Here is a 288,358-nt window from a genome sequence, read left to right on the forward strand (position 1 = left end):
AACATAAAAAAAGCAGCATATTTCAGCTTAAATCTCTTTCTGCCAGTAACTAAGCCTTAGTAAAAGCATTTCAATTATTTATAATGGAGGGGGGAGGGGAAGGAAACTGCACAAAAGCTGGGAAAACACCAAATAATTGGTGTTTGAGGAAAGTGGGTGGAGTCAGAGGAAGAGCAACCCCTGAGGGTGGGATTTGGCCTCTGGGTCTTTCTCCCCTATTTTATACCATATGTAACTTGCTTGAGTCCATGTTAATTATTAATCATTCTCTAATTAAGATAGGGTTAGATTTTATTGAATATATCAAACCTAATTGGATATTAAAATGATTTCTCCATATTTAATATGCATCACAGGTATCACCAGTGCTACAAACCTTTGGATTTCATTTTTAAATGGGATGTAGCTTTGGATTGGGTATCAAGCAAGCTTTTTATTACACCCATATTACACTCTCACCTCTCTCTTGCTCTGTCAAGTTTGAATACTCCCTGCCTTCTTCTATAACTTCTGATATCAGATCCAGGCTCGTTTGTGTGCATGTGTGTCTGGGATGGAAGGACAAGCATATAAGGTTTGGTTGGGTTCAGCTCCCCTCATCCATTCACTGCTTGTAGTTATAAAAATTAAACCTATGCCAAATAGGATAATTCATGTAAATAACAAATATGGCTGCCTCCACCATGTTTAGTATGTTTCTGATAAGGCAGGTTACTACCTGAAGTGGAGAATGGGGGGAATCTCCTAAACAAACAAACAATATAATAGCATTGGGATGAGTTACATTGGTTTAATCAGAAGACGAGCTGACCTTTTGATGCTTAATATTACCAAATCATAGTGGAAAGTGATTACAGACAACCAACTGAGGGAAATAAAGATTCCGCCCTTCTGTTCTGCTATTATTTGAAACACTTGTTTATTAGCAGTCACATTTATTTTAGCTCATGCCAGAATGCCAGATTCAGAATCAAAGGTAAAGCTTATGTTACCCAAGGTGAGAAAAACGTCACCTGAACAACATGGAAAGATCAGGCATTCGTGCTATTCAGGGTTACGAAGAAAGTCTGTGGCAGTCCAAGGGATTAAAAATAACTGTGTTGATTGATTTCTCACTTTGCAAAGGCATTTTATTATTGCTAAAAACACTGCATTATGTATCATAGTCACAGTGGAGGTTGACCTATATCAAATGGATTGTTTCAATTATCTGCACTTCAGGATAATTAAGAATCACAAGAAGTCCAAAGTGATCTATGGGGGAGGCTGGTAGTGCACTTGACAACATTACTAGAAGAGATATGGCTGACCTTCCTTGACCTCCAGTTTGATCCATGTAGCTAACAATAAGCAGAAGTGCAGAAAATGGCTGGAGTCTTGCTCCATGCAGCTGTCACAGTCTTTTTAAGTGTCCATTTTCAGCTGATGCTAATGCTGGCACTAACTTCCAGACATATTCACAAGGCAGAAAAATGAGGTATCATGACTGAGATATATTATCCTGTCTTACTTTGTTCAGAAAACACAATAAAGTGTTTCTATTCGATCAAATAACAAGATTGTCATCAGTTAGCTGCAGTGAATGCATTCATGCTGCAACACAATATAGTGGACAGAATGTGAATTAGTAAAAAATCAAGGATAAAATAAACTGAGGCTGAGGAAGATACTGTGTGGACCATTATCAATCCATACATTACTAGTTATTTTATTGGTGTTTTGTTGTTGTTGTTGTTATCAGTCATTCCGAAGACAGGGGTAGGGGGGAACATACACGGTAAGGAAGAGACTTATAGGCCCTGTTCAGACAACACGCTAAACCATGCTGCTTGCTAGGGTGACCATATGACCGGATTTGCCCGGATTTGTCCGGGTTTTGGTGGCAAATCCGGGAGGGGGAATTAACAAAAATGCTTATAACTCCGTCATTTTTTAAGATAAAGACATGAAATTTGGCACAATGGTAGCTCTTAGGAAGGGCTTTAGTCATACCAAATTTGAAACTGATCCGTTCATCCATTGATTTTTTAGGATTTTTTTTTAAAAATTGAGGTTGTAAAATTATTATTTTTCAAATCATCATTTTTAAAGATAAAGAGATGAAACTTTGCACCATGAAAGGATTTAGGTAGAGCTTTAGCCACATCAAATTTGAAACAGATCCGTTCATCCATTGATTTTTTAGGAATTTTTTTAAAAATTGAGGTTTTAAAATTATTATTTTTTAAATTGTCATTTTTAAAGTTAAAGAGATGAAACTTTGTACTTTGATAGGATTTAGGTAGAGCTTTAGCCACACCAAATTTGAAACAGATCCGTTCATCCATTGATTTTTTAGGATTTTTTTTTTAAAAATGAGGTTTTAAAATTATTATTTTTAAAACTGTTGTTTTTAAAGATAAAGAGCTGAAAGTTGGCACCATGATAGCTTTTAGGTAGAGCTTTAGCCATACCAAATTTGAAACAGATCTGGGGCCAGTAGCAAACCCTGTTAACAACAACAGCAGCTTGCAATGAGTGAAGATACAGTCAGAAAAGATATATGAGGGAAGGGGAGAATGTAACACACAGAGTATAGCAAAAGCTTCAAAGCACAGCAAAACCTACAAAAGTAGGAGTGAGTGAAGTTAATTTCAGATACATTGAATCTCTCACTTGTTCTTTATTTCAGTGATTTTAACATTAAGATGTTATGTAGAACAGATTTGTCTTAAATGTGTGCTGTAAAATCAGACATGTGACCATGGCTATGTTTGGGTGGGCATGTCCCCTTGGTGCTGGACATGCCCCCTTGGGGGCGACCATGTTGTCCTCCTTTTTGGTTTCCAAAATATGGTCACCCTAGCTTAACCACAAAATGGTTAATGGAATGCATTAACCTTAATGCATCCTATTAACCATTTTGTGGTTAAGCAGCATGGTTTAGTGTGTCATCTGAACCAGGCCATGGTGTGTTTGTGTGTGTGTATTTTTGTTAATGAAAGCTGTTTGGTTTAAATATTTTTCATTAGTATGCATTTATTATATACTAGCTGTACCCTGCCACGCGTTGCTGTGGCTCAGTCTGGTTAAATTGAAAAGAAAGAAAAGACAAAGCGGATGTTTCTAATATGTTTAATTTCACAATGCTTGTGGATATACAATATTTTTAGTTGTTCCATTGTCTGTGTAGATATAGAGATTGTCTGGTTTGCCGACTCTAGAACACGCAACATATAATTGTCCATGTGAGAAGCAATCTGTGTCTAGATCTAAACCGCACAATTCTAAAGATTGGCCCTGAGCTTTGTTGATGGTGATTGCAAACGCCAATCGAATTGGAAATTGCAATCTCTTAAATTGAAATGGTATATCTGTTAGAATCATAGGAATGCGAGGAATGAGGACATCTTCACCTTTGAAAGGTCCTGTCAAGATTGTTCCTTCTATGACGTTGCTCAGTAATTTTTTTACTGCAAGCCACGTGCCATTGCAAAGTTTTGTGAGAGAACATGCAAATAGGAGAGGAGGCAGAGGCAGTGGATTGGCCTGCTGTTTGGTTTTTAAAAAGGATGTTTTTATGGTGAGGAGGTTAGTGGAAACTCCTGGCAGTTACCTTTCTTCAGAACGTGTAACTGTCACAGGTGTGACATCTATATTCACTCAGCCAATTGTGAGAGAACATGCAAATAGGAGAGGAGGCAGAGGCAGTGGATTGGCCTACTGGTTGGCGATGTCACAATGACCTATAAGAGCAAATAGGAGAGAACATGCAAATAGGAGAGAAGGCAGAGGCAGTGGATTGGCCTACTGGTTGGCGATGTCACAATGACCTATAAGAGCAAATAGGAGAGAACATGTAAATAGGAGAGGAGGCAGAGGCAGTGGATTGGCCTACTGGTTGGCGATGTCACAATGATCAGCAGGACTGGTTTTTAGGAGGCCTATTTCTTCGATTTTAAGACAAACTTTTGAGCCCATATAGAACATAGTTACATAACAACGCTCGTGTATTCGAATGCAACGTTGTGTCAAAATTTCAAAGCAATCGGTGAAGAACTTTCAGAGATATAACGTCTGTTTCGACGCGTTGCTGTGGCTCAGTCTGGTTAAATTGAAAAGAAAGAAAAGACAAAGCGGATGTTTCTAATATGTTTAATTTCACAATGCTTGTGGATATACAATATTTTTAGTTGTTCCATTGTCTGTGTGGATATAGAGATTGTCTGGTTTGCCGACTCTAGAACACACAACATATAATTGTCCATGTGAGAAGCAATCTGTGTCTAAATCTAAACTGCACAATTCTAAAGATTGGCCCTGAGCTTTGTTGATGGTGATTGCAAACGCCAATCGAATTGGGAATTGCAATCTCTTAAATTGAAATGGCATATCTGTTGGAATCATAGGAATGCGAGGAATGAGGACATCTTCACCTTTGAAAGGTCCTGTCAAGATTGATCTCCGACTATAACAATTGCCACTTCGTCTATAGTTGGAGCATTGAATCTTCGCACATGTTCTCCAGTAGGCGTTTTGTCAGCATGAATAACAATCTTGTGTGTATCAGATGGTATCATGTCAATTGCTGTTTTGAACAAATGTACTAAATTGTTTTTTTCGTGAAGTAGCTGTTGCAGTTTTGAAACGATGGACCTTTTTATGCCAGTATAAATTCCGCAGCGTGCATTCAATTCATCATTGCCATCACCAATGAAATACATTTGTAGGAATTTATGTTGACTATCTTGAAACGGAAGGAAGGAGCCGGCTTTATGATAAATTTGTCCTTTGACTTTGAAAGTTGGCATAAATGGAGCTGTGATGATTTCTGCGCCGAACGACGTCATTTGGAAGCATGAGTTGTATTTCCTGATGTTAGATAGGAAATGCTTTGATTCTGCGGTATATCCGGCAAGCAAAGTTTGTAATGGCTCTGGTGGTTCTCCAACTTGAGGCAGTTTAATTTTTCCAGCAGCGCAACACATTCCTTTTGTTTCTCCATTAAATTTAAGAGCCTTGCGATAAGGACACACTTCAGTCATAGTGCCGATGAGAACATGCCGCCTCAAATTATAATCATCAGCTGGGTTGTACCGGAATGCAAGGCGATTGTAATCGTGTGATTGTTTACCACGAAGTCGTGTTTGACGCTGATGTGCTGTTTCTCGTTGACGTCTTTCAGCCACTCTCAGCCTGTCACGTTCATTCTATTGAGAACAAAGCAGATCTGAAGCTGTAGAACACGATTGCCGTGCTCACAACCGTGCATCCTCAAGTCTGGCTGAACATTGCTTGCCTGGTTCCTTGGCACGTATTTGAGGCATTCTTTTTCTTTTTTTCTCGTTTGCTGATGTCCGTTCTTCCTCAGTCTGATTTGCAATTTCTCATCGCAGTGCTTCCACTCTGCGAGTACGATGACCTAAGTGTGATCTTCTGCGAGGCATTATTTGGATGAAGTAAAGCAGATTGTTTGGTTTTTTAAAAAGGATGTTTTTACGGTGAGGAGGTTAGTGGAAACTCCTGGCAGTTACCTTTCTTCAGAACGTGTAACTGTCACAGGTGTGACATCTATATTCACTCAGCCAATTGTGAGAGAACATGCAAATAAGAGAGGAGGCAGAGGCAGCGGATTGGCCTACTGGTTGGCGATGTCACAATGATCAGCAGGACTGGTTTTGAGGAGGCCTATTTCTTCGATTTTAAGACAAACCTTTGACCCCATATAGAACATAGTTACATAACAACGCTCGCGTATTCAAATGCAACGTTGTGTCAAAATTTCAAAGCAATCGGTGAAGAACTTTCGGAGATATAACGTCTGTTTCGAATGGACATTTACATTTTTATTTATATAGATTTATCTCATCCTTCCCACAAGGACCTCAAGTCAGTGTGTGTGTGTGTGTGTGTGTACATGTTCTGTGAGATAGATTGGGCTGAGTTGAACATTCTAACCACTATACGAAAATGGCTCACAAGCATATCAGGAATCACAAATGTGACTGGTACTTTGGGTCTTGAACTAGTTACCTTACCTTTTTTAAACCCCCCCCCCTTTTATTGTGAATATCAACAAAACAGAACAGAAAATACATTGCAAAAATGAAAAGAGGGACGAAACACACACAATACATATATAGCAATATCGTCATTTTTCCATTGTATGTACCGTTCATTAAAAAAAGAAAAGAAAAAGGGAGAGAGTTATACATAGGAAACCAGAATACAGAGTTATTCAAGAAAAGCAGACCAAATATCCAGGTATTTATCCACTCGCAAGTTGCGCCTATATAACACCCGTTCAAAACTTGATAAGTGTTATTAGGTCCTCAGTTCATTGCATTATGGGAAGTGAGCATTTGTCCTTCCAACAGGATAATATAAGTCTTTTGGCTGTCATGAGGGCTCTGAAGATCCATTTCTGCTGACCATGTGTTAACTTCCAAGAAGCCGGTAGGTAATTTAGGAGGATATGCACATTGTTCTTCACCTTTAACAGACTGATGCATATTTCACAGTTCAACTCTTGCTGCAGGTTTGAAATAGTGGAGGATGGAGGCCTTAGCTGACCTACCTTTTAGCTCGCAACAGAGGAGGGAAGATCCCGCGATGTGTTTATCATGAGATCCCTCTTCTGTCTACACGTGATACATGGCATCCTCAGAAGGAGAGGTGTCGTGTCCATTTCTTTTATTTTTTAAAGAAGAAGGAGCGCACAAACACTCGTGCGCTAAAGGTAAGTTGTTGTTTTTAAAAATAATTTAAATTCCTGCTCCCCCCACCCTACCCCCGATGGGCGCAGCAGCTCTGTGCGACGAATCGCGTGGAACTGGGTCAAACCGCGGCAATGGGCTACACATTCCGCGGTCTCGGGCTCAGCCTGAGGAAAAACTGGGGCCAAGGTGGAGGGCAAGATCCCGGGGCAAGGGAGGGATGATCCCTCCCTGATCCCAGGATCCCCTGTGCATCATGAGGATGCTCAGGGATGATCCTGGGGTTTGCCCCAGGATAAAGCCCCATCTAGCTAAGGCCAGAGTGTGCAGTGGAGGCTGGTGGCTCCAGTTTTGGAGAGGCGGAGATTCCATTCTGAGTTGTACTCTCAAGCTGAAGCCACCAGCCTCCACTGCATAATGGTTCCCATGAAGCAGGTGATTGGGCACTACAGGCCCTGCTGCCTATATATACTTCTGAGTCAGCTGGTTTTCATGCCCTATGGGCCTTAGGTCCGCACCTGATTCAAAGTGCTGGTATTAATATTCAAAGCCCTAAACTGCTTGGGTATCTGAAGGAACACTTCCTTCCCTATGTACCTGCCCGGATCCAAAGGTCATCCTCAGGTGAGCCCCTACCAAAGGAAGTGAGGCAGGTGGCTACCAGGAGGAGGGCCTTCTCTACTGTGGTACCTCGACTGTGGAATGAGCTCCCTAAAGTAGTTCGCCTGGCACCTACACTATACTCTTTTAGACGCCAGGTGAAGACCTTTTTATTTTCTCAGAATTTTAACAGTTAAGCAATTTAATTTTAAGTTTGCTGTTTTAAATTTGTATTTTAAATCTGTATTAATTTCTTTATCTAATTCCTGTAATTCAGTCCAGCTTTCTTCTGTGATAACATCCTGTTAATTATTTTTCCCCTTCCATGTGATTGATTCTTTGGCTGCAGACCTTGGATTGCTCCTTCCTATTTTAGGCCTGTTCAGATGACACTTCAGGCTCTGTGGTTAGCAAAACTGTGGTTCTCTGGGGTTAGCACTAACCACAAGCCGTGGTGTCGCACACAACACTTTAAGCCATGGTTAGAGTCTCTAACCCTGCTGCAGACGGTCCGACTGTGCTTAGTGCATGAACAGGGTTTAGCAAAACACATCACACAAGACACCTTAAACCCTGCTGCTTAACCAAAAGCCTTAACCAGTAGGGTTTAAGGTGTCTCTGAATAGGCCTATTCCCACTCTTGTGATCAGAAAGGATTCCACAATTTCTGGCACTGGATCATCCTTGAATTTGGCTTTGCTAGTTCCCTCTATACAGACAAAACAGACATTACTTTAAATCTGTAGCTACTAGCAGCTACATTAGGGTGACCATATGAAAAGTAGGACAGGGCTCCTGTATCTTTAACAGTTGCATAGAAAAGGGAATTTCAGCAGGTGTCATTTGTATATGTGGAGAACCTGGTGAAACTCCCTCTTCATCACCACAGTTAAAGGTGCAGGAGCTATACTAGAGTGACCAAATTTTAAAGAGGGCAGGACACCTGCAGCTTTAACTGGTGTGATGAAGAGGAAATTTCACTAGGTTCTCCATATATACAAATGACACCTGCTGAAATTCCCTTTTCAATACAACTGTTAAAGATACAGGAGCCCTGTCCTCTTTTTCATATGGTCACCCTAAGCTACATTGTTTCTTCATTTCTACTCTAGAGTAAGTGCAGGGCTTCTGATCCAGATTGGGACCATATAATGGGCTTTTAAGTTCCATCAGTCCCCCTGTGCCTACTCTAGAGTAAAAATGGGGAGGGAGAAACCTCTGTTAAATACAGATGTAAAGGCCTGTTTTGGCCCAGAGCTGGGTCTTGGACTACACCACAGTTCTGCCCTCAAATATTGGGCTTGATTTTGCAACTTCAAATAATTGTTAAGTAACAAAAACTGCCAATAAATTGGTCGCATTACTCATAACAAAATATAATTTATGAAGATGTTTTTTGAATAAATGGAATGAGCATAATTTAAAATAACCCTTTATTCTTTGTACATACCATTCAGCTATATGTGGAGGCTCTTTCTATAGGGCAATAGGTCCCCTCTCTTTTTTGATGGGGCATCTTTCTTGATTAGGGGTTGGCCTCTCGCTAAACAATGCAAACCTGAAAGTTGGAAGATTCTAGATGAGCTTTAGAGTTGGAAGTAAGAATAAGTGCATGTGCTCATTGAGCTTTTCTACACAAGAAGTTTATTGTGTGCTCCTGATTCCTTACTCACAGTTGTTTATGGGTTCTTTAGACAGGACCCTGTCTCCACAGAGGCTAAATGAGGAGTTGAAATTCTTACCACTCCTGTAAGTGTCAAGTAGGGTGTTCTTTTTAACACTCCCTGGTGACTGTAGCTCAGTCTAGATATGAAAAGACCTTGAATGAATTGCCCTGGCATGGCAACACCTGTAAGAAACTCTAAGGGGGAAAAAGTCTATTACTATCAAGAACACAGCCTTCAGCTGTCTCCAGTGTTTACAGGACAAGGCAATCTGTTTTAAAAATCTCTGCAGACGTCATTACAAGAATGATTTATTTTAACTGTTTTACAATATTTAAATGTATGCATGGGCCTTGCTTGCGATGTGCCCTATTGTGTAATTTAAAAAGTTGTATGTGACATAATGAAATTGGTTTGTATTGTTTAAATGGATGGGCAGGCCTTGCTTTGCACTCTGCTCTTCTAACTGTTACAAAATATTTTATTTATGTGTCGTCTCATTCATGTTCCATATATGTATTATTATTATTATTATTATTATTATTATTATTATTATTATTACCCATTGAAGAAGGCCTAACAATAAAGAAAGAGGCCGAAATGTGTTGGGCTTGTCAGCAGGAAAACTGTTTTCTGTATCCTGAGACAATTCTCTCCCTTTGTGCCCATCTTAGAAGCACACCTGGCTTGTACCAACTTACAGGTTTTTTAGACAACGACATGATCTTCCAGTTCATTTCTGTTTTTAGGGGCACTTTCCCGGATATTTTTTTAGAGCTAGCAAAATGGGTATTGTTTTTGAAAGTGACAGAAAATGTGTTTTTCGACTTGTGTATCTGTGATATTGAGCTATAGCACAGCGCCACCTAGAGATTATGTAGTGGGAAAGCTCTTTGCGTGGAGCTCAGATCTCAATTCTGCAACGAAACCAAAAGTACTTACAAAGGATTAACAGCCTTATGTTAATTATGTTAAAGTCTGTTAATTTCTGAATCCAACAATTGCAAATCTGCTTGTTATGAACTGATAATAAACTAGAACTTCTGGGTTGGGCAAAAGATAGAATATATTAATAGGTGGACTGATTCCAAAAAGTCTGTAAAACACAGGAATAAGGAGAAAGAGGATTTTTTTTATCCTTCATTATAAACAAAATATGAAGTGCATATTAGAAGTGCAGAGAAGATACTAATAGAGCACTGGGGTGGTTGAAGATGTGAAGGGAAAAAATCAGTGTGTGTGCGTGTGTGCGTGCGCGCGCGTGCGCTTACTGCTCTGGAACCTGTATAGATGTGGAGCAGAATATAAATGTTGTATACAAAGAAGCACAAATTAAGAGCTTAACAAGGAAAACAGTAAAAGCAACAAAGACTTGTGGCACCTTAAGACTTAACAATTTATTATGGGGTAAGATTTCATGTCCTGTCCACTTCATATGGTGCATTTGCTGCTGCTGTTGTTGTTGCAACAGATCTCTAAGGAAGAGAGTGTGTAACATGAAGTTGCTAAAAGTTAAGTGGAAATAATTTTTTCTGGGACATTGTGAGTCATACTCAAGCGCCCATTCAAGGGCCCACAATTGAGTTCTGGCTCAATTTAAAACAAATGTTTCACCTCCATCCTAAATACTTTCACAACAACTTGTTTGGCTCCTCAAATTAACAGCTCCACTGTGCAGAGTAACTATGGTTCTGGCAATGTTGCAATAGCATAGCTGTTGCTTTGGGATGCCACATTCTAAGCATTTATTACCCTGTACAGCAAATCTTAGATAAGGCTATTGGTTTTTATTTCCTTTCTTAGAAAAATATGTGGGCGTTTTCCAACAGATATTGATAGGTGGTTTTTTTGTTTATTTTTTTTAGTAAGTATCAGTATGAGAAGAGCATTTTAAACATTTCTCTCCCTGTGATTGACTGGTGTGGCCAGCTTTGACACTACCAATTCCCTGTTAGACCAGGTAAACACCTGATTTTCTGACCACGAAAACATGAGCAGTGGAGAAATGTGATCAAAACTGAAAACACCAAACAGTTCAGGAGATACATAAATGGCTTTATTCCAGCATGGATCACCATGTGTGTATCCCTGGCTGCTGGGTATAAGGTTTTATGTGTATCGCTTACATCACCTTTTTGCGCACATTTGCACATAATGCTAACCCATGGTTTATTTTCTCGTTCCATGATTTGTTGCTTCCCTCCTCCTTCTCTCCTCTCACTCTTTTCACCACCTGCCTTTGCAGCAGTGCAGTGCAACCTGATTTTTTACCACTCTTGCCGTGGCCTCTGCAGCCTAACAAAACCCAGTTTGGGGCTCATGCTATGGGCTGTTCAAAGAACCCATAGTTTAAACAATCCACATTTAACAACCCAACAACAAACCATGGGTTCTCTTCATGGTTAACAACCCATAATCAATCCATAGTTTTGTATTTGTACATAATGACAATCCATAATATAACAAACCATGCTTAATTAAACCATGGTTTATTGTTATATGCAAACCAGGTCCATGTGTGGAGTCCTACAAGGATTTCCTTTGTTGAATCAAGGACATACACACTTTGATGAAAGCCTTTATGAAGAAAGCCTTTACTTTAATTTTTTTTTGAAATGCTGATTTATAGTGGCTTTTACATGCCACTATACTTTTTACTTTTACATGCAGATATCAATTTTTGTGTTTGAGGCTGCATGTGAGTCCTGTCAGAGTTAGTGAGGTGTGATAGAGCATGTTTCTGTTTGGAAATGTAAAAGCTACTAACATCTGCAATGCACTGCTGAATACGATGTGGCATAACCTTTAAATAAAAAAACTAGATCTCACATCTAAACAGACAATTAGCAGCCAGACAACTAGCAGTTACCAATTGTTGTGGTAGCTCTGGAATTACTGGATTTCTCACCAACAAAATAAGAAGAAATTTCATTGTGGCGTCAGTCACGTTCATGGTGTTTTCATCTCTCTGTCTAGAAGTCTCATGGGGACAACTATCCCCAAGTTTCACAGTCTGCATTCTGGACACACACCAATGTGTGTGAGATTCCATTTTCATTGTCACTTCCACACCAAAGCATTGGTGAGGGAGAGAGTTTCCAATACAGGTATAATGCTGGCTACATTAATAGCTTTTAATTGACCTTGTAATAAAAGCCAAATTCGTTCCCATAATAGGTAGAGTTACAGTAACTATTTTGGCATGATTTAAAGCTACAGCTGTAATACATTGTAATCTAAAACTATTGGCCATCATATTATAAATAAGCTATCACTTATAAAATAAAGAGGAGGTTTTAACAGGCATAATATGATGTACACCTAGGTGACAACTACGATCCTCAGACGAGGTCATGCTGGCCATTCTGAGATGAACGGAATGCTGCCATGAAGAACCTCAGTGGTGGGCCTTCTCTGAGGTGGCACCCACCCTCTGGAGGACCCTCCCTTGTGCGGTTCGGAAGGTGGAAAATGTACTATCTTTTAAACACCTCCTGAAGACATAGCTTTTTACACAGGCTTTCGCTGGTCTTTAACGTAGCTGGTTTTATATCGCCTTTTAAACTTTTTAATGTTTTAAATTTATACTTGTATTTTATGGTTTTTAATTGTGCACTGCCCAGAGAGCTTCGGCTGATGGGCAGTATAAAAATGTAATAAATTAAAAAATTAAAAAATGGATGTACATGTCCAAAAAATTAGCCAACTGATTAAAGTGGTTTGTTTTAGTTAAACATCTACCTTCTAGATGAGTGATTAATCAGTTATATTTAAATATTTGCATATTACCAAAGGCTGAATAGCCAAAATTCAAAGAGCTATATTAGACATGCATACCCAATGGCTTGACTATGTCCAGTAGGATTTAATTGCAGACCCTGCTGTTGTATAGACTCCACAGTTCCAAAAATGATTTGTCATGCAGCATTGGGGCTGCTATTGGGAGGCCTAAGCACTTTTGCAGGCATAAAAAGAATTGTGTAATTCTTTGGATTCTGGATAACATCACTTACTATATCTTTTTGAGTCATTGAAGTAAGTGTACAATAACTTACTATTTCATAAACAAAATGCTTATGCTAGAATGCCTTGTTAGAAGGAGAGGGCATCTTTAATATTTCTCTCTCTCTTTCATTTGCTATTATAGTAGCATACCAGAATCAAAGTAGCTATAAAGTAGTTTTGAAAAGGGTTCCCTTAACTCAAAACTCTACTGATGGAAGTCTGCCTTTTCCAATTAATACAGGAATTAACTAACCAATGGGCAGAGTAATCCTACGGTCATCCCAGGAGCTGTAAAATGGTGAGGATCTCCCCTCATCCAAGGCTGTGGGACATAGCTATGTCATCGTCCCCTCCTAGCTGCCATGGAAAGTTCCATACCCAAAGTCAACACTCCAAAACTGGGAAGGCAGAAATGGGATGGATAGGGGTATGCCAGTGGGGAGGGCCCATGGATCAGCTGGATCCTGGCAGGCTCCATCCCCATCCCCAGTCATGGGACACAGCTAGATGGGCTCAGAGGCCTGTCTGGCAGAAAAGGGCATTTTGGAGGGCAGAGATGCGAAACTTATTTAGTATTGCCCTCTTATTTGGTTGAACTGTGGATTAAAGTAGTTCAAAGAGTTGTGTGGGAAAGGCTTTTGTGTGGTAGTTCTTATACAGGAGCCATAACATTTGCATGACTTACTCAAGGCATCACTTCATCTGGATGAATCCCATAAAGAGCTTTCATGCCAGTTTTAATTATTATTATTATTATTATTATTATTATTATTATTATTTATTTATTTATTTATATAGCACCATCAATGTACATGGTGCTGTACAGAGTAAAAAAGTAAATAGCAAGACTCTGCCGCATAGGCTTACAATCTAATAAAATCATAGTAAAACAATAAGGAGGGGAAGAGAATGCAAACAGGCACAGGGTAGGGTAAGCAGGCACAGGGTAGGGTAAAACTAACAGTATAAAGTCTGCACAACATCAAGTTTTAAAAGCTTTAGGAAAAAGAAAAGTTTTTAGTTGAGCTTTAAAAGCTGCGATTGAACTTGTAGTTCTCAAATGTTCTGGAAGAGCGTTCCAGGCGTAAGGGGCAGCAGAAGAAAATGGACGGAGCCGAGCAAGGGAAGTAGAGGCCCTTGGGCAGGCGAGAAACATGGCATCAGAGGAGCGAAGAGCACGAGCGGGGCAATAGTGTGAGATGAGAGAGGAGAGATAGGAAGGAGCTAGACCGTGAAAAGCTTTGAAGGTTAACAGGAGAAGTTTATATTGGATTCTGAAGTGAATTGGAAGCCAATGAAGAGATTTCAGAAGCGGAGTAACATGGTCAGAGCGGCGAGCCAAGAAGATGATCTTTGCGGCAGAGTGGTGAACAGAAACCAACGGACTGATGTGAGAAGAAGGAAGGCCAGAGAGAAGAAGGTTGCAGTAGTCCAACCGTAAAATAACCAGTGCATGAACAAGCGTCTTGGCGGAAGAGACAGACAAAAATGATCGAATCCTGGCAATATTATACAGGAAAAATCAACAAGATTTAGCTACTGCCTCAATATTGCCTTACTTTTGCCACACCTGTGAAGATTCTCCTTGCAATGGGCTGAATCCATGTTGTAAGCAGCTTGCAAACATTGTGATTTCAGCATGGTGTGCCTGTGGCTCTAAGAAAATTCTGAAGGTGTTCCAAAGCATTTTTCCTAATGAACCAAATTAACTATTGGCAGTGTAATGAAAGAGTAAGCAAATGTGGCAGCCAGCCTGCTCTGAACAACATCTCACATACAAAAGGCTCTGGGCACTGAAATCTGTTTGACACAGAAAGGGAGCATTAGCCAGAAAATGGCTGGGATTTTCTCTGACTCTGTTCATTTTATTTGAGCATACTACAGGATGCTGGCCAAAGAAAGGCCACAAGAAAATATGATTTGGACATTATGAACCAAAACCTAAGCTGATACTTCAAACAATGGAGCCCTCCAAGTGCACTAAATTACAGTGTTGTCACTGAATACTAATTCATCTTCTGCTGTGGATTTTGAACAGTTGACTCAGAGGTCCAGAGCCTAAAAATCCTCAAGAGAGCCATACTGATCAGAACAGATGGTTTTTTAAAAAAGCAAATGTGCAAATATTTCTTATCTTTTTTGAACACAGTGCCAGCATCAACGGTGGGCATGTTTGGGCCCCTGCCAAAGGTCCGTATCCCAGCATAGGACCACTAGAGTTGCTCCTCTTCTTCACCATCGTAACCTGTGCCAAGCCCCCCCACCCCACCCCACCATGCCTTGGGGATCATGATCTCTGTGCCTGTGATGTTTTCCAAAGCTGGCTGAATGCAATATCACTTAACATGCAAGTTGAGAGTAGTGTTTTCCTGCCCCTCGTCCACATAATTAGCTGCATTGGGGGCAGAGAGACTCTGTAACAGCCTTCCCCAAAATGGTGCCATTCAGATTTTGGGACTACATCTCCCATCAGCCCCAACCAGCATGGCAACTGGTCAGGGATTATAGGAATTGTACTCCAAAATATCAGGAGGGCACTGTGATGAGGTGTTTCACTGCTATATTGCTATTCTTGCTATGGGTAGCAGTGGCACTGTGTCCTAGATTGTTCTGGGTAATAAAGCTCTTCTTCTGTTAGGCCTACAGGGCTGGTGACAGACTATTTTGCACCCTAGGCAAGGTGAGCTACTTTCACACACACCCACACACACACACCCACACCCAAAAATGCCAACTTTGATTTTTAAGAACATATGTTTCCTGGAAAAAATAAGAAGCATAAAACTTGAAACTGCTAAATTTATTTTAAAGTGCAAGAAATACGTCATGCCAATTATAGCAAACAAATTGGAAAGGAATGTCAATGGGTCTAAAATGCATTATTTAATAGGAATATCACCTCCAAATCATCCCCAACTCACACACGCGCACACACACATACTCAGCATCACTCACTCCAAACAAACACACGCATGAACTCAAAGACCTCATGCACCCCATTCACCCATACATTCTCTCTCTCTCTCTCTCTCTCTCTTCTGGGCGCGTTCCAGAAGTCCGAACGTGGAGCCGCCCCACCCCCACCCAAGTGCCCCTGGCTTCGCTTCAGCTGGGCGGGCGCAGGGCACCATCTCGCCTGCCCAGGCCCAGCTGAATCATCGGGCTGGGCCGGCTCACAGCCAATGCGTGTGAGTGCTGCGCTGTGCCTGGCGCCCCTCTTAGCTTGGCGCTCTAGTGGCCTCTATGGTAGCACCGGCCCTGTAGGCATCCATTTTGGCCTGGCTTCTTCCCTGAAATAATCTCCCATGTACTAGGTTGGGAAAGGCTGTTCTACAATAATATGATATATATGTTGATGGCTGTTTATGTAGTGAGTTGTTCCAAAAATAAGTGGAGATGGTGGTTGGGGGCTTAGCACAAGGAAGCCTATCTCCATGGTGAATGCAATACACAGCCCTCAGTTAGAATTCACTATTGCTGAAATGCCAGTATTATTATACCTGCTCAGCAAAACATGACCTAGCAAATGTTTTGGTAGTCTGCATGCTTAGTTCTGAAGAATAGCATAAGTTGTGGACAAGATCAGATTGGCACTAGCAGCAACAAAATGACGATGACGATGACGATGCAATAATAATAAGTTTGTCTGGCATTTAGTTCCATTTAGTCCCATTAAAATCAATGCAACTTTCTCCATTTAACAAATTAACTGGAGAAACTAAATGTACAATGGTGACTGCTTGTCACTATTTTTTAAATGGCATTTAAGGTTGTCTCAGCTCTTTTGAAGGTTTGGAATTGCTAAGGAACTTCAGTATCACTGAAACCAACTGCTGAGATATTTTATTATATTCAGTGGTATATAAGTGTCACAAATACAAAAATAAAATAGACATTAGATAATGGCCAGGCTACCAAGGAATGATGCAACAACATTGTTGAAGCTAAAGGATCTGGATCTGGGCAGTGCCTGGAAAGAGACCACTAGGAACAGCATGTGTGACACTTTAACATCCATGATGGAAGAAAGACAGGTAGAGTGGCCACTTGTGAATCACAAAAATGGAGGACATGCATCACCAAAAAAGAGGATATAAAAGGACACCAATTTGCATATGCTAATTGATATGTGTCAATGCAAATTTAGAAGCCTTTGGTCAGGTGACCTGTGTGCCAGTTGCTGTCCAGGTGCTATTGATAGGCAACTTTAAGGAAGAAGACTCCTTAACTTTTGAGAGAAATGAGCAGCTCTGCTAGACTTCAATAAACATAGAACGAAGTCAATATTACAATAAAATAACAAGTGTAAATCAAAATCAAAATTAGCCGACCAAAACAAACAGATAATCCACACTAGTAATACTGTGCTTGTTGTGCTACAAGTGGACACAGCAGCCTTGCTTAAAAACAGTTCAGAGGGGATGGGGGTGGGGGTGGTCCAGAGTTCTCAGTAGGCCAGGTGTTTCACAGCTGGCTCCCCATCTCTCCTCCAGAGGAGACTGGCAGCAATAAAAAGGAACAGCTGGTGAGTTGCAGTGATGGCAAGTCCTCTTCCTCCACCTCCCAAGTGTTCTGACTGCTAGTGCTGGACTGGCTGGATTCCCTCAATCGTATTCCTTCTCCCTATATCAGCTTGTGCCTCTTCCATCAGGAACATATTCTGGGATCTCTAAATGAGCGATTTATAGTATGCTCACGACTGACCACTCCCAGAAGTTTCCGGGTCGATTTCATGACGTTGTAACAAACAAGACATTTCCTGCCCTTTCCCCCTGCAATCCTGTGTCTACATGCTCGTCTACATGGGTGCTTTGTCCCTGGATTGCTTTGGACTGGTGGCAGGTGATCTACAAGATGCAGCCGCCAGTCCAAAGCAATTCAGGGGCAAAGCCCCTGAAGCTCAGCACTAAAAAAGTCGGGCACTTACCCCGACTTTTTTAGATTGGAGCAAGGCTCCGCGCCTCTGCAGAGCCTTGTTATGAAAAAAAAATTAAAGGAAGGGGGGTTAGAAATCCCGCCAGGGAGGTAGCACCCCATTCCCCCCCCCGGTAGCTGTTTACAGCTAAACAAACAAGCAAGCAAAACACACACATCAGTCCCCTTTTTTCCTTAAAACCCTCACTAACCATAGAAGAGGGGGCACAGATGCTCCCAGGCGCCCCCAGACTGGCCGCGTGAGTGCTCAGATGTGCGGTGCAGTGGCACCAGCAATGCCGGTGCCTGGAAAGCCCTCAACTGTGCTCCTTCCAATGTAGATGGTTGGAAGGATCGGCAATGTGCCGATCCGCCAAGCACAGCATTATCCTCGTTGGTCAAGATGAGGGCAGAGATAATATCTATTTATGATGGATTTTCATTCTGACACTAGGTGGCACTGTTTTGTAGAAGCATACACTAGTAGAGTTGGAAGGGGCTTATAAGGCCATTGAATCCAACCCCCTGCTCAATGCAGGAATCCACCTTAACGCATCCCTGACATTAGGTGCCCCACTAATGACGTATTGCCACACTTTGAGAAATTCTCTTTCCCAACCTAGAACTGATTGCCCCGACCCCCCAGAACAACTGTCTGGACACATCTTTTTTGCTGGCTCTGGTACAGCACTTAAGCATTCTTATCTGAAAGCATATGATTAACTGCAACTAATTTCAGCATGAAGGGAGAAACTACTTAAAATTAAGCAAGACTTATCATGCTTAAAGTTAATATTGGTGATTTAAAAACAACAGCAACAACACCTTCATAGAATCTTTTCTTGGCAGACCTAACATAGAAATTCAGTTTAAACTCCAATAGAAGCTTTTCTTTTGTAGCATTGGAATATTGCTAGTGTTTGCTTTTGAAAATTTATCATATGTGTATTCAGTAGCTTGTACTCAATAATAAATTTCCTGTGTTTTGTTATACTCATTCATTTGGGTTTTGTGATACTCTTTCATTTGCTTCCCGTGTGCAGGCATTTACAGGATTTTTTAGGAGTGAAATAAGTTACTAGTAAAGCCAATGCATTTTCCATTTCAACTTTGTAATTTTCTGCTTGAGAAACATTGCCTTATGTCAATGAAGTGGATGGTATGGTGGCTGACTTTTAAACTGATACTTGTCCGTGCATCCCCATTATGAATCAAGTCAGGAGAGCAGTAGAAATAAAAATTGTTAATCATCATTCAGTCATATTTTGTCACAGGAGAATACAAGATCCTGGTGACCCCATAGAAGCACGACTTGCTTTGATTTGTAATTTCATGGAATTCACAGGTAAATTTCTTGTAAAATGCTTGTAAATTATGTTCTAAATGATACACTGCAGGGAACTGATATTGTCAGGCCACTACTCCCTAGGGCAGGGGTGCCCAACATTTTTGTCCCTGAAGTGGTTTCTGGGGTATGCTCAGGCCTGGGGGGGAACATACAAGTGTTTGCCCATGAACACATAATTTTTATCCATTGGGTCATTTCCCAAAATTGGCACATCTCAATTCTATCCTTTCCTACTCAGAAAGTAAGCCTGAGTGCAACTAGGGCTTTAGCCTTGGGTCATGATTTGGGTCCCAATCTTCACTAGAATATAATGGTACCTATTTGTGACTTTGGCCCATTCACATAAGAACATAAGAAGAGCCAGAGTGGAACAGATTAAAGGCCTATATAGTCCAGCACTCTTGTTCACATAGTGGCCAACCAGATACCCATGGGAATCCCACAAGCAGGACGTGAGTGCAACAGCATCCTCCCACCCACGTTCCCCAGCAACTGGTGTATATATAGGCATATTGCTCCGATAGTGGAAGTAGCATGTAGCCATTAAGACTAGTAGCCACTGAGAGCCTTCTCCTCCAGGAATTTGTCGAACCCCCTTTAAAAACCATCCAAATTGCTGGCCATCACTACATCTTGTGGAAGTGAATTCCAGCGTTTAACTATGTGCTGTGAAGAAGTACTTCTTCCTATCTGTCAGCTTCATGGGATGAGCCCAGGTTTTAGTATTAAGAGGGAGAAAAATGTCTCCCTATCCACACCATGCATAATTTTGTACACCTCTATCATGTCTTCCTTTACCTGACTTTTTTCTAAGCCAAACCATCCCAGATGTTGTAACCTTCCTACATAGGGGAGTTTCTCCAGCCCCTTGATTATTTTAGTTGACCTTGTCTGTACTTTTTCCAGCTCTACAATAACCATTTTTCGTTGCAGTGACCAGAACTCAGTATTTTAAGTGTGTTCCTACCATAGATTTGTAAAATGGCAGTTTGATAATGACAGTTTTATTTTCAACGCCTTTTCTAATTATGCTTAACATAGAGTTTGCTCTCTTCACAGTAGCCTTCTTCACACTGCCTTGACATTTTCATTGATCTCTCCACCACAACCCCAAGATGTCAGTCACTGCCAGCTCAGATCCCTTCTGCTTTACTTAAAGTTGTTGTTTTTTTGCCCCAACTTGCATCACTTTACACTTACTTACATTGAACCGTATCTGCCATTTGGATGCACATTCTCCCAGTTTGGAAAGATTCTTATTGTTTTAATCCCTAAATAATCTAGTCTCGCAGCAAATTTGGCCACCTCACTGCTCACTCCTAATTCCAAAACATTTATAAATAAATTGAAAAGCAGTGGTCCCAATACAGATCCCTGTGGGAACCTTTTATTGGGAGAATTTACCATTTATTCCTACTCTTTGCTTTCTGTTCTTAACCAGTTACACAGATGTCTAGGGGGCTGTCTCTATGTCTTCTTTGCCCTGTGGTAGCTGCGTGGTGGCGCTGTGTCAGTTATATGATGCAGCCACTGACTCACAGCCACTGTGCAGCTTTTCCCCAAAGCTGTGCATTAAAAAGTCAGGGACTTGTGCCAACGTTTTCCTTCAAAGCAAAATCACCTTCTGCTCCGTGATCTCACTCTAGCGTTGAGCCAGGGGTGTTCCAGGGCAGGTGATGGTGGCTGATTGGTTGCTAGAAGCCAGGCAGAGGGCAGGGGTCAGCCCGATGAGCCCGATGGCCACCAGAAAGCCTGCACTGCTTCTGCAATGGAGATTACCTGCCACCACCCTGCGAAACCGCAGGGTTCAGCGACAAAGAGGCAGCAAAGCGGTGCCGCAATGGCAAGCTCTAGGAGGAAAAGGGGGAAAGGGGGCATGAACCTGGCCCTACTAAACAAACAACCCCCAACTTACTACTATCCCCATGAGCCATAATGAGTCCACATACTTTAGCCTCAGCTGCCAGTGCTAGTCAGAGGATCAGCTGAGGAAGGAAACGTTGACATTTGAAGTACAGGCCCTCCCACCCGCCCCATTTAATTGCCTTTACTCACATGGCCTCCTTCTCCTCGGAGAAGGAATGCACAGGAACCTGCTGCCAACCCTCCGCCAGCCTGAGCCACACAGAGCAGTTATGGGGCTTGGGACAGGCATGATGTTCAGGGCCCTGCTGCTGCTGCTGCTGCTGCTGCTCTCCATGTGGGTGTGGGACTCTGGTGAGCCATGAGACAGGGCTGGGGTTAGGGGGTGCACGTGCAGGAGCTGAGGCTTTGTGTGGGCCTGAGGGCAAAGTTGCCCCATGCCTCCCACCCACCCAGCAGCCCTGGCTCAAGCTGGGACAGCCACGACTACATGAGGGCTGCTTTGGTAGTCTGCTCCATGGAGCCCTCTCTTGTTAGGGAACCACTGCACACCGTCCCTCCGCAGGGGCCGGTTTGATAGAAGCTGGAAACCAGTGCACTGCAGAAGGGCGCTTGTGGAGCCAGGGTGGCGCCACTGATGGGGGGTGAAAAGGGAGTTGCACTGACACTCACAAGCAGAAGCCCTACTTTGGCTTGTCAGTGCCAAACATGCCAAATGGCCCAACAGTCATGTCCCATGTGTCTGGATGATGCCAATCTGCTTCCGTGTGGTGGCGGAGTGCGGAGAGATGGCTGGTTGCTGTATTCAGGTTCTGCACATGCTGTTGTGCTGCTTCCTCCTGAGATTGCAACCTGACCGAGGGCTAGAAGGAGATGAGCTTGCTTGGAAGTCAGGGTTACTTGGGAAAGGCACTCGGCACATGCTCAGGGGTTTCACTGCTTCTCTCTTTTTGACTCGTAATGTCCCCAAACCAAGGAGGGACCCCAGCTCACACAATAAGTCTCAGAATCCGTCCAGATCTTGTGCCTGAACTGCAGAAGGCCTGCCGATCAAGGAAAGGGGGAGGGGAGAGCGATGTAAACGGGTCCAGGGTGGTGGGGAGGAGAGGGGAAGGGAGGGGTAGGGGAGGAGAAGCCCAGACCCAGAGAGCCCGGCTGACGTCACCCAAGGATTTTCGCTCACTTTTGTCCAATGGAGCAGCTTCGAGTCCGACAGTGTCCCTTGACTGGTTCCCCGAGAGCAGCGCCAGCTCTGGCCAATGCAGAGATGAGCCTGGCTGGTGTCGTCGGGAGGCGAGCGAAGGCTCCATCCGTTCCGGAGCGAAGAGGCTGAAAGTAGTGGACTTGGGGGCGTGCGCGCGGGTGTGTGCGGCGGAGGGAGGCGCGCAAAGAGAGGAGGGAGCGGCGGCGGCGGCGGCGGCGGCGGCTCCGTCCCAGATCATCTGCCCCCGGATCAGATACTGCAAGAGCTTCCCCCCACCTCCCCCCTGCCTGCCTTTGCTTCTCCACTTTTGCACTTGGCGGCAGGTCGGCAGAGGGAAACCCCACCGGCCATTTCCAGCGGCGCAGCGCCTCCCCCGCCCCGTGAATCGCTTCCTTCAGCTCGACGACGACGACGACGACGAGGCGATCCCGTCCCTACCACTCGCCAGCCCTCGGATGCAGCGGGGAGGGATGATGGGCTAAAGAGAGCGAGCGAGAGCCAAAGAAACCCGCAGATCCAAGTGGATTTCCCGGAGGAGCAGGCTCAGCAGCGGCTCTTGCTCATGGTGTGAAGCACGTCGGCCAGCCCGCGGCCAGCCCCCTCCGTCCGACCACCCCTCTCTTCGCTTTACCATGAGCAGGAAACCCAAGAAAGAATGAGGGGCAGAGCGCCGGCCCAGGTCGGAGCAGACGGCGCCTGAGTGCCAGGAAGCAGGCGCGCGTGGCCGAGGGGCTGGAGCATGAATCCCGGGCAGGAGTGAAGGCGATGGGGAGACCCCTTTGCTGCGAGCCCAGGGACTCTGCCATGGAGGCCGGCAGGGGACTCTTATTCCTCCTCCTCTACCTGGGTCTGGGCATCCCTCAGACTTCCCAGCAAGTGCTCAGGATCGGTGAGTGCCGGGCAAAGCGGGCTTGGGGAGGTGTGTGTGTGTGTGTGTGTGTGTGTGTGTGTGTGTGTGTGTGTGTGTGTGTGTGTGTGTGTGTGTGTGTGTGTGTGTGTGTGTGTGTGTGTGTGTTGCTTCGGCATCTTCCCCGCTATTCTGACTGGTCTTCCAGCGGAGGCTGGTGGCTCCGATTTCGGTGGGGCTGTGAATCCACTCCGGGTTTCAGTCAGAATCAGCCAGAACTCTAACGGAGCTATCCGAGGTGCTGAAACCTAGCCCCACAATAGGTTTGGCACCTTACATAGAGTTCTGGCTGGTTCTGACTGGAACCCGGAGTTGGATTGACAGCTCCACGGAAAACGGAGTCACCAGCCTCCACCTCCCTGCCAAACACACACACACACACCCAACAACCTGTAATCGGTTGTGTAATCTGGCTGCCGGTGAAAAGGGGGAAAGCCCACCCCCTCTTCCCGGGAATAATCACTCCGATCAGAAAAAGAAGATATGCGAAAATCGGTCCGAAAATATCGGCGTGTGCCTGTGTGTACACGCCTCCTCCTCCTCTCCCACACGTTGCTTGGACGGCTTACTCGTTGCCTCCTGCGTCGCTTATTACAGGTCCGCAGTGTGAAGTGACTCCTCCTAGCCCTGGGCTGGCTGTAGCCACTGCACAGCTGACCTCGGTCTCGCTCCTGGGCTGGCAGTGGAAGGACCCTATTCCCCGGGAGGGGTTCGCTTTGCGATTCTCCTCTCCCTTTCTCCTGTGTCTTGGACCAGTAATGCATATACAGCCCGCCGCCAATTGCTATTACTCAGAAGCTCTCTCTGAGAAATAGTTGGCAGGCAGAATGAGCAAAGGAAGTTTGATTGTGTGTTGTGTGTGTATGGGGTTTTTTAAGGTGAGTTGCACTTGTCACTCCATCCAGAAAAAGTGTAAGTTTTGCCTGGCTTGCTTTTGAAATGCTCATCCCTCTTTGGGATATCTTAGGTTTGGAGATCACTCGGTGGCGATTTCTTATCCCCCTTGTTTGTAATTGTCACTCTGTGACAATTACACTCTTACAAATGGAGCAATAAAAAGGGTTCCCCCCACCTTCTTATTTTAAAGTGGATGTGTGTGGGCGGGTGGGCAGCATTTGATGATGTAGCAAATCTCTTGGTTGTGGATTCTGCCCTGCATTTATGGTGCTAACAATTGAAGTGTTTGTGTGTGTGTGTGCGTGTCAGAGGGAGTTGATGTTAGTTATTCAACATTAGTTTAGAGTAAATAAATGTGTGACTACCATCTGCTTCACTGTGTACTGACGATTTCTCAGTCAAATGCTATAGAACAAACTAAAAGTTCAAACACAAATGTCTATTTGTTTTTAACTGACCGTGATGATATTCTTATCCATTGCTTTGAGATGTCAGAATAAGGAAACAGTCCAGAAATCACAATCTTGACTAAAATACATGTTATTTAAAATATTAAGATACTTGCTGATCAAGGATTCCGTGTTCACATGGTTATTCTTTGCAAAAAGGATGGCACTGAGGAAACAGATGATTCCACCATCTAAAAAGAGCAAGCCAGAGAGTAGTTATATTTCTTCATTTAGCTGGAGTGGAAACACACAGATTGTAAATTGTATGACACCATTGTTATTACATTGGCTGGCGATGATGGTGTGTCACAATTCCTTACCTTGCGCTGATCCTGGTATAAACCTCACTTGGCAGAAATGTGCCACAAACACTGCACATGTGTGCAGGCTCTGAGGAAGAGAATTAAAGGGAAAACTTACTCCATGGAAACCAGGCAAAGTTCACAGGAAGTGCTGATTCCCACAGTGGGTTTCTTGTGTCAGTCAAGTGAGACGGTGAATACCAAGTATCAAAAGATTTAGAGAAAACCTAAAGCAGACACTGGGAAAATAAAATAAAATGAGAAGCAGAATGTTCTACCATGTTTCTTTGTGTTACTTGAACTTTAAAGAAAAATGGAGTAAGTCTGCCGAAGCATGTAACTTTGCTCTTTACATCTCTAGTGGAGATGTAGTCATTTGTAATTGTGAAGATAGGCCTATTAAAGGGAAAGGAATTCAGTTACATCCATCCACATATGATTATATCATCTGAATATAAGTCAAGCTCTAAAAAAAAAAAGTTTGTGTGGTGATAGAACGTTGACTTACAAAGTGGCAAGGAATTCCTTGAAAATTAAGAGGAACCCAAAGATGCTGAATATTAGTTATCTCTCTTTTGTGAGAAGTTATTTGTTTTACAGGCCATAAAAACAAATACATATTCCACCTTCTAACAAATGTTTTATAATACGGGGTTGTAGTAACTGATATATGGAAGAAACAGATGTGGCAGATATATATGCGTTAAAAATGAAAAGCTGCTATCTTCATACACCAATATTTCTGAAATCAATCATGGAAAACTGTCCACAATGAATAGCATTGCATGTACATGTAAACTCATGTTATGGAAATAGCATATAAGATACTAACAGGAAAGTTATCTAGGGGCTTCCTCCTGAGAAGCCTTCACTTGTATCATATCTAATCTTGATCTTGAGAACACAAGTGCTTACCTACATGAATAGTCCCTATAAAGCCAATGAGCTCCCCTTTGTGATTAAGCTAAAGCTGGATGCGTAATAGTAATATATTCAATGGTGTGTAAGCTGCTTTGGGACGCACATCAAGAAGAGCTTAGGATGCAATCCCTGAACTAGTTACACTTAATTATTGCATTGGAACTGTAGTGGAGACTATTTCAGATTATGTGAAATGAAAATGGTATATCAGCAGCCCAGGCTATCTAGCTCAGCTTAATTTGCAGTGCTGCAGGTCAAGCCTAACTTCATTCCTGAGGAGCAGTGGGCTCAGACTTGCTATCTTGGAAATCTCTGTCCTTTATCTTGTGACGCATTAGCACTGAACTCTGTGGTTTCTACTGGGCTAGACAGTCTATCCAGGATGTTGTACAAGGGGGCTGAAAAAGAGTCTGCTGTGCTGTGCAGGGTTTGTGGGAATAGTTCTGGTACAAGAATGCCTATGGCAGCTTAGGTTAGGCCACCAGAGTTGCACTAACTCTTGTGATGCAGCACTTAGAGTTGGGGCTACTAGGTTAGTTGCTTGATCCTAGCATTCCAAGAATGAGGCATCTTATGAAATAAGAAATGAGGAACCTTTGACATGGGCTGTGAGCAACAGAAAGACCTGGTTTGGACCTAATGCTAAACCATCATTATGTGCACAAGGCCTGTTCCTAACAGGGATGCATGAGCCTGTTCTGCCCTGCCTTCTCTCCCTCCAGTATAGCCGTGAGTAGGAGATTCGAAGCATCTGCTTCCATTTTCAGCCAACCAGTTAGCTGCTTTGTCCAAAGCAGAACAAACTGTGGTTATTTTAAATGATGGTTTCTCCAAATAAGGCAAGATCAAACTGTGGTTTCCAATTTTAGCTTGTTTTGTTAAACAATAGTTAAAACTAACCACAGTTCTTGGTTTGGATGAAATGACAAACTACTGAAAATGGAAGCAGGTGCTTCTGATCTCCTCCCTGTGTTCATGTTGCATGATGAGAAGGGAGGGAGGAGCAGACTTGGTTCTTTGCGTCCTCACAAGTGGGTATAAATGTAATAATAAATAAATAATAATTTAAAAACCTATGGTTTAGCATTGTCTCAGTATCCTCTCACAAAGGCATATTGTGCTGAATTTCCTAACACCATACACCACAGTTTCACATTAAGTTAGTAACATAGCAGGGCATTGGTATAGGAGTATTAAGCCTGGGCAAGTATGACCTTAACTGACTCCATTGATAGATGGGGACAGATGTAGCTTCCCAATTTCTCCTAATTATGACCTTGTCAGTCAGTCTTAAAGTATTTCCTTCCTGTTGGGACAAGTCTGGGCAGGCTTTTCTCTGTGTTCCATATGAGGTTGGGAAGATACCATCCATTGGTTACCCTCACATGATGGAGGGTGATATAAGGCTTCTTGGGAAGGGATATTACTTCCTGCTCTTTGATGTGTTAAATTACAGTGGCAGTCTCCAATGGAGAAATGGTCGATATTTTCTCATATTGTTCCATTTATCTGTGTCATTTTGAACTAAAATGGTTATTCCCAGTTAAGTGCAAAAAATAATGGAATGGTTCACAATGAAAATGAACATTTGTTGCATAAAGACTTGCTGAGACTTCTCACTCCTGCGTGTTTAGAAGTCACTGGAAAATGGGAGATAGACTGTCTGAAACAGGATGGCTGGTAAGAATGTGATCAATTGCACTCTCTAAGAACTTAACACATAACACTAGAGTCCTAAAAGGGATAGAAACACACAATGTTTTCACAGCTACTTGGTTTCCCTTTGTCAGATAAATCAATGACAGCAGGAGAGCGGGTGGACCTCTATTTGTTCAACTCAAATTCTGGTGTTCTGAACCTGAATAGTTCAAATATGTGAAGAAAAGGAGTGCTCCAGCCCCATCCCTCTCATGCACATTTGTTGCCCTCAACTTGTGGAGAGGGACTGTCTGAAGAGGAGAGCCTCCTCTATCCATGAAGTCTCACCACATGAGACAAAATGCTGGAAAATTGCAACAAAGGAGAGGGGTGTGGCTGGAGCCCTCCTTCTCCTCATGTGTTTGCCCTACTCCAGTTCAGAATCCCCAAATAGGGCTAGTTTCTAAACACTTAGCAAGTATAATGTGTTCTCAACTATTCCCTTTGTTCTTTTGCATACACAATTGTACTGTGATTCCTCATGTTCTATGTATTTTTGTGTACTACTAATACTAATGATATGGTTGCCACAGGTGGTTTTTAGTTGATAGATGCTATGTTGAATGAATTTCCAAGTGTTGTCATTTGGTCCATACTGATGTCTTCATCTCTGATATGTGTGTATGTGTGTGAGAGAGAGCGTGTGTGTCAGGGACTGGTTTTGATTTCTAACCTCAGTTGCTGGTTATCAGTCATTAGCATCCATGCAAGCTATAACCTCCTGCTTTAATTCTATTCTAGCTAGCAACCTAAAGGAATTGCCTTTATTCACCTTTAATTTTATTCTAGCTAGAAACTCAAAAGAATTATCTTTAGGTTAATATAGGGTTCAAGCAAACGTACACAGCTGTCATAGTTGGGCACACTCTGCCTGCCATTCCTGAGTGAAGGCCTGCCTGCTGGCAACCCTAGGCATGGCCCTTGCCATGTTTCACCCTTGTAGTCCCCTGAGGGAGGGGTCTGTTCTCGCCGTCCCCCTTAGATAGAGCTCCCCCACAGCAGAGGGGAGGGGACAGGCCTATAACTCACCTACTAATCTTCCCTGGCTTCAAACTGTACTTGTTCTTTTTTCATACTTTAACATGTTTTTTCTTCAATATTTGGGGCTTTTTCTTAAAAAAAGAAATGTCCAAAAAGCATGAAAAACATGAATGTGGTATTTTTAAAATCTCCTCACTGCATTGCGGTGGTTGAAATCAATGAAATGGTATTGAAGCAGTATATTTTTTATAATTTTGAATTGCCGTGTTTTTGGTTCAACATGGTGGTTGATATTTTCACTATGTCTAAAACTATGCCAGATAGAGGTAGAACAATTCCTAAAATGTTTATAACAATTGGCTGTATGGTTTTTGAGTCGGTTTGGAAGCTGCAGCTCGTGCAAAATGCAGCGGCCAGATTGATTTCGGGAACCAGAAGGTTTGACCATATAACACCTGCTCTGGTCCGCTTGCACTGGCTGCCTGTATGTTTCCAAGCCCAATTCAAGGTGCTGGTTTTGACTTATAAAGCCTTACACGGCTTGGGACCACAATACCTGACGGAACGCCTCTCCTGACGTGAATATACCCGGTCACTACGTTCAACATCTAAGGTCCTCCTCTCGGTGCCTACTCCAAGAGAGGCTCGGAGTGTGGCAACGAGGGATAGGGCCTTTTCAGTGGTGGCCCCCAGACTATGGAATGATCTCCCTGACGTGGCTTGCCTGGCACAAACGCTGCTATCTTTCTGGCGCCAGGTTAAGACTTTCCTCTTTGCCCAGGCATATGGCGGCACATCTTAATCACCCACATGTTTAGCTTTTTAATGGTCTTTAATGCTTTATGTGTGTATGTTCTGTGTTTTAGAATTTTAAATTTTGTATACTTGTTTTTATCTCAATTTTAGAATTTCTGTAAATCGCCCAGAGAGCCCTGGCTATGGGAGCGGTATATAAATGCAATAAATAAATAAATAAATACAAACAAACAAACAAACACTTCCTTTCATTTATGTAGAAGAAGACAATTACAAAGAAAAATATGTTCTCTTGTCTATACTGACTAGCAAATCTCTTTTTATTTAAGCGAGTCTGAGTTCTGCCAGAATCCACTTAGCAGGATTCACTGAACATTGCAGTGACGCCTACTGCTCAGTTAAGCTACTGCAGAAATGGTGTTTATTCATTTGGAAGTAGTGTGAATTGAAATTGAAAGGCATGAAGCACAATCTTGTGCATGTTTACTCAGAAGTAAGTCCTATGTTTTCAATGAGGATTACTCTCAGGTAACGATTACAGCATGATAGGTTTAACCCACAACAATAAAGACACAAATCAGTAATGTGAATTAATTTCTCCCAAATGGTAATATCTGGATCCTGTTGGTCTGAGGTAAACAACCTATGTGGTGATAACAGTAATTCATAGTGTCTTTTATGATGAGATTAGTATCACCTGTGAAACTGGGATAGCTAACTGTTCTGCCCATGTTACTGGTAACACCTAGGTGTGCAAGGCTAAAGTGGTTCCACATCACCTACATTAGTAGAATGTCCACATGTCTTACTGTCACACATTACGACAATGAGCTCCATCACACTAGCAATTTATCGCACACTCGCCATGCCTGGTATGTGGTTTTGCAGCCCACATGACATCATCCCTGTCCTGCACTCATTTCGCCTCTTCCCCTCCATGTTTCATTTCATTTTAGAGCAGGGAAAGTCTGATTTTTCCCCTCCATGTAAAATAAATGCACTCCTCCCTCCCATGTATTGCTGTCCTTGCATTCTATCAGACCATCCTGTTCTTTGTTGGGTGGGTGTGTCTAAGGGTGGTGTTGCTGACAAAAGAGGAGGCTGGGCGGTTCTCCACTCAACTGCTCAACTGTGAAGGGGGAGGGAGAGAGATCCCATGACCAGGCGTACATTTTTACCTTAAAAGAAATGTGGACGTGGTGGTGGTGGTTCACCCTCGCTGCTCCCTAGAACTGTGAAGCTCTGCAGTTAAAGACTTGTTTTGTTTATAAATGGAGTGAGGCACTGACGCACCTGAGCTGCAGTGCATGTTCACTCCTCCTTCCCTGTAAACCTTTCCCAAGCCAGGCGGCAGCAACAGTCTCGGCCCATGCGCTCCCTCCTGCTTCCTACGAACGGCCTCCCTTCCTTCTCTCCCTGCATTTTGTTTAAAATGATCTTAAGAGAAAGTATAGTGTGTTGTTTTATTGTAATTGTGCAGTTTCAGGCTCCCATACTATTGTTTTTGCACATAAATATATATTTTTTAAAAAATTAAAAATTAACTGCAGGGGAAAGGAGAATGTAGTGGGTAGGGTGGGAGATTTTGCTGGCATAGTACCACTCCAGGTGAAAAGTCACATGAGCTGAAAGAGTGCAACAATGCACAAACGTGAAAGTGCCCAGCGCTTGACTCGCTAAGGAAATGGAGGGAGAAACCGTGAATGAAAACCGGATAAAAAAAGTAGGTGTGATGGAGCTCAATGAGTGTTCTGAGAACTTGCCATTGAACAAGTGTCACAGACCCCTATTAACCATTGCTTCTGACATCATGGAAAATGCTTGTGACATATCTTCTCCTTTCTTCATCCCTTTTATTCATATGTAGACTGTGAGGGGAGAACTCCATCCTCAATGCATGTACATCCTTTGCATGCCTGTAAATGGTCCCACACATATGAATGCACACGTGCAGGGCTCTTTACATGTGACCAGGAACCCTGCAAAGGCCACTATTACTTCTGTCTCACTGGGGAGCCTGTGGGATGGTGACCTGTCAAGACTCATAAGAGGTATGCGTGATTTGAGTCGATTCTCTTAGCACACTCTTACTCAAGAAGACTGGTTCCATCAGTGGGAAAACTGCTATTGACTGCAATGGAACTCAGATTGTAGGCATACCGATATCTAAAACAAACTAATGGAAGTTTAATTAATTAAAAAATTAGTGCATTGCTTAGCTGCAGTCTCCCCAAGTCTCCTGCACTGTCCTACAATTAAATGTTATTATAAGAAGTTCATAAAATCATAAATCAAATTTAAATCAAATTTAAGATTGAACCAGTTAAAAATCAAAATCCAAAACCTGAACAACAAAAGCAGCATATATAATAAAAAATGGCATATATAATTTTTAAAAATCAGTTAAATACCAAAGAAAACAAAATACATTAAAAAAACTCTAATTGTTAATTATTTAATGCATTATTATAGTTGATTAATTTGAGAAAGAGGTTGATGTAAGTATGAACACAATCACAGAAGGTGGTGACATCCTGTGCAGTTCTTGTAGTCTAATGATGATTGTTAGTTCTTGTCCTCTGTTTAAATTGGAGTTTTTTGGAAATGCATTGCCAGGTTCTCCAAGTCAGGGCAATGTGCATTGAAATGAATGAAAATTTCATGGGGAATGAAAAGTTCAATAGTGCAACACAGTCTGAAAACACTATAGGCACAATTTACTGAGAAGTTGCCCTGTATGAGACCCATTGAAATATATTTGTGTAACCCCCATTCATTTCAAAGGGGGCTTATGCAGGAGAATTTCCCTATGGACTGTGCTCTATATTTCTGAAAACGTTACTGAAAGGACAGCAATCTGGACTAGAATAGAGGATCAGAGACTTCTTTTCCCTATACACACACAATAAATTGGCTTTTCGACTATATAACATTTTGATTTCAGCAGGTTACTGACTTTATTATTTCCAAGTACATTTCACGAAACCTTTTTCTTTGATGTATGAGCTTACAATGCACTTGCCAGCAATATAGAAATGTTATCTATATATGCACACACACACACTCAAGTATAATACCCCCCAAAGATTCAAAGTTCATGAACCCAATACAGTTGATTTAATATCAAAGAATTTTCATTTCTGTACATAGCAACAACTTGTCTGCTATGATACTCCAATGAGATTAATTAGGAGTCCATCCAGTGCACCCCCTGAATGCTGAGCCCTTGACCTATCTGCACAGGTCTACATGTGGAGGATGGAGGCCAGGAAGAGGAAAGAGAAGGAAATTTCTGGCAGGGATCTAGATAAAACAGAACATACTTTAAAGACCTAGGCAGCTGCAAGATATCTTTCAATGTTTACACTAGAGTAGGCACAGGGAGCCCAATCCAGATCAGGACCCTGCCAATGGGAAGCCTTACCTACTGTGGGTCCATCTGGATTGGGGCCCCACACCTGCCATTTCTATTGAAAAATAGTGTTCCATTTTCTTTATAGACTGCTATTTTGCAATAAAATTTGCCACATGGCCCCAACAATCTGGATCAGTCCCCTAGTGGGTGGGGTGGCATGGGTAGGATGAAAGAGTTAAAGCCTACCATAGAATACACCTACTACAGAGTAAAAATGGGGGGGGGGGATGCCGCTGTTAACTATGTCTTTAAAATAATGTCTGGTTTGGCCCTCAGAGCAGTTAAAAACTGAAGACCAGTGCCAGCTCCAAGTTTTGGGAAGGCCCTGGGTAAGGAGCCATCTGCAGAGCTCCTTCCCTGCATGGTCCCACCTCTTCCTTGCTGCTATTGTTGCCACCCTTTTGCTTACCCACTCCCTTTGAGCCCAATCTTCATAGCTACCCTGGTGGAAAGGACAAAGTAATGGTGCCACCTGCTTCTTTTCCTTGTTCCTGTCACTGCTCACTTAAGATCATAAGAACATGAGAAGAGCTGTGCTGGATTGGATCAAGGGTCCATCTGCTCCAGCACTCTGTTTACACAGTGACCAACAAGCAGTCAACTATGGACCCACAAGCAGGACATGGATGCAACAGCACCCCTCCACCCATGTTCCCCAGGAACTGGCATATATAGGCATACTGCCTCAGATATTGGAGGTAGCACATGGCCATTAGGACTAGCAGCCATTGAGAGACTTCTTCTCCAGGAACGTGCTTCGAAGGGATAGATGAATTGGCACTGACAGCAAAGAAGAGGGAAAGCAGGGCTGGGGGATTCCAGGGTTTGGCAGTGGGCCCCCTTCAGTGGTGTGGGCCTCAGCAAGTGCCCAACAATGCTGACTCCTGATACCAAGCTTGCTGAAAACCAGCCCATTTCCACTCACATATCAGAAGATGCAAACTTAGCAAAGCATCCTGTGAATAGTACACCCAGGTTAAAGCGTTTCGAGTTGAATGTGCTTCCATGTAGTGGTTGCTTGTTTTGGTCATGTGATGCAATATTTCAGGGAATTTCTATGCTTTAAAAGCACACACACGTTAGCCTGAAAAATTAGTGAATTTTAAAAGATGAGTGTCAGTCCACCAAATGTGATGTATGCTTGGAAGCAGAGTTGATGTTAGGATATCTTTGTGGGATCATAAATAGCACACTCAAATAGGTCCTATGCATATTGGTTTAGTTGCTGGATTGGGAAGGTGTGCATTGCACTAGCAACTTTAACAGTCCTGCCAGCTTATTTGGAAGCAGGTGCAAGGAATGAATCCAAATCTCTCCCCCCCCCCTTGCTGACAGGTGCTTAGTGCTGGCAAAAGGTCTCTACTATTTGATCAACTAAGAAGATCTTGTGGATACATCATATAATAGTGCCCACAGCACTCCACTGTTCTTCACTGGGGCTATTCGAAATTTAATGCAGGCACTCTTAGCTGATGGACATGTTTAGCCTGGAGAAGAGAAGATTGAGGGGAGACATGATAGCACTCTTCAAATACTCAAAAGGTTGTCACACAGAGGAGGGCCAGCATCTCTTCTCGATCATCCCAGATTGCAGGATACGGAATAACGGGCTGAAGTTACAGGAAGTCAGATTCCGGCTGGACACCAGGAAAAACTTCCTGACTGTTAGAGCAGTATGACAATGGAACCAGTTACCTAGGGAGGTTGTGGGCTCTCCCACACTAGAGGCATTCAAGAGGCAGCTGGACAACCATCTGTCAGGGATGCTTTAGGGTGGATTCCTGCATTGAGCAGGGGGTTTGACTTGATGGCCTTATAGGCCCCTTCCAACTCTACTATTCTATGATTCTATGACACAATGTAGGAATTTCCCTTTATAGTTCCTATTTACTCTTATGCCAAAGTAAATATTTTCAACAATTTAATGCTTTGTTTTGTAATTTTTTCTGAGGTTCTTCTCTACCTCGAATATCTCTGAAATGGATGCAGCTTCCAATTAAAGAAGGTGGGTTTGGTTTTCCAGACCTAGCTTTGTACCATCGGGCTTACTTATTGGCTTGTACTAAGTTCTGGTCATCTTCTGCTCTCTCAGAAATGCCACCATGGTCAGTTCTGGAAGCCTTAGGGTTAGAACCTCTTCCCAAATGGACAGCACCTGGTTCTCGTTATATCAGAATAAGTAACCCACCCCACCCCCCACAATTCTGGCTGCTAGAGAGACATGGCGTATAATATCACATCAATTACAGTTTGATCCATTCTTTCATGCTAAATTGACTACGTGGGGAAACACAGATTTAAACATTGGAAAGAAAACATTTCTGCGGAGGACATGGACAGAGAACATGATTTTTACTTTGGATCAATTAATAGGCCCAGATGATGAGTTTTTGTCCTTTTCAGACTTGTGTGTTAAATATAATTTACCTGCTACACAGCTTAATGGCAATACTTGCAATTGCAACACTTGCTGGAATCTAGGTTTGGCCCAGCTGCTTTCATAGTTTCAGAGCCTCCAGCATTGTTAGAAACACATTCAACATCTGAATTGACACATAGATCCACTATCTATCTATCTAATCTCAGCAACTAAATAGTTTAAGACTAGATTGGAATAGAGAATTGGAGTGCCTAACCAATGGACGCTTGCTCTAGCATCTGTATCTGAAACTTCTATGGATTTTAAAATGTTATGTGTATGAGAGACAATCAGTATCCTTTATAATTATAGTCTTAAAACATATGGTTACAATAATATATTTGCACCAATTGGATGAAAGACAATTCCCTCCTGAAAATATAGCCATCAAAGATATTTATCAGTTCTATGAATCACTGCTGATTGATAGTTTTTCTAATAGCATTCTACAAACATCAGTTTATCCAATGAGATATGGTAATGTAGTGACTTTTGCTATGTTTAGAAAATGCCTGCATCATATCTGATTATTCTGAATATATTCTTTAGAATGGATAATAATAATAATAATAATAATAATAATAATAATAATAATAATAATACATGCAGCTGTTCTCACATATACCATACTTCTCACATAATTTACACTTAGGGTGAGTTCACACATTACTTAGTATATACAAGTAATTCCAGGTTTCTTCAGAAATCTGTTCCTATAGAAAAACATATAATATAATGCAAGGCGGTCATATATGTAGGTTTGCACCAGTTCATGGGAACATGGCAGTAGTTCCCAACCAGCACATTAAGGGCTGGTCCAACTGAACAAGCACTCCAAATGCTTCCATGTGTTGGCATATTTTAATGGTTGGAACTCACCCATCAGTATAAGACTAGGGATTGCAAAGGCAAGATGTCATCACCCCCAGAGTCCCCAGCTTTGATCACACATTTGGACAAACAAAATGTCTTGAGTTGACTCCATAGGTAATCTAAGGAATATACCTGCAAGCAATTGTTCATAATTATTTTTGGCCATATTGAAGGTGTACCCTGGTTCTTGAATATATATTTCAATATATATTGGGTGAGAAATCAGGATTTGGCTTTTCCCTCTGTTTTGCAGCAGCATGTCACAGTTTCAGAAATTTCTGACTATCTCCCATACATACCTGGTTATACTCTGCTTTGCTATTGTTTCATGGTAGTTGTTAAGAAATCAGCAAACTCAGTGCTTGTGGAATTTTCTTTCTTCAGGTAATTGGTCTTTTGTGTTAAAGTATGTTTGAGCTTGTAATTTTATTTCAGAGTAGAAAAATGAATCAAACAAGCAGTAGGATGTAATCCCTTGGAGGTCTATGCTTTCCTCTGCTGTGACATTCAAACATGGGTGAATTCCACAGATTTGTGCAAAAGGCAACCAGTTTATAATCCAATTAAAACCAAAATAACCAATAATTAGTTTTTATTTTTAACCCTCTCAAACATCTTAAAAGAAACAATCAGCAAAAAGTTGTTGCAATTAGAAAATTATGCTAGTTGTGGTAAATACATTTCTCTATATAGTATTAAAACTTGAATCCTTTCATAAATATAGAAACCATTTTTAAAAATGTAAAAGTTAAGTACAGAGTCCACACCATTTTCATTGCACATTCAAATATATAAGTTGCAACAGGTGTCTCTGGGTTGTCTGTGCAGCCTCTGTTGTCTCTCTCACTCTAAGTCAATGCAGCCAAACCAAAGCCAGCAGCCTCAAACAATCTCCCTCCCTCTCTTTCTGCCAAAGTCTCCTTACGGTCCAGCCAGCTTGTGCACTTGTGGCTGAGGGTATTGCTTATTGCAGCTTATTGCTTGGTCATGTCTAGTGACTTACTTTAAAAACCTCTGCCGCCAGTCGCCTCTACCTCCTCTTTTCCCACATGACTGTTCAACTCTGATGCACTCTTAAAACACTCTGGGTGACAAGCCAACCTCTCAGTGCCAAGCTACAGGTACATCTGGGTTGCCTTCAGCCTCTCTCTGCCTCATGCCAGTCAGCCAATGTCTCCAGCCTCAAATAATCCCCCCTCTCTCCAAAAGTCCCCCAATGGTCCAGCCAGGCTGTGTACTGACCTCTCCTTTCTCACATTTTGATCTGTGGACACCTCACCTCTGCTGAGCTCCAGGTGCCCGACTGCCCACTAAATCTGCAACAGGAAAGTTGCCCTGCTTGCCCAGCACATTTTAGCTAAAAACTGGAGATCCCCTTGATGCCAAGGGCTGAAACTGCTCAAGGTGCAAGACCCTAAAGAGAAGGTTTGGCAATCTGAGTTTGAAAGATACGGCACCAGCAGTTTTTAAAAATAATAATTTTAAAACCTCAAACTTTTTTTAAAAATCCTAAAAATCAATGGACAAACAGATCTGATTCAATCTTGACATGGCTGAAGACCTCCTTAAGAGCTATTATGATGCCAACTTTCATTTTTTTTAAAAAAAAATGACGGAGCTGTAAGCATTTTCTAAAATTCCCATTAAAGTAGAGCTGCCCTTTGGGTGGAAGGGATGGAATTTTTTTTTTCAAATTTCATAATCCCCCCTTCCTGGATTTGTTACTAAAACTCCTAACAAATCCAGATTTTTCCTGTCATGGTCACCCTAGAACCACTAAACATTTGTATTGTAAATATGCCCTATAAGGAAAGTGGATTTGCTCTGTCTCTTTTCCATGCTCCCTAACTTTTCCAAGCTGCTGCTACTGCACAGTATGCAAGCACTTATTTTCTCCCTTCCCCCAATGAAGGCACTAGTTAATCCAGCAAGCAGCTCTTCACAATTCTGGCTGACTCATAAGCCTAGTGGTGATCCCATGTACCCTTTGGCAAACACATGGGACACAACCAATGTCTGAACTGGCCCTTTGGTTCTGTATAACGATTGGATTCTTTCTTTCTTTTTCTTTCTTTCTTTCTTTCTTTCATCTATCCTCCAAAGAGCACAAAGCAGCATACATGATCTTCATCTCCATTTTATCCTCACAACAACCCTGTCAGGAAGGCTAGGCTGAGAGTCAGTGACAGGCCTAAAGTTATCCAGTGAACATCATCATCCATCACTTTTTATATCTTGCTTTTTTCGTCTTGCAAGGAACCCACATGGTCCTGCTACTTTCAGTTTTATTGTCGGAACAACACTTGAGGTAGGTTATACTGAGAATCCTGACTGGCCCAAAGTCATGCAGTGTAGTTCATTGCTGAGTGAGGATTAGAATCTAAGTTTCCCAAATCCAAGGCCGTTTCTACACCTGCCATTTCCCCCAGGATCCATTTTCCTGGGTTAATCCTTAGGTGGAGAAAGGGCCCCAGCCCAATGCTCTATTCACTATGTATTGGCTCTCAGTTCTGGCATGTTCTTAATATACATCTTAGGTCAATTTATTAATTATTCTGCTGGCTGAGGGATGAATTAAGAACATAAGAAGAATTTGTCTAACCCCTCGTTTTAAAGGCATCCAAATTGGTGTCCATCACTACATCTTTTGGTAACGAATTCCATCATTTAACTGTGTGTGAAGAAATCCTTCCTTTTATCTATCCTGAATCTCCTACCAATCAGCTTCATGGGATGACCCTGGGTTCTAATATTATGAGAGTACTATCCATTTTCTCCACCCCGGGAATAATTTTGTACACCTCTATCATGTGTCCCTGTACTCATCTTTTTTCTAAGCTGGAGAATCCCAGATGTTGTAAACTTTCCTCAGTGGGAGTTGCTCCAGCCCCTGGATCATTTTAGTTGACCTTTTCTACACTTTTCCCAGCTCTACAATATATATTTTTAGGTGCAGTGACCAGAACTATACACATTGCATATAGCATAATGTAATTCTGCACATGATATTTCTGATCTACAGTTAGTTACACATAAATCAAAGGACTGCATTTTTTAAAATAAGAAGCTTATTAAAGCTTAGATAAGTTAGTATGTTACTTTGTATCTGTGGGTGTAAATTTTGAAAAGATTCTTGCAGCTCAAAGAAGAGCTGCAAAACCAGGATATCTTGCCAAGATGATTATCACTCATCTTTAGTCATAAGTATATGCATGTTGAATGTAGGTCTTCCATATTATGCTTAGTAGCCTGCTACCTTCTTTATAATGCAACTAGCTTCACGACTTTTCCCCATACTGAAAGTACATCTCCTACTTCCCCATCCTGTTGTAAACTCTTAAATCCATCCATATGGCCCATCTTTAGCTAGTAGGTTCTGTTTACTCTGGTGGAAGAGGGCAGTTTAAATGCTTCCCCCGCCCTTTTCATTATGGACTATTTTGTACATACTGTTCAGTAATAAAGCTTAAATCTTTCCTCCCCCTCCAAGTATTTTAAGCAACCATCTTTAATCTTCTTTTTGTGGAAAGACAGCTTGATTTGACTGACTGGTCCAGAGATTGTTCAGCAGTTTAAAAAAAATAATTTAAAAAATCCTGTCCGCAGAACTGATTAGTTTTACTGCCCAGCTTTGGATCTGTGTGACCTCGAAACCCAGTTTGTCCTAGTTTATGGTGAGTTGATGATTATGGGAAAGGTTTAAAGAGGGGATGTGGCTATTATCTTGCTTTTTCATTTCTCTACTGATGCTAATAAAAACTTTACCAGCCAAGTTGTTATTTAAAATATTTTTAAAAACAAAAACAGACAGACAAACACATAATGATGCTTGAGGCTAATCTAAAGAATTTCAAACTGTCCCCACAGTCCATAAGGGATTTTACCAATTCCCATTGAAAGGAATGGGGATTGTGCAAAAGTACTCTAGATTTGAATCAGGACTGTGGCACTCTGGGTGAGATGGATTAAGTTTCCCCCCACTCATTTTGGTCCTGAAATTTCACCCTGTCCATGGGGGTGAGATTAAAAAAAAGAAAAAATTTGGGACAAAAATGTGGGGAAACTTACACCCTCCTCTTCCAAAGTGCCATGGTCCTGATCCAAATGGTGCTGTGTGCTCTTGCAGGAGAGTAAATAAAAGTAGCATATATAGCTAGGGATATCAGAGAAATTCACAATGATAGCGTGACCATATAGAAAGGAGGACAGGGTTCCTGTATCTTTAACAGTTGTATAGAAAAGGGAATTTCAGCAGGTGTCATTTGTATGCATGCAGCACCTGATGAAATCCCCTCTTCATCACAACATTAAATCTGCAGGAGCCCTGCCCTCTTGAGTGACCAGATACAAAAGAGGGCAGGGCTCCTGCAGCTTGAACTGTTGTGATGAAGTGGGAATTTCACCAGGTGCTGCATGCATACAAATGACCCTGCTGAAATTCCCTTTTAAATACAACTGTTAAAGATACAGGAGACCTGTCCTCCTTTTAATATGGTCACCCTAATTATAATAATGTTTTGATTCTACTATCGTAACAACTTGCACTGGTTGTCCAATGGGATATTGATCTGAAGAATACAATATGCCATCAGTTGGATGGAGGTAAGGTTTCTGTAGAAACAGCATCATGTAGATATACTTTTGCATGTGTTAATTTATATATACACAGGCTTTTCCAGGTTGAGTGTTTTGTTCCAGTACCTACAGTAGCCTTCAAAGAGATATTTAGTGATAATTTGGTTTTTCAAGAAAAATCTGGGCCCTGAGTCAAATTTCATTAAAATCGATAAGATGGGAGCTTCCTAATTCTAAATGGAGCTGAACAGGGCCTATAATAAATGCTTTAGCACACTTTCATGCACAACAAGCTAGATGTCTTTTATAAACAGATATTCCTCCCAATATTGCAAGAACACAAACAAACAAGGAAAATGAGAGGGAAAATAATAATAAAAAAGAGAAAATGGACAAAGCATGAGCAAGAGATTGCTTATGATATGTTAAATTTAAAGCAAAACACATTTATTACAGGTACAAGTTATATCATGGCGTGGGACAAAGTGGATTCCCCCCTTTTTCATAATACTAGATCTTGGAGTCATCTAAGGAAGCTGCCGCTTTTAATCAGGACAGATAAAAAATAGTGCTTCTTCACACAGCTCATAGTTAAACTATGGCATTTGCTACCACAGGATGTAGTGATGAACACCAGCTTGGGCAGCTTTATAAGGGGATTAGACAAATTCTTGGGGGATAAGGCTATGAATAGCTACTCATCATGATGGCTATATATTTCTTTAGTATCAGAGTCAATATACCTCTGTATACTTGTGCATTCTTGGGTTCCCATGGGATTTGGGCTGGCAAACACCTGAACAGAATGCTAGGAAATAGGCCTTTAGTCTGTTTATGTTCTTAATTATCTTAATTGGTAAGATTAATCAATTCAAGTTTTAATTGATTAATTAGTGGGGACTAGTTTTAATCAATAAAGGAAATATTTAATTAGTGGGGCTGAGTTGTGGACACGCTTTATTTTTTGAAGTTATTTGGTTTTGGTATGTTACTGGAATAGTAACATACAAGAAAAGATTAATACTAAATGGTCTTTCCTTCTAACAAAGACTGGCAGCTTTTGTTTGTTAAATTGTACTTTGCATGTCCTTCAGTATCATTATTGTGAAAAAGCTTTCCCCCACACTGCGTTTGAAAACAAGATGAATTCCTTTATGAATGATACTGTGGGCATTATTTTTTACTGACAGATTAAAATTTGATAGGGCCATAGGTGTATTTTGCTTCTTTTAACTGAGTAGTATGAAAACCTCAGTAGGGATATAATGAGGTTTGATAATGCTCAGTTAAAAGAAATATGATTAATACAGGAACATTGATTTAATTAAACATATTTTGTTTAGCACAATTACAAAAATAAATGACTTGACATTCCAAATTGGCCACTAATTATTACAAACATTAGTATTTTTTCTTAGCATCACACCAAACTTGCATTGTTGATGAACACATACATTTATGGATATTTATCCTATTCTACAATAATCTCTTACTCGGTCATTTTTAAAAATGATTAAGTTTTCTCACTTCACGTGGTCACACCAGCAAAGCATATCCTGTTATTACAGAACATCCCTCAAGACAAAAGAAAAATCTGAACTACGCTGTTCAAAGATAATCCTGATGCCACATTCCATTTTGTGCAGAACATTTTCATATTTCTAGGTCAACACTTGATTATAGAGAATCTGCTCTGTAGTTGCATGATTCCCGTTTCCACACACATGCCACACCAGCTTGAAGTATAACTAAGATTTTAATTAATTCCTATAGTGGGGTAGTGCTGCTGAGCTTGCAAAGCACTGGGTATAAGTTAAAACTGATTAGGGCAGAATTGTCGTAGTTGAATCTACATTAGTGGAATCCTGCCTTAATATCTGCCTAAGGGATGAGAGAAGCTGTACAGGTGTGGCCATAGCTACAACAGTTGTGATGAAGAGGGAATTCCACCAGATGTCATTTGTATGCATGTTGCACCTGGTGAATTCCCTGTTCATCACAACCGTTCAAGCTGCAGGAGCCCTGCCCTCTTTTGTATCTGGTCACTCTAGCTATACTCCTGCAGCTTGAACTGTTGTGATGAACAGGGGATTTCACCAGGTGCTGCATGCATACAAATGACACTGGCTGAAATTCTCTTTAGAATACAACTGTTAAAGATACAAGAGCCCTGTCCTCCTTTTCATATGGTTACCCTACCATAGCTCAGTGATAGAGCACATGTTGAAGTTCAATCCATGGCATCACCATTTTTTAAAAAAATGGTTATAAAATAGTACACCAATGAAAGCTACTGCCAGTCAAAGTTAACAATCCTGGTTAGATGGAACAATGGTATGACATAGTATAAGACTGTTTCATATGTTTACTCACAAGAACTCATAGGGTAGAAGAAACAATAGGCCGCCTAGTTCAAACTCCTTGCTGTGCATACAAATAAGAGGTGTGCTTCAGATTTAGCCAAATCTTGAACCAAATTGGGCTGATTTGGAAAGATTTGGGTGATGTCCAAATCAAAGCAAAGCTCCTCTGAATCCACTGAATCCAAACCCTCCCAAAGCTTCATTAGTGAGATAGGCTGCAGTTGTATTACTAGAGGATCTATATAGGAATACGTTAGTGTAATGCTTATTACTGGAGAGCTACCATACTGAGTTTGTTCACTTTTAAAAACTGAAGCTTGAGCAGTGTAGATGTACAGAAAATTTTGAAACTTCAAAAAAGTTCAAAGCTTGAGCTTTAATAGCCAAACAATCTGTTTATGCATCCAGGCCAGCCTGAGGTGGTTGGAGAACTACAGCTCCCACATAGCTCAGCAGGCACGCAGGGAGAAAAAAGCAAAGGTAGGAATGGAGTGAGGGACTTGGGCTTTGCAAGTCAAGCCTGCCCTCAGAGTGGCCATATTGGTGGCAATGATGATGCTAGAGGCAGCAGTGAATGCTCTGAGGTGGCAGAGGAGGAGAAAAGAAATGGCCCTAGGAAAACCAGTTTTTAAAATGCCAGGGAAGAGAGAAGGAGGTGGGCTGCAGGCCTGATGGGAAGAAGTGCTTCTTGTTCAGCAGTGATGGATGTGAGGAAGCAAGGGCCAAAAGTCCTTGGTTGTATTAAAGTAGGTGACCATATGAAAAGGACAACAGAGCTCCTGTATCTTTAACAGTAGTATTGAAAAGGTAATTTCAGCAGGTGTTATTTGTATATATGGAGAACCTGGTGAAATTTCCTATTCATCACAACAATTAAAGCTGCAGGTGGCCTGCCGTCTTTTAAATCTGGTCACTCTAGTTTAGCTCCTGCACTTTAACTGTTGTGATGAAGAGGGAATTTCATCAGGTTCTCCATATATACAAATAACACTTGCTGAAATTCCCTTTTCTATGCAACTGTTAAAGATACAGGAGCCCTGTCCTCTTTTTCATATGGTCACCCTAATTAAAGGGAAGTAACCTACATACAGCTCCTGGAGGACTGACATAGCCAGAGTCAGGAAATAGTATATTTTGCCCTCAGGTTACTAGCACCCATGGCAACATGGGCTAGTTGGACAAGGTTATCCAATGGAAACAGCATAGCTTATCTTATTGAAATTCATGGTGCACCAACTCTCCTAGATCTTGTTAGAACAATCCTTTGTATTGCTTCCTTCCATTTTTGCCTTCAGTTAGTCTAATCTAACTGCAGAGTCATGCAGTTTTGCCTTCCTGTGCTTGACCAACTTCTCCCCTTGAAACTTCACTAGAAATCATTTATTTTTGCTATCTCTGAATCAACCAAAGATTTTTTTTCATCTGTTCATGGCTGCTTGCTTTTCTATGTACCAAACCATAAAAACACACAACAGCATTGTAGCCAAAGATGAATGAAAACTGATGCTTTTCCAGGGGTTGCTATCTTTGAAAGCTTTCATTTCTCATCTAAATTGTTTACTTATCAGCTAGAAACATATGTGAGGAGAAGTTAAGGCTACGTTGCCCAAGGTGTATTTTAATATAGGAAGAACTGCTGTAAGTATTTCATGCTACCTCTTCTAGCCTATCTCTCTTTGTAAATTATAGGCAAGCTCCACTGAGAAGAATAAAGATATATCTTAACCATCCTTATTAAAGGATGCAAATTTTTCACTTTGAAATGAAGAATCTGCCCTGCACTTCAGTAGTTGATTATATCCTTTCTTATCAAATGGAATGTAAAGGTAAAGGAGGCAAAAACGTGTGTCAGATAATGTTCTATAATGGATCCAAGCAAATGTCTCACTGACCAGGTTCGAATGTAAGAGCAAGTAGTAGATTAACTAACCCACAATTTGTTGTGCGTGAGTGGAAGTGAGCAAGCTTGCTGAATCCTCACTTCCACTTTTAATCAACAACCTACATTTGTGCCCACCAGTATCATCATCAGGCCAATAGATATCCTGTGTGTGTGTGTGTGTGTGTGTGTGGTGAGGAGCCTTTCATCTATTTGAGTTTCATGCATCTCATCTCGTTGGAGGTCAGAAATCCCATTTTTCTCAGGCAAGCAATAAATGACTTAACTGAACCACCTTGAGTGCCATTTCCAGGTAGAAAGGTGGGATAGAAATCATATAAATAAATAAGCAGAGAGCATAAGTATAAACCTGAACTGCAAGAGAAGAATTGTGACTTATTTGCAGACGCAGTTGTTCTGAGCTAATGTAGTTTTTGCCTGACCAACTTAAGAATATAAAAAGAGCATTTGGTCTCCGATAGTAGTGGTAACATATAGCCATCAGGACTAGTAGCCATTGATAGATATCCTCGAGGAATCTGTCCAATCCCCTTTTGAAGCCATCCAAATTGAGGGCATTACTACATCTTGTGGAAGTGAATGTCATAGTTTAACTCTGTGCTGTGTGAAGAAGTGCTTCCTTTTTTCTGTCCTGAATCTCCCACCAATCAGCTTCATGGGATGACCCTGGGTTCTAGTATTAAGAGAGAAGGAGAAAAATATCTCCCTATCCACTTTCTTCATGCCATGCATAATTTTGTACACCTCTATAATGTCCCTTGTTCGCTTTTTTTTTTAAAGCTAAATACTCCCAGACATAAGTGCCCTTCATAGGGTAGTTGCCCTGGCCTCTTGATAGTTTTCGTTGCCTTTTCTGGGCTCTAATCACGTGGACATTTACCAATTTAAAAATAGGCAAATACATTTTTTCTCCTTGCTGAGCACCTTCTCCCCACCATTTCAAGTCTTCCCATGGAGCAGGATGGTCTATTCTATTGAATCTGAATTGCAGGCAAGTTCCTCTTTCACTGAAACTCTTTCAACTGAAATTCTTTTGAAAGGAGGGCACAAAGAGAAGTAGTAGTTAACATTTTAAAATATTGAAGATGACAGCCCCCACTTTGACATGCCTCATTTAGCAGTAAAAGTTAATAGGCAAGTATCATGGGACTCCCCCATTTTCTGATTTACTTGAGAATTTGCCAAAGAAGCCCATTGCTCAGAGCTTTTTGAGGACATCATTATTTCACACATTTGGTTTAATGTGGTTAGAATTCTTTGTTTTGCCAGGCAATAGAACAGATATGAGTTTTCTTCTGGAGCTTCTTTTGCCACATGTGCCAAGTCCTGTTCTTTTTCTATTTATTTCTCACCTCATTTCCCCCCCTTATATAAAAAGTCAGCAGTGCAAAAATGGCAGATGCTATATGACAGGACTATGCCAAGGGATGAAATACCCTTGAAATAAAATTTCAGCATCTTTGATTTATTCTTGCATGCCTGTTGATTTGTGGCAAATCTTCATGTTTAGCAGGTTAGAACACAGGGGGGGGGGTGTTTGATGAGAAAGTAGAGCTGTTGAAGTGTAGCCTTCCTTAAGTGATAGCTTTCCAGTTTGTGTTCTTTGCCATAACACGCTGCTAAATATTTGATCGTTTATGGCCAAATGTTCCCAATATTCTGCGAAAAGAGGCCGATTTGACAATAGTTGCCAAATTCTGCATCAGCCTCCAAACTCTGCAAAAATGACTGTAACTTCAGAATTACCTATTCCATACAGATCTTTAAATGATCTCTCTGGAACAACAAAGGGACCATTGATTGAAGCATGGCTGATTTACATTTTGGCAAAAATATGTTATTCTGACTGAAGGCAGCACCAGCTAATTTGTTATTATTCATCCATATAATTAAAGCTCATTAAAATTCTGGACTTCAAAAGCTTCATCAACTAAAGAATAGACCCCTGCCTTTCATTCTCTCTCTCTGTTTTAACTGGTGATTTCGTAAAGCTATAGCCAAGTTTGCCAAAACTTTATCAAGCTTAATACATAAGTTGGCTTTCAAAGATCCCCTGGCTTGCAAGAAGAGATGCTGACATATGCAAATCATATCAGTTTCCAATACACTTGTAGCACAGGCCCATTCATATAAGGCAGAAGTCTGCATTAGCCCCTGCTTTTCTTTGCCCCCATTTCTTGCACATTTAGATGAGCCCCCTTTTAATCCTCTTCATGCACAGCTGAAATTATCATGTCACTTTGTCATCATACCTCTGTTTTATACTGCAATCTGTTTTTGACTCCACTCTTAAGAACCTAAGAACATAAGAAGTGCCCTGATGCTGGATCAGACCAAGGGTCCATCTAGTCCAGCACTCTGTTCACACTGTGGCCAACCAGCTGTCAACCAGGTACCAACAAAGCAGGGCATGGCACAACAGCACTCTCCCAACCATGTTCCCCAGCAACTGGTGCACACAGGCTTACTGCCTCGAATACTGGAGATAGCACACAACCATCAGGGCTAGTAGCCATTGATAGTCTTCTCCTCCAGGAATTTATCCAACCTCCTTTTAAAGCCATCGCTTGGTGGCCATCACTACATCCAAGCTAAACAATCCCAATTGTTGTAACCTTCCCTCGTAGGGGAGATGCTCCAGCCCCTTAAGCATTTTAGTTGCCCTTTTCTGCACTTTTTCCAGCTCTATAATATCCTTTTTTAGATGTGGTGACCAGAACTGTACACAGTATTCTAAGGCCTTAGCTAGACTTAAGGATTATCCCAGGCAAATGGAGGGGTCATCCCTGCCTGCTCCCAGGATCCTCTGTGTGTCATTTGGGTGCACAGGGATGAACCCGGGACAATCCTGGGATATAGGCCTGGTCTAGCTATGGCCATAGTGTGGTTGCACCATAGATTTGTAGAGCTTGATATGAACACTTCCCTTAAGGACACCATTCTAGCTCATGGCCTTTGCCCTGATCAAATAACTCAACACTAACCCAGATCTTACATTTGCTCAGACATATGTCCCACTACATTCAGTGTGACTTCCTTACTGCAGTTGTTGTCCAAATGAATGCATTGACAAAACTCTCATTGATGAATGATCTATGTTTCCTCTTTGGTGTGTTAATTTTAGCCATATCTAAAAATGTTTCCTCCTCACTACTGTCTTTAGTGATATAGGGCCAATAAATCATTTTAAATTTGCTTTATGGAGAAGGTCTCATCATTGCTTCTTGTGTCCATTTGCATTGTGCTTGCTACTCAGCCCCCCCCCCCCATGTCACAGTGAATTTGGCTTCAGTGGTTGGATAATCTCCCTGCAGCGAACCATCATGCACCGTAAAAACTAATCTCTGTGAGATGATGTAATGGCTGGGGGTCCTGCTAGATAAGCTCAATTTTGGTGTTCCTGTTGTTACGTCCCAAAGCACAGGCATAAAAAGAGGATTAAGAGAGAATTGGATAAAAGACTAAAAATCCAGCTCTTAATTTCCCCCCTTCTCCTGCCATACTTGACAAATAACAATAGAAGGTTGGTATTAATCTTTCATCGACAGCACAGTTCTGTTCCTTATTCCTGTTTTTCCTTGGCTCACCTCAGTCTCAAGTACTTTTAATCGTGCATAATGCACAATTGTACATCAAATTGCAATGCCTTTAGAGCATCTCTGCTGTAGAAGACGGATGCATTCCTCCCATAAGGGCATCCACCAAAATGTCCTGAGCCCATCAGGGAAAGCTTTGTGGTGAACTCTGCAATGTTACAGGTCAGACGTGAGCATTTCATATGGCTTCAGCAATCACAGTTTATCAGAGCATGTGGGTTTATATCCAGGCAATGGTGGGTTCATCGATCCTTCACTGTTTTAATTTTATTTATTATTTTATTTATTACATTTTTATACCGCCCAATATCCTAAGCTCTCTGGGCGGTTCACAAAAATTAAAACCATAATAAAACAACCAATAGTCTAAAAACACAAATACAAAATATAGTATAAAAAGCACAACCAGGATAAAACCACGCAGCAGAAATTGATATAAGATTAAAATACAGAATTAGAACAGTAAAATTTAAATTTAAGTTAAAATTAAGTGTTAAAATACTGAGAGAATAAAAAGATCTTCAGCTGGCGACGAAAGGAGTACAGTGTAGGTGCCAGGCGGACCTCTCTGGGGAGCTCATTCCACAGCTGGGGTGCTACAGTGGAGAAGGCCCTCCTCCTAGTAGCCACCTGCCTCACTTCCTTTGGCAGGGGCTCATGGAGAAGGGCCCCTGTGGATGATCTTAAGGTCCGGGCAGGTACATATGGGAGGAGGTGTTCCTTTAAATAACCTGGCCCCAAACCATTTAGGGCTTTGAATGTTAATACCAGCACTTTGAATCGGGCCCGGACCTGGACTGGCAGCCAATGAAGTTGTAAAAGGACCGGCGTAATAGTAAACGGGCTGCCCTGTTTTGTATCAGCTGAAGTTTCCAGACCATTTACAAAGGCAGCCCCACGTATAACGCATTGCAGTAATCCAAATGAGAGGTTATCAGAGCATGGATAACTGTAGCTAGGCTATCTCTGTCCAGATAAGGGCATAGTTGGTATATCAACCTAAGCTGATAAAAGGTACTCTTTGCCACTGAGTTCACCTGTGCCTCAAGTGACAGTTCTGGATCCAAGAGCACCCCCAAACTACGGACCCGATCAGTTGCATGGACAACTGTTTCTTCCTGGATAAGGAGAAGAAAAGGAAAAAAGCTGGAAAAGCCATTAGCTGCCTTGACTTATCCATGTAAAATGAAAATAATGAACAGGGACAACAAAAGGCAGCCACTGCATCAAAGTGCTGCTGCTGATAGTCTCTTATTTTTACAGGCCCTTCTAGAATTTTATTCTCCAGCGACCCCCCCCCCCCAAACAAACAAACCATACTGTTAGTAGGGATGACAGGATTTTTAGAACAGGCAATCATGATGGCATTAGTGTTTATCCACTGCAGTGTGAGCATAAATCACTGGCAAATGGGTTTTCCCTTGGAGTTGGGATCTGTTGTTTTATTCCTTCCCAGGAGCAAGTGTTTATCCACCTAATCATCAATATGTCAGCCATAGTTTATGCTTAGCCCGGGGAACTTGCTACTGAATCTCTCGCTAGCAATACCACTGGGACACACCAGAGATGTTCCTGAGTATACAAGAACATAAGAAGAGCCATGCAGGATAAGACCAAGGACTTATCTAGTCCAGCACTCTGTTCATGCAGTGGCCAACCGGCTGTCAACCAGAAAACCACAAGCAGGACATGGTGCAACAGCACCCTCCCACCCATGTTCCCTAACAACAAGTGTATACAGGGTTACTGCCTCTGATACTGGAGGTTGCATTTAACCATCAGGACTAGTAGCCATAGCTTTCTCCTCCAGGATTTTATCCAACCCCCTTTTAAAGCCATCCAAATTGGTGGCCATCACCACATCTTATGGTAGCGAATTCCATAATTTAACAACTATGCACTGTGTGAAAAGTGCTTCATTTTATTTGTCCTGAATCTCCTGCCAATCGACTTCATGGGTTAAGCCTGGTTTCTAATATTATGGGAGAGGGAGAAAAATGTCTTCCTATCCACATTCTCCACACCATGCCTAATTTTGTACACCTCTATCATGTCTCTCCTAAGCCTCCTTTTTTCCAAGCTGAACAATCCCAGCTATTGTAACCTTCCCTCATAGGGGAAATGCTCCCCTATGCTATTATTATTGTTGCTACCATCTTATTTGTGCAATGTGCTTTGCTTAAATTTGTAGTTAGTTAATTTCCATGAGACTGCATAGATTTGCAGAAAACAGTCTAAATAAGTTGGACAAAATTAGCAAGCTCAGCTTTAAAAAAAACCCACCCTAAATTGCTGCAGAGAGCTCAAAAATACATTCATGGATTGTCAAACAAACATGTCTGACTTGATATCTCTTAGTCTGAACAATTCTGAGGGGCTGATTCACTCACTGCATAGCAATAATGACTCAAAAAGTGTTTTGCCAGCCCCTCCGCTTTTCTCTCTCATACATATGCAGCTGTTTCCCTGTCTACTTCATGCATCTCATGATGTAAGCTCTTGCTTACAAAAGTTCATGCTGCAATTAATTACCTCAGTGGTGTGAAATCGTTTTGGCAAGTGTACCACAAGTCAAGTCCAAATGATGAGCTAGTGCTTCTCCAGAGAATTTATTTACAGTTTATACAAGGAGCTCCTTTCTAGGTCCCTTGCCATAGTTTTGCCTCTAGTCTACAGCAAGGGAGCAGGGCTGTGGCCCCAACTACTTCTGCCCAGGAATGCCACAAACCACACCCCCTTCCTCCATTAAGGAAGTACATTTGTCCCTCCCAATAATTCCTTAGTTTTAAAGAATTTCCAGATGGGTAGCCATGTTAGTCTGTTGCAGCAAAAACAACAAAGAGTCTTATGCCATCTTAAAGAGTAACACATTTATTTTGGCATAAGCTTTTGTGTCTATGAGAGCTTATGCCAGCATAAATTTGTGAGTCTTCAAGGTGCCACTAGACTCTTTGTTGTTTTTATTTTTTAAGGTGCCACAGTTCTTGGTCTTTAAAAATTCATTACTCTCAAAATGAAAACCAGTTTCAAGTACATGTTGTACAAAATATTATGAACAGGAGCAAGAAATTAACCATGTTCACCTCTGTGGCATCTCGTTTGTTGTATGTAGCTTGTTTCATCTCTCTTCCCAGAGACTGAACTCTTCTTGAATCATTTTTTCCACTGCTGAGATGGAGAGCTTGTTGTTTGCACAATTATTATCTCTCATTCACTACTATTTTTTGTGGCTGGCCCTTAATTTTTTAGAAAAGAGGGAGCCACTGAAAAGCAAGATGGTGTTTCATCTCTCCCCTCCAGATGGAGTTCCAAGGGCCTATCAAAACATATCACAGCTAAATGGAAAGCAAAAACTGCTACAGAGTGGGATCTATGCCTGAGGGCTTCTCTAAATGAGCCATTTATAGCACGTTCATGACTGGCCACTCATGGACTTTTGTGGATTGATTTCATTCCACTGTCAACAAAGAGGACGTCTCCTACAGTCCGTCCCCCCTGCTTAATTCTGTTTTTAAAAAGATCAGAGATAAGCTGGAATAAACCATTAATGGCATGTAATCGGCAGTGTGTAAAGCTGGCATTGCGCAATGAACTTGCTGGGGAAGGACTTTCCATGCTATCGGAGGGAGAAGAAGGTAAAATAGCTCCCTGCAACAAAGGGAGATCTGATTCCCCCACCCCACCAAGAGCACCCCTTTAAGTTCAATGGAGCTTACTCCCAAGTAAGTGTACCATCCCGACACACAAGAACAAGAGCCTTCATAAGACCACAAGAACAAGAGCCTTCATTATGCTAGATTATAGTTGTGCTAGGTTTAAATCCAATATGATTCTTTTGAATTTTCTTCTTCTCTCTGTTGGTTTGTGCTAGTAGTTCCTCATGTGTCCACTCAGAAGTTCCATTGCATTCAATGGGGCTTACTCCCAAGTAAGTGTGCTGAGGGTTGCAGACTTACAGCAGATGAAAACATGACTCCCCATCTCCACCCGTTCTTTTGCACACATGCCAGGGAGGGAGACATCATTTAAAGGAGCCCCAGGAAACAGCAGGATCTTCCACCTCGTTGCCCCTCTCCTCCCATGTAATGCAGTCCATGTCGATCATGCCAAAGGACTAGGAAGCACAAAAGCACAATGCAATTTCCCTTAATGTACAAACACTCTACACTCTAGTGTAGAGACACTCTAGTGTCTTTGCTCTACTTCTTTCCCAGAGGCAACAGGAAAAGATCAGAGTCTTTGGTCCCCACTTTGGGAGTATAAAAAACTGCCCTGAATGGCATAGCACAGCTGTCTCCTACTAGGTACTAGCTGGAAATGATGAGAGTTTTAGTCTGACACATCTGGAGGACACCAGGTTGGAGAAGGTTGGCCTAGTGCTTTTCTTCACACTATTCCACAGAGCTTCCTTATTTTTCAGTCGGTAGTCTTGGCCAGTTTCAATCAAGTCGGGCTTTTAAAGCACTCCTAGCAATTCCTTGCTGTAGGTACAGCATCTAATGTGATGCACACTGTGATGTATTCTAATTGAGGATGCAGATATATAGTAGATTCTAACATAATGTGAGGCAGATTAAAATATATAGCAGATTTTAACATAAAAGTCAGAATGATGTGTGAACCTAGGTTGGTTCCCTACTAACTCTCCATTTTAATGCAAAACCTTGTTGATCTGAGTGAATTTGACCTCCCTTATTTTGTCCAGTAGGCAGGTTATAGCAATCAACTGTAAAAGTCCTAATCCTCAGAACAGTGTTTAACAATTTAAACTGAGCCTTGATTAATGATATGAGAAGATTACCATAGGGGATTTAAGAGTAGCCAAGGGTAAAATGAAGGGCTTGAACCATCTTCTTTCTTTCTTCTTCTTTTTAAATGATGGAATATTCCACAGGGGAAATATTACATTAAGGAGCCAGTGCATTAACCACTTACAGTGGAGTACCCATCTTGAAATTAATGGGATTGCACCCGTGTAAGTGGCTGGTAAATCAGCCCTGTGTTTGTTTCATTTTGAAATTGCCTTCCAAGCTGGTGTAAAGGTCAGCTTATATTTCACTGTGAAATGTATACAATCCCCATACTGATACTGCTGCTAGTTGTCTGAATACCGTATAACTATTCCCTCCCATGGAAATGTTCTCTCGGTTCCTTCACGGAAAAGTTCAGAAGTATCCAGTGACAATGCCTGAAATGTAACATTTCAGCGATAAAACTATCAAGCATGTGTTCATTTATTTTGATTTATATCTTGCCCTATTCCAAGGGCAATTTAAAGCAAGTATGCATATATGAACGATCTGTGTTCCCAAGTGGTTCTCAATTTGAAGGCCAGTCTGCTCTTTATATCAGCTACCCAGGGGTCAGATGAAATAATTCCAAGTCCGGAGCCTGCTCTAATATGAAGAGTCATTGACCCTGTGGATACTCCATATTGTGTGGAGAGAGACATTCCACATCCCTGGTTAAAGTTTTTTGATGGCTGGTGGCAGTGGATTGGAAACTCTCCACTTGGCCCTGGGGCTCCACATGGCTGACATAATGTGTGCAAGGGGCTCAAGATATGGATTGGTACCATGACATTAAAAAATCCCTATACGAGGGGTGGGCAACTTGTGGCTCTCCAGAAGTTTTTGCCTATGGCTCTCATCATTCCTCATGATTGGGTATGCTGGCTGGGGCTGACAGGAGTTGTAGGTCAAAACATTGGGGGTGGAACAAGTTGCTCACCCCTGCTTTATTCAAACCTCAGGCAGATGTCCCTCCCATGTCTGCATTAGGCATGATCAGGAATTGTATCAGCACCACTAGCCACAATCGGGAGCAGCACCAGTTTAAAGATGTTTCATTCATTTATGTTTTTATCTGCCCAATAATAGACATTCTCTGGGTGGATTACAAAAACACAGATCATCCCTAGTTAAGCTGTAACCATGTGTCTTCCTCCCCCTTCTGCTGAAGAAAGTACAGTCACTTGTGCCCTCTTGGAGAGAAAGGTAAATATCCATCCTCTCAAATCCTTTTAGTAGAATAACCAGAATCTGACGTTCTTGAACTCAAACCAATGTGGCCAATGGGCAGAAATCATATTTTGTAGCCCAACAACATCTGGAGCTCCACCTATGCTCTGTATTCTGTACTTGTATATGAATTGGATAGAGAGCTTATTTTCTCCATAGATGGTTTGTTTCCAGAGTTCTTTTTTATAACTTTACCCTTAAGTTACAAGTTTAACTCATTAAAAACTAATGATTAGTTCATTAAAAAATATAGCAACAACACATACCGATAACATATTTTGCATCCAAAATAATTTGGGCTTCAGCCCTTGTATCCAGCAGCACAGGCTTTGAAGCCATTGGTCAGAGCATATGTAACTGGATGCAGACAGCATCCTATGTTAAAGCCATTTGGGGCTATGATTCCAGATTCCAGATGCAAATAAAAGCACAGGTGACCATTGGCACCTCCAGCTAACTGTCCAGTCTGTGGGAATTTAGTATAGTCTCTCAGAATAACCTGGGATGACCCCCACAGGTTTTCAACTCACATGACCCAGATGCTGCTGTGACCTGACTGTCAAGGAGTTTGCACTTCTTCAGATCCCGATGGAAGTGTGAAGGGCATGCCACAGGATAGCATGCTTCATCATTTGGGCCTGAATGTTTCTGACACTGGATTTGTGACTCCTCTGTCTTCTCCATGCTAAATGCTCCCCTTTGGCATTTACTCTGCTGAGAAAGATCAACAAATCTTTGGTGTATTAAAACCTAAAGGAGAAAAATATATATGCCAATGTGTGACAGCGCGTAATAGCTTTCCTGCTTCTACGTAACATATTCCATAACATAAATGAGCATCATGCATCCAAGAAAAGTAATAATTCCACTAATATTTTAAAAAGCAAATTGTATATCTCATTTTTATTCAGATATGAAGTGGGGTTCCCATTCACATCTAGGCATGTGTAACAGTGTGCATGCAGCCCTTGTGTTAAACATGCATTAAGTATGTGTCTCCCTTAACCCATGGAGGGTATCTGAGTGCAGAACCTGAACTCAGTGCAGAAGCTGAATCTCTTGCTGAATTGGATCAATCATGCATATATAATTATGCCTATCTGTAGTGTTTATATGTATAAGGGTGTCTGTGTGCTGCAGTGTTCCTATCTCACCCTTCTCTGGGTCCTAACACCAGAGGTTAGCCTCACAAACAGAGTCTGGTTTACTGCACCCAACAATTCCTATGTACGACCAACAATACTGCCAGTGTTCAGAGAGAGGCTTGTCTCCCTTACCTTTAGCGCCAACCCTGTCATGTTCCCTTAGCTACCTTTATACTTTTGAACACCTTGGCTTCCTATTCTGTCTGGGAGTTGCCCGCTAGTGACTCAGCAATTCCTGCTTGCTTTCCTCTGGGTCCTACTGTCCCTGCATTCCCAAGCTATACATCCAGTGTCCAAGCCAGCCCAACATTTGCACTTCTCCCAGAAAGTGTGGTATTGCTTCCTCACCATACTAGGTTTGTGCACACTTCAGTGCAATATTATTAGCTATAAAAGGTTTCACTGGCACAAGTTTGAAAATGGCTGAATTATGAACACATAATGAATACCTAATAGAATACCCAATAATTCCATGTAACTATAATGCTGTGAGGCCCTTCACTTCAAACAAGCAATCAATAAACACTTTTAATTACACATACATGCACATGTACATTCCTCTTAAATCACCATCTAAAATTTGCCATCTTCATATAGAGATAGCCCTGGAGCATCTCAGCTGTGAATGTAGTGAGACTACAGAAATATCAGTCAATAAACAAGTGCAGTGGGAAAGGATATGGCTTCAAAAGCTGATCTGCTTAAAAATATCCTTCCCATTTTATCTTCCCATTTTTGGTAAGGCACAAAAATATAAAGCCCACCCTCAGAAACATTACTCCTGTTTCCACTTGGGGTAAAATCCATCTTTATTTTTATTTTTCCATAAAGGGCTTATGCATGGTTTAGAAACCTGAAAATTAATATCTAGCCTAGTTTCTGTTGGCCACAAATATATCATAATTTAATTTAGAATTCAAAGGTGCATTCAATATTATCCAGTGCAGAAAATTTGGCAATGCAGAGACACTATTGAAGGGTTTGTTTGTTTGTCTTTAGCATCCTGCAAACAAATAATTGTGAGTGGAAGTAGAAACAAAATGATAAAGCAACACAGACATTGGAAGTATTAGTACAATATTTGCTCCCACTGAGGCAGATATGTGGATGCAAGATACAGAAATGGATACAGAGAGGGAAAGAAGCAGAAGGAAAAAATCTGAAGAACTGCATGCTGCCAGCGATAATGTCAGATAGGGGCACGTGGAGAAAAGTATGCAGGTGGCAGGGTCAAGGCAATGAAGAATAACAAAGCAGAGTGAGCACAAACTGCAAAACACAGATGAATCAAGACGCAAGAAGAAGATCCTCCGGAGACCCATGGCTAATTTGGTAGATAAGATTTAGACTTTGTTCTGCTTTGCTTGTTATAAAACAAACTGGTAACAAAAGACCACAGTTTCCCAGAGGTTTTTGTCTCAGGAGAAGTAAAAGTTGAGTGAAGAAAAGAAAAGCAGTTGCCAATTAGAATACTAGAAAGTAGAATATGAATGAGACTTTGGCAAACCTGTGCATAATTGCTTGGAAGTAAAACTCAGTGGGATTTATTTCTAAGTAAGCATGCATAGGATTGGGATATAAATGAAGTAAATCTAGTATTAAACTTCATCAGTTAGGCTGCTAGAGTTTAGGACAGCGGTTCTCAACCTGTGGGTCGGGACCCCTTTGGGGGTCGAATGACCCTTTCACAGGGGTCGCCTAAGACCATCGGAAAACACATATTTCCGATGGTCTTAGGAAACTGTATTGACTGAATTATGTCATGTATCATCTTTTGTATTATTAAAGCTATTGTTATGTATTATTTTCATTAGCAAACCATCCCATGACAATGGATCGTGTAGAGAAGAACGAAAATAATTTTATGGTTGGGGGTCACCACAACATGAGGAATTGTATTAAAGGGTCGCGGCATTAGGAAGGTTGAGAACCACTGGTTTAGGGATTCAATCATGATCTCCCTTGCTAGAGAAAAACAAGGAAGAGTCTTGTGGTTACCTTTAAAGATTAACAGTTCTCTTTTGGAATAAGCTTCCCTACACTAGAGTATACACATCATCAGACACATGGAATGTTATCCTAAGTTGGCAGGGATGAATATACACATAGCTGTAGAGGGAAAAGATGTGCAAGCAATGGTATCAGAGAGTAATGAAATGTAAAAATTATAGACTGAAAATTATGTTAAAGCTTAAATGTACATAAAATAATGACAGGGACCATTCACAAGAAAGTGTTGATAATGCAAACATCCTGGCATTGATAAGCTAATTAATGCCTGTAGTGGGATACAAACATGTTATGTTTATTCAGGCCATAGCTCATAGAATTGAACTTTTTGATAAGTTGTAATTTACGATGTCCCATTGAAGTTCATTTGTTTTATGTCAGTAACAAAGTGACCTGGTTCACACAATCAAAACAGCCCATAGGTAATTTATGCCACAGTGGGCTGTGGCGCATATCAGACAGGATTTGCATATTCAACATCTGATTATAGCTTGTCAGGTCATGTGAACCCAGTGATTATGGGCTAAGCAAGGATTAATCAACCTTTGCATGTTCCAACAACAGACCCTCACACACCATAGTTCTCTGTGGCCTGCAATATCCTTCTGCATTTTATCAGGCCAGTCTCTACACAATAAGCCATGGAAGGCTGTTCAATTGTGTGACCGGTCCACTGACTTGGGAGATTGAACTTTGTCCCTCTGGTTTCTAAAAACTGCCTTCTCTGATGTCAGATTTATTCTTTTGTGTAAAGACTATTGATTGATAAATTTTATATTCCACTTTTCTCTTCCAAGTGGTTCTCCCATGGCATATCAATAAGAGCCATCTTGATTGCCATGCAGTGGGGGGCAATCATGTAATGCATTCTGAAAGATGGTATAAGAAAGTTGGAGAAGGCCAAATAAATGAGCAGCCAAAATGATGAGGGAGATTAATCACAAATGAAGAGATTAAAGAGACCAAAGAGATTTGTGTTGAACATGTTAGAGTGTTACAAAATCTTGAATAGTGTGGGGAATAAGTAAATCTTCTCTTTGACTCAAAATCCAGGATCACACAATGGAATAAATTGATAGCAGTTGCAGGACAAAAAGAAAAGTGTCAGGGCCCAGGGCCAAGAATGGCAGCAGAAGTTTTGAAAAGGGGTCAGAAATGGTCACCAGTTCCTCTCAGGTTGGGTCCTCCACCTCAGATCCTGCTCTCTATCTTGGGAAGTATCATTGCCCTCTAAAACCAAGAAGAGGACCTCTGACATTCCCCAACTAGATCTTCATTCTTCAGACCCTCCCTAGAAAAAGCCAATAACTGCAGAAATGGAAACAAGCCCTTTAAAAGTCGGATGCATCATTTGAAAGGGTGGCGCAATGGTTCTCCTGACCAGGCTATAAAACCCAGGGTAGTGCTGGGGTAACCTGTCTTTTACCCTATCCGCAGGATTGCTAGCCTTTGTCCTGAATCCAAATATGGAGTCTCTGTGCCAATATCTGCTGCACTGTCCAGGGTACTGAACCAGCTCTGGTCTAGATCTGCATGATTCAGCTTCTTTACCTTCTGCCCTTGGTATGTCCAAATCCATGATTCAACAGGACAAAAACGTCTTCAGAAAATACACTTTCTCATTGACACCAGATGTTGCAATGGGTATGAGAATAGACAGCTTTTTTTTTTAAGGATTAAACAAATTCATGGAAATACCTTTCAATGGGTATTGGCCATTATAGCCAAAAGTGCACCCATGTTCAGAGGCAGTGTGTTTCTGATTATCACATGCTGGAGACAAAGGTGCATATAGGCTGAAATCAAATGGAACCTGGCCCCAGCCAGCAATACTATGGCCCCATCATCTCTCTGCTTGCCTACTCATGAGGTGGTGAGGAGTTGGCTTTTCTTTCTGCTGCTGGACTGCACCCAGCTCTACTTTGAGTCCTTCTCCACCCCACATGAGTGCTCAGCCCCTGCCTCTCTCATAGAAGCAGAAGGGCTTGCCTGGGGTCTCCAGCTTCAGCTGCATTTCCTACAATTGTGGCCAATTCAGACTCTGTGGAGGAGACCTTGGGCCACCCCTCACATCACTGCACACAAGCCAGGACCCCAGCACTCCCATTGGGTGGAAGAGAGGGGCTGTGTAGCCTGGCAACAGGGGGAACCCTGGAGGTGGTGTGGCAGGAGGGGTTGGAGGACTTGGTGATGCCCTGCAGAGCAGCCAATATGCTGGCTGGCTGAGCCTGCTGTCATTTCGCCTCAGACAACATTGTGATAGGACTCCTTTTACCTCTAGGGATGGTTAGAGATAGAGGGTGAAAAAGAGAGGGATCTGGAGGGTTGAGAATGATGACTGACTTGCTGAAGCCCTTTAGACTAGGGAAGGGAGGGAGGAGGGAGGGAGGGAGGCTGGCATTAGCCACACAGCCTGTCAAAGAAGTCTTACTTTCTTATCTTAGAAATATTAATTGTTCTTGGATTTGTTGATTTGTTCTGTAGAATGGTTTTGAGTGTCTCAGTTTTGTACACAGAGTCCCACAGTTCTCTGTCTCAGCAGCTTTTGATGACAGAAATATTTTAAAATGTCTGTTCCACCTTTGTGTTTTCAAAAATGGGCAGGTTCTCTTTTTAAATAAATCTTGTCTCTAAACAAGTACCTTACTGCCCAGTCCATGGCCACTGTGGTGGCCAATGGCCATTCCTCTGACCAAGTTCCAAACTACCCTGAGGGCCCAAGTAGGAGCCAGGGAGCCTGCAAAACCACATCTCCCAGCTATCCCAAATCCAACCATGGAATTTGAGACACAGGAAGCTGCTTCAAACAGTGTCCGTATTGCTACAATAGCTGGCAGCAGCTCTCCAGGGGTCTCATGCAGGTGTCTTTCTTAGCCCCTACCTGGGGATGTTAGGGATGGAATTTGGGATCTTCTTCTTGCAAAGCATGAGTTCTTCCTCTGAGCAATCCTCTTTCTCAAAACATCAATAAAATATGAACACCGTTATCATGACTATGTCAGAAAAAAAATGCTGAATTACAGGTGCTCACATACACACACACAGACACCCCCCCCATTCATTGGTTAATGAGACATCTGAGCCAGCGTTTGACAAATCAGTATCTGGAATTATAGAAAATGTAAGTGCAGAAGGGATCAAGCTGCCATTTCTCTGCTGCACTACAAGAGAAGAACTACACTGGCCTCTGTCTTAACCAAAGCACAAATTTAGTCCTGCAGCTAGAGATTCATGGTGCAGTACTGCATCAGTGCTAGGGGGATAATTACACTCTGATCGGTTTTAGAGTGCAGCGCAGTGTGGCAAGAATGACTGTGTCTCATCGACCACCCTTTACTTGCTGTAGCTTCAAAAAGTCCCCTTCACTAGCAATCTGCTGCTGCAGAGAGACTGTCCTCGATACTAGCCATGTGAAGATTGCTGCTGTCCTAGTGAAGATGTGAAGCCAGTACCACAGCAAAGGACTAAGGTATCCCTGTGTGCTGCTGTTGAGTGCCAGCCAGGACAATGCTGTGGGGCAGAGAGGGGGAGTACGAAGGGGAGAACCCACCTTTTCCTACATCTTGCTGTGCTTGCACTGGTATGGTGGATGGTGGTCCTTCCCCTCCTCCCATTTTTTGGGAATATTAAAAAAAGTTTCCCTCTCATTGATTCCAATGGGAGGGAAATGAGCTGCACCAACTCCAGAACTGGTGGTGTTCCCCCCACCACATTTCAGTGGTGTGTCAGGGGAATGGGAGGAGTTTGGATCTGGTGCATTCTCCATTTCCCCAGTAGTGGGAAGAAACACCAGCTGTGGAAGCCAGATCCCCCTTTTTCATGGGCAGACCTCTTTCTCCACCCTTGGAGATCCAGATAATCTCATGGCCACAGAGACAACCTCCAATAGGATTGCAATCTAAATCTCCACTAGTCTTAACTGCCCAATATTTCTTTTGGAAATAGACCCTCCTACTTCTTTGGTACCTGATGGATGCTGTTTTTTTTATTATGGACCTTGAGATTGCCTCTTGCTTCTGTTATCAATTTAAGGCAAACTGTCAGCCTTATCCCTAAAGTGATTTGTCAGCAAAAGCCAGCTTCTGCGATTTTATAAACATGCACCTGCTGCATGAATTCCAACACCCTCTATGTCAGAGCGTAAATCCCCTGATATTCTCATTCTTGTTGGGTCCCCTATATCTACAAAACAAACACCCAAGACCACACTTTGTAATGGTTATCATCACCTCCATGGGTCATCTTAATCTTATTCATTTATTTGCAAGGGGGAAAGGGGATTCAGATTTTATCAGGTTTTTTTTTAAGAGTGTAAATTAACTTTAGGAGCTGAATTTATTACAGAGAAGTGGGGTGGGGGGAGGGAAACCTAATTTGGAAAGGTTCATTTATCATGATCAGTGGAGTGGAACCTTTATGAAAAAGTAGTTAGTTACCCTCTTAGATCTCCTTAGTGGGGATTTTACTCATTAATTTTTACCTGTTCTTAGAAGAAATAATAAAAAGCATCCCATTACAGATTAAGGACTGGTGTAAGCAGCATTCACCATTTAATTACTCAAGGACAGGCTTTTATGTATGCGCATGTGTTTTTAGTTTAGTAAGGTATGTGGAATAGCCTAACATTAGGATACTTTTTTTTGTTCTCTGAACAAATATAGAACTCAAACCATTTTGAATGGAAAGGCACCAGAACTTCACAGTGCATTAGCCAGTCCAGGTCAGGCAACAAAAGTGGCAAATTCCATTCGACAGTCTATTGATTGTGGTTGACGTTCCTCTTGTAAATGTTGGAAGTAACTTTGGAAGGACACTGGTGCTTGATAGCTGATACCAGGCAATCATGCAAAAACTGAGTTATAGGATTAGTCCTGTATGAGCTAGCAGAGAGATTTTGATATATGGTGTCCCAAAATTAAGTGTCAATGTGAACCCATTAGAATTGTAACAGCTTGAAATCAGTTCAGTGAACCTCTCAACATAGGTCATTCACTTACATTGTTTACAAACATTGTTTTATGATTTTTTGTTGTTAATTTCACCCCCAAGCAAATGCATCTCCACCCCACCCACCCCGGTCTGGGCCAGTTCAGATGTTCTACCACCTTATTTAGCTGTTCAGTAGTGCAGCAGGCCTATCCTGATCAATGAAAAATCAAGAATTTTTAAGATGTATTGATTCCTGTTCTAATGTTGTTCCCTGCCTTGATCCAAATGGAGAGGCAGGTAAGAAATAAATAAAATTATTATTATTATTATTATTATTATTATTATTTATTTCATTTCTCTCTAACTATGAAATCACAAGTCTACAACGCACTTTGACTGGCCACCATTTCCAGGATTGGAGTGTGTTGCAGTCCAGTTTACTATAATCACAGAAATAATCTCTGACCACTGCAGGCTATAAACATGACAGCCCAGTTCACCCAAGCACTTATTTGATCCTGTAGCATCTGAGGATTGCATGCCCTCCCTCCCACCACCATTCTAACATGTATACCAGCCCTAAAAATTATCTACATTGAGTGAAATGTCATCATTCTATTTATTGGGTTACTATGACACAGTTCCAGGATTTGAATGATTTGCTTACATCATGTGGGTTTTATTACAGAAGAACCTGGCATTTTGTGGTGCAGAACTGTTAGGTTCCTGCATGAAAAAAAGGAAAGGAACCTCTCGTGCAAGCACTTGAGTCATTGCTGACTCCTAGAGGGACGCCTGCTTTCGCTGACGTTTTCTTGGCAGACTTTGTAGCGGGGTGGTTTGCCATTGCCTTCCCCACTCACAGTTACCTTTCCCCCAGCTAGCTGGGTACTCATTTTACCGGCCTCGGAAGGATGGAAGGCTGAGTCGACCTGAGCTGGCTGCCTGAGTACCAGCTTCCACTGGGATCGAACTCAGGCCATGGGGAGAGTTTTGGCTGCAGTAACTGCCACTTACCACTCTGCTCCACACGAGGCTCTGGGTTCCTGCAGAGTCAATGACAAATGCCCCATTGAGTTTAATGATTGTGGCTTACACCATACTTTTGCTTAAGCTAATATATTGTCTCTTACAACAATGCCAGATTGGGATAAGAACACAGAGAATATGCAAACAGATCCTGTGCATGTGATTATTACCCCTCCCCAGTACAACAGCTGGGGCTGGATGAACAAAGTCCTTTTTATAAAGCGAAAATGCCACCATTCAGTTGTCTGGGAGAGGAAGGAGACCCTCTTCTTCACCAAACAGCAGATCAATGGCATTTCCCAGTGCTCCACATTTGTAGCCCCAAGTGCTCTGTGCATGAGATGTTGGTTCACAGCCACACTCTCCACCCCCATCTCAAGCAGGAAACCTATCATGGTGCACATTTTGCTGACATTTTGGGAGAAGGGTAATAAGTTCCTCATGAATACACTCCCAAAATATGTACATATAAACATTCAGGCTTAAAGAGAAATATGTGACACAGGTACTAAGATTTATGCAAATCCTTGTTGACGGATTGTAATTGAATTTTGCTTCCATGTAAATAATTTTTTTAAAAAAGAAGATACACACTTCTAAAAAATATTTGAAACTTATTTTAACATCAGTAATATTTGTAGGGCTTGAGAAAGTGCATGAGTGATCTGTACAATTCCAGTTGTAGTACAGTGTGTGCGCGCGCACTGCAGAATTTATTGGGATTGATTGCGGACAGTATGTATGAAAGTGGTTCAGAATGCTAGGAGCTATTTTGGATATTGATTAGAAGCAGGCTGCAGCAAGATATACAGCAACATATGTAATTGAGGTACAGCCACTAAAAGGGAGGGAGCTTTAAAAATAGACATCTAATACAAACATGAGTGCCTGATACCTCAGAAATAACAATTACAAATTTAGTCAACATGCTTATTAATGTTGATCAGCCCCAGTCAGCAGGCCCAATGACCATGTTGGGTATTGTAGTCCAACACATCAGTAGGGTGATTGGATTGGGGAAGGCTGATGTAGAAAACAGTGTATCTGCATCAGTGTATCTATATCAGCAGTTCCCAAACTTTTTCAGGTAACCGCCCCCTTGGTTCCACAAGCTCATGCCCAGTGCCCCCTACCCTGCACTATAACAATCATTATTCAGAATAGTGGTTTTCAACGACCCACTAAGGAAGATAATAACAATACAATTCAAAACAGTAACAATTAATTGAATATTTATTCAAAATCCAATTATTTATTTATTATTTATTTAAGCATTTTTATGCCGCCATTCAGCCAAAAAAGGCTCTCACGGCGGCTTACAAAAGTATTTCTTGACAGTCCCTGCCCACAGGCTTACAATCTAAAAGACATGACACAAAAGGGAAGGGGATTGGGAGGGAGGAGGAGGGGGGAAATTTCATTTTTTTAGTTTATTCAATGAAACATAATTGATAAACTTGATCCAGTGATATCATCTTTTCAAAGTCTGATAGTCATTTAGCAAGAATATTAGATATCACATTTAGTAACTAGGGTAGATAGACTACCTCACTATTGTGTAAATTCTTAATGTGATGGATGGGCTTGATGAAGTGATACCAGTTTCCCAAAGTTTAAAGTCACTTAACATGAGTCTTAAATCACCATGTTTAGTAATCTGGAGTTGATTTCTTTGCTTGGAGAGATGTAGGCAGACCACACTAAAACTACATTCCACCAAATATGATGTTGGAAATGCAACCAGGAGCTTCTGAGCCACTATCCATAGTGCAGGATAGTGATCAGAAATTTCCTTCTGTAACCAAAACTCCTGGTACGATTTCTTAAACTTTTGCTTCAGCTCAATGTTATTTTGTAGCTCAATTGGCCCCTTTAAATGGGAAGCACTTGCCAAGGGAGGGAGGGAAAAGAGAGCGAATGCCTCTGTTTTGCAGCCGGTGTGGTGTGGCGCACCAAGCAGAGTATGTCTCTTCATTAGCATTTTGGTGCTTTTGAAACATTTCAATTCACCATTAAAAAGATTCTTCTTAAACAGTATTAATACAAGTGTGGATTCTTCCCCTATATGGCTTGGGACCAAACTACCTTCTCCCATAAAAATGTCCCTGGGTTTTAAGACCTTCTGGAGAGGCGCTTCTCGGAAAAGACCACCTCAAGCGCTCCCCTGACACCCCATTGCCTCTTAGCACACCCCTATGCAGTCCCCCCCAAGGGGGTGGTACCGTCCACTTTGGGAACCACTGATCATGTAGCATCCAAAATGGAATAAATGTGGTTTTCCCCAACTCAAACTCTCTCTCTAGGATCACAATCCTGCCATTAAATCTAGGGATCTCAAAAAATGAGATCATTAAAAAAAGCATCCAACAATATTCAGGAAACTCCAACCATTTTGAAGCCATTGGATTCTATGGTTTGGAAAGATTATTTTTAATGGCATGATCATGGCCTTTGGAAGTTTTAGGATTTACTATTTTTGTCATGATTTTTTTAAAAAAAGTTTTTGTTTTGTTCTTTCAATTAGCTCTGAAAACAAGTGTGTAAGCATCCCTGTTCAGTTCTTCAGTTCCTCCTTTAGAGAACTGAACCTGATTAGTTGCAATAATTCTTACAGATAATGGGTATATGGGGTGCAGGTTGAAGGGCAGAATGAGATAACAAGTTCTCACTAACAGGTACTTAGAAGCAATCCATTGATAAGATTGGAAAGGAGGAAAAAAGAGAGAATGAGACTTTGAGAAGATGTGCAAGATCAAAGCAAAACAAGTGGGTTCCCTTCTTTACTGTAGTACAAGCATGTAATAGCATTCCTAACTGTAACATTTGTGTTCCAATTAATCTGCTACATAGTTGAAGTAATCCACTTTTCTGAGATGCCTGACATGTCACTTTTGAATGTTTGATATGGCTGTTCTAAAGTGCTATTCAAGAAAGGAGTACATTCAAAATGTGCCAGTTCTTTTTCACTCTTACTCGACCATATGCAAGTGGTATTGAACAGTAGGCAGATATTTTGACTGAAGTCAAAAGGCGTTCTGAAGATGTCATGCACAATTACAATCCATACGACCGAGCACTAATGTGATTATACCAAATGTATATTTATTCACATCTTCTTTTTTTTTGCTCTTAGCAAACCAACAAAGAAAATGTTTCTAGCTTTCCCTCATAATAAATGTTACAATGTATGATGCGTGAATCAATCTTATCTGTGCAGACACAGCAGAATGAAAGGTATAATGATGTAGGAGTGAAATGTCAATGCATAATTCATATCTGACAGTGTACTGCATTGAGTTCCATCAGGCAACACTTCATAGGAGAGAGGTCCTCAAAAGCATCTGAAATTCATCCAGCATCAGCTCATTGTGTTTCTGCCTGGGTGGCAGAATCGATCATTTATAGTGAGCAAAGTGCTATTCTGTACTTTCTGTACATCGCTAAAGCAAAGAAAGAGCAAAAGGTGCTGATCTCCCTCTCTAGTCAAGCAAATCTTGCATGGCCTTTCACAGGCAAACCAAGACAGGACCATCCCAGGACCATATCTAACATACAGAATAGTTTAGAGGAAACTGGTGAGAAATCAAAGAAGTCAACTCATACTATTGCATGAGAAGAAATCAGACATTGCCTTGTATGAAGGAATAATAAAATTTTATCAAGACTACAACAATGAAACATTCCATTATATGAATCAACAGATAAAGCAATTAGCATGAAAAAATGGAAAACAAGTATAAATGGGAGGTGGGTGGTGTCCTTTGGAAAATAACCATAACATCTGGAAGAGAGACACAGATCTGTCCACATAGCCCTGTTCAGATAACTTTATCAATGTCCTCATGGCCACATAAGTGTTCATGCATAGAACCTGCTCAGAAGGACATATGCATAAGCATAGTTTGGACAGAACCGCAATCTTGATCCCCCTCCTGGGCTGGATTAACTTCATCTCATGAGTCATGTGGGAAAGTTCATAGATATGACAAATTAACCATCCATCTGTGAAGAATAATGGGCCCCAGATTCTAAATGATAGGGCTGATCACCTAAGGACCTACAGATCAGATCATGACTGTGCTCTCTTAAAACATTGTGCTTGCCTTGATAGACTTAGCCAACCTGACTTGGGTAAAGTTATGCATGTAATATGTGATGTCGCGTGTAAATACACAACATGGACCAAGGAAACCAGAATCCCCCAAGGCCAAACTGCATGCAATGCTGGAGAAAATTCTAAACCGTTTCTTTTGTTTTCCATGTTTCCAATTTAAATCAGCCCACTAAGCTTCTGTTTTCCTTTCCCTTTGCACCACTACTCCAGTCCAACATGAGAGTCCCTAGGGGCTGATTTTATAAATGAAAGTAACAATGTAATGAGTAGAATTCTTGGTACTCCCCAATTTACATGCAGTTTGTCCCTACAAGGAACCAGGACTTGCTAACCACTGCCATGACTACTATAAACAGTGTTGGTAGTCCATAAACAGATATATAATTTCTAAATAATATATCCTTGGGGGAGAAGTCTTGAAGTTTTTGTTCTAGCTTTTGTAAGAAAAAGAAGCTTTGAAAAGCAGGGTTACAGTTGTCATGCTTAAATGAAAAAATGCACTTGTCAGCCTACTAATCATATTTAATTCATTTGGCTTACCTGGGATTGGAGATATTTTGTCTTACTGTATGTAATTAAAGTTCTCTTCATTTTGCTCCATTGCATTTGAAATTATATTTTAGTTAACAAGTGCATGATTAGAAATATACTTATAAGGATAAAGATATATTTGACAATTTGAAATAATTAGGCACTATCTCCGAACAAGAAAAATATTCTTTAAAGGTGCACGCTTTGAGCTTTAAGTTGCCTTTGCTGTCCTCTGGTGCCTTCGGTTCATTCTGAGCAATGGAAGAGGTTTTGACTGGGTGCTTGCATTGGATTCATTCTACATTAAGCTTAATTTTAATGAGCTATCGGGCATGTTACAGCCATGTGAAAGTCAGTCTTATAAGGTGCATCACTGAAGGGGAAGGATAATTCTCCTTTTGATTAATGCAGGGATAATTAACATTAGAATAGCATATAATGAGAATGTCGGAACAAATGGAAAGCAATGCATATGGATGTATCTCTTGTACAACTCCAGAAAATGTGTAATGTGGTAAAAATTCATTATGTATTGTGTCAAAAACAGGGTTTTGTATTCTGTTCTGCCTTGGAGAAATTCCCCCAGAGTTATATATTATTTGTTATTATATAATATTACTTGCTAGAAGAATTCACTTCTGGATTCAGTTTATCTTCTACAAGAGCAATAATGGCTGACAATATCTCTCTCTCTCTCATATGTGTGTGTGTGTGTGTACTACAAGGTTCTGCTACCAGATTGAAAGAAATATTTGTTCACAACTTTGCTTTCACTGAACTCCCAATCTCAAAGCAACATTGCAATTAATACGGTTGATTCAGAGGGTTCGTAGCAGATACATTTCACCTTGTCTGCACAAAAGGGCTACTTCATGCTGTTGTGGCTTTCCACTGCAGGCATATATGGCAAAACAGAACCAAAATTCCAAAGGCTATCAACAAGGTTACATTCTAGTAAAGATTGTTCTATTATTATTTTTCTTCTAGTCTTCCTACTGTTGACCAAAGAATTATCTCCCCATGTTAGAAAGGCAGCCACAAGTGTTATCTGCTTTTAAGTGTTTTATTAGGCAATTCCAATTACCTGGCTAATAAATCTCTTAGCCAGTACAACAATGAGGTAAGCAGGAAGCAGGATCAGGTTTCAGAGTCTTGGTGTGTGAGAGTTCAGGTCAGCAGCATCTGGAACAGGAGCTTAGCAAAGGTTGTCAAGTCCGAGTCCAAGATAACAAACTGGATCAGGAGCTAGGAAGCGTGGTCAGCCGGTCCGGGGTCACAGGGAGGCAGGAGCAGGATGGAGAAGCGATGTTAGTTCAGTCCGAAGTCAAAGGCAGGAGCGAAACGGAGAAGCCATGTAAATCAGGCCAAAGACGAGAGCTGGAAGCAAGGTCCGGTGAAGCAAAGTCAGAACATGGAACAGTCTGGCTGCTAGGAATTACCCCAGGTGTCTGCCAGGAAGCACAAGGCATCCTGCTTCCTCCTTTTCTAATCCAGGCAGATGATCTCTGCCCTCTCCCTCAGCTGTGCCTCATCACATCAGCCTGCTATTTAAGCATCACATTCCTCTCCTGCCGATTGAGCACGCGCACACTCCTTCCGACTGACTGCAACTGTACCGCTCGCTTATGCCATCAGTGTTCCCAAGGACTGGGCGGCTCTACCTCCACCTCCCTAGGAACTTCAGGTAAGGCCAGGTCCTGTTCAACCTGTGCCTCTGGCACCTCCTCTGTTCTGGGAACTTCCTCCCTCTGCGAGCCCATCTCTGGCTCGACGGTGGGAGCAGACACTCCCTCTCCTGCAGGAGTGTTTTCCTCCTCATCCGAGGATGTCTCCCCGAGTAAATTCCTAACACCCAACCACTCTCTTCATATTAGTCATGACCCCCTTTTTATGTGGTTCCAACAGCTCCTAATATAACACTCATAGGGTGCATCTAGACAGAAAAAACCTAAAATTCCCATGCTGGCTATTGTCTGTCTGAACATGCATAGGATTGTGCCCTTATAGACTTTGACTATTTGTAGCAAGTGGAATTAGACAAAGGGCACATTTTCAAAGCTCTGTTAATATTCATAGATCCAATTTTCCATTAGATGAAAAGCCACGTTGGGTCAGGTTTGGCAGTTTGGATGAGAAGCTAAGGTGACCATATGGAAAGGAGGACAAGGCTCCTGTATCATTAAATGCAAAAGTATATCTACATTATGCTGTTTCTACAGAAACCGTACCTCCATCCAACTGACGGCATATTGTATTTTTCAGATCAATATCCCATTGAACAACCAGTGCAAGTTGTTACGATAGCAGAATCAAAACATTATAATTAGGGTGACCATATTAAAAGGAGGACAGGTCTCCTGTATCTTTAACAGTTGTATTTAAAAGGGAATTTCAGCAGGTGTCATCTGTATGCATGCAGAACCTGGTAAAATTCCCTCTTCATCACAATAGTTAAAGCTGCAGGACCTCTGTCCTCTTTTGTCCTCTTTTATAACAGATCAAGAGGGTATGGCTCCTGCAGCTTTAACTGTTCTGATGAAGAGGTAATTTCACCAGGTGCTACATGCATACAAATGACACCTGCTAAAATTTCCTTTTCTATACAACTGTTAAAAATACAGGAGACCTGTCCTTTCCATAAGGTCACCCTGTGAGAAGCAAAGTTCACTAACTTGAAAACTCTCTATATTTAATCTAAAGTGTCCTTGCAATTGACTTATTTGCCCCAATTGTGTGTCAAAAGCTCACTGTTGCTCATTGTGTAATAAGGGGCAGGAACTTTGGTTGATGCGGGGAAAGGGTCTGAATAACATTACCCATGCAGATTCAGGGCCTGAATCACAAGAATTGAGAAGTATGTTTCTTAGCACAATAACATGAAAGAAAAGCATAAGTGATATCCAAAAAGCTGAAACTGAGCTTGAAAATATGTCAGGAAGAAGGCTTTTTACGATCCAGCGCTCCATGAAATGGATGTTTAGTGTTTAAATGACTCCCTTTAATAACACTCCATATTTACAAAGGTGCATCTAGTAGTAAGTCGATAGTCTGTTTTGATCAATGCGGTGGAAAATAACCATCCTATTAAAGGACTGTGATTGTGCTAAATCCTGGAATGATTCAATTTGAGATAAATGTAACAATGGATGGGATTTGCCATTACACCATTAATTCCCTGTAAAATAAAATAAACCATACAAAATGTTACTCATAATTTCTCATAACTTATCTTTCGCTGGTATGGCATGTTCAATTCTCTGAGGTACTCTCAAAAGAGAAAATTAGTTGCATTGCAAAAACCCATTTGATAGCTGTATATAAGGTTCACTAACTCTAAGGGGAGTTTTAAATAGTGATGCTGGCTTTAACCATTTTGTGTCAAAGTTATTAAATGTTATTTTTGCCATTGATCCAGAGGGAGGATGCTCAAAGGAAGGCTGAACATTACAATGATAGTATGAGGAATTTGTTAGTTCCCATGTTTTGGATTATAATCTTCCAGAGCTGCAGCCATGTTATTTTGGCCCAGGAGGCAGAAAATCCTGCAAGCACCTCTCCCAATTCCTGGAAGTAAAAATATCATAATAGTAAATTAAATATTTTACTATTGCTTAATTTGTTGCCCTTTCATGACACCCACAATCTGTTGCTTGAGGTGCTTGCCTCACTCTGCCTAATGCTAGGGCCGGCCCTGTCACCTCCCAAAAGGATAGTGAAAAGAGGCCTGTTTCCAACATAATCAAAATAGAAATCCCCATGCTCAGAGAACCAGAAATCTGTACTGTGTGATCCACTCTTGTTGTGAAAGTCAAATTACTGAGTGGAACAATTGGTGCCTGTCTCCCAGGACTGCTAGCATTCTCACTGACTTATATAGAGCTTCCCAACTCTTTTTCATCAATTATGTCCAGCCTCTCACCATATTTGAAGTCTTTGCCTTCACAAACATAGGGGCTTGTAGTCTAGGACTGCTGCTATGGGTATCTGGAGCCTGAACTCCATTTGTTCTACTGTAGTAGGTCCTTGTGCACTCACAAGCCTTGTTCAGCCTGAACATGTTGGTATGTCGTGGAGCTGTGCACCCCACCCCCTCTACATTGTACATGCCAACCTCTTCAATCAAGCTCTTGTTGAGCTTCAAGGTCTGAACAGGAATTCTCACCTTCCCTTGAATGCAAGTAGGCCTTACCTCTGCAATCAGGGTCCCCAATCATATGCAGAGGTCTTCTCATATTCAAGCGAACGTAAGTAGAACTGCTATCCAGACCTTGCCGCTCAACACTGCAAAGTCTGAACTGAAGGGGCTGGTGTGGGGGGTGGGATGCTCAGCCTGAACAGGGAAAGCTAAATGGGGCCATGTAGGCTACATAAGGGAGTCTCCCAAAAATTGGAAAAATCATCAGCAAACTTACTAGGGTATTGGTTTTGGAACAGCCAGAGCAAAAATAAAATCTAAGGACTGGAGAATATACATTTTCCATCATTGTCTGCATCCCGAATCTTTATCAGTCAACCTTATTACTGGGGAAAAGCCAGGAGCTACAGGTTGTCCAGCTACTTGGTGTGGTGATGCCCCAACCCTTTTGAACCAAAACATGTACTGTTACCTAGAGTGACCATATGGAAAAGAGGACAGGGCTCCTGTATCTTTAACAGTTGTATAGCAAAGGGAATTTCAGCAGGTGTCATTTGTATGTATGCAGCACCTGGAGAAATTACCCTTTCATCACAACAGTTAAAGCTGCAGGAGCCCTGCCCTCTTCTGTATCTGGTCAAGTGTTACCTGGACTTGGTTGTCATTCTTTGTTCACCATAGAATCTTCTAGGACCAACCTAGAAGTGAAAAAGTGGCAGCCATAACGTGTAAGACCTGGGGAGTGGACATTTTACTTCAACAATACCCCCAGAGTTGCGCTGTTAGGCCTGGACTGTGGGGCAGAAGTCCAGGGTTCTGAACAGCTCCACAGAGCCAGTTCCCACAATGCACCTACTTTTCTTTCTTTTTTCTAAAATGTTTAAAGGGGTCGTTGGGTGCTCCAAGCATCAAAGCCCCAGTTTTAAACAGTTTAGAAAAAGCAAAAGGGCCCCCCAGATCTACACCAAGCAAGATGTGACACTTTGAAAACTGTATATGTAGTGTGCCCTGGGCCGCAACAGTTGTCACTACTGTTATAAACCGTTTTAAAGCAGTAGTGTCTTTGTTCCTTTTTGGCTGCTTGATAAGTGGATGGGTGAGGAGGAATCAAGCAACCAGAGCAGTGGGGGGTGGGAGAAAATTGAACAGCCAGGGCAAGGTTGGCAGGGGGGGCATAGAGCATCTTATGGCTGCCTTTTTTTAAAAAAAAAATATTATATATTATGAATTACTATTAAATTTGCTTGTTGTCATGCTGTCTACTCACCCATTTTTCCTTTTGTATCATGCCTATTAAATTGTAAGTCTGTGGGCAGGGACTGTGTTGTTGTTTTAATATTTGTACTGCATCTAGAAAACTTTAGATGCTTTGTTATCATTTCCAAGACTAAACATACTGTATTAATCAAATACAGTACTGCTACATGTCAAGACGACTTTTAACACCTCATCTTATCTGCTCGGATAAAAGTTGAAGAGCATCACTTAAGTCACTAGGAAATCATCTCTTCCCTTTATAGGGGAGTTGTTTTCTATGCTTGCAATTATGCCAAAATGCTTTGGCAATTAAATAAGCATTTGTGTAAGATTTATAACTTCCTTGTTTTCCACCTAAATCATCCTAGCTTATTGAGAAGCCCTGAATTACTCCATATCGTCTCAGTAGGTTCAGAATGATGAGGCCAAATTAAAAATGACTTCATATGTCAGAAAGAATCACGGGATTGGAACGTGATGTTCTGTGTCTTGAGGAATCCACCTGCAGTGAGGGGAATTAATGAGTGAGATCTTGGCAGCAGTAATTTAAACAGCGAAGCTGCCCAAATATGTCTTAACATGGCTTCTTTAAACAGATGGTGAATGCATAGAGATGGGTTTGAATGGAATTGAGAGCAACATTATTGGGAAAAGAGCATTTGGCACCAACTAGATGTGATGGTCACAGCTCTAAAATGGGAGAAGGGGTCAGTCTACGTTTTATTTTAAAAAGTCAAAGTGAGTGCCATTGGGGCTACAGGTATCTCTTTCTTTTCAGTCCCTTTTAGGAAACTCCAGCAAAAGAAAGAACTATGATCCAGATTGAGGGGCCTGTGCCTGCAATATATCTTTAAAGTAATGTGTGTATTGGGTCTTAAAGTAGACCCATTGAAATCAATGAGACTTAGGATGGTTATGATTAAACCTGGAATCAACTCCATAAAAACAACAATCTCTATGCAAATGCCAAAGAACAGCAAGATACAGATATAGTAGCAAATGAGAGGAAAAATCATCAGCAACAATATCTCTCAAACATCAGTTGGTGGAGGAACCCAAAGCAGGATCAGAGTGCACAAGAGGTACGTATTGGACAAAGGCCATCCTTAAGACTGCTAAGAACTGAGCCCAGAAATGGAACAGTGATTATTATTATAAAGTATGGCACAAGCATGGACTATAGATACATCATGTGTGGCTGGGAAGGGAGACAAGCAATTAACATGTGCCCAGGGCTGGTGCTACCATAGAGACCACTCAGGCGGCCGTCTAGAGCGCTAAGCTAAGAGGGGCTCCGGGCGCCACGCAGCAGTCACGTGCGTTGTTGGCTGTGAGCCAGCCCAGCCCAGCCCAAGGATTCAGCTGGGCCTGGGCGGGCGAGATGGCGCCCCGCACCCGCCCAGCTGAAGCAAAGCCAGGGATGCTGGGGTGGGGGTGGGCGGCTCTACGTTCGGACTTCCGCCCTCCCAGAGCCGCTCTAGCTGCCTAGAAGCCACTCTCCCAGAGCTGGGAGGATACCGCCACCAGAAGAAGAAAAAGCACGTGGAAAACTTGACCCAAGCCAGCCTCTGCCTTACTCCTGAGGAAAGGACACCGGGTCACCTCGCCTCTCTCCTCAAAGAGGCCACGATGTCCAGGCAGGCAGGCAGGCAGGCAAGCGGGACTCCCTCTCCCTTCCCCCAGGAAAGCTAGGGACTTGTGGACTCCTCACAAGGCAAACTCTCCTGCTTCCCAATCCTACGCGTGTGGATCAACGGGACTTGCATCTGAGAAAGCGTTGCACTGGGAGGCACCAGTGCGGCCCAATCCGCCTATGCCTCCTTACTCGGAAGCCTTATTCCAAGTAAATGTGCAGAGGGGATCAGGACACAAGGCTGCATAGCGGGTTGTGTTCGCACAGAAGTAAGTCCCGATGAATTCCAAACAGCTTGGTCCCAAATCGAAGTAAGCCAATCCCAGCTCTCCACTCGGTGCACACTTTCAGTCTTCCGTGCAATTTGGGGGGAGTGCAAGTAGCTCACCTTGCCTAGGGCGCAAAATAGTCTGGCACCGGCCCTGCATGTGCCTCCTTTAACTTTCCCAGGTTGCCAGGGGCATTGTGTGTGTTTAAGTTCAACTAGAGCCCCTAACTCTTCTGCCATCTTCATGGGCTCCTTCATCCTAGTTTCAGTTCACAGAGATTGGAGCTTGTACAACAGGCACGCTTGGTGGGAACATGGGAGAGGGCCTTCGCGGTGGCTGCTCCAGTGCTCTGGAACTCTCTTCCTGGGGAAGCTAGACTGGCTCCCTCCTTGATGGGCTTTCAGAAGCAGGTTAAAACTTGTTTGTTCCAACAGGTCTTTGGAGAATAATCTGGCCCTCCATCTATGTTAATGTCTTATAATTTTGTTGTGTATTTTAAACGTTTATGGTTTTGTCCCCCCCCCCCAATGTATGTTTTAAACTTTGTAAGGCCTCCTTGAGGCCCACCATTGGGCAAAAGGCGGGATACAAATAAATATAATATAATAATAATAATAGCTGCTGCAGGAAGAGATGGAGATTTCTGTATTTATTTTATTGATATCCTGCCTTTCTGCTAAGAAAGGCGGCTAACGATAAAAAAGATTTAAACACAACTTCTTAATTAGCACATAAAAAGAAATACACAATTAAAAGCGCAGCAATTAAAATAAACAAACAGCAACAACCAATTAAAAACCCTTTCAGCCACAGACCAGATCAATTTCCAGGACAAAAGCCTGTCTGAATAAAAACATCTTTACTTGCTGGTATAAGGGTAAGGAAGGAAGAAGGGTCCACTCTCCCTTGGCAGTGAGTTTCAGAGTAGGGTGACCAACTGTCAGGATTTCCCCAGATTTGTCCTGGTTTTTGTTCTTTCCATGGTGTCAGGGGGGATTTTCTATATTTTTCAATAATGTCCTGGAATGACACACCTTCCCCTTTAAGGCTGCCATTTAGCATGGCAGGAGGGAATGACATGCTTTCTTGAGGCACATCATTCCCCCACCCCGAGCTCCAATTGAGGTCTTAAAGGGGAAAGTGGGTCATTCGTGGACATTATAGAAAAGGCCCCAATTGGAGTGGATGGTGGTGGTGCAGAATGAAATCCTTTCCCCTCCTCCACTCCAATCGGGTTCTTTAAGGTGGCGGGGGAATAACGTACTTTCTGCAGGACTCAGAAAGCTGCTTCACACACACACACACACACACAAGGTGTCCTCTTTTTTGGTTTCCCAAATATGGTCACCCTACTTCAGAGCCTTTGGGGAAATAACCTTAGCCTTAATCTGGTCATACATTCTAAGGGGTTTTCTAACAAGAAAATGTAAGGTTTTTCTTTCCTTACCGGTGATTCACTCATGCAGGCTCATGTGTGCAATTAACATCAAATCTAATGTGGTCCTTTGTCATATTATTTTAAAAAGGAACCCTGTTTGAAAATAAGAAATAAGATTTCCTTTTCTGCTCAGAAGGAAGAAATTCATAGACAGTAGGAAGAAGAAACAAAGGAAGGGGGAAATTCAGCTTCTTTGTGAATTAGTTGAAATATCAAGTTTAAGAGAGCATACAAATTTCATATTATTACTGGAGCACTGTGGTTTCATATCAGTGTTGGAGACACAACAATAATTGCTTGACATACGTTTGCATAGAATGAATAACTGATGAGATGTTTCGGTGCAGGGTAGGCGAGCTAAATTCTTTTGCTTTTTTTTAGTGACTGATGCCTAGAATGATGTTTCAATTAGACTTTTTATTTTTTTAAAAAAACTAAACCACAAACCTCAACAAACTAATGTCATTCCATGTGCATTGTCTGGTAAGACACACAAGCTCACTTAAGAAACCATCTGCTTTGCTCAATGTTGACTCTTCATTCCAATGCGCACAGCATGCTGGGTCTCATCATTTTAGAAAAAAATCCTTAAATATCAGTGCACATGCCAGCAATCAGTATATTCTTTCTCTCCCCACAACATGTGATGACCTCAGAAGGAGAGGTGTCACACCCACCATTTCTTTTAATTAACCAGGGCTAAAGGGGAGGGCAAGATCCCAGGGCAAGGGAGGGATCATCTGTCCCTGATCCCAGGATCCCCTGTGCGTCATGTGGATCACCCCGGGATTTCACTCTGTCTAGCTATGGGCTAAGATATGCAGAGGTGACTGTGGGGCTGCAGAAAACTGATGACAAACAGCTTAGGGCCACCTGCTTCTTCTATTTTGTTTAGAGCAGCCCTTCCCCAACCTGGTGCCTTCAAAAGGTGTTGAACTACAACGCAGCTAGCTGCTAGCACTGATTATCAGAGGAGGGTATAAAGAGTTGGGATTGGTACCAGTCACCAATCCCAACTTTTGGCAAGTCCTACTAATTTCAAAAGACCTAGTGCCTCCCTCCTTCCCTGGCACGTGTCCAAAGGATGGGAGGGGACATCTGCTGTACTGTTCCATCGCAGCCCCCAGGAAAGCCATGAATTACTCTGTGTACACAGAAGATGATCAGCACACTCACTTGGGAGTAAGCCCCATTGAAGACAATGGGACTTTGGTAGGACTTGCTTCTGACTAAGCATTCATTATTAGCCCAGCACTAAAACCTTAGCATTGCATTCTGAACCAACAGAAGTGCCCCAATCTTAATGAGGAGGATCTTGCACCCAAGCATTGGATTACAGACTTTTACAAAAGGAAGAGTGTGGGTGGAAGCTTTATTTCTATGGGATGGAAAAGATGCAGGGGATACATTAGCTTTCCCTTTACTTTCAACACTTGAGGTTGGGGGATTTTCCTTAACTACAAACAACCCCAAGCAGTCAAAAACAAGTGGCTACCTCCTATATTTTGACAAACCTACATATCCTAGCCATAGCAAAATAGAAGAGCACTATTTGGGGCTCAAGTGCTTTCCATAATTGTAAAGATTTTTTTTTAATTGGTAATGCTTTTCTTTCAAGGTAAGACTCCCCAGGCCCAAATTGCAACCTACACACACAAACACATATCTTCCTCCTCCGTTACCAACATTAAAATCCATCCCAACTAATAAGAGCCTGAGCAGTATATATCCATATTGTGATTCTCAGTCAGACTGGATTGCCAGAGTAGGGTCAGCAAAGGAGGGGGAAACTTTCCTCAAAGTATTTCTCCTTCCCACCCACTTACCCAGTGCAACGGGGCTCTTCTCCTGCACCCATTCCCCCTCCCTCCTGATCAACTGAGGCTCCATAAGCAGCTGCACCACAATATGAAATCAGATAGAGACTCAAGGAATAAAAACTCCATAAAAATGAAATACATGGAATTACAAAAGAAAGAAATTGCAGGAGGGGGGAGGAAGCTTGATCAAGAAGCAACAATGATCAAACAAAGAATAAAAGAACACACACACACTGTCCTGCACTAGCTGTAGCATTCTTGGTCATACAGCTGACCACCAGGCCAAGTAATACCCCAGACCAATGTTCCAGCAGACAAGCTTTAAGTTCAGGTTAATGCAGAAGTAGTTAAACAGGCAAAGGGCCAAACATAGTGAGGCAGTCCATTACATACATAATCCAGTAGCAGGGTCAAGCACAGGTCCAAGGTCATAGCACAGAGGTTCAGGAAGAAGGCAGGGTCAGGAGACAAGGCAAGAGAAGCTGTTGAGATGGTGGTTGAGTTCAGGCAACACACTAATCAATAGTTGTTTCCCATTTTATTCCTGTTACTCTTCCCCCCTTGATTAGCATATCACCATTGCTACCAGCAAGCTCTCACTGCTGGCTTTTATTCACAAAGCCTGCTGAGCCCCACCCAGACTCAGCTGCTGTCTATCAGCACTCTCTGGAAAGAGCCCTACTCTAGAGGAGTTGCTTTCTCCTGAGGAGACTGTTTTTGCAACTGAGCACTCCTCCTTACAGGAGGCCTACTGGCTTGTTGCTTGAGGCAATGGTGCTTCTGAGAGTCAGGGGTTTGCTTATCCTCTTCTCCAGAGTCAGAATCCCCTAACCTGGTCAGGGAAGGACCTGGAGCCATCTGCCCCAAAGGCCCTGGAGCTATCTCCCCTAAAGGCCCAGGCTCTTCCTGGTCTGGTGCCAGTGCTTGATGTGTCTCCCTGGTTTTTGGGGAGACACATCTGTTTCTTCCTCTGAGGAGGATTCCTCTAGCAGGGGCATGACAGTAAGCAAGTTGTTAATTGTAGGATTATTGTGTTGGAAAGGAGAGGAAATTCTCAGTAACAGCTCTCACTCTCCCCTTTCCAATGCTCCAGGCAGTTTTAAAAAGGCTACAACCCCCTACACACTTACCTGGGAGTAAGACCATGACAATCAATTGAACTCACTTCTGAGGAGACATTGATGATTCCACTAAGGCTTCTGTTTTCTAATAGGATGAATAAATATTAATTAAAAATCAACTGGAGGGATATTTTTAAAAGGAAAGCCATTCCACCAACTACAATGAAGGAGGAAAAAGACACCACCACTGGATTAATGGGTAAGGGGCAGAATACTCAAAATTTCGTGAATAAAATAATCACCAGATATTTATAATTATCTGATAAATAATTATCAGAACCATTTTGATTCAGAGAGGGTTTGCTTTCTTTGGTACTTTGAACTCCCCTCCTTCCCTCAATCTTTCAACAATCTTCTTGAAATTTTCAGGGTATGTAAAAACAACTATTCTTTCTGGCACATGTAAATTTCAGGAAGATTGGTGAAATATTTTTGATTGTATGAACATTAGAATTACCATCCCCCTATTACCCCTTTATAATGGTAGAATGCTTTATCTACTCTCCAACCTTAACTAAAGGGACACTGCCGTATCCTTGTATATATATATATATATATATATATATATATATATATATATATGAGATTTGGTGGAGGGAGAGGCATGGGAGAAGGGTAAAGGGTAAAATTCTGACCCATGACCTATTCTCCACAAATTTGTCTAATCCTTTTAAAAGCCATCTACACTCCTGGTCATCTTCATCACATCCTTATGTATTATAAGTTGGGGAGGTTTGACATTTGCTGCCTTTTTTGTGAAGCTGCTGTTGAATTTCAATCATTTTTTGGTCTTTGCAAACCTGAGAAGTTTTTTGGTCTCTGCAAACCTGTCCTTACATTAAATTTGTGGTCTTGAGTAATCACTTAAGAACATCAGAAAAGCCATGCTGGATCAGACTACCAAGTCCAGGATTCTGTTCACATCCTTCTCAACTGGTTGCCTATGGCTTCTCTTTCAGCCTTCTGTAAGTGGATATTGTGGCCAATGTGGGCTCAAAGGAGTGGTTTGGTATTTGGGGCTCAGACCACATCCCTGCCTTAGGGTTATGTTGCAGTTGTTGTTAATATAGTACCATAGGCATGCATGGTGCTTTACAGTGTATAAGAGGACAGGACTTATACAGTGTATAAGAGGACCCTTGACGAATTTACAGTCTAAAATCCAAACAGGGGAAACAAAAGAGGAAGTGGAGGCAGGGCCAAGCAGGGAAGAAATGTGTGATTTTTAAAATTGCATGTGTTTAGGATTAGTTATACAGTGGTTTCGAAACTTGGGTCTCCAGATACTGCTGGGCTAAAACTCCCACAGAAAACAAAAAGGACAAGGTCTCCAATAACAATGTCTACATGAACACTCCAGGTGTGAGAGACCTACAACACAGCACTGGGCCAGTTAGTTACAAAATGTATAATAATTAGAGATACAATTGTGTCAATTGGTTTACAATTATAAACATTTAGTCAGGATTTCAAAATGAGTTACATCCGTTATGCTGGCCTATTTCAAAACAACCATATCAATTATGTCTACATAACACAAAGTCCACACAACCCCCCCCCCATTCTGACTCTATAAAGTCTTCACCAAGTACTCTTGTAGACCAAATGTAGGCTAAAATTCCTACCTCTCTGAAGGATGATGGGAGGTGTAGCACAGTGACATCTGGAGACCCAATGTTGGGAACCACTGAGTAGGGCATGGGAATTGAGGGGGTTGTGCAAAAAGCTTCACATGTCTCTATCAAGTCCACCACTCCATCTTCCACAGTGGCCAGCCTACTGTTTCTGGAAAGCTTACAAGCAGGGCATGAGGAAAACAGAATTCTCCTATCTTTTGTACACAGAATCTGACTATTCCTAAGTATACTGAACATGGAGTTTCTATTTAGCTGCGATTGCTGATTAGTTGGGCTTTTCACGGGCAGAGCTGAGGTGGAGCAGGTAGAACAGGGGTTGGAAACCCATGACATTCCAGATGTTGCTGGGCTTCAACTCCCATCATCATTCACCACTGGCCATTCTGGCTTGGTCTGATGGGAATTGGAGTACAATAACATCTGGAGGGGCACTGATTCCCCAACCCTGGAGTTGGAGGGCTTTGATGAGCTGGAGCCAGGAAAGGTCAGGTGGAAATGATTGTCAGGGTGGGTGGGAGTTTTAGTGCCTCCAGTTTTGGAGACCCTAACTGCCCTTGGTTGCCCTGGAAAAAAGGATGTGGCCAGTCATAGGAAGGCCAAACCTCCATTTAAGAAAATTTCTAGAACAAGGAGACTAAACAATAATGCGGAGGACTGCCTGCATTGCTGATTTCATCATAACAGGAAAATAATTGGCCTTATCAAAAGCAAATAAGAAAAGAAATTTGGGTCAGAGGCTACTTACAATATTATACTCCTTGCTATCAATTTGTCCGTCTTTAGCTACTAGGCATAAAAAGGATTTAATTTTGAAAAACAAAACCAGATCTGGCAGTTCATTCATAATTAAGGGATGGAGGCGTGTATAAGGCGATGAGCAGTTCTTGTGAGCGCTAAAATTTCTGAAATGAAGCCAAGGACGTTTGATAATGAAAGAAGTCATTTACTGAGGGCTTTTATGCTACATCTCGGGGAGAGCGAGTTCGATGAGGAAAGGAATGCAGAAAGCACGCACATCTGAGCACAAACGGGAAAGATCACCTCTAGGAAGGCTTGAATTTCTAACAGCTTGTACTTTGATTCCTCTTATTTGTCAGATTGGGGTCCTTTATTAATTATTTGATGGATGACTAACTTTTTGAAGGATTGGGTGAGAAGTGATTCAGTGTTCAGGGAACAATCTGCCAGGAGCAGGAGCGATTTATTGGAAACATGACATTTTCAAAGGGCCTCTGATTTGTGCGCATACATAATGTGAACATCCTCACTGGTGTGCACAAGAGGGCTCATCACCACAACTCAGCCTGATTAGGAAAAAATGCCTGATTAATTGTTTATAAGGAGCCCATTGTCATTTATTATTTATTTATATCTATTTAGAGTATTTTTATCCCGCACCTCAGCCAAAAAGGCTCCTGGAGTGGCTTACAATAAATCAGTCAAGAAGACAGTCCCTGCACTCAGGTTTACATTCCAAGAAGACATGACACACGAGGAAAAGAGGATGGAGAGGGAAGAGGGGGGAAAGAAATTAAGGAGGCTGTTTAGCAGGACTGATAGGAAGGCCCTGCTTCCCCCTCTCATCTCCCAATGGAGGGCAGACCAACAGCTCCTTCTTCTTCCCCATAGTGTCAAGATGACCGTTAGCCCTGTGTGTGGTGTGTGTGTGTGTGTGTGTGTGTGTGTGTGTGTGTGTGTGTGTGTGTGTGAAACTGAAGCAGGCCCTGATGTTTTCTGCCTGCTCCCATCTCCCTTGCTGCTGCTGCTGCTGCTTCCCCACAGGGACAAGATGACCGTTCATTTATGAGTGTGTTACCTGCCTCTGCACAAGATCCAATTTGAAGTTGGTAGGTGAAAGCATGGGAAAGGAGGAAGGCATGGCAGCAAGTATCTGGAACAATGGCTTTTAGGCCAAGAGTGAAGTCTCAGTCACGTGCCCGTATCCCGTCTCACTTTCAAGAAGCTAAGTGCAGTGTCTTAGTAGCTGTAGCAAGTGTTGCCTGTAACGCAAGCAACACATGCTCTGAAACGTCCTCATCTACACATCTATTAAAGTTGCAGGAGCCCTGTACGCTTTTGCACCTGGCCATCCTAATTTCTGTGCCCAAGCTGAGGAAATTATAGGTATGTGCAAATGACATCTTGAAATTTCTCCATCCTATTTTTGGGCAGTGGCGGAGAAATTCTCCAACAGTTTCTTCAACAGAAGTGGAGCACACCATTGGCATTGGTTGTAGCAGTCACCCCCCCATTTTCCCTCTAAGGCTTCCCCCCCCCATGCTGCCACTACAAGTTGTTGGCAGGCTGGCCACTGCTATACATCCCCCACTGTGCCCCATATCTAATGTCTTTCCAGGGCAAACTGTGTGTGTGTATGTATGTATGTCTATATTAGGGTGACCAACTGTCAGGATTTCCCCGGATTTGTCCTGGTTTTTGTTCTTTCCATGGTGTCAGGGGGGATTTTCTATAATTTTCAATAATGTCCTGGAATGACTCGCCTTCCCCTTTAAGGCTGCCATTAGCATGGCAGGAGTGAATGACATGCTTTCTTGAGGCACATCATTCCCCCATCCCGAGCTCCAATTGAGGTCTTAAAGGGGAAAGTGGGTCATTTGTGGACATTATAGAAAAGGCCCCAATTGGAGTGGATGGTGGTGGTGCAGAATGAAATCCTTTCCCCTCCTCCACTCCAATCGGGTTCTTTAAGGTGGCGGGGGAATAACATACTTTCTGCAGGACTCAGAAAGCTGCTTCCCCACACACACACTAGGTGTCCTCTTTTTTGGTTTCCCAAATATGGTCACCCTAGTCTATATGTGTGGTGGGGGAGGTGGTCAGCGCAAAAGAAATGGTAGAAAATTCTGCAATATGGTCTTCTATTTCCAGGTCTGAAAGAAAAAGAGAAATCTAAGAAAATATTTTCTGAGAAATTTTAACTCAGTTCTAATTCTTCAGGGTTTAGTACTTCCCTGGGGTCTTTCCAATATTACATTTCTCGACTCTAATGCAGATGTTTATAATACTGCTTCTTCCCTTCTAGCCCTGTACCAGGTGTGGAGGGGGGCAGTGTTGTGTCAAGCTCCGGGGAACAGTTACTATGGGAGGCATAAGATTCCTCCATGATCTTTGGGATGTATGAGACTTTCAATATGGTTTGCAAATCATCTGAACTTGTCCTGCTTGCAAGCCCAAATGTGAGCTCCAATAGCAGTGCATTTCTTTGCAAAATGTTCACACATGACCAAAATTGTGCTTACATTTGAAAAATGCACCATCTTTGAAAAATGCACATGTTGAAATGTGCATTTTTGCCAAAAATATGGATTTTCACACTTTAGTGAATAGTGGGAGGGAGTGCACATTTCAGAGAGAGGTATGATGGCCGTTTTGAAAAGTTTCCTGCTCTTTAAAGAACATTTATGGATGTTGACTAGCCTAGCATCCTTTAGAGATGCTTGAGGCACTGCTTTGTGGATGAGCTGAAAGTGGAATTGTAACTGTGATTCCATGCAACACCTCAAATAGTGCTTTTATCTCCTATGGAATCTCATAGGGCTCAATCCCTGCAGCAAAGACAAATGCGGACAGGCATTGCTGAGCTGGAATGGGCCACCTTACAGGCAGATCTTCAGTGTGTTTATTTAGAAGTAAGTCCCATACTGTTCAGCAGGACTTACTCCTTGGAAACTGTGCTTAGTATTGCAGCTTTCTGTTAGTGAAGGTCTTCCCTCTGATGTGCTTCTGCATCATTGTTGAAAATGCTCTTTATCATTTCCTGAAATTGTTTCCTCCACCCAACCCCTTGTCTTTTGCTCGTAATCCTTTCCACCATTTCTTCCATCTTGTTACTTACTGAAGAAAATCTGCCAATGAGAAAGGGGTGGTGAAGATGGCTTAGCTGCGTAGCACCTTCTCATTGGTAGCGCTTGGTGTCTGGAAGCACTCCTAATACACTTTGGGGGAAATAGGTGGTGGGGTGAGGTGATGTCAAATAACAACACACCCCACTTCCTTCTCAAAACTGGAGCACTTACAGTTTCATGAAATGGTGATTGGAACTGGGAGTGGATGGGTGGAGATTAAGCAAATGTTTGTGCAAATGTTGTGGTTATTTTTCAAATCTAAAATTGGAGGAGAGGAGGAGGATCAGAAAAGAGTCATGGGCCAGACATCTCACTTAAGAGGCTTCACTCCTACTCCCAGCTGCTGCCCAATGCTAGCTTCTCCTTCAGCAAGCAAATAATAAAGCTGTCTCTGCAGTCTCTCTCCACTTATACTCAAGCCAGTCTGGAGCAGGGGAGGTGTTTCCATCCTGGCTGTTACTGCATTAAACAAAAGGCCAAAACACAAGAAAGATGAAAGGGTCAGAGTGGATCCTCATTTGTCCTTCTTCCCTCTGTTGTCTTCTCATCAGCCCACAGGAGTTAAGAACATAAGAAATGCCATGCTGGATCAGACTGAGGGTCCATCTAGCCCAGCACTCTGTTCACACAATAGCCAACCAGCTGTTGACCAGGGACCAACAAAGCAGGACATCCACGTTCCCAGCAACTGGTGCACAAAGGCTTATTGCATCAGATACTTGAGGCAGCACATAACTATCAGGGCATAAGAACCTAAGAGTTGAACTTGAAAGCTTGTCAATTTCCTGTTCCTCTCTTTGAAACATCAGCTTTAATTGATACAATAATAAGTTCTTTTCAGCTTTCCACTTCCTGGCATTACCTGTTAATTGCTTAATTATATCCTCAGGTTTTTTTTGTTTTTAAAGCTTGCTAAAATGGTGCCAAGGAAGGTAATATAATGGTGAAGACGCAGGGGCACCCAGATGAGGTAAAGTTAAACCCCACTGCCCACATCAAAACCACACCTCTTTAAAGAGTCAGAAGTGTACTGCTAAGAGCATTGACACCTGTAGCCTTTGTGCTGCCCTTCCACTTTCTCTAAAAAAGAAGTCAAAGTTCAATGGGGCCTACTTTTAAGTAAGTGTATATAGTATTACAGTGTTAATACACTGTGACAAAAAGGTAGGGCAGGGGCAGTCCAAGACATTTTGCTGCCTGAGGCAAAGGACAAGATGGTGCCCCCTTCTATTCCAGGTACAAAAAACAGCTGAACTGGCACTTGAACTTTACTTCATCAGTGGCCACAGGATAGAGTCCTCCATCATACCTGAGAGAAGCAGGCTAGTTTAGGGGATGTAGGACAGGCTACTTTAGGGGATGTAGCACACACAGCTTTGTCCTCCTAAAAGAACAGAATCGCTGGGGGACTACCACTAATGCCTCCTAGCACCTGCCGCCTGAGGTGGTTGCCTCACTCTGCCTAATGTTAAGGTCAGCCCTGAAGTGGGGAGTGAATGGGATAGTGGTAAATATTTTGAGAGGATGCCTACTACCCTGTGCAATCCCTTGGAGCCCTCCCTGTTTACAATGATTGAGTTTCCTTTCCCAAGACCAATCAAAATGTCTCCCAGCTATGAGCAAGCTCTTCTTGGGGAGTCAGAGGCAGAGCATATGCTTTGCATTCCCAAAGTTCCAGGTTCAATCCCCGATGTTTCCAGGTAGAGATGGAAAAACACCTGCCTGAAAGCCTGGGGGGACACTGCCATTCAGTACAGCCAATTCTGCACTAGATGGACCATTTGTTTGTCTCAGTATGTTGGAAAAATCTCTCTCTTTTTAAAGAACAAGTTGGCCTTACTTTTCTCCTGCATTAATATTTTCATAATGGCACAGATACGTTCTTGAAAATCCTCTCCTTGACTGTTACTTTAAATATGCTGGAAAATGTATTTAGGCTATCCTTCCGAAATGCTTACCTCAACTGGTCTTGCATAAATTGACCAAGTATCCAATAATGAAGGCTCCATGAATTCAAAAATCTAGCTTATAAAAACGTAATTGATTTTTTAAAAGTTATTGACTTTGGCAGGCTGCTGTCGGATGCTGTCATTTTCTATTCTGTCAGGGAAGCCATGCCAGTACCTAAAATACAGGATTTAGCCATAATTAGTAGAGGGGGTCTGGCAGCCTTTCAGCAATAGGTGAGAGCAAGAAAATAATGTACCAAATAATATTGATCTGAGATTTTAATTTTTTTAAAAAATTAAAATGATTTTTAGGCTGCTTTCTAAGTTAGAACCCTCTCCAAGGCAGGAATAAGGATGTGTGGACATCTCACCAGTATTGTGTCAACGTCATCTTAGGTATAACCCTTCTATCTTGTCATAAAGGCTGCAAATGATGGACTTCATTCCCAGATGCATTTATGCCATTTTGTGAGGATCGTCGGTGCCAAAATCATTTGAGCGCAAACAATTCCGAGACATGCACTTGGAGCAGTGTTTTATTTTAGTATTGCATTGGGGCTGCAGGATCCACCGGGTGACATTTCTGCACTTTGAGGTATCTTATCTCTGTGTGTCATTTTTAAAAGAATGAGCTTCTATCTAGAGAAAGAGAACATATAATTTGGGCTTTTTGCAGAAGTTGCAAAACAAAATGTCTCAAGTCTGGCACTGTATCTGGGTACTGTTTTCAGACTGCTTTCATGTCAGGTAAGAAAAAAAAAATCTCACTGATTAGGGCTGGGATCTCAACAGCAGTTAAAATGCAATTTCAAAGCCTCTTTGCTTTGCTGAAACCACTGTAGTTGGTAGTGCCAATGACTTTGAGAGGATGATGATTACAGCTATGGTCTAATGCAGCTTTCCCCAACTTGGTGACCATCAGATGTGTTGGATCATATGTCCCATTTCTCCATTCAAGAAGGCCAATGGAGGGAGCTATAGTCCACTTCAAGAGGGCACCATGTTGGGGAAGTCTGGCCTACTGTAAGTCTTAGGAGTATCCAAAGCTGCCTTCTGCTGAGTCAGACCATTGGTCCTCTAGCCCAGTATTGTCAACACTGACTGGCAGCAGCTCTCTAGATTGTGTCAGGCAGGAATATTTCCAGCCCTACCTGGAGATGCTGGGGGTTGATCCCAGTGTAGGTCCCAGGCAAACTTCTTTAGGGAGTTTACTCCATAAGTGAGGTACCACCACTGAGAAGGCCCTCTTTCTTGTCACCACCCTGGGTCACAATTCTCTGCAATCCTAGCTCCCATGACATTCAGTTACTGGGGCAATGGCTCAGGGGATTGATCTAATTGATCATTTTTTATTGATCATTTTTTAATTTGTCATATTTTGTCACCTTCTCCCAAGGAGTTTAAGGTGACAGAAATGTAGTTCTCATTTCAGGGTGTTAGAAATCACTGAAGTCCTCCACAGTGAATGCTGCGGTACTTAAGGCTACAATTCTATAGAAGTGGGAAAGAACAGGGAGACAAAGAAAAGGAGGTGGCACAAAGAGAAAAGGGGTGACCCATCTATTTCTGGCTCAGGCACTGGCTGCCCACTGCCAATATGTGATCCCCAGCAGATTTGTCCTCAACAAGACACCTCTGATATACATACATAGCTGGAAGTAAGCTCCATTGAACTAAGTTGACACAACAGTCAGTTGACTATTTAAGCAATCATTGACTATTTAACCTACCGTTGACTATCACGTCATCCAAACCCAGACTTCTGGGTATAGAAGTATAGTACACATGAATGTAGATGTTTAGGATCGCAGTGTAAATTATGATGTCAGTATATCTGAAAAATAACACTTGGATAAACTCAACTCAGTGAAATGCCTTCAAAGTGGCTGGACTTAAATAAGAAACCAACAGTTCCAGTGATATGAAAACAAAATTGCAGTTCAATCAGCTGGTAAAAGGCACACTAGACCTCTTCTAGGCTTCTCTTAACCAAGCCATGCATGCCTTTGAAACGCAGAGTGCTCTTTCATGCTTTTCTGTCCCCACGCCTTGTGTGGCTTCCCGTTCTCAGAAATAGCTATTTGCACTAAGTATTTTTTCCAGGAATGCCTTATTTAATTAATTAATGGACAGGTAGGTTAAGAACATATTTATAGAAATTATTCAGTGGTGAAAACTACTGAGGAAGGAAAGGGAGTGTTTTAAAAATGATGAAAATGAGAGGAGGGGGAAAATGACCTTTAATCAATTTTGAACATGGCAGTAATATGTCAGCTATTACTGGTCATTCTCCGTTCTGTGCCCTTATCAAATCAGATAGAAAAGATCAATTAAAGCAATCAGTTAAGTACATGCTTAACTATGCCACTGGCATATATAACATTCAAATGTTCTTATTTGGCCTTCTCAGGCCATAACATCTGAAAAGTTACATTTCTGGTTTGCAGAAAGTTTTAAACACATTTCAGTTCCGTTTATTTTAGCTTCAGCCAATGTGTTGTGTGGTGGAGGTGGGGATGCAGTCTTGTTTTTTATTGGTTACAATTTGATTCCGATGTTATATTGTATATCTTACAGCTATAAGACTTTGGGTTGTAGCGCCCTAGAAATTAAAACAAAAATATGAGCATTTATTGCAACTACTCATTGAATCCAAGTGCATTTCTTTATTTCTAATATGAAATAAGGATGAAGTGTTTCAAGAAGGATTCGGGCATATTAGTTATGAATGCTGTCCTTCTTCCCTTCCTGTTAGATTTGTATCCCACCTTTTCACTAGAGTCTTCAAAGCAGCTCACAGTAGTAATAAGCTGCAATGAGTACACTCAGATCCATGCGCTTAAAAGTAAACAGTGCAGCTGGAAAAGCAGCAGGCATCTGATGATCTTTGGCCTGCTTCCCTTTCACTACTGTTCCTGTCAATTCATGATAGAAGGCCCTGTGATTGTGGTAGTAGTGCGTGGTGGTGGTGGTGTCTGTTCTCCTGGAGCAGGAGCAGACACCTTCTTCTCTCTTCTGCAATCCTTCCAACAGGGCATTTGGTGTCAGTGGGCCCTTTCGTTGGAAGGGGAACACTTCTCTGCCCTAGCTAAAGCAGAGTTGCCAAGTGCAAGGAAAACTCTTTTACTGTTTCTTTGTTTAAAACATTATTATTATTATTATTATTATTATTATTATTATTATTATTATTATCCACTTTTTTCTCAATACTGGGACACAAGGCGGCTTTACAAATTAAAACATGTACAGTTAAAACATATAAATAGAAATATACAAAAGTTAAAATATAATAAAACATTTCGCAGTATTAAAACATTTAAAATAAAAATAACAATTAAAAACATCCAGTGCATAAACGACACAGAAGCAGAGGTCCAGTCTATTCCTCAAAGGCGTGCTAGAACAAAAACGTTTTTGCCTGCCTCCTGATGCACAGCAAGGAGGGAGCCAGTCTAGCTTCCCTGGGAAAGGAGTTCCAGAGCCTTGGGGCAGCCACCGAGAAGGCCCTCTCCCACGTTCCCACCAAGTGTGCCTATGACGGTGGCTGGACCAAGAGAAGAGGCTCCACTGAAACTCTCAGAGGATGGGTAGGCTCATAAAGGAGAATACGTTCTTGCAGATAACTTGGACCTGAGCTGCCTGTATAGTGCTTTATAGGTCATAACCAGCATGTTGATTTGTGCCCGGAAACATCCTGGAAGCTGGGTAGTTGTATGATCCCTGTAACCAGCCCCAGTCAGCAACTTTGACTGGGAAAAGCATCTCTGAGATCAGCATCTCTGACCGTTGGCCATTTTGGCTAGAGCTGATGGGAGCTGGAACCCAAAAAATCTGAAGGGCACCAAGTTAGGGAATGCTGTTTTACAGTTTTGTTCAAACCTTCCTGGCTAAAATGGTCAGCTAAGGCTCTGAGAAGGTCTTACGGGTTTCACTGACTTGGGAATGCTGTCATTGTGCAGCTCCTTGGGCACCAGCACCCTGGTAGGGCTCACTGGCACTGCCTCTGGGCACTCCATGCGTGTCAGTAGGCAGCTACAATTTCCCAGAGTGCTTGATGTACTTGCTCTGTGGGAAATTTAAAATGGTGGATTGTCTCTTCCACCAGTTAAGCCATTGATTAGGGAGCCACGCTGATGTAGGGGAGTCCCCACAGAGGGCACTATGAAGCCCTCTCAAACCCTAGATGTATCCCTACAAAGTAGGCCAGGGGGCAAACACCAGTGGTAAAGCACCAATTAACTCTGCAACAACAACTATGCATAAATATATTTTTATGACGACTAGGCTGTGCTCTAGTGCATAGGGTTAAGAGGTTAGAATCTGAGGGCAGCAGGTCCTAATGAAGTAAAGAGCCAGACACCCTTTCAAAATGCCACTAAAGCATTTTCCTGCCAGAATCCTAGTCTATAGAGTAAGCTTATAATTGCTGTTGCACTTTTGAGTTTTTAGGATTTGATAGAGCTTTTAATCTTTTCCTGAATTTCTGTAGGCAAAATATTTCAGGCACAAATTGCTCCATGTGTACTTTAGAGCAGGTAACAAGTCTTGTGACATGCAATTAGATAGTGGGTGCTTATGCAGTGTAAAATATGCTTGAATCTCTTTCTCATACATTGCATCCTAGATTATTTTAGAGCACAAAAATGGGAGGCTAGAAGGACCTTAATTCTGGCAGTCATTTAAAATAAGTGCTTGAATAATTTTCCAAAAGCAAGCTATTCCTTGCAAGCATGAAGGGTGCAGTAAATGACAGATTGCTTTCCAACCCATTTTTAAGTAAACAGTTTAATTACGATGTTATATATGTGCAACTGTAGTCCCTGGAGTGGAAAAAGGATAGAAGAGACTGCACTGAACCATGAATTCTAAGAAAGGACCTGGATTTAATTTGCATGCAATTTGGAAGTTTATTTGCAGTTTTTGGAAATCTGCATGAGATAATTAAAGTTCAAGTTATAATATCTACAGTGTGTGTGTGTGTGTGATGCACACAGGGTGTATACAAATATCACAATGACTAAGGAAGTTTATGGATTTCTCTCTTCTCTCCTCTTTCCATATCTGCAAGGAGAAGTTTGAAATGTTTCACTTTGGATTGTAAACAAAACACAGTTCCTAACGGTGCCAAACTCAAGGAACTGTGCTTTATTAAAACTATTGTTTCAGAACAACTGAGGTTCTTAAAGCCCGGTTTGATCCTGGCTTGTTCTTGTTAACTATAATTTAAACAAACCACACTTTCCTGAGTTCAAACCTCACAAGTTAGTTTAAAATAGAAAGCAGAGGCTTTCAGTCTCTTCATGTGTCAGGAAAAAGAAGAATGAGGGGAGTGCATGAGCCTGTGACTCCCACAGTCTTGTTCATGGTTTTCATTCCAGGCAAGAAGTTCCTGTGAAGGGGGAAATAGTTTAGATTTGTAAATGTCCACATGGTGTTTGGTCACAGTCATCATCAATGGAACCTGTGTTACATATGCAAGGTGGTCACCCACCTTTTCATATGGTCAGCAGTCTGGTTTATTTCTCTTTCCTTCCAGACATGGGTGTTTCTAAACAACAACTCTACCTTTCTGTAACCCTTGATCAATCACTTAATTCCCTTCTAAGGAATAAGACAGTTGGCGCAAGTCACAGTCTATGACTAAAATATAAACCAATATCAAATCATACTTTATCAGGCCTTATCTATACTTATACCCCAAAGCATCTAATCCCTAATACAATGTTTTGCTTGAACCCTATTTTCCTCTTTAACCTTAAAGCATCACCCTACTACTTGTACATCCCTTAAACCCTTTCTATGTCCCCAAAGCTCCTTTCCCTATGCTATGCTAACAAGCCCTTATACCCCCCCCATCATATATTAAATAAAATGGCAAGGTTCAAGAAAAATCCCTTCAGATTACAAATAATTTGCAGTCCTTGGCTATTTTGATTTTTATTTAATATTGTTTTTAGATCACCTCTAAGGGCATATATGATCCTGCCCTGGTAGGATCATATACTGGTCCTACCAGGGCAGGATCAGTATATGGGAGGTGTGCAGAGGCCTATTGTTAAAAGCAGTGTCCAGGATGCTGTAATGTTCATGCACCTGAGAGCCAGCTGGAGAGGAAAAAAGGAGTGAAGTGGGCTTAACTGGAATCTATGTGATCCCCTTCAGCACATGTGTCTACACCTCCCTGGGGAGCATGGTCCTCTGATTTTAGAAGTGATCCTTTCTTCATCTTATTGTAGCTTTCATTACCAGTACTTACACATTCCCCATCAAATTTACTATGAGGATTGAGATATTTTCTCCAGAACTATTTAACATTTTTAGAGGAACATTGTACTTTGGCATAGCCTTGCTTTGGGTACAGTTATAAATCGCAACAGCCAGCTGCTGTGTTCTATAATAATTTGTTCCATGGTAGAGACCTCATATTGCTACCCGCTCAGCCATAGGACTGCTGTCTTGCGTCAATGGGAGTTGGGGGGAAATTATCTGCTGGCAGCAGCACATGGCTCTAGGTTACCATGCGAAACAGGAGTGTTCTTGACAAGCAGCATACAGTGGAAAGCGCTTGATTAAACAGATGAGTTGCTGTATAGATTTTGCAGTTGATTGTGATGTCATCTAAGAATTACACGAGGCAATGCATATTGGACATTCTCAGCAAAAGAGAAAAACTTTGTCAGAAATAATATTTGCAATCAGGAGCCAGTTATCATTATAGCTAACATTCATAACTACCACTTGCACATCTTCCCAGAGTGCCATGATGCTGAATTATATGGCACCTATGTTGAATTATTGAATTTGATATCCCTTCCCAGTTCAGGGAACCTTCCTATAAGGAGATTGAATCATGAAAATGTACAGATAGCTGGTTCTGCCTGTCATAGATATGTCCCGTGATGCTGTGGGAAATGGTAACGGTGACCACTATGAATTCACTATTCTTAGCACCAGGCTATTGTATGCTAGGCTAGCTCAAGGTTTTTTTACAGCTTAGGTCTACCTGTGTGAGATCATCCCCACATGAGTTGAATCCCTAAACTCTCTGCTATGTCGCAGAGAATTGTGGGAGGATCATTTACATTTTGCATGGAGCCAGCCAGGCAAGAAGCAGTGCTGGTTCCATGTAAAACTGAAAAGAAAGTCAATTTCTAACACAATGAAAAACATTATGTTAAATTATTGGGGGCAGGCAGGCAATATGCCAGCATTATTCACTAAGTTTTATTTACTGTAACAGGTGATCTAAAAGTAATAGGTAACTTAGAATAATACTGGATAATGCTACTAGAGATTGAACATTATCTGAGAAAATAATGGTTGATGCTCTGCAAGAGTCAAATGGAATGTACTACAAGGATAATCTCTGGCTAAATGTTAAGCTCTAGGGGGAAACATAAGCTTCAATCAACTGTTGCAAATAATTTGATCCCAGAGTCATAAGTGCCTTAAATCAAATCCTTCTCAGCAGGATCCAATCTAAATCATTAAAGGCACGTCATGTACAGCTCTACAATCACCGTAAATATCTTCTACGTGTGCTTGATTTATGAACAGTACAGTGGATGTACTGTCTTGCTAATTGCCCATGTCCCTCATCTTCCATATTGGAGGAATTAATCCCAACAGGACTGCTTTGACTCTTCTTTAGCAGTCTCTTCCAGGACTATGGCTGGTGTTTGTATTTGCATTTCAAAAATTGTTTTTTGAGTGAATGTTTGTAGTTTGATTAAGAGCTTCCTCAGATGAACATTTTATTGCATGCTCGCAACTGGCCATTTACTGATTTTCGTGGGTCATTTTGATGATGCAGCAATCCTCCTGTGCACCTCCTGGTTCTTTTGTTGTTTTTCGTGCTACAAAATAAGTCCACAAAAATCTGTTTCTTCTTGGGTTCGTGATAATTGGCCCCATTTCCTGCTGTGTGCAGAAGAAGCTGCGCTATAAAAACGCCCACTGAATGGGCCACGTGGTTGCTACTTGCTTCCTCTTTCTTCCTCATATGAAGAAAGAGGAAACTGCTCATCCCCATTGTGAGAGAGAAGCAGGAGGCAAAGCGACAGTAGGGAAATGTGATTTCCCCCATCTGAAAATGCTCTAAAATGTGTTTTTTACCAGTTTGACAGGCAAACCACTACTGTTAGAACAGCTGTTAAGGTTATCCATCCTGGAAGAGAACACTGAAGTCAGTGCTGGAGTGGTGGCACTGGTTTCCTCATCCAATTAACGTTGCTGGCTTTGGGCTATAAGGGCTTTATGCTCTACATGTCTATATGTTGCATTACCAAAATCAATTCAGCACCTTCAGAGATCTGGCTGGTTCTGACTGAAACCCAGAATGGATTCACAGCGCCACTGAAATTGGAGCCACCAGCCTTCACTGGATCTAGATTTAGGTGAGTGCAACCTCCTGTCAGGATCAGGCTTGTTCTCCCTAGTGTGGGGGAAGCGGTCATTGGGTCAATCAAACTCAGAATCAGTAGAAGAAAAAGATGAACCAAGAATTTACCAACCAACTCAGGAAGCTGGGGAGGAGATTCTCAAAGACTTTTCAGGAGTCAAGGATGAATCTTTCCATGAGCTTATCACAGAGAATGCTGATGGCTTAGAAACCATTGTCTCCCCATTCCTGAGAACTCAGCCACTGTTTGAGGGGGAGGGGACATCAGAGTTGACAGATCCCAGACTCCACTGCAGGGATAAGCAGGCGGAATTGAAAGAGGGTGGCAAACAGCAGTCCCTTATGGTAGCAGCTTGTGAGAGGCTCCTCCCGAAAGACCCTCCATGAGCTAGAGTGCCTATTGGATTGCAGGTAACAGGCCTGCTTTAGTTGAAGGCAATGGCCTAGTTTTGTTTATTTATGTTATTTATTAAAACATTTGTATCCCGCCCTATATCACAAGGATCTCAGGGTGGCATACAGATAAAATCATACAAACAATATAAAAAAGTAAATATACACAACTAAAAACAAATTAAAGCATTAATAAGCTAAAACCGGTATAGAGTTTAAAACAGTAAAACAATTAAAACCATATACAGGCTTGGCGAATTTAGCCATTGAAAGCTTTGTTAAAAAGCCATGTCTTAACTTGGCACCAAAACAAGATCAACAGGGTAGCACTCTCCCTGTCTTTCACCCATCAGTCAGAGCAGCCAAGGCTGTTTCAGTGCTGTGCCTGGCCTGAAAAGACGGAAATGGGTCCAGTTTTCTCCAAGAACATCTGAAGCTGCCCATTCTCCACACGTTCAAGCACCTTGCCCAAAAAGGGGATATTTGCGATATGGCGGTAGTTCTCACATATCTCTGGGTCCAGGGAGGTCCTCTTCAGGAGAGGGTGCACTACAGCCTCTTTCAAGGCAGCAGGCACCACCCACTGACAAAGTGAGGCATTTACACACAAACCCTGGATCCACCCAATCAATCTGTCTCTGCTGGATTGTATTAGTCAAGATGGGCAAGGGTCAAGCTTACATGTGGTGGAATGGACTGATCCAAGTTTCTTGTCCACACTATCAGGCTGCAACAACTGAAACTGATCCCAAGAAGCATGACCAGACGGGGCACTGGACACCTCCCCAGCCTTTGCAATAACTATGGCATCAAGTTCTGAGCAAATACCAGCAACTTTCTCCTTAAAGTGCCTAGTGAATTTGTTACAGCAGATGACTGAGGGTTCTAGTCCTGGTTTATCTGAGCCTGAGCTTTGTCCCAACAGGCTCTTCACCACTCGGAACAGCTCTGCTGGACGGCATTTTGAGGATGAAATGCAAGAGACATAATAAGATGTTTTTGCCAGCCTCACTGCCCCATAATAGGCACGATGAAGAGTTAGCCAAATTAGACTTAGAGGATAGCTCCTAGCATTCATACTCCCTTCAGGCGTGAAGGGATGTTTATTTGTTGAATAAAGCGTTGTGAAATACAAAGCAGATGTCTTTATTCTGCATCAGTGGGAGGGCTTGGAACCATGATACCTCCCACTGAGCTCTCCCCATAGAGCGCCCCCAGCCCCCTGAAAATACTAGACTGAGGATTGGGGGATCCTGCTGAATGGGATTAACTGTGGTACAGGAGCAGGGGGGATCCTCAACAATCAGGCAGACACCTTCCATTTGCAGAGCACTCCCAACAACGGGAGACTGATCCTGGATCAAAGCCCATAAATGGTGTCAGAAGGTGAATAAGGCTTTAAGGCTCCATTGCTAAATACACTTACTAGGGAATCAGCTTAATTGAACACACTGGATTTTACTTCTAAGTAAAGGTATGTAGGAGTGAACTACAATGTTTGAAATAACAAAGAATGAATGAAAAGACTCCTATATCAATAGTGCCTCTTGAAAATGTTTGCCAACTGCCCGTTCAAATATAGGGAAAACAAATTCACTGTTCCTTTGTAAGTAAAAGGTAGTTGAAAGCCACTCATTAAAATGTGTGTGTGTTCTATAGGGCTATCATAAAAGTTTTCATTTAAATTTCTCAAGTTGCTCAGTGCTGGTGGATGAATTTATTCTGAAATTATATCCCTGTAATGGATTGTGAGCCATACTTTATGCCCTATAATCATTATAAGCTATTACATTTATTTCTATATAGTAGAAGAGTTTTATATAGATATTTAAATTATGCTTCTGTCAATGAAACTATGCATCTACCTGGCTACACACAATAATCTCTGATTTTACATTTGGAACTAATTTTTGGTTCGGTCTTTCAAACGCAATTGTTGCACGTGTGGCAGAGTTTTGGTCACTTAATCAATTCTGACTGTGTGAGCTCAAAAAAATAGGATAAGCAACTGTGCCCATCTGCATTAAAGTTTATGGTCTTTTTCTCTTAATGCTGAATTTCAACCAGATAGGGTGTCCATGTTGAATCCATGGTCATTAGGCCCGGTCCACAAAGCAGCTAAACTGGACACCAGTGTAAATCAATTTAATTCCATTGGGGACCAATTAAAATTAAACCAGCGTAAACCAAAATACTCTTGTTTTAGCTGGTACATTGTCTTAAATGCACAGGGAGTGGTAGACTAAGGATTTATCCCTGCACTGTGGTGATTACAAGACCTAAGAAGACACTAGCCAATTATATTTTTTGCAAAAGCAACTTTAGTATTCCTTCAGCATAGCAGAGATTACATAGATGTTTCCTTTTTGGAGCAATGACCTGACACTTGCAGTTCTTTTGTGTCATGGGTTACAAATGTCTTTCCTTCAGCTTCCATTTTCCATTTTTCTTTGTAGAGTACTTGTAATAGATTGCTGTTGTGTTGTTTAAATGAGGTTATGTCCCTCAGCTAGTTCCTTTGTGGATGCTGAACTGTTATGCCCCCCTCCCCTGTGCCACCATTTTGGTATCATGGTCACCTATTGGATACGTGAATAGACACAGTTCTCCCTGTCTCAGAAATCCTGTTATTATTTTACAAGGTTGTTTACAATGCTTTTTAGTTCTTTTAAATTGGAGTGCCTTTCTGCTTAAATACTACACAAGTGGTCTTTCAGTCTTTTAAAAGAAAATCAGAAGTGGTCCCCTGTAGCAATGCTCCACCATTTCAAGATCTATCTATCCAACCATCCAAGGCAGCATAGCTCTTGCCTCCCTGTAATATTTAGAGAGGACTGAGGCCGCAGCAGAGTTTGAAGATCATTCATAATAGGCCAGGAAGTAATCTTTCCCATATATCAGAACACCCAGTGATTTGGGAGTTGATTACCTTTCCCTCTAGTAATGGCATATCGAACTGTTTAAGTAATCCAGATTAGTTTTGCTAAAATCTTAGATGGGACAGTCACGCATCTGCAAGCTTCCTGTTAATTAAAATTAAGGCAAAAATGTCTATTTTCCCACCAGCTGGGTTGAGTAGATCCCAGTAGGGGTCATATCCTTTATGAAAATGCATAACACTAAGCTACGCTAATGTTATGGCTTGCTTGCTTGACTTGTTAATTAGTTTTTGGGAAGTGCAAGTTACACTTGCGTGGGCTTTATGGCTGTTATTAGTTTAGAGGGAATTTTGCTTATTTATCTTTAGGATTGAATTACGATTGCAAAGAGCATTTGACCTGAAAGTTATGAATGTAGTGAGGTTGCCTATAAAATATGCTATCAAGTTGAAAGGAGGAATATAACAAAATAGTGGTTGTTTGACGTAGGGGTGTATGTGTGATGGCTTCTCAGTCACAGCCATGTAGTTCACACTCACTGGGTGCTAATAGCCATGGTCCCAGATCATTTTTGGTACACTGTCTTTTTCTCAAATTTGTTGACACTGGTCATTTGTCCTCTCTGTGTCTGGATTCTCTTCTTTATATGTTAAGTATAATTGACCTCTTCCAGTAGGCCTACCCAGTTGAATTTTAAGATATTTGACTTATTTTAATATTGTATTAGCTTTATATGTTTTAATCAGTTTTATGTATTTTATGCTATTTGTATCTAATGTTGTTCCCCGCCTCGATCCAGAGGGAGAGACGGGTAATATAAATGTATATTATTATTATTATTAATATTATTATTATTATTATTAGTAGTAGTAGTAGATGATCTTTAAATGAACTTACACAAACTCTAGTTGCTCACTCAGGTTATTTAAAGATCTTCGCCTCACACACAGGGAAAATGCAATACATATAGCAAGGAGAAGAATTCTGGGTGCCGAGAGGAATGTGAAATGCCTTGCACCCAAATAAAATGGTTTGCCATTCTCATGAGTTGCACAGCTTTTTGAAATAGAAGATGAGCAAATCACTCTATTGCTGAGATTTGCATCAGAACATTTGGGAAGTGCAAAAACTAGTAGATAACTAACAGCTCAGTCTCATACATATCTACTCAGAAATAAGTTCCCATTAAATTCAGTAGAGCTTACCTCCTGATAAATTAGGATTGCAGCCTAAATTCCAAACCACACATTAATCCAGGAGGTATGGATCAGGTCAGTTTGTATCAGAATTCACAAAGATTGAATTCCCAAATATTTTACCCATAGGCCATAGGATTGGTAACTTGGTATAATTTTATAAGTATTAAACTGTTTCTTGTCACTTGTGAAAATTTTAAAATATAAAGAAATAGAACACCAGAGGCTCACTTTCTAAAAGCAAGGAAATGTTGATATCATTTCCATCTCATTCTTGGGATTATATGATACATAAAAACTGCAGGACATATGGTCTTGCATCAAATCATAGGAATATCTGAACTTCTATGTGAGGAAAGAATTCAGTAGCTGGCCTGAAAATGCAGGCGTTTGAAAAAGATTCCTTTTTATAAATGATCAAACAATGCTGTCTTAAAGCAGTGCTACCATATTAACTAGCAAACGAGCGTGGTCCCTCACATTGTGAGTGGGTGCGGAAGATGCAGCATCTTGGAACTTTAGTGCTTGCTAATGATGACATGAGAGAAGCATTTCCCGATACAAACAGCCCTTAGTGGTCTGAGGAGCAGTAATGCTCCAGATTGATAATTGCCAAGAAATTTTCAAAACCCAGGAACCTTACTTTTAATATCTATACGGCAGCCAAGAGACTTTATTTGGAACATACTCTGTAAAGAAATTAAAAATGATTGCAAATCTACATGTGCGCGGTGACGGAGAGTTTCTTGTAGGAAAGCATTATGGGTAAAGTAGAAGTACTGCCATTACAATTTCATTGTTTCCAAAGGGGATAATAATTAAGGTCTGTTCAACATAAAACACTTAGAATTGAAGCTTTAGATCTGGAGTGGGCAACATGGGGCCCTCCAAATGTTTGGGCCTACAACTCCCAGCAATAGTCAGCATAGCCAATGGTGGAGGTTGATGGGAGTTGTAGGCCAGAACATCTGGAAAGCCATAAATTACCCTTCCCTGCTGTAGATAGTTCCATGCAGCCATGAGTGCTTTTGGGGCTCGCCCAAGGTGTTTTGCTGTTTGAATCGAGTGACAACATCCCACCCACCCATTCCATATACAAAAACTGAACAGACTGCAAGTTGAATCTTACCTCCATGTGGGTGGCAGGACAGCACCCTCCGCTGCATCTGAGGGCAGCAGGCTAGCTTGTGGGGCAAAGGGCAGACATATAGCACACATATAGCTCTGTTTTCCAACATCTCATCACTCCCTGCTTTCCAACATCTGCTGCCTGCGGTGCCCACTTCATGCTTCCTAATGGTAGGTCCAGCCCTGGTAATCCAAATCCAAAACTTATCTGGAAGTAAGCCCCATTGAACTCAGCGGGATGTATTTCTGAGTAGACATGTATAAGCTTGTGTCTTTAGACTTGTGTCTCTTGAACAGCAGCATGGCAAAAGACCTTTGAACGTGAGGGAGGTCTGCCGGTTGATTTAATCCCCCAAACCTCAGAATAATCTAATAGGTTTTTGGATCCCAGCTAAGAAAATATTACAGAACATCCGGTAAGGGTGGCTCTTTTTCTCCGTGAGATGCTGAAGGTTTCATAGCTCTGTTGTGCCAAATGGAAAACTTTTTGTGCTGACCCAATCTGCAGCTTGGCCTTGTTAATGAGCTCCAGTTGAAAAGTTCAGAATGGAAATATTTTTGCCTACAACAGTCTCGCACATACTTTCACCTTTTTTCCTGTTTCATGACTTGCAGTATCTGCTTGTCACATAGCGACAGACTCAGTCAAGTGCAAATGGTCCCTTATGCGAAAGAATCAGGGAACAGTTCTGCTTGGATGGCAACATCAGCAGGAACATATTCCAGCACAGTTCACCATGGTGCCCTTTATCAGATGGTCTCGGTGCCATTTAAATCTTTTAATCAATCTCTTTGCTTGTTCCAGCCCAGGGGATGTTTAATCTATGCCCTATCTTCTACATTTTGAGCACTTATTTGTTTCCTACAGTGACAAATCAACTACAGCGGTTCTGTGCCAACCGACCATAGTCAAATACACAATTCAAAGTGTGCGTTTTAAAAAAAAGTATTTTTAAAGTATTTTTATTTTAGAAGCCACACTTCTAAAAAATAATAATCACATTTTCATGCTATATTTAAAGAGGGAAGTGTGCACTTTGAAAAATGTGCATGGTGTCTATTCAAAATGTGCTCTTTTCCCATTTGAACAACAACAACAAAGGTTGCAAGCCAAACTGAGCTTTTGATATGAAGTTTGGAGAATTTCAGCAAGCTGGAGCATCCCTGTTTCTCTGACCCCTAAATTTTATCATTTGAAAATGCTGTAAATGCAGGAATGTTTTACTTAATCTCACTTCCAATTCTCCTCCATCTTGCCTCTCGACTGTCCCCAAGTCCTGGCCATGTGAAAAGAGGGGCAGTTAGGGGTAAACAAGGAATTATATTGGTATCAAGTAAAGATGTATTAAGTAATTGTGCTGAAGGAACCAGCAACTAATATTCCAATATAGGCTTTCTTTCACTCACCCTTCCTTGTTACATAATATATTTTATGAATGACCATTTACTAAATGTGTTATTTATTTGGTGTGTAAACACTTAACTAGATCTCAGAATAAAGTGCAATTCTCAACTGCTGGTGACTTATTCCCCCGGCCCACCAACACACACAAACGCACAAGAACTTTATCAGGAAGATGGTGGGTAACAGGGACCATACTTCCTCATGCATGGCCCCACCATTGTGAAATTCTCCCCCGAGAACTCTGCTGGGTCCTCTCTCTGCCACTAAGTGGTCCTACAGACTTTTATTATTAATATTATTCTGCCAAAGTTTATATTGATCATAGTGTTGGTCCCTGATATATGTTTTAATCTGCTGCTGTTGTTGTTGTTTATGTTTGTTCAATTGTTTAGTTGTGGTTTTTTTTAAAAAAAATCATTTTATTGTAAGCTACATTGTGACGGTCTGCCCTAAAATGCAGGGAGAATTATACTATATAAATAAATAAGATATTAGCAAGATATTACCTAGTACAATCTCTGTGTTTTTAAAGTCCAAAACTAAATCTAACTGTGCTAGGATTTTAAAAAATATATATCATTGCATGGAAGTAGGAAAAAAGAGCATAAATATTTTTCTACTAATCTCAAAGCTCTTCAAAAGCTCTAGGTAGATTACTCCCTGGAGTTTAGCAGAAGAGGAGATTATTATATTTTGATCAATAAAATGTCATTGCAATTAACAGAATTACTTCAGAAGGAAGTTAAAAGAAAGGGAATAAATTAGGCGCAACTCAAAGGTATTGTGTATCTCTCTTTCCCCAAAAAAATCAAATTGTTTTTTTTAAAAACTGTACTATGTGAAAAAGGCTGTGATTTGAGCTAATCCTTGTTTTTCCAGGATAAGCACAGATTTCTGCAGCTACGGTAAAAACCTTATGTTTGTAAGCGCCTTACAGATAACTAATGGGCACTCAAGCAGTTTTTTCTCTCCAAACATAACTTTTGATGAGAAAGCTGTAATGGTTATTCTTTGCACAGATAGCCCAAGTAACAAGAGAGAGAAAGAAGACTGGGTAGAGAGCCAGATTAAACCATTGTGTGCCTTAATCCCCAAAATATGTATTGAATGCAGAAAAGTAAAGAGTTTTTCCTGAGAATCTAAAATGAGCCACATTTTATTATTTTTGTGAGACACATTCCGAAATATGTTTTTGTTTATTTTTGACATTATGCAGCCAGATCCTGTGCAGGATCAGTATCCATTCATGTGTCCCCCTTTTTGGCTATAGATAATTAACAAAAATATAGCCCAGCATTATTGCAGGAGGTTATTGTTATTACCAAGGCTGCTGTATTTTGCAATAGTTATACCATGCTGCATTCAGTCTCTGAACTATAGGAGTTGCTTTTCTGGTGGTGTGATATTGGCTTGATTTACAATATTAGAGCAAAACTGGAGGGTCCTTTCAGAGGCTGTTTCCAGAGGGGTAGTTGAGTTATTCTGTTGAGTTGAGTTGCAACAATAGTGCTCCCACCGTACACATATAGGGTAAACAGTTAAGAAGTGAGTTCCCAACTTCGTGGTTGGGCTAAAGGTCAGTCTCGGGTCTGTAAGAATGGAATACTACTGGTCTAATACACAATGCTGTAACTCTCATTAATTCCTTCTTCACATTATATAGCATATTAAAATACCAGGTAGTATGTAGTCCTGAAATTGAATTAGACAACAATCTTACCTTTTGATTATTGTTGATTTCCAAGCTGATACCTCAATGTCCCTGTAACATGTTTTCTAAAATAGTAGCTAACAGTTTTGTACATGGTGCAAAATGTGATGTACCAATGTATGTCAGAAACCAACAACATTATGTTTCCTTGGTTAACTGGGTATTATCATTAAGCTAAAGCAGCAAAATGTCTCTTTTTGAACGTCAGTGGACACATAACAAGTTTTTCCTACTAAACTAATATTTTAATGTGTAACAGATATCCTACTTCCATGTACAACTAAGTAAAGCAGGTCAATTGCCCTTTAAAAAGAGGCACATTACTGAGAAATACAGGAACATGAATTATGTCAATAGAGCCACTGGGAAATATTTTCAAGCATGAATGCTTAATTGAAAAAGACTCTACTGGGAGCCATCAGTCTCCATATCTTAATAGGCACAAGATTTGTTTGATCTCTCCTATCTACATATATATTTATAGCTTTGGTTTGATTTACTATTTGTATGCTGCTTTCTCACAAGCAAGTTGCAGTCAAAGTGGCTCAAAAAAGATATAAGTGGGTTGTATCCAATGCTTTATTTTCATTAATGGAAGGAGTCCTTCTCTTTTCACAAGCATCTTTGACTTATAGAAGGCTAACGGAAGAGAAGGGGAGGCATTTTTTTGCTGATTCCCCTTTCCCCTGCATTCCCATATACCACCTTCCATGCTATTCTAGAGGGTCCCCCAACTCCCTGGAGTAGGATTGGGTGGGTGTGCACCAGGGCTTGGGGAAGAGGACTTGGCAAAAATTGCTCCCCCCCCCCAACACCTTCTTCTGCAATTAAGGCTACAGTTGGTAGCTACAGTTATGGCACAACACACATTTTTCTTGCTGAAGTTTAGTTTATTAAACCAGCCTTCTGGTTTATCTTGGAACACTATCATCTTCATGATAGGGTGGCTTTGGATGTTCAAACAGATGACAGAGGAGCTATTAGTTGGATGACAGAGGAGCTATTAGTTTCATTTCTTCTGTTCATGTTCCCTCTGTAACATATGAAGAAAAGCTCAACACATGTTTTGAGGACCCTCATATAACATGCCAAGAAGAGTTTCTCCACAGTATAGATGTATAAGTCTTCATTACACACATTACATAAGAACTGCAAAGATGCAGAAGTCCCTCATGCTGCTTCTCTCATCATTTGTCTGGTTCTGGACACCTGCCCTGTATTCTATATTTTTTAATGGATGTGATCTAATTGGTTTGAAAGGTTTGCATATAGAGCATCCTGTCTGAGCACAGGGTTTGCATGAGGTCACCATTAAGGCTCCCTCAGCTCCGCAATTCTATCTTCTCAGGAGTTATGGCTATATTTTAACACATAGGGTTGACATATTAATTTAATCACAGGATCAATGTTAATATCCTGTGACAATGTCTCCAGCTATAATGTCCAATAATATATCTGTATCTGTGCAATTAATATGACTGAAATGCAAAATGTTTGTCAGATATCTCTTGTAGAGAGGGTGAGAATATGGTCATTTTAATATCCGTAAGATTTTCAGATTTCGTTAAGTGATTCAAAACTATGCAAACAAAACTTTGCCTTGCAGAAATATATAATACTTCCAGTAACCTCACTTGTACAAAAGAAAATCTCCTTTCCAAAAAGAAAGTTAAAGTTGTAAACTCAGAGGTGTTTAGTCCATGTTGGCCCACCAAAGTGCCTGAGCTAGACCAGAATGTTCCCTTCTTTCCCTCATGTGGCCCAAGTGCATCTTATTCACTCTATTCATGGTTATTTTTCATTCAGAAAATTCCCTATTTCACAGTTCTGAAAGTGTATTGCATTTCAAGATACGATGTCCAATAAATGGGTATTTCAAAATTATTGCATTTCAAGATACAATGTTAAATAAATCAGTATTTCAAGATTAGGCATGAAGTGTTTATAAACAGAGGAAATTATTCCTGTCATACTGGTATGAATCTATAATGATTCAAAAAACAATAGAACCTCACAAATTTTCAAGTGGGAAATATACTTTTAAAACTACCTTTAATAGCATTTTTTAGAATTAGGGTGAACATGTGATGCTACCTTATATAACAGTAAAACAATGGTCCATCTCGTCCAGCCTTCCACTAACCTGGTGTACCCTAGATGTGTTGGATTACAAGTCCCAGCATCCACCATCCAGTCTAGATGGAAATATGGGGGTTACCTTTAAAGGTGGTTTGGAAACTGAAATTAGTTCAGAGTGTGGTGGGTAGATTACTAACCAAGACTGAGTGTTATCACCATATTGCACCAGTGCTAGGCCATTTGTACTGTCCTTCAGTCTATTTGGGGGACCAATTAGAAAGGCTAGTTTTAACTTTAAGAGGTACCGCCTGTCTCTATGTGTGCCTCACTGTAAGTTGAGCTTACTTAGAGTACCTCCTGCAACTGTGACTGCCATCTGAAGTGTGAGGGCATACTCATTGCTGGTGCCCTAATGGAATGCTGTCCTCAGATAGGTCCACCTAGCACCTCAATCAATCAATCAAAACTTTATTGAATAAGTCTTCAGACCATTTACACAATGAACATGTTTTAAAAACAAACAATAAATACATGAATCTTAAAACATTACTTTTAAAAAGTCTAAAATTAAGGTAATACAATATTTTAAAAGATTAAAGTACATGCTCCTATGGAGGCCCCACAAGATTTGAAAGCTGTTACATGGCTCATTTAAAACACGTTTTTCCTTTTCTATTTTTCTTAAACTGACCACCTTAACTGCAAAAAGGGCAACCTTCTGAGTCACAAACTGGTTAGATTCTCATAACAGGAAATTCAGCTTGTCCTCAACTGCCCAGTTTTTCATACGCCCAAGAAAAGGAGACAAATAATGTTCCCTACAACTGGAATTTAACTGGCATTCCAGTAAATAGTGGGCCAAATCTTCTACCTCAGATGCACCACAGATACAAAGTCTGTCTTCTCCTGGAATGCCCTGGAATCTTCCTTGTTGCAACTTTGTGTCCATTTGCTCGAATCGAAGATGGGTAAAGGCCATGTGTTGACCCCTTTTCATTGGGAATTAGAGATACTTTTCTTCCTGAAATTGGGTTTTAGCCCTCACTAACCATTTCATAGACCTTGTGTTTGACAGGGCAGGTATGTCCATCTGTGCTCTGGTATCCAGTACTCTTTGTTTAAAAAACGTTTCTTATATCGGAACTGAGAGCACTTAGAACCTCCATACTAAAACCATATTTCAATAACAATTTGGAGAAAATGTAAAACCAAGATTTTTCTGAGATGTTAGCTGTCTGTTCATTTAGGCATTTCTTAGGGAGCCTGGCTTCACTCATTTGAACTAGCTTGAACCAATAATTAAATAACCTAAGGTGAATCATGTCTGAAACTGCCACTATTCTAAGTTCAGTTCTAATTGTGTGAGCTGGAAAGACTTTTGATACACCTAGAATCAAATCTGGAAAATAGTTCTGGAGCCTTTCAATTCTGTTATTATTGGCAAAGCCTCAAATCTCTGCACCACATGTTAACACTGGCAGCGCCTTTGCCTTATACACACTCACAACTGGTTGGAGTGAGCCTGGGTAACTATAATTTAAAAGCCTATTCGAAGTTTGAGCACAAGAAGTTGCTTTCAGCTCATTTCTCTTTGCTTGTAATGCCCAGGTTCCCACAGCTGAAATGACTGCCCAAATGAGAGCCAGTGTGGTGTAGTGGCTAAGGTGTTGGACTGGGAGTCGGAAGATCCAGGTTCTAGTCCCCATTCGGCCATGGAAACCCACTGGGTGACTTTGGGCCAGTCACAGACTCAGGCCAACCTACCTCACAGGGTTGTTGTTGTGAGGGTAACATGGAGAGGAGTAGGATTTTGTATGCCGCCTTGGGTTCCTTGGAGGAAAAAAGTGGGATATAAATGAAATAAATAAATAAAAGACCCCACCTGTTCTATTTCATTGGCACCTACTTTGTTGTCCTTTTGGTACTATACAAAGACCTTTCCATTTCCCAAGTCCTTTTAGAAATAATTTTAGTCCTGCTACTTGTTTTTATCTAGCTTCTAAAAACTTGCAACGTTTTAGTTCTTGTCTTTATGACTGACTCTCATTTATCTGCACTTTAATTGTTTTTGTATTTTCTTTTTATGGTAACTACAATGGATTTTTTTTGTAGGACTTTATAAATAAATATAATGCAGAATAAATAAATACAGTGTGTTTGGTGCAATCACAAAATGTCTACAGGTATGCTTGTCAGGAAGCTAGGATTTACCATGACTCCCTTTCAGGTATATACAGCAGCAAACCCAGGTCTGCTGTCTCATGATGTGAAAAATGTTTAAGATACACCTTTAAACTAAAATATTCAGTGTATTATCTACAGTACTTTATTTATTTATTTATTTATTTATTTCATTTATATATTGCCCCATAGCTGAAGTTCTCTGGGTGGTTTACAAAGATTACATTCAGATCAGTAACTATCTTTGTCGAAAATAACTGGATTTCCTTGATATGGGATTTGTGCATTCTAGGGTGACGTATTCACTAGACTAGACAGACCACACTCAAGATGTGTGACATAAATTATTATTATTATTATTATTATTATTTATTTATTTATATAGCACCATCAATGTACATGGTGCTGTACAGAGTAAGACAGTAAACACACACAAACCCCAATAATTATTGCAATAACTAGAGCTTGGCCATCTGAACCTTCCATCACAAGTTGGCTTACTCCGTCACAAGTTTCCTCATATGCAATCAGTAACCATTACTATAAGGAAAGGTCAACCCTGTATAATGAATTGCCATATGAATGGTGCCTTAGTGGGTTGTGTGAATCTACAAAAGCTGAGCCAGCTACTGTGGCCTTCACTTTCTAATCTGAGTGTCAAAAGCTTTTATGTTCCATCACAACAGCCTGCTGGATCAGTCCAAAGGTATATGTAGTTTATTATTCTGTTCCCAACAGAAACCAATAGTCTTCTCCACTGTTCATTCCCAGGTACATTACACTGGGATCCAGAGGTTGTGTTTAGCTGAAGGACAGACCTATCATCATGAATTTGTCTAATCCCCTTTTCAAGTCATCTAGGTCACTGGCAGTCACAACTTGTTGCAGCAAATTTCATAAGTTAATTATAAGTAGCCATTCCTTTTGTTTACTCCTGTCCTTTATTAGGTTGCAAATCAGGTAATAAAATGGACTTGTAATTTTATGTCAAGCCAGTGAATTGGGAGATTATGAGCTTTACTTTTAAAGTCTTTCATTCAGATCCATCCGTGTATACCCATTATAAATTTTACATCCTTCTAAAGGTCTGCACTGACTCCCAAGTTCAGACTTACCTGGCACGCTTGAGGATTTATTACTTTTATCTTTTGTACACTGAGTGTATTCCTCATAGCTCTTGCTGAGCAATTAAGTTCTAACATCCACTAATTATGTTTACCTAAATGTAGCATCTGACATTTTATGAGTTCTCCATCAAGGCTGCCACTTTAATCCTCCATTTCCTAGTCAATCTAGACATAATGATCCACAAGTTCATGAGATATGGAGTAAATATTGAAACAGAAGAGTAATTTATTACACTCATAGAAATATACTATGCTTCCTTCTAGAGGGAAGCTCATAAAGTGTATTCAATACTTTAGTTTCAGAGATGAAGTAACTGAAAACTAATCATCTCATAAATAGCTTGCATGGACAGGTCATGGGATGGAATCAAAGCCAAAGCTAAAACAGTAGAATCAGAGCAGTGCTTAAGCTTCAAGGTTTTATAGGGACTATATATTCACATGAACAAAGGTGATGCAACCTGGCAGAAAATAATTGCTGTATTTGGACATCACAATAAATCATGGCTTATCATGGCAGAAATGAGCCCAGCCTCTCCCAACCTCACATATGCCCACTCCCCATTCCTTCCTTGGCAGTCCTGATGGGGAGAAATTTAGAAGCTTTGACTTGGCATGTCTGTGTTTTTAAACTAATCACAGCCTGGCATATCATCCCAACAAACTCTGGTTAACCCTGACTATGGTTTATCTGAAGCAAGCCAACTTCAAACCATGTATTATAATGTTGACTTGTTTTAAGAAACCATATTTAAAATTAACTACAATTTAGGGTTCAAACAACGCACTAAACTATGCTTAATCTAAAACAGAAGTAGAAACTTCCAATATCCCCATAACCGAGCTGGAGGTGGAGAAGTGAGTGACAGAGTGCCCAAGCCCAGGAGAGCTAGGCTCATTCCTATCATGATAAAACATGCTAATCATGAAGTCTGAATGCACCAATAAAATAATCTGCTAGGTGCTTGAAGGTCTTCCAACTTTTTAGTCTGGAGGCTTCCCTCTATTTTCATTAAGTATTGAGTCAATGTCTTGAGCTAAATGCTGAACAATGTGAATTGCATTTACAGAGATAGCAGTGTTATGCAGCCCAGAAAAAATGTCTGTCATCTGAGCCTGGGGAGGAAGGGGTGATGGTGGTAGTAGTAATGGAAGTTGTTTGGTTTGTGTTTAAGCTGACAATTGATGGTTGGAGGAAACATATTGATATAAATACGCCAGAGATTACAGGGCTCTTCATAAGAGAGAAATATGATGGACACTAAAAAGCAGAGCTGACATTAATTTCAACATATAACCCAATAGTTGGTACTATAATCGAAATGAGGAAAAGTTACGTAGAGGCCAACTAAGTTGACTGGTTGGTACTGCTGTTATTCATTGTTTAAAAGAATTATGGAATAAAGAATTGGGAAGCAGCTGTAGGATAAAGAGTGCAGATAATAGCAAAATTGTTTAAGATGTGATCATCTATAAAATAGCATATTCTTTAAATGGTAAACATAATATTGCTTATTTAAAAAGCAGCTAGATTTGTATGACATTAATCTTGTTTTCTTCTAAGAGCTATTAACTCCATGACTGCTGAGTTAAAATGTAAAACAGGTTGTAATTCTTCTGTGTATTTCCTTTTCCTGATTGTCAGATAATGACTGTATTAAAATCAGCAACATATTAAAATCAAGAGAGCCCTTGCACTACATTAGCAGATGATTTTTTGTTGACTAGGAAACATAAAGCAATACGTGAGTTGGAAATTTCAGCTGGAGAAATAAATGACTTGAAAATTCGACATATTCTCTAGTGGCTAACACTACATGAGTAAATTATACATGCAAATCAAGAGCAGCAGTTAGAAGCTACTGCTTAAAGAACCTGCCTTAAAATATGCTATTTATTATGTATTTACCACATCTCACATTTTCAGAAAACTGGGCATGAGATTAACCTAATCTAAGGGGCATTATCCACTGTACATTTGTATATAACTAGGACATTCACAACATGTGAGGCATTTGCTTAATGCCAGTCTTATAAATGTGACCACAAAAGTTACTAGTCTGAAATCTGTTTTACTAGCCTGATTAGAAGCTTCTATTCTGAATTTCCATTGGCTATGGAGGAGGGTAAAGCCCTCTCCTCTGTGGCCAGCATGGAAATGCGGACTGGTGGAAGAGGAATGGGGTGATATTTCCCTCCTCCGTCAGTCTGCTAGCTTCTGTCCTGGTTGTGGGAAAAGAGGCTTTTGTTTCTCTACAGCTAACACAGAAACCAATTGAGATGGTGGGGGAAGAATGGAAGAATCCATTTCCCCTCTGTTAGCCTGCTCACTCACCTGCATGTACTGCCTGTTCACCTATGGCTACACTGGTGAGTTGTTAAATACAAGACTGACTTAAGCAACAAGACAGATGAACTTCAGCCCAGAAACAATCTTCAAATTAAAAAGGCATGTCTAGAGATTATAATAATAATATTTTTATTTATTTTTATTTATTTAAGGATTTTTATGCCGCCATTCAGCCAAAAAAGGCTCTCATGGCGGCTTACAAAAGTTTTTCTTGACAGTCCCTGCCCACAGGCTTACAATCTAAATTGTAAATAATACATCATACTATTAAACAATATACTGCTGCAATAAGCTTTACAAACATTGTCTTGTCAGCTTTCATGCTATTATCTCCACTGTCTGACTAGTAAGTAGAGACTGAAACACCAAAGCTGCACACAGACTACGTAGAACCTTCTGGGAGAACGATTTTTTTTATTCCAGTTCTCTCAGGTCTACCCAGTGTATCCCAGTTGAGTTAGGCCAGGCATGCTGGGAGTTATTCAGCCTAAACCCTCATAGGATTGCACCCTTAATATATCTTTATAGACATTTCTTTAAAATTGTACCTCAATCAAAAAGTTCTATGTCCAGATTTGTACAGAATTTTTTTAGTTCTTTTTTAAAATGTCTAATTTGCCTTTCATGTTGTTGTTTTTTAAACCCCGAAGTGGTTTACATGATAAAATTTTGATAACATAGATTGAAATATAATGACATCTGGGAAACACCCACCCCCAGTGCCTTTGTCTTGTTGTTGTTTATTTGTTCAATCGATTCCGACTCTTCGTGATTTCATGGACCAGCCCACGCCAGAGCTTTCTGTGGGCTGTCGCCACCCCTAGCTCCCCCAAGGTCAAGTCTGTCACCTCCAGAATATCATCCATCCATAGCATTTTGACCATCTTCCGACCTGGGGGTCCCATGTTGTTTACCCACCGCTGTTGTGCTTCCTGTTTCTTTGCTGTGATGGATATAAATTGGATTACACGGGAGAAGAGGGGTGACAAGGCAGAAGGTTCTGCTGCTGTTTCCCAGGGCTCCTTTAAAGGGCAGACACAGCTGAATTGAGGGAGCACCTCCCTCCCTCCCTGTCATGTGTGCAAAGGAGGGGAGGGGTCTTGTTGTCTGTTTCCTTACAGTCCCCAGGAAAGCCAGGACTTACTTCTGAGTAGAAGTAAGATTTTGGTGTAAGTTTACAACCCTCATCACACTTACTTGGGAGTAACCCCCATTGAACACAATGACACTTACTTCTGAGTAAACACATGGCCCATTCTGCCATGCCCGGCAAAGCCTGGGCGTGGGGAGGGATTTGTGGGTGGAGTAAGGAAGAGACGGGGCCACCTTGCTGACGCAGGTTGGGCGTCACTAGGGCTGGGAGGGGTTTAGCCCTGTAAAAGGATGTGTTTCACCCCTCCCAAGCCCTCTTGCTTCCGCTGCTTACTTCTGAGTAAACACATGGGGATCTGATCTGCCTGCCTTTGTTGCAAGGAGCCGTTTTACCCTCTTTGTTTAAAGTCCTTCCTCTGCAGGTTCATAGTGCAATGTTAGCTTTAAATGCTGCTGATTTTGTGTCATTTGGAATTTATTCCAGTTTATCTGTGATGTATTTTACAATGGAATAATGGGGGGGGAACACCTCATGTTTGTTTACTGCATCATTAAATTGACCCCAAAACTTCTCTGAGTGTCCAGAAACGAACATGCTATAAATAGCTCATTTAGAGAAGCTCTAGTTCTGACCTAAGTCTCGTATCACTTGAAAAAGCTCCACTGGATAGCTACTTGGGGACACAATGGAGTCAGCAATGTAAGCCTTCAACACTGACTACGCTGCCACACATTAGACATGATTATGTCCTCTCACGGGTCTTCTGTCATCCTTGCACTCTAGCCTTCGTCTGGCTCGTCTCATCACCTGAAGCTCTGCAGGAAACCACAGAGCCACTAGGGCTCTGCAATGTCAGAGAGGATGCTCAGGAATGAATGTCAACGGATAGCCTGGAGCGTGACATAGATGACTTTGTTTGAAAACCAGATATTAACAGTATTACATGCAGAATGGAACCCATTCAATGGCTTGCAAATATGCCACTAGTGCAACAATTTAATCAGAGTAGAACAAAGGAAGTTTGGATTAGTACTCAAACAGGAGATTTCTGTTTGAGTACTAAGGGGAATGATGAAGCATGTTGACAGTGTCCTTTCAACTCCTTATGAAGGTTCAATAATTTTCTTTGCATGGGTCTGCAGTTCTTTTGTAGTTTCTCCCATATGGAGATATTCCTTTTTCTTTATTTTCATGTAGCATTTTCCTGTGCTGCTGCTGAGTGTCTAGTAGGTTTCAACCTAGAATGGCCATGTGCCCAGAAAGAAGGGAGTACTCAGCATACTTTATGCATTAATAGAGGAATTAAATTATTGTGAAGATTTGTTTGCCTCCAAGCTATAGTGCTGGGTGCAAATGATATGCTATTCTGACAAGATGGAGATGTGAAGTAACAGGTTTCTCGAGGAACCTGTGCTTTCTATCTTCCACTGCCACTAATGACTCTTTAATGGACCTTTCTTTTCAATCAAAATTGTCCTGACCTGTGCGATATCCCTCTTAGAATTTTCAGTGAAATAGCACAGAATCCATTTGCTCATAATTAAAGGAGTGGGAGGATGGGAGGTTCCCTAGCTTTGAATCAGGGGAATAATGATACTGCCAGTCACTTCTCTCTTTAAAATATCTGGCTAGGTATGTGCCCTATGTGTGAAGGAGATGCAGAACATAAGCCCTCTAAAGATATTTTTTAAAGATTCCCTAAAAAAAAGTTGTTCACAAAATGGAATGACAATGTTGTAGAGAGGTGACAAAGGGTAGGTTTTCTGGTATAAATATGGCTAGATGAATGCTTGTGTTCTCAAGCTGTACAGTAGGAAAACATACGGACTCTAATCATAAAAGCAAAAACAAATATGATGGGGTGTGTGTGTGGAAAGTCCCATAATAGTGTTGTTATGGGAGAGGTTGCTGATCATCACTAATTAGTCATAATACAAATACTATTTATTAATGGGCATGGCACCTGCTGAACCACATTCCGCATACAGCAGTCAAAGCCATGTGTAGCAGTCCGAACAGCAATTAATATGCCACCTTGGGAGGGGATGGCATATGATAAACCCTGCTCCACAAAAAAAGTTCAGCGATGAGTAAAGCCATGTGGGTGATTTTAACTTATGAAAAAAGAAATACGCACTTATTATGAAGTCCTTGCAAGTAACTGCACAGAAAGGCCCCTAGTAAAAAACTGTTGTGAGATTCATCTCATTGCTATTCTCAGTGTGTACAATATGTGCATTTATGAAAGGGCTGCAGGAGCTCGAATTGTTTACCCTGTAAATTATGCAATTACGTTTTCCACCACATTTGGAAAAACTGCAGGGGTTCGGCCATGGATTCATAATAGCAAGTGCTCAGCTATAGCGCTCTGGGTATGTTCATCCCTGCCGTTTCTCCAAATATGGGGAACTTGAGTGATCAAATGAAATGCTTGTTATAAATGTTATATGAATGTGATGCAGAATTACAGCTTGATCCTACACAATTCCTGAGATCCCACAGAGTTTGATTGTACTTACTCCCAAGTAAGTGTGCATTGGACTACATGTACCCTTAGTGGTTCCCAGACATTTATGTAGTTTTGACTGACTGGTTTGATCTAGAATTAAATGTTAACTCTATTTCCAGAACAGGAAATTACCCTCTCATTATCCCCTTGTGTTGTGTTGACCTCAGTATCCTCTGCCAGCAATGTGGTGGCACAAAGCTCTCAACTGGTGACGAGCCATTGTTGAATATCAGTGTACCAGGATGATACAGTAAATAATTCTGCCCTTTTCCCCTCCCCCTGCCCTAAATGTTTCTCCATTACTCCTTATTTTGAGATGTGCATTAACTGTTTTCATTTAGGGTCTGTCTTATATGTGAACTGCCCAGAGAGCTTTGGCTATTTGGCGGTTAAAAATGTAATAAATAAATAAATAAATAAAATATGTGTTGGCAAGCTAAAGCAGAAATGAATCTTTTTCTTTCTCTCTTTACTTTTGCAGGAGGGATATTTGAAACTGTGGAAAATGAACCTGTTAACGTTGAAGAGTTAGCTTTCAAGTTTGCAGTCACCAACATTAACAGAAACAGAACACTGATGCCTAATACCACATTAACCTATGACATCCAGAGAATTAACCTCTTCGATAGTTTTGAAGCCTCAAGACGAGGTAACAATTTCAATATTGTAACGATTCCTTGAAGTTGTGGCCATTGTCAATAAAGTTTCTCTCTAACCTTGCAGTAGTTAAATTTAGCTGGTACATTCCACCTAAATTTAGCTGATGGACTATATCAAATTAGTTTATTCCCCTATGTAATCTGTGACCAGACTATATTTCTGCAACTGCATACTAGGCGTTTACTGTACAATTATCTGAAACAATCTAATTCTTTGTTTTGTATAAGGTTTGAAATGGCTGTAATTGCTTGCCATATTGAAATATCTAGAGAGTGACACTGAGCTATCCTCTTTGCTAATATTTAGCTCTGTGATACTAATAAAACATGACAGAAAATCAAACATTTGCTCTCTTCCATGCTTACAAATGAGCAGCCTATCTACAGTACAGGACATTTGGTATTTGAAATTTTAATTTGCAAGCATTCTTAAAGGGTATGTATTGATGTACACCACAGTGATACTACCAATATTTTAAGAGAACAGACTGGCTATTAACCTTCCCTTTATCACTCAGTGTGGGTTCTTGTAAAATATTTTTAATTAAGCCCTTCTGGTCTTGTAGGAATATTGTCAGAATGCTTTCCAAACCACAGTCCTGCTCAATTACATGCATAAAAGTCTTATTCAGTCAGTTCAGCCTGTAATGGCAGCAGAAAGTTCAAACTTTCCTAAACAATAACTTTTAAATTAAAAATTAATAGGGAAAATAGAACATTGGCTTTTGCATTTTAGAGTAATAAACTGCATTATTATACGTTCTACACAGTATTTATGCAAGGAGTAGCAGCATGGCAGACATGATAATAAATTTCATTGCTTCTAAAACTATTTGACACTGAAGTTTAGGAACTACAGCCCTTTTATTTAGTGAATAAATTTACAAAGCACATCCAGATTTTTTTTCTTAGTAATTTATGGCTTCAATGCCACATGTGGATCCATCAAAATATGTACGGATCCTTATTCCAAAGAGCATGAGATAAATTACCATTTATATGATATATGTCAAGAAGGCCTCTAAGAGGTGAATGAGTAGCTGTGCCTAAGAAAAAGCAACAGTCTCAAGTGGGCTTTTTGATGAGGCGGGAGTTCTGGTCTGCATGTAGATTAGATGATGTGTCAGACATACATTGCTTCTTTAGAGAAAGATAAATGGATTAAACGTTGGCTTGTTCAGCATCCTGGGGAACAATTTAATAAATAGCTTAAAAAAAAAACTTTAACCAATTAAAAACAAGTTACGAATATTCCATGATAACGCAGTTGTATTCCACATCCCTTGCTACTGTTGAGTCTCTTTTTCTTCCCAATGCCCACTCTAAATTTAGAGTGTCATCTTCTCACAGGGACTCATGTTATTATGGGAAGTACCATCTAAGCTGGCAGCACTATGTTAAAAGTTTGCAACATAACATAATAGGGGTGAAGTCACACAAGCAATTTGTGTGATAACCTTTCCATGGTAGATGATAATCAGCCTCTTTGCTTTTATCTCTTAGCTGGGCTCTCATTCTTGGCCAATTGCCTGAGGTGATGAAATGAAAGAATCCACAGTAACTGAGAATCAATTGTATTACTTAGCTGGCATGCTGTGACTACGGCTTGAGTTGATACAAGTAAGAGTTGGCACAAGATGAAGCATGTATCCAGTTTGCAACTAGGTTCACGTTTACCTTACGGCTCGCCATTCAAGTCACTTCACAAAGCTTTCCCATAGGGATAGGGATGTGCTAAGAGTTCAGCTGAGTTTGTGGGGACACAATCACTTGGCCTCTTTGCTACATGCTAAGCTCTTTACAAAGCTCTCCAATGTTTGCCTGTGGAACCATTTGGCACTTCTGCATTGGCCCCACTCTCTGAGTCGGAATTGGCTATTGGCCTTGGGAATAAGCACTCCTGGGGTGGCCTCACTGGCTCCTAGGTCCTTCTCCCCAACACCCTGTAAAGATCTTTGAATGGCAGGATCTACCACCTCCTTCAAACATCTGTCCTGCCTTGGTTCACTTATTATTTATTGGAAGTGATTACTTATTATTTATTTATTCATTTATTTTATTACATTTCTATAGCAGTTATTAGCTGAAGCTCTAATGACAGTAACATAGTAATCTAGTCAAGAATCATCTAAAAACAATAACACAACATAGTAAATGATAATATAAAAACCTTAAGTTTAAAACAGAATCAAAGCCAAAACTAAGCTTCATGAGATTCAAGAGATCCAAGAAGCTGTTGGGCAGCTAAGCAGTTTTTCCTTATAAAATCATGAATTTTATTAAGAGTCTTCTCAGTGACTAAAGTCAACATGTATAATAATATTTTGAATTCATATTATTCAACTTTTGTTTTTGTTACATAATCCAATGTACAAACAATATTAGTATATATATAATCTGGAGGCTTTAGTTAAGTCTTTGCTTTCATCAAGGATCCCCATAAACTGAGCACAACTTGAAACATGGAAAGTGTCCTGATGAATGATGGTATCCTTTATCCTTTGTGAGTGTTTGTCTGGAAATTAACAAACTGTAATACCTTGGATAGCAATTTGTCAGGGAGCTTGGAAATCCTTACAGTACCTAGTGCAATGAAATGTTATATATTTATGGTCACCCTGCCATGAATCATAATTTGTAAGGCTTTCATTCAGTGAATATGTTGATAGAATAGCTCTGGGCCATTGAACCATCATGAGTGAAAGATTTGAAGTCAGTCCTGTTTAGGGGAAAAGAAATGAAACCATTGCTTTATTTTTATTTGCAGTTCATGGAGTTGTATAACAGGCTGCATTCCATCTGTAATATTGAAAGCACTGGTGCTTTAGTGTTTTAGTGAATAGGGGACTAGCTTGACATCGTCTTTGTCTCAGGGTGGCTCCAAATCCATGCTGCAGCTGAAAATTTGGGGAGTTACCCCAACTTTTCCAGCCAGATAGAGGTCAGCCCTGTTCTTCTGGCAGTCTGTCCTCACTCAGAGCCACTCCAGGGGAATTCACGGGCAGACGGTGACCTCCTATTGGTTGCTGGAAGTTGCAAGAGGGGGAGGGGCGGGCCTGGCAAGGCCAATGGCTGCCAGAAAGCCTGCACTGCCTCCCTCGTAAGGACAACTTGCCTCCACCACGCACCAGCGATAGCACAGGGTTTAGTGGTGGAGCAATGCCAACCCAGCGCCATGAAGACAGCCCTCGGATCATTTCCCCCCCTCAAATGTGTACTCACTTTCCCCACAAATTCAACAGTTTATTCTGTTGTATTTCCCAGTTAGGAAAAGGAGTAGAAAAATGGCTCTTGGGCATCATGTTGTCTCTCTCTCTCTCTCTCTTTCTCATACAGCATGTGATCAGCTTGCTCTTGGAGTAGCTGCACTGTTTGGACCATCCCACAGCTCATCAGTCAGCGCGGTACAATCCATTTGCAATGCACTTGAAGTTCCACATATACAGACCCGATGGAAACATCCTACAGTGGATAACAAAGATTCTTTTTACATCAACCTATACCCAGACTATGCAGCCATCAGCAGGGCAGTTTTGGATTTGGTGCTATATTACAACTGGAAAATAGTAACAGTAGTATACGAAGACAGTACAGGTAGGCATCATGGAGCAGTTTAAAATATTGTGTTATTATTTATGAACAAGTGGGACCTGCAACAAATTCTTGCAGCGTGGTCTGTTCCTGTTGAGTTTTCCAGGATACTGCATATCATTCATTCTCGCTGTATCCACCTTAACAGACAGCATTCCATGCCAAATGAGTATGCTCAGTTTTCAATGGGCTGTAATTGGGTATTCCTCCCTTAAGGTTCCCCGCCTAAAGATTTTTTGTACTTCTGTAAGTCTTTGGGTTCCCTCAAGCCTACTGATACCTTACTTTTGTGTGGGGATAGTGCTGTTTTAGCCACATAAGGAGCAGTGATAACATTTAGTAATATTTAGTATAGTATTTAGTATCAAGTATATTAGTAGCAAACTCATGTCTTTGAATTTGCTACTAATATATCAGATACTATGAAAATTGTTCTCTTAAAATTGCAGTTACTTTAATCTCCTAGCATTAATGAAAATTCACAGTTGCAATTAAAACATTAGTTCCTAATATCTTCCAGTTAAGTTTGTACATGGCCGTACACATTGACTGCCAAACCAATACAACAAGTGATGGATGAATTCACTCACAGTGCAATCCTATACATGAATTTGATAGTGCTTACTCCCAGGAAAGTGGATGTAGGATTGCAGCCTAAATTCCGTAGTCTTCCTAACTTTCTATACATTTCTTGTGGTTCATCTGGCAATGTTCCAATGCAGCATTCAATGCAGCAGAATATTCTTCTGAGCAGACATGAAAAATCTCTTTCCCTCTTAGCAATTTATTATCAAAAGAGTATTTTCATCAAGAACTGTTGCCTACTTTTTACCTTACAAAAATGATTAATACTAGACACTTAAAATTCACAGATACATTGTAAGTGTGAATACATAATGAGCTGTGAGATTAAATTAGAGTAGGAAGAGTTGACAGGACAAAATAATCAATGCAAGTAAACATCTTTGGTAGCTGGGTTGTTTTTTAGTGGAAGTACTACAGAGGCTCTAAACAAAATCTGAAGGTATAACACTATAAGAATTTACTGAGCTTGCAAGACCTGGCATATTTAAAGTGAGGGTGGAGAGTCTTACTTTAAGAGTAATAAAAGCACAGAGGAGAGGGACAACCCACCACCCTCTTCCTTTTAAAAAGGAAGTTTAAAAATCTCTCTCTCTCTCTCTCGTTCTATGTGTGTGTCTGTTATCACAAACCTTTGGCAACAAATAAGGCTGAGAAAGATGTGGTTTTAAAATAACAAAGCAATATTGAAAACTTTATTTACAAGAATGAGGATTTTACAACATAAGTTTCATGGTGTTAAAATAAATATACCTAACCACACCCCAAAACTAACCACACCCCAAATCTATAGCCCAGATTCCCTTATCCCACATGAAAGCCAGTCCTTATCTACCTCGCAGAGAAAACCCCATCATAGTTATACTCTCTCTCTCACTCACAACTGAAAATGAATAATAATAATAATAATAATAATAATAATAATAATAATAATAATAATATACAATTGGGAGTAAAACACGCTGATACCCATGCACATGCCCCTCACAGCTGATTGGCTGTTCGCTGATGCCAAACAGCAACAACCTTGCAAGGGGGAGGGGGGCAAGAGCGCCAGAAAAACTGTGACAAAAGCAGTCAGGGATATTCTGGTAAAAGTGAGAGGTGGAGCCGAGGACACTGCAGGAGCAAGTGAATGTCATGTGGCCCGTTAGTGATGACTACGATACAATCCTGCAATAAATGCCCGGGGTTGCAAAATCCTTCTCTTGTGCTGCCCTGTTACTTTGGTTAAAATAATACCTCCACATCCCCTACTTTATACATAAATAGGACAAACATGAGAATGATTTCCCCTTCATGTTTACTTTTTTGGCCCAAGTGCAAATGATCAATTTTGTATGTGATTTTTAGCTAGTCTGTCATTCTAACCTTTTGCAGGCCAATTATAAATATTTGCATCTGCATTGGTATTTCCATCAGCATTTGATCCTATGATCTGCTAGTTCATGGAGTTTATTTAGAACTTGCAACATTATACTACATATTTTCTGTAATTATTATTTCCATGTGGGTAGGATCTTTTTGTTGAAAACATGAGACATTAGCAACACAGTCCTATGCATACTTACTCAGAGGCAAGCCCCACTCAGTTCAATAGGCCTTATTCTCTCTTGTTAAGTGTGTGCACAATTGCATATGATTGAGCTATAAAGCTGCTATCCTAAACACATTTACTAGAGGGCAACTCCCGTTAAAGACTGTGGGAATGATTTCCAAGTATGCACCCATAGGAATGTAGAGTAAGTGCTTGTAATATTTCTTCATTCTTCCAGTCCAGATCTGGCTCCAGATCTTCCAGGCCTTCTCCTGCAATTTGCTTTTCCTATGCAAATTGAGGTCGGAGTAGGAAGGTTGATCTAGACAGGGACTACAGCAGTGTGCAAAGGGTTAATGCTCCCCTCCCTGCACCCATCCAGGAGTAAAGTAAAAAACAACAACCCAGGCATAGCTGCACGCTACATATTAAAAGTAACAAGCAATTTGGCTCTGACTTTTGCCGTTAAGGATGGGGTTTGGGAAGTAAAGAAGAGAAGGATTGAAAAGAAATGATTTTTCCTCTACTTTTCTTTGCGGGATACTTTTCTCATCCCTTTACATTAATACAAGGATTTATAAGATACAAGAAAAGTGGTACATGTCCTCAATCAATTCTATTCCCTCCCCGCCACAACTAAACTTCAGCGGCTGTGGCGTGAACTTTTGTTGCCATAGGACACCGTATGACAAAGGAATCGTTTTGAGCCAAGGAGTTCTTATCAGTAAACGGAAATTACACCTGAAATTATTGTGCCTGAAGCCCCATTTTTCTCTGTTAATGTAACTTATGTCACAGTGGCTGAAATAACACCTTCGGCAGCACGGTTCTTCGCTGCCTAATGCAACCAAGCTGTGAATTTACAGCCAACTTGCGTATAGTTCCCCTGCTTGCTCATCAGCTGTATAAAAAGTACTTTTAGGAAGCCAGCGAACTTGAATGTGGTATTTTGAGCCCCCAGCCAGACTAGGCTTTGTATTGTGCTATGGCGATTTCCGCTTGAATACTCATAATGGTTCATATTCTGCATTGGTTTGTGGATGCTTAAAAACTGAAAGAAGGGAATCAGTCTACCAAGGAAAAAAGTCAATTTTCCCAGAGCAATGCGAGGCCTTGAGTGAAAGCCAATAGCTTGCAGCATAGCAATCACCACTTCACATCAGAGGAAATACGGTGATACTTTATGCTGCTTTATACTTCACTTTGCATTCTATTAGTGCTCTTCTTATGCCAGAGATGCTAAGTAGGTTCCTTCAGGAAGTAAATCAAATGTGCCCTCTCACACTGGCATGCTGATGGTTCATTTTCATAATTACCATTTGTTGGGAAGGGGTGTGTGTTTTTTTGTCATTTTTTTTAGGTGACTTCTGCTGTAATTCAAAATCTTTCTTTTAAAGCCCATTTTCTTCTGCTCAGCTGGGGGAACATCTTAAGTGTGTATATGTGTGAATGAGAACATGAATTTGACATATAATTGGAGAGAGAATGCAATATACTTAAGGAATTCTTGAAAATATGTTTTAAAGCAGAGGGTTACATGTAGCTAAACAGATAATAAGCAGCCTAGTATAAATATTTGCAGCCTGATTTTTTACCTGTGCTTGGATCTAAGTAGCTTTGGGATGCATTCATAAACACACTTACTTGGGAGTAAGTCTCATTGAATACAATGGGTCCTACTTCTGAGTAAACATCTAAACAAAATCAAAATGGTATATATTACTTGGGCTCCCCAGTCCAGATGCAGTTGTAGCCACCTCTGCTCCCACAACCTCTACCTCCTTCTGTGGGCCCAGTTAGCAACAGCCTCTACACTACCCTTTGTCATTTGGCAGACTTTGTTCTCTTTCCCACTCTTCCTCTGATCTCTCTCTCTGGCCCCGTTCAGAAGACACCTTAAAGCACAGCTTTAACCATGGTGGTTAAGCCAGAAAGCAGGGCTGTGTTCAGAAGACACCTTAAACCATGGCTTTAACCATGGTGACTAAGGCAAAAGGCCTTATTCACCATGGTTAAAACCATAGTTTAAGGTGTCTTCTGAACACGGCCCGGCTTTCTGGCTTGACCACCATGGTTAAAGCCATGGTTTAAGGTGTCTTCTGAATGGGGCCTTTGAATGTGTGTGTCATCCCACCATACTCTTTCTGCCCGGTCCTGCTCTACCCTTACATAAGTGCACCCACTGTCTCCATACTTCCATCTTGGCCTGACTTCATCTGTCTTGTCCTGTCCCAAGCTTACCATGGATGCTCTGTCTCAACAGTTTATGTTTAATCTTCAAGTGCCTTGAGGTCCCTCATCTGGCTGCTCCCTCATTTCACTGTTCATGTAGAATGGCTGCATTTTACAGGCATCCCTATAATCTACTTTTACTAGACTTTCCATGAAACATCTTAGATAAGTTCTTCAGTGCAATTTATAGTTTCATTACTTACTGATCTTGGATATATTTTTAAGTGAATTTAGTGAAAAGGGTTTTTTTTTACACAATATGGGTAATATTAAAGGTTTTTGTGATCTGAGGCTGAGGAAAAGAATGCTGTGCTGGGAAAATTTTAAACATATTTGAGGGTTGTATGTTTTCTTGGTAAATGTACTCATAAATGGAAAATAATTTCTTAAGCATCATCAGTGAAAGATCTGATAAATGATATGCTAACACATTAAGCTTTTATAAATTTGAAATATATTGTAGAATGGTGAAATTAAATGTTGAGTCTAAATGACAGTAAAGATTCATTGCACAGAACAGCCGCTTGAATGATTGGATGTCATTTTCTAGGTCTAATTCGCCTGCAAGAACTCATCAAAGCCCCTTCTAGGTACAACATTAAAATCAAAATCCGCCAGTTGCCCTCTGGGAATAAAGATGCCCGGCCTTTACTCAAGGAGATGAAGAAGGGCAAAGAGTTCTATGTGATATTTGATTGCTCACATGAAACGGCAGCAGAAATCCTTAAACAGGTAAGAAGGAGGAAAAAGCCCATTTGTTTCCATCAAAGTGATCATGCCATCTGGTTTTCAGCTTCTGGGAAGCACTAAAACTGCATTTGGGTGGATTAGATTTTGGCTCATTATCACACTGTTGAGCAGCTATTCTCAACACCGGGAATTTCTTTGAGCCTCTGTTGGACAAGAAAAAGCTGTCTGAGCATATCTAAAGAGCTGCCGAAAGCTGCTTAAAAGCCCTCCCCTGTGTCAACCCTCCCCACAATGGGCATAATGGTTAAAAGCTCCTTAGTGCATGCGTTGCCCCAAATTTTTGCAGCATCTGAATACCAGTACTATGTTTCCCTTGCAGCAAGAAAGCTGGTGTGTGAACACTGTACACAGTTGGGGAAATATACTTGCACAGGCTTAATTTAGCCCAGATGTGAATTTTGCCTCAGTGCAAGGGCAAACCACCCAAATGCAGAGCCACTTTCCTCAGAAAGACACACCTGGTGCCTTCTTTCTGGTCATTTCGGCACCCAAGTCTTCTGGTGAATAGTTCATTAAATTCTTTCAGGCCTTTTAGAATGTCTGGTTTTAAAGCTTTGAACTGTAACTTGCTGTTTGCATGTCATGTATTTTTAGCTGTACTGTGAAATTGGTGATCTCTGCCGACAATTTTTTATGCTGCAATTTGTTGTTTAGATTTCAATATTGTATTTACTATGTTATGTTTCTGTGCTGCCCTACTTTAGTTTACTGTGTGAACACTGCTGGTTGACATGGACTAAAGCAGCTACAGTGGGAGGGGCCACAGATCAACAGTAGATCATGTGCATTGCATGTGGAAGAGATCTCTAGTGAGAAGAATCAGGTAGCGAGTGTTGGAAGACATCTCAATTGGAATAGAAAATATCAGACTGGATAGTCAAAAAACTGACTTTCTGTTTTTAAAAGACAGGAAGGGTTTGGTTGACTCTACTGAGGCCTGTTTTTCCCAGCTTTTCTAGAATTCTGTGAGGTTTGGGATTTAAAAAAGGAAGAAATCAAGATCAGATGCTGACTGGGTTCAGACAGCACAATAACCAACAGTGGTTTAAATAGTCAACGGTTTTTTATTTAACTCACCATGGGTTATCGTGTTGCATAGCGGGAGTTTTTAAACCAATGGTTGGTTATTTGGCCAAAATAACCAATGCAAATAAATAACACTGCGGAGTTGGCTAACTGCGGAGTTGACCCACCATTGGTTATTGTGTTGTGTGGAGGGCACCGTTAATTATTTCCTCAGCCACCACTAGTTATTTTGTCAGCCACAAAGTCGCAAGGCAAGAGCAGTCAAAGCAGCAGTTGCCACTCTAGTCCAGCCAGCAGGATAGATTTTTGGCAACAATGGCTGATGGGATACTAGCGGGAGGACTGGGGCGGGAGAGATGGCAGGGAATGAATGAATCAACTCAACATGGACTAATAATCAACTCAATGCTTATCCTAATCCACACAATGGTTGATTATTATCATGTTGTGTGGAGAGTAGGCCCTAGATAAACAACTGTTGAGTTGATGATTACCCCACCATTGACTATTGTGTTGTCCAAATGCAGCCATTATCTCTCCCACTCCAAAAGTCTGGTTAGAGCCTTACCAATCCCATTTTAGAGTATCCATTCAGATTAATAACTCTGGGAGTGATCTGTGTGTCCATTGAGGAAGTTCTCAGTGATATAATAAAATAGGGATGAAGATAAAAATCATAAATCACAATCTTTTAGAATTAGTTTTCAAAGATCTCTATAGAGGAATATAGAATGATAGCCTCTCTAGAAACTTTCTGAACCTTGTAGCAGAATTTGATTATAAATAGATAGATCTTTATGAGATCCCATAGGAGTTACATATCATATAGACAGGGACCACGGTGTACTGTATATTGTCAAAGTAATCTAGATGGCTGCAGATATTGAACCTTTTACAATGCTAGCAGTGTGGCAATTGAGAGTTGATAAAATTATATTTGAGTCTGGTAGACAGTATACAAAAAGCATACTTTTACGATGATGTAAGGCTGAATTTCTAACATGAGCATTAACCGCTGAGACTAATCATCGGGTAGAACATTTGGTATGTCCCATTACCTTCCTCTAATCTCAGTAAATATTTATTTATTTATTTATTTATTTATTACATTTTTATACCGCCCAATAGCCGAAGCTCTCTGGGCGGTTCACAAAAATTAAAATCATCATAAAACAACCAACAAGTTAAAAATACAAATACAAAATACAATATAAAAAGCACAACCAGGATAAAACCATGCAGCAAAATTGATATAAGGTTAAAATACAGAGTTAAAACAGTATAATTTAAATTTAAGTTAAAATTAAGTGTTAAAATACTGAGTGAATAAAAAGGTCTTCAGCTGGCGACGAAAGGAGTACAGTGTAGGCGCCAGGCGGACCTCTCTGGGGAGCTCATTCCACAACCGGGGTGCCACAGCGGAGAAAGCCCTCCTCCTAGTAGCCACCTGCCTCACTTCCTTTGGCAGGGGCTCACGGAGAAGGGCCCCTGTAGATGATCTTAAGGTCCGGGTAGGTACATATGGGAGGAGGCGTTCCTTCAAATAACCTGGCCCCAAACCGTTTAGGGCTTTAAATGTCAATACCAGCACTTTGAATCGGGCCCGGACCTGGACTGGCAGCCAATGAAGTTGTAAAAGGACTGGCGTAATGTGATCTCGCCAGCCAGTCCCTGTTAGTAAACGGGCTGCCCTGTTTTGTACCAGCTGAAGCTTCCGGACCGTTTTCAAAGGCAGCCCCACGTATAACGCATTGCAGTAATCCAAACGAGAGGTTATCAGAGCATGGATAACTGTAGCTAGGCTATCACTGTCCAGATAAGGGCGCAGTTGGTATATCAGCCTAAGCTGATAAAAGGTGCTCTTTGCCACTGAGTTCACCTGTGCCTCAAGTGACAGTTCTGGATCGAAGAGCACCCCCAAACTACGGACCCGATCCTTTAGGGAGAGTGCAACCCCGTCCAGGACAGGGCAAACATCACCTCGCCGGACAAATGAACCACCCGCTAACAGTACCTCCGTCTTGTCTGGATTGAGTCTCAGTTTGTTAGCCCTCATCCAGTCCATTACCGTGCCCAGGCACTGGTTCAGAACAGTCACTGCCTCACCTGGGTTTGATGAAAAGGAAAGGTAGAGCTGGGTGTCATCCGCATATTGATGACACCTCAGTCCACATCTCCGGATAACCTCCCCCAGCGGCTTCATGTATATGTTAAACAGCATAGGGGATAAAATAGAGCCCTGCGGAACCCCATGGCTTAGGAGCCACGGCACAGAGCAATAATCCCCCAGCACCACCTTCTGGAATCGGCCATCCAAGTAGGAGCGGAACCACTGCAACGCAGTACCTCCAACTCCCAGTTCAGACAACCTATCCAGAAGGATACCATGGTCGATGGTATCGAAGGCCGCTGAGAGGTCCAGGAGAACCAACAGGGTCGCACTCCCCCTGTCTCTCTCCCGACAGAGGTCATCCCACAGGGCGACCAAGGCAGTTTCTGTTCCAAAACCAGGCCTGAAACCCGATTGAAATGGATCTAGATAATCCGTTTCATTCAAGAGTGCCTGGAGTTGTCCTGCAACCACCCGCTCAAGCACCTTGCCCAGGAAAGGGATATTAGCCACCGGCCTGTAGTTGTTTACATCTTCCGGGTCCAGATTAGGCTTCTTCAGGAGTGGTCTAATTACCGCTTCTTTTAAAGAGGCCGGCACCACTCCCTCTCTCAAGGAGGCATTTACAACCTCCTGGACCCAGCCGGCGATCCCCTCCTTATTTGATGTAATGAGCCACGAGGGGCAAGGGTCAAGCACACAGGTGGTCGACCGGACTTGGCCAAGCACCTTGTCCACATCCTCGGGCCTCAATAACTGAAACTCATCCAATAAAACTGAGCCGGACGGCGCTCTGAACGCCTCTACTAGTGGTGCTGCATTAAGTGTGGTGTCCAATTCATGACGAATCTGAGCGACTTTATCTTCAAAGTGTCGTGCAAACTCGTCACAGCGTGCTACCGAGGGTTCAACTATCTCACGCCCTGGCCCAGAGTGTAACAGGCCACGAACCACTCGGAAAAGCTCCGCCGGATGACACCGAGAAGACGCAATGCTGGTGGAAAAGAACTGCCTCTTTGCCACCCTCACCGCCACAGAGTAGGCTCGATAGTGAGCTCTAGCCCGTGTTCGATCAGACCCAGCACGAGTTTTCCTCCACCTGCGTTCTAGCCGTCTCCCCTCTTGCTTCATCGCCCTCAGCTCAGATGTATACCAAGGAGCTGACCGGGCTCTGCTCAGAGGGAGAGGACGCTTGGGCGCGATCGTGTCAACCGCCCGAGTCATCTCTGCATTCCACAGAGCGACCTGGGCTTCGACAGGAGCACCGGCCATATCAGCAGGAAAATCCCCCAGAGCCCTCTGGAATCCATCGGAGTCCATTAGCCTCCGGGGGCGGACCATTTTAATAGGCCCCCCACCCTTGCAGAGGGGAAAGGCCGCCGAGAGTCTAAACCTCAGTAGGAAGTGATCCGACCATGACAAGGGGGTAGATGTTAGTTCCCCCACTTCCAGATCACCATCCTCCTGTCCAGTCGAGAAAACCAGATCAAGTGTGTGTCCCTTTGCATGTGTTGGGCCGATGACATGTTGAGACAGCCCCATGGTTGTCATGGCAGCCATGAAGTCCTGAGCCGCTCCGGATACAGCAGCCTCGGCATGGAAGTTGAGATCCCCCAGAACCACCATCCTGGGGGTCCTCAACACCAGGTCCGAGACAACCTCCGTCAGCTCAGGCAGGGAGACTGTTGGGCAGCGGGGTGGACGGTACACCAGCAGAATCCCTAATCTGTCTCGAGTACCCAACACACAGTACAAACACTCCAGACCAGCACTCGACTGAACAGGAAGCCTAGAGAGGGAGATTGTATTCCTATAGACCACGGCAACCCCCCCTCCCCGGCCCTCGAGTCTGTGCTGGTGCTGCACCGAGTACCCAGGAGGGCAGAGCTGGGTGAGAGCAACCCCACCCAGTTCACCCACCCAGGTCTCAGTGATGCATACCAGGTCAGCCCCCTCATCCACAATCAAATCATGGATGAGGGAGATTTTATTCTGGACTGACCTGGCGTTCAGCAGCAGCACCACCAGACCCGAGAGCAAGCTGATATGGCCACCAGGAACTATCCGGTTGGGGTAGGAACCAGAAGAGGGAATAGCTGTAAGGAATCTATCCCCTCTTCTCCTCATCTGGCCTGTTCCTCCCCTAGCACCATACCTCCCCCTACCCGTGACCACAGTTATGTGGGCATCCCCGTATCCCCCAGAGCTCCCCAGGCACATATTAAAAAGTAATTAAAATGTATTTTACAAATTTGCTGCTGGTTGGCTGGTTGGAGATCTTGCAGGTACAGTAGTATGGTATCTCCTATGTGCGCCGCCGAGGCGCAGCCTCTGGCAGGCTGCAGATGTACCTGTTAGGGAGAGGTGGAGCACTCAGTCAGCTGACGCCCAGCAGGTGAGGGGAGAGACTGCAGAGGGAAGCCCCAGCAGTCCCTGTTCTTCTTTCCCCCCCACCAGCCAAACACACCCCACCTTCCCAGCCTCTGGCAGGCTGCAGATGTACCTGTTAGGGAGAGGTGGAGCACTCAGTCAGCTGACGCCCAGCAGGTGAGGGGAGAGACTGCAGAGGGAAGCCCCAGCAGTCCCTGTTCTTCTTTCCCCCCCACCAGCCAAACACAAATAATTAGTATTAGGACGAAATCATTGCAGGCTACAAGTATGAGTCATTATCAGGTACAACAGGGTTCTTAAACCTCATGTAGAAAACCATTATACTATTTATTTTCTCAGGGGCACATTGCTCACATTTTGCAACGCTGGTGCATAGTGTACAAGGTGCATTTTCCCCAATGGATCACTTAGTTAAGAATTGTTCTTCATGTACATTATATACATGTTAGGAAATGTGTGGCAAACTTCACTGCAGCTCACATATTTATTTATTTATTTATTTATTTTATTAAAACATGTGTATCCCACCCTATATCACAAGGATCTCAGGACAGCATGCAGATAAAAATCATACAAACAATATAAAACAATAAATATACACAGCTAAAAACAAATTAAACCATTAATAAGCTAAAGCCAGTGTAGAAGTTAAAAACAGTAAAACCAATAAAGCAATTAAAACTATGTACAGGCTTGGTGAATTCCATCAAAGGCTCTGTTAAAAAGCTATGTTTTAACTTGGCACCGAAATGAAACCAACGCTAGTGTCAGTTGGGCCTCCAAGGACAGGGCATTCCACAACCGGGGTGGCACAACAGAGAAAGCCCTCTCCCATGTCCTACCATGGTGTATGTCTCGTGTTGGTGGGATGCAAAAGAGAACTCAAATCTCGAGCAGGCATATATAGGGAGAGGCTTTCCCTCAGGTATTGAGGTCCCAAGCCATATAGGGCTTTAAACATCATTACCAACATCTAGAATTCCAACCAGAATTCAATAGGCAGCCAGTGCAATTCCTTTATGACCGATGTTATATGGTTTCTGTGAGATGTACTAGCCAGCAGTCTAGCTGCTGCATTTTGTACTAGCTGCAACTTCTGAGTCGTCTTCAAGGGCAGCCCACTCAGAGTGCATTGCAGTAGTCTAATCTGGAACTTACCAGTGTGTGCACTACTGTGGCTAGGTTATACCTGTCCAGAAAAGGCTGCAGCTGGTGGATCAGCTGAAGCTGGCCTCGAGTACTCCGAGCCACGAAGTCCACCTGGGCCTCCAGTGACAAAGATGGATCTAGGAATACTCCCAAGCTACACACCTGCTCTTCAAAGGCAGTGCAACCCCATTCAGAACAGGTTGCTTACCCAGTTCCTGGACTCGGAAACCACCAATCCATAGAGCTTCCATCTTATCAGGATTCAGCTTCAGTTTATTGATCCTCATGCAGCCCATTACAGCCTCCAGACACTGATCCAGCATCTTCACTGCCCCAGCTGTATGGTAACTAAGAAAACATTGGGTGAACTTTGGAATGCTGCTAAGCACAGGATAACTCAACTTGCCCTCTTAGTGAAAGTCACAGCAGAAGCATCAGGACTCTATGATAAAGTGCAATGTGAAAAGACTACTAATTCAAAGAAGAATGAATAATTGGGTCTTGTCTGAGCAGAATGGCCAGGAAAGCTGTTCAGATTATGATCAGGGTACACTAAATGCTTGGGTGGGGGGGAACCATGACTATAGGAACTGCCTCCCTCCTTCAGTTATTCAGCTATACCTCTATGCTATATTACATGTAGCAGGACTATATCTGAAGCAATATTTGAAGGAGATTGGAGTTTCATTAGACTGGAAGAAAAATTGAGATGTATACCACACATTCAAATACTGAAGGCCTACAGAATTGTAGAATACAGATAATGGAATGTTTCCTGTTATGCAACACAATGCAAAGCAAGTTTTCTCAGAAATAAGTCCCTCCTCTAGTATTATAGAAAAGCAACATGTTGGCAGAACTTTTCTTGTTGCTAAAAATGGCAAAATCTAGCCAATATATTTTCAGTTAACAGGTTCTCTGAGTGCTGTGGCTTGTAGTCATGCATATCTGAAGATATCATTTGGTCTACACTTTTAAGTGAACTGAACTGAATTGCATTTCCCTTACTAAGAATGGATCAGAACACTGTTATCCCTCAGAATTTTGCAATGCAGCTCATTGCTCCAAAATTACCAAAATGTACATAAAATGCTTATTTTAGGGTAAAATTTATTTTTATTTATTTATTTATTTATTACATTTTTATACCGCCCAATAGCCAAAGCTCTCTGGGCGGTTCACAAAAGTTAAAACCATAATAAAACAACCAACATGTTAAAAGCACAATTACAAAATACAGTATAAAAAGCACAACCAGGATAAAACCACACAACAAAATTGATATAAGATTAAAATACAGAGTTAGAACAGTAAGATTTAAATTTAATTTAAAATTAAGTGTTAAAATACTGAGAGAATAAAAAGGTCTTCAGCTGGCGACGAAAGCAGTACAGTGTAGGCGCCAGGCGGACCTCTCTGGGGAGCTTATTCCACAACCGGGGTGCCACAGCAGAGAAAGTGAATACAAAAATGCATATTTTGTGATAAAATACATTATAATGCAAATGTTTATCAGTTTTCTCAGACTAATGCAGAAATGGGGTGGAACAGAATTATGAATGAACACTGACACAGACAGGAAATAGACTGATCTGTCAATCTGTAGGTGTAGTCTTTTGAAACTGGCTTTTGGAGTTTTAATCTTGCTTTTATTTTTTAAAAGTTTTTTTTTTACACCCCAGGGTTTAATTCTCCAATTTCAAGTAGCTGTTACTGGCAATGTGGACTGTTGCTAAAGCAGTTGCATACATTCACATTGTTGCTCCATCATAACATCCTGAATCGCTTCTGTCGCCATCGTAATGTCTCAGGTTATTGTAGAAGCTCAAACACCTGGTGAGCCTATAATATGTGCTGATTAAGCTGCTTATAAGGTCAGAGTATTTAGTTTATCTCATGGGCCATAAAATACCTCTATAACCCATAATTATTCTCAGATCAAGTACACAACAAAATAAATAAACTGAAGGCAAAATCTCACATCTCCTGTGATTACTTTTTCTTCTCATATTATTCATTCTTTTTCACTTGAGAAAGTTTCATTTTATATTCAAAGATTAAGATGGCTACTTCCGTCTCATGTCCAAAAAGCAGCTAGTCTGTCAGATCCAAAAAATAGAGAAAAGCAGAAAGTAATTCTAAGCATAGCTATTTGCACTTTACCCTTGGGCAAAATTCAGAGAGAGAGAGAGAGAGAGAGATTCATTTTCAATGTGATTATAGCCTGGAAATCTGAAGGCACTATATGTTATATAGCAGAATATTACAGATGTGGTGGTGGAGTTTCTTCCTAAGAGAGAGAGAAAGAGAGAGAAATGATGATGATATTTTGCTTGAATTCCATCTGTAATAGAGATATGATTACATGTTATTAAGTAAAGCCCTGGACAACACAGAATTCACATCTAATACTTCTTTGATGGAGTTTGTAACCTCTATGATCTGGAGAAAATTGGTTGGTAGTATCTATACCAACAGATATCACCAAGCTGTTCAGGCAACAAATCTTATACACCCCACTCATTCTAAGCTATTCTTAAATTCTTTGAACCAAAAAGTTATATGGAAAGAATGGACTTGGGATGAAAACTGCACCTTCTGAGCCTTCTAAACTTGAATGTTTTGAACTGAGTTTCAAAGTTAGTGAGAGTCAGACATCTAGATTTTCCAGTTAATTTCCCAGACTCAACACTTTATTCTGTATTCTGCTGACATTTCTTATGGATTTGAAGGAAAGTCATCGACAAGGGATTGAAGGAAACCTGCCGAAGGGAATGCAAGTGTGTATAGCAGTTTAGTGATCAGCTTTGACCTGAGATGAGTGGTTGTTGCAGGTGCTGCAAACTCAATTGCCCTTCTTAGGTTGCTGTGTAGCTGAATCTGGATGTAGTTGCATGTGTGGCAGGGAGCAAGTGGCTGAATAGTATGAGGTCTTCCCCAAGATTCCTGACAAGCACCGCAGTACTGCTTAATTTAAAAGTATTGTAGGGGAAGGCATTTGAGGAGAGTCCAATGGTCACAGGAAACAGATGTGGCTGCTACTCCATCTCTGACTCTTTCAGTGGCACCTCAATCAGAGAAGCTGAAGTCAGCAAATAATGTGAAGCCAGGGAGAATAAAACAGGAAGGACCTGTGCAGAGGACAATAGTTGCCATGAGTCCCAATCACAGGGAATGATGTCAGGATGACTGTGGGTACGGATCCGTCAGCAAAATCAGCACAGCAACTGTTTGGTTAGAGTTGCAACTAAATAATACTGGAGGACCTGATAAATTATGGATACTCTCTGTAAAGGTGTCACCAAACACCAAGCTGCCTCCCATACACAATGGGCATTTCTAAGGGAATATATCCCAAGGGATGGGTTACACCTGAGTACAGGCTGAAGTAGAAAAAGAAGTGTGTGTGTGGGGGGAAGAGGTATGTAAGAAGTGAAAGGTGGCAGTAGATGAAGTCAGAGGGTTGAAGGGAGTAGATTCAGAGGAAACAGGAAACTTAGCAAAGGAGATACAGAGTAATCTAGGGAAGAGAAGCTAGGTCAAAAGTTGCTGGGCTATGAAATGAAGAGGAAGCTGGGGAACTAAGAGGGAAATTGTAGTAAGCAAAGGAAAAGGAAAAGGAAGAATTCTACTACTCTCTTATTCCTTCTTTAAAACTGTATGTTCTGAAAACAGCCTCAAGTAGAGAAGAAAGATGCTTAGAACTTGTTGGAGGTGGAGGTGGAAATAATCAGCAGCATCAGATGAGAGTTTTATAGCACGTTTGTTACTGGTCACTCATGGATGTTTGCGGGTCCTTTTGATGCCGCCGTCCACCTCCCGCGTGTCTCCCGCTCCTTCTGCTCATTTTTCTGTCACAAAAAAAGACCTGGAAAATCTGTTGGGTTTTTTTTGGCTGTAACGAAACTTGCTGCCACTTCCTGCTGTGTACAGGAGAAACAGCCCGATAAAAACTCTCACTGAATGGGCCACATGGTCTTTGTTTCCTTCCTCGTATTTCCCCTTGTGAAGAAAGAGGAATCTGCTTATCCCTATTGTGGGACAGAAGCAGGAGGCAAAGTGACGGTAGGGAAACATGATTTCATCCCCGTCTGATGATCCTGTTCGAGAAGGCATCAGTGACCCTACTGTACTTTCTGTGTAAGCACAACTATAGTATAGCAATATATGGTCTAATGCTGTGGTGGGTAACCTGTTGCTCTCAGCTTAATTTCATGAAGGCGTGGGCAGAGGAAAAAAACCCTGAAATGGATGAAGTGTTGAAAGCAAGGAATAAACTGAAATGGATGGAGCAAGGGGGAAGACTGAGCTGGATGGGAATGGGAAATGCCCTCTGTAAATCAACAGTTTGAATCTCTGCCAATGAGGAAGAGGAAACAGGGGGAGCTGAAATTGACTGAGTAATGGAACAAGAATGGAAAAGCCCCCAACAGAGTACCCTCCAAGAGAAAAAAGATTCCCTACCTCTTCCCTTGTTTAGTGCAATGGTCGGATTCAGTGGGCACCAGTATGACAGCAACCACAGACAGAGGCCAGTGCCTGCTTAATGTAAGGGTGCCTGCATTCAACAAGTGAGAGGATAGAAATGTTGATGTGTGATTCTGAGCATGTGGCAGAGAGGCCCTTTCACAGTGCCATAAGGAACATAGAATGTCAAAGATGCAACACAGAAACTTGTGCAACAGCCTCAGAACTCAAGAAAGAACTGGAAGGCAGGTGGGCGGTTTATTGACAGAAAACAATCTGGGAAGATCTGCCAAATTCAGAATATTATGATAGTTAATCTTTGGTATCTGCCATTGCTTATGCCCCTGGAATTACAGCAATTTATTAGTTTGCTACAATCAATTGACCAGTCAAAGTAAATGCTCTAAATCTCTTTTCCTCCCCTACAAGAAGTTGTACCTATCCGAGAGTTCACTTCCGCTTACCTAGACTTGAACCATATTAAGAGTTTCAAAGCTATGCTTGATCGTTCCTTTTTGTGGCTCCTTTGAGCAATCAATACCCCATGGGCATTCACTGTTTAAAGTCCAATTTCTTTGGCTACTCTGTCAAATTTATTGCCATACATTTACACTAAAAGCTTGTGCGCAGAAGGAGCCCACCCCAGGATAGCAATATGAGTTCGAAGTATACACACAGCACTTTACTACAACAGCAGCTGCTGTCTGCTATTCTGGGGCTTGGAATTGACTCTGTTCCACAAATGGAACATTATTGCTCTGATGAAGCTTGCTGGTTTTCCTGTAGAGACAAAGATATTGTCAGCTGGTTCCAAGTCTTGGTTTAATCAACCATAATGTAGAGATACCATCATGTAGTTGTGTTTTACACTAGAGGCACTGTGTGGGTTTCCCCTCATTCTAATACTGAATATTATGAAATACATGATCAGTGGAATTTGGCTGGCTGATGCATACACATGGAAGTGGCGTCTATGTGTATGTGTTTGTTGGGGAGACAAAGCAAGCCAGATAGTTTATGGGGCCTGTTGCAAATGTGATGTTGGGGGTCCTACTGCCTCCCCCTAAAAAGATCCATGTGGGGGTGCTCCAGTGAGCAATGGGGAAGGGCCTGGACAGGGGCCAATTGTACAAATAGGAACTGAGGCAGGAGAGCCTGTTTTAGAGGGGGCCTGGGGGGAATTATTGCTCCACTTGCTCTTCCACTGGGCAGCCTTGGGGAAGTGACTTATAATGTTCCAGAACTTTACAGGCCTTACTGTGTCTCCCTTCATAGCCCTTCCTCATTACCTGCCTGGCCTCATGGCAGTGACATGTGGTCTGTGCATAGTTATACAGTCAACAGTGGGGAAACAGCAGTGCATACTAAAAACAAGGCACAACACTCTATCTCTTCTTTTATTGGTACTGACTTTCATGCCTGTAAAAACTGTAAGATCAACAGAGTTTGCTGCCTGAGGCAGAACAGCAAATGCCATCTCCGTCTGCCCACACCACCACCACTCCAAGTCAAGATACATAATACTCAGGGACAGTCAAGTTGTTTTCACAATGAGGTAGGAAATCCCACAAGCTTCTCTCCCCCTCCCTGGCAGTAAATATACAATAATAATAACACCTTGCTGCCCTGTTGTGATACTTAAATCAGCTGCCTCACATCGCTTGATGGTAGGGCCAGCCAAAACTGTTTTGAGAGAGAGAGAGAGAGAGCGCATATAATATACTGTGTATTTATGTGTGTGTGTGTGTGTGTGTGTGTTTGTGTGTGTATGGCATTTCTGTATTCCAAACTAAAGAATTTTGCTTAAAATCTTGTCCCAAACCCTGTTCACGGGGAGTGGCGAGAAAGGAAATTTCAGTTCCCCACTTCAATTTATTTTCAACTATCAAACAGATATGAAAAGGGAGGCAATTATCCTTCAGTTCTACATAAATTGCCAATATAGTCCCATGCTATTCTCTAGACCCACAGAAAATGATATAAACCATGAAGTTACCTGCAATAGAGAATATACCAGTGCTTTCTCACACTGAATGTTTATTACTTGTGTTCTGCTTCTCATCCTGGCTTATCTACTCCTTGTTCCCTTCTTTCTCAATAGATTCTCTCCATGGGAATGATGACTGAGTACTACCACTACTTTTTTACAACCCTGGTAAGACATTTTGATAAATTTGTACCCGTTACAGCAGACTTTCAGCTCCCTCTGTGTTCAATGCGTCAATTATAGATGAAAAGTGCTTCTTAACCCTGAAGAATTACTGTTACCAGTGGAGCCATCTTGTAAAGGAAGAGGCCTGGTATATCTGCCACACTATCCAATCCTATTACCACCTTGGTCTTGTCCTCTTTAACATTGTATGACTTTTTAACCCATACTTCAAAAACCATTCCAAGGAAATGTTTTGGGGGGAGGGAATGGAAATGATTCATCTTAATTGCTGTTAAATGTATCTCTCCTGTGGACAATCTGCAACAGTGTTTAAATTTTAGTGCACATTTATTGGTCATTGACTTCTGAGACCTATGTCATTCACTGATTTTGCTAGTTGTATTCTGAAGGCAGAGCTGTCCCCTTACAGAAATAACCTATGTCAGCTGTGGTGGTGAGTTACATTTTCTGTATGGCTACCCAACACAAAATATTTGACAACCAAAGCCATTAAAATTACATTTACTGCAGAACTTCAAACACACCTAATGTAATTTCCTTTTAAATAATTTGGATTTATTCGAGGTGAAGCATTTTCAGAATTGTTGTGTTGCTTATGTGTACAAGACATTTGAGGTATATAGATTTTTTAAAAAACAACAACAACAAATTCCTGACTAGACTATTCATATACTCATGGAAGTGTCATAGAACTTCCTATGTAAACTGCTCAGTAATTACTTAATACCTAGGCAGATATAAATGAAAGAAAGATGTTTTAACTGATATAAAAATCCTTTCTCTATGGAAGACTAGCAAGGTTACCTTGACAGTATCTGTATTACAGCATCTGAAGTTTTGTGTTGTATTCTGTAATTTAAAGAAGCAATTGCAGTTTTGTAAATATTCGGGGAGGGGAGCTGAATAGGGTGATTGGTATCCAGACACAGATTGTGAATGTTTCTCCACAAGGCCATTAATATCTGCAATACTTTTTTCTTGAAACACATCTCCCAAATTCTGACATGTGCCTTGTGCTTTTTCAGGGTATGACATATGGTTTTGAAATGTGTCACAAAAATAATATCACTTAAAGCATCCATTATATTCCCGCTTTGCAAACTTCTAATATGCACAGAACCACTTCTTCACCGATTTGACACATACATCAGACACAGTGACAGCAAGTTACCAAAGCTGGCAAGACAAGAGAAATATGAAGCTCATAAGTAGTAAAACTGTATTGTTCATCACATTGCTGGGAGTTTTTTTCCTCCAGGAATGGAAAGTATTCTTAACATTGGCCAGCCAGGTTTTTCATGCTTTAATTTATTTTTATTTTTGGCTGTAACGTTATTACAGGGAATAATATAAATCAACAGCAGATACTCTAGTGCAACTTGCCTATAAAATAATGCTGTGAATATCTAATATTTTATCTTGCAACAAATCAGATAAGAGATATCTAATAAATCCCACTCTGATCACAGTTATCTACATTTTAGAATGAGTGTAGCTTCTGGAGGAGTAGAGAACAAAAAGTACATTTTTAAAATGTCTAGGTTATGATAGAATCTGACAAAGATAAAGATTGGCTTTCATATTCAGCTGCATTATTTCAGCAATAACCCTTCACCCCCGTAAAACTTCATGGATGCTAGAGGTGCCCTGTGTTTGCTATCAGAGAATACATTTTCGTGTTGGGTACTCCGAGTGTCTTAGGTAAAAGGGCTAGGCAACTATCACTACTTCAGTCATGGACAATGGCTTTGAAACCCATTACCAGTCAAGGTTGGCACTACTAGGCTATTGAACTGATTTGATATTTTATCATTAACATAACCTCTTCCTTTTTAAAAACAACAATCTTGGCAATACAGGATTTGTTTGCACTAGACCTGGAACCCTACCGATACAGTGGAGTCAATATGACTGGATTTCGCCTGCTCAACATTGACAATGTGCAAGTGGCATCAGTTATCGAGAAGTGGTCAATGGAACGGCTACAGGCACCACCCAAGCCAGAGACTGGTCTCTTGGATGGCATGATGACTGTAAGTGAAAATGCACCATCTACAATATTGGCATAAAACTAAATGGAATGTTCAAGTTATTCTACTTTCAGGAAAGCAAATTCTGGATGGGTTGATGAGGATAAAATGATCATGTTGGTTACAATGCTTGGTTCATACCAACTGAAATGCATGCTTAACACTGGGCAGCTTTTTCATGCAGTCAGTCCAGCATTAATGTTCCACAAAGCCTGTTTGGTTTCAGGATAGCATACATGAGAAGAGAACTCAGGTGCTATTTTAGATAGGCATGGCCCATGTATGTAGCTCATGCAGGCTGCCACAATCATGCAGAAAGCAAGGAGGGGCATGTAGAAACCTTCATGCTTTAACCAGGCATTCTGAATATGCAACAGTGCAGGTGTAATATGAACTGAGCCATCCTAGCATCTGGCTCTCCACAAGGTGGTGTCAACCTCCAATGGAACTGAAAACAGCGCAGACCCACTTTTTTCTGCTTGAAACAATCTCAAATTGAGTCCCTGCCTTGTTTGTACTGTTCTGAACCAGTGCCTGGATACAGTTATGGCTTGGATGAGGGCCAACAAACTGAAGCTGAATACCAATGAGACAGAGGCCTTGTGGGTTGGTGGTTCCCAGGTGTGGGAACTGGAATGTTTGCCTGTTCTGGACGGGATTGCACTCCCTCTGAAGGAGCAGGTTTGTAGTTTGGGGGGTTCTTCTGGATCCATCTTTGTCACTGGAGGCCCAGAAGACCTCGGTGGCCCAGAGCACCCATTATCAATTTTGTTTGGTGCACCAACTATGCCCATCCCTGGAGAAGAATAACCTAGCCACAGTCATTCATGCGCTGGTTACCTCATGATTAGACTACTGTTATGTGCTCTATGTGGGGCAACCCATGTGTGTGCTTCAGAAGCTGCAGCTAGTGCAGAATGCAGCAGCTAGGGTGCTCACGGGGACACCTAGCTCTGCTCATATAAAACCTGTGTTAAAAGAACTGCACTGGCTGCCTGTTAGCTACCGAGCCACATACAAGGTTATGCTGTTATCCTACAAAGCCCTAAACAACTTAGGGCCAGCATATCTAGCAGAACTCTTTCCCTTATATACACCCAGGCGACAACTATGATCCTCAGAGAAGTCCTGCTGGCCATTCCGAAACAAACGGAATGCTTCCATTGAAGAACCTTAATGGCGGACGTTCTCTGTAGTGGCACCCACCCTCTGGAGGACCCTCCCTTGTGCGGTTTGGGAGGTGGAACATGCGACATCTTTTAAAGACATACCTTTTCTTAGCTGGTTTTTATATTGCCTTTTTAACTTTTAATGTTTTAAATTTATCAATTCTTGTTAGATTTTATGTTTTTTAATTGTGTGCTACCCAGAGAGTTTCAGGTGATGGGCAGTATAAAAATGTAATAAATAAATAATAAAATTATGTCTCTTCCCCCCACACACACACTTTTCAGACAATTCCTGCTTCATCTGTCCCCATTCATTGTGCTACTTGAAGCCCATCACTTCATCCTGCTTCATGGCAGGGCCTCTCTGACTGCAAATAACTCACTTCCCTAGTATGGTTGCTAGTACAATTTGGGCATGTGAACGTTTATGATTCTGTCTAGTGGAATACTGTTCTATAATTATAGGCATACTAATCACAATCCTCCCTGCTATTACCAAATCAGCTGGTAGCTACGTAGGCCATCTAGGAAGAAACCGTATCACTTTGAGGCAGTTCCAATCATATATACATTCTCATGTACTGCACCAGCATATTGTTGGTGTGATATAAATGTTTTGAAGAGGAATAGTGTATTAGGTATGTATTTATAACACCAAAATAGATTCCAGAATGGTTTATAGCAATGCAGCAATTAAAATACAAGCCAAATAATGGAAAGCCCTTCAACAGTACAGCTTCATTACAGCATAGGAAATGTAGCACCATAACTTTGTACCATGCTAAGGTTCCCATCTTCATTAAAAAAAAAAAGTCTGTAGGACAAAGATATTGAAGTGAATGGGAACAGGTATATATTATCAGGGCTCTGCATCTAGCACTAGAAATTTTCTTTCATATGTTGTAGGGCTTTTCTACATGTGGTATTTATCATGTGCATGACTTTTGGTGAGGTTTTTTTGGGGGCAGTGAAAATGCAGCATTTAATTGTGAAAGAGAAAGAAGGTGTGATTTCCTCTTCTGTATTTGTGCTATTCTGCTATGCCACCTAGTGCCACCTAGAGCTTATGTAGCAGAAAAGCAGAAAAGGAAACACTCCTCATGTAGTGCTCCAATCTCTATTCTGCGATGAAACTGAAAGTAGATACAATGGATTAACAGCCTTGTATAGAATCATAGTATCAGACCTGAGAAGTGGTTGGTTTGTACATTAGCAAAATTTCACATTTTAGGAAGGGGTTTTACATCTTCATCAGTTCCCTTTTTGGCAGTAAGATCGAGCACAAATACCACTGAAAAGATGGCATAAGAGGTAGACCGATTCAGGAGCAATAGTAGTGGCCATGGCGCAAGAACAGCAGGTGATAAATCAGGCTGGAAACACTACTAGGCACTTCTTTAGGGCAGTATGATATCTAAGCCCTTTTGTTTGTTTGACATACAGAAAGACAGACATCTAGAGTAGTGGCCAGAGCAAAGGACTGTTCTCCTGTGCCTTTAATAGTTGCAAAGAAGAGGGAATTCCACCAGGTGGAGGTCTTCTGATCCCTAAATGACAAGAGCATGTATCAAAATCCCCTGTTCTAGGCAGGACAACATTCCTCCTTTGCAACTGGCAACCCTAGAGAAAAGTAGCAAAAAGATGGCTATGTATGGGTCAATGATTCAAAGTGGGTCCCATTTTGCAGGTTGTCGTTAAAGATTGGTTCTGGATCTGAAAAATGTGAAGCCTACTGCCATAGAACACTGATCATAGGTGGCACTTCTAATTTGTTTTATTGACTGTATGCAAATCCTAATTGGTTTGTCAAGAAAGAGCCCGGATCTGTACATCATTAAAGATTAGCCGATAAGTTGCGATCACATATGACTGCAAAACTCTCCAGTGTTTCTAAGTAATTTAAGTAGGTTAATGAAACAGAATTAATCTATTAATTTCCCAAAGGATTTGCAGGGTTAACAAGTAGCATGGGTTAGCATGGCAATTCATACAAAATTGTCATTATCCCAGATGAGATCTTTTATCATGCAATCACCCTGTTTGACTCATGGATTTTTATGGGGTGGTCTGGACGTAGCTGTCTTTCCCTGTGCTTTCCCCCTGCTTCTTCCATCTTTTTTCTTTGACAAAAAAAAGTGCCCAACAAAAAAAACCTGTTATGGAGAAAAAGATGGAATAGCTGAACAATGAGTTGGATCCAAACTTAATCATGCTCAGAGAAGACCCACTGAAATAAATGGGAACTAAGTTAGTCATGGGGCACTTAGGTCCCACTGATTACAAAGGGACTACTCTAAGCAAAAGTCTGGATTTAACCCAGTACCTTCTCATTGGTAGTGCTAGGTACTATCTATTATTATTATTATTATTTATTTATATAGCACCATCAGTGTACATGGTGCTGGAAGCACCCAAAGTCAATGATACTTTTCAGTTTTTATCCTGGTGTACTATTTACTTTTGAATAGTTGTAAAGTTTCATAATGAATAATGCTGAGTCTCATTAAAGGAGCATTGTTATAGATTCAATAAGGCTGTGTCATTTAAATTACTATTAAATTGCTCACTAATGGCCTTATCCAAAGTTTGGATGGTCCAGAAAACAAATTAGGCATATTTTCGCTTCATCATTAGCCCTATGTTTAGACCAGAAACCCTAATCATAGGGCTAATGTTTTGAAGTAGACGCAGAAAAAAAACAAGGGGATGGAACTAAAGTTGTTGACTAAAAAGCCTTTTCAATTTTTCCTCCAAACAGACCGAAGCAGCTCTAATGTATGACGCTGTTTACATGGTAGCAGTGGCTTCCCAGCGTGCTTCCCAAATGACTGTTAGCTCCCTGCAGTGTCACAGACATAAGCCCTGGCGCTTTGGACCCAGATTCATGAACCTGATAAAAGAGGTAAGCATGCAACATTTGTTGGCAGCTAGACTAATGCTTTCTTTATTGTTGTGTAATACCCTGGGTCCGCAATGACACAATGTTCAGTATAATTTTTAGTGTTCGGGTAATTAATCATAGAATATTCTGTTTCAGTTTCCCTCTTAGCCAAAGGAACTTTCTAATATGGTTGTCAAAAATCAGTCTGCAGTTCAATGCAAAGCAAACTTTAAGTTAGTGCAAAGAAAAACATTCGAAGGATCACAAAAACAAATAAAAAACCTGGAATTTGAACTTTTAGTTTCAAGTCTGGAGTGAATTTTCCATTTGGGAGTTGAGATGCCCCTTTTATGAGCCTGTATCATCAGTGAATACAAAGAGCTTGGGAAACCAAAACCATCATTATAATTTTATATTAGAGCCCTGAGTGATAGCACTAAAGAACACATTTCTTGAAAGGCAAATATCTTTTTATCAATTATTAAACGTCAAATAGTCCCAGAAGTCCATTCAAATGCACACATTCTGGACATATAATAATAGAATTGCTTAAATGTATATTTGGATGAGATAAATGGTAATGTCTATTGATTGCATTACATTATAGTGGGAAGCATGGTTATCCTATTGTGATGAGAAATTATTAATGCTGTGCGGCAAGGTTTCACGTGCAGTATAGTAGATAATATTGAATGTCCTCATAATGTCTTGAATTCTGCACCAGAATCTCAGAATCTGTTTCTAGAAAATCAGCCAATCTTATCCTAGTTCTTATCCAAGACATGCTTCACAACACCCATCTAGTCATCTTCTCCAAGTTCTCCACATTTAATGTACAGTATGTGATGGTGATGGTGACAACGATAATTAATATGATTCTAGAAAGTGCTTCACCACATAGTTTTTGTGTATTTGTTGATGAACACTTCATATTACATTGTTTTTAGGTTATGTTTTAATAGTATTTATTAGTATTAGTATTATTGTACAAATTATGGTTTATATTGATGTTTTCAACTTGTTCTATTAATCATGGATTTTTGTATTGTGTGTAGACTCTTTGAGACTCCTTTTTGATATTGGAAGTAATGCATACATTTAAATAATAACAACAACATATGTGAACAGTTTCCATCTAGATTGTCTATGGGCCAAAAGAGACATTACTTTAAATCTATATCTAGCACCTGTCGCTTTTTTATTTTTATTCTAGAGTAAGTCCAGGAGACTTAAAAGTCCCCTACCAGCCCCCCCCCCCCCGGATCAGTATCCCTGCATCTACTGTAGAGTAAGAAGAAGATGTAGCTGCTAGATGCAGATTTAATTACTTCTTTAGGCCAATGGTCTTCAAGTGGTTTGCCGAGACCTAAAAGTGGGTTGCAAGGTCAACCCAGACAGTTCGCGGCAAAGCTCTTGCTGCCATGTTGGACAATTGTGAAAGTGGGCCTGATGTGCGGGTTGGGAAGACCAAGGTGGGTATCGGGTCTGGACCAGTTGAAGACTACTGTTTTAGCCCTTACTGGGTTTCAGCTTAAGTAGTTTTGTCAGAATACCTTAATATTATGCCCCAAGGCAGCACAGCATCTCAGTAAATGTAGTTCATGATCTAATATCTGAAGTTATTGTACAATTCACATTTATCCTGAGCAGCTTGATTTTGCACGGCATGAGAGATCTGACCTAATTACTGATAGTTTCACAGCTAATTTATTTTATGGTCTATAAAACATTGAGTCAAAAGGCTAAAGTGTCTTATCTTCTAAGGATTTTTTTTTACTTAGCAAAAGAGTGTGTGAGAGAAAAGATAGTTTCCATAATGGATTGATAACTGTAGCACACCACTATACTGCACTCTCCCAAAACAGGAGAATTGCTTTCAAACTGAGTACTGCAGTAGATGAGTGGGAACTTATCCACACCTTCTTACTTTGCTGCAGTATGTATAAATGTATGTATGTATTTCATTATTTATTAAGAGGATTTACATTTAAAACTTCAGGGGTGTACCTCTCAGAACAGCAAACTAAGTTTTAAAAGCCGTAAAAATCCAAATAACACATTCATATAGGAAGCAGCACGAAATAAACTGACAGATAAAATTATACACAAAATGAAAAGATATAGAAATATAGGGCATAAGGAACAGAATTATATCCAATGTTATGCTAATGGAAAAATGACAAGAGTAAGCATAGTTCCACTAGCAGTTGCACAACCACTATCACAACCAGCAGAAGCCTAGTCTAATGAAGTTGTAATGAGTTTTAAAACCCCTTGTAGAACAGTTTGTGTAATGCATTGTGCAACGGTTTGCTCAATGGTTTGTGGAACACCTTGTGAAATAACTTATACCGCACCTTGAGCAAGGAACATCAAAATACTGGATTTGACATGTGTGCAAATATTTTCACAGGTGGTAGCTTTGCACTAGCAGAATGACACCACTGGATACCACCCATTGTATGGTGCAAAGGAGTAAATGCTGTATTATTCTAAAACATGTGGAATAGCGCAAGCAACACTTTTATATAAGAGATTTGGGATTCAGTCTCCAGACACTTTTTCCTTGTCAGGCAATCAGCAGTTGGGGTCGCCATTTTGATGAGGAAAATTGTTAAGCACCTGCCAGAGCTCCAAAGGAACTGGCACAACCATAACTACATTTCAGGTTTTTCGTTTAAAGGCCAGGAGATCCAGTTATATGTCCTGTGTAACATGTTGTTGGGCCCTTAGAGATACCAATGGGCTTGTTGTAAGATCTGCAGTTTGGATCCTTTGTAGAGTTGCCATTGTTGTTGTTTTTTCTGCTGACAGGGCATCTGTGGCCTTAGCAAGATGAGGGGTTATCCCGGGCTAATACCCGGGATCGCCCCTGTGTGTCCAGACGACACTAAGGGAATCAACCCTCCCTTGCCCTGGGATAATGGGCACCACTTTTGGCCCGGTATTTCCCATGGTCTCGGGCTGAGTCCAAGACTGTGAGCGTGTGACCTGTGTAAGCGGTTTTTTCCCGGCTCCGTGTGCGATTACTCATGAGGAGCCAGGAGCTGCGCATGGAGTGCAGCACTGCCCAGGAGCGCTGCACCCATCAGGGACAGGGTGGGGAGATCGGGGGCAGGGTGGAAGGATCAGGGAAACCTTTTTTTTTTTTAAGTACCTACGTGCATGAGCGTTCGTGCAGATCCAGCCCTTGAAAAACAATAAACAAAAAACAAAAATGGCAGGCGTGACAGCTCTCTTCCAGAGCTTGTCGCATGTGACATCTAGCCTATGGCGAGATCCTGCGATAGTTGCATTGCAGGATCTCCCCTCCTCTCGCCTGGATTTTCGTTTAGGTCTAGCAAAGGCCTGTGTCTCTAAACACTTGTGCAAAGGCGGGTGCACATCCAAAGTGAGCCAAAGAAAGAGAGAAACATCCCAGGATGCTGGAACTATGTTTTATTAGTGAAAAGCCCAATGCATTTTGGCCTCTTTAAACAGTTGGAAAATTGCTCCAACATTACATAACATAGGAAGAATCACACTGGATCAGACCAAGGGTCCATCCAATCCTGTGCTTTGTTCACGTAGTGGCCAACCAGCTGGCGACCAGGAACCCACAAGCAGGTCATGAGTGCAATAGCACCCTCTCACCCATGTTCCCCAGCAAGTGGTGTGCATAGGTCCAACTGGTGTACATAAGCATCATTACATCTATCCGCCAAATGAGCTTTACCTGTTGAAGTTCTGCATGGCATGCAGCTGTTTAAAGGCTCAGGAGTTCTGCCAGCAAAAAAGGAAGTTAACCCTAATTCTTTGAGCCAGTTGCAAAGTCAGTATTCGTCTTGGGAAGCAAGGGAGTAGGTGAATGTTTACATAGAAACACAGCATGAGCTTAGGAATTCATTGTAATACAAGAAATGGAGTTTTAAAAGTCTCCTGAACTGAATATTAGTTGGAATTCATAGAAAACATTCTACATAAATAACAAGCTGATTCATTCATTTATTGAGTTACTGGTAGAGAAGGTTCCATTGTGGATTAATATAGGCACACTTTTGTACCTAAGGCGAAAGCAAGGAATGTGCCTGATAGAGCTTGTAACCCACACAATGTATGTACATGGAAATACATGCTTAGAATATTGAAGTTTCACTCCTGTGGGTCTAATGATTTAAAAATGAAATTCTCTTCGGGGAAATAATGCTAATGATACCAAGCCAGCCACTTTGTTCTTAAATAGTTGGAAAGAAAACTAAGGGGCATCTTCCTGTCTCTACAGTAATAGTCTGTTACTTCTGAACTGAGCAGCAAAGAGTCAATTAAGATTTTCAGTATTCTTAGAGGTCAGAGTTTTGGCCAGAGCTTATATTTAGACTTAATTATTGCTGGTATTAGTGGATGCTGCATACCCAGGGACAGAATTTGATTCCTCATGCCTAATTCTCATATCCAAGGAGTTTGAGTTTTCTTTGATTTCTTTTGCACAAAAGTGTGGGTTTTGTTGTTCTGCCTTTGTGAAATAAATGTCTTTCTTGCTCTAAGAACTTACAGTATTAAAAGTGTTAAGATAGAATTTTTGAAATGTCCACTTCTCCCTTTATTTTATTTTTTAAAGAAATCACAAATGGCATGGAGTGTACTATGAACATAAAAAGAATGTCTAGCAATATCCAAGATGGCACAAAACGGTCAGAAATACAGCAAAACCATCCATAATTTCACAATACACAAATCCTGGATATTACCTCTGATTCAAATGTTTGCAGGAGGCATGTAAGCCTGGAAGAAGCCTCTGCCCAGCGTAATCTAACCAGAGTTCATAAGCTAGTTTTACTGTGGGTGGATATCACAAACAGTACATTACTTAGGATCAACATTCAGCTATGATCAGTTATGGAGCCTAAATCCTTTCCAGACATTCCTCTCACTATGATCTAGTGTCATTTGATATTTAAATTATAGTTTAATCCTTTGCCTCCTTATGGAACAATTTGCAGATGAGTCCATATCCCCCAAGAAAAAAAGAGAATGAAAAAAAGAGGCCATTCACTTACAAATAAAGTATATATTTTCTTCAGCATTGGGAGAGTGGAAGAACTGAAAACAGTTCTGAAAATATGACTGAAGTTTCATAGCCTTCAATTCTCAAACATTTGCCTTGCTACTGAACTCTCTCTATATAGAAAGAAAAACTACTTTTTAAAAAAGGAAAAGAAAACATACTGTGCCAAGGGCATGACAATATAGTACACCCCTCATGAGAAAAGTATTCAGATGTAGGTCAGGACTTTGAGAATACAGAAAGCACCTCCAGACAGGAGGAGAATTTGAAGGATCATAGAATTACTGGCTACCTTTCTGACTGTTGGTTGATCTTATCTTAGCAGCTAGCCATTCCTGATTCTTCCCCCCACCCTCCAATCCCTCTTTGAGCTGCCAAAGGAGAAATAATAATATAAAAACAATAAGAGGAGAAAGGCAGCCTTTGCAATGCCCTCCAGCTTTCTCTGCCATTCTGTGAGGGAGCCTTCAGAATTCTCAACATTCCACATATGGCCTACATTTGGCTACTTTTCACATGATGGATATAACAAAGATTGTAGCAGCCCACAAAGTCCCTGTTCAGATGACACGCTAAGCCACAGTGGTTAAGCATTTTAAGCTAAACATTATGGCTTAGTGTGTCGTGTGAACCATTTCTAACCATGGTGGCTACATAACCACGGTTTAAACACACTCACTAACCATTTGCTGCAAAAGGTTAGTGACCTAACCATGGTTTAGCATGTTGTCTGAACAGGCCGTACATAGTTTAAAAGAGACAGAGGCAACCTTATCGCTCTGTGGTGTGGGGCGGGCAGAAGGTTGATCTGGATCTACTGTTATATCTCTAGATTGGCGAGGAATTCTGACTCTCAAATGTTTGACAAAGCAGCAACAAAATGTCTCCCTCCCACCATAATGATATTGCTGAAATGAATAAAGCTCAGGGTTACCAGGAGTGGATTCTTGTGTGGAAGGAAAAGGACTGGAAAAGTGCAGATGGCAAAGCTCAGGCAGAACATGATCATATTGGACAGTCCATGTTAACATTCCTATTGCCCTGTTTTGGACTACCCTAAGTTTCTGGACTGTTTTCAGAAGCAGCCCCACATACAACACATTCCAGAAATCCAACCAGAGGTTCAAATCCTTACTCAGCTATGAAGCTCAGTGGATGAGCTCTCAGCCTAACCTAAGTAGCAGGGTTATTGTGAGGATATAGTGATCACCACTAATGGTCCATATAGAAATGCAATACATAAATAAAGGTGTGTGTGTGTGTGTGTGTGTGTGTGAGAGAGAGAGAGAGAGAGAGAGAGAGAGAGAGAGAGAGAGAGAGAGAGAGAGAGAGAGATCTTATAGCCCACCATAATTACTTTGGAGGAATGGGCAAAAAATTTATCTAGCTGTAGTCAACCTAAAGTCATTTTATGGATAACACAGAAAACAGCACAGTATCTTAAAGTCTTGAGTTAAGCTACTAGCAAAATTGAATAAATTAAATCACACACACACAGAGCCATAGTGGAAGGATGTGCCTTTGCCCTAATTTTAAATTTGGATGCTGTTTTACCTAGCATGGTGCAAAACAATGTTTATCCCACATCAACTGCAAAAGACTCTCTAGGGCCAGGTTGATTTGCATCCTGAGTGGCTCAGTGTGGGAGAGTTTCTGTAGAATGGGCAGCTACTCCAATTGGTTACAGTTAGAGCTAAAGACTTATGATTGATCTGATCATTATCTTTGGCTAGAAACTATGGTGTAATATCGATTCTTAATGATGTATGGGCAATAAATCTAGAGAAAGTGAAACAATGATCTCAATCAATAAGACTATGATGGGGGGTTTCAGTAAAAATGCCATTTGCTTGAATTTGAGATCGATACATAATCATATTCAATCTATTTTTATTAGGGTTTATACCCTCATTTAAAAATATAGATTTCAGATGTTATTGCAGTGACTATTTATCTTTGAAGTGTTGCTCCTATAGATAGCTTACATTTTGACCACTGAATGTGAGCATATCCTGCAAACATTTTTAGTTCTATTTTCTATTTAATGCATCCAGCTACATGTACACTTTTGTGTAGCTCTGATCGGGGGGGGGGGGGTGATAGTGACAAGGGAGGTGGCAGAGTAAGAAGAGCTTCCTGCAACCTTTTCCAACAACTACCAGGCTTATCACTGATCATTGGAACAAAAGTTTGGATTCACAATCTCTGCACCTGGATTAGGCCACTCAAACCAGCCTTTTGCTGGATTAAAAAATAAAAAAATGTTGCACAGTCAATTCAATTAGTTCTATTGTGATTAGGAATGTCACAGAAATCCGCAATGAAACCAAAGGAGGTTGGATTTTTATGATTCTAACTCATGGATTGCACAGTGGATTAGGTTTCCCCTGTCAGGTGGATTCCACAGACTTGCGGATCGTTTTTCTAACCTTTGGGAATTTTGCATAAATTTTGTTGTAGAAAAATCTGCAAAATATTTTTTTAAAAAAATGGACAAAAATTCCCATTTCCACCATACGCTAAAGCATGAAAATGCACATTTTGGGGAAATTTGTGCATTTGGGAGTAAACCTGCACATTTTTGCAAGTGCGAATTTGCACTAATTCAGAAACTAAAAAAATCAAATTCTGTCAATATGTGGATGACAGAACAAAAGGGACCTGACGATCCACAAAACACAGACAGAACAGATTTTACACAATCCTTGTATACCTAATTGTGATTGCAATCTGGCTGTATAACTGTTGTTGGCAGCTATCAAACCGTGCTTATTGATGACAACAGTCCACCAGTCTTCTTCTACCCAGCCATCTGCCATTGATATGGAATGGGGAAGAATTTGACTATATCATAGAGTCACATCATGGGGCAAGAGCTTGTAAATGGCATCAAGTGGGAAACTCATCAAAGATGTCACTTGGGTGACATCAGTGTTGCAAATGAAATCTGTATCCCAGCTCTGAGTCCACAATATTAATATTAGGACTGTGGTCCACTTCTCGGATCGGAGAAGCAGAAGCAGATCGGGGTGATCCGCCTCTGCTACAGGTGGAGAAGAAGCGAATCGGGGGGCTGGAGAAGCATGGCGAAGAGAAGCAACCATAAGCGGATTGCTCCTCTTTTCACAGAGCGCTCCACCCGCCATTTTGGATTTTTTCGCCCATAGGATTGCATTGCGGAAAAGATTAGCGGATAACTTTTTTGTTTTTCAAGCTATCTCTTTGGAACTTGCTGTGCTTAGAGAGTCATGGGTGGGGGTCATTTTGAGCCTATTTTCAGCACTTTGCGTGCTGTGGTTTGCTTGCTATAATTTTTAAAAAATAGGGTAAAAAAAGCGGGAGAAGTACCTTTTTGAAGTGCTGAGAGGCAGATTCAACTCCCAATCATGATCACCTGATGAAGCATCCTCCAATCCCAAAGTTGGAGGGAGGGATAAGCAAAATGGGATACTTAGTAACTTGGGATACTGGGAAACTTTTCTTTCTTAAGTCTCTGAACGGACTTTTCCCAGTGTTTTTTTTAAACAGTAGCCCCACCAAATGCACAAACACAACCTGAAATCATATACTAAACAAATAAATAACAGATAGGATACACAGCACTGCTACCCACCCTAACCTTGGTGAAGAACTGAATAGATGTTGTGCAAGGGGATGAGGTCCCCTAGGGCATGTGGATGTGCCCAGTGCACATACTCCTGTCCTTGGAGGGTCATCAGAACCCTCCCAAGATTAACCAGTGGAGAAGCTAAGCCTGTCATGAGTTGAAGTGTCAGGTAGCTTCTTAAAGACTGGTACTTAGGGCCAGTCAAATTGGCACAGTTCCCCCTCCCCCTGGGAACGCCCACTTTCCTCTTACTGGTAAAAGACAGACATAGCGTTTTTTAAAAAATTCTTGTTGTTGTTTATTCAGAAACACTGCTGCTTTTAATTCCACCCCTCCTTTGTTTATTTATTTATTCATTTATTTATTACATTTTATACACCCCATAGCCCAAGCTGTCCTGGCTTTTCGTCTTCAGTGAAGTCAGGCAGGCTTTCATTGTGGTTCAACTCCTTATTCTTATTGTTGTGGTTGTAATTATTATTATTGCTATTAATATTAATTAGTACTGCTATTATTAATGTTATTATTTTGTTGTTGTTTAATAATGGCTGTGATCACAATGCAGTCAATCAACTCTGAAGCAAGGATCACAAAGCTTTGCTCTTATCCTCCTAGCCTCCTAGTTATGGGATGCAAAAGAAAAGGCATCTCTCTGTGCTGCTCCTGCCTCACAGGGATGGTTTGCATTACTGCCTTTGAAACAATCCTTGGCTCACTTCATTGTGCCCCCAGAAATGTCTGTTCCATGCCTGCCTTCCTGCCTCCGCCTGGGCGCTGTTGTTTTGGGGTATCTGCTGGGACTGACTTCCCCATAGATCTGTGGCATATCTCTGCCTGCCTCTTTGCCCACCTGGTGCCTGGGAGCTGTACTACATGATGGTCTTTGTGGTTCAACCCCACAAGCCTCTGGCATGCTTGCTCCCAGTACTGCCTGTCCTCCTGTGTGCCCGCCTTGCAGGGATGGTTTGTGTGTGTCTTGCTTTGACTCAGGGGATAAGTCCTTCCTGCGCTCACTTAGACTTTTTGAAGTTCCAAATAAATTTTTCAAGTGTGGAAGAAGATTCATATTTAGGTTTATCTACTCCCCAATCATGGCATGTTGAGATTTCCTTTGAAATGGCCATAAATAAAGAAAGCCCATTGAGCTGTCTGCAGCTTTAAAAATCCCTGAGATACTGGGGTGTCAGATTTTCAAAAATCTCCCCAAAATCAGGGGATGCTTGGATTTGCTTGAGGCTTGGCATGCATGTATACACATGCATTAGCTGACATGGTGCCTAATTTGAGGTTTCTAACATGAAAATTGATGGAGTTCTAGCATGGGACTTGAATTGGGGTGAGTTAAAAGGGAAAAAACCCGCCAAAAAGGGGATTATGGGATTTGCTTGAAACTTACCATGAATGTGGATCTAGATGGCATCTGTGAGGGTGCCTGCTTCAAAGTTTTTATCTGTAAAAATGTCGGAGTAAATCCCATTTCTGAAAATGGGGTGTCGGATTTTCAAAAATCCCCCCAAAATCAGGGGATGCTTGGATTTGATTGAAGCTTGGCATGCATGTGTATACATGGATAACCTATCATGGTGCCAAGTTTGAGGTTTCTAACATTAACAGAAAAAAAGTTGTAGGCATTTTTGGATTTCAATGCAAGTCTATGGGGGGAAGCGGAGCTCTGATCCGGATCCGGAGCTCCGCAACAAAGCAGAGCAGATCATAGGCGGAGTGGACCAGATCCGGAAGTTGCGAATCTGGAAGAGAAGCGAATCGGGGGGTCCGTGCACAGCCCTAATTAATATACAGACAACACCCTTGGGTTGACTTTCATCAATTGAACAAGAAGTTACACCATGGTAAATTATACTTTCACAATGTTTCTACAATAATTAGAGAACTATAGGAAAGAAGGCTGACACTTCAGATTTGTAGGCTGTTTTGTAAATGCTTCAATCTTGTCCTAGGTGCTGCCTTCTCTTCAATTGCCAGATACCTCACATGGCTTTGCAAAAAGAACCTGAATCTCCAGAATTCCCATTAAAAAACACCTCCAACAGGCTACCAGGGGGGCTGTGTATACATCTTCTAAGCCCCAAAGTGGCTGTGCATTGGCACTGGGTCAGTTATGCACTGGGTCACTCCAGCAAAATGCAGCAGATCTCTATTTTTTATAAACTGGAGATTCACAGCTGTGCATCAGCAAAGTAAAGGATAAAAGCTCCCTCCACAAATGTGCAGATCCTCCTTTCCGATCCTGCTCTGGATAACTTAGGATTTTTGCCTCTTCTCAGAACAGTGGTCATAATGGGTGGGAGGGGTGGGAAGTATGTTTTTCCCAGCAATGAAAATCTGGGTTTTAGGGACAGTTAACTCTGCCCTATAACACTGACCGAACAGAGCCAATTTCAACATACTGCGGAGAATAAGAGCAATGCGCTTTTCTCTGTGCTCGTCAAAAGGAAGCCCAGGTGGTCTAGTACAATTACATGATTGCTAGATATGAGTTCATCTAGCTTGGGATCTGGAATAGATACATTTTTTATTCATACAGTAGCAGCCATGGGTATGAATTAAAGTATTATGAAAATACATTTCAGTATGTGTTCTAATGAGCTTTTCTTTTATTGAAATGTATAGGTTTCTCTATCTTGAACATTCAAGACTAATAAGAACAAAGTAAAATGCAAATTTTACCAGTGCACCATGTACACTGATGGTGCTATATAAATAAATAATAATAATAATAATAATAATAAATTTAAAAGACCCCATTAAAATACAATGCAGGGAAGAGGGGAATTAGAGAAAAGTGCCTTACTTCCACACCCAGCATAGCCTGGGCATGGGGAGGCTATTGTGGGTGGGTGTGGGAGTCGAGGTGTGGAGGCAAGCCATTCACGGCCTCCCGGTGGTGCGAATGGAGAGGGGAGGGGAATCTGAGCCCATAAATTGGCTCTTGCCCCTCCCCTCTTCCTCCTTCACTGGACTGAAAGTCTTCTATGAATGAAAGGAGGCCTTCTCCGAATGGAAGGGGAAATGTGTAAATAGCTATGTGTGTAATAAGGAAATGTATGTGAAAGGGACATTAGTAAGAGAGGGAGACCAGCACATATGGAAAACGGGTATGGACAAGGGAGAGAGAGCATGCATCAGGAGGAGAGGGAGTGGAAAAGAAGAATAGATATTGTCCATTAGGTAGGTAAGTGGAGAGTGGGATTTACCATCCTGAAGGCCTCTAAGTCTTTTATAGTACCTCATAACATTAAACATGGAGTAGAAATATTAAATTATTTTTGAAAGCCTGCAAATAAAAATATGCCATTTTTCTGCAGGGATAAGTGGTTCTAAAGCGGTATGGAAGACCCGTTTCACTTCTATCAGTTAATTGCATTTTAGAAGTGTGTAACAAGCTTTCTTCCTTCATAAAATCTAATATACTGACATAATACAATTACTCAGAGTTGTCTTGATGTCTCTGTGTGTGCATGTGTATCAATATATACTTATTTAATAATAAGGCCATCTTGATAGTGCACATGGAATAAATTCTATTTGATCAGGTGTAATTTTAATAAATATTTGCTGCATAGCAATGACACTGTTAAATATGAATGTCCAGTGATAATTTTTTATCCTGTAGTAGAATCATAGAATCATAGAATAGCAGAGTTGGAAGGGGCCTACAAGGCCATCGAGTCCAATCCCCTGCTCAATGCAGGAATCCACCCTAAAGCATCCCTGACAGATGCTTGTCCAGCTGCCTCTTGAAGGCCTCTAGTGTGGGAGAGCCCACAACCTCCCTAGGTAACTGATTCCATTGTCGCACTGCTCTAACAGTCAGGAAGTTTTTCCTGATGTCCAGCTGGAATCTGGCTTCCTTTAACTTGAGTCCATTATTCCGTGTCCTGCACTCTAGTAAGATCATGTGGCCTTTTCCTTTTTCCCAGACCATCAAAGACTACCACAAACAAAGTAACATCCCAATGTAATTTCTTTTGTGTCTCTTTCATGCAGACTCAGATGGATTTTGCTCATACTCGCTATTTTGGAGGACAAATTGAATTGTCCTCTTCCCTGCCACCCATATCAGAGTAAGAACATAGTAAGGGTGATAATTTGCAAGTTCACACTTGTGGTGCTTCTGTTTGTGATTTGATCACATAGGATAATCTTCTGAAGAAGTGTGTTGATGGTCTTAATTATTTTTTTATATATTTATTACATTTTTATCCTGCCTTTCTGCAAGAAGTGGTGCTCAAGGCCAACAAGCCTCGCACTGTGTAAAGTAAGGAATATACGATTTGGACCAGGTCAGAAAGTGTTTGTTTTTCTGCAAAGTTTGGTGTAGTGAGATGAGAAAAAGGGATAACAGACTTGTAACAGCAGCAGATAATGAGTTTTTGAATATAATAACCATAAAATCACCTGAATGCATACTGGAATAAAAAAAGAGTTGTGAGGGCTTTCATAAAGGCCAACAAAGAGGGGCCCATGTGAATTTCCCTTGGGGGGACATTACAAAGATACGGAGACACCACAGACCCTTTCCCTGGTATTTACCAATTTAAAAGCTTTCACCAGTGGACCAGAGAACAGGGACATAGATGCTGATCTTAAAGTAAAAGCAGGTAAATATGAGTGTGAGCGGTCCTTCAGAAAGTTAGGTAATTATCCTTAATTCATTTACTTTGGAGCAGTATAGTTGATAGATTGAATTATTGCCTTTGTAAGTACAAAAACAGAGGCGTGCAAACATCTTGTTGTTCATTGAGGGTATGAGTAAATTAAGAGTATAGGTCCAGCTGTAAGTCCATGAGAAATTTATGGATATTTTCAGAGGCCCAAGTGATAAATGGCCTGTCAACCGAAAATTGATAATTCTCTGCAGAGTCATCAGGAGAATGGCTGTTCAGTGAGGGTTTGTAAGTTAACTACCATTTATGCTTTTGAAGAGCCTGTTCTGTGTGTTTTAAATCACTGCAGGCCTCTTTAAAATGCCACCCTACTTTCCCTAACATGGAAAAGGTACTATAAATGCAACATAAAAACTGTAGGTGCAGCATGATTATGATTGCTGTGCACAGGATGAGATTCATTTCAGTAGACTCTGTCCTAACGTCTAGATTAAACAAGAAGAGGGGAAATTAATCATACCTCTGTCAGTTTTGTATGCACTGTCCAGTTAGATGATGGCCATCTATAATGGGTTTAATGAAGAAAATAAAAAGAATAGCTAGAAGAACCTGTAATTTTAGAATTTAAAGCAGACACTGATGGAGGTAGCTCTACTACAATGTATCATCAGCCTTTCTTGTATTTTTAAGCTATTTTGTCAAGGAGCAGCTAAATAAGGATGATAAAGATCTGTTGCAATGGAAAAGCTATTAAATCTTTTTTCTGCTAGTGTACAGTGGAATTTATTAGCAAGTAGCCAAAGGCCAATTTGGATGCAGGAAATGTTTAATAAGGCTGCAGGAGCAATAAATTGTTTCTTATGTTAGAAACAGTTCAGTTCTTTTAAACCTAGCCTAATGTATTGGAAAGATATTGTTTTAAATACTCAAACTACTCTCTCTCTCTCTCTCTCTCACACACACACACACACACACACACCTTGAAACAAGGCTGACTCAAAACATTTTGCTGTCTGAGGTGGAAGAGCAAATGGTGCCCACACTCCCAAAATACAACACCAGTAAAGTAGTTTTGTCATCTGAGGCAGACAATCCGACAAGCACGTCTGCCCTTTTCTCGCAATACAAATACAACAATAATAAATTAAATAACAAACATGACACCCAAAATCAGGACTATTTCTCTTTCTCAGGGTCCTGGATCTATTGGCCACGTCTACACAGCGTTCCGAAGGCGCCCCGAAGCCCCTTGAGGGCGCCCCAAAAACGCTCGTGTAGTACGTACCTTAATCGTCCCCAGAAGAGGCGGCGGAGGAGGCGTGCTTTGGCAGCGCAGACTGCGGGCGGGCTGCTCCAGGCTCCGTTTCCCTTTAGCCAACAGGACCTGCGAGAGCTCCCAGCAGCGGGGCTGGGTCGTGGGAGGGAAGAGAGCGGACGAGCGAGGAAAGGGGAGGGCGCCTCCCATGCCTCCAGGACCGCGCAGGGGCCGCCGCCGCCCATTTCCTCGCCCGTCTGCTCTCTTCCCTCCCACGACCCAGCCCCGCTGCTGGGAGCTCTCACAGGGCCTGCTGGCTAAAGGGAAACAGAGCCTGGAGCAGCCCGTCCGCAGTCTGTGCTGCTGAAGCACGCCTCCTCCTCCTCCTCTTCTGGGGACGATTAAGGTACGTACTACACGAGCGTTTTCGGGGCGCCCTCAAGGGGCTTCGGGGTGCCTTCGGAACGCTGTGTAGATGTCCCCCAGTCTGATGGGTAGTGTTTTTTTCTCAGCTTAATTCCCATGCAGGGTGGATGGGTTTCAACTCGGAAGGATTAACACTCTCCTTCCTCTGCAATGCATACCAACCCAAAAATAAATTTAAAAAATCCTCTGCAAGGCAATTGAGCTTTACAAATCTTTTCTGTTGGTTTGGGATAGAAATTAATTAAAGAATTTATTTTATTTCAGATTATTTTGATGAAAAATTAAATGACTGGCCTTGTCTCCTGTGAAATTTAAATAAATCCTAGTAATTATTCCTAAATTTGCATATACAGATGTCTATTAGCATGTGGAGATGGTACACAGATTTATGACCTATAGGCCAGGGCCCTTAATCTTTTAGGTGCCTAGCGATGCCCCTCCCCAAAATCAACTGCCTCAGACAGCCACCTCACTCTCCCTAATGGTAAGGCTAGCCCTACCTTCAGGCAAGTCCCCTCCACCAGCCTCTTCTCTTCAGCATTTCAACGCCCAATCAAAATGCTGCTAGCTTTCATTTTCTCTATTACATATCTTATTGCACTCTCTCAGCTATAATCACTGAGGCTAAGGAGTTAGGAGAATGTATGCATAAACTAGTGAGTTGGAGTGGAAAGCTGGAATTCTGGGCTAATATGCAATGTCCCCCAACCAAATTGTTATCACTACTTTAGTAAAATGAAAGAAAGGAAAGGAGAAAGTCATGTCCTAATGGGGGGTGGGAAAGCCACATATCACTAAGCATTCTATGGCCATGGCTAGACCAGGCCTATATCCTGGGATTGTCCCGGGATCATCCCTGTGCATCCCAATGACACACAGGGGATCCCGGGAGCAGGCAGGGATGACCCCTCCATTTGCCTGGGATAATTCTTATGTCTAGCTAAGGCCTATATTTGACTGATGCTAGGAAAGAGTTACACAATACTGAAAAGTATAAAACTATTTGAAATGGAACTGCATGACATACATTTACAGAGATCATGTCTCTACGAGCTCCATCACACCTACTTTTTTTTCCTGGTATGCACCCACGATTTTGACCTGTGTTTCATTAGTGTGGCAAGTGCTGGTCCCTTTCACGATCGTCACAATACCGGGGACTCTCTTTTCACTTGTTTGCTCTCCTGTTATTGCGCCCACCCCACCCCTTCTCCTCCCCCTCCACTTCATTGGTTCTTGTCGGGTGATGGACATGAGAGCCTTCCCCCTTGCTCTGGCGCTGTTGTCTTCCAGCTACATACAATTAAATCAGTTTAACCCCCCCCTTTCCACATACTTATATTTTAGAGGGTGGGGGGAAGAGAACTGAAGTCTATCTCTCTGTCTTCCTTCCTTCCTTTCTTCCGGATTTGGGAGAGGAAAACTAATAGCAAATGTAAAGGGGATGGAGTGTGCCAAAAGAGACTAAGGTGGTTCTGTTTGTTTGGAAAGTTCCAGCTGACAGTTTAATGTTTGAGGGACTTGACCCTTTGCCCAATTTTGTGCATTAAAATGGAGACCATTAGGGAAAACTTGCAAAAACACAAAACAGAAAAAATGGAGAGGTGTCCCGTTTCCCCCCCCCCCCAGGGAAAACTTCGGGTGCGTTTGGAAGTGGTAAGAAAAATACTCAGGCAATCTCTCAGCGGAGAGCGGGTGTAGGTGCTTCTGGCTGCTTGTTCAGCTCAGCTCTTTACAGCCTTGGCAAAGAAGAACGTTCTAAATTTGAATTCTTGGGGGAGAACCAACACTACCAGGTGGAGGATCGGCATTGTTCCCAACGCCTGTTGGGGAAAGGTTTTCTTAATAAACTCCTTTCAGGACAGTTAGATTTAAAGGGGTGGGGTGGATGGGAATGGGAGGAGGAGGGGGATTGTTGCCCTTCCTCAGCAATTTCCCCACCCTCACCCCCATACAGGTTGTAGATCCATCCACACACTATGTGGTCCAAAGTCTGCTGAGAAGGAAGAATCACCCGAGGGGGAGGAAACACAAGAATGTTACAGTCCATTTTAATCAGCTGGGCGCCGTTTCTGCAGGCAAGTAGGGTGGGGCTGGAGCAGCAAAAGCCTGTTTGACTGGCTTAGAACTGCCCCACCCTCCTCTTTCGCCAACAAGCACACATTCAAAGCATACACCCCCAACAAAGGACATAACGCAAGAATGACAATACATGGAGGTGGAAGGGCACTTTAATTCCGCACGAAGGAAAGAAACCAGACTTTCCCCACTCCAAAATAAGACAGAAAAGGGTGAGGAAGAGGCGAGATGAGTCCAGGACAGTGTAAAACCACAAACCAGGCATGACAAGAGTGCAATAAAAACCTTGTGTGATGGAGCCCTACTTCTGTAGTCCATGATGAAGTCTATAGTAAAAATGATGCAATGTATAATGGTGAACTGCTACAATTCCTTGTTTGTTTGTTTGGATTAAAGCAGTGGCTAGAAAGTGACCAGCTGTTTGAAAAAAAATCCCTGAAAGAGCCATTTTTACTGAATTTGTGAGTGTCTAATTGTGTGTGTGTGTGTGTTTTCTTTGCTAAATTTCTTGCCTTACATGCACTTCTAAACATGGTGAATTGTGTCTCCACCTCACTGCACTAATATTAATCCTACAGAACTCAGAGAAAGGCAAAGGAATTCAAACCATTTACACACACACATGCAAAATAGTCCAAGTAAGAGAGATTATGATGCCCTGCTTGTGGCCTAAACCTGGAATATTTTGTTCAAAAATATCTGAACAGGTGTTTCTCAATCTCTGCAGAGTATGTTTCCCTTGTATTTGAACAACAGCCACTAATCTACTGTCCTTCCTCCCAACACATGGTTAGAATTAAAGATCCAGGCCTGTAGGGCACGTGGTGTGATTCTACATTGGCCTAAACCCCAGCACACACACGCTTTTAAAAAATTAAGTGCCACCTCACCTCTTTTGTCAGCATACTGTGTGCAAGCAGAGAACAAATACTCACTTTTCTTTGGTTGCACGAAAGTTATGGATCTCCCTTCCATGGTATTTCACTTGGCACCATCTTTGTTGTCATTTAGACACCAGGTGAGATCCATGTTGTTTATTAGCGCTTTTGATAGTTTGTAGTGATTTGTATTGCAGTTCCTGCTGCTGTTCGTTTGGCAGGTTTATATCTTAGGCCTTATATTTCCATTTCTCTCACTTCTTTGATTTATCAATATTGAATTGTTTTACAGTGTAACCCTATGCATGGATACTCAGAAGTAAGCCCCATTGAATTCTATGGTAGCTACTTCCAAATAAACACCTTGAGCACCATTATTAGGAGGAAAGCTGGGGTATCAAATAAATAAATAAGTAAATAAACAAAAATAAGTGAATGTAGGATTGCAGCCTTAAATGCTTTAACTGCTGTCTAATTTGATAATTATTCTGTAATTATTCTTATTGTGTCTGTATATGTGTTTTATGGACTTTGTAAGCCACCTTAAAGACCATGTTTGGTGGAAAGGAGGGACAGAAATGTTTTAAAACAAGTTCTTCTCTACAGAATTTCACTCCTGGCTTTCCCTCTATCTTATTTCTACAACTCACAAAAATCCATAGCTCTCTGCAATATTCCATCAATATTATAGTTTTGTGGAGACCAAGACAGGACTATTCAATTATTTATCAATTATGCCATAAGTAAAATGGGATTAAAATATTTGATTGGTCCTAAACTATGGGCTACTTATGTACTAGCAGGGTTTCTGTTCATAATAAATTGGGTTACCACCTGTCAGAGATGGTATCATTGTTCATTTAAGTAGTGCAAAGGGGTTGGGATGAGACTAGGAAAAGTGACAGCTCAAACCCCCTTGTGGCTCCATGAATCAATATTTTTGATTTGAATTATGTTGATGAATAATCTATCATGGGGATATTCCCCAAGTTCCATGCACATAGTGTTCTCGATCATTATCGTATAGCTACTTGTGCATTGAGTAAAAGAAAAACACTAAATCAATAAAACAAGAGTATTTTATTTGGCATGTTTTCAAAAGTAATTATAACATGAAAGAGAGATGATGAAACAATTTTTTGATGAGTTTGCAAAAGTTGAGGATAAACATTAAACTGAAGTTATTTCTCTCTTTAGGCTCGTTGGGATGGTTTGACAGGGCGAATTACTTTCAACAAAACAGATGGCTTAAGAAAGGATTTTGATTTGGACATCATTAGCCTCAAGGAGGAAGGAACAGAAAAGGTAACCAGTTTGGTAACCCTGGGTTCATGCTGTGAGCCAGATGGTACAATCAGCAAGGAGATAGATAGATATATATGTCTTGGAAGGCACATTGAAGTAATATTGAGCATTATCTGCCTGGATCATATGCTGTGCAAGTCCCATTGAAAAGAATGTAAGATACGCAAGAGCACTTTTTTATTTTTATGCATCTCCCATTGATTTCAACAAAATGTCCAGGTGGTTTTCACCAATTTACAGCCTTATTTTTCAAGCGTACCCACTTCTATTTACTTAAAATGTTACAAGTTTGTAGTGCAATTTTTGTTCTACCTCTTATAAATCATAATAACCTTTACTTCAATATTAAGTTGCAACCTAGATATAATAGCCCCAATCACCTACATGTGCCAGCAGGATGAGAAACTCCACATTCAGATGAGTGCTGTGCAGGCAATCCCCCAGCCTAGTCTAGGAGGGGATTGCAATGCATATAACCGTGTAAAACAAACTACATATATGCTGATTCACCTGTTTTTGCACCCTGTTCTGCCTTCCCTCCTAAACAGCTGATTGGCATAATTGCAGCTTATTTTACAGGGCTATGTCATTTTACTTCAGTGAATGTGCATGCACACTGTTGGATGAAAGCCATTATTTCCACTATAGTAAATCACATCCAACTCTCTTTGAATTAAGTCTAATGTTCACATTTTACAACTGAAATCATTTTTTGATATACAAAATAATGTTTACATCATCACCCCAAACTCTGATCTTAACAAAACTAAGCCTGCTTGCATTCATATTACATTTATCCTGTATTCCTATTGAAATAAATAAATTTTAAAAATGTACATACTCTCTTGAACCTTGAGACAAGCACATAGTCAGCCTCTATATTGGGAACACACAACCTGTTTACTTCTAACCAGTCTTGCTTTTTAAATTCACTTACAGAATAATAAATGTATTGCGGCAGGTGTGTTATGTGTTTGGTGAACAAAAGAAATGCAGTACTTCTGTTTGACTTAAAGCCCATAATTTAAGCTGCAATGTTATATGTCTTTCAGTGCAAGCCAAGCGATGGTTAGACTCCATCTCTAATGATCTCTTACACTCACAGCTGTTCTACATGCACAAGTTTACAGGAGATCCTGCTGCTCCTAGAAAAAAGTGATATGCCTTGCCTTCTGTACGCATGCAAAGCCTAGTGTGGAAACCAGAGGGTATTTTGCAAAGAGGGTAATAGTCCCTGCCCGTGTGCTGAGTTTCAGAAGTGCACTATGAGGTCTGAGACCAGTTCTTGCCCTTATGGGAAGCCCTGGGTCCTGACAACCATGCAGTTTGGATTGGCTACCAAAAGTTGTGGACCCTGGAAAAGGGAAAGTAGATACACCGTTCTACATTCTCATGTTGAAGCTAGTGTAACTCAGAGAGGCCATCTACCTCTGATGTCAGCAGATTATGTGGCTGATCAGATGCAAGCCTGTCCTTTTCTGACCAGAGATACAAATGGCTATGCATCTGTGTACCTGGCTTTCATAGGTAAATATATGTTAGCATGTGGGCATCCCTGCAGCAGGCTTGCTTTAAGTTAATGAATATGGTAACACTTATTAATATGTTTCACCCCATTACAACCTACACATGTTTGCTCACCTGCATTGCTGTGCTGGTTATTTACTGTAATTAACTGAACTGAACACCTGCATTGCAAAACTTGTGTACTTGGATAACTATGATTTTCCCCCATGAGAGTTCAGTGCAGAGGACACCCCCTAGGGGTTGACATCATCCTCTTTCCCCCCCTCCAGACCATTTATCTCTGGAGTTTAAGGGCTTCTTTAAACAAGCAATTTGGTCACTTGTGGTGACTGGTCACTTGTGGAAATTTGCAGGTCAATTGCATGACATCATGAACAGCCAGGACATCTCCTGTACTATCCCACCCTTATTCCACTGTCAGAAAACACAAAGATAATCAACTTAAAAAAAGAAAAACCTCCACAAAATCGCCCCGTGTAAAGATGGCATTGTGCTATGATTCTGCCACTAGATGGCTGTGTTTTAATTGAGTTGAATGGTAGATGCAGAGATAGGAAGACTCTGTTCAAACAACACACTAAGCCACAGTGGTTAAGCGTTTTGAGCTAAACATGGTTTAGCATGCCATGTGAACCATTCCCAGCCATGTTGGCTACATAACCACAGTTTATACATGCTCACTAACGATTGGCTGCAAAAGGGTTAGCAGCTGAACCATGGCTTACCATGCTGTCTGAACAGGCCCAAAGTATTCCATTCAAACCACATGGCTGCACATATAATTAAGCCAATTGCAATCCCAGAACAATAACGATAGCAGAAAGCAGCGAGTCTTCGTTTTTTAATGTAGAGAAGCTCTAAATCACTCAATTGAACAGAAGAAAATGGCTGGATTGGGGATATGAAAGGCACACACAAATCTCCAATTTCCCAGGCTCTCCTGGTAAGCTCTCTTCATGCTTACGTGTGTCCCCACTGAGGGGGCAGGAGTGGAAACTGCCTTTCTTAAACCATATATATAAACCATATATATTCTGTTCATGTTCCTTTCAGGAGGCTTTTGAATTAGACATCACACACAAGTGAAAAGGTCAGGCACAGTCATACTTTATCGAGACAGGTTTGAGAATCCTATAAGCAGTAGAGCTACGCCCTCTATTTCTTACCCAAAATGACACATAAATAGTCTGCCTTGCTTAGTAACATTCCTTAAAAAGCCAGCTTGTTTTTTGTTTTGTTTTTCACTACAAGAGCAATAGAAAAGTGTTCCTATCAAAACGTAGTTCTGATTTATAATAGAACCATCAAAGCTATGTGAAGTGTTGTGACCCCAGTCAAGTCATTCTATTAATGCTCAGGTCAAATAAGGATTTGCAGACCTCTTATTATACTGTAGAACTGGCCTGTTTGTGTAGTTCAGAAAGGAAAGAAATATGTTGAGACCCAATGCAGGAAATCTGTATTGTTATCCACAAGCAAAGTATGCACTAGATGATTTTCTGAAAGAAGGGGGCCTGCAGTGAGAAGAGATTATGAGGTATCGGTCATTTCAACAAAAAGACATTTCTAATTTGAACAGATAAAAGGTCATACTATCAACCATTAAACACAATAATTTCTTGATCCTGCAATAACTGGTACTGTAAATTGTTATACTACTGGAGAATTTAAATGAAGATGCTACAATTATACCATACAGAATAGATTTGCTTTTTATTTTTAATTAAGAACTGTTTTTGTGTTCTTTTCTGTTCTTTTCTAAATTAAGGCTGCTGGTGAAGTTTCTAATCATTTATATAAAGTATGGAAGAAGGTTTGTATAGAGACAGATGATGTGAGAAATCATTGTGTTGAATCCCTAAAAATTCTTCCTTGGGGTTTTAACAAATGATCTCAAATTGCAGTTTAGAGACAATAAAAGTCTGATTTGGAATGTGCTTTGCGTGTAGATGAGATTTTTGATGAACCACTGCATTTTTCTATCCCTGTGGGTGCAATTCTAGCCTAGTGAGCTCACAGGGAGTTTTGCTACTGACCAAAATGAGTTGGGGGTCAGTGCTATATGAAGGAGATCATTGTTTAGAGCACAATCCTGCTATCAACTATACTCAGTTCAAATACAAGAGGAATTTATGCAAGAGTAACCATGCTGCAAGGCTGCAGCCATGGTGTTTCACAATGGTATTGCAAAATCTAAATTCAATAATAATGGACTCACTGTTTTTACAAATGGATATTTTTCATTTCTCTAAGGCCGTCCTTTTCATATATTGAGATTTTTTTAAACTTAGTACAACAACAACAAAAAATCTTTATTGCAGTCAATAGACTGTTCCAACACACCAAATAAGTTACATACAAAAGAACAGAGCATTAATTTAGTGTTTAAAAAGACCGTTAGTCATAGAGGGTGTAATAGCCAAGTTCAAAAATTTGGCTGCATTTTTTATTTAATTGTTAGGCCATAGCTAGACCTAAGGTTTATCCCTGGATCGTCCAGGGGTCAAACCTGTTAATCTAGGTGACACACAGGGGATCCAGTGCTCAGGCAGAGACGAACCCTGGATGATCCCAGGATAAACCTTAGGTCTAGCTGTGGCCTTAGTCTCAGATTTAATATGATAGAAAATGGGTATTCACCTTAGTATATACCCCATCACAGGATATAATTTCCTATCATGTGTATAACCTGCAATGATCTTTTTAGTAATATTGACTTAAATAATGCAGTTTATATACAATGTAGCATTGCTGTGGAAGTGATTAATAATCTGTGCCTTGTATCCAATGGTGGCTTTGCATTAATGCAGAGCACTTCTGCGCACACAAGGAAGGGCATCAGATTTTTGCCATTTCCTCCTACCTATTGCGTCTCCTTGTGCAATATCCCATACTGTTCCCCCAAACCTCAGAAGCAGTCTTTTGGAGGAACAGTGGATTTCAATAGGAAGGAAGCACCAGCAAAAATTAGGTGTTCTGTCTTGCACAAGCAGAAATGTGGTTTTGTTTTGTTTTTGTAAATGCAAAGTCACCATTAGATATAATGCTAAGTGTATATATTTCATCATATTTTTCATAATGGCCAACTATTTTTCCTCAGATCTCATATTTTTATATACAGTAGCAGTATATAAATTAGTTTTCAGCTGCTCAGCATTTTAAGAATTCTGCTTCAATATTATGATCTTTGTTTACTAAACAATGTCTTCAGATGATGTGAGCCTGAAGTGCTGACCACCTGTGAACTGTATCTGATGGTACACAATTTGGGCCATGTTTTATATACCGACAATTATTTGATCTAATAATATTATTAATGATAATACTTACCTAACTTTTCCTTGGCCGTAGATAACTACACCCTAGTATGATACAGATGTATGCTCCTTTTATTTTTGAGGAAGCTTATTTCCATTTAAAAGCTACAAGTGGTACCAGCTGCCTGCACAAGGCCCTGCCCATTAAGGCGCTTCTGTGACTGTTCAGTGAAAAGGGAAATAATGCATGCATAGGAAAATCCAGTGCACGCAGGGAGTAATTCCCTGTCACATAACAGGAAGTTTCTTGTCAGCTCTTGGTCATTGCCCATTTGTTTGAACTAGAATACTGGTATCATATATTTCTGTGCAAAAATATTTTTGCACAGTTGTTCTATTTAATTTTTCCCCCCGGCACAGTATAATTAGCTTAAAGTTTCCTAGCACTTTCTTTATAACTTAATCAAGTGCCTACTTAATAAACCTATTTTAATATGCAGAAACTAGTCCAAACGAACAAAAGATTTCATTTTTTCCATCTATGGTAATTTAAATCACATGCCTCTAGGTGAGAAATCAGAGCTAACCTATATGCTGCTTTTTTGCAATTTAAATTAATGTTAAAATAATTTAATCAAAATTCGTATGAATTCAGAAAATGCGCTTGGAACTAGTTACCGTATTACATGTGTTGAACTTGTCACTAAACTGCAATAAATCTGCTGAACTCACCCTATTGATGTGGTTCCTTGGTCTCATTCTTCAGTGCCCTTCTTACCTTTCCTATCACTGTAAGGTTGATCTACACTGCCATTCCTCTAATGATAATGCACAATGGTAGATATTTTATACTGTATATTTTGTGATTGTGTTGTTCCATTTTTTTGTATGAATGTTTTACAATTTCTCATTGCCAACAGTTCCAAGCATAATTTAAGTACATTTACAGTGCAATCCTATACTTGTCTGCTCAGATATAGGTTCCATTGAGTTAAATGGAGCTGACTCCCAGGTAAATGGTACAGAATTGCAGCCTAAAAAGCACAAGGAGCTGTCATCTGAGATAGCACACATACCTTGCCATGCATAAGGTCTCAGGTTCAATCCCTGTCATCTTCAGTCCCATTGTCTCAGGAGGCAGAGTTGGAAAACCTGTCTGAGATTTGCAAATTGCTGCCTGGGTGATACCATCAGACAAGATGGGCCATTGGTTTGACTCAGTATGCAGCATCTCCTTATATCTATAACTTTACTGCACAGAGCACAGGCTGGGGAGTATGTGGCACTCCAGATTTTTTGGACCACAACCTCCAACACTCTTGACCATTGTCCATGTGACTGGAGATGATGGGAATTAAGAGTCCAACACCATCTGGAGGCTCCCTTCTGTGGCACAGAGCAGTGGTCTTCAACTGGTCCAGACCCGAGACTCACCTTGGACTCCCAACCTGCAACATGGCACCCACTTTCAGAATATCACAATTGCCCAAAATGGCAACAACAGCTTTTCCGTGACCCATCTGGACTGATCTTGTAACCCACTTTTGGATCGCGACTTACTGGTTGAAGACCACTGGCACAGAGCATACCGCTCGGGGGGGAGGGGTAAAGTTTGAAGACATTAATAAGTTATCTTTTCCACCAGACAAACCTAAATTGATACAAGCATATTGATATTCATCTGAAAGAGAATAGATGAAGGCTTATAGTAAGAAACTAAAAACATAGTCATGTTTTTCCAAATACATAGAAGTGTAAGAAAAGAATAGTTTGCCCAGTTATGAAATTGACAGTCAGATTCATAATACTGCCAAGAAAAAGCTGGTTATTATTTTTGATTTTGAGCCCGATATTCTCAGTGGTAAATATAACTTTAATGATGAAAACCAAAACAAGAATGGGATCTGACAGGGCTGAGGACAGTAAAAACAAAATAATTAGGTAAGAACATTGGTGGATTTTTTTTTCATCAGTGGTAAATCACATGCTACTACTTTAGAAATCAGAACTAATCTATGAGCTGTTTCCCCCCCAGCCAATGAAAGTTTCAATTGTTATTCTTTTATCTACATGATGTCATTTGCCTATAATGACTTTCATGCTTGAAACAGTCATCACACATCAAATGCCAGACAGTATGAAGCACTTTCTTATCGCCTAATAACACCTTAAATACAATGCCGCTGTGTGAATGAAATCTTGGACTAGATGGATCCTTTGTCTGATCCAGCATGGCTCTTCTTATGTTCTAATACTTTTCAATGAGGCAGTTCACACATACAGCACATGGATTTGTGAATCAACCCAAACATAAACATGGACCTTTGCCTCTCTTCAGGCTAAAATCTGAAAGGATCTCTCCAATGTCAGTACTGACTGCTGAGGGATAATTGTAGCTTGACAACTTCTGATTTCAAAAATACTGCCCCAACGAGTGAAATCTTGTGTCTCATGGTGAGAGCGTAATGGAATCCTGGCAGATCATCAGTGGAGCTGGAGCAGGCCTGTTGGGTCAGGGACAAAATCTATCTAGTGGGACAGTGGTGGAGTTTTTATGTTTCTATGAAACATTTATGTATTACTGTCGTCTTCTGTTCTTTGCATTACTGCCAAAAACAAAGCAAGAAATTTCCATTGGGCTGGATCTGAAGATGACTGACTTTTAAAACTCTGATACTAGTTACATGCCAAAATGTGGTTTTACTGGTGAGCCCATTAAAATAGTGGTCCATTTAGAAGCCCTAACTGTGTCCTAGAGTACATGAGATCAGCAATGTGCAGATTCAGATTGCATCTTACCTAGCAGTTTTTGATTCAATACTATCCAGAAGGCTTAGAACAATCTTTGTAACATGGTGCCCTCCAGATGTGTTGGACTACAACTCCCAGCATCCATCAGCCAGGTTGAAGAAGGCTGGTTTAGAAAACAGTCTCTGCTGGACAGAGCATCAAGGAATGCCAATGTGTAATTGGCACATACTGATATAAACACTATCAAGTTGGTATTCACCTAAATTCAGTTTGTTTGAAGTTTATAGTCTAATTTTAGCATCAGTAATTCTGCCTAGAAAGAAGTCTGTTCCTTAGCTTGAAGAAATGTATCTGGCACTTGCTGTGGCACTCAATTTGTGGCACTATAAACTGATGCTTGAGGGATCCAATCTTATGGCATATCTTCAAGTCCCATCTAACCTTATGTTTCTGTGAAGCATTTCTGTAGTTCTGCTTTCTCTAGTGATGTTTGAGTTGTTGCAATTTATCTTCTAACTGTTCCAAGACCAGGAATAATTTTGACAACAGTTAGTTGGCTTCTATCGTGCATTTCCCCATCAGTCAGGTAGTGCACATGTCAAACTCCCATTTAACCTGTTTTCATATGTGTGAGTCAGGCCTTTAAAAGTCTCCATTCAACTAGATGTGACATTAATTGCATGAATGAAAATAACATGCTTTTTTTGTGATCTAAACAAAATGGATTCCACTGAAGTTTCCACAATGGGGTTTCACATTCCACTGAAACCAGAAATCTGCCTGTTGAATACATGGGGCCAAAGCGCTTAAAAACTTTGGTGTCATATAAGGCCGTAGGATTTGTAAAGGAGGGTAAGGCTAAATTTTGCTTGCTCTTCTGCTTTAATTTTCTGAGCAATCACTGATCCCTGGGTCATTTATTTGATTCTGTTATACCCAATAGTCATGAAGTAACTAAAATAAATCTAGGCCTTCAGTAAGTTTAGAAGAAGAAGAAAAAGACCAGTGAATACGCTATTCTGGTTCGCATATGTCTACAAACTGTTAATCTGTTGTGTCAGCAGGGACAGGTCTTCACACATGTTTTCACTTTTCATTTGCAAAGAAATTTAAAACACATTTATAACAGAAAGTAAAGTCCATATTTCCACAGTGCAATAGATTAACTAACTAATACACAGCTTTACACAGCTAACATCATTCTCCTGCAACTAATCCATCTCAGCCTGCTTTTGAATGAGTGGTGTGCTTCTTGTGACTATGTTAATAATCCATCATTTCTTGTTTACCCCTTACTTTAAAATGTTTCTGCCCCCTCCTTTAATATCTCATATGGCTGGTGTTATAGTCTGTGGCTGTGATGTGCAATCCTATTCCTACCTAACATAAATTTCCTGGACAGAACAGTAATGCACATTCATTTACATAAAATGTCATTTTCTTAACACAATTAATGAAGTTTGGCAGCCATTTATCTAATTTGTTCTGTATAGATTGGGGTTTGGAATTCAAACAGTGGCCTTAATATGACTGACAGCAATAAAGACAGATCTACCAATATCACTGATTCGCTGGCGAACCGAACACTCATAGTCACCACTATTTTGGTAAGTTCTGGCATACGTCATTGCTATTCTTCGTGGATTATTTTCCTTTACTTACGTTGCCTTCCTAATCACTACACATTTTTCCATGGCCATGTAGACACCATTTGTGTGTATCGATGCTACAAATTCCTCCAGTCAGCAAAAAAAAAGTGTTGCCAGGCCTACAAGAATGTACAACAGCCTTGTCAAGTCAATTTAGCAGCAGCCCTCTACATACCCATACCCACAGACACCCACACCGAGGCAATCAGCTAACCTAAGTCCATTTCATATGTGAACCAGTGCTGTGTTTTCATAAATGCCACATCTTCAGACCATTTGTTCTTATCTACAATTGTAATATAACCGTATTTCCAATTTTTAAGCCTATTACACTGCTTTGTTTGAAACTAAATGCAACTAAAAACACAGGAACAGGCTGGTGTGAAATGTGTTCAGCTTTCTGCTTGAAAGCAGTGTTTGTGAGAGGAATCTTGAAAGGTGTTTGGGAGAGGAGAAAGACAACATATGTCCATCTTGCCCTTCTTCTCTTGCTTTTGGTGGGCTTTCTGCTCTCTTGCTCTCTCTCATTTTGAAAGCACTGCATGAACATTTATACATTTAACATTATTATTAAACATATTTTCATCTCTTTCTTTCTTTCTTTCTTTCTTTCTTTCTTTCTAATTTAGTAGAATCTAATCTTTTTTTTAATGTTGAAAAACATTAGTTCAAAGCTTCCTGCCTAATTGTATGTTCCATATTGTGAGAATTTCTGTCACGGTTGTAGTGATTAGTTTTGGACTGTTCTGGAATTACATTGGATTCATAGCTAAGATTGTAACCATTCAGCTTTTGCCATGGAGTATCCTGTAATAAAGGGGACTCGTGATTTGGGTGTCCTGGGTGTGTGCGTGAAGGATCAGGATCATGACAACTAAGCTAGTGACAACTAGGGAGATTGCTTTGATCCAGTAGGTTGGATCCAGACTAAGAAACGGCACAATCCTATGTCTGTCTGGATGGGGAATGCTGGCAGTTGTAGGACTTTTTTTTTCTGTCCTACAACTGTAGGACAGAAACTAAAGGATTGTGTCCTTTATTATGTTTTAGTCCCATTGAAATCAAAGACAAAAGTTAATTATGACTAACTGAAGTCCCATTGATTTCAAGGGGATTAAACTTTGATTAACTATCTGGATCGAATCCATAAGTGCATGATTTACTACACCCTAAGACCTTCAGTAGTGTTTTTTGACTTGTATGTGTACATCCATATAGAGCTCCTTCAAAGTGGTCTTCTTCCTACTAATATACTCAGATTTAGCTATGTGATGATATTACTAAATAAACAAAGCTAATTAAAACAATGTTTTTGTTATACACTTTAGCCTCACTTTGAACTAGCTTTGTTTGCCCTCAGTGACATTGTCACATAACCAATACTGATGATGAAGACTTCATTGTTACTAGGAAGAAGGTCATTAAAAAAAAAAAAGAACCAAAGCAGCAGCATTTATTATTCTTAATTAGTCCAACATAGTTTGTATATTAACCATATGTTAATGCTAATAGTAGCTTTCACAGCTTATAGTCTTGAGACTTTTAATATAGAAAATTGATTCAAACAAAACATCAATGTTAAACTAAGCACCAGTACAATTTCGACAAGTGATAATACTTTTCCTGTATTTTATTAAACTGGAATAATCTCAAAAGTACCCAATTTCTGACAAACGTCTTATTTCCTTTCCTACAGGAAGATCCCTATGTGATGTACAAGAAATCTGATAAGCCCCTTTATGGCAATGATAGATTTGAAGGGTATTGCCTGGATTTGTTGAAGGAATTATCAAATATTTTGGGCTTCATCTATGAAGTGAAACTAGTATCTGATGGTAAATATGGAGCCCAGAATGACAAAGGAGAATGGAATGGGATGGTCAAAGAACTCATAGATCACGTAAGGTTGAATTACGGTTGAATTATTCTATTCAGTCTGAAATAGCTAAGTATCTAAAATAGAATACTGTGCAATTTTCTGAAATAGAATGGCAATGAACTCAGATCTTAGCTAGACCTAAGGTTTATCCTGGGATCGTCCCGGGGTCGTCCCTGTCTGCTCCTGGGATCCCCTGTGCGTTATTTACATGAACAGGGATGACCCCAGGATGATCCCAGGATAAACCTTAGGTCTAGCTAAGGCCTCTGAGTCAAACACAGAGGGAAGGAGGAGCTTTTTCCATCCATTTTTATCTCTGGTTATCTTACCACATAATAGCTAATATCCCCTGCTCTTTTAGAGCATAATCTCCTACAGGTGGGAAACGTGTGGCCATCCAAATGTTGTTGGACTGCAACTATCTTTGGCCCAGGGGAGTTTCAGTCCAACAACTTCTGGAGGACCACCCATTTCCCATCCTTTTCCTGCACTTTTCTTTGGTAGTACCCCACTTGTTATGTGGTGAGCATAATGTGTAGCCTGACTATTAGAACACAGACAAGATGACCAATTGCACCCTTTAATATGTGTGTCACTCCTCTTGGAGGAGTGATGGGATGAACTGTAACAACAGCCACATGATAGATGTAAGTCACCTGCAGTGTACTCTTGTATTTCCCACTTCAAAGTTTCCCTATGGAAATTTCAGTCTTGAAGTCCTTCAGAACTCAGCTGCACAGCCTTCCCTGTTATGCATAGTGGACTGAGTACTGGAATGTACAAATACTGCTTTATTATAGCATTGCTCACGTCACCCAGAAAAGGATGAAACATAACAAAAAAAAAATAGAAAAATGTTGCAATCTCATGCTTCTTGAAGACATCGTCACACCGTACATTCTGAGGGAATAATATGAAATTAGCATAGCTTGTCTGAAGTTGAGCTTCCTTCCCAATAGAAGGAATTAGAAAATTGTAAGAAAATATTTTTTCTTTCTTTCAGAGTTTACCTATTTCTACAGTTTTGAGCAAATTTAGTTTTATTTGTGTCCGCATGCTTGAAAAAGTAAGTGAAGAAATAAAAATATGCTTGTTTAATGGAAATGAGAATATTATTTTCCAATTTGTGTTCCCAGAAAGCTGACCTGGCTGTTGCTCCTCTCACTATTACCTACGTAAGAGAAAAAGTAATTGACTTTTCAAAGCCCTTCATGACACTGGGAATCAGTATTTTGTACCGGAAGCCCAATGGCACGAATCCTGGTGTTTTTTCCTTTCTAAACCCTCTTTCTCCTGATATTTGGATGTATGTCCTCCTAGCCTGCCTTGGAGTCAGTTGTGTGCTCTTTGTCATTGCAAGGTAAGTTCAAAGGTCCTGACTGACAACAAACCATGGTCTTTGCTACATGCTGTACACTGGTCACATAAATGGTTCTTCTCTCTCTTTTAAATCTGAGGGGGGCGATTTGTGGGGTGGGACAGTGAAGGTTTAATTCTCTGATGTGTGGTGGTCCCAATGTTAATTGGGTGTGTGTGTATGTACATTTACTTTAGAGTGAAAAAGGTTATCCTCAGCTACATGTGACACAATGTATAGTTTGATCCTGACATGAGTTGTCCACACACTATTAGAACTGTGATACAAGTGAAAAGTTGTGATGAGGACATTGGCAACCCAAAGGCCTGGCACCATCTCTTGACTTGATTATGGGGCTGGCAACTGGACATGCAGATGGAGTTCAGTGAGTTACTTTATACTATTACCCCACTCTGCAAGAAACGTAAACCAGTGCTTTTCAAACTATATAAGTCAAAATCAGGTGGAGGCCACTTCTGTGCAGAGGAACTTGCTTGCACAATCTGTCACTATCCAATTTTAGGCAATTCCCTCCTCCCCTCTGCACATCCCAGGCCTTTTGTCAGGGTTTTATAGGCTTCTTAGGGGCACAGGTGGCTGCGATGGGGTGGAAAGGGTGGGAAAGACCCCTGCACAGCCATGCAGCACTGCCTATGACCCAAATTCAATCATCACAGACGTAATTCCTTGAAAGACAGTTTGTCTATCGTTGACCAATGTTTCCCTGCAGCATGCAGTCAGAGAGGAGTATCAAACCATACTATCAATATGGCTTAATCTACACCAAGCAGGACATTGCACTATAACGGTATGGAAGTGGTATATAAAAGGCAGGAGCCACCCTGGTGCTTTATAGCGGTATTGAAGTGTACTGACTACTGTTGGGGCCCATTGACACATACCAGATACTGTTTTCATAGTGCTGTATCCTGCTTGGTGTAGATTAGGCCTATGTGTGGGGCAATGGCCTGCTCCACATGAACTGACTGCTCTCTAGAACATTTTCCAGACGCTTCAGCAACATGCAAGTATTCTGCTGCTGAGGTGGAGAAATGCCACAAATGATTTAGTAACATGACTAAATCATTTTAGTTCCACACTGAAATCTTTTTCAAAGGACAATTACTATCAAACGGTGCCTTTTAGGCAGGCTTCTGCTTCAACACCAAAATATCAGAACAGTTCTAACAAAGTACCTGAAAAGTTCATTCCACTTAGCTGTATGTGTCAGAGAGAGGCAGACAGTGAAATAATGTCTTGGTTTCCAAGCAAATCTACAAAGCTGTCCAACCACTATTTACAGTAATACACTCTCACAAACTATGCTCACTGTACCATGATTAATAGATTTGACTGTGCATAGATCATGATCTCATACATGACTACTAACAATCTGACCACCATTGACAGATGATTATTTCCCCCTGTGTAATGAGCCAAGACTGAAACTTGTCCTGTTCTATTTAGAGGGGAAGATGGGTAAAAATCAGTAACTTGAGACTTCCTCTCTCCCAGGATGGACATGATTCTACAATGCCAAGAATGATCCTCTCTAAAGCTTGATGTGCCCGATCCTCTGCACACTTTTGACTTCTATAGCTTTCTTTGCTGGCAAAGTGTTTGTGCCCTCCACAATTATCTTGACAGACAGGAATTTACCAAATGAATCCTTTCCTGGCGTTTTGATAAAGCTTCACCTGCCACATTTCTGTCAGGCAGGAGATTTTCAAGGCACAGAAGCTCTGCCAAAAAGAAAAAAGAGCCAGCATTTCCAGTGCTTACTTCCCTTCCAGGTTGGGACAAAACACATCAAGCTTTGAACATTTTAGAATTTCCCCTGGTCAAGGGAAGTGTCCAGAGTGCAAGTCAAGAGGCCATGATTTGCTAAGCCAAATCAAAAGCACAACAGCAATTTCTACAAGCTTACCTCAGTGCTTCATTAATGTTCTTCATTGTTGAAGTATGTCAGCTTCTATTTCCAAGGTACATCTTGATTTCTAATGTCCTCATTATCCTTAGTGGGTTTTACTCATGTCCAAAGGTTTCCATGTCCCCAAGGGCCTGTTTTTTAATAGCAGCAGTTTCTCTATGTCTCATGTGTGAGCTGCTATTTAAAAGCCTCTCAGTTTCTACTGTCGATGGAACCTGGTTTTTTCTGGATTGCCACTGTATAGAGAAATGGAAGCTGAGAGTTCACTATTTTTAAGGATTGAGACCTATGATTGCAACACAAATATCTCTGAGATATATGATATTATGATTATTACGTGACTCAAATTTTAATTTTTTTAAAGAGCTTGCTGGATCATTCTAGTCACACCTCCAAATTGGTTTTCATCTTTCAAAGATGTATCCCTTTGCAAAGATCTTGATTGTTTATATTCTGAACAAGTAGAAACTAAGTGTGAAAAGTCCTTTGTTTCTAATCATATCAAAGTTGTGGAAGTAAAATATTCTGGGGTTCTTTTGTGTGTCTTTTGGAGTCAATGAAATATATCCGTTTTGGTGACTGTGTTTCTTTAAATTGTGTGATTAAAAAAAGATCATTTACTATAAAATTTCCGGTGACTGTGCTGGGGTGGGGGTGATCAGTAATATTAACATTTTTTTGTCCATTTTAATAAGATAATATCTAAGCAGTACAATCTCTTTTCACTTGCAAATTTGCAACCATTGCTTTATATCCCTTATGCAACCCTATCACAGATGCTTTGCTTTTTAATACTAAATGTGGTATTAATAGGACATAAATGCACAAATCTATTTGTAGAGTAACCATTGGTTCCTTCCTAGATGAGTATATTGGTTGCAACAGAACTAGAAAATTTTAGACATCATGCCTCCACTATTGGCAAAATGAGTCTTCAAGTGGTGGTTTACCTACTGCGCGGGAATCTTGAGCTCTAAGGAAAGCCAGGATCATGTTATGCCACTTTCTGCAGTCTGTGCACAATTTCTTTCTGACATTTTCTTAATACTTCCAAAGGAAATCACATGTGCATAATTTTGTGCAAGGCTGCAGCCACTGACTTCAGCAGAATTAGAGTTTAATCCAGTTTGATTTATTTCTTCCACAGCAGCTCCTGCACAATATGTTAAGAGCCTCAGGCTTACACTGAGGTGAACAGAGGAAGGTGAATTGGATTAGGTTTCATATTTAAAGGGTGTTTACATAATATTTTGTGGTTTATTTTAGAAAAAATGTTTATTATAACTCTATACCAATGAGTTCCATGCAGCTTACAAACTACTAATACTTCCACACAGGTTGATGTATTTTTTAAAGAAAACAAAAGCTGGAAATGGTGTTAATGGCCAAGGAAACAGAACAAAGTACATCACTTTTCTACCAGAACTAATTTTGTTTTATATTTATTGGGCCCTCATAATTGTCCCCTATAGCTTATGGCTATTCTTTTTGAGTTTGTATAATCAGATAGTTACCATATGCCCTACCTATCACATCTATTGTTTTCCAAATGACCTGGGACATGCATTCAATAAATATGCCAAACCGTTTTTTATGGCATAAACTGAATTTGCGCTGGACCCAAGTTCCAACCAATGAGATTTACCAAATGGAAATCTTCCAACCCAAATAGGATAGCCGACTGCCAGAGGAAACAATTCCTGTAGGTCAGATCCAAAGGGAATGCAACAGAATGTGCCATATGTAATATAAAAGGTGAGCACCAGTAGCTACACGGCCTGAAGGATTTTCCCCCTATTATTTTCCAGCAATTACACTTAGTTGTTGTTTTGCTTTGTTTCTTTCACCGAGCAATATGCCTTTGCCTATGTAATCTTCTCTTTTTAAAACAACAACAACAACAACTCTGCAACAAATGTATCTAACAGTTTTTGCACATTCAAACACATAAAAATACTTTAGGGGCACTTTTATTGTCTCACCTTATATTTTCTGAGCCAAATTCTAAAGGAATTCTACAAGACAGAGAAAACAAACGAAGCCTGCACAGCAGCCATCTCTGCAAAAGTAGAACCAGGAAACGAAAGAAAAGGCCACAGAGCATGTGCAACTCCGGGGTCCTCCTTCCCCTTCCTTCAAAGGCCATATACCAAGGCTTCAGAAAGTGCATATAATATAATAAGTGGGACAAGAAACAAAAAACATTGTAGTGTGAAGTGCTCCTGCGTATGGTTTCAGTCAGCCATACTGCCTTCTAGGACACTCCATTCCATTCTCCCTCCCATCCAGTTATTCTGTTCCCCACCCCCAACACATGTTCAGCCTTTAGTGCTCCCTGAACAAAGTTAGTTGACTCTGGGCTAATTTGGGAGCAGGTGGTTGCCATCTGAGTTTCTTCCTACAGCTTTTTCTTTCTACAACTTCTTGTACTTCTGCAAACCTTGAGGTTCTCCTGAGTGGCCCCATTTTGGCTATAATCCTGTGGCACACACCAGCTGGGGCTGCTGTAAGGCAGGGAGTTATGAAAATGAAAAGAAAGCAGGTCCCTGTGCAATGAAACTCCTGTCTGTCTGTAATTCATAGGGTGACCATATGACCGGATTTGTCCGGGTTTTTGATGGCGAATCCGGGTGGGGGAGGGGAAATCCGGATTTTTTTTCCAAAGAGCAGCTTTAATGGGAATTAACAAAAATGCTTATAACTCCATCATTTTAAAGATAAAGACATGAAACTTGGCACAATGGTAGCACTTAGGAAGGGCTTTATTCATGCCTAATTTGAAACAGATCCGTTCATCCATTGATTTTTTAGATTTTTTTAAAAAATTGAGGTTTTAAAATTATTATTTTAAAAATTGTCATTTTTAAAGTTAAAGAGATGAAACTTTACACCATGAAAGGATTTAGGCAGAGCTTTAGCCACACCAAATTTGAAACAGATCTGTTCATCCATTGATTTTTTAGGAATTTTTTTTAAAATGAGGTTTTAAAATTATTATTTTTAAGCTGTCATTTTTAAAGAAAAAGAGCTGAAAGTTGGCACCATGATAGCTTTTAGGTAGAGCTTTAGCCATACCAAATTTGAAACAGATCTGGGCCCAGTAGCAAACCCTGTTAACAACAACAGCAGCTTGCAATGAGTGAAGACACAGTTAGAAAAGATATTTGAGGGAAGGGGAGAAAGTAACACACAGAGTACAGCAAAAGCTTCAAAGTACAGCAAAACCTACAAAAGTAGGAGTGAATGAAGTTAATTTCAGATACATTGAATCTCTCACTTGTTCTTTATTTCAGTGATTTTAACATTAAGATGTTATGTAGAACAGATTTGTCTTAAATGTGTGCTGTAAAATCAGACATGTGACCAAGGCTATGTTCAGGTGGGCATGCCCCCTTGGTACTGGACACGCCCCCTTGGGGGCGACCATGTTGTCCTCCTTTTTGGTTTCCAAAATATGGTCACCCTAGTAATTCAGAACATGAATTTGCTTCTACCTAAAAGGCAAACTCTAGGTCGACGCATCATTTGTCCCACAAATTCCACATACGGCACACAAACTGAATTAGACTCTGCATGTGGAGATCTAATCAATAGCTAACAAATGCCATTGTGCATGTACTCTTATATATGTGCATTGTGAAGAGAGAGAGATTATAAACGTACTTAGGAACAAATTTCCAGCTCTAAATAAAGAGAACTTTGGACAGTATCGGAATGTAATAAATGAGTGAATTTGCTCAGGAATGAATTCCACTGAAATTAATGGAGTTTATATAGGCCTAAAGTACATCTGTTCTGCAGAGGGGCTAAGGTTCATTTTCAGATTCAGTTTTTGGCTTCAGGTGGATAGAGCTTCCTTCCTCAGCTGCTCTCATATACAGTGCCTCCAATTATTTTGTCAACTATTGTCTTCCCCTCCCAAGATAGGGCCAATGTTGCCTGGTTCTGACGTTATTTTAAAAATGTAACAAGCATGCAAATTCAAGCATATTTGACTAAAAATGGTGGTGGGGGCAACAATGGCGACTGGGGGTTGCAGCGGAGGTGAGCAGCGCTGAAGTGGGGCAATGCATAGTAAGGGATAGCAAGTAGGTCAAATATTCAAAACCTCTTCATGGGGAGGTCCAAGTCTTTCCTGGAGTTCAGGCACAATCCTGTTTTTTTAAGATAATTAGGACTCAGTCTTATGCACATTTAGGGAGAGAAAAGTCCTACAACTGGCTGGGGCATGCTGAGAGTTGTAGGACATTATTTTCTCTAAACATGCATAGGTTTGCACCTTTAGAATCACTACACCTATTGAATGAAAGGCATACAGTATTTTATTCTTGTATTTCAAATCGAATGGCTTATCTTTTTTTTATATAGTACTTACTATAATGCATGTAAGGTTTTTCTCCTTTAATCTGTGTCCTGCATCCTGTGTTAATTTTTTTTAAAATTACCTATTGTATCAATAATGATGATGTTATTTAACTAACAGCATCCTAAAGTACAAACTTTCAATTAGTGCCTTCATTATTATCAGTGTTCATTGCTTCAAGCCTAGCACAGCAGTCTAGTTGCAAGAGTGCATAAATTCAAAGCTTAATTATATTGTTAAAATGGCAATTAAAATGTACTGGCATGACATTGTCAATTAAAGCCATATTCATAAACATCACAATAAAAGTATGCCCTACAGCTGTGAGAATCAGCAACAGGCAGGGTTCTGCAGATAGAGACAGTCTTAACGTATTTTTGCAAAGTATGTTATAGATTACAATATGACATAGTGTAATTTTTTGTTCTTGTTGCAAAAATTGAGACCTTCCATTGTAAGTGGGATTTTTCTAATTTCTTCCATAGATGTCTATAATACTTATACCACTGACATCCCAGAACTGCTTCATTATCTCAGCAAGTATTTATTTGCAAATTCATTATTTTATTTATTTTATTTTATTTTATTTATTACATTTTTATACCGCCCAATAGCCAAAGCTCTCTGGGCGGTTCACAAAAATTAAATCATTAACCAATTCCCTACTAATCAAGTAACAGAGATCTACAAGTGGAAATAGATTTCTGTATGTAGAGGTGCTCTTCCAGACATGCAAATCAGATTTGCAAAAGGCAGGGGAGCCTCATGTGTTGCACGGGTGTATGCACTGCTTTACAAGTGAGCAGCATTGTCAGGAGCTGTTGAAGTCAGTCCCAAGTGATCCCAGGTTTTCATTAAGGAGGATGAGCTGACTCTGATTCCAGTAGAGTCTTAAGTAACTAACACAGTCTAGCATGGGCAAAAGTCAAGCCCTGAAAGCAGCAGTTGAAGATTAGGATAGCCAGATTGTGTAGATAGTGTAATCCAAAGAGAGGGAGGAAGTTGTCCCAAATTCTACAGGGTACAAGTGCTTCACCTGGTAGAATCTGATCACAGCGAGACATCGTCACTCATACTGAAGGCACCAGCCTTAGAACTAGAGATGGGTGAACAATCTATTTTCACAATCGCCGAGATTCTCCAAACATCATCTTGAAGCTTGGCTTGCCTCGTTTCCGATGCTCAATTGCGCTCTTTTTTCATTTCAGGAAAAGTGTGCATTTTGAAAGCATTTTGAACGGGGAAATGCACATTTTGAAAAGAGCACACTCCCTTCCCCCATGGAGTAAAGCATGAAAATGTGCATTTGGGGGGAATGCATATTTTTAAAAGTGTGCATTTTTTAAAGTGTGCATTTTCCAAATGTGTGTTTGGGAGGTTGTGAACATTTTCGGAGAGCATGTGCTCCAGTTTGTGTTCAAGATTGTGAATTCACATGATCTGCAAACATAAATGAAATCCTTGTACATCCCTGCTTAGAAGGTCTTGCATAGAAACTGATGGATTGGTCTCTAAGGTTAGCGGACTGAGTCCTCAGTCAGGTGGTAGGACTCAGACTGCAGGCTGAGAAACACTACTGGATCTACAAGCATATGGCACTAAAGCTAAGGTGCCAGATCATAGCTGATGGGGACTCTGGTTCATCCCTTCCTCCACCCTACACTTCTCGGTGGTGGTGGTATAAAGTGCATTATAATTGATATTTGTTTTAAATTAATGAGATCTCTTAGGGTAGACAGGGAGTTAGTCAAGACCATCCATTGCTGAGGAAATCCATTGTAGTATCCATTGCTGGTACTACAATTTCTAACAAAATCTAAGGACTAGTTCACACTTATTCACAGTGTGTGCCTGGAATTTTGCTCTATAGACTTGCATAATATGAAGATGAGAAGACTTATCTCTAAACATTAAAGGGTGTGCACAACAGTTCCTTGGCATATTTCCACCCCATATTCTCAAGTATTTGGAGATGTGTGTCATGCCTTCACAATATATGCATATAGACAGCAAAACGGTGATGTATATAGACAACACTGGTGGACATGTGGCAAACAAAGTTGATGAGTAAAATGTTGATTCATCCTTATACTGATCTGGACCCCTGTGTGACTACAATTATATGGAGGATCCCATTTATCATGTACATGGATGATCCCATTAATTTCAGTGGCAGTAGATGATCCAAATATCCTGATCAGTTCCTTCCACTGAAATTAAGCCATTCAGAAAGGGAAATCTGAGCACCTTTGCCAAGATCAGGCCAGTGGACTGGGGCAATAGCCTTCACTGCATCTCAAAGGAGAGCCTTTAAAATTATTTCAGTTTAATGGCCACTTTTATTTAATTTTTATCTGTCATGTCTCTACTATGAAGCAACCACATGTAAGCAGTTTTCTTATCTTTGACGGATGCACAAGGCTTATTTGTCAGGTTAAGAATCAGAGTACAACTATAATTAATGGAATGAGGCCTGTGGCTGAAAATGGAGCTCTAAGACCCGCTGTCTGCATTGCAACGCTGCTTGGGCGCTTTCACGCTGTGGCTGTACATTTATGAATATGGCCTTAATTTCCTCCCCTTTTATTTTCCTCATTAATCTTTGCATTTTGTGCATTGTTCAGCAGGTTTGCTGGTGCCGTCTGTATTTTTTTTTATCTGATGTTTACAAACTGTTTCTGTTAACTACCACAGGTTTACACCCTATGAGTGGTATAACCCCCACCCGTGCAACCCTGACTCAGATGTGGTGGAAAACAATTTTACTTTACTTAATAGTTTCTGGTTTGGAGTTGGAGCTCTCATGCAGCAAGGTACACCGGTTACACATCCTTATTGCACACATCCCACAGTCTGCTCAAGGGCTTCCGTGCTGGTAAACTCCACCATTTGTAGCTCTAGCGTATACTGTAAAACCTGATCTAGAAAAGAGACGTGCAATATGTACTTACATATACATATATTGTCAATTAAAAAGTGGGGTTGGGGGAGAAATGAAACTAGTACCTTTTGTAATCCAAAATAAATCTACAGAAGAACTAAGCCCAGAGGGCATTTTGTTAAAATCATGATTTCATGAGCATTTGTCAAACTTCTATTGCTTAAAAATCCCAAACACAATTAATGGCTTTTCTGCAGGTCTTTAAGGTTTTTGCCTCTTGTAAATGCATCCAGCCTTTGACACCTACATCATCCAAACTGCTGTTGATTCTGGAAACTGCACAGAGATGCTCATTTTACAGTGAAAGGAAAGGAGATGCACTTGACGCGGAGAATCAGCCTGGTGCATATACTGACCGTGTGTGTGTATATGGTGTGTTCATTTTGAGGCTCCCATTAATAAGTTTTTGCCTCTATATGAGGTGTGTGTTCAGAATATATGTTTAATCATTGTGAACCCCCTCAAAAATGACAGCACACTGAGGAAGTCACATAAATAGCCAAATATTTTAATAAAGGCATGTGAGTGTAAAACATCCCAACACAGGGCAGTTGTCTTTTAATACAATTTTGGGTTTGGTAAAAATTGAACAAAAATATTTATAAGCCTGACTTTGCTAACAATAATGGGAATTTGGCCATCGATTTAGTGGAGTTGGACTGTTCCCCATGGTACATCAGGCTTTTCTTGGCATGAGAGGAAAAGTGGACATTGTGTGCACCAAGCATGTACACTCTTAGAATGGATTCTACCCAAGACCATCTGACAGAAGTTCTTTGTCCCAGTGTCAGTAAAGTGCAGAGTAAGGTTTTACAGTATCAGGCAGGGGTGTGTGTATAGTTGTGACTGCTTCGCTAGTGTGCGAGTGTGTGAGTGCCCAAATACTTTGTGTTATTAGCAGCCTGCCTTTTTGGAGTTTACCACCATCCACAGCAAACTGTGGGATGCCGTGCCTACTAGTTACCACTACCTTGGGTACATGACAGTCAGCCCCAACCAGACTCTGCTTGTCTTTGAAGAAACTTTAAAAATGAAAACAAACCCTCAAAATTTGTAAGTTGAAGCGAATGTTTCCATGTACAAACTTGTGGTACGTGTGGACTGTGAGTGCACCGTCATTAACATGTAGAGTTTGAACAAGAGATGAATGGTTGCTAACCTCTGCATCTATTGTTATGCTCTTTCTTGTTAACAGAAGCTGCTTGTTGTGCTTGATTGGAAGCCACTGGTATATTAAATTTTAAAATGTGATGATCAGACTTTCTCTTTTCTACAGAGCGTGAGCAAAGTCTGGATCAGGATTGGCTGTCATGTCTGCCATAAAAAGGCACTAGAGAGTCTTCAGCAAGTATTGTCTCTGACTCTGGTTCTTGATAATAGCGTTATTTCCCCACCCCCTCTTCCTTCAGTCCTCAATCGAGATACATCTCTTCTTTAAAAGGTTACTGAAACATGCCATATGGCAGATTAATTGGAAGCACATAGAAAGCTATACAGGCCATGGTGTCCTGCTCACAAGCCTATTTAATGACAATGACATTACTCTGAAGTAAGTAAGCATGTTGTTTTTAAACAGCAAAGTATTGTGAATTCAGTAAGATTAAGGCTGCTATCCTGTACCCACTTACTTGGGAATAACTCCCTTGAATGTAACGGGATTTATTTTTGAGTAGACATGCATAGTATCACATTGTTAGGATACAAGCCTATACACAGTTACTTGGCAGTCAATTGATGGGACTTCCTCCAGAGAAAACATCCCCATGATCAAACTATAAGGATGTGAGGTCCTGTGAGACATATATTATGGTCTAGCAATTCTCTGTATAAACCACAACTCTGATGCCCATCTAGAGTTCCTCACCCACAAGGGTTGCAACAATAAAGCTATGTATGTGAGCTCTTTGCCCCTCCAGGGAGCTGAATGAGGAAGGCTACCCTACAGGAGCTCATGTGTACATCAGGGACCACACAAAGCTCTGGATTGGGGCAAAAGACTGCAGTTCATTTCCTCTGAAAATCTCCTTCCACCAAAGTAAATAGGCCTGGAGGTATGTGCCTATTAGTTTTACTGAACTGGCAATCAAAAGTGGTGAGCTGTCTGTGAAGCAATAGCCTACTTTCAGCTTTTTCTTTGGTTGAGATGGTTGTTGATGGTGTCCATTGACACCTTACAGGATCAGTGATTTTTTTTACCAGAAGCAAATCTAATCTAAGTAAAATACACACCTGTTTCACATAAGCAACTGACATTCTTATGACAGAAAATCAAAGGGAAATTACAATTAGCTACAAGGGATATACATGAAGAACTTCTCCGGGTTCTGTTTTGGAATTCATATAATCTTGGAAGCTGATCTAGATTATTCTGCCACGTTGCAATGATCTCTGAAATGTAGCGAGCCATTATTATCATCTATATTCATTAAATTGAGACATTGCATCAGCATCAGCATCCACATAATTTATATTCCTCTGCTGAGCTTTTAGTAAATAATGTTTTCATGAACAACTGAATCAGCATTCTTTGTCTCTTAATAGTGGCTAGATCTGCTACAAGTTAAAACGAAGTATACCAACTCTGGAAGAATATTTATTTGTAAATAAACATGCTTGCTAAATAGAATGCCAGGAGAAAGAATAAAATGTAGATATAAATACAAGTGGTGTTTTGTTTTGTTTTAAAACAGTTTTGAAATTAATAGGAGACTTTGGCTCATATCCTAAACACACTTACTAGAAAGTTGGCCTTATTTAATTCAGTAGGTCTTGGTGTTGTTAAGTAAATATGGCTAGGATTGCTTTGCATAACCACTGTCCAGCTCTTATTGGATAAGTGACACTGGATGGAGATAATCATCCATATCCAAACCAAAAGATAAATCCAGCCAGTTCAATGGGGTCTAGCCGAGCATTGGACAATGAATGTGTATCCGCATTGGTTGCATATAAGAAAGATTGGTTTTATGCACAGAATACCAATGCTGGATCAGACTTTTAATTTTTAAATAGCTATGCAGCCGAGCATACAGTTGCATAAGCATACAGATAAAATCCAACAGTGTCCATCTGACAGTGGAATAGACTGAGTTGATGGAATACATTCTCCCTCCCCACTGCATCCTAAGTGCATCTCCCAGAATCTGCTCTGGAGGGTTGGGGGACCTTCCACTGTAGATGAAGTGCAGGGGGGCAGAGAGGAAGGGGAAGTGTTGCATGAGCAGAAGTCTGCTCATACAACATGGAACCCAGAAACCCCAATCCAGAGCCCAAGAGATGCAGCAGGTTACTAATCTCTTCTAGGAAGGATTTTTTGTTTGGCAAGCATCTCCCATGAAATATTTGCTATAAATCCATCAATGTACACAGAACAGAAAAGAATGGAAGACACCAACTTAGTCCTAAGCCATCAAAGCTAATTCCCATTGATTCCCATTGACACACAGCAACATCATATAGACTTTTGAGCCATACTTAACACAGACTTTTAAGAGAGTCTTATTTATACTTCTATAAAATGACGTATTATCTATCAGCTATCATTTGGAAATGATTGCCCCCTTTTCAGCCTGTTATAGCATGCAATTTATAAATTAATAAATCTGCCAAGGACATAGATCTTTCATACGTTTACACATAATTGTCTCCAAAATTACAGAACTTCAAAGCCACACACACACACACAATTTTTCCTGAATAAACCAATTCTAATTATGCACATGCTTAGTGTCCAGCTCAGAAAAGATTTGACCCCATGCTGATATCTGCTTTATTCCAGTAAGCACCTCAGCATTTGTTTTATTCCTACTAGATTCACAGCTGAGTCAGAGTCTATAAACTCACAGAGAAAGCAGACATGAAATATAAAGAGGGCTTGGACAGTGGATGGATGCAAATGCCCCTTCAGGTGAACTGGACAGATAAGCATACAAATCTCTGCCCAGTTTCTCCCTCTCTCCATTTCTGCCACTTCTCCTTCCTGCTGTTGCTGGTGCAAATAAGCAAAGCTCTCTACAGGCTGGACACTTTGAATAGGAAGCCAAGCAAGGCATGAAGTTAATTGAGTGAATACAATTAGAATGCACATTTTTGTTATATAAACAGAAGTTGCAAGGAAGTCTGAGCAGCCTTGGGACCATTAGGAGGTGGACAGGGGAAACTTCCCCTAAAATGCACCAAAGCAAGGAGAGAGAAAGAAAATGTCCTTTCCCAACCTCTCAAGGCCCCAAGATTGTTCAGGCCTCCTTCGGATATAATTTGCATAACAAAAACCGACAGCCTGTCTAGTTTGGTCCTCAGGAGCTTACTGCAAGTCACTTTGTTAATTTCCCATAGATGGAGCAGGATGATTAGGTGGAACCAAGCAAATAAGGGAAAGATAGGAGGAGTGGACAGAGATGGGCAGTACTAACAACTTGAATCAACATTTGATTTGCTGATATACTTGTCTGCCAGTTCAATTACGAAGAGTAGACAGACTGCCATTGAACTGAATCACCTTGTAATGTGCTTTGAGTCACCTTTTAATGTTCTGTCTGTCTGCTCCCAGAGTGCAATACATAACGTCAAAAGCATTTGCAGAGCAAATTGGGCTGAATGACTAGGGGAAATGTTGGAGTGATCTTGTGGGTTCAAACCAAATGGGAATTTATTTGAGATTTGGTTGTTTTTTAAGGGTAAACATGAATAGCAATGGGATCACTTCAGAAAGACCAAACATTGGAACCAGACCCATGTCAATTGAAAAATGAAATGGATTCAGTAGATAGCACTAAATTTTTCATGTGGGGGGAGAATTTTGCCTTGAACAATTAAATGACATGCAAATTATCCATTTACTGTCCTAAGCTTGTTGCACCTTGTGTTGGCTTCATTGTCTGTTGTTGCTGTTTTTGTCTTACCATATCAGGCCACCACTGTTGAGCTAGCATGCTATGCTAATATTCATTTCAATCATCAGTATGCTCAATACAGCTCCTGTTCCTCTCAGCCATCAATACAGTCATTAACATTGCATCATTATGCAGATATTATGGCTTAGGGTTCTTACTTGAACTGACCTAATATCTCAGCAATAATTAAAAGATATTTTAGGTTTTCTCCATTTTCCTCTTACCCATGTAAGTCCTGTTGATGTTACTGAAGTAAGCCTACTCCTCCATATGACTTTGGGCTGCCAGGCAGTTACAGTGACTGATGCACAGGGGGAAATCATGCATTTTAATACTAAGGGACATGAGGTTTAAAGCCTGAACTTAGCCATATTTATTGCAGCAATATTAAGGAGATCTACTTCTAAGTAAGTGTGTTCAGTATTACAGCCCAGTTATGTTTTTGACAAAAGCAATTAATTAATGGAGTTTGGAGTTCAGATCTAAGGACATCCATGTGTTTCTCATCTAGCACTGCATACATCTTTTTTGTAATTATGTTCCCATGTTTAGTGTTAGCTCTATATGTCTGGGATTACTTCATCAAATCATTTTTATTATGTTCGTACATGTAGCATGTTCCTGAAAGTAGCATTCCATAACATGAGCATGAAGTGTCTTTCAACCTATTCTAATACAAATGTTTTGATGGTGTTATACAGGATCAGAGCTAATGCCAAAAGCTCTTTCTACCAGAATAGTTGGAGGAATATGGTGGTTTTTCACCTTAATCATAATATCATCCTACACTGCTAATTTGGCTGCCTTCTTGACCGTTGAGAGAATGGAATCCCCCATTGATTCGGCAGATGATTTGGCAAAGCAAACTAAAATAGAATATGGAGCTGTTAGAGATGGATCAACAATGACCTTCTTTAAGGTAAGATGGTGCCAAAACATTTTGGATTCTCAGGCAAAGGTAAGCCCCTTTTGTTGCTTTAGATCAGGAGTGTGCAACCTTTTTGACCCTAAGGGCCACATATAAGGTATGCTAGGAGCTGCATATACACATGAACACATACACACACACACACACACACACACACACACACACACACACACACACACTTATTACCAATCTGGACATTGCCCCACCAATTCTACACATGTCTACACAAATGGCCAGTGCAAACTCTCCTGCCGCCTGAGGCGGGAGATCAAGCATGCACCTCCACCGTGGCTGCTCACCCCCCTTTTGTTGCTGCATCTGCTCACCCCACCCCACCCACCATGTCCCAGTTAACTTATATCCCAAACTTCCCCTACATCCAAATATCTCTGGGCAAATCCCCAAAGTGATCAAAAATCTATGCAACTGCAGTAGACAAAAGGTCTGATGGCCATCGTCAGGCAGAAATTCAGCTTTTGTACGACAACCCTTCTCTGGCCAAAGGCAAGGAGATCAATCAGAACACCAAGGAAGCCTCTTAACATCTACAGGTCAAAGCAGAACAGGTGATCTATGGCCTCTTTGGCCTTTCTGCCACAGCCACTATGCTCACCTCTGATTCATCGTGACTTCAGCCCACGTGACGCAACTAATTTTGAGAGTCAGGCAGGAACTTGTAGAACTGTCTAGTTGGGCACATCGGTTTATAAGATATCTCAATAATGCAATTTTTCCCATTTGGTCCCCCAACAGAGATGTCCAAAGAGAGAGTGGTATTATTAGATTTTATTTTTACTTATTTATTGTCTGCTCATGAAATAAGCCACATAAACTCACAATTCTAACACATTTTACTCTGCGGTAATCACATTAAATTTAATTTAGTTCACAGGGACTGCTCTAAGTTTTTTTGGTTTGATGCTCTGAGCTTGAATATGCTAAGAACCTATGAATATGGCATATCACACAGCAGTTGCCAGTCTCAGGGAGGGCAGACCTGAACAGATGCAAGTAATTATAGTTATCTTCCTCCCCACTGTGGGATCTTTGCATGATACACAGAGACAAAGCTAACCTTTAGGAAGCTATCACTCTAAAGAAGCTGCGACAGATTGGCCAAGCTATGGGAATTTGGAAAGAAATATGCTTTTGCTACCGTATTCTGTGAGCAAATATTTCCAATTTCTGTGGTTGTCAGCTTGGCATTTTAAATGGCTGCTCTCAGCTAGCAGACACAGGTTTGCAAGTTCATGGCGAAACTATGTTACAGGTGGAGAAAGGAAATGGATTCACTGCATTTTAAAATATATATATTTCTGACTCTTCTCAAAAACAAGCAATTTCAATTTGTTTTTCTTTTCTTTTTTCCTGGTAATTTACTGAGGCATAAATGACTACCTTTTACATCCTTGACATCTCAGTTCATGAATAAAGCCTGCTCCTTAAAGACCAGATGAATGAACTAAATGCATTTGTAAGGCAGCTGATGCCTTTGCAGAAGCTTTTTGTTTGTGTAATCCATAGAGTTCTTTCTTGCTTCAATCAAACAAACAAAAAAGAACACAGAAATAAGGGAATCAAAGAGTGGTTGTACTCGCCTAATTTTAATACCACTTTCCTATTTTTTGTATGTTGAATACATGTTATTTTCCTGCCATAGCACTTATAATTGAGTCTTATAACAATATGTTTTTGCTAAGATGGCCTTGTAGGCTACAGCTTCAAAGGACTGTAGAATTTTACTGGCAAAATGGTACACTTATCAACAATGCTCAACAGGTGTCTGGGTTGAAATGATTTTCCATACAAGAAAAGCATTGCCCCTCATAAGAACATGTTTCTCAGAAGCCTATACCAGGAAACTAAATAAATGAGGGCAGTGACACTTGGACAGCACAAGACAAGTATTAGAGGAGAGTGGTGGAGGCTGGTTGTTCCAATTTTGGTGGGGCTGTGAATCCATTCTGGGTTTCAGTCAGAACCAGCTAGAACTCTAATGGAGCTTCCAAAGTACTGAACTTATGTTGGGGATAGGGTTCAGCACCTTGGATAGCTCCTTTAGAGTTCTAGTTGTTTCTGACTAAAAGCCAGAATGGATTCATAGCCCCACTGAAATTGGAGTTATCAGCCTCCACTGAAGAGGATATTTGATAAAACCGAAGTCCTTAAACTTCTCAATTTGAAGGGTAGTGAATGTGTGAAGGAAATTGTCTTTCCAGAAAGAAAATGAGATAACATTATTCTACTTCTTTCTTCATAATAAGGGTTTCAATATAGACTGCATGTAAAAATCACCACGTTTAAAATAATGAAAAGTCTATATGGAGCCCATTATTCCTCTGGAATTGTGGAGGGCTGCACTATGCCATTTGATAAGAGTTTGCAAGTGAGGGCTGAGGAGAAATGACTGGTTCCAATCAAACTATTCATTGACTTCCTACAAATAAGGAAGGGGCAAACTCACATGGGAATGAGCTTTTAGCACAATTACAGTGGCTAATGAGGGCCAAACTCAGTATTTCCCTAATCATGCAGTGTGTAGCTATCCGTACTCTTGTGTAAGTTTGTGTGACCCCAATTTAGATTGGGACCATATCATCTCCCCCCTTCCCCCCAAATTCCCTCACCCACAGGGGAGGTTGTTAAAAAGCCCCTATTGACTCCAATGGAGACCTCCCGTTTTTCCACACACATATACTGTAGTGGGGAAGGGGGGGAGGTTCAGGGGAAAATGGGGGGGGAGTTTTAAACCCCCTCATCTTGGAGTGTGATGGTTCCAATCCACATTGGGGTTGCATGTGCTTACAGAAGGGTAAGAAAAATTATCACTGTGTGATTGGCAGAATGTTTAGCTTAGCTCTGATTCTTGCAAAAAGCCTGATCATGGGCATGTCTACTCAAAGAGTTTGCCTCTGGGTGGCTTTGCAGTAGTGGCATGTCATCTACATAATACAGTCACCATTGCGACACCAACCAGGGGCAAACCCCAGAAACTCCGCTGAAAAAAGGTCGGGCATTACTCTGAATTTTTTGGCAGTGGAGGCTTGTCACAGCCCATGGCGCCCCCTGATTGGTTGCCATGGGATGAACAGTGAAGGGGGCAGACCTAAGGAGCTCAGGAGAGCCAGGTGCCCCATGGAAAATAATAATAATAATAATAATAATAATAATAATAATAATAATAAGGGGAGGGGAGGAGTTGAATGGACCCCATGGCGCTTTAAAAATTAAAACCTGAGGGGGGGGGAGAGGAACTGGGCCAATTCTCCCCCTTTTAAATTGTTATTATCTGTATCTGCACAACTGTGCAGATACAGATAATAAAAATAAAAAAGGGGGAAGTTCACACTTGCATTCCTTCCTGTGCAGATGCTAGGAAGCAATGCAAGTGCGGGAGCCAGATGCCTCGTGGAGCCAAAGCGCCGCTGTCAACACAGGGGCCATATGTGTGGCAACCACAAACAGCCAGCCACCAAAGGAAGAACGATAATGCATGCAATGGTTTTAAGTGGATTTCTAAAAGTGACGGTCATGTGAACCAGTTCTAAGTTGTACTTCAGTATTGGAGTTAGTTAAATCATTGTCGATCTGTCCTACTTCCTTATTTCTAAAGTTAGAATCATAATTACCTATTTCACAGCACTGCTGTAAGGATAAACACTGAAATTTGGCATTCTAAAAACCAGGTTTCCTAACTAGTTAATACATTTTGTTGCTTGTGTGTGTGTATGTGTTTTCCTGATTGCAATCATGTGGAAACTTATGCTGCCCTAAGGTAAAATATGGGTTATAGAAGTGTTTGTAATGGTATTCTTTGTGCACAAAATAACCTTGACATTTAAGTCAAAAACGATGTATTGTTTAAGATAACACAATGAAAGTGACATAATAAAAGTTCACATACTGAAAACCTAAGGTTAAATGTCAGTTTAAACATACAGTTATGTTGACCATCAAGCTAGTATCTCACTGCCTTGGGATGATTCCAGAAGATTCTGTTTATAGAGACATTCTGTATAACAAAGAATTGGGTATGCCTATCCACGAATATAAAGACTGTGTGATGAGATCCAGTCTTGCTTGGTGTGGGCAGCGGGGAATCGTCTCATAACCTGTTCCCATAAAGAGCTATAGATCAGTATTCCTCAGTTATGGGCATTGGTTTCCATATAGACTTCTTAAGATTCTTGAAGCGATAACATCCAGAGTGAGCTGGCTGGGGAAAGCTGGGAGTTATAGTACATTTTTTCTGTCTAAACATACATAGGTTTACGCCCTAATTGATTTTACCAGCAAAGTTATCATTCTCAGTAGTGATAAGAACAGGATTAGGACCATAATGTTCTTTATTATGAAAAAGAGAAAACACAATGGTGTCAGATCATTTGAGGCTTTATACAATTAAATGCAGATTCGAAAATTCAAAACTCTGAAACATAAATGTTGAATTTAAAGGACAGATAGTTGACCAGAAATGCATAATTGAGAGCCAAAGACATTGTAATTATTCATTTGATTCATACTCTGCCTTTTCACACACACGCACACACGATAAAAGCACTCATGGTGGCTTTGTTTATTTATTTATTTATTTAAATAATTAATTAAAACATTTATATTCCTTCATTATCAAATCATGGGGCAGTGTACAAAATGTATTTAAACAACAGTTCTTGTGTTCTTGTTTTAAAAATTCCCCTTAACATTTTTTTGTTTGAAGTTGGCAATCTATCTGTAACAGACTACTTTTGAAAATACATTCTATCACAACTGAGTAAAGCAAAATTGCAGTTCTTCTCCTGCGCCATTAACTCCAAAGCCCTCAACCCACATGCCTTCATTAAAATTGTGCCCTTTTGTGACAAAAGACATTAAAGAAGCCACATGCTCACTATATTGTCTGATGGAAATAAAACTGTGGCTCATGGGGCTAGATTCTGTGGAAAGCGATTGAATGAGAAAGGATCTTAATGTCTCTCTCCTGCACTCGAAAAACAGTTAACACTATCCAGGGATGCTTTAATGTGTGTGAACAGAGCCTATTGTTGATACTTAGCATTTCTCTTTTTAGAAATCAAAAATATCGACATACGAGAAAATGTGGGCATTTATGAGCAGCAGGCAGCAGACAGCACTGGTGAAGAATAACGATGAGGGGATCCAGCGTGTGCTCACCACTGATTATGCTCTGCTGATGGAATCAACCAGTATTGAATATGTCACTCAGAGAAATTGTAATCTCACCCAGATTGGGGGGCTCATTGATTCCAAAGGTTATGGTGTAGGAACTCCCATTGGTAAGAAACGTTTACATATCGTTAGTGATTGGCAGACTATGATAGGTTATTTAGGATACTTTTTAATCTGAAACATTTACTATTTGGCACCAAAAAAAAAAAAAGTGCGATACAGCTTTGGGGAAAAGTTTGACAGTGTTTCACAATATACCTGAATAAGTGCCACACGCTACTCATTTACATCCTTGAAGTATTCTAAACGTAAGAGAACACACTGAGGCACTCTGCATTGCTGGAGTTTTCCTCCCCTGATTCACTAAAATCCAAGCTTTCAGGCATGAAATGGCCAAGTTAAACAGGTATTTACTACTTAACCTTTTGCCTTCGCATCCATTTTAAAATGTCCCATGCTGTAAACTCTGGGACAACATGGAGAAGAAGTTGAAATATAGAGGTAAGAGGAAGGTCTTCCCACACAGAGAGCAGGGTACAGAACAGGGTTCCATATAACGCATATCTCGAAAGCTCTGCAGGGCCTGCCAGCTCAAGTACTGCCTCTTGAGGGTGAGAGTGGCCTGCCCTGAGCCAGCAGTGTACTTGCCTCCTTCCGTCCCATCTGGCCAAGGCTTTTGGTGTTCGGGGAAGCCTTCCTGGTGTGTTACACCTCTGAGCTGCAAGACTTTGGACTCACGGGTCCCAAAGCGGTGAGTTTAGGGAAGCCTCCTTCACTGTCATGGTGCCTCTGGGTGTCCACAAGTGACTTCTGCTTGGAGCTTGTTTCCTGCACTGCCTTGTTGTTGTGACACATGTGCACACACACCAGATTGATTCAAGAGAACCAGGTTTTCCATCTAATCCACACTGTACTAGTGAAGGGGGAACTGGCATACCAACTGCCAGTTCCCCCTTCACTAGTACAGTGTGGATGAGGTGGAAAACCTGGTTCTCTTGAATCAGTCTGACCCACCAGCTAAACAAACCAACAAACAGTTCTAGTGACCATATATATATATATATATATATATATATATATATATATATATATATATATATATGAGAGCTGGAAAAAGTGCAGGAAAGAACAACTAACTTGACTAAGGGGCTGGAGCATCTCCCGTATGAGGGATGGTTACAACAACTGAGATTGTTCAGCTTGGAAAAAAGGAGGTTGAGGAGAGACATGGTAGAGGTGTAGAAAATTATGCATGGTGTGGAGAATGTGGATAGGAAGACGTTTTTCTTCCTCTTTCAAAATACTAGAACCTAGGGTCATCCCATGTAGCTGATTGGTGGGAGATTCAGGACAAAGTACTTCTTCACACAGTGCATAGTTAAATTATGGAATTCACTACCATAAGATGTAGTGATGGCCACCAATTTGGATAGCTTTAAAAGGAGGTTGGATAAATTCCTGGAGGAGAAGTCCATCAATGGCGACTAGCCCTGATGGTTGTGTGCTACCTCCAGTATTTGAGGCAGTACGCTTGTGTGCACCAGTTGCTGAGGAAAATGGGTGGGAGGGTGCTGTTGCACCATGTCCTGCTTTGTTGGTCCCTGGTCAACAGCTGCTTGGCCACTGTGTGTACTAGATTATGATGGACTAGATGGACCCTTGGTCTGATCCAGCATGGCACTTATGTTCTTAAACAAACAAACAAACAAACAAACACCCTACTTGGCCCTTCATTGAATTAATCCTGTAGCAGGGATGGTCCTTCAGATATTTTGTCATCTGGTCCAGCATTTTGTCATATTTTGTCCTATGATCCATCACCATTGGTTATGCTGGCTCAGGCTGATGGGAGTTGTAGGTCAAAACATCTGGATGGCCACATGTTGCTCATCCATGTCCTACACTGTACACATGGAGGGTGCGCACCAAGAACGAGAACCAAGAGGCTGCCAATGGGAAGTCTCTGGGCTTGAATACCCTTCCTGGCTTAGCCCTTCCCCAGCCAGTGTGCAGATGCAGTGTGCATCCCCACTCTAAGTCCTGTATACCCCACCTCATGTCATGACTCGCTGCAATGCTGTCCTGCCTCCTAATACCACTGTACGCTTGGGAAAAGAGCAGAATTTATGTCAACTGCAGGCCTTTTCTGAACTCCATCTAGTAATATCTACAGGTTTAAAACATGAACATTATTCTCAGAAAAAGTAGATCTGCAGCCATGCACAGAGGCCAAGCAATGATGAGATGTTGGATCCCCTAGGGAAAGTGCAACAGAAGCCCTGCTTGACTTGAGCCACCAGGCTGCACTGGGCTGAACACATCCCCATGCTTGATAGGGAAGGGGAGAATTATACTGGAGCATTCCATACATATAGGAATGGAGTCTTGTTCTGTAATCCTTTACAGTGCTATGGGGGTTACACCCAGGTAAGTGTGCATAGGATTTGAACCCTACAGCATGGCTGGCAGCAGAATGCTGGGAGTTGTATGCCTTTTTTTCTGTCTATGCATGCCTATGCCCTAAGAAACACAAACACATCCAACCATTTAAATATATTTGAACAATTGTTAGTTTGCCATCCATCATAACAGAGGCAGATTATTACTGACCTCCAAATAAAAGGAGTTTGAGAATTATGTTTTAGGATCTGGTTTACCTGAGCACTTCATTTACAAAGTTTTGTTTCATTGAGTGTATTTCATTTCTTACATGAATGCATTCACCAGTCCCCCAAGGGAAAAAACAAAACTGCAGAAATTCCAAGGTAATGATTGATGCACTGTAAGGATTTTGAAGCAGTGATAAAGATTCTATGCTTCAAACCAAGAGCAACGAAGGAATATGCTAGGACAGATGGTGGTTCCTTTGAGAGAAGTGTGCATCAGAAGTAGAGCTGGGGGGTGAAGTTGTAAAACATTTCTTGTATGATTAATAGGATTTTAAATAAAGGTTTGGGAAGATACATATGTATTTGTGATGAAATCAATAATCTCAATGTCATGCACACAATTTAAGCAAACAAAAAAATTAAATCTTTTCCTCATAAGCCAAGATGAATCACAGAGGGCATGTCTAGACCTAGATAGGGGAGGGGGAGAATCTTGTGATATGGTGATTGCGAGATCCTCCCCCTCAGTCCACACACGATACGTGACATCCCAGGAGGAAGAGGACGTCGCTCCCGCCATTTTTATTATTATTATTGAAAATGAATGCACAAGTGCTCCAGCGAAACAGGTAGGGGTTGGTTTTTTTAAAAAAAGATCCCGCTCCCATCCCCGATGTTTACTCGTGAGGAGCCAGGATGAAACATGGATGGCTGCCCACACGTCCCGCAGTCTTGGTATGATGCCCAGTTCCTGGCTCCTCACATTTACTCACAAGGAGCCAGGACAAAACCGGGACAGCTGCCCACAGATCCCAAGACCGTGGCAAAAGTTAGGATTGAAGCCGTCCCAGTTATCCTGGGGAAAGGGAGGGATCAACCCTCACTGCCCCCGGGATCCCTTGTGCATCATGTGGACATACAGGGATGATCCTGGGGAAATCCCCGGGATAAGCCCTCATTTAGACATGCCCAGAGTCAATGAACATGGATACTTTCTTTCATCATTTAGGTTGTTGCCTTTGATCTCCTCTTTGTTGTTGAACTGGTACACTTGTGGCACCTTAAAGATGAACATATTTTATTGTAGCAAGAGCTTTCTTGTACTAGAGCCCACTTTATCAAATGAACTGGGGATAACATTTCATGCATCTGATGAAGTGGACTCTAGACTATGAAAGCTTATGCGAAAATATACCTGTTCATCTTTAAGGAGGCATAAGACTCTTCCCCCCCCCCTTTTTTTTTTTTTTGTATTTATAGTGACTGTAGCAGGGCCACTATTCTAGAATCTGAAGTGATAATTACCACTTTGATATGAAAAGAAACATTACATTCTGAGCAAATAACTGTGGTTCTTTAACTGACTCTAGTAATACTGAATATTTTTCCTATATCACTGATGTATGTGTGAGGATACAGTTGCTGGGGATACCCCAGTTGCTGTGGACTATATGTAGTAGGGTGCTGTTGCACTTTGTCCTGCTTATGGGTCCCTGGTCAACAGCTGGTTGGCCACTGTGTGAACAGAATGCTGGTCTAGCTAGACCCTTGGTCTGATCCAGCATTGGCTCTTCTTATCTTCTTCTTAGTTTTGAAACAGAGAACTGAGCCTGGGCTCTGTAGAAATCTTGGAATGCTGGTTGTCTCCTTGAAGATCTGATGTGGGCTGTGTTGAAATATTTAAGCTATGCTACCTGCATATTTGTAAATAAACCAAGTATCACAAAACACCAGTGAGCTGCCAGTGACATTTTTCTAAAGGAAACCAAAACCTGGGTAAATGCTGTGGCCCTAGAACAGAGGTGGGGTGTATGTATCACGCGCGCGCGTGCACACACACACATACTGTTTTTTGCAGGGTTTTGAACACAAGGGCCATATCAGACTAGCAACTTTGCTTTTTCCTGTGTCCTTACTTGGATGTCATATTAAACCTTAGTTTCCTTTCCTCAGGCTCTCCTTATAGAGATAAAATTACTATCGCCATTCTCCAGTTACAAGAGGAAGGAAAGCTGCACATGATGAAAGAGAAGTGGTGGCGAGGCAATGGGTGCCCTGAGGAGGACAGCAAAGAGGCCAGCGCTCTGGGTGTGGAGAACATTGGGGGCATCTTCATAGTTCTGGCGGCAGGACTCGTTCTTTCCGTCTTCGTAGCAATCGGAGAATTTATTTACAAATCGAGAAAAAATAGTGACATTGAGCAGGTAAGTCAAGTTTGGTAGCATCTATGTAACACAAGCACAGGCCAAAAACCTGTGGAGGCTACACAGGAGCTTATGTTTGCTGGTGCCCATTGATTGCAGTCCTGCAGCTGATAATGCACATTTAGGCTGCAATCCTAAACACATGTACCTGGTAGTAAAGTTTATTGAGCTCAATGGCCCTTACTTCCCCGTAGGCATGCATATAGGATTGCACTGTTAATGTCCATCCACGTTCATTTTAGTGGGAATGACAAATTCACACTTCATCCTTTGAATCAGAGAAGGGAAATCTGATATAATGCTGATTCCATTTATGTCATATCCTTTTACAGTATGATGGAAAGATGGAAAATGTAGGGATGGGCAGTTGTCTCCTGTTCTGTTTCATTATTGTTATACAGGCTGATAGCTCTGCCCTGCATACTGTATTGGTGCCTTCTAGTTTAACCTGGGGGCTGTCTTCATGGCGCCGGGTTGGTGCCACCTTTTCCCCAAACCCCGCGGTTTTACTAACCATGGTGGCATTGGGTAATCCCGACACCAAGGAGGGAGCACGGGGTACTGGAGCTGTCTCCACCCTCTTCCTGGTTTCCCCCAGATTTGCCCCCCCCCCCCCGGATCAGCCCCAGAGTGAGATCAGATGACGGAAGAAACATACTGACCTCACTCCCACAGAAAAAGTCAGACTTTTTTTCTGCACAGCTTTGCGACATATAGACAAAGCTGGAGCATTTTTAAAATTAACTTTGGAATAATTTCCTTCTTCATTTTTCTTACCATGATACCAATGCACACAAACATAAATGCACACTGTTGATAACAGTGTGCATAAAGGAAGCTTGTTTCAGTGATGCATTTGCAGCAGGGATCCCTTTTTTGTACTCTGATTTCATCCATGTACACATGCTAATCTTACCAAGATTACGTTTTGCACATCATTTTAATCAATTGCATTGTGTGGTGACAGGGAGACATAACCTGGAAACTACAACAAACTTTGCATGTGTAGCAATTCGAGCAAAGTTCAGGAATCCAAAATAGAAAAATGGCAGTACAGTAACATACCACTACTAATCCTCAAAATAAGATCAGGGGTAGATCTCCACTCAAGCTTTTTATCAGTATTGAAGTGTACTAATAATCGTTGGGGCACATTATACATTCCGTGTGCTGCTTTTCTAGTGTTATAACTTATTTCTGACTTTTTATTCCATGTTATCCAAAATACTGCAACAGATGCCATTGTGTGTGCTATAAGGTATAAATGCACAAGAGAGATATAGCATCACCATGATGGGATTGTACCAATATGATACGAAGTGTAGATCTGACTCTGGTTATCTGAAACTGACAAATCTGAGAAGAATTCAGCTGATGAAAATAACGTGTGCATTCCTGTTAAATTGGATTGAGTCTTGTTTTATTAAGGGGTGCTGTACCTCTTGCTATTTTCAAAAAGAAGCAAAATATGGGTATTTTCCTATGAATTGTTATTTTCTATTGGCATTTAATGAAATAATTAAGAGAAACATGAACAGTAGAGCATTCACATGAATTGCTAGATTCTTTAAAATATTAACATTTGAATGCTAATATAAAATACAAATATATACATTCTTAAAAGTTTGGTTTATTATTTCATATTTTGACAGTTTCCATTTTCCATAATTAAGTCCTATAGTTTTGGTATCATTCTCATTCTAAACTTTTTTTGTTAGGTTGGTTAATCATTTTTATCTTTATTTTGTTCTTCTTCCATCTTTTCCTTTCTGCATGCGACCAGGCCTTTTGCTTCTTTTATGGACTGCAGTGCAAGCAAACCCATCCATCCAACTCCACTTCTGGAACTACCTTATCTACGGAGTTAGACTGTGGCAAATTAATTCGGGAAGAACGAGGGATTCGAACACAACCCTCTATTCATACTGTATAGTTACAGTAAGGCAAAGGTGTGTTCAGCAACTAGCAAACCTCTTCAACAACATATATTCAGGGGGGAAGATGTTTTGATTGAAATCCAAAAAATGCAACTCGCTTTTTCCATGTGCCCAAAGGAGTTCTGGACTGCTATTTCTAACAGTAGCCCCACATATCAGATAGTAAACTGCTTTTGAAATAAGAGGACTTTCAAAACAGGTTGTGATATAAAGCTCCATCACACCGGGGGTTAATACGCTCCCTACCTTTGTGTTTTCGTTCCTCAGTTACTTCCTCTTTTCAAAAGAGGAAGTACAGAACAAGCACGAGGCCCATGACTCCACTGTTATAGTGGCGCTGCTTCTCCTGCACACAGCAGGAGAGAGCAGCGATTCTGAGTTTAAAAAAACATCAGACTTGAAGAAGGGTTTTTTGTCACGCAAGGAAGGCCAGAAGGGATGGAAGGCGCGTGGGAGGCAGACGACGTCATGTGAGGGACCTGAGCAAACTCCGTGAGTGTCCAATAATGAGCGTGCAATAAAACGCTCGTCGGATGGAGCTTAAAGCATCAGGGTCTTTAATAAAAAGGGCAAAATATAAAATAAACCCCACTGGGCATACCCATAACTTGAGAGTGCCTACAGTACCTCTTTGAGCACAGTATGTTGTCAGGAAGAGCTAGAACGGTTGGATGATCCTCCAGACATCCTGTGAATTGATACAGTTAAGTGCCTTTTATATGCCATATCGTAATAGAACAGAATGTTGCAACTCATAAATGTTTTTGTTTGTTAGAGTACAAGATATTCAGGTTTCTTTTATGGCAATGGACAATCACTCCAGTCTATCAAGGCCAGGGTGTTGTTGTTGTTGTTTTGCATCCAGCGGCCCTTCCTTTATGGGGGAGCAGTTCATGCAGGTCAAATGCAATCCCCATCCACAGCACCTTACTTGAGAGGAGGTTCACCCTCCCATTTTCTTTGTAATGTGAATGGGAACATGCATCTACATACATTGTCTTGGATGGGGATGACCCTTCCCACCTGTATTGCAAGATCTACTGTCCTGAACCACCAGTCATGTGCCTGGCTGTATACATCTGCATTTGGATTGGAGTTAATAACTTCTTGCCATTCTTTTTGTATGATTCAGTGTTTCTGGATAAGAATAATTTGCTTTCATTTTCCTTCCCTATTCAAGCAGAACTAAATAAAATCACACTTCCTTCAGAACACCAACACCTGAAAGTGAGGAGTTTAAGTATTATTATTTTTATCCTATGTTAAAAGGCGACACAGTTCTTTCTTCTCCCAAGAAAAAGCATTCAGGGGGCTCATGCATGGAGAGCACAACTTCACAGAAATTTCTGTGCTAACTTCCCTGAGTTAACTTCATAGAAATACCTAGTGGATACAGACAGTACATTTCTGGCAGAGAGCATTGTGTTTATGAAGTCAAGATTTTCAAAAAGTCGTATTTATCTCATTGAAATTCAATAGCTAGAATTCCCAAATAAATTACATTGTTTATATGTCAGGAAATAATTAAACTATATTCCATGCGCCATGAATTAATCCAATTTCTAAATTACTCTAGTATAGCAACATAGTGAATCTGATAACACACTCCACTATTATTTATAGGAATGTTGTATGAACAATGAAATGTTATTACTCAAGCTTTAGACACATACACCCTGGCAGTAGATACAGGGAAACATTCTTCTTTGCGTGTATCTCTGGCTGAATGGGGAAACACACCCACAACTTAGTGCTGTGCATATGATTCCCTTCTCTGCACCAGCAGATGGGACAGCGCATGGAGAGAGTTCTTAGAAAAGCTAAACTATTATTACTGGCGATATTAAGGGCAGTATATATAGTGGTGATATGACTTTTTCTCCATAAACTCTCTTTCCTACAGTTATTATTAGTTTTTATACTTGCGAGCGTTTGCCTTCCCACTTTTAAGACATCTTTCTAAATTTGATCTTTCTTCATGTAGCAGACCCACACAGCGTTCACTAATACACTCAAAGTCATCTATTCACAAATTTACTTCATGTTCTTTGCATCAAGGTGGATACATATTTGTACTATGCATAGATATAACACTGCTCACTGGCTACAAATATCTTTTCCTTTCTGTCCTTTCATTTTCCTACTAATTTCCATCTTTCTTGTTCCATTTTTTTTTAAAAAAAGTCTGGAATAAAGCTTTGTGAATGTTGCGTATTTCTCATCCTGTTCTCATGCCCCAAGAATAAAGTTTCTACAATGGACATCCTTTCTTGAACTTTATTCTCTAAGCTCTTGGCTTCCTTTATCCACCCTTCCTCCAAAGCAATAAAGGTAATTAAGAATTTCTGAGACTCCTTTATCCAGTTTTCTGTCCTCAAACATTTCCACATGCCACACTTTGCTTCTATGCACAGATCATATTATGTGGATCCCAGTGGACAGGAAAATGGGAAGCAGATTCCTATCAAGTCAGATGATAGGCCCATCTGTCTCAGTATTCTCTGCATTGACGAGCAGTGACTCTTTAGAGTTTTATTTTATTTATTACATTTTTATTCCACCCAATAGCCAAAGCTCTCTGGGTGGTTAGCGTTTTAGTCAAGGGTCTTTCCCAGCCTTACCTGGAGACACCCGGGATTACACCTGGGACCTTTGCATGAAAAGTGTATGCTCTGCCACTAAACTATGCCACATTTCCACAAGCAAATAAGGCTTTCTGCTGTACATATGCATAATCCCTCCCATAAGCTGTGATTCATAAAAATGCACATACACCCCAAACAGAACATACTGCAAGTTGTTTTTTAAACATGAGGGAGCTACAAAACCTATTTTCAATACAGCAGATGGAAGGGAAAACTGAAATCCCTGTTGGGTGAGTACAAGACTTCCCACATATCTAAACAGGTTGAGTAAATTATGGCCTTTTTGTCCTTTTCCGTTTCTTCTTTGCAATATATTCTCTTCATTATAACAGAATAATTTATAGCAATTCTTGTCTTGAGAGAAAAATGTGTATGGTTTAGAGAACGTAGCTCCCAGTATTGGCACTTGACTATGCAATCTGGATGCCTACAGATGTTTCTTAGAGTTAAATGATTGTTGTTATTTATTACTACTAAACTTTTTGTGACCAGGACAGCTGCTCCTTTGCTGCTTTTTAAAATATTCTAACATGAAGCTGTCTGCTGATCTGAGAAGTTCTGTACATACTTTTAAAAAAGAAGCAAACCAACATCTGCCTTCCTTTCTAATCTCCTGTTGCATGACACAGATTTAAGAGAGAAAGAAAATAGTTTGGGTTGTATTCAATACTATAATTCCACTGGGGCAAAGCTTCTATCTTCTGTGGAAACCCCATTTTTATCCTTGTGCAAGTGTCAAATCCAACACTTAGACAAGGCACTGCACAAGTTAATTAGGCTAGGCGTTGTTTGCATTAGTTGTGCTAGTTGTACTGCTAGGACTTGTGAAACTGCTAGTAGAACAACGCCAACTCTTGTAATTTTTCTGCTAGCATAACATTGCCTATAACCCCTTGTTAAAGCCTTCTATTTTATTTTACTTTAGTCATCCTGGGGAAAAAATATTAACGTGGGGTGGTCAAACTTTGACTACTTCAGACTTCAGAGTTTTTGACCAGTCACAGAAAATTCATAAATCATAGGGTTTTAGTTGAAGTTGTACCCCATAACCTCACCACTGCCAGTTTACTTCAAAGTAATGGCTTTGTGATACTTTGGTTCAGCACTACTTAGAACTGATCAACTTCTTTTTTTCAAGTTCTAAGACTTTTTAGGGAGCTACAGTTATAATGGATCAGTTGTGAAGAACTCCACCAGCTGGATGATCCCAATGGAGAAGCAGGACAGCAATTTTTGCCCATTCCTTTTCCTTCCTCCTACCCTGCGTGCCACTGAAAATCTCCTTTGGAGGATTGTAGATGCTCCAGAACTGTGAGCTAGGTGACACTGCTGGATGCTGGAGGAATTGGTTAAAAAACAACAACACCCAACCTCTTTCCACAACAGAGAACCTCCAGTGGATTCTGGTTTCCTCCACCTGAAAGCATTCTGTTGGCAGAGGGGGAACTGTGGATCCAACCCATTAGCTATAAATCTGTTAAGCTAATAAATCTTGATCAACCTCATTTATATTTTCCAGGGAACTATGGTTTGATAGCAGTTCTGAATTCTCTACATCTAATGTACCCTTACCAGAGGACATTTGGATCTCTTGTAGGGTCAAGCATTATTATCAAACCCAGGACTTTACACTTTTGGAGCTCACACTTTTGTGTAATGTCCACCTCAGGCCTTAGTCCAGCTTTTCCCAACCCAGTGCCCTCCAGATCTGTGGAAGTGCCACTCCCATCATTCCTAGCTAGCATGGCCAGTAGCACCAGGTTGGGGAAGGCTGGTTCAGTTAAATTCCGAGCACTTGATCAGTCTTATACACTTTAGTGAAGAAGCCTGTCAATATTTAAAACTTCATGTTGATCGGAAAACGCAGTGCCATCCAAATCCATTACATTATAATCCCAATTCAGTGCTGTGAAATATCCCAATGCAGTGGAAAGAATCCAAACCAATAATCAGCACCACCCAACCTTCCTAGTGAATGTGTTTAGAATAAGGATGTATATTTTACAATATAGGGTGGAAATCTGTTTTAAACATAATGCCTTAACAAAATATTTTCCCTCTTATCTTTTATCAGTGTCTTTCTTTCAATGCTATAATGGAAGAACTTGGAATTTCACTCAAACACCAAAAGAAATTAAAGAAAAGGTCAAGAACTAAAGGGCGGTCATCATTCACAAGTATCCTTACTTGTCATCAGAGGCGGACACCGAGGAAAGAAACCATGGCTTGAATGAGTTCAGCTTCCTCTGTGGAAAATATCAGGAGAAAACTTAGAAAAGTCAAAACAATTTTAAAAAAATGAATGCCTACCATTCAATTATATGGTGAAATTTCTGAAAAAGAGACATTCATCTTATTTCTCAAGAGAGCCAGTGTGGTTTTCCCTTTTTTAATCCAGAGGCTGTACAGCAGATTCAGCACTCATATAAGACTGATGGACAACTAATCACCTGGGAAGGGTCTCACTCTGACTTTTGAAATTATAGATCACTTATTTTGCATCTCTCTACTCCTCCCCGGTTCATTGCTGTATGTACTTTCTAAACAAATAAAAACAGGGATTTTTCAATATTGGATTATTGTTTAATTTCCTCATCAAAAGTCATCTGATTCCCCTCCCCCCATCATAATCAGATTGAACATATGAGGCCGCCTTACATTGAGTTAGACCATTCTTGAGCGATTTAGATGGGCAGAATCTGCTCTGATTGGTGGCAAATCTCCTTGTCCCAGGAATTGTCACAATCTGTACGCTTTGCAACAAGTGGCCCTCTGGGTTGCAATTCCCACCAACCCTAGTGGTGAGGGTTGTGAAGATTTGCCATCAAACATTTGGAGCGCCACAAGTTGCCTACTCTACTTTGCAACCTAAAAGAAACAAACACATAGGTAAGTTTACATTGTGTGTTAGTAACACTGGCTTTCATTCCTTTTCTTTTGTGTAAGTGCATCATTGGTCACTCCAGATCAACAAATTGCTATGTGGATGCAGTCTCCATCTGGTGCAATTTAAAGGAGCCACGACCTGGGCAAACTTTGAATGTAGCCATGCTAAATTCTCTGATAGTCAAAAGTTAACTGTTCTTACTAGTTAACTTCTAGTTTGTCCCAGCCAAAGCCTTCTCTGCAGCATGCTAGTCCTGACCTTGCTGTATCTTCATGAGAATAATAATAATGACCACTCTCATCAGGATAAATATGTCAATTTCAGTTTCTCTCCATTTTACACTTTTCTAATTATCTGAGAATTTAAAAAAAAGGTTTGCACAAAAAATCATACACATTTCTGTATACATTTTCTCCTAATATATGCATTTTTGAATGCAGTTTTGGATAGACATTTTCCAATACATTTTCCTGATATAATTCCTGACACAGCACATAGTTAAATTATGGAACTACCACAGGATGTAATGATGGCAACCCATTTGGATGGCTTTAAAAGGCGTTGGATAAATTCCTGAAGGCAAAGGATATATCAATGGCTACTAGCCCTGATGGTTGTGTGCTATCTCCAGTATTCAAGGCAGTAAGCCTGTGTGCACCAGTTGCTGGGGAACATGGGTGGGAGGGTGCTGTAGCACCATATCCTGCTTTGTTCATCCCTGGCCGATGGCTGGTTAGCCACTGTGTGAACAGAGTGCTGGACTAGATGGACCCGTGGTCTGATCCAGCATGGCACTTTTTATGTTCTTTATGCATTTTAATGTTATTTTCTGTAATACATGCCTTTTTTGTGCACTTTCACCTAACAATGGTTTGACCGGAGCACTCCATTGAAAAATTCAGAGAAGTGTGAATTTCATAGGAAAACTGACTTTTAATTCGTGTATTTGTGAAATTAGGTATGTCCACATTAAAATGCAAACCAAACTTTCTCCCCCATCCCTATTCCCATTGATAAAAAGTGTACTGTAAAAAAAAAAAAACTGTTTTAGTTGATAGATTTACAGGGCAATCCTATACACGTCTTCTTAGAAGTAATCCTCAGTGAGTTGTCAAGGGCTTACTCCCAGGTAAATGTATATAACAGGAGTGGGGTACCTTCTCCTCCTCAAGGGCCCCATTCCCTGAAAGGTGATTTGTTGGAGACTGCATGCCAGCGGGACTGGAACTGCGCCCCTTCTCTCTCTCTCTCTCTCTCTCTCTCACACACACACACACACACACACACACTATTGATCATCATCCATTCTCTTTCATTCACACACAACATCCATTCATTTACACACACACACACACACACACACACATACCCCATTTTCTCTCTTCCTCTTTCTCTCTTCCTCTCTACCCTAAACATCCGTACAATTTCTGCTGTTCTCCAGCTCATCTTGAATTGGAAGTAAAATTGCTATATGCCCCTAAATCCATCCTTAGCCTTTTAACCATTTTTGTACACTCTTTTACTATTAACAGTTTGTTTGTCACAAAAATGCAACCAGATAATACTGAATAAAAGAATGCTGTGAAGGATCTACAGCCATAGTCTTCAAACCTAAGATCTTCCAATCCTATAGCATGATTGATGTCCTCTTAAGTATGCCGGACATAGGAGCTAATCACTTTGTCAGGGCCAGACCTACCATTTGTGAGTATGAAGTGGAGTTGGCGGAGGCGAGGAGCAGCAGTGAGGTGTTGGATGACAGAGCTGTGTGTGCCATGTGGCCTCCCCAGTGCCCCCTAAACAAGGCTGCTGCCCTCAAGTGTAGTGGAGGATGCTGTTAGCTTACTGTATCACCACTATTGAAGTAAGATTGAACAGCTCCTGTGAGTGGAATGGAGCAGGGCATTTTTGTTGGAGGAAGTAAAATGTCTTGGGTCTGTGATGCACTGCCTTGTTTGGATGGACCATAATTATAATGTGATTTCAAAATCATATTTCCTAGCGCTTTCAGTTTCTCTCTTTTTCTCTCTCTTGATTTTGATTTGGCCAAATGTATCGGTCTTTGGCACAGTATAGGTAATCTGTTCTGTTTGTTTTCAACATGACTTTTCTGAAATGAATTCGTTGATAGAAAATTAAAAAGTAACTGGGTAGGATCCAGATTTATGCCCATGCAACCTGGCTGATGGAAGCTACTTCCCCACAACCACCTCTCTGTTCCCTTAAAATGCTACACAAAAGGTTGGGGGGGCCCTGCTGAATGGGTGGTGGAGGCTTGATCAATTCTTTAGAGTTCTGAATGAAACCCAGAGTGGATTCATCACCCCACTGAAATCAGAACCACCAGCCTCCACTACGAATGGGGTAGGCTGTGGGGCAAAGGGAACGGGAGGGCAGAGGTACCTCCCCTGAGTGGAAGTCCACTTTCCAGGGATCCCCTTCTCCCACAATACTCACTCCATTCAGCAGGGGTCGAAGGGAGGGAGGAAGTCTTTCCACCACACCAGTTGCACATGTCTATGTCAGGAACCAACCCTTTGTCTACAAGAATAAGTGACTTTGAATCCCTGACCGCAAGTTCATCATTTGGAGATAATCTAATGTGGAATATTGTGTGAGTAATATTCATTTACTCACTTTCCTGCCACTATCAATCTAATGATAACATAAACAGGGTTAGCTCAGTCACTCGCAAAAAAAATCCCCTATGAAAAATGAGCTTTTTCAGGCCATTTTCTGATTTGTTCAGTCAAAGCACAGATGTTAAAAGATATAAATTCTGACAATAAGTTTTAGCCTACCAACTTCCACGAGGGGCCTCTGGAAACTGAACATGTTAAGTAGGGGAAGAAACATGTATATCCAGATATGATAGAATTTTCACTGAATTTTATCCAGAACAAATTTCGAGCTTTGTACTCCGGTGGAACACCAGAGGAATTTTAAAGTAAGCGAAGAGATGATTAAAACTGTGACATTTAACACATCACAAAGTACATTTTTTGGTGAATACAAATATTTCTGCTCAGACAAAGCATCCATCCAAGACATTTCAAAGGAAGCAAAGAGTTTCAACAAGGCAAACAAAATTTGGCAGGGATGTCTGCTCATCAGCTTTAGGTCTCAAATAACCTTGGAAGGCTTTCTAGGGCAGCACTACGGATTGCTGCAGCAGTAGATGAAACTGACTTTCTTTTGCGAGAAGAGAATGAACCCATGAAATAAGATGCAGACACCAGAGTTGGGGATAAATTAGGGCCTCTTCATTTAATAGGGAAATTCTTCCCTCCCTGGATCTGCATGTGAAAGTGCGGGAATCTTAACCGCTCTTACTCCAGGCCACTAGCCTGCAAATAAAGGGCAAGCCACTCAGTTGAACACAGGGGTTGGGTAAACCTGGCCCCTTTTCCAAACTACACTTCAGCATATGGAGGGACTACCCTGCAACATCCCTACCTGCGGCTGCACAGCTCCAGGTAGATGAGACAGGAAGGGCCCCAAAGGCAAACCATATCCTGACACGAATGCTGCACAGCCCCCGAGGAGCAGGACCTCTGGATTGCCAATCACCATAAAGGTGTCAGAGTGCTCACCATCCCTATTCTGACCTCATGCATCTCTCTTTCTCTCTCTCTCTCTCTCTCTCTCACACACACACACACACACACACACACCCATGGACACCCACACACCTGATTCACAGTACTTGCTATAAGTGGGCAATAAAGAGTACATTCAAAGGCCATACATCTTCATTGGTAACAGTGTGTCGCGTTGCCCCGTAATTACCACTGCTACCCATGAGCTGAACTGGGTTTCCATCTAAGGTTTTTTTCCCACTTAGTGTAGAACCCAGTTCATTTATTCTCCACAACGTCTCAGTTCCAACTGCCTGTACTCCCCTATTACCCAACCATGTTTGAGGAGTCGCAGCTCTGACTATACACTCATCCTGTGATTATTGCTCCAATTTCTGCATATAAATCTCAAATTAACTGTGCAACCAAGGAAGATAATTTAAGACAAACCATGCACAACTGAATAATATGTACAGATTATTTATATATCACAAAATGTGGCTATTTTGGACAGTGAACGTGGATTTTTATTTTTGGCCTCCACCCGATCCATGAGTATTGCAAAATGAAACAATATGCCCATTGAGGCACAAATAATGTTCACTTCTAGTAAGATTGTCATATGCGGACATATGGTCACATGGACCAAGCAAGAAAAGCAAGAAAACTCTGCTTCCTTGTGCTTAAAGCAGCAGGGGGAGAAGACCCTCCTCAAAAAGAGAGAAGAAAGACTTAAATACGTTTCGGATTTCACGTTGGATTGTCCGTTGGGATAAACAATTCTTTTATTAAAAGCAATAAATGCAGCTGGTTCAGCTCTTCATGGTTTTCAGTTTAGTACTAAAAGAAAAGAAGGGCATAAAGAACCAGGGATGGATGTGGGAGCAAGGGCATGGGAGAAGGGGGAAGAGAATGAATGCATAAATGAATCCTGCATTAGCAACTGCTTTGTTGTCCCTTGAATCTGATTGCAAGAGCATTTTGTAATTCATGTCACAAATCCATTTTCTTTCGAGAAAAATGCATCCACACTTGCCACACTAATGCATCTGATTGGCAGACATTGGTTAAGTATTGCAAATCGCAGAGGCCTGATTATATCTATTCATAGAATGCTGTTAATAGCTCCTGTAGTGTATTCTGCACACTAATACACAGCGGAATAAAATTACTAGCTAATCTTACTAGCCATACAAGATAATCTTACTAGCCATACAAGAGCCCACTCTACCTTAAAATCCTGTTCAAGTCTTATTGTCGAAGATATTTCTTATTAATCCTTGTGCATGAACTATATAGCTTGATGAGAAGGTGTGCATCTTAACGTTGACATCTGACTGCTTACATGAGTATTGCATGCCCTGCAGTCCCTTTGGATGGAAAATCAAGAACATAAGAAGAGCTCTTCTGAATCAGACGAACAGTCCAGCTGGCTCAGCATCCTGCTTCCAACAGAGGTCACCCAGTGCTTCCCACAAGTGCACAGCCATGTCCTGATGGCAACAGGCTATCCCCATTTTGAGATGGAGCCACCAGAACTGTATGCACTACTCCAAACGTGGAACTTTAGCTATTTGCCATGCTGGAGGAAGCCAATAGCAATCTAAGTTGTGTTGTAGGGAAGTTGAAGGGGGCAAATTGGTATCAGCATAGGCAAGTCCCAGCCCAAAGCTATCTTTTTCATTTTTAAAATCCTCCTAGACTCTCCTAGGAGGATTTTAAAAATGAAACACTTTGGAAAACAAATAAAAATGGAACATTTATGACAAAAGCATATTGGTGGTTTTATAATAATTACTGGGCACACTTTAAAGATGGAATAATAGGTTTTATTTTCAGTCTGTATGTTCAATAGTGGTCTTTTTAAAATTTGAGATAGTGCCAAGTTAGCTAACACCATGTTGATATTATGTTTTATGGAGAAAAGGACCTACCTCCAGTCTTAACTTGACAGTGAATAAATCCTATTCTAATGTGTGATGTATTCCAGAAAGTGTCTCAGCAATCCTAATTCAGCACTGCAGAATCTAGTAATTGGCATGCCAGTGGTTTTTGGCTCAAACCTGCCCAATTAGCAAGTCTATGTATAAGTTAAATTACCATGGCTGGCCCTGGTAAGTTAACCTGGAACTGAAACACTGAGCGTAGAAAATTTTAAGATCATCACTGCCAATTGAGCCCAGAAAAAATTGTATCCCCTGGCAGATAAAGTTAAGTTGCAATTTAAATTAATGTTGCTGTTTGTTGAACCGATGACAAAGGAGGCAAACTCTGGTGCTCAGAACAGAGATAAATTTATTTTGCTCTACACGTTTTGGAGGGATTACCTACAGTTAAAGCTGCAGGAGCCCTGCCCTCTTGACCAGATACTAAAGATGTCAGGGCTCCTGCAGCTTTAGCTGTTGTAATGAAGAGGGAATTTCACCAGGTTCTGCATGCATATAAATGACACCTGCTGAAATACCCTTTTCTATGCAACTGTTAAAGATACAGAAGCCCTGTCCTCCTTTTCATATGGTTACCCTAATTAAAGACATGGGGGTCTTGAAAAGCCTCAGTACCACTTTGCCTGACCGCACTAGGCAGCATGGGGTTGCAATTGCATTTTATTACCACCTTGCTCCCCCACCCCCATGCCCCAAGCAGGAATGCAAAAACAGAGGAAGATAACATAGAAAATACTAGGCTGCAATGATTTACAATTATATGTGGCTTTGTGTTGGCTAAAATGCAAGGAAACATTGAAAGAACAAGATGACAAACGGAGTGAATGATTCCCATTTAAGAGACTTTGTTCTACAGCTGATTATTGATGTTAGTCAAGCAATAAACATCCGTTCGACAGCAACATTGAAAGAACCAAAAAAATCCATTTCGTATATCTAAAAAAACATAAAATGTAGTTTCAAATGCAATAACACAGTAAGTACCATATAACCTCAGAGATATGAACACCGCAGGAAACTTTGAGATAGCCATAATTGTGAAAGATTCTTTGTCATTTGGCGCTGAACTATTTACTGGCTTTGACTGAGCTCTCTTAAAGTCCCACCTGTTCTCAATTCTTAATTATATACTAACAACAGAATTTCTTATTAGTAGTGCTAAAGCAGAATATTAGGAAAATATGTGGGCTACTCAGGCCTGTTTGTAGAGATCATAGAATGAGTTGAGGGGTGAATTGAGTTGGGCTTGAACAATATTCCTCTTGTGAGCTGACCAAGAGAAAATTATATTTGTTTTCAGACGTTTGTTTCATTTTTAATAATAATCATTCCTTAATTTTTAATAGTGTAGATTACCTCCACAATAGTGTAGATTACCTCAACAACAACAACAACAACAACAGCATCTCATTCAGTTATAGATACAGAGGGAGAAGATCTGAAAACAGGCCAAGGCTAGATGAGGGCTTATCCCAGGGATCGCCCCTGGATCATCCCTGTGCGTCCAGATGATGCACAGGGGATCCCAGGGGCAGGGAGGGATGATCCCTCCATTTCCCCGGGATTTTGCCCTACCCTTCTAGCCTGTTTTTTCCACTGTCCTGGGTTGATCCCGAGACCGTGGAACATGTGGCTGGGCATCGCGGTTTGTCCTGGCTCCTCATGAGTAACCGTGAGGAGCCAGGAGCTGGGTACGGGAGACAGAGTTCTTTAGGAGCTCTGTGCCCATCGGGGTGGGGTGAGCGGTGATTTTTTTTAAAAAAACTTACTGTTTTGCAGACAAGTGCTCATGCTCTCCTTCTCCTTTAAAAACTAAAACAAAATGGCGGCCGTGATGACGTGCGCCACATGTAAATGAGGGTGCCAATCTCGCGATCATAAAATCGCGAGATCTTCACCCTTTCACCCCCTCATCTAGCTGAGGCCACATACTCTCTTCTTTAACTGAGTACTGGCTTACTCAAAAATATTTACTGAGTGCTAACTATGTGATTAACATAGACTCATCTTCTGCCTTAAGTATCTGCTTCCTTCTTGATTTCAAAGTGCTGATTTTAAACGTTCCGGTCAAATGAAAGAGTCTAATTGTTAGACTTTTTTTCTGACAATAGGATGTTGGGTCTTTGCCCTGAAATACTCTCTATTTTAAGGTTATAGATTAGGCAGAGAAGTACCTTTAGAAATGGGCCCCTGAAAAATTCAACAAACGTTCCACAGTTCCCCCTTCTGATCCTCAGAGCATGATCTATAAAGATTCTATTCTGAATGGGAAACTAAACATGCAAAAGTTATGACATAATGTTACCCCTGCTGGATCTCAGTTCCCAGAACTGAACACACAACTCGTATTGTTAAATCAGGGCTACCCATCAAACAGATGACCAGCACCTTTAACAATACCAATCACCTTTTAAAGGGGTGTGTGAAGTCAACACCCCTCCTAACAGGTGATTGTTGCTCTCCATGCAAGTGCAGGTGTACCATCCAGTCAGGAAGTGTGTCTATACAATTCCTTGATCATAGCACTGTAGTGCAAAATCCGACAGTGCAGGAGAATGCATGGAATAATGCAACCACATGGGTAGGAGCTGTTGGCATGCAGAAGGTCCCAGGTTCAATCCCAAGCATCTGGAAAAGTTCCTGCCTCAAACCCTGGAGAGCCATTGGTGATAATCAGTGCTGATGATAACTTGGTCAGATGGACCAATGGTCTGACTCAGTAAAAGACAGCTTCCTGTGTAGAGCTGTTCTCGGGTCTTTCCCATCCAAACAATACTTTTTCTCTGGTGGAGTACAAGTTTCTATGAGTCAAAAAGACTCATATAATCAGACCTATGCATGTGGTGAAATAGCAAAGTGGAGGCACTTCTCTCATAGGTGCACATATGAAAGGAGTTTCAAGTACCTCAATATTCAGTTATGACTATCATGATTAATTTAAGTCTCATTGATTTCAATGGTTTACTCTAAATATGACTAAATCTGGACCCGGCCCATAAATTTAAACCATCCAAATATTTTGCTGGTCTTTAATGGCAGGATTTTAAATTTCTATTGGACAAAATAAGGTCAAACTGGTATGAAGATGTACTGATCAGTATTTGGGGTTTTTTTCTTTGGGAATTAGCTATATATTTTTTTAAAAAGTATTTCTATATAATCACATTGAGGTTTATTTATTTTATTTATTTAGAATATTTATATACCGCTCCTCATTGAAAAAATGAGGTTTGAGACCTCATGAACCGGTGACACTGTTCAGTCATTAACTCTAGTTTAAGAGGCCTCTTCCCAATCACACCATCAAATAAAAATGAAAACAATGCTCATAATTATAACTGTTGGATAATAGTTGGCCTGTAATGAAAAGTCAAATAATCTATGATGAATAATTAAAGAAATAATGCCAACAGGCCAAATTCACATTTATTGTTGGCAGCCAGTAGTCCATGGCAACTGAGACAACCTATTGCTTGCACTGAAATTTACCATCAAACATTTGTACAATGAGATAATTTCAGGTTGCTAAAAATGCTTTGGTTTGTTGTGAGTGGAAATTTCCCAGCACATACGTTACAAGACATTAAAAAGAAAAGAAAAGAAAAACCCTGTCCAAATGAATCAAGCATCACTTGGGACCTAGCTTGCTCGATCGGATTCTTTCCTTTGTATCCATAAAGAAATGAAACCACGGATAGTAAAACTTCAAAAAGAAAGAAAGAAAAATGATTACCAAACTGCTGGTAGCAGGATGACTCCCCACAGGACTTCATAAATAATATAACAATTTCCCCCTCCTTGTTCTTCTGCAACAGTGCACTCCGTTTTGGACATATTTCTCCAAAGACCATCCACACAGCTTTTTTGTATATCTTTGGTTGTACAATTCTTCTTAAGGAGGCGAAATGTTAAATTCTCTGCTATGTTCATTTAGAGGAAAATGCAGCGTCCTGAAGAATTATTTTATGATAGAAGGCATTCTACAGAGAATTTGAAAAGGAACAGATGGAGAAAGATGTCATTTCTGATACTCATATAAAGGGAAAGCAAGAAATCTATGAAGAAACATGAGTCAAAGTAGCATATCAAATTCAAGTGCCAGCATAAAACCTGACAGATATTATGCAGTTTTGGCTTTTTAAGGGTAAGCTCCTAAATATTTAGTAAATGACATCAGGCTGCACACACTACATCCGAAGTCACACAAACAAACTTCCAGGACTGGCTCTTCCTCTTCTCCCCCTGCACCCACCCTAAATTTGCTTCGTGAAGTATATGGAGCAGATTTCGGGGATACTTGTGGGGCTCCAGGAGGAGGGAGAAAATGGCCCACAGTGGCATCTGCTTTTCTGGTGGATGAATGCCATTATATACAGAGCCCTTATGACAACTAAAAGACTTATATTATCATGTTGGAAGGACAAATGCTCGCCTCCCATAATGCAATGGATTGAGGACTTAACAACGCTATCAACATTTGAACGGATGTTTTATAGAAGCAACTTGCGAGTGGATAAATACATGGATATTTGGTCTGCTTTTCTTGAAACCTATGCATAACTCCCCCCCCACACTTTTTAAATGAATGGCATACCTGATGGGGAAATGATGATATTCCTATATATGTAATGTTCCTTTGTTTTTCTTTTTCAAGATTTATTTCTTGTTCTGTTTTGTTAATATTCAAAATAAAGAGAGAGAGAGAGAGAAAGTCATACTGAATCTGCAACTCTTCCCTCAGCCTAAAACAGGAGGGTACCTCATCCACAAGTAATGAAATTGGGAAGTGTACAAAACTAAACCATTTTATCATTCTGTACGTTTTGATTTATTTTTGTTCACACTGGCAGAAACAGTGGGATCCACTACTCATGGCATCGATTTTAAAGCAGAAAAACATTTTGTCAAGGGTCCCAAAATTAGAGGTGCAGAGGTAAACACATTCCAAATATGGGAGGTATTGCCTCTGTCATAATTATGGCTATCCAACAATACCATTCCATTCCAGTGAGTGGTGGGTGTGGAGTATGCCTAGCTATTCAAGGAAAGTGCCAAGGAACAGGGTTCATAGTAGTCATGATTCCCATAGCTATCGTGACTAATCACTACTTTGGTGATGAAGGGCCTGTTCAATGGGAAGCATTTAATGATAGCCATCTGCAAGTAGCCAGTCCCGCTGATTCCACTGGAAAGAAACACCACTTATACAACAGAGATTTAATGCTTCCAACCCGAAACAAATGGAAACGCTCAGTTTTGGAATGGGGCAGGTTGGTGGAGCTCGCTTAAGGGCTTGCCTGTGGAAGCACTAAATCTCTGCTGCGTAAGCAGTGGTGGCCACTTGCACAATAGAATTGGTGCTGATGGCTGCCTGTGGAAACTGGTGTTGGACCCTGCTTGTGGATGGTCACCACTGGATACTGCCCAGTGTCATCTCAGGGCTGTTTCATTTTTAAAATTATTTGAGTACAGATACTGCATTGGAAAATACACACACTTGGACTGACTAGAGACTAATGCATGTAATTGCTGCTTTTCTTGGCAATATGCACAGACGTTGGGTGGCAAGAAAGGGTCAGAATACTACTTTAGGATACAATCCCCATGCATGTTAAGACAGAAATTCGTCCTACAACTCTTACCATTCCCAGGCAGCATGGTTGGGTGGGGAATGCTGGAAGATGTAGGGCCTATTTTTATCTAAACAGGCATAGGATTGCACCTTGATATATTTTGCTGTGTGGTGTGGGGATGCGGGGGGGAATATCTATTTAAATATGAGCATGCCAATCTCAACCTGTACAGTTATTTTGAGAAGGATAGAAAAGAAGAAATCCTCAGATCTGATATCTCATCTGGTCTGTGCCTCAGTTTCTACTGGCAAACTCTTTTCTAAGAGTAGGGACAGGGGGCATGACGCACAGGGCATCCCGGGAGCAGGGAGGGACAATCCCTCCCTTGCCCAGGGATATTGCCCTACCCTTTTAATTCCGATTTTTCCCGCGTTCTTGGGATGATCCTGAGACCGCGGGACATGTGGCCTGCCGTCGCGGTTTTGTCCCAGCTCCTTGCGAGTAACCGTGCCCATGGGGGGGGGGGAAGGTTTTTTTAAAAATTCCTTACTTCTGCAAGGGAGTGCTCGAGCGCTCATCTTGAGTGGGGGGGGAATAAAAAATGGTGGTCACAACGTCCTCTTCTTCCTGGGACGTCGTGCGCCATGTGTAGACAAGGGGGACATTCTCGCAATCATAAAATACTGAGATCATCCCCCTCCGTCCCCCTCGTCTAGCCATGCCCAGAAACTCCCTTTGGGGTGGGGAGATATCGACAGCGTAGTGGAATATGTACATACAGCATTGTACCTGGTGTCATCAGCTGAACAAAGACATGATGATTGGCAGTGATTGACGCAGTTGCTTCAACAGACAGATCACTTATGCCTGAAGTGACAGGTGCACTGATGACACCATCTCCAAACAATGAATAAAATGATTGTCCTGCAATGGCTTCAAAGGTTTTAGCTAAAAAAAGAAAAAAGAAGAAGCACCGGGGTTGGATCCAGACTTTCGTGTCCCTTCCTCCCCGCTCCAGCCTCCTGAAAATGCTATGCTGAGGACCAGAAGACCCTGGTGAAGGGGATGAGCTGTGGTGAAGGGGGGAAGGGGGATCCCCAGAAATCAGCCAGAGGCACTTTCCATGGGTAGAGCCTGTCTGTCCAGAGAAAGCAGCAAAGGCGAGCACTTCCTTCATACCGGCAACCACATTGCCATCTGACTTAACAAGTTGGAATATGTGAACACTTTGTAGGAAAAGGGTGGTTGGTGGTGGTGGTGGAATGGATTGATGGACAGACATAAGGAGTGTCAAAGGATTCTAGAGAAGTTTGCCCCTTTCTCCCCCCCCCCCCCATAACAAGTTTCAAGTCACCTTCTCCTTAAGGTTTGTTGTTTTCAGCAACAAAAGGAAATTATTTCCTTTAGACAGCAAAACGTTTGGGAGGGGACTGGGTCCTTAGGGTGTGTATTCCCCCTCTCCCAAATGGTAGTGCACTTAGGGCAGGACTTTGGGGCAGAAATCTAGGGGCGTTCTCAGGAGAATGAGCAGAAGGGCCCCCAAATGTAGCATGTGTTGAGGTAAGTGACGTAATGCACATTACCATCTAAAGGGGGTGTGGGGACTAAGACAATTAAGACCAGCAGAGGGAATGCAGACAACCATTATGTCCGGAATCTAAAATTACTGAAGTGCGTCACTGCTTGGACTTCTATTTCCACTCACCTTGAAATCCTTTTGGTGGCAAAGGGGCAAGCTGTGAATAGTACAGGCAGATGCCTAGGCAGTAGGACTCATGAGCCCGTCCAACTGCCTGCTTCTTGCATTGACTGAACCAGGAAGCAAACTTTCCACTCAGCTAAGATAACGGGGCAAAAAGTTATTAAATTACCAGAATTAGCATTGTTAGGATTATTTCAGGAGGAGAATAAAAAAGTGGAATCTAAACAATTCATAGAATTTCTTTTAGTTGCTGCCAGATTGGTTACAGTCAAATATTGGAAAGATTTGGCTGGTGCCACGCTAACAAATTGGTACAGTAAGGTTTGGCATGTAGCCTTAATGGAGAAACTGACAAAGAAATCGAGGTTAGTAAGAGGAACAAGATTCAAAGATACATTTAATAAAGATTTGTATTGTTTCATAGTACACACAACCTCGTCAAAATGGGAGAATAAAATTCCAAAATAATAATAATAATAATAATAATAATAATAATAATAATAATAATAATAATTCTTACTTGCATCTCCATTTTGATTGAAGAATTCAAATCCTTTTGGTTGATATAATGAAAGATACATCTTTTGTGATGGGTTAACTTATCTTTTTTTATTTTTTTGACTTACAAAAAAAGAAGAAGAAAATGTTTAAGAGATTATATATATATATATATATATATATATATATGCTTGTATATTTATATATGCATATATTGTAATAGATATAATAGTATCATTGATTTCCTATGGGGGTAGGAGGGGTGGGATAATTATGACTGTTTGTATTTTGATTTCTATTTGTTTATTATTCTGTATGTTATAAAAAAATAAAAAAAAATATATATATTAAAAAAAACTTTCCACTCAGCCAAATAATTTCTGCTCATGGACATCGATGTGCCCATAGACACCTCCCTTAGCACTTCCCAGGTTCTCTGTCCTCCTCCTCATTTTTTTAAATTGTTACTTATATATATTAAAAAAAACTTTCCACTCAGCCAAATAATTTCTGCTCATGGCCATCAATGTGCCCATAGAAACCTCCCTTAGCACTTCCCAGGTTCTCTGTCCTCCTCCTCATTTTTTTAAAGTGTTACTTATCCTTTTATTTTTTAAAAAAATGCTGCAAATTGAAGCACTGGCCTCCATCCCCATCTTTACTTCTAAGAATGCTCATTTATTTAACATATGCATTGGCTGCCTTTCAGGGCAGAAGGCCTTCCAAGCTGGCTTACAGCGATTAGTAGATAAAAACAATTAAAATCTTAAAAGCTATAAAAACATAAACACAGTAAAATAGCAATAAAAGCCAACAATCAAACCAGCAGCTAAGACAATAGCAATAATAGTAGTCACATCAAGAGAAGGCCAAGGCAAAATAATGTTTTTAAGACCTCCTGAAAAGCCTGCCATGACGGAGCATGGCACGCCTCCGATGGCAACTTGTTCCATATGAGCCCCATAGGCACTCTTAGGAAATAAAATGCTGGGTGGGCGGCTGCAGGTCAGCACTTTGTTTTGAAGCACAACCACAAAGAATAAGAAAACAAAAAGATAAGCTGGGGATGTTGGCAAGGAGCCTCCTAGGAGGCCAGGTGTGTGTGTGGAATGAGAGGGGTATTTTGTCTGCATGGAATGCACGTGTTTTGCCTGGCTTGTGTGTGTGTTTGTCTTTCTCTGTAATTTTGTTGTAATTTGTGATGGAAAATATATCTGGCATTTGAGGCACAGACTCCACCTCTGTGTTGTACTCAGTTTCTTCATCAAGTTACTTTTCTCTGAGCCTCGTCAGTTTGTCTTCTGTAAAATGGGTGTTGGAGCCAAAGACGGGGTTCAAAAGAGTGCTTTTGTGTTTTGGAGCTCAAAGCCCTTCTCTGCCTTGCGCTTAGGAACAAGTTATTTTTCTTTTAGTCTCACCAGTTTGCCTTCTGGCAAATGGGTATCTTGTGACTGGCCATACCTACCAGGCAGCCATTCTGTGAATGACCAACTCCTTCCCATGGTGGCCATTTTGTGAGACCCCCACAATGCTCCCTCAAAATTTCAATGGGCCCAAAACGTTGGGTACTGCCCTCTGCAGTTGCGGATATTCCCTGGCAGCTGAGGGAGGTGTATAGAAACAACCTACAAGGAAAGTGGACAGGGAAAGTTTGGGGGATTTGGCAGAGATTGTTTTGATCTCCCCCACATACACTGTTTTTAATGCAAATTTAGGTCATCTCTACTATCCTTAGATAACTACTCTTCCTCAGTTGGGAAGCCACAGTTGATATCCACAGAATGGGACCATAATTTGCTATTATAGAGAATAGATACCTAGCCCTAAAGAACAGGGCATGCAACGTGGAGATTTTTTTCTGAAAGGTTTGTGTTTCCCCAAATGATGATATACAAGCTGTTTTTCTTTCTAGCACATAACTACATCATACAGATTCATAATGAAAGGGCATATTCCAATTTATTTACAGAGGGTTGGACCTAGATTTAAGGGCCTGCTACTGGGCTGCCTTCCTCGCACCTTCCTCACCACGGTAGCTCTCTAGCTCCCTCAAAATGCTACAGAGAGGATCAGGGGACCCTGTGAATGGAGTAAGCTGTGATGTGTGTGTGTGTGGGGGGTCCTTGAATATCAGACAGAGACACCTTCAATGAGCAAAGCCCTGACATCTATGGAAGGCAGACCCAGATCCAACCCAATAAGAAGACTGCAAGAACTGAAGCAAAGCAAAGAGAAATATTACGCCACAAAAACTGTCCTTGCATTTAAGTATGTAAATTAACCGTAAGAAACTCTGACAAATAACTTTATTTCCTTGTTTCAGAGTTCACCTGACATGTCATTCATATTAATCTGATGTATTCAACAAAAAATGAATTTGCATTTTATTGTGTGCATTCATATGATGTTATGAAAATGAGCCTTTGTGGCTAAGTAGTATCATTGTTATTCTAATTCCCCTGCAATTCGAGGCTTAAAGATGGAATATTTTGCTATGGGTCATTTCACATACTGCATAGTACTCAGGGAATCATCTTGAGGTGCTCTCAAATGCAATATAAAAGTCATCGTGTGCTGAACTTTAATTGCTGAAATTAACCATATAAGGTACAAACCCAAACTGGAACAGACAAAAAAAATGCCAATGTAGAGAAATGCAAGCAGCATATTCTAGTATGTACCTGAAATAATAACATGATATATGCCATTGCATAATTTATTATGGGGGGAAATTGCATTCAGAGATTAAGTATCTTTTTTGTTGTTTATTCGTTCAGTCGTTTCCGACTCTTCGTGACTTCATGGACCAGCCCACGCCAGAGCTTTCTGTCGGCTGTCGCCACCCCCAGCTTCCCCAAGGTCAAGTCTGTCACCTCCAGAATATCATCCATCCATCTTGCCCTTGGTCGGCCCCTCTTCCTTTTGCCTTCCACTTTCCCTAGCATCAGCCTCTTCTCCAGGGTATCCTGTCTTCTCATTATGTGGCCAAAGTACTTCAGTTTTGCCTTTAATACCATTCCCTCAAGTGAGCAGTCTGGCTTTATTTCCTGGAGTATGGACTGGTTTGATCTTCTTGCAGTCCAAGGCACTCTCAGAATTTTCCTCCAGCACCACAGTTCAAAAGCATCTATCTTCCTTCGCTCAGCTTTCCTTATGGTCCAGCTCTCGCAGCCATAGGTTACTACGGGGAATACCACTACTTTAACTATGCGGACCTTTGTTGTCAGTGTGGTGTCTCTGCTCTTAACTATTTTATCAAGATTTGTCATTGCTCTCCTCCCAAGAAGTAAACGTCTTCTGATTTCCTGGCTGCAGTCAGCGTCTGCAGTAATCTTTGCGCCCAGAAATACAAAGTCTGTCACTGCCTCCATGTTTTCTCCCTCTATTTGCCAGTTATCAATCAAGCTAGTTGCCATAATCTTGTGGTTTTTTTTGTTTTTGTTTTTTTGAGGTTTAACTGCAACCCGGCTTTTGCACTTTCTTCTTTCACCTTTGTCATAAGGCTCCTCAGCTCCTCCTCTAGTTCTGTTAAAAGCAACCAATCTTTGATTGCCACAGGGGATCTGCATCAGTTACAGTCTTCCATCACCAAATGAATCAATCATTTTATTTAATGCATTTCCCTCTGTCCTGTAGCTTGACAGATCTTTTGAAACAATCCAGGCAAGTGAATTTATACCGGGACGCATTGCGCAACCATGTGAATAATTAGGAAGTCCTCCCCCCTCCCCTCTCTCCTCCTCCTCCTTAAAAGCACCAAACTGTAATGTATTTTGGGGACAAGATACAGTGCAGAATGATATGCTGCTACGCCTCTTCAGTTTAGATGGCAGATTACCAAAAGATATGTTGGATATTCCAATAGTAGATTCTAGGTGAGGTGAACTTCATTGCACAGCATAGAGACAAAAACACGGAGGACTAAAGGACATCAAATCAAGTTTCAGAAAAGCTTTGCACTAATCCTATGTTGTAATGACAGCTTAAAATTTTGGTACGTTGATGAGTTCTGAGATTGGATTTAAACCTCTTTAATTTGGTTTGCTGGTATTTAATCTCTTAACTTTGAATTCTTAATCAAAACTCAAAGCAGATCTTTAATCTTGTATGTATAAAATAGAAGATTACAGGCCCCTGACCTGCCTCTAGTACATACAGCTGCTTTGCTTCCTTTGCTTCCTTTCCAGCAGGAACAAGTTTATAAACTGTAGGCAGGGATTATGGGGAAGTGAAAGTGCATGCTAAATGGTCAGATTCTCTTTCATCAAATATGTGCCCATCAACTAAAAAACCCTTCAACCAAAAAACAAGGATTAAATCCATCTACAAGAGTGAGTGAGAGTTCATGTGTATTTTTGTAATATAAAGTAAAACCCATCCCGTTTTTAGAAAGAGAAACCTTGAATGGTGAAGTTTTATTCACACGACTTTGTCTCCAAAGAACACTGAATGTTTAAACCAAGCGTTTTGAACTGAACTGGCCAAGCATTTCTAGAGAGAAAAAATGCCCCGAACCCTGAAGTTATGTAATAAATTTTTCAGCTAGCTTATAAATAATTTAGCCATAAAGTTTATGGCTTAAATGGACCACCACAAGCATAAGAAATGTTAAAACAAAAGAAAATATATTTTCACATATTTTATAAGAGAAAAGCTCTACCCCCAGAAACAGCAATGGCAAAAGCTAATCTAAACTGTAGACTTCAATTGGCCTAATAGTAATTTCCTCCTTTCAAGGAATCCTGGGAATTGTAGTTCTATGAGGAGAGGACTAGAAATCTCTAATTCTCAGGAACTCGCCAAACTGCGGGATTCGGCTTGGAGCCAGGTTATCTGAAGAATCATCTCCTCCCATATATACCTCCCCAGACCCTAAGATTATCTTCAGGGGCCCTTCTCCGTGAGGCCCTGTCAAAGAAAGTGAGGTGGATGGCTACGAGGAGGAGGGCCTTATCTGCTGTGGCATCCTGGCTGTGTAATGAACTCCTTAGAGAGGTTCACCTGGCACCTACATTGTACTCATTCTGGTGCCACCTTTTTATTTCTCCAGGTTGTTATTTTTTTAGCATTTTATCATCCTAGTCTTTTAACTTTGGTGTTTTAATCTGTGAAATCTCTGTATTGCTGCTCATTTTTATTTTGGTTATCCTTTAAATTGTAGTTTAAGTTTCCATATTCTATACTTTAAGCTGTACTTTATGGTTTTAATTTTTGTGAACCATCCAGAGAGCCTCGGCTATTGGACAGTGCAGTTGTAGTGCTCTAAAAACAACAATATATGGTTGGAGCACAAACTGAATTTACAAAAACACTATGCAAATAGATAGGAATATTGCTAAAACACTGAAAGCAGTGAATCTCCAGTGAATTTCAAACACAGCGTTCTGTGTGGCAAGGGAGGCTGCAGCTTGAAAAAAAGTCTGTTGGATACACCGTGAAAGTCAGTAGAATGTGACTTTACAGTAGCTGTATTCAGGCATTTTTAAAACTAGTTTTACTCACCCTTCAAGCAGTCATGCAACATGGCAACCTCTCTCAACAGCAAGTCACCATGCAGCTTTTCTCAAAGGGGTCCATGTGTAGTGCAAATACCTGCAGAGGAGGGCATTCCAATCTATGAGATAGCTGCACTAACCCCATAGGCTAATAGCAGTATAAGAAAGGAATCAAACTGCACCAAAATGGAGACACTGGTGAGACATCATATTGTCCTAGATCCAACAGTTCATACACTGGCTTCATCATAGTAGAGAGGCTAGGAATAAACCATACATAAGAGATAAACAATGCTAAAAATGAACACTTTTCAGATGTTGTTAGGAGTAGATGTCTCTGATGGCCTGAACTTGTCACTGTAGGGCAGTTCCTATTGATGCCTTAATTGGCACAAATGTTTAACCCATGTAAATAAACTTTTGCCTGCTTGCTTTTAGCTTTAGATTTTGCAGTTTCTGGAGCACTGCTTCCAAATTCTTCAAACATGTTGACAGCTCTTTGGCTATCATAAGATGTCACTTAAGTAACATGTAATATCTGGCTGAAAAATGGCTAGGTTACTGACTATATCATATGTGTATCGACTCCACCAGCTATATTGAGACAGCCCTCTCTAGGTCGTTAATTTTGAAGCATTTTTTGAAAGAAGGGCTTGTGAAAGAACAAACTTAGAAAATGGTTGCCCTCCATCCAACTAGCTCTTCTGTAAACCTTTGCCTATTCGCCTTTCCTCCTGCATTTCCCTTTCCCCCTAAAAAATCTGCTCTAGAGTTTTGAGGAACCCAACAGGAAAGCATGGAAGATGGTATGGGGGAAAGCTGAAATCAGTGAACATGCCCTTCCTCCCTCTTCCGTTAACCAAGGCTTCCACTAGATCAAAGACACTTCCATGGATAGAAGTACTCCTGTTTGCAGAAGGGCACCATTGGATACAATGCCTAATCTTTTGTGTGCTTAACAGCAACAAGTCATCTCCACAGGCTGCAATCTTGTTATCAATCAGCTTCAAACAATCTAATAAGCGATATTTATCTCCCATTTTGTGAGATAAAACCCGTCCACATATAGTCTGTGATTATTTTAAAAATAATCTTCAGCAAATTTTCTGTATTCTATCATAATGTTTTGCAAAACATTTGCACAAGAGCCCTATTCAGGAGTTCAGAAAAAGGGTTAAAATGAATGCATGAGGCGAGGCAGTGCTCTAACCCCACTTCCCTCCTTCATTGCGTTTGTCACCTCTGCTCGCAGAAGTCAATGTTGTGAACCTCCCAGAGAGCTTCAGCTATTGGGCGGTATAAAAATGTAATAAATAAAGAAAGAAAGAACCTCCTGTATCTGTGGAGGCTTTCCAAGCAATTGAGAATGTTGGAAAATCAGGCTTCTAAATCATGTGGAGAGCCTCGCCAAACACACGCCCTCTCCTCAGGCATTTTAACTTCTTTCTGAATGGCTGAATACGGCTAAGGCCACTCACATTATCCATAGATTTGCAGCATACATAATTTCCTCCCTTGATGAAGATAGCTCAGGGTCTAACTACATGTTACTTTTAAACATGCAGTTATGTCTTTGCTTTTTCATCACTTAAAAGCAAGTCACTCTTGATCCGACACAGTACTACAGTACATGGGAAGGGGAAGTTTACTCCTTCCCTCCCCAGCCAAGACCTCCAAAAACTCTCTTTTACTCCCATTCCCGGTGTGGCAGTTACAGATTGATTTTTTTTAAAAAAGAACAACCTCCCATTGGTATCAATGTTGCTCTCCCCCCCCCCCCCAACTATCCCTAATCGCTGAAGGGGAGAAGGATTTTTAGAGGCAGGGTTGCAGCTGGGGAGGGAATGCTTAAAGCTCCCCTCCCCATGCCCGTGATTCCCAATCCAGTTTAAAGTCCCCACACTTACTTTTGAGCAATAAAATAAAGCAGACTTAGCACGTTACATATTTAGAATAATGTGTGGAGAAGAGAAACCATCATTTGATAAATTTCCTTCTGTGATCTTTGCAAGGTCTCAAGACTAGAGTAAGCCGAGCAACACAAAATTTCAAAAAGGGACTGTTGCATTCACACACAAAAAGCAACAATTTATTTTGACAAGCATAAAAACCATCTTTGGTCTTCAAGTCTTATAAATTTGATGGGTTTAATGTAACCAGCTGTTAGATGGACGATTTGATTTCTGAAAAACCTCAAAAGGGTTCCAAGATAATATTAATTCAAGAATGGCTGCAACAAACAGAAAGCATAAACATGGGCATACATTGACCATCTGGCTGTTTAAAAGTTATGATGATTGATTCTTTTCCTCTCAGTGTGTGTGTGTGTGAGAGAGAGAGAATTAAACATCCCTGTGATAGACTTACTCAGTGTTCCATGCTGAAATGGATATGCTGGCTCCATTAAATGACAGTATGCTTTTTTAATCCCTTCTGTTTGTGACTGATATATATCTTTTTCTTTTCAATCAATCCTCACCTGCTGTCATGGGCTAGATCAGAAGTAGATTTTTAAAGCAAGTCGTATTCGTGCTGTGATCTAAAGAACTGCATGGACAGGTCTGTGCATCTGAGGAACATTTGGGCTTGTGTGTTTGCTATCGCTAAACCCTGAACTCTTTCCCTAACACTCCAATATGCCGACCTGACCTTATTAAGACCTTCTGGGTTTGGTGACATATATGATAATGAGCAAGATTGGAGAACTTGGTTACCTGCCTCGTGGGGGCTCGTGGGATTACCATCCTCCAAGAAAAGGCTTGGAGGTTTCACTTCAATCTTCCTTTGAGTAAACAACGTACCCCTTAAAGGACAAAACCCTTGTTGAGAATTTCACCTTTAAGCCGCCTGGCTATTATACTTGCTTTTGCCTCTATTTAGTCCTATTTGGCTGCCATTTGCTGCAAAAGGTTTATGAGCTGCACTGAATCGTCTTGACATTCACAGCACTCTCATGTTATTGCTAAGGTATTATGCTATCACATCATTTGGTTCAATAAAATTGCTTACCCATGGGGCACCAGGGGGTTGTGATGCAAAGATCACCTTTTGTATATAGTAGGAAAGACTCGCTGGGAGGGCTCGCACAACCATGATGTGGTTGCAAAACCATGGCGGCTTATTTCCCCTGCTGTGCCTGCTGGTTGCTTGTCAGCCGGATTTCCCTAATTACCCTCACTGGGTACAACAGCCCATGAGATATTTGAGGGTTGCTGCCCTGTCAAATAAGTCATGCCTCCTGGGTTTGAATGACAAGGCAAGTACTACACCAGTGAGAGTAACTGGGGAAATCCAGCCGGCACATGCAGCAGTGGATAAAAGCTACCGTTTGATTGTGCGAACCAGCCCATTGTGGATTATGTAAATGTGAAACATGCCCTGGAAGGTCTTTCACTGTGAAGAACACTTTGCTTTGTACAATTCTAAATGTTCATTTCATAGAAAAGCATAAAACGTTTAATGAGCTGGTGACACCTTTGCCAGGTGTGGATGCTCTTCAGACATGACTGGAAATGTCAGTCCAAAATTTGAAGATGTCCCCTCCTATTGCCTTCCCTGGACTTTCTCTACCCACTATTTTCAACTGTCCCTTTTTACTTTACACCCTTCTCTTTTGTCTCTTTTGTATTTATTTGCTTTTGAGTATGTGTGTGCGTGTAAGTACTTTTGTAAGTGTGACTGAAAAATACGTTGTAGATGCTGGTTGCTGATAAATAGGGTTATTTGTTGAAAGTGGAAAAAAGGTAATTTTAGGGAGGTGTGAATGAGTTGGTGATCTTGGTTTGTGTTATTTCTCTGAATTAAACAAAACTAATTTTTAAATTAAAAAGTCCCAAAGGAGGCACATAGTCACAAAGCACCATTTCCCCAAGTCAGTACAATTCTCAACTTAGTCCATTCAGTAAGCCCAAAAGAACAAGGTTCTAGTAATTTACACTCTTACCTAGGGCTGTGTAAGCCTCGGGCCATTTTATGACAGATCCACCATTTTCTTGCACAGCCCAACTCCTACTTACTCTAAAATGGAGGTAGGCAGATGTCAAGCTGGTGAGCTCTATTTTGAATTTTTACTGAAAGACCTGTACACCAAAGTGCAAAATCATTTGGAGGGGGAGAAGAGCTAGATGTAAAAAATTGGTTAAGTGATTGGAGCCAATTATGTACTGCAACTCATAAGCCATATGCATATACAAATCTACACTAGATTTACAGGTAAGGAATGCTGAGGATGAGAGACAAAAAACTGACCCAAGGCCAGCCATGGCAGGGACTTCTTTTTAGATTTTACTTGCATTTTACATGCTATTTTTTAAATACTAGGAGCATAAGATATCTTTGCTGATCTACTGCAGATTTACCAGTAGTTCTGTTCGCCCCTATTCTAAAAGTGCACTCATAACTTTTTTTGTCATCACAAAGCAATGTTTTTAGTTAATTTGTGGTGAGATCTGGGCAAATGATGTCTTCTGAAGGGTCCAACCTGTATTCATTTCCAGTACTACAGTCAGAAGAATGCAATAAGAGACAATTTGAAAGAGATGTAACTTTTATGTAAAGTGTAGAACTAAACTTGTGATGTTGTTGCCTTTCAGAATTACAGCTTTTCATGTGTAGTAGAAAATAAATTTAAAAAATAGCCCCCCAAAACTTCGCTTTTTTTTTTTTTATCAAGAAGACTGGATGTTTCCTTGCCTTTAGCCCTTAAGTTCTACATATTTAGAAGACATCCACAAAATTTTGGGAGGCTGTACATTCCACTTGGCATTCTCACTATGTGATTCACCACAGTGCAACTATGACCATCAAGTTGAATGTATCACACCACCAGCCATGTATAGTGGACTGTTAAACCTCTTTACCAGAACTGCAAAAATGTGGGAGTTGTCATGTACTTGGCAAACCACAATATAAAATGGATGGGCTGCATTTGGGTTGGTGAGTTAGAGTTGTGAAGGGCGGCCATAGCAGCACCTCTGTCCTCCTAACATCCAGATCCTACTTTGGTAATGCCATTTCTTTTCTAAAATAACCAGCAACAGCTGCTCAGCCACTGTTTGCACTGATCCAGTGAAGGCTGGTGGCTCAGATGTCAGTGGGGTGCTGAATATGTTCCAGGGTTCAGTCAGAACCAGTTAGAATTCTAAAGGAACTATCCAAGGTGCTCCATACCTTTCACATCTCCTTTAGAGTTTAGTGTGCTGATCCATTCCCTTGATAGATCAAAGCAAAGAAGGAGCAGGAAAATGGTGATTTATTTATTTTGTGTGTTTGTTTAAAGGTTTTCTTGTCCTTCAGGAAGTTTCAACCTCTAATTTCAAGCAAATGTCCAGCTTACCTGATTTGTTTTGCATTCCATAGCTTATAGATAAGAGTTGAATGTTATGTTAATTTAATGCTATTTAAAACAGAACACATTAGAAACAAAGGACATTCATTATTTACATAAACTCATGGCTTATTGCACATGCATTAATTATGTTCACTAGAGTTGACAGAGCAAGATCACCACTTAACGTCTGTCATACTTTAAAGCACATTAAATGGCTATCTGGCAAATTCTGCTTCATTTTAATAGAATGAGCATATACAGCATATATATCCAATGCATTTAATTCTGCAGTAAGGCTGAAAGCACTTATTTGACTTGGCTGAGACAATTTTTTTCCCCCATCCCAGGAAGCTGTATTTAGGAAGCCCCAGTGTTTCTTTACCAGATTTGCTGATGCATGAATAGCTTTATAACTTAGTTTTCATTGAATAAGAAAATATTTTGTTCCTATATTATGCAATCAAACTAGCTCAGAGTGGAAATAGTGCTGTTCTGTACTGTAGTTTTGCAATTTTAGCAACACTAGATATACAAATCTCAGATACATATGGCTCTGTCTACCCAAAAGGGGGCCAGCAGCTTTGTTTCTGCTTTATCAGCTCACCTTCCTTAGCACAGGGACAGCTTTTATTTTCTGAAAAGCCTACCTACCTGCCAATATTGAGAGGGAACTCATTGAACCAGATGCCCTGCACTACAGTTTTGTGTAATTAGCTTTGGTTTCCTCTGGAGCCTCACCACAGAAAGAGTTAGAATCCAGGGACTGAAGGGAAAGATGGAACCGGAGAATCTGTGAAAATGCTGGTTCCTTGCAAGCAGCCATATTGACCTAGATTGGGACGGGTGAACTGTTGGAAGATAAGTTGTTTAACTGGAACAGCCTCTGTAAGAAAGCCTGTTAAGATGAGGATGGAGAATTCAGTTGTGAGGGTGACCCTGAATGAGGCCATAGCTAGACCTAAGGTTTATCCCTGGATCGTCCAGGGGTCAAACCTGTTCATCTAGGTGACACACAGGGAATCCAGTGCTCAGGCAGGGGCGAACCCTGGATGATCCCAGGTTAAACCTTAGGTCTAGCTGTGGCCCCAGTGAGGGATGCAAAAATAGCACACATGATTCACATTCATTTAAAATAATAATAATAATAATAATAATAATAATAATAATAATAATAATAATTCTTACCCACCTTTCCCTTTGGATCGAGGTGGGAAACAACATTAGTACAACAAAGGAACACATCTTAAAAATTCTTGATTTCACATTCATCTGGGTAGGCCTACGGGGGGTGAGGGACAGGTATCTACACAGAGCTTTTACTACGGTTCTACTCCACCCCCAAGATGATTGTGTCAGGTGATGCATGTCCAGCACCATAGCTAGCATGGCATTTCTTGCCTTAAATCTGTTGGGTTTTTTTTTGTTTTTTATTGCCTCAAACTCTTTTTAGGATGGATTTTGCCATCACTGTGGATTCAGCGCAGTTTGGTCATCTGTGTGACTTCAGCTGGCTCTCTAAATGAAAAAGCAAGTAAAAATAGCAACACCTTTGCCTATAAATATACCGGAGTGAAGGAGTTAATTGTCACATTCTGGTTTGCTGATCTTTTATTACCTTTACGACTATTTCAGAGCAAAGGACTTGAGGACTGCCATTTCTGACTTCATGTCAGCATCAAATTCATGAGTTTTTGTTTGTTTGTAATCCAACATATGGGAAGTGTGGGTTGGTTAAGTCTTGAAGAGTGCAATCCTATACACTCTTACCTAGGAGCAAGTCCATTGAACTCAAAAGCACTTACTTCTGAGTAGTCACGTATACGATTATGATGTACATTTTCGGTCCAGTACAGTAAGTGTGCAACTACATTGGAATTAATGTGCTGTCTAGTTTCATTGCTTAGTTTCATCAGTGTTTCAGTTATAAATGTCTATTTACAGAGTTTTATGCCTCGTAATAAACATTTGGTATCAGCTGAAAGGCAGCCAACATTTAGACTGGAAATGATATATTTCTTGAAAATCAGTTGGGGTTTGAGGGAATGTTTGAGCCAGAGAGTAGAGAACTATGATGATTGTTGGCCTGTTTGGAAAGAAGCCTGAGGGAGACAAAACATCAACAATATTTGTTTTAAAGAGTATGTATTTCTTTATAATACTTCTATATCACTTAATATAATGAAGCATTAAAAGAAGTACGTAGATATTGCAGTCTCTGAAACCCCCTATAAGGTAGACAAGATTAGCTCAGTTTTGTTGTTGTCCTTCTGCTCACAGTCAAAGACATTTTGTTCATACCTGCTGTGGGCATTTCAGCTAGTTTGCTGCTGAAGTAGGGCACAGTCCTATGGATTGTGAGATGGATGCCTCCTAACCCAGAGTCTACCATGTATCCAATGCCCTGTTGAGTTGCTGCAAGCAGAGTAGGAGGAGTGATGGAAGCGATTCTATTCTCCATATTTTGGTATTTTCCTTTGAGCTCACCTAGAGAGGGCATGCTGGTAAGGGCAGGACTAAGGCTGGAGAGGGCATAGGATTCCTCATATCCTGGCTCTCCTGGGTCCATAGGATTGGACCCCTTATCAGGTGGGTGCTGATATTTCTTTCTTGTTGACAGGTTTTTATTTGATGAGTTTAAATGTTTTAATTAACCTCTTTGAGAACACTAGTATTGGGCAGATTAGAAATCTACGGAAGGAAGGAAGGAAGGAAGGAAGGAAGGAAGGAAGGAAGGAAGAAAATAATTATACAGGCAACTGGTATTACTTAGGGAAAATGTGATTGCTAGAGCCTGATCCTGGTCTGAAGCTCAAAGTGAACAAGTGGAAAATCTTTAATCTATGCATCATAGATGTTTTGTGGTGGTCCTAAGATCACAATGAAAATAGAAGGAAATGCTCCACTACATGTCAAAACGGAAGTTAGACCTGCAAATTTGCGTATTAAACAAACAAACAAAAACCAACTTTCCCCTTCAGAAGTACAAATGGTGGAATGGAACTCTTGTTTGGTTGGATGGTTCTCTGTCATGAATGCAGCATATTGTTTTGATATAGTTTTCCTGGGCTGCTGTCTCAGAGGACAAACATAGCAGCTGAGGTTTTAACTCATACATGTCCTCACACGTGGTAGCCATACACCAAGAAAGTATGTCAACCCACAACAAACAGGCAAACCAGAATCGTCATCCTAAAAATAACACTGTTTAAGAACCCCTAATCTCCTGTCTCCTAAGGATGGATCCTTTGCATTTACACAATGGAAATTTTGGAAGATGCCAATAAATTGCTGCTGCTGAAGGTAAAAGAAAGAAGTGGTGTTGCTCCTGCTGGGAATCCTCACATTCAATAAACTGCTAGAGAATTTATCTTCCTTTGGGAGAACATTCAGCAAGTTGGGTGGAGAATGTTAGGAGAACATTTTCACTCAAGTCTATGAAAGCAGCACTGCCTCTTGCTGGTTTCAAAACTCCATGGCTCCATAATAATAAGAGCAGGGAAGGGAAAATCCCCTTCACTTTCACCAAGACTTGGAAGTTTTCCAGACTTCCCTGGCTCAGTGCAACAGGAAGCCCCTGACCCTCCCACAACTTAAAAATAAGGATATTCCCCATACTCGATATTTGATGTAGCCCAACATTTTGATTTTCACAGAATAGTGTTATCCAAATAGAATCTTCATTTAAGATTCCAAGAAGTACTTGCCATATGCCAACATTGATTTCCAAACACTGACCTCCTCTCCCAGTTAGAACACCCCCTACACACAAAATATCTGCCCTTGAAGATATTGTTTATATTCATTTGAAATGAATGAAACCTTTGTAATGAACTCAAAGCTTCTCACTCATTAACATCACTCTCACACAATCTTTAAAAGATGACACAGATCACCACTGAACAGTCATTATTTGCTCAATGCCAGATGGAAGAGTTTAAACTTAATTTTGTTTTCTTAGATTAATTAAAAACAGCATGTATATTGCATCAGTTGGGCTTTCAAAATTCTAAACTAGGGGATCTTGCAAAGAAATATATTTCAGCATCTGATGACACCCTATGTAATGTAATGTAATGGAAAGGCATAGAAGGGATTCAGCACTTTAGGCACACTGGAAGTCTGTGTGGAGAAGTGTGGGAAAATTCAGGAGCCCTGAAATCAATAATAAAGTTTCTTTAGCAGCCTGCTCACCGTTTATAGGGTCCTTCTTGCTCTTATCAGATTAGAATTTAAACTTATAGGCAAAGCCTTGTTTTATAATTTTATATGCATGCCTAGAAAATGTACAAGGCCTAGATAATCAGTCCTTATTTATTTATTTATTTATTTCTATATCACCTAGAAAATGTACAATGCCTAGCTAATGATTCTTTCGTTCTTTCTTTCTTTCTTTCTTTCTTTCTTCATTTATTTTATTTTATTTTATTTCTATAATGCACAATAACTAAAGCTCTCTGGATAGTTCACAAAAAATAAAGCCAAAAGGTACAGCATAAAATATATAACAATAATAATGCCTAGATATTATTATTATTATTATTATTATTATTATTATTATTATTATTATTATATTTTTCAATAGAGCAGTGACAGAGCCAATGCTCTAGGAACAATATTAGTATCTTTCTGCTCCAGGGGAAAGAAATGCACTGCTTTATTACTGCTCCATTTCAAAACGTCTCAGAAAAGTGTGGAGAAACTACTTGTACTTTGTCCAAAAACTGTGGACAAATGATTTGGCAAGTAACCCTTGTAATTGCCCCAGAGACTTAAGAGGCCATATTGTACACGAGTCAAAAGAGTAATATTTACCTTCAGAGTGAGTCTTTAAGGCATTTATTCACATCTGCATGACACAGAAGGACCAGCCCTTCCTTCATTCTTTTTCTTATTGCTTTTAAAATATTTAGATATTGTTTCCCATTTTTAAAAATCCCAAAACAATTTACAGCAAATTATAAAACAGTTCATCATTATAAAACCATATAATATTTAGACAAGCAGAAATATTTAGACTGTGGGAGATGGCTGCTTCAGACAGCAATGCAGAGAGCAGTGAAGAGCTGGTAGAGAATTATCAATGTTGGAAGTAAGATTCACTGCCCATTTCTGTACATGAAAATAGTGGCAGAGCATTTTGATGCATTTTGTCCTTTGCCTTAGGAAGTAAAATGTATTGGGTCAGGTCTGACAGTAGACTTAGTAGACTCTTCATAAGCATCTAGTAGAAGATTGAAGTAACTCTTTTAAATGAAACAATAAATTATGCACGTGTACTTCTCACCCCAACTTGAAAATATCCGGAACTTTGGGACTGTTTCTATATATGATTACGGCAGCAAGACTATTATATGCACAAAAATAGAAAGGCCCAATATTACCTACTACAGATGAATGGCTGTTGAAGGTGCTGGAGATGGCGGAGATGGCAAAACTTACGTCAATAATCAGAGAAAAGTCAACATCTTGGTTTATAACTGAATGGAACCTTTCATAGACTTTTTGCAGGGACTAGAAAAAAACAGCTTGTTTATCTGTGGATTCAATGAATGAGAAGAAAATGTTAAAATGAAAGAAAGAGAAATTATTTTTAATTATAGAGTAAGAGAAAATATTGTTACATATTCTTTGCTGTGGAGGGAATACGAAGTCCATCTTAATGGTGTGTTTTTATGTTTTCTATGTTCATGTTTGATTTTATGTTTATGTGTTTATTTGTTTGTGTATTAGAAAATAATAAAACATTTAAACTGTGAAAATATCCAGTTAAAAGAAGAATGGTAGAGGAGAGTTAATAAAATTAAATAAATAGTTAAATAGTTAACCTTCACAATTAAGGAAGCATAACTATTGATTGGTAAAACAGTATCAATTGACTACTGTCTCTTCTAGAAAATAAATGCAAATGTTAACACATTACATGTATCATACCGTCAAGTCAAAATATATAAAAAAATTGGAATGCAAAGTAAAAAACAAAATAAATGAATAAATTTCACAACAGTTGTGAAAGATTAAATCTGTTCTGAACTTTATCTGTATTGGCTCTTTAACCCCAAATCAGTTTGGACCGGAGGCTCCTGTATCTGCTTCTTGTGTTAATGTGTGTAAAATCTCTAATAACTTTGTATGTATTTTGCCAAATCAAGTGCTGAAATAGAGTCCCATGAGGTTGATTCTTTTTACACACTAGACCCAGGGATACAATATAATCAACCTGAAGAAAACTTTAAATTATACACACCCAATACTCCTTTCAATACTTGCTTCTCAGTCTTTCCCTCTTTGCAAGCAATCTACTAAGTTTACAGCGAATGCAGTTTAGAATAACAAGTGGTTTGAAACATACAGAAATACTGCAGGCTGAAAGAGCACCATCATGAGGCATCTGCTGTTATATCCTGCCTCTACTAAAGACAGCTCTGTTTAAAAGGCATTCGATCTATTTCAGAAGCTCACAAATCATACACTGAGACTACTAATTTACATTATTAAATGTGATTATGGTCTTGCTTTCACATGAAACCTGCTTAAGTGCTAATTTCATAAATGTATTCCCTGTTTATGATTGAATGCCTTTCTATTTGGGCTCCATTAGCACTATTAAATTAGCACTTTGCTAGTGCAGCAGGCAGTCTGCAAGTGACTGCTGCCACCTATTGTTCAAAGACAGTAGTGACTTTGTGTAAATCCAAATCGCTTTACGCTCACACGCACAGCCATCATGATGGAGAGGAAAATGGCAGGAAGTAACATCTGAACCAACCCTTAGCTTGGAACCCAGTCTAATAATTAGTGTCCATGTAACTTTAGATAATCCTATAGGGAATTTGCCATAGTCATGGAAACATAAACTTGGTATGAAATGAATAGTCTTTCTTGCTGCATCACTGTTCAGCATGCTTCCATTCCAGAGGATTATTTCACACAGGTAGGGATGGAGTGGGGTGCGGAGAGAAATTTGTATGGTTCATACAAATGTGAACTTACCTACTTTTGCACTTTGGAACCAGTTACCCTACAAAATTTGCACTTTTCCAAATTTTGCAAAAAGTTCTCCAATTAAAAAAAAAAGTCTACACGTATACATATATTAAGGAAAAACACACATAAAATACATACATTACTGAAAATAATGTTTAAAATGCATTATATTAGACAAATTGCTTGCCAAAGTATGTACATTAAGCAGTGTATTAGGATAAATGTGCACATATGCATTTTCATGCAAACTTTTTTTTTAAAAAAGCCAAAGTTCAGGATAACTGAATTTAAGATTGAAAAAAATGTCTGTTGGCAGTAATGGACTGGATGAGGACAAACAAATTGAAGCTCCGTCCAGACAAGACAGAGGTTCTCCTGGTCAGTCAGAAGGCAGATCAGGGAACAGGGAATTATCTTGTGCTGGATGGAGTTACACTCCCCCTGAAGACACAGCTTGGGTGTACTTCTGGATTCAGCCCTGAGCCTGGATACCTAGGTCTCAGCAGTGGCCAGGAGTGCATTTGCAAGCTAGTGCGCCAGCTGCACCTGTTCCTAGAGATGTATGACCTGGCCATGGTGACACATGCCTTAGTTACATCCAGATGAGATTACTGTAATGCACTCTATGTGGGGCTGCCTTTGAAAAGTGTTTGGAAACTTCAACTGGTTCAAAGAGCTGCAGCCAGCTTGTTGACTAGGGCTGGTTACAGGGGGCATACTACTCCTGTTCCAACAGCTCCACTAGCTTCCGTTCTGTTTCTGGTCACAATTCAAAGTGCTTGTTATGATCTATAAAACCCTATATGGCTCAGGTCCAGGTTAACTGAAAGACTGTATTCTCCCTTATGAGCCTGCCCGTGCTCTGAGATCTTCTGGGGAGGCCTTTCTCTCAGTCCCGCTATCATCACAGGCATGTCTGGTGGGAACACAGGAGAGGGCCTTCTTAGGGGCTGCTCCAAGGCTCTGGAACTCCCTTCTCAAGGAGGTTAGACTGGCACTCTCCTTATTACACTTTCAGAGGCAGGCAAAAACTTTTTTTGTTCTGGCAGGCCTTTGGGAATACTCTGGACCTGTGTTGATTTTTTTTTCATTGTTATTTTTTCTAAAAAAAATTAATGATTTTAATATTACAAGGGGTTGATTTGTAAATTTATGTTTTAATTGCATATGTTTTAATTGTGTAAACCGCCTTGAGTCCCAGTATTGGGGAAATAATAATGGAAATAATAATAATAATAATAATAATAATAATAATAATAATAATAATAATAATTTCAAGGGGGTGGTTAAGAGGCTGCAATAGGAGGGAAGAGACAGGGAAGGACTGCTTGTGCATCCCATATATTTGCAGTTTAAAAAATTATTGTGTGTTTTGTGGGCAAATTTGGAGAGTAAACATTGATTTAAACACAGGCTCAGAGATGTAGTCCTGCAGAGTCTCAGCGGGTCGATCCAGTACTTTTTTTGGAGCTGGCTCCCAGCCTGCTGTTGTTGTTGCTGCTGATGCTGTGGGGCAACTGAGAGAGGCATGGAGTGCGAGTATCATGGAGAGGGGGGCAGTATCAGCGCAAGAGCTTAAAAGCAGATAACCCAATAGATCTGAAACTATTTTTGTTTTTAAAATGAGGATATAAATTAAATGCCAATATGTTAAAGTTAAATATTAATACAATAATATTGTACAATACAATGTCAGTTATCCAGGGCCTTTGCAGTCTCAGGGGAGGGCCGTAGAAGGTAGCAGCAGGATTTATTCTTTACTGAGAGATTGGGTAGAACATTAGTTGTATTCATTTCTGCATGTAAGAGATATAGAACCCCAAATATCTACCATCTTGAGATAACTTTTTTTGTACTTGAAGTACAAACTTCAAGTTGTTCAGAATGCAACTACCAGAGTTCTGAGTGGAGACAGTACATCAGATCCCCCCAGTATCTGTGGTCCTCACCTGACACCACTGCAGCACAAAAAAGGGGGATTAAAGGGGAAAAACAAGCTAAACATGTACATTCCAAGTCCCCATAGACATGTGTCCATTCTAAACTTCTGTAGTGGTTTGCTACCTAATTTGTGCAGCAAAACCTCCATCTTAAAAAATAAAATAAATGACGGGGGATTTGAACCCATGAAGCACAGTGCCCCAATCCCCATCCCACTCAATTGATCTGGAAAAATACCATGGTTGGTGATATTGAAAGCCACTGACCAGTCCAGGAGTATTAGCATGGCCATACTCTCCAGATCTCCCGGTATAGGACAACAGTATCAAATCCTGCCTGGAAACCAAATTAAAATGGATCCAGATAAATTGCTAGCATCCAAAAGTACCTGGACTAGTATAGTAGCCACTTGCATGAACACTTTGTACAAATATATATATATATATATATATATATATATATATATATATATGTGACTATTTGGAATTATTTTCAGGTTTAGATAAGCCTCATGATTGCCATCTTCCAGCAGTTGGACTACTCCCTTTTGCAAGGAAGCACCGATTACTTCTTGACCCAGCTGGTTAACCCCCTCCTGTTAAATGTTATGCAACCCAGGAGGCATGTGTCAAGCACAGAAATAGTAGCCCACTCCAAACATCTTGTCCATGTCTCTGAGCCTAAACAACTGTCATTGATCCTGCACCATACTACTAGACAGTACGCTGGTCACATTCACTGTTCTTACAGTAGACAAGAGTGATGTTGACACTGCTATGGGATTTTATGCTCTTAGCAAAAAGGGCATAGCAGGCTTCCAAGGACTCTTAACATATGTTTGGTAGCCAAGTTGGAGATCATATACAAGTCAGAAAAGCTCCTCTGGACAGCACTGTGAGGATGGAACATGGTGGAAATGTATTGCTTCTTTGCTGCACTGTTACAGAGTAAATCTGAAACCACCCCCATCAGTTTAGGCAGGGAAATTGTTGGGCAACAGAGTGGTTGGTATACCAACAGAATGTTTGATATTCCTTGAGTGCCTAATATAAAGTCCATTCAAACTTTGAACTCAACTGGTTAGGAATCATGGGTAGAGTTTTAATAGTTGGGTAGGGAAGAAAATCTAGAAATTAATACAAGTAACTTAACAGAATGCAAATTGCAATCCTGAGAAGGTTTATAAAAGTATTGTTAAGATTATAACTCTTAATAATACATCCCTTCCTTCCCACACACACTTTGAATTGTAGTATGGAGCAAAACCCTCCAACTATAGGGTCCACACCCATTCTTCAGACTACACCCAAACTCCTCCTCAACTCTCACGCCTGTCTAGAAACTCATACTCTCAAAACTCTGTGAATAATCATTAAAGTTTGTCAAGTCACAGCTTGCATTGTTCAGCATTATCAGGAAATGATAGTAATACTGCATAGTCAGCACTCTGTGGAGCTACATATAAACAGCATGTAAATTATTTCAGTTTCATAACCTGACTTTCTTAAGCCTAATATCCTGTAGAAGAAAAGCAGAGAAATAAATTATACATGTCTGTAGCAACAAAATTCTGACAATCTTTCATCATTTGCACATGGATGGAATGAAAATGAAATAATTTTTAATAATAGTAAAAAAGTCCACTCATTTCAACAGACTCTCCCCTATCAATCCTATTATTCACAATCAACCTAGATAATCAGCAACAATTATGCAATGCTTATTTTCTTTGGAGAAAAACAGTACTTGTCTAGGGAAATTATTCCAATTTAGCAGATATAATTGTTCTTAAACTTTGTTCTTGAACTGATAACAAAACATTAAATATTTTTGAAAGTATAATCAGAGGAACACCAAGAGATCAAAAGGTTATTTAAACTTCAAAACTTTTAGGACTTATTGAGGGGAAAATGGGTAATCAACATTTTGATAAGGATTACAAGTTGTGACCATGCACACTGTACAAAATGTGCACAAAATACTAGTAATGTGTGGTATTGCCCAAGGTTTTCCCAAGGCAGAAAAGTGGCAGTTCTATGACTCATCATGTATTTGTACTTAATATGAAAAATATATATTCCATCCCTCAAGTTGGTATTCAAAACAGCTTGAAACAATTACTTTAAAAAGTATAATATAAAAATATCGCTGCTATTGAAACAGTAGCTTAACAATAAAGAAACCCCTCTTAAACTAATTCCATGGCATAGTTCAGAAAGGCTGCAACTGGTGTATTAACTAGTTGATGAATGGTGCTTTGAGGCACTGGTCCAAATAAGATGTAATGGGAAATTATTTCTCATTATATGATCCAAACTGTATGAACTTCAGCAATCCACCCTTCTCTTGAGCAGCTGTGAGATCAGAAACTTTCATTTTATTTTGAAACAACCCAGTTTTCCATTATGTTTGAACTTTGGCAACTCCGGTTTGTTAGAACAAGTCAGGATCAAACTGTAGTTTCAGATCTTAGCTTGTTCTAAAATCACTGTATAAACAAACCACAGTTGTCCAAGTTCAAACATACCCAACAATTAATGTTTGTTTAAAAATACCCACACAAGAGAATGCAAGCACACAGATTATTCAGATGGTTACCCATAATATTTGAACCAGGTTCCTGTGTGAAGATGTCCTTATAAGCAAGTTCTTTCAGAAACAAAGTAAGAAAATAAAGTGTTTTAATTGAATTTTTTTAAAAAAATAATTCCAGAAATGAAAATCTGGTGATAAGTTTTCTCTCTCAAATTTTATGCTTCAAAGCATAATTATTTTTCATTATTGTAATGAAAGCAACTTTTAATATTCCAGGCAGTAACAGCTGATGTTTAGTTATTTAAGATGATAAAGAATGAGACATGTGCCATTTGAAAGTAAGTTTAGGAGTTTTATTCCAATTCTGTAATATTCACTGCTTTAATATATTATATAAACTGTATAAATAATGTTATTTCCAGAGTTCAGCTTTAGTAGTAGTAAATGAATTAATCAGTATGCATCAATTCTACAATGCCAAACCTTTACAAAAATGAAGATCTTCTTATAAAGGATAGTGGTTTTTATTGCATTAGAAAACACTGGATTATGAAAGATATAAAATCAATTGAAATTAATGCAGAGTTTTCTTTTTTTTTCTTTTCTTTTTTTTTTTTTACAATCTTTATGCTGTTTATTGTTGGGACTCTTAACATTCTGTCCCAAATATTTAAAACTACTTTTAACATGCCTTGATGCAAATATTTTACAAGTTCAAAACTGAATGCTCTTGGTTGAAATTGAAAAAAGAAAGAGTTTTACCTGAGATTCTTGTATAATAAGATTGCCATTGACATTCATTCCTAATATTTGTGAGTTGATGATTTAGCCTTTCAATGTTTGCATGCAACCTGAAACATTACTGTACAAACTTTCATAGAGCTAGCCAATTATGCATTAAACCACCTCAATTCTCCCCGTCCCCAATTAGAAACTTGGCATATTTAACAATTCCTATAAAAATGTGAGTTGCACCTGCAGCTCTAATTCACAGGCATTAAATTTATTAACCAACTGCACAAATACAGTAGAGGCTTTTTTCACTTCTTTCCTGGACCATGATCCATTTTCAGATGCGTTATCAACTTTCTTTTGAGAGACAGAAGTCGAAGCCAGATTGTCCCTTTGAACCTCAGCACTAGCCAGCCCATGGAAAATTAGAAAATCCAGTCCCCTAGAGATATAGTTTAGAATATACAATGCTGACACTTGTGATTTATTCTCACAAGTAACTATGTCAATATTACATCCTTTCAAAATTGAATTAAGCTACTTCCCTAGGGTATACATTTTTACATTATATGCCTGAACAGATTTGGCACTGCTAACTGATTTGTCAGAAAAGAACAGGGTGAACTTCTCAGTCAAAGGATATGACTCCTGGAAAAGAAATTTATGCACAGTCTTTGAGAACAAGTGCCTTATTAAATGCACACAAAACCAAATATGCTGGCTAAATGCTTATTAAGAATCCTTCCCTAATTATCATAAGAAAAATTAACATAAGCAAAAGAAACCACATGAACTTATAAAGGAACTTCCATAATGAAGTCAAAAGTCTGTAAGCTGTGTAATTCATAATGCTAATTCGTGACAAGTATTTGTGAATATCACTGCAGCTTTGAGTGATCTTGAAATCACTCTATGAGGTAGTGTAGTTTGTTTGTTTTTAATACATGCTGGTTATTAGAAGTACTGTTCAGATTATGTATCTGGCCAAATGTTCATCATGTAAGTTGATTACTTATTTTTCGAGAGGCTAAATCATTGTTAACTTAACCAATACTTTAGCATATTAGAGGAGATAGAAGATTTGCTATTCTAAAGTCCTGCAAAGCAAATAATAGTTACAGAAAGATGATTATATTCCAAATGCAGATATAAAACGGATATCTGTTCTGAGGTAGGAAATGAAGAATTCCATTGGCTTGTACATGTTGTAAACCAGCAAAAATGTTTGAGGTTCAGTAGATAAAGCTTCAGTTATTAAGAGCAGTTAAGCTATTACAGAGTTTATATGGATTTTCTGTAATTAATACAATGCAGAACCATCTACAGTAAATTCTCTATTTGCTTATTTTAAGTCAAAACTACTGAAGAATCAAAGTGGCTCATTTTTTTTAATAACTGAAGTTACTGAAAACTGAGTTAGCTTTACCCATAAAAAGTATCCATTTAAAAGAATAGTTTTCAAATATATCTGAACTGGTCCCACTATTAATAGTTAAAGTTGTAATCCTTCCAGAATATTTGATCATTTTAATTCTCTTGATGACCATTTTAAACAGGAAGCACAAATTACCATGGTATGTTAAGAAGAACTTCAAGTATATGGAATCCACGGAAGGCCAACAAGATGTCAAGAATAGGTGCAGTGTCTCTGGTGCAGTGACACAACATTCTCAAAGTTATGGATTCTTGAAGTTCTGTTCTATTACAAGATATATTGATATCTTTTAACACCCCTATGCTGGAATTGTAAGAGAACTTAACAGGCAAGAGGTTTGTTCCAGTTATTTTGCTTCTCATGGCACTGGTAGCTTGATGTATCTAAACTGCAAGAATTCCCTTCTGCTTGTAATATGGTGTGTTACAAATTAAGATGGCTTAGGGCTCATCTACACCAAGCAGGATATTCCACTATGAAAGTGGTATATAAAAGGCAGGAGCCACACTACTGCTTTATAGTGGTATTGAAGTGCACTGACAACTGTTGGGGCCCATGACACATACCATATACTGCTTTAATAGTGTTATATCCTGCTTGGTGTAGATGTGTCATGGGACACAACAGTTGTCAATGCACTTTAGTACCACTATAAAGCAGTAGTGTAAATCCTGCAGTACACTTCAATACTGCTATACAGCAGTAGTGTGGCTCTTGCCTTTTATATACCTCTTTCATAGTGGAATATCTTGCTTGGTGTAGATGAGCCCTTATACTTTATATGTCATTAGAGAAAAGCCCAAAATTACATTTCGGTTTGAGTGGGGAAGGTGGATAGTTAAGAACAAATTAATGTGGCTGCACTATATAGTTCTACCTTCTTTTGTTGTTGTTTATGCGTTCCGTCGCTTCCGACTCTTCATGACTTCATGGACCTAATGACTATTGCTACAATCCTGTAGGTTGGGCCTGACAAGATTACTCATCTGTAGTGCATTTGTCAGTCATTTGTTGACAAAAATCTGTGATACCACCACCACTCTGCACACACTGCTCCAAGCACAATGTTTTCTCAGATATTCTTACAGGAACTGGACACAATTCTTGTGCTTGATCATATCCTGTATCACATGCTACTTTTATATGTTGATAACTAGAACTCTGCTCATTAGCTGATACAACAGAAAGACCTGTAGAGAATTCAACGCACAATGGTACTGCAGACATGACATCAGAATGTGCTGGTTGTTCCCTCTCTGGGATCAAAAATGAAAGTGGACAATCAGAGGTCGAATATTTTGCAAGAATCTGTATTTGCTCATTACTCAGTGCTGCTTCCTTGCATACTTGTTGGCAAAGTCCTGTCAAGTTCTGCTTCGTTTCAACCAGCGTTGACAAGATGTGATCTTTCTCCTTCAGCAAGTTCTCTTTTTCATTTTGCTGCAGGAAAACAAAACCATTCTGAATTCAGTATTTTTCTATGTTCTGTAGGGTTTTTGTTTTTAATCAAAGTTAAATCGTGTTTCACAAAGTGTGTACATAATTTCTGAAAACAATAAGAACAGATGGCACTAGATGGCATAATGTGTATATATTTAAAGACACAAGTTCAAGCACGGAGTTAACCATACTAAGAATAGAGCCCTTATATTATTTAGGTGCAGATTTAGCAGTTCATGTGGTGTTTGAAGCACAGTGATATAACAGACTGCATCTGTGTAACGTTGTTGCAGTGAGATTCAATAGTTAAAAGATCTCTATACTGTGTAGGGATCAAGCCACTCAGAACTTTAGGTCTCAAGACTAGTCCACTGAATCCAGCAGAGAAGAGGTGCCCAGTGAAGCCCTTAAGCAACAACATGTCATGTTTTGGAAGACCTACGCAAACACCTCCTGCAGCACTAAATCTGACTACTCAGATGAAGAGGAGAAATAAAGTTTATGCATCTTTCCAATCACTACATTATCTTTCCCAGCATCTTGAACAGGAATGCATAAGTGACTGCACAGCAACGAAACTATCACCAATCAGCAACATTTGGTTCTGGCTTTCTATACTTCTGACTATGGACTCAGAGTGAGACTAGTACTGTACCTGATATAAAAGAGCAGAGACCTTTGCCTCCAGAAGGTTGAAATATCTATGTAAACACTGGGCAGATACTTGGTACAACCAGGACTCAGTTATACATATACAATCGTGAATTAAATTATTAAGAAGTACTGTTTTATCACTGCAACCAAAAATCAGATTGGCAACTGTAAATGGAATACAAAGATAGGAATAGAAGGGGCTGGCACCACTTGTCAGCCAACAATGAACGGAAGCTATGTACATTCATAATCTCTTCAGTATGCTTGTGTATAATGTTTCCATGTTCCAGAACACATATGGGAGGTATTACATGTGCTATATGTCTGTCCATCATAACTAAAAGGAATGAGGCCCCCTAAGACAGCTGCATAAAAAAACCTGCAATGATAATGAAAATCACTACAGTTCCTTGCCTTTTTTCGAATCACATAGCCACAGCAGAGCTGTGATAGCATTTATATGTACATATGCACTTGCATGTAAGTATCTTATTTTTGGTTTGGCAAGGTCCATGCATTTGCATCTGAATTGGTGAGGGGGTTTTACACATGATATCTGTAAGTTTTATTTTACATATATGTTTTTTTAAAAAAAATAATTTATAATTGCAGATGGAAACACTGCAGTATTCTACATTGTGAATAGGTGTGTGAGATGCTTGGACAGATATGTGTCTCTCTGTGTGTATATATATACACACACACTTGCACCTTTTTACATAGATTTATTGCTTCTTGAATTAGTCGCACATGGCAATAGAGTTGAAGTTCATATTAGAGCGTTATAGATAGAACATAAGCAGCCTATTTTACTTGTGCATAAATCATTCATGATTTTAAACTCAGGTTCATGCACCCAGGAGTTCAAATTCAATGGCATTCTAGGCTCCTGGAATAAATTGGGGTGGGGGGAGGCACAAGCCCCAGATCTACCAAATTAACTGTGCAGACAACTGACAGTCCTTGGCCCAAATCTGACATTCTAAAGTATACTGTTGGTATACTGTTTGGTCTGTAACAAAATACCCTCCCTCCGGAATTTTCCCTCCCTCCATCACATAAATAATGGGCCTTCTAGACATGATCAATATAAACTGAAATCATCTGTGAACCACTTCATACAAGCAAACAGGAGGAAGTACACATCTCTCTTTCAAAATTAAATCTATCAGTAAAATCTAGTTCTAGCTATTACATTATTTTATTCTCAATACCAGCAACGACACTCATATAGTCTACAAGGGGCCCTATTCCAACATGATTACACTTATTAAGGTGTTATAAATAATAATACAACACAGAGAAGTTGGATGGGTCTGTGGGTTGGGAGGACATAATAATTTTCCGCACTGCAACATGCAGATAGTTCTGTAAAGCAAACACAAAAAGTACAGGTACAACACAGGCAAATCAACGGTAGAGTTACAGAACCTATGTAATAAACTACAAAGTATCTGCTTCTGGGAGAGTGTGCATTCAACAGAAATAACCCTTGCTACAACAAATGGCATATAAATGACTCAGTGGCTGCAGCATTAGGCAGGCTTATGAATAACAGCCTTGCACAGCAATTTATTCTGTTGTCAGGTAACCAAAGTCCAGAAGCTAAGGGCAAATATTCAGCCCAAGTCTAGCATACTTTTAGAAAATGAAGAACACCAGAACTAAGAGTACTTTTGGGCACATTTTTCAAAATGCCATACCATCCACAGCAAAGTTATCCCTTATAATAAACTTAAAATATTCCTCTATCAGCAAAAGACTCTTCAAATTTGATGGGTGAGGCAAAGGAAATGGCTGAAACATTCAAGTCCTTTCCATGCCCACACTTTTTACTTCCCCAGTTTCTTCCATCACAGATGCAGTTGCTATACATGAAGGAAAAACAGGACCGGATTTGCTTTTCCAAATGTAACTCTGACCATTGTTTCCCTAAAGTAAACAACACAACCTTCAGAGCCTTAAAAGAGGAGAAGAACACTCCCTCCCCATCAACTAGCCAGTCCAAAAGCTGTGTTTCCTCATCTTGGTTTGAGACAGAAGAATGGGTTAGAAAAATAAATACATATTGAGATACCCTCAGCCCAATACCTGGAGGAAGAAAGAGTTTTTGTCCCTTCTCTACTAGATCCGGATTGTACCTTTGTACAATAGATCCCAACTGGTGCTCTTGAGAACCAAGCCAAACCCATCCTGTGTCCTTGGGTTCTGTCCCTTGTTCACACTAAAGCATGACAAATTGGTGGGTGGTTTAATTTTAGATGTATAAATGCACACTGACAGCAAGATACTTCTTCCCCCAATTAAAAAACAAAACAAAAAACTTAGTAGTGGATGACCCTGATTATTTCGATTAATTCCAATTTGGGCTGGCTTTGGGAATGAACAGCCTTGGTCTTTTTAGTATATTATTTCTTCCAGGGAATGAATTACTAGGGGGAATGTGACCCTGTTGGTTGGCTCTTGGTATCTTACTGCCCATGGTATCCCTCTGAGTCATTTGTCTGGGTTCAGCTTAGGGCGAATGGTATTATGGTAGTCCAAGTCCTTCCTTGAAAAGGAATCTCTGAAGTTGGTACTTCGGTGCCTTTGTCCTTTGGATACCATCTCACCTCCCATGCTTTTCAACGTCTACATGAAACTGCTGGGGGTTTGGGCTAGAGTGTCATCAATATGCAGATGATAATAAGCTTTACCTCTCTTTTCATTTACTGATCCTAGGGAGACTATAGAACTCTTGAACCAGTATATGGAGGCTGTTTTGGTGTGGATGAGAGCAAACAAGTTTAGACTTAATCCAGATAAAATGGAGGTACTGTGAGCTGGGAGATTGCCCAATCTGGAGAGAGAGAATTACATCTAGTCTAAAATGAGATTACACCTCCCTTGAAAAGCCAAGTACACCGCTGGGAGTTCTCCTGGACTTGGCGGTAATTGGGGAAGCTCAACTGGCAATGGTAACCACAACTGTTTTTACCAGCTTAGACTGGTACTCCAGCTTCAATCATATCTGGAGAGGTCTGCCCCAAGCTCAGTTATCCATGCACTACTGGCTTCCAAGATAGACTACTTTAATTCATACTCCATGGAGTTGTCTTTAAAGATAGTTCAAAAACTTCATCTGGTGAAGAATGATGCCACCTAACTATTGGTGGGAGCCAAGCAGTCAGTTCATGTGACACTATACTGCGCCAGCTGCATTGGCTGTCAATGTGTTTCTGAGCCCAATTTAAAGTGTTGGTTTAAACCTTTAAATGGTTTAGGTCAAAGTTATCTGAAGGATTGTCTTTGGCCATAGCTAGACAGGGTGAAATCCCAGGGCTATCCCCGGGATTGTCCCTGTGCATCCACATGACACACAGGGAATCCCGGGATCAGGGAGGGATGAACCCTCCCTTGCCCCAGGACTTCGCCCTACCCTTTAGGCCCATTTTTTCCATGGTCTTGGGCTGCAGAACATGTGGCCAGGCACCGTGGTTTGTCCTGATTCCTCACGAGGAGCCGTGCACGGGGCGTAGAGCTCCTCAGGAACAATGCGCCCATCAAGGGTGGGGGTGGGGAGCAAGGAAAATAATTATTGTAGTACTGTATTCCATTTTTAACATATAAACTGCCTTGAGAGAGTTATGCCATTAAAGGTGGATTAAAAATATTTTAAATAAATAATAAAATAAAAATAGTATATGCATTAGCAGGGATGTTAACACCAGACAAAATAAACCTTTACAGGGGAAAACTACACCTCTCATCATACAGCTAAACTACTTTTACTGGCTAGGGAAACAGTTTTTTTTTAATTTTGGAGCTTGAGGATGCGGACAAGATGCTTGCATCTGCACCACCTACCACATGCTCTCTAGACCTTCATTGCTTCTTAAAGCTAGCTGCAGGGGACTGATCAGATGGATCGGGAGAGTGATGAATGGATCCAGGAGCACCCCCCAAACTACTTACCTGATCCTTCAGATAGAGTGCAACCCCATCCAGAACTGGCAAACACCCCAATCCCCAGAACTGGGAACTGCCCACCCATAAGGTTTCTGTTTTATCACGATTCAGCTTTGTTTTATTAGCTCTCATTCAAGCCATAACTGTATCTAGGCACTGGTTTAGAAAGTGCATGTCATCTCCCAATTCAGATGTCACAAAGAAATAGAACTGGGTGTCATCACCATACTAGTGACACCTTGCCCCACATCTCCTAATGACTTTATAAAGATATTAAACACTGGGGACAAGATGGTGTCCCAACTGCAACAGGACCAAGGCACAGGCTCCCAATGTTTTTCTGGAACCGACCCGGCAAGTAGGAGCCAAACCACTATACAACAGTGCCTCCAACTCCCAGAGGCAGTCCAGGAGGTGACTATGGTCAACCGTATCAAAAGCCAGTAAGAGATCAAGTAGTAACAGGGTCACACTTCCCTTGTCCCTCTCCCATCAGTCCAACCAAGACTGATTCCATCCCAAAATCGTGCCTGAACCTAGATTACAATGAATCCAGACAAACAGTTTATTCAAGAACACCTGCAGCTGAGATGCCACCACTTGAGCCCTTAACTAGGAAGGAGGCATTTTTGAATGAATGATAATTGCCTTAGATCTCTGGATCTAAAGAAGGCTTTTTCAGGCAGTAATGATATATCTCACTCACTAGAGACACAGGGGACTTCGGTGGCCCACAGCGCCCACTAGCAACTTTGGTTAGTGCACCAACTACGCCTATTTCTGCATAGGGACAGCTAGCACTGGTAACCTCAAAATTAGACTATTGTAATGTGCTCTATGTGGGACTGGCCTCGTGCCAAGTTCAGAAGCTGCAGCTAGTGCAGAATGCAGCAGCTAGGCTGCTCGCTGGAACACCCAGCTATGCTGACATAACACTTGTGTTAAAAGTACTGCACTGGCTGCCTATTAATTACAGAGCCACATTCAAGATTATATTATTGTCATACAAAGCCCTAACAACTTGGGACCAGGATATCTAGCAGACCACCTTCCCTAATATATACCAGGCAACCTTTAAGATCTTCAGAGGCCTTGCTAGTCATTCAACAACCAACAGACTATCACCATGTAATACTTCAACAGCATACTTTCTTGGTGGTGACGCCCACCCTTTGGAAATCTTTCCCCCATGCATTTCGAGAGGCAGAAAATGTGGCATTTTTCAAAACACCTCCTGAAAGATGTACTTGTTCATCCAGGCTTTCTCTGGCTTGTAATAGATTGTAATCATATGCTGCTCTATCTTACTGCTCCTTGTACTGCTTTGTTTTAATAATGTATTTTAAATGTAATTTTAATATTTATATTTGAACCACTTAGGGATTTTATTATATTAAGCATATAGAGGTATCACTAATAAAAAAAGTCTTTTCAGATTATTTCCTATTAAACGAGTTACGAGCCAGAAATCTGTTGACTAATGCCAGTTGGCTGTAACAGTGATGAACAGTGACACCAAAGTGAATGCCCTCACTCCTACTAGGAGCTGCATATGTAGCTGGGGCACTAGTTCAGCTATAAATGAAGCACCCGGAAAAAGTGTATGCATTCATTGCTACCACCATGTTTACCATTAAAGCAACATCCTGACAGGCTCCTGAGGAATGTGTGGCCCTCCAGATGTTGTTGATCTGCAACTCCCACCAGTGCTAACCAGTACAGCCAATGGTGAGGGTTGATGGGAGTTACGGTTCAACAATTTGTGGTGGCCATACACTCCCCGTTCCAGTCTTAGCAGAAAGAAGAGGAGGTGGAGTGATGGAAATGCACAGCTAGCTAGTGAAGATGGTGATACTGAAGTTACTACTCTAGCTAGAACTGAGTAGATGGCCAGCTTGAGAGGAAGAACTTCAGGACACAGAATTTGCCACCACTGTGGCAGACATTTTTTTTTTTTAGCTCAGATCCTCCTCATAGAGAAGCACTGCTATTGAGGTTGTCAGCTCAACTCTGGAGTGCACGGTTAGGCACCACCATTTCCAAGTGCAGTGCTTCCCTCCACCCACTCTGTGTGCCATGACAGGTAATCATTGTACATTCAACAATGAAGGAGGAGGGAAAGTTGAGAATGCTGAACAGGACTACACCCCCTCTAAAAAGTGGCTTACAACCACACTTAAAGGAATTTAGGATTATGACAAAAATGACCTAGAATCAGGATGCATTAATAAAAACTTTAATTTAAAAGCTGCCCCTCCAATACATACCAGTTTCTCTATTTCAGATTCAAGGTTTTGTATGCAGTCTAACTTTCGCTTACGACAGCGCTGTGCTGCAATTCTATTTTTACTTCGCCTTCTAATATCATGAATACAGTCCAGCTCTTCTGGCGATAATTTGTGCATTTTCAGAAAAGACTGAAAGTCATTTCTAGAAAGTGAAGTTATCTTCTGTGGATTAAATGGCAGCTTTACCTGGAAGATAAATATAGTTTTAGACCATGAGAAAACTTGGACGTCCCACTATGTTTCAAAAAAGTAGACCCATCATTTATATGACCAATCGCAAGGCCTGAAATACAGCAACTACAATTTTCAAGACCTGCTTTATAATATCTGTAAACTTTACATAAATATCTTAAAGTTATAAAAGTTTAGTCACCTAAAAATCCAAATTAAAATTAGAAACAATAATAAAAGCAGCCAACCACTGAACTTGCTTATAGTGCTATCATTTAAAGCAGCACAGTAAAAGAAGTGACTGTTTATCTGAGGAATTTCTGTAAAAATGAAGGATTTCTGTAAAAATATGTCTGGATATTGTTATGCCTATCCTGAGCATTTAGTAAAAAATGAGCTACAGAAAAATTCAAACATCAAATTAAATTAAGCCTTGCAGAAGATCTGGATTTTAGAACACAATGTGTGGCTTCAAAGGACTAGAGGAATTTAAGAGCAGCAGTGATTTCCAAAGCTGGTGGCAGTAATCAGCACCAATCACATTGCACTAGCGGGAATGACTGCTAGCACAACAGGAAGCTAGTGCTTGATAGCCCAGCCCCAGAAACTAACTCAACCTAGTGCTTTCAGAACAGGACCCATCAGTAGAGCTCCCTTGTTTGGGCTAAGTGCTACTTGTACTGTCAACTGTGCATGGGCAGTGTTGGATACTACCTGAAAAGTTGGGTTTCCATGCAATTCACACTTAAATACTTTTCATGAAATGTACACTGGCTGCCTTGCAGGGTCTAACTGCACCACTAGATATATTACTGCTCCCTGTCCTTGTGCAAGTGCATACATTTTCTCTATATGTGTATGCACATGGTTCCTCCTCCACAGAAGTACACTATTAACAAGAGCACATTTTTTCTTCCTCCTCCTCCCGAATTTCCCCTTTACCCTTGCCATAAATTAAAGCAACCTAGGTTCTACTTAGAACAGTATTTTGCTTCTCCCACACCCTTTCTCTTTATTGATACTTGAATTCCCTGATTCAAGTCAGTGAATTCAACGATGACAAGCACACTATAGGCCCATAGCTTGTCCCACTGATTATAGTGATTGGCTGTTCCCATTGACCATGTAGCATATACAATAAAGCTCTCCGAAGTGGAGCTACATTTTAACCACACTGATATTTTCAAAGAGAGCTCTTAAAAAGCAGCATGTACCCGGGAGATTGGGAACAATGTCAGAAATGCTCCTATCCTGCATGGCTTATGCGAAGAAATTTAGATTTGCTGTAGAAACACTTACAATTGCTCAACAAAAATGTTTCAAGAAGGAACAGCAGTGATATAAAACTGTCATTTTGTCCAAGAAACCAATGTCAATCGCAACATATTAGAATGTTTTTAACTGTGGCATTTTTATCCTGGCGTTTATCTTGAAAGTATCTTTAGTTAGGGTGGGTGCATATAAAACCTAAAACTGATTACAATGTAGAACCCATTCTAAAACCCTCAATTTTCATCTTTTAAACCTTATTATAATCCTTCAGGCAGACACTGTAACTGCAATATGAGTTATGTAAAGAAAACCCAATTAATTTTCAAAAACAAATAGTTCCAAGCCAATGTGTTTAAGATTTAAGACTATTACTTAAATTGCCTAGCTGTCATTCAATAAAACTTCTGTTCATTTTGAAGAGAGGATATTCATACACTTAACTTTCGAAGAAACTGAAATAAGGCATACAGCTTTAATGAAACAAAACACGACAATTTGTACATTCTCACCTCACATTCCTGTTCTCTGGCAGAACATGATTCACTATCACCCTCTGTATCAGTTTCAGAATCGTCTTCCAAATTAATCACACAGGAATAAGGGCATTGTTCTGGTTGTTGTTCTGGCACACAATCACCACTATTAATCTCGGTACTGTGTTCAGTACTGAGGTTACTGATGAAGGGGCAACTGACAGAACTCAAAGTAGTGAAAGTTCTTTGAGGGCCATGCTCAGGACTGTCACTAATCCTGATACCTAACCAAGGACACTCCGTTTTCTTTTCTGAACAGCCTTGCTCTGAAAATTCTTTAGCTGGGGCAGGAGACAAGTTTACTTGACACACTGTATCTGTGTTGTAAACATCACTCCAAAACCCTTTTGCTAGTTGTTCTGCTATCTCTCTCTCCACACTGCTGCGATTGCAAGGTAAAGTACTATTCACATTTTCTTGGTCACACAAGTGAGATTTCGAGGGTGGGCTCTCTTCAGTGATTTCGTTGATTGGTTTGCAATTTCCAGCTTCTGTAACAATGTCATTTTTTCCTGCTATCTCTGCATTGCTCTGTGTACCAGTCAAATTGCAATACTGATCATATGCATTTAAGAAAGAATAAACTCCATGTGTGGCAACAGGTGAATTATGGGGGGTGAAAGCAGAATCCAATTTCTCTGCAGAAACTTCAGTGCTTTGGAATACAGAAGCTGTCTCTTTCAAGAACGTCTCCTTCCCATCCTCTTCCATTTCTACCTGAGCATCTTCACATTTTGAGACTGGATGCACAGCTGCACATTCAAGAGATGTTCGTATAGCACCACTAGTATTTGATTCAGTCTGATGAATAGATGCAGCAGATGTTACCTGAATGTCTTTAATACCGGAGTTGGACTCCACAACAGAGACTTTATCACTCCCTAAATACTTCCTGTATTTAGGGCATAGGGACTCTAAAATCTGACCCCTTTCTGATACAGACTCAAATGTTTGATTAGCATTTTCTTGCAGAAGTGATGCTTCTGAATGTTGTTCATCTTTGCAGGCCCCCAATTGAGCTTTTTGAATGCATTCATTTTGTGACATTTCATCTACATCATCTATATCTAAATCCCCATCATCAGCAACACCTATTTTACGGTCCTCTTTCTGACAACGTGGTCTGCAACATTTATTTTTCAGGTATTCCCGTCGGCCTGGTTTATTGTCCAGAAACTTGAATTTGAGAAACTGAAAGCAAGATTCCTCGATATCATGTACTCCCAAAAACTCTGCACACTTGCAAACTTCAGCCACATTGTCTTTGTCTAAAATTAGTTTAGAAGTATATGCAAATTGAAGCAAAGGATCAAAGCCCTTTAGTGTAACCTGTTGTGAGAAATGGGAGAGAAGAAATAGAAATATTGAACTTACACACACAAATATACATGTATTTAATTTAATTCCTCCTGTCTAGCAAAATGGACTATTAAGTTATGATTAAAATGCTTGTAAATAACCATGACTAGGTTTAGGCTTAGGTGTAGGCTTTTTTACCTCAACTAATTTATGTGATGAAGCAGTTTTCCCAGCACAAAAAGGCCAGACACACTTATGGTGAAAAATGCCAGGATTCCGAAACTAGGAAATATAAGAAGGGTGTCCTTCTGCCAACAGAACAGACATCACTGGCAGATCAAATTCCCCCTTCTCCCCCCCACACCTAAACTATTCTGGAGGGTTGAGGGACCCCTCCAGAGCAGAGTTGGGGGCATACAGGAGGAAAAGGAGGAAGGTTAACTGTTCATGGAGCAGAGATTTAGCCCATACAGTTTAGTGGCTGGGTATGTGTGGGGAACTGCTGGGATTCGCCATCTCCTCAAGGCTCCAAAACGCTGCAAGAAACAGACCAGGAAAATTCAACAGTCTGGCTGGCTGGGCCAAAATGCTGCAGCTTATCAAGCAGGGTGGGACTAAGCCAGTTGAAAAGGCAGAGCATGGAGGGCATGGAAGGAAAAGCGGAATCAGGAGTGATTGAAGAGGCTGGAGGAAGAGGCAAGTGATAAAATCATTGCCTAGTAGAGGGACATAAAAACAGAAAGGCAGAGAAGAGATGTGCAAAGGACCTCCGGAAGAAAAGAAACCTCAGTTGGAAGATGGGAGGACCAAGTAGAGATGGGCAAACAAGATTAATTATGGCCAGTCACTGCAGAAACCCAGGAAGAGGGATTTGCTCTTTAGCTGCAGAAATGGAGGAAGAGGGATCTGCTCTGACCACCTCTGATAGCTACTTCCCTTGACACCAGAAATTCTATGCTGAACTTCACTTATCTACAGGGTCGAGGGCAAGCAATGACAAGCTTTGGGCTTTAAAGTGGTTATCAGAGAAACATGAGGTGGAAAAGTTAGAAAAGTGGAGGCTCTTTATTCCCCAGACCAAGGGCATACAGTATGTTTATCTCATCCCTCAGCCAGTGGTGAGAGACAGAACTTTTTGTCCTGAAAGGGTAGTACTTGGGAGGAACCGGGAGGTGTTGACTGACACGATATAACTAGCAGTACTCAATAAAGTAAACTTTTTGAAATGGTCAGAAGACTTATTCAATAAAGATATTCATTCATTCATTCATTCATTCATTCAATAAAGTTAACTTATTGCATCTAGCTGTTACTTGAGCATAGTGTCTTAACGGAGATTATGGAAGATGAGTGCTTCAACATGCCCCTCCCCAGGAAGACATGAATAGTATGGTATTTGAGCCACAGCTTCTCAGAATAAAAAATATATGGGCCAATTGACCAGAGATCTAACTGAATATAAAGCCAGCTTTAAAATGTTTATATACAGATTGATTCATCTCTAAAATGAGACAGGATGGCATAATCTAGCCTACTAAGAAAGGATATAAAGCAGGTCACATTGTAGTAGTTGCTAATGTATTACATTTAGATCCCGCCTCTTAAATGGAACTCAAGATGGCATACAAAGTACTCCCAGGTAGTCTCCCATCCAAGCACTGACCAGAACCAGACTAGTTTTACTTCAGTATTAAGCAAGGTGGATAAAAATCAATGATATTAAAAAAAATAGATTTTTTAAATTTAAATCAATTTTAATTTAAATTGGATTTTATTAATAAAATGCTTTTTGAGGAAAAATCTATCTAAAGATAGTTTTCTATTTAGGATACATTATGGTCCAAAGGTTATTCATCATGAAATAAGGATTAGTTTTTAATTATGTAGCATGAGGCTGTTTAATTTTTTCCGTAAATGAACTCCATTAATCCTTTCACAATGTCATGCTCTTCCAGAGGTTTCTGTAAGATTATTTTTCTCCTTCCAATAAAGTACAGCAGGAAAGTTGTCAAAATATGAGTGATTAACCTATTAAACTGGAGATAGTTCACCTCGCAATAATTTCATAATTATCTATGATGTGTTTCTAATAGCATAACCAAATCAGTATTTTTTTGATATAACTGTTAAACTAATCTGAAAAGTTGCTATTCTAAAAATGAAACCTTCATCTGGTTGTAAATATTAAGATTATACCAGCAAGAATGAGTCTTTGGTTACTCTAAGTTGTGTAAAATACAGCGAGTAAGAGTGCACTTTTGGGGGGGGGGGGAAGTTACATGATTAAATCGAGTCTTTCTGAGTAGTGACTTAAATCAAACTGATTTAAATCAAATCTACCCTGATATTAAGTACCCTGATATCATGCCCATCTAAACCTAACGTTTTGACAAGAAGTTTAAGTAAATACAATTGGAATTAATAGATTTTAAGATGTACACATACTACCATGTGCTAAGATGCAATCTATGGATACATATAGTGTAGGCAGTGCTGACTCCAGGTTTTTGAGGGCCTGTGGGCAAGACACCCTCAATGCCCCCCCCTCCTTCAGTGAGCCCACCTTCTCACTGCCATTGCCACCAGCTGCTATTGCTCCTCATCCTCTATTTCATTTTTACTACCAAATTCTTGTTGACAGGCAGAAGAAAACCTAGTGAGCAAGTTGGCACTGGCATCTACTGCTCCTGCTTTTCACTACCTCTATCGTTGGAATAATAATTTCCACTGCTTTGTCTAGGTTATGTGTCTTGTGAAGAAGGGTGGCTACCATATACAAGAAAACATGGGCAAAAAAATCAGATAGGTTCATGTTTCCTCAGTGTATTAGTTAAAAGGATACAATGTGATGAAGATTATTACATTTGTTTTAGGAATTCTGGGTTAAAACCTTTTTCTCCTTTTATGGCAAGAGGAAGAAAGTTTTATACCAAGGAGTGTCAAAAATGAAAATTCAAGTGTAAGAAATTAGAGGAAGTACATGTAAAACAACTTCTCATTACATAGCATGAGAAGTTATTTTCATCAGTTTCAGAATTAATGCAACTGTGGTTATTATAGAGAACTGATTACATGGCGGTTTTGGAATTACAGACGTTTCATTTTAACTCTTATTTATCAACTCAGATCCTAAAGATATCACTAGTAAACCTATATGACTTTAGTAGGAAAAGACACTAGTGCTATTAGCCCTTCTCCTTAATTCTGCTGGTGGAGAAGGCTGCTATTTGCTTGGAGGAAATGATGCATGGGTTCAGCGGCACTTATTATATTCTTGATGACTAGTATAAATAGGTTTCAGCTACTATGCCCACACATAATTTATAGATGGCTGCTAATGGTGTTATCCATAATACTGTGTGGATGGGAAAAAATTAACATGAAGTTAGCACTGGCAGATACGATGGCTTGCATAGGGTGCAATGTGAACAGCAGAGGAACTTACCTCTTCAGGTAAAATAATGATAAGATCTGGATCCAACTGACCCACAATTCTTGAATGGAAATAGATGCTGCAGGCAGCAAGGACAGAGCGATGGGCTCGAAATCGCTGATCTTCCACTAAGATGGTAACATCACAAAAAAGATCTTGCTTTCTCTGTTCATCAAGACTAAGCAGAACATTGGCACTGTGTACCGAGGACTCGTATGCAAAAACCACATTGTTCCTTTCGCTTAAAGGCATTCTGTATCACAAGTATTGATAAAGGTCTCAGAGGGGAACATGCTTCTAGTCTTCACACCTGAGATACATGCAAAAAAGAAAAGAAAAGAAACAAAAATTCTTAAGTAGAATGAGTTTTATGACACCGCATTTATTATGGCATACATTTTCTGGGACTAGAGTCAACTTTAGTAGTAGTAGTATGTCATAGTAAATTGTGTTAGTCTTTCGTGGCTACTCCTCAAACACTTAGAAGGAAGACTCAGATTTCAGAGATATCTGCATTTCAAACGCCCTGCTGAGCTGCTGCCAGCAGCAGGGTGAGAGAAGAGACAGAGGCAATTTTCGCCATTTTCTCCTCACTTTAAATTGTTTTTTTCTCCAGACAGGCTTTTGAGCCTGTCTAGAGACGGCATGTGGGCCGGGGTTGAGCTGGAGCTGGAGAGATCATTGGATCCTCATATCCTGGCCTCTCCTCACCTGTCCTACCAGAACTCCCCATTTTCCTTCCCTCAGAAGCTGCACTGGCAACCTCGGAAAGCAGCCAGCAGAGTTTTCTCCATAGAGGTTGCAAGGAGGTGGGGGAAGGCAATCAGAACGCCCCCCCCCCCCCGAGTCTACCCCCTGGGACACTCTCTCCATGATACAGAATGCTATAAAGTGAAATAAATTAACACCAAAAAAATAAACTCTTTGAAGATACTGTCGTCAGAAAACAAAGTTGTCAAAAGTCAATAAACACATTTTATAGACATCTAAATGGCCTAGGCCCACCATCTTCATTACTGCTATTTAGGTGCCAGGCAAAAATATTTCTCTTTTCCCAAACATTAAGCACTGTTAACATTAGCATTTTTTATTTAGAGCAGTTGAGTGTTACTATTTTAGTTTGATCTATTAGTTTATATACTTTGTTTTATTTTCTCTTAATTGCACTTTTGTTTCTTAATACTTTGTTAGCCACCTTGAGAGCATAAATTTATGGTGAAGTGTGGAATATTCTGCTGTTTTAACAGCTTATGTTTGTATCTATTTTGTTATAACCTTTGGCTGAATCATACTTCTGGAAGCAGTATTTCTAGATTGCTTTAAATCTTAAGACCAAGGTGTGTTTTTTAATTACTACCACCACCACCCCCAAAAGGTGAGCAGAAAACTCTTCATAATGATTAAAGGTAGTTGTCATTGTGTCTAAGGCCAAAAATGTGTAAGGAGAACTATGAAAATTGTGGGGGCGAGCAGGAGTTGTAAACATGGAAGATGCAGATCTAAGTTCATCTACCTGTACTCCTTACCAAACTTTCATTTGGCATATGACAGAACATTTATAAATTCAGAGTTAAAATGTTTTTAATTACTAGCTTTCTATCATCTCAGCAATGTGTTGGTTTGAAAAGTGCTACAATTGAATAATTTTTAGCTTAGGTTCGTGGTTGTGGTAGACAGATTTTTTACGAACTCTAGCCATCTATCTCCAATTTTAGAACTGGCAACCTCCATTCATATCTTTCTAACTTCAGGAGTATATTAGTCTAACATGCTCTACATGGGTTGACTCTGATTACTATGCACAAGTTTCAGCTGGTGCAAAAGATAGCGGCACACCTCTAGAGCTGCGTCATCAACAGCATGATGACACCAAACTTGAGGTTATTTTTATCTGTTTATACATAACTTTAATTGTGTATTTTATTTTGCTGATTTTACATACCCTAGAAATGGGACAGATTTAAAACATAAAAATAAAATAATATTTAATGTTATGACATTCTATAGAGAAGGGGTAGTAAAGTACCCAATACCTTTTATTAGGATCACATTTCTTTTTCAACTCAAATAAATAAGAAGCATGAGTTAATTACACTGTAATACAGAGAGCCCCTTTACAGAAACTAATCTGGGCAAGTAACTTTTTAAGCTTGGAGGGATACATGGCAAACTGCAAGTAAAATTTGGGAAAGCAAGTTAAATCTTCCATTGTGGCAACAAATTTCCCTGCACAATTATCTGGATCATGGTGGAAATGTTTGTACATGGCTAGGGAAACTTTTTACAAACAAGGGCTGCATTCCCTTGATGAGAAGTGGTTGAGAGCCACATACCAGCTGTGAGAGGGGCCAAAGCCAAAAATGTGTGGAGGGGGCTTTATCTCTTTCTCTACCATACCACAACCTTCCTCAAGCTGGTGCCCTCCATATGGATTTCAACTGCCATCAGCCCCAGCCAGCATGGTCAATATTCAGAAATGTTGGTAATTGTATTCCAAATCATCTGAGGGTACCAGGTTGGGAAGGCTGTCAAACCACTTCCTCTCCCCCCTTTTTTCACACCCATTCACTTCTCCCTACTTTCCCCCACTCACCCCCTAACTCTGTGTATGCCACACCCTTCCCTCTTTCTCTCTCTGCAACCCCCTTCACACACTTTCCCCCATTCACACACACCTCTGTCTGTCATACATTTTTCCTTTCTCTCCTATTCTTACACAATCTTTCACATGGGTTGCCAAAGTGTGAACAGAGTGATCTGGTCCTCTGCTGACAACTCACTTTACTTTCATCCTGGATGCTGAGTGAGAGAGGTTTCCCTGTTTCAGAGCACAGCATGGAAACACAGCAAGCTGTTCAGGTAGGAAGAGAGTGATCTTGTCTTTCACTAGCAGCATGCTGGGCTCTGAAAAGGGGTTTTACTTTCTCAGCTCCAGCTGGACTCCTCAGAGGGACTGAGTGGTACCACTATGGCCCTGTTCAGACAACACATTAAGCCATGGTTAGGCCGCTAACCCTTTTGCAGTAAATGGTTAGTGTTCATGTTTAAACCATGGTTATGTAACCACCATGGTTAGGAATGCATCACACAACACACTAAGTCATGGTTCACATGACATGAGCCATAATATTTAGCTCAAAATGCTTAATCACCACAGCTTAGCATGTCGTCTGAACAGGGTCTATGCTTTGTACACTTTCTGAAATGATGGAGCACTCCTGAACTATAGTATCTATTCCAGTGCTGAAACTGTTGCTACATTAAGTCATTAAGTTATTAAGATTATTAAGTGATGGAAGAAGGCTTCATTTGTTTAATTGCAGAGTTCACAATTCTTTAATTATATTATGTGCAATACAGAGAAATAAGAAAAGTTCTACAGTAATGGTGTATCGTTTGGTGTTTATTCTCAAGTTGCTCTGATCACTCCCAGCGGGATAGATTCTTTAAAATTGGAAGAACATATGAAATACATTATCCTTTTGGCTTTACAGATTATGCAGTATTCCAAACTGGGATAGAATTCTGGTTAAGAGTAAGACCTGCAGGACAGGAAGACTGAAGTTCAAATCACAACTCAACTATGAACTTACTAGGTGGTCTTTGAATTTGGGAAGTTCAATAAATTGAAACAAATTGTTTACTAGGATAGTGAAAGTAAGAGAAGTGCTTTTAAAAACAAAAATATTTCTAGCAAGAAGTGAAGCTGGATTATTTCTGCTCCCTTTCTTGAATATAGATACATTTTCTTCTCAGCTATGAAGTACACCCTTCCCCTCAGTATTAACTGATAAATGAAAAATGATAACTAGTGTGACTATTTCATGTGCCAGATTTATTGCTATTCTTGAATTTATTAACAGCTTTTAACACACAACACAAGCCAGGCCCAGACTGTCCCCCCCCCCCCCGCCCCATGGCTGGCTAGCAACCTTAATTTAAGCATAGTTATAGAACATAGCAACTGTTTTCTTATCACTTGTCTCCATCAAAATACGCTCAGTTTAAACGATAGATTTGCAGTCCCACCCCATCCCCACCTCCCATGTACACTGTGAAGCCATACTTGAATTTTTAGTGAAGCTGAGTCATTGCTTCCTTGTGAATCACCCTAGTTAAAGAAATTCTGCTGATGCAGGACAAATTGTGCAACACTCTTGCGAGAATGAATCTGTAGCAATGTAACTTTAACAAAACAAGTTTATTAAGGAAGAAAGCAGAATGAATACCCCTTTAAAAGTATGGGCTCCATTATTTGAGGTGCTACAGAAGATACCAAGAGAAGGAAGGAAGAAAGGAAAGCAGAGCTTTGCTAATTCAGAAAAACAATCGTTACCAACTTTGGGAATATTTCTTCCTTTAGAAACTACAGAAATTCCAAATATAGATCACCAACTCTACACATTTAGTAGCAGTCTGTGGGGAAAAAATATTCAGGAACAAAGTACATTAAAAGGTATCAACTCTCAGAAGCTATAAAAAAAAATGGAAACAGCAAGTGGAGTCAAATTAGGCAACAGATTTACTAAGGAGTAGGCAATACATTTACTAAGGAGTACCAGATTAATAAAATCAGAAGCAAATATCTCAAACACACTCATATGTAGCATATTGGATCATGTTCTCATGTGCCATACATCTTCTAATTTTCCATTCCATCATAAATTGGGGCTTTCAACAAATATCACCCCTCAGGTACATAGTATTATCCCTCCCATACTCATAAACACTCTTAGATGGCTTGGGATACAGTCCTCCATCAAAGACATAGACAGCAGTATCCTCAGCAAAGATATTTTCTTGTTGCCACGACACCCTACATCCTACTTCAAACAGAAGGGATCCAATGTGCAAAGAATGTCAACTACTGTATTTCTTCGATTCTAAGACGCACTTTTTCCCCCATATAAACATCTCTAAAAACGGGGTGCGTCTTAGAATCGCAGGTTATTTATTATTTCTTAGAATCAAAGCTTTTTTTCTGTTGGTGGTACTGAAATTAGTGTGCGTCTTACAATTGATGGCGTCTTAGAATTGAAGAAATACGGTATATTAACTGCTTTTCTATACCCCAAATTGTAAGGAGATCTGCTACGTTTTTTCTATATTTTTTATCCCACTCTATCTCAAGTCACAGGAGATAACAAACACTCCCTACTTGCCCACTTCCCACCAGTGTGATCCTGTGATGTACAGAGGCAAGTCAGTGTGTGGATACTGTAGTTTAAGAACTGGATTAAGTTGGTTATTCAGATCACATTTAAGCATACATAAGATTTCTAGTAAGATTTCTACATCATATAGGATTTAGCTTTTTTGGAACTGCAGGACTTCTAGCCAACACAGTAGATCTAATTACATAAGCATGAAAACCAGAACAATCATGCTGAGTGCAATAGGTGATTATGGTTTTGACCTTTTACATCTGAATATGGCCAAAAGCCAGGGAGTGAAACTGCATGACTATTGTTAATAGTGTTTTATATATTTATATAATGCCCAAGAAGAAGAATATGGCCTGATGTTTTAAGCCTCTGTGGAAAAAAGAGACCATTCACCATGAAATGCTGCTGTCCAATCTTAGGCAATAACTGTTGCACTGTTAACTAAACTTGTTTAAAGATAAACAACTGGAGAACAGTTAAACAACAGAAGTGGCACATATCTTTGAAAATAAAACCTAAGAATATTTGCCTTTGTTTACAATCCACTTTCTCAATAGGTGGGAAGTATTATTTTCACTATTAAAGAAAACAGTCCGTCTAAATGTTCGGATAAACAACTAGCAGTGGCTTTTAAGTGACAGTTGCATATCTAACCGCACCCAACCACCTTTCCTTTTATAAACAAAGTGATATGCTTCAGATGAGTGCTAGCATTCGTTAAGAGCTGCTGATTCATTATGTTATGCTGACATTGCATGAAACAGCATTTTCTTGAAAAATAAGGGACTTGGCCCTTTCAGCACCTTAACCAGCATTGAACTTTAGCACCCTTTCTTTAAAATTACCAGAATGTTTTCGTATTCATATATTCAATTTAAAAGCATTTGTTTAATATGACAAGCCATTTCAAATAAAAAACATTGTAATTATAGCTCCCCCCACCAAGTCATATATGAAACAAGCACTTTGTGTAATTTTAAATTTAGTAAATACATTTGACTGGAAAACAGCCTCTGTACAATTGAAAACATAATTTCTACATTCCAAAATCTACAGGTTTGATGCATATGAATTGCCTGATCAGTGTTCAAGCCAATACAGGTCTCTTCTTGCAGTTTATTTTCTAGCCAATTTATTTTCTTAATGGATGAACTACAGTGAAAGGTTACTGTAGTGGAGTGATTGAGAGTGTCAGACTAGGGCTGAGGAGACTCAGGTTCAGCCGTGAAGCTCACTAGATGACCTTGGGACTAATCAATCTCACAATATTGTTGTGAGTAAAAAAATGAATACAGGACAGAGGAAAGAAACTGATATTGCCCCGCGCTCCTTAGGGGACGGGGCATATGTAATATTTATTTATTTATTGCATTTCTATACTGCCCAATAGCAATAAAGACATATAAGAGTCACAGGGGAGTATTCAACATCGCTGCTCTACTTATGCCAGTGACATACAGCTAGTGTTACTGGGTAACCTTGAGACAGTGATTGTCAGCCTAACCTACTTAACAGAGTTGTTGTGAGGATAAAATGGCAGGTGAAGGGGGGAGAAACGTGTATACCATCTTGAGCATCTTCGAAGAAATGCAGGATTTAAATGTAATAATAAACTATCTGCAAATAGTCTTAAATATTTACACATTTGCTCTCAATTAATGAAAACAATGTAAGTGGTTGAAAAGAACTGTCTAAGACAAGAAAAGTCTAGATAATAGAAAACATGTCAATATACAACATACCATAAAATGTTATCCCCCCTGCAAATATGCCACATGTAACCACTCTGTTGCTTGCCATATGAACAGGGATGTCACATAGGATTGAGGCCCAGTATTGGGCAAAAGGTGGGATACAAATAAATATAATAATAATGTTTGCATAGCATTGCCTCTATAAATGACAGTTGCAAGCACTCTTGCCTTCCATTTAAAGATACAGAAGTGCTCCATTCCTTCATGAGAAGGTTTCATACACATATCTACTTATGTAGCTCCCATTTCTTTAAAATGGGAATCTTACCCTACTTAACTACATTTGTCACATAGAAACTTTTCCCATATTAGTTTTAAAAGTAGAGGTTATGCACAAGTGCATTCCAGACACTTGAAAACAAGATAAGAGACATTACTATTCAATTGGTGTTGAGCGAACTATTCAACTCATGTTAAGCGTCAAGATTTTTATTACTAACTCAAATAAGTATAACCCAGGATGTTAAAAAGTACTTTTTACTCTAAGCAACTTTAATAATACTTAGTGAAAATGCGACCATTTTATGACTCATAACTGCTACAAATGACTCCAGTCTTTTAAAGAATAACCCCCAAAACAAAATTATCCTAAACCTCTTAATTCAAAGTGTTTATAACTACTTAGCTTCTAAAGAAATTTATCAACTACGACTCAAATCTTGTAAAGTTCTTTAAATGACAGTTTTACCAACCTCAACTAATACTTTCAGGATCAAGATCACACACTTAATCAGATATTTTACATGAAAAAGAAGTTGCAATCCAATCCTCCAGTATATGTTCTTGCAGATAGTCTTGCACATTTGTGTGCACATAAATCTCACTGAAATATAGGACTGCAACCTAACATTCTAGTCCTAACTATAATTACTTTACAGTTTCAAGAAATATGTTTAAGAACACAAAAATGAGTATTGCAACATTAAATGAACAGTAGAAATGTACTGTTTATTAATATTGAAATCCAATACACAGTTATTTTTTGGGTTTAAACCCTAATGAACTCAATGGAACTTACTTTCACATTAAAATGCGTAAGTTTGTGCTTTTAGTTATCTAAATAAATATTAGTCTGGAATGTGTTAGTGCTTTTCTTTTATACATGTCTTGTTTCCTTTCCTACTGAAACTTATATTCTTAAAATGTAAAGAATCCATTCGACTATCATTTTAAAAGTTACATATAGATCTAACACCTGCAAAGTTCCAAAGAGTTAAAATTAACTTTAAAAACTATCAGTATGACCCTGTTTTCCAGCCTACCATGATAGTAAGTTGTGTCACCACAAGTTGTATCATCACTAAATTCCATCACACTTTTGAGAGTTCAATCAATCATCCTCAGAATGCTAACTAGGAAGCACCTCTGCTTGCTTCTTACTGCATAGGGTTGAACTGCAAGATTTTTATCCACAGTTTCTCAAATTTTATGAAATACCTTCCCTCACATTCAAACCTTTTCCCACCATGTGTCCCCCACTCCTCCCTGCACATGATTCCAAGATGAATGAAAGGAGATTCTCATATGCAGTTGTTTTCAGCCTCCTTTTGCTTGTACAGGAAGATTCATGGACAGAAGTATTAGTCCAATACTAGCATCTAACCCTTCCAAAAACTGCACATAGGGAACTTTCATTAAAACAAAGCAGTAGTTCTGTGTTTCCCTCTTCCCAAATCAGATTGGAATGACAGGGGAGCTAAGATCCATTATCAGTAAAACGCAATATCTATCAGTGATGTCCCTTTGCAAGGTGCATTCAAGCCACACAGTTCCTTGGAATTGTGCATCCCCCTTCAGGTGCCCCATGCCCTCAAGTGGAACCCAGTTCATACTTTGAGAACCAGTGTGCTAACAGCCCAATCCTGTGTATGTTTAAACAAAAGTAAACTCCCTCTATGCTCAGTGGGCTTATTTACAGGTCACTGTGCAAAGGATTACAGAGATGTTCAAGGATTTGGCTAGCCAGTCAAAAATGTATACTTGCCACAAACCCTGCCCTCACCCCCCAAAAAGGGGTGGAGACTTGCATATAATATCATGCTGAGCTTTAGCAGTAGTCCAAGCAACTCAAATCCAAGTGTGACTGCAGAAATAAGGCCCCATGCTCCTTCTGGTCCAAGCTGGAGAGATAGGTAGATTTATCCCTGTCATACTGAGTCTCAGAGACACTCCACAAGGAGCAAGATCTTGCTGATTTCTGAGCCCAAATTTCAGTGCAACATCAGGGAGAGTTTGCATCCTTATTTTGGCAGAGAACGGCAGAGGCTCTTGACAGAATGAAAAATGAGCTCACTAGCTGCATAGGTTCTAATGAAATCAGTTGATTATTCACAATGCAGGTGCTTAGAAACAAGCATTAAGATTTATTGTAAGTACCATTCTGAAGACAACATGTGTGTGTCAAGTTGGGAAAGCTCGGTTGTGAATGCCTTGATTTATTTATTATATTTTAGAGTATTCCCCATAAAACTAAAAGTAGCAAATAATAATGAAATTACACAAAAACAATTTCAAAATAAAATCACAATATTTATTTATTAATTTGATTAATACCCTGCCTTTCCACCAAAAAATGGCACACATTTTTAATTATGCTTGTAAAAAGTGGCTTACAAGCATAATTAAAATGGATTAAAATAAAAATATATTAAAACACAATAAAAATAACTATGGGGTGGGGAAGCAGCACCCAACCCAACAGATGCACTCACCTTGAATAAAGCAGTCTTTGCCTACCAGAGGGACAGCATAGAGTGAGCAAATCTAGCCTAATTTTGGAGGGAGTTCCACAGCTTGGGAGCAGCCAGCCAAAAGGTCCTCTCTTGGGTTGCCACCAAATGCGCCTCCTAGCGTGGTGGTCTCAAAAGAAGATCTTAAGATCCAGGCAGGCTCGTACAAGAGAGGGTGGACTTTCAGGTAGTCTTATCCCAAGTTGTATAGGGTTTTATAGGCAATAACCAGCACTCTGAATTCTGCTCAGAAACAGACCAGTAGCCAGTGAAGCTTCTGTAACAAGGGAGTCACATGCTCCCTGTAACCAGCCCCAGTAATCAGTCTGGCCACAGCATTCTGATCCAGCTGAAGTTTCTGAAGCCCCACGTATAGTGTGTTATATTAATGCAAACAGTATGAAACAAAGGCAAGTATGACCATGGTCAGATCAGACATCTCTAGGAATGGGCACACTAGCCTCAGCTGGGCAAAAGCACTCCTGGCCACTGCCAACACCTGGGCATCCAGGTTCAGGGCTGAGTCCAGGAGTACACCCAAACTCCGAGCTTGAGTCTTCAGGAGGAGTGTAATTCCATCCAACAGAGGTTGAATGCCTATTCCCTGATGTGTCTTTCAACTGACCAAAAGCATCACTGTCTTGTCTGGATTAAGCTTCAATTTATTTGCTATCATTCAGTGCATTACTGATATCTAGGGTGACCATATGAAAAGGAGGACAGGGCTCCTGTATCTTTAACAGTTGCATAGAAAAGGGAATTTCAGCAGGTGTTATTTGTATATATGGAGAACCTAGTGAAATTCTTCATCACAACAGTTAAAGGTGCAGGAGCTATACTAGAGTGAGCAGATTTAAAAGAGGGCAGGGCACCTGCAGCTTTAACTGTTGTGATGAAGAGGAAATTTCACCAAGTGCCCCATATATACAAATGACACCTGCTGAAATTTCCTTTTCAATACAACTGTTAAAGATACATGAACCCTGCCCTCCTTTTCATATGGTCACCCTACTGATATCAGGCATAGATTTAGAAACAGAAAAGCTTCCTTAGATTTAGATGGAAAAGACAGAGTTGGGTGTCATCAGCATATTGGTGGCACAGGACCCCAGAACTCCAGTCAGTCTCTCCCAATGGTGTCATGTATATGTTAAATAGTATGGGGGATACTATGGAACCCTGAGGACACTAAAGGGCAACAGCCACAGTGTCGATCAGGAATCCCTCAGCACCGTATTCTGAGATCACCCTTTCAAGGACCGGAACCACAATATAACAATGCTTTCCAGTCCCACCTCAGACAGATCCTTCAGAACAATACCATGTCTAAGCAAGCCCAACTGAGTTTAATGGGGCATGTTCAAAGCAAGCGTTCTTAGGTTTAGGCAGTTATCTGCACAAAAACTCTGGATACAAATTCTGACTGTGGGTGTACTTCTTTGTCCGCTGACTGCACTGCCAATAACAACCATACCTGATCCTTTGACCTTATAGCCACGGGGTCTTATGGCCAGCCCCCACCGCGATCACGCTGGCAGGACTAATAGCACACGTACCCCTAAGGCCCAGAAGCCCGAGCGCCAGGACGGCTAATTCGAAGGAGAGATTATCTCTGCCCCGAAGTGCCTACAAAGAGCCACTGGTAGGAGGGGGGGGAAACATTTTTCCTCCCGCGAGGCAACAATACACCAGCGAAGGCGCTTTAAAAGTCTGTGCCTCGGCCTCCCCCATCACTCCGTTCTCCGTCTTCCCCACCGCCCGACCCTTCTCCAGCAGCCTATCAACACCGTCCTCCCGCGAATACTTTAGCCGCCTTGCGAGTAGACACCCGTCCCCCATACATACATACTTCCCTTCCCTGAGGTGGAGCCAAACACACTCGGGGGAAACCCTCCCGCGAGATGCGCGCCTGCGCTCTCGTGTTCTCTCGCCGCGGCGTCCTCCTTCCTTTCCCCTCCCCTCCCCTCCCGCTGCCTACGGTCCCCACGCCGTCCGCGCGAAAGTGCCCGGTGTGCTCACCCGCTCCTGGCCCGGCCGCAGCCCTTCAAGCGAGCGTTAGCCACTCGACGCCCCTTCCCCGGGGCCAGCTCCGCCGTGACTCCTGCAAGCGCTGCGCCGACCGACCCACAGTCAGGTGACAACACCACCGCCTCCTCCACCCGCTCTTCGCCGATTGGACGCAGATCCCAGCTGACGTCCACACTTTTTCTCCCCTCCTCCCTCCGCCAGACCTCCCCACCTTCTTGTCGGGCGCGCATGCGCTTGTTTGATGTCTCGTTCGCGCGCAGGCAGTTGTGGCGACGTGTACTCCTTTCTGTGAACGACTGAAGGCTTCTCTGCCAGTGGCGCGCGAACGCGTCGGTTGAGACTCCGAACGCCCGTGTTCAAATTGGGGCTGTGGAACATGGGGAGGCGGGAGCGGCGGGCTGCAGGCTTCTCACGCTTACTTCGCAGTGAGCCCTGTGGTGGGGCTTACTTCTGAGTAAACATACGTTTCTGAGCAGACGCTACGGCGGTAGCAGCAGCTGCTCCGTCTAAGTCCCCTGTTTCACTCTCCTTAAGTCATTTTCAACCTATTCCAGTGGCAATACTTGCATCCATCCTTATTTTAACATACTTATATTGCCCTGCCTTTCTCCAACCTTTGCAGTGACTTCGAAGATAAGGCAGTCGCTCACAACAGCGGAAACCAATTTAAAGGGGAATAAAATCACACATGACATTAAACAGTGTAATCCCCCGCAGAGCAACAAAACACTATTCAATCATTTCATAATAACAGCTCATACCCAACATACTGGACAAAATAGACAAGCCTTGCACCCACCCACCCCATGTTTGAATGTGCATTGCTGGGCCTCTTCTGGGAGCTTGTGCCAAAGCCTTTGAGAAGGAAGGACCTGTACAGTAGCTAGTCTTCATTGTGCATATCTTTTAAGAGAGTTGCCTCATAAAAAGCCTTATATTTGGTAGATGGCAATTACTATGATCATCTGAAGTAAAAGAGCTGAAAGAATTAGAAATGTGTGGTTTGATAGACCCGTGCCAATACAAATAGTGGTGGCTTTACCGTACGTAATAAAAAATAGCTAATGTCATAGGCATGCGGAGTACTTAGGATGTGCACCCAGGGATTTTTTCTTTTCTTTAAAGGTGAACATTTATTGAATACTCAGTCATAAAGGATGCTATTTTTATTCATTTATTAAATGCTGTAGACACGAATGCCCTCATTTGGCTTGCCTGACCATGGGAGAGCCATTGCAAGTGTGCATGGGGGGCGGATATGAAAAGAGCCTCCTCAAGCCCCAGCATTGGTGGGGCTTTGTGGTGACATTGGCCGGAGGAGGGGCTTATGAACCAATATTAGCCATCGGGGCCCTTCCTCCTGGCCTCTTTGAAGTGTGGCTCCTGACAGAAAGGCTCCCAGCAGAGTGATTCCTTTTCACTCCTGCTGCTTGGAGCGATGGCACACTGTTGCGGGGAGGGGCGGCGGCAACGGAGCAGCTGGAGGGCAGCCGGAGGACCATTCTTGCGGCGTCTGGATCCCCCTCTGATCCCTACTCAGTGGCCACCTCAATTTGGCACTTATTGCTTGAGACATTAGGATGTGCATGTGCACACTCAGCACACCCCATGCGCATGCCTATGGCTAATATACAGGTATCTGATGTATTTCACATTGTATATTTAATAGAAACCAACTTTTAACCCCATTGGCTTTTTGCATAAGTTGCACAGTGTTCAAAGTAGTATATGCTATAGCATATAAATGCCATGTTTCTGATTTCAAAGTACTCCAAAATAAGGTCAGAGGATGTCAAATTATTAGATCTTTCTTATGGCACAATACTGGAGGCTTGATAAAAGCTGCACCTACTGAAACTCCCTCTCTTTTTAAAAATTATTTACAGACACAGCATCCTATCTTTCATTGCACCTGTTCACCATAACCCATACTCTTCTCAAGATTTTACCTTCTCTTCTCAAGTTTGGTTTAATTCACAAAATTTAACTTAAAACTTAAAATGATATTTAAGCCAACTCTTTTCTGTCTTCCTTCAAATAACTATCATGTGAATTCTTCAGTTTATATTGTATGACAAAAATACCACTTCAATAAAACTAGATGAAAAACAAAAATAGAAATATCAATCATTACTCAGCTGTGTTTCTATTGATGGTAAGTTTTGGTTTTATTCTAATTCTAATCAAAACATAAATATGCTTCAGTTGGATCTAGGAACTGGCTCTGGGTTTACTCCAAATATCAAGTTATTTTACACATTTTTCTTTGCTTCCTGAACATAAGAAAAGCCCAAATGCTACCTGACCCTCCCCTCTTGAATTACATTAGCAACAGGTTTGGCATTCCTGGCAATCAGCAAGTATTGCCAAATGACCACCTATTATTTGTCTGTGGTCTAATATTCCAAGAGTGGTACTGTGTACATAGCAGTGTAGTGTTTTATTTCATAAAGAGCTGGACCATAAGGAAAGCTGAGCGAAGGAAGATAGATGCTTTTGAACTGTGGTGTTGGAGGAAAATTCTGAGAGTGCCGTGGACTGCAAGAAGATCAAACCAGTCCATACTCCAGGAAATAAAGCCAGACTGCTCACTTGAGGGAATGGTATTAAAGGCAAAACTGAAGTACTTTGGCCACATAATGAGAAGACAGGATACCCTGGAGAAGAGGCTGATGCTAGGGAAAGTGGAAGGCAAAAGGAAGAGGGGCCGACCAAGGGCAAGATGGATGGATGATATTCTGGAGGTGACAGACTTGACCTTGGGGGAGCTGGGGGTGGCGACAGCCGACAGAAAGCTCTGGCGTGGGCTGGTCCATGAAGTCACGAAGAGTCGGAAGCGACTGAACGAATAAACAACAAAAACATTTGTTAGAAAGAGCAGAGGTGAAGGCAACACTTCCTAGAGGGTAGAGTGTTGGTCTAGGTCCTACTCATAACTAAGTAGACATGAATAACACAGCAGCACTTTCAAACAGCCTCTCAAATACTAAGCGTCGTTATGTTTATTCAGAAGTAAGCATGAACAACATGTCTACTGAGAAGCAGGACAAGACTCTGCATGGAAATATAATTAGGGCTTTTCTGCACAATATTTTCTATTGTGCGATACAAGGTTCACTTGTTTCTCATTTCTTGCACAGCATCAACATGTTTTCTTTAAAAGTTGGAGAAGCATTTTCAAGCTCCTCCACCATTCATACCTAAAATATATATCTTTACTGCATTCTTTTATATTATGACTGGGTTTTTAAGTGTACTCATGCTGGTGTCACTGAGTTATTCTGGTGATGTTATTAGTGATTAGAAACACATTTTCCCCTACATGCCCACTATTTCAAGAAACCTGTGTATGTATGCTCGTCTTTTGGTTTATAGAGAATATGAATGTGTTCAGTGTATACTACTTGGGCAGGCATACTCATGCAGTTATATATATTTTTAAGTGGCAAAGAGTAGCAGAACATTTGCAGTAATGCCCCACAATTTTGCAAACCTTTTTGCTTAATTCTTTAATTAAATATTCTTTTGGGAAACTGTGTAGTCCTTCCCTCTTGTACTAAAAGGCTGGATAGACGTCAAGTTTTGAGATCTATTTGGCTTTTTACTAGAATTCTAATATCCATCAATGAGCCAGGTATGAAATAGTAGTTTGGGTGTGTACCCATATGCTAGTGCTCCTGAGCATATGCACAGGGATTTGTAATAAGTACCAGATTCCAGATAACAAGTCCTTATACACAAAAAATCACTCCTGGTTTTTCCCCAGGCATTCTTTTTTAGCTACCTAATTTAGGAGTAAAACACTTTTTAGTTGCTGCTATTGTTAGAGAATTGGGAGTCAGAAATTTATTTATTTGTTTATTTATTTATTTATTACATTTTTATACCGCCTAACAGCCGAAGCTCTCTGGGGAGTTCACAGAAATCCTTGCAGATCTACTGCAAATCAGTTAGAGATCTACCAATAGATCTTTTGTTACAACCCAGTCTTCCTGTACCAAAGTGCACATCCAGCCAGGCTATTTATTTATTTATTCATTTTTAAAGAGGGGATTACAGCGGACTGACTCTATCACAAGTACATGGGTATCATACCATTAAAAAGGATTTTGTGCACCTTCTAAAAGACAAACACTTTTATTGACCCTGCACACCTTTACCAATCATGCCAATAAGGCCCAAATGGGGCATTCAAAGATAGTAAGGGAATAAACTCCAAAATCTATTTGCTTTAAAAAAAAATAAACTGCCAGTGGAGGGAGCTCCAGTGCTACAGTGCCACGGAATCCAGCCATAACTGGAGGAGATGTTGGAACTATGGTCTAAATATTAATAATTAACTTAATGTCCTCTGTGATAGAGACAAATTCTCATTTTTATGTTATACTGCAGCAGAAACGGATCTCCCCCGCCCCTAATGTTCACAAGAGGATAGATGGAGCAAACTGGTGTCAATGTTTATCTCCAAGATGCTCTGCCATTTGTCCTGTTTCTTTTTGTGTTAATATAGTTACAATGTTGTCCTGAGAGATTTCTTTATTGATGTCATAGTTCCCAAAGTTTTAGGCAATAATTACTGTAACCCTGTTAAAACAAACAAATAAACAGAAAAAGTGACAGAACACATCGTCCAAGGTTCAGTCCCTGACAGCTCTGTTAATATGGAGCTCAGGCAGAAGTTTTGGGAGGGACCTCTGAGGCCTAGAGTACTGAGCTAAATGAACCAAAGTTTGTATCTGGCAGTTTCATGTAACCAGATCTATATATTTGCATTCATTTATTTGATAGATTATTTGTATCAATTTGACAGCCTCAAAGTAGCCCACAATATGAATAAACAGCACCCTAGCTGGCGTAGGAGCAAGCTCCTGTCTTTGCTGCATCACATGTACTCTCTCCTGTTCCTTTCCATAGATCACGGGTGCACAAGCTGCATGCCCCCAAGGCTTTACTGTGGCCCCCATTAGTGCCCTAACCCCACCACCACTGCTGAATTCCCCACCACCACCAATTTCCCCACCACCTGTCCTCTCCATTCTCCACCACCTGTCATAGAATCATAGAATAGCAGAGTTGGAAGGGGCCTACAAGGCCATCGAGTCCAACCCCCTGCTCAATGCAGGAATCCACCCTAAAGCATCCCTGACAGATGGTTGTCCAGCTGCCTCTTGAAGGCCTCTAGTGTGGGAGAGCCCACAACCTCCCTAGGTAGCTGATTCCACTGTCGCACTGCTCTAACAGTCAGGAAGTTTTTCCTGATGTCCAGCCGGAATCTGGCTTCCTTTAACTTGAGCCCGTTATTCCGTGTCCTGCACTCTGGGAGAATCGAGAAGAGATCCTGGCCCTCCTCTGTGTGACAACCTTTTAAGTATTTGAAGAGTGCTATTATGTCTCCCCTCAATCTTCTCTTCTCCAGGCTAAACATGCCCAGTTCTTTCAGTCTCTCTTCATAGGGCTTTGTTTCTAGACCTCTGATCATCCTCGTTGCCCTCTTCTGAACACGCTCCAGCTTGTCTGCGTCCTTCTTGAATTGTGGAGCCCAGAACTGGACGCAATACTCTAGATGAGGCCTAACCAGGGCCGAATAGAGAGGAACCAGTACCTCACGTGATTTGGAAGCTATACTTCTATTAATGCAGCCCAAAATAGCATTTGCCTTTCTTGCAGCCATATCGCACTGTTGGCTCATATTCAGCTTGTGATCTACAACAATTCCAAGATCTTTCTCATTTGTAGTATTGCTGAGCCAAGTGTCCCCCATCTTGTAACTGTGCATTTGGTTTCTATTCCCTAAATGTAGAACTTGGCATTTATCCCTATTAAATTTCATTCTGTTGTTTTCAGCCCAGCACTCCAGCCTATCAAGATCACTTTGAAGTTTGTTTCTGTCTTCCAGGGTATTAGCTATCCCACCCAATTTTGTGTCATCTGCAAATTTGATCAGCGTTCCCTGCACCTCCTCGTCCAAATCATTAATAAAAATGTTGAAGAGCACTGGGCCCAGGACTGAGCCCTGCGGCACCCCACTCGTTGCCTCTCCCCAGTTTGAGAAGGTTCCATTGATAAGTACTCTTTGAGTCCGATTCTGTAGCCAACTGTGGATCCACCTAATAGTTGTTCCATCTAGCCCACTTTTAGCTAGTTTGTTAATCAGAATGTCATGTGGTACTTTGTCAAAAGCTTTGCTGAAGTCAAGATATATGACATCCACAGCATTCCCACAGTCCACAAGGGAGGTTATCCTATCAAAAAATGAGATCAAATTAGTCTGACAGGATTTGTTCCTGACAAATCCATGTTGGCTTCTAGTAATCACTGCATTGATTTCAAGGTGTTTACAGATTGACTTCTTTATAATCTGCTCCAGAATTTTCCCAGGGATGGATGTCAGGCTGACTGGTCTGTAGTTCCCAGGTTCCTCCTTTTTGCCCTTTTTGAAGATAGGGACAACGTTAGCCCTCCTCCAGTCGTCCGGCACCTCACCCGTCTTCCATGATTTTGCAAAGATAATAGACAAAGGTTCTGAGAGTTCTTCCGCTAGCTCCTTCATTACTCTTGGATGCAGTTCATCAGGCCCTGGGGATTTGAACTCATTCAATGAAATTAGGTGTTCTTTGACCATTTGTTTATCAATCTCAAACTGCAATCCTGCCCCCTCAACTTCTGCTTCACTTTTTCCAGGGGGGTCATAGATCCGCTTTTGGGAGAAGACCGAGGCAAAGTAGGAATTGAGCACTTCAGCCTTTTGTTTGTCGTCTGTTATCAATTTGCCATCCTCATTAAGCAGTTGAACCACCATTTCTTTCCTCTGTCTTTTACTACTCACGTATCTGAAGAAAGCCTTTTTATTGCTTTTAGCATCCCTCGCTAATCTCAGCTCATTCACAGCTTTAGCCTTCCTGACGCCATTTCGGCACTTCTGCGCCACTTGTCTGTACTCTTCTTTTGTAGCCTGGCCTTCCTTCCACTTCCTATATGTATCCCTTTTTGTTTTCAGTTCATCAATAAGCTTTTTGTGGAGCCACATTGGTTTCCTCTGTTGTCTTCTATCTTTTCTCCTTGTTGGAATTGTTTGTAACTGTGCCTTTAAAATTTCATTTTTTAGATACTCCCACCCATCCTGCACTCCTTTTCTTTTTAGGCTCCCTTGCCACGGGACCTTACTTATTATAGTTCTGAGTTTATTAAAATCAGCTTTCCTAAAATCCAGAGTACGTGTATGGCTACGCTCGACTTTTGTCTCCTTCATAATCAAGAATTCAAGTATGACGTGGTCAAGTATGACGTGTCCACCCCAGAGATCCACATAAGCTTTCCTCACCTTCAGATGGGCCCTAGCTCATGTTCAGTTGGATTCACTCCCAAATTTTCCAGCAACATTGCTCTAATCACTGGCCCACTCATTTCAGCACTGTTCTACTCAGTGGGAGAAGATGGTCAGGAGCGCTGAATTTATTATAAAATCATAATGAGAAAAGCAGTCAACTTCATTAATAAGCCACGTGTTTTTACCCTTTTAACTTGGGTTGTTATTATACTTCATGGTTGCACTGATAAGATACACAGCATGAGTAAGGATGACTCTAGAATGATATAGCAAAATGGGTTCAATTTTGAGGAAGGTGAACTTTCAGAATAAAGATAAAGATCAGTAGCTGAACACACAAGTAAAAAACAAAACAAAAACAGTCCTTCAGAATGACTGTGCTATTTTGATACATATAAGAAATATTTTCCATCCTCAAAATCATAATGATAATGAATATTATATTATTGGTGAAATATGTGCATGTAAACTAGACTATTTCTGAATTTCAATATCTGACCTCTGAGAGGGGTTCAGGAAACCCAGCACAGGGCACAGTAAATACAATACACACTATTCCCATATAGCAAAGGCAGAAGGAGGAGACAGCATCATACTTTGGTGCAAGTGTTCCCCTTTCTCTTGTATGTCTGTGTGGAGTACTCTGCCCTGATAGTGTCCGTTACTGGAGTGATGTCAACATTGTTGTTGGGTGTTTGTTGTGCCTTTCCCAACAGAATTCTCCACTGTGAGCTCTATGAAGCCAGAGATACATAGTCTTGTATCATTTGAATTATGGAATTTATACACAAGGTGGTGATGTGCTGTGATTGGCTGTTGACTTGCACCATATCCTTTGCTTTGTCCTTGCAATGTAGGAGGTTGGATGTTATCACGGGGCTGGCTAATTTTCATTTTTCCTCTCTCATTAAAATCAATAAGGTGGAAATCCCTTACACCAGGTCTACGGCTGATGTAAATTTTCACCTTCAACTGGTCAGGATCATGACCTGGAAATGAATATGATATGGCATATGTATTCTCCTCCCCTGAGCTGTCCCCATCCTGCCCATGACTTCACCTCATTTTAGCCATTCTGCCAGTGTATATTCACTGGTGGAGTGGTTGCACTGGTGGAGTGTTCTAGTATATCTCAGGTATTCCACCAGCATAGCTGTCATAGTGGTAGCATATTTTGCATTCAATCTTGTAGCAGGCTTTTCACCATATGCTAAAACTCCTCAGGTGGCATATCTTGAGTATAGATTGCTCAATCAATGTATTCTGAATAAATAAGTCATATGAGGGCTGTCTTCTATGCTTTGATCCGACATTGGGAAGGGAATCCTCATTTCTAACCAAGCTCTATACTTCTGTGACTGTTCTACATGGATTGCAATACCTCTGGAGATTCAGTGGGGAGGGTATCCCTTTTGAAGCAAGGCTACTCTGAACATATACTCATATAACTCACAGGTATTGAAACATATACAAAACCTATATAGGCAGGTAATATTCAGGCTGTAGAGTTATTTGTAAATAAAATTATAATAGGATAAGAAGATACTCCTATTAAATATATTGTTAGAAATGTCAAAATTCTGCTTGTTTGTCTTCATTTCCGTAGATGCCAACTGTAGAGGAAATGAGGCAGCACAAAAAAAGAAACTGCTGACTGGAGACTCTATCATGTTTTTCTGGGTGTTTTCTGTTTTTGAGAGATTGGCTTTGAAGAATTACTATCGTTTACAGTCTGCTGCTCTTAGCCAGATTTCACATTGATGATGCATTTAAAGGCAGACACTTACCTGATGTCTTGGCAGGGAGTAAATTGATCTTTGCAACTTACATAAGTTGAACAAGAAAGCTTTTCGTTAGCTGGTGATACATTATTGCATGAACTATTTTCCAACTATAATACTTCTGCATTGTCTGCACAGCAAAAATGGAATGGGTGTCATGCTTTGAAACATGGAACTATACCTTAACTGTTATCTTATTAAATTTGTAGTACCTTCATAAATAGTTGAAACTGCTATAATATAACATGCAGCTCCCTAGAAAAATATTTTCCCTTTCCCCATTTTTTAAAATAAAGGTTAAGAGTTCTAAAGTTTGAATGAGTAATAGTGTATTGGTTGTAATTGGAGGCAAAGCTTCATTCCTAGAGGAATCCATGGAGGCTCTGCAAGTCAGATGCAGAACCTCTGTAGGACAGAGGCTCTGCTTCCGTGTTTTAAATTATCTTGTGTACCTGTTCCTCAGTCCACAAACAAAAAATCTCACATTAACGATTGTGGTATCAGAATTATTACAGTTGTGCAGCAGCATCCATATTATACACCACATTATTCATTAACATAGGATCACAGTAGACATGATGGGTTTTGGTATGTTTTCTTTGCATTAATTTTACTACTTAGAGCTTTATCACACCAGCGTTATACTGTGCAATCACTGTGAATTGCGTGCAAAGGACTCCGAAGTTTTCCAACTTATAATCTGCTTTTATTGTGAAGTACTCCCATGCATCCTGCTTTAATTGTGCTAGAAAGGGAAAAGAATCGAGGTATTTAGCTACTAGTTTCCAAGTCTGTTTTCTGAGTGGCCACTGGGGCGCAGGAGCAGGATTTGATATGAATTAAACAAATGCTTACATCTGCGTAAGCTTTAAAGATAAAGACTTCAAAATTGGCACAGTAATAGATATTAAGGAGAGCTTTAAGCATACAAAATTTGAATCGGATTGGGTCATCCGTTGATTTTTTAATGATTTTTTTACATTTCCCCCCTTAAACCCTTTGCAAAGGATCTTAGGAGCGCTGCCGCCTGGGGTGTGATTTAGCAACAACAACAACAACAGCTTAGCGCTGTTAAGGATAATTCAAGGGAAACAGGTACGTGGGACGAAGCTTTAAATAAGGCTGCAATCCCTGAAATACGTACCGAGAGGAAGCACCATTACTCCCCATAATGTGACATATTCCTGAGTAAACATCCATAGAATTGGGCTCCTTAGTTCTATATAATGTAGGGATACACAACAAGGCTACAACAAGAACCTTTTAATCCAGTGCAAGTGCTCTCAATAAGAAAAAAGCTTTAGTTACATTAGTGTCAATGGCTTGTACATCATTATTTCCCCTCCTTTCTTGGTTGCCTTTGAGAAAACGAGCATTTACCGAAGGTATTTTTCTTGTACAAGAAAGGGGGAAGCTTTATTTAATTATCATTGTATGACTTTAAACTTTCTCTGAAACTTTGCTTGTTCCAGACTGTTATTAAATAACGATTACTCTTAAAATAGAAAAATGCGTCAATAGACAAAAAGCTCCAAAGATTAAACCAAAATAGTGGTTTTGTTTGTTCAGCTGCACATATCATGGTAGCTCTGAGGTCACTGCATATGCAGCATATTTATAATCCACTCCACTTAAAACTACTTATCTTTCCCAGCCATGTGTTTTTTAATACTTCTTGACTAAGGAACAATCTTTCATAATTCAAAGAGAGCTAGGTTTTGATCACGGTCCCAATGGTACAAAAGAAGTTATAAAGTCTCTTTAGCAACATTTTGTTTTTTTATAAGGAGGACATATCAAGCCAAAAGCTCACAAACATTGGGTAATGTACAGGCACCAGGTTTACAGCACAATCCTTAAGCCTGTGTACTCAGAAGTAAGTCCTGAGTTCCATAAGACTTACTCCCAGGTATGTGTGTTTAGGACTGCAGCCTAGGTCATGCTTAGAGTAGACCCATTGAATCAGTGCAGGATAGTGTCCCATCATTAATGTTGAACTAAGATTCAACTGCCAATCCTGTCAGTATCCAACATGTGGAATGTGTGCATGGGAGTGGGGCATTTGCCTCAGGCAGCAAAATGTCTTGGGTGGCCGTGCACATAGATAATCTCAACAGAGATGCTGAAGTAGCCTTAGTAAACCAAACCTCATAGAATACATAGGAAGCTACCGTATTTTTTCGATTCTAAGACGCCATCGATTCTAAGGCGCACCCCATTTTAGAGATGTTTATATGGGGGGAAAATATTCTGCCATGCATGGGGAGCGGATTGCAGGCAGGTAAGGGAAGAGATGTGGGTGGGGGCCAACCGGGGAGCACGTGCAAGGGCCCGGAGGCTTTACCAGCTGCCACCACTTCTTGCAGGGAGCGGGAGGGGGTCGTTCGCGAGGCGCAGCTGCACGTCCTGCCCACACCCCGGTCCAGCAACTCACCTCCCGGGCATCGCCTCCGTCTTCCTGGCCGGTGCTGCTGCTCCTCCTCTGCTGCACAGAACCAGCAGCTGCAAGAAGCCGGCGGTGCCCACCCGCCTCGCACAACCCTCTGCAAGCCCTGCAGCGCCTGCCCGTCCGCCCCGGCCCCATGCGCAAGGCGAGGCGTGCGCCAGGCCCGACCCGAACGGAGCTGCATAGCCATGCCCACTAGGCCCAACCAGGCCAGCTGTGCTCGTGGTGCGGTGGGCAGGGCCCGCTTAGGGCTCGGAGCTCCGTTGGTGTGTGTGTGAGCCCGGTTAGCTCTGGGGAGCACAAATAGGCCCAGGGCAGCCGCGGATCATCGTTGAGGCCCCCAATTAGGCCAAGCACATTCCCCAGCCTACATGGTGAGTGCAGAGCTCCTTAGGTGCTCAACAAGCCTTTGAGCCGCCTGGGCATTGAGAGCAGGGTGGAGGGATAACAGCGTACTTTGCAGGCGATTCTAAGACGCCATCGATTCTAAGACGCAGCCCGTTTTTAGAGATGTTTATATTGGGGAAAAATAGGGTGACCATATTTGGGAAACCAAAAAAGAGGACACCTAGTGTGTGTGTGGGGAAGCAGCTTTCTGAGTCCTGCAGAAAGTACGTTATTCCCCCGCCACCTTAAAGAACCCGATTGGAGTGGAGGAGGGGAAAGGATTTCATTCTGCACCACCACCATCCACTCCAATTGGGGCCTTTTCTATAATGTCCACGAATGACCCACTTTCCCCTTTAAGTCCTCAATTGGAGCTCAGGGTGGGGGAATGATGTGCCTCAAGAAAGCATGTCATTCCCTCCTGCCATGCTAATGGCAGCCTTAAAGGGGAAGGTGTGTCATTCCAGGACATTATTGAAAATTATAGAAAATCCCCCCTGACACCATGGAAAGAACAAAAACCAGGACAAATCCGGGGAAATCCTGACAGTTGGTCACCCTAGGGAAAAAGTGTGTCTTAGAATCGAAGAAATACGGTACCTTATATTGAGCCAGACCATTGGTCCATCAAGCGCAGCATGAGTTACTGTGGTTAGCAGTGTCTCTCCAGGGTTTCAGAGAGGAATCTTGCCTCCAGCCCTACCTCGAGATGCTGGAGATTGAGCCAGGGACCGTTTGCATGCAAAGCATGTACTCTACTTTTGAGCTATGGTCCTTCCCCAAAATATGACACCTGAACTTTACTGCTGCTTACTTTCAGTTTCAGAGAATTTTGTCATTATGTATAAATCAGAAATCATGGCTTAAAACAAACTCTGATCAGTTTCAAAACAAGCTGACTACAAATCATGGGTGATGGAGCTGTCATGTTAAACTAACTAGAGTTTTTTTAATTACAGTCACTGATTCATATCTAACTATAAGCCAGGATTCTTTGAAAATGAAAATAAATATTAGCAGCCATGCAGGAGGAGGAAAGGGGAGCAGAGAGGCTTTGAGCTCTATCACACCAGTGAGTTACCACACACTCAGCATGCCTGGCATGTGGATTTGCAGCCCAGTACTCACATGATGTCATCCCTGTCCTGTGCTCATCTTGCCTCTTTCCCTTCATGTTTCATTTCTTTTTGGAGCAGGGAAAGTCTGCTTTTCCCCTCTACATGTGAAATAAATGTTCTCCTCCTTCCCATGTGTGTTCTATCTCACCATCCCGTTTTTTGTTGGGGGTGGGGGTGTCTAAGGGCGTCTCACTAACAAAAGAGGAGGGGTGGTGGTTCTCTGCTCAACCGTGAAGGGGGAGGGATAGAGGTGCCATTTAACTCTATGCTCTTACTCCTAAGTAGGCATGACCAGGGGTACATTTTCACCTTAAAAGAAATGCAGAAAAAAAAAATCTGCACCCTCCTTGCTTGCAAACATCCTCCTTGCTTGCAGCTCCCTCATTTTTAAAGATAAAGAGATTAAATTTGGGTACTAAAGAGCTCTTAAGAAGAGCTTTCAGCATGCCAAGTTTGAATCAGATTGGTTCATTCCTTGATTTTTTAGGATTTTTTTAAAAATTCCCCCCTTAAACCCTTTTCCTGATAGCCCACCAGTGCAGTCCACCAAAATGAAATTCCACCTGTTTGCATTTGTGAAGGATCTATTTTCCTTTACTTTGATCATGCAAAGCTGTGCATCTCCAAGTTCATAAAATAGAGATCTGCTGGTTCCCCTACTCAAGAGTAAATCCCACTGATTTCACCCACCCTCTGGTCTCCTAAGGAAGGAAAGGAACCTCTCGTGCAAGCACTGAGTCATAACTGACTCTTGGAGGGACGCCAGCTCTTGGAGGGACGCGAACTCAGGCCGTGGGGAGAGTTTCAGCTGCAGAAACTGCTGCTTTACCACTCTGCGCCACACGAGGCTCTTGGTCTCCTAAAGACATACCTTTTTACACAGGCTTTCCTTGGTCTTTAATGTAGCTGGTTTTATATTGACTTTTAAACTTTTAATGTTTTAAATTTATACTTACAATTTATGGTTTTTAATTGTGCACTACTCAGAGATCTTTGGCTGATGGGCAGTATAAAAATGTAATAAATTAATAATAAATACATCCAAATCATACTAAAATCCTCTGCATGCTTACCTTTGAGTAAACCCCATTGAACAGAGAGAGACTTACTTCTGAGTAAACACATATAGAACTGATAGTGTGGTCACTCAGAGCACATTCAAGCTTACACACTTACCACTAAACCATATTAAATGTAAACCAGCCCTTTATCTACAGTTGACACAGTGTCTTGTCCATCATAGTCCATTTACTCATAAAGTAAATAAATAGGAAGAGGTGTTACATTTGGTTTGTGATGCAGGATTTTTGAACAGTCTTCAGAGGCAGCCCCACGTGTAGCACCCTTCAGTAAACTAACCAGGAGGTTATCACTTTGGCCCATTTAACACTAGGATAAATTAACAGGATGAAGTGTTACATTTTGATTTAATTTTAGTGGTTACTGGGGCAATTTTAGGTGTTATGATCCCACATAGCCAACTGAATGTACAGTTTCTACCAGGTTTTGCTGGAAGCACAGTTTTAATGTCCAAAGGGAAGTTTGTTTTCTAACTTCACCATGAAACTGTACTGCAAATCAAATTTAGAAATAACCCTCCGTTAGGTTGTCCAGCTGGAATAACAACATCTGTGACCTCTCCCTTAGGTCCTTTCCAGATTATGTTAGATTTTGAAAGGAATTATTACAGGGTTATCCAGACAATGTTGTTATGTCTAACACAGAGGAATGTTGATGAGGAATGACATTTCACTGTCACACAAATCTCACTGCATTTCTTGAAAAGGCAATTTCTCTGCTACCCAACAGAGTCATTCAGTGAAAAGTTCAGTCTGACTCATGGCCACACTTATTAGGTGGTGCCTGTGACATCATAGACATGAGGACATAAATGCTTTTGCCATCTCCCCTCTCCACAACACCATTTCATAAGCACCACAAAAATTACTTTCTGAGTAATATTCCCTTATTTCTTGGAGGCAGTGTACTCCCTTTTTCCAGCACCAAAACACACATGCTCTCTGACAATTAAAAAAAGAAAAAGAAACTGGAAGCCTGACCCACAAGAGTACACAAACACACACACGATTTTATTTCGACGCCAAGTAAAAACATGGCTTTTTAACAAAGCCTTTGATGGTTAAATTCACTAAGATGGCACATTGTTTTAACTGTTTTAACTGCTTTTACATTATATATTGTTTTAACTTCGTTCATAGTTT

At 40.7% G+C, this 288,358-nt stretch overlaps 2 protein-coding genes across 4 annotated transcripts; one reads left to right on the forward strand and one right to left on the reverse strand.

Annotated features, from left to right (window-relative positions):
- Positions 1-22,890: 22,890 nt before the first annotated feature.
- Positions 22,891-208,045, forward strand: GRIK1 (glutamate ionotropic receptor kainate type subunit 1). 2 transcript variants are annotated; one of them, XM_063126714.1, is made up of 17 exons: positions 22,891-23,182; positions 116,182-116,349; positions 119,696-119,953; positions 124,852-125,033; positions 138,296-138,349; positions 140,227-140,400; positions 144,325-144,468; positions 163,562-163,669; positions 166,965-167,009; positions 172,698-172,811; positions 174,550-174,753; positions 175,869-176,092; positions 185,077-185,195; positions 190,917-191,134; positions 196,215-196,440; positions 200,896-201,146; positions 207,803-208,045. In XM_063126714.1, exons 1-17 carry the CDS (start codon positions 23,059-23,061, stop codon positions 207,956-207,958), a joined length of 2,769 nt encoding a protein of 922 aa, XP_062982784.1. In that variant the 5' UTR covers positions 22,891-23,058; the 3' UTR covers positions 207,959-208,045. The 2 variants fall into 2 exon arrangements, with proteins under 2 accessions (XP_062982784.1, XP_062982785.1); XM_063126715.1 differs by lacking the exon at positions 166,965-167,009.
- A 36,482-nt stretch (positions 208,046-244,527) lies between these two features.
- Positions 244,528-273,156, reverse strand: BACH1 (BTB domain and CNC homolog 1). 2 transcript variants are annotated; one of them, XR_010025471.1, is made up of 6 exons: positions 273,069-273,156; positions 261,414-261,711; positions 256,646-257,998; positions 254,673-254,879; positions 247,140-247,803; positions 244,528-246,809 (listed from the first exon to the last, which is right to left on the reverse strand). XR_010025471.1 is itself a non-coding variant. In XM_063126703.1 (5 exons), the coding sequence occupies exons 2-5, from the start codon at positions 261,651-261,653 to the stop codon at positions 247,342-247,344; spliced, it is 2,262 nt and encodes a 753-aa protein (XP_062982773.1). In that variant the 5' UTR covers positions 261,654-261,711; positions 273,069-273,156; the 3' UTR covers positions 244,528-247,341. The 2 variants fall into 2 exon arrangements, 1 of the variants encoding a protein (XP_062982773.1); XM_063126703.1 differs by having other exon boundaries at positions 244,528-247,803.
- Between the last annotated feature and the right edge of the window lie 15,202 nt (positions 273,157-288,358).

The sequence above is a fragment of the Elgaria multicarinata genome, chromosome 5, assembly GCF_023053635.1.
Source record: "Elgaria multicarinata webbii isolate HBS135686 ecotype San Diego chromosome 5, rElgMul1.1.pri, whole genome shotgun sequence".
NCBI lineage: Eukaryota > Metazoa > Chordata > Lepidosauria > Squamata > Anguidae > Elgaria > Elgaria multicarinata.

What these genes read in the sequence shown, in the direction of transcription:
- BACH1 (XM_063126703.1), bottom strand. Translation starts at nt 261,653, where the DNA reads ATGCCTTTAAGCGAAAGGAACAATGTGGTTTTTGCATACGAGTCCTCG. An exon ending in TCATTATTTTACCTGAAGAG is followed by an intron (nt 257,999 to 261,413) that starts GTAAGTTCCTCT and finishes TTCTCACAACAG; the next exon opens with GTTACACTAAAGGGCTTTGA. An exon ending in CCAGAGAACAGGAATGTGAG is followed by an intron (nt 254,880 to 256,645) that starts GTGAGAATGTAC and finishes TTTATCTTCCAG; the next exon opens with GTAAAGCTGCCATTTAATCC.
- GRIK1 (XM_063126714.1), top strand. Translation starts at nt 23,059, where the DNA reads ATGGGGAGACCCCTTTGCTGCGAGCCCAGGGACTCTGCCATGGAGGCC. An exon ending in AGGAGGAAGGAACAGAAAAG is followed by an intron (nt 163,670 to 166,964) that starts GTAACCAGTTTG and finishes TTCTAAATTAAG; the next exon opens with GCTGCTGGTGAAGTTTCTAA. An exon ending in TGGAGCTCTCATGCAGCAAG is followed by an intron (nt 185,196 to 190,916) that starts GTACACCGGTTA and finishes GGTGTTATACAG; the next exon opens with GATCAGAGCTAATGCCAAAA.